This window comes from Bubalus bubalis, chromosome 8, assembly GCF_019923935.1.
Source record: "Bubalus bubalis isolate 160015118507 breed Murrah chromosome 8, NDDB_SH_1, whole genome shotgun sequence".
In the NCBI taxonomy this organism is placed as follows: domain Eukaryota; kingdom Metazoa; phylum Chordata; class Mammalia; order Artiodactyla; family Bovidae; genus Bubalus; species Bubalus bubalis.
The window spans coordinates 25,190,627-25,438,604 of NC_059164.1; the positions used below are offsets into that span (position 1 = coordinate 25,190,627).

Consider the following 247,978-nt stretch of genomic DNA (forward strand, 5'->3'; position numbering starts at 1 on the left):
CAAGTCTAGGCAGAATAATAGTAATTTTATAAATCCTAAATATTGCAGGTGAGAGACTTCATAGCCTACTTTATTATTTGGGGGTGTCCATTTTGATGATCTAAATTGAAAGTATATGATTTTTTTCACATTAACTGTGGCCTTAGCTACTCTGTTGAAACTTACCAGCAACTCTGTTTTAATATCTCATCCTGACAAAGCAGCAAATAGCTCTGGCTACCCCTGTGTGGTGTTCACTTTTAGTGTAATTTAGTGTTAGCTGTAGTGCACATAAATAAAGCATAGTTTCACAGTGTCTACTTTTTTCTTTTTTTAGAACAAACGCCTGAGTGTAAATTATATTCATGCCTATTCCTGGGATAATTTCTCCAACCCCACTTCCCTTTATCCTGCACTGAAACAATTTGTTTCAAATTGCTTGATACCTGATGGAAATACCTGACCTGATTTTGCTGTCATAAGAGGTTTGGAGAGCAGTGATTTAAGATCCTCACATTGGCCTGTTGTTTCAGTGAAGAATTTCAACATGATGAGCCCCTTCACCAAAATTATTTTTATGTACTTTCTTTTGTGTATCTTCACATACACTCACGTATTTTTTGTGTGTGTGTGTTTGTTTTTCTCATAACCTGACTCTTCAACCACTATGTGAATTCTAAAGAAGGGGAGAGCTTTGTTATGATTCATTTTCATCTCTTGAACATAGTGTAGCCACTCTGGGTATACAGTACTCTCTATGTATAAGATACGCAAGCCTTGTTGCCATTGAAAAACAAGATACATAAATACATTATAAAAAATGATGTGATCCTTGTTCTAGACAGAAAGTACTTGCCTAAAATGCATCCCTTGGAAATTGTTTCTGGTTCTGGAGAGGGCCAGGTAGAACAAGTATAAGTGGAGATTATATTCATGTGAATTTTAGCTCCATCTGAAGAAGGCCTTGGCAATAAGTAGCCACTCAATTCCTGCTTCATGATGGCGAAATAATTTCTGGTCTCATGGCTGGATTTCTGGGGAGTCGTAGAAGAGATCATGGTATTTTTAGAGGCAGTTTTTCCTTTCCTCCCTTCTGTTTTCTCTGCCTCTCTTTCCTTTTTCTTTTTTTCCTTTTCTCTCTTCCCTTCCCACTCACCACACATGTAGTACACTTCTGTGATGTGTCATGTACTTTGTTTCTTAATCTAAAGGTCTGTAATTGAGAGATAACAGCCAATTGTGTGAGGAAAGAAATGGTCAAGCTTCTGCTGAGAAGGACTTGCCTCTAGTTCTTCCACACTCATCACGAGAATTTAAGATGTACATTAAAGCTGAAAGCACTAGCAGTGCTGCTCCAAAAATTAACTTTTAAAAGAAAACAAAACCTTTTCCCCCATTAATTGTACATCTTAATTTGTTGCTGAAAGTAATGAGGCACACACAAAAGCAACCAAAGATGGACAAAAGAGCTTGAGAAAAGCACTTGCTCTGTAACATAGAAACCCATGCCCTCCACTCATACCATCCCCTTTCAGTTCAGTCTCTCAGTCATGTCCGGTTCTTTGCATCCTCATGGACTGCAGCACACCAGGCGTCCCTGTCCATCACCAACTCCCTGGAGCTTACTCAAACTCATGTCCATCGAGTTGGTGATGCCATCCAACTTTCTCATCCTCTCTCGTCCCCTTCTCCTCCTGCCTTCAATCTTTCTCAGGGTCTTTTCCAGTGAGTCAGTTCTTTGCATCAGGTGGCCAAAGTATGGGGGTTTCAGCTTCAGCATCAGTCCTTCCAATGAATATTCAGGGTTAATTTCATTTAGGATTGACTGGCTGGATCTTTTTGCAGTCCAAGAGACTCTCAAGAGTCTTCTCCAACACCACAGTTAAAGCATCAATTCTTCGACCTCAGCTTTCTTTATAGTCCAACTCTCACATCCGTACATGACTACTGGAAAAACCATAGTTTTGACTACATGGGCCTTTGTTGGCAAAGTAATGTCTCTGCTTTTTAATATGGTGTCTAGGTTGTTCATTGGAGAAGGCAGTGGCAACCCACTCCAGTACTCTTGCCTGGAAAATCCCATGGACAGAGGACCCTGGAAGGCTGCAGTCCAAGGGGTCGCGAAGAGTTAGACACGACTGAGCGGCTTCATTTTCACTTTCATGCATTGGAGCAGGAAATGGCAACCCACTCCAGTGTTCTTGCCTGGAGAATCCCAGGGACGGGGGAGTCTGGTGGGCTGCCATCTATGGGGTCGCACAGAGTTGGACACGACTGAAGTGACTTAGCAGCAGCAGCAGGTTGGTCATAGCTTTTCTTCTGAGGAGCTACTGTCTTTTAATTCCAATGCTACAGTCACCATCGGCAGTGATTTTGGAGTCTAAGAAAATAAAGTCTGTCACTATTTCCATTGTTTCCCTATCTATTTTCCATGAAGTGATGGGACCGGATGCCATGATCTTCGTTTTCTGAATGTTGAGCTTTAGGCCAACTAACTTTTTCACTCTCCACTTTCACTTTCATCAAGAGGCTCTTTAGTTCTTCTTCACTTTCTACTATAAGGGTGGTGTCATCTGCATATCTGAGGTTATTGATATTTCTCCCAGCAATCTTTTTTTTTCCCCCAGCAATCTTGATTCCAGCTTGTGCTTCATCCAATCTGAAACCCCCTTTCATATCTTCCCAAAGAATGAAAAGAAATAGAAAGTTGGAGAGAAGTTTATCTGTTTGTAATGAGGACAATCAGTAGGATGAGAATAGGCATATGTGAAGTTACTCCTTTACCTCCTTAGGTAGAAATGTCTCTGAAGCACGAATGACTATTCCCCCCAAAAAACTCATCTTCCCTTTCTCCATAGTGACAAATTTTAGCACAGCATATGGCCACTCAGAATACAGACTATGTATCCCAGAGTCCTTTGTAACAAAAGATTGTCATATGTCTAAATTCTTGCCAATATAATATAGGCTGACTATCTTATGGCAGTTAGGGGAAAGCTCTGTTAAGAGACAGCTAATGAACCCCTTTTGTCTCCCCATCCCTTCCTCTTCTCCATCTGCCTGGAAGGCAGACACCCATCCTGAACTATGTGGACAAGAGTCATAGCCCAGCTATAGCAGAATGGTGACTGCAAGGAACCCAGGTCCCCAAAGAGATGATGAATCAGAGCTGCCATTAATCATCCTAGAGTGTCTGCCTTTAGATCTTTATGTGAGGGAAATAAAGTTCTGCCCTTATCTAACATTACTTTTTAAGAATTAGTAGTAGTACTTATAACCTTAACTAATACTGCAACTTTATAGGAAGGCGAGAGAAAAACTGTCTATTTCCAGCTCTTACATTTTCATCTGTCCTTCTGCATTCATAGCAGGCAAGGAACTAGCAGCTTTTCAGAATCTTCTAAAAATTATACGTGCTGTGGATATTTTACATAGGTTTTCTCCTACTTAATCATCATCAGTGGTACACGGCTCAAAGTATGGATGAGAATCCTCCAACTCAGAGAGAAAATATAGAAACTAAATGTCAAGCAAGTCTAGAATTTAAGCATAGATATCTCTGAATCCAAACTTAAATGTGTTCTATATCTTACATCACCTCCCTGACATTCTGATTTAAGATCCTTCCTCAGTTCCATGTTTCTATGATACATAGATTGGCTGAAATCTGCTCTGCCAGTATGCTCTGAGAGAAGACCCTGAAGTAGGTGAAGTTTCCCTTTGGATACGGAGGTGAAAACTGATTTCCAATCAATCTAAAGAGAAAAGGTTGTGTGACTTCTTATTTATTTATTGGGGTAGAGTTGCTTTACAATGTTGTGCTAGTTTCTGCTGTACGGCAAAATGAATCAGCTGTATGTGTACATATATCCCCTCCTTCTTGGATGTGCCTCCCACCGGCCCCTCATACCACCCATCTAGGTCACCAGAGAGCACTGAGCTGAGCTCTCTGTGCTACCCTGCAGGTTCCCACTAGCTATATATTTAACACATGCTAGTGTATATGTGTCGATCCTAATCTCCCAGTTCATCCTGCCCTGCTTCCCCGCCCTGTGTCTATTCCTACCCTGCAAATAGGTTCATCTGTACCTTTTTTCTAGATCCAACATATATGTATTAATATATGATACTTGTTTTTTTCTTCCTGACTTATTTCCCTCTGTATGACAGACTCTAGGTCCATCCTCATCAAACTATGTTACAAATTTCTCTCCTTTTTAATGACAGAGTAATATTTCATTGTATATATGTACCACATCTTCTTCATCCATTCATCTGTATAGTCATTATGGAGGTTCCTTAAAAAAATAAAAATAGAACTACCTTGTGACCCAGAAATCCCACTACTGGGCATGGACCTTGAGAAAACCATAATCAGAAATGTTCATTGCATCCCAGTGTTCCTTGCAACACTGCTTATAACAGTCAGGACATAGAAATGACCTAAATGTCCACAGACAGATGAAAAGATCATGTGACTTCTGTTTGAAGAAGATTTAAGAGAAAATGTCTTATCTGATTTTATGTATGTCTGTGGATGAGTGGTCTTAATTTGGCAGCCCCAGGCTGACTTCAGACTCCATAGAAACTTAGCTTGGCTCACAATATTTAAAAAACACTAATTAGTTGCTAACCTTTAAAAGTCAAAATATTTTACATAAAAACCTGGATTCCTGACTTTTGTAGAAAAGTTGGAAGATCCAGTAACACTAGGGTGGCGGTTCCACGTGACTACGCTTAGCTGGAGTTGTGTGTGGCTGCCTCTGCCTTGCCATCTCCAGTTTGCCTCCTCAGCCGCTTCCACTCGTTTTCTTTTCTGACCTTTTCCTGTCAGGGATTTGAGAAGTTCATTACCTTTGTGTGGATACTTTTCTTTGACAGTGATTTAAGATGATTACACAGAACAGATTGTCATCTGGCTGTATTGTTTGATGTGTGTTCCTTATTTCTAAGTATGATTGGGTGAGCTCTAGAGATGCTTTATTTACCACAGTGTCTCTTAAGAATACCTGTCAACTTCTTTAGAGCAACTCAGAGATGAGCCAGGTTCTCTCCACCGTCTGGTACATAGAGTTGGGTTGTTTCAAAGTCTGGGAGGTTTTTGATGTAGTTAAGTCTGCCCAATGGGCTTTGAGCCCAGTTGCAATGTGGTCCAGCAAAGTAACTCGTGCAGTGGTGGTGGTTTGCCAAAGCAGTCCTTCTCTCTTGCGTGTGTGCATGGTCAGTCGCTTCAGTCATGTCCAACTCTTTGAGACCCCGTGGACTGTAGCCCATCAGGCTCCTCTGTCCATGGGATTCTCCAGGAAAGAATACTGGAGTGGATAGCCAGACCCTCTTCCAGGGGATCTTCCCGACCCAGGGATCGAACCGCTGTCTCTTATGTCTCCTCCATCAGCAGGTGGGTTCTTTACCACTAGCTCCACATATTTTTTTCACTGATTATAGCTTTCCTTATATCTTTTCTAAAAGGGATATAACAGTGGTAGTAATGGAGGGATTCTAGATATAACTATATAAGATGTGAGGGAAAAAAATAAGTCTTTTCCTCTCTGTGTTCTGAGAGAGTACATTACTATACTCTGTAAAGTCCAGAGGGAAAGCTTCAATAAATATTGATAATGATGACCACAAGCTAAGCATTCTCTGGAATAGCCAATTAACTCTAATATAGTTAGAACAAAACTCAAAGGCTTATTAAAGGCATCCAGCCAGCCCTTTAAAATGACTCTTGTGGGAAGAGGTTACAGGGTAGGTGAGGTTCAAGGACTTGTTAGATCTTTGTGCTCCAAGAGTATGACAAATGGTTCATCTGCCTTCACCTAATGAACAAGTCAAGTTGTGAATTTCATGTGTATTACTGATAATAATCCCAATCTATAGTGTTATACATTTTGGTTTTCTTTTATAGCTGCTGAAATTGTGGTATGGTCTGTTGTACACATTTTAAGCTCAGCTGTCTTAGTCATTAAATTCAGCGGTGTTTTTCATACCATTTTCACAGCTTAGATACTATCATTCTGTTAAGACAACCACTTTCAAACTGTGCTGTTCACAACTTTCTATGGTCTGGTTTTAAGCCACCAAACAGTCTTAATTTTAGTAGAAACCTACTCCCTCTATGACCGACAAAATGCATCATGATGCCTTCATGTCTGTCTCAGAAATTTTGCTTTCTGATGCGTGGAATTCTTCTTTGACCCTCTATTATATAAATCTAAGAACTTCTTGACCTTCTTCACAGATTGATCCTACGTGGATGACCCCAACTATGTAATTAAGACGGGTGGATACTACGTAGTGGTCAAGGGCCTGGGCTCTGAAGCAAACTTCCTAGATTCATGTCTCATTTCTACCAGTTGCTGGCTATGTTTGGCAGGTTAACTAATCAATCTTCAGATTTTCTTTGACAAAGTAAAAATAATAATACATACTTCATAGATTTCTTGGAAAGATTCAATCTGATAGGGAATGTAAAAGAGAAAAACATTATCTTAAGTCTCCAGTTTATTGTTACCAATACCAATATAGTTAACCAATATTACCATTACAGAGCCTGTAATTGCATCCCATTATACCAGTCAAATTATTGATTACAAGCAACAGAAACAGATTCTAGTTAATTGATGCAGAACTATATTGGGTAGTTCACGTAATCAACAGAATGTATTGACAGAAAGGCTTAAAGATGGAGATTGAAATAAGAAAGGCTAGATAGCAGGAAGCTCAAGCAAAGGTGTGCAGAACAGTCAGGTGAGAAAATTATGGCTGAGCATTGTTGTACCTGAACATTGTAAAGTACTGCCGTTGGTAAATTCAATCTCTCTCAGACTCTGTCTCTCTTTCATCAGATATTCAGTGTCAGAGTTCTAGGTAGAAGTATTTAGTGAATCTCTGCCACATTCCCAGCCATAGCTATTTATCACGGGCTCAGGAGAGAAAATATCTCATCCCTTTACCTCCCACCAAAAAGGAGCATATCCACAAATAGAATGGAGTTCAGATGTTGGAAGTTAAACAGTGTTCTGATACACAGTGATGCCTTTTATTATTCTGATTATTTTTCACGTGGGCTTCCCTTGTGGCTCAGCTGGTAAAGAGTCTGCTTGCAATGCAGGAGACCTGGGTTCGATCCCTGGGTTGGAAAGATCCCCTGGAGAAGGGAAAGGCTACCCACTCCAGTATTCTGGTGTGGAGAATTCCATGGACTGTACAGTCCATGGGGTCACAAAGAGTCAGACACGACTGAGCAACTTGCACTCTACATTTTCACATTGGTCTATAAATTCTTCAAAGGAAGAGCCCAAGTATATCTCCCAGATCTCATCATATAATAGATTCTCAATAAATACATTTTAACCCATAATTTAAAGTTTGGCAGACTTGTTTTCAGAATTTATTGCTTTTCATGGTCTGTTTAGTGAACCAATGAATTGTGAGAATTTTATCGAGTTATCAGACTTATGTAAAGTTCCATAAGGTGATAACATAATGGTGAGATAAAAATAGAATATCCTTTTAAGCTAAATAGATAATCTCTTTTGATATGAACCCCTGTAAGGTAGAGAGTCAAAATGAGAGGGTTGTGGCTTTGGGGAGCATTAAATCCTGCATTGTATCAAGGATTTGCAAGAAAAATCATGATAGAAACTCTGCAGGCAAGTAAGACTTATTAATATTGTTTAAAAAATTCATGCCATAAAAGTAACATGACTATTATAGTAAACTTTTCAGGTACAGAAAAACAACACAAAAGAAAAAATTTTCCTACTGTTATTCAGTGCAAGTATATATGTTTTTACATTTGTTTATATATGTGTGTGTATGTATATATTTGTATGCTGTCATGTATGGGATAGCATGTGGTTAGAACCACGACTTTACAACAAATACACCCATAAAAACATAGTTGTTGTTAAAAAAACTGTTACAAAAATGTGCTTTTATATACAGTAGTATTTGTTAATGTACTGTATAATTGTTTTCTTAAAAATGAAGATTCTTGTTATCAGAGAAATACTTATTAAAGTAGGAAATACAATAAAAGAAGTGTAAGACATGCAAAATCTCAGCAACCCAGAAATAAGCATTGTTGATATCTTGCTGAATGATCTTTAAAAATCTTTTCTTTATATACATATATATATGTATAAATATATATTTTTTAAAAGTAGATTATGCATATTTAAAATATTATGTATTCCATATGATCTGTAACCTACTTTTAAAGCACAACAGTTGATTTTCAGAAATATATAATCTTGGGCACTTAATTTTTTATTGCCTTCTGTTTTTATAAGGAATACTTCAATGAACAACTTATAGTTTAATCTTCAGGCATATCCTTAATTATTTCCTTAGGACATATTCCTAGAGATATAGTTAACTAATGTAAAAGTTATATATATTTTTATGATTTTGGATAATGAGTTGCTTTCCAGGATTGTATACCAATTTGAAATTATAAACCCAGAGATGAGTGTGCATTCTCCTGAAACTGAATATTGCTCTAACTTTAAATGAGAGAAAAAATAATGTTGGTTAATTATTTTGGCTTATCACATATTGTAAAATATTCTCATGTGATTAAACATTCTAATTACATAGGTTAATTAAAAGACTTGAGTACATTTCATCTTGTGAAACAACATAGTGACATATTACTTAATGTCTGCCTATGTTTATGAATATTTTCTTAGGAAAATTTCCAAGTAGTCGTGTGTCTGGAAAGAGCATATGTTATCATCCGGCCTCACCCTCATTGTTCTACGCGCCCCCGACCCCCACACACACACATGAAGCTGATTTGTCCCTGACACTTGGCACTTACTTTGCTGATCTGTTTATGACTGGCTCCTCATTCAGGTCTCTGTTTAAATACTCTTACCTCAGAGAAGGCTTCTGTGATATGGCTGCTCAAAGTGGACTGTGATAATCATGATTGCCCTCCACCAGGACTTCTGGTTCTCATCCTGCCAGGCATGCAGTAGGATTGCCTTTCCCTGCCTCCGCAAAGTTAGTTGCAGCCGTGTGACCTGCTTTGGTCAATGAAATGTGACAGCATATGACCTGACTCTCCTGGTGGAAACCTTTAGAAGCTAGTGTGTAATTTGCTGCAAATCCTTCCCCATGTCACTGCAGTCAGTGACATTTTACGTTGGAGCCTCCCTCTTGCTGCGTCCCTGAGAGAGGACAGGCAGCCGAGCCCCACCCTGAGCCGTGATGATGTGTATTGTGAGGGGAAAAGAAATCCTTTTTTCTTTTTTCTTAACACAGCTCAGACTTTGGGGTTATTTGTGAGTGCAGCAAACCTTGTCTGTCCTGAATAATACACACATTCCTCCTGGCTTTAGGCAATCTCAGTATTTTCTTGTTTTATAATTTTATAAGATCATCTCATTTATTCCCTTATGAGTTCTCCTTCTTCACAAAAAATCTAAAATCCCTGAGAAGGATCTTTCTCTAATCTTGTTCATTGTAATGTCTAATGCATAGTAGGTCTTTAATAAATATTTGTTGAATAAAATTAAAGAAATGGATGGAAGATTTCAGCATGTGCCCATGGAATCTTGACTAAGACAGTGTCTTCCTTTTACAAAACAATTGTTCCCAGATTCCAAGTTAGCCTTTGGCATACTGAAAGAACATGCTAACTTAGAGTTCTGATGTCCAGAGAGAGGTTAAGTATTTTCTCACCAAGATGTAAGAACCTTTAACCACTTTAATCATTTGGTCTTTTTTCCCCTTTAGCACTGTGAATAGTTTCCTTCTGTGTGTATGGAAAACAAGCATGATTCTAATTATTTTTGAATGTTCTATCATTAGAGATTTTTTTAAATGAAAAACACTTCAGCAAAGCCTGAAGTGTATTAAGTGAATAGACAAGTGTATTTTCCCTAGACATCCAAAGGATAAAATATGGTATTTTATTTATAATGGCTAGACTCTTAAGGTGTACTCTTCCATTTTGAAACTTGATCATTCTTTTTTTTAACCGTTATGTTCCAGCTACTTTGTGGTCTGCAGATATGTATCAGTTACAAGGATGCTTTGAGTTAATGGTTTCTAAAAAGCCTTTGAACAAATGGAATAGATATGTCTGTATTGGGTAGTTGGTCAACAGTGTCTCCCAGCAAGAAGTAATTGACTTCTAAGTTATTCCCTCAGCTGTGAGGGGCTCGACACTTGAGCCAGATGACAACATCTCCTCTTTGGTCTTAACACACACTAATTTAGGGAAACTATTTACAGCTGTATCTGTTGGTATCTTCTCAATCAGCATGTACATTCTCTTGACCAGAAATAGAAAAACACAGATGACATTGCTATGTGTTTGTATCTCCCATTAACTCTAAAGCTACTTGCTGTCTTTTCACATGTCAGGCAAATGCAAAGGATGGAGAAAGCTCTACATATGCTGAACTATAAAGTGGCCATTTGTTTGCTTGGTAACTAGAAACATATCAGCATGAATCTGCTCTTAGATGGTCCAAATACTTGGACTTGCTATCTCATAATCCAGATTCATCGGAGCTCATTTCTTACAGAAAAAAGGCAGCACCCGGTCCTTCTGTGATTTTTTTTTTTTTAATAGTATTCTGGAATTCCTTCCCCTTAAATGAACTCTTTCTTGTCTTTTCAGACATGTTTCACGTTTCTTTTACCCTGTTGCATTTCTAATTTACTTTGGCACTTTGTTTTCATGTGTTGTACCATATATCAGGAATTTTCCATATTTGCTTGACTGCTCTATGGAAACAGGGCGGCAATTGTGTTAACAATTTCTCATCATTTTCTCATCATTAAGCTACTTTGGAATCCAACACAGTTTAAGTACTTTCAAGAGAATTATATGTCAGATCGGTCTGTATCAATTCATGGTGCTATTTTTCCAGTTCTGATGTGAGGTATAATAAGGAGAACTGTATAAGATGTTGGAGTGAGACAGCCCTAGATTTGACCACTGGCACATTTACTGATTATAGGTTTAAGTATGTTATTTAATCTTTGGGGACTCAATTTCCTCATCTGTTAAATTGGGAAAAAATATTTCCTATCTCAAAGAGTTGAGATGGAGATTAAAACAGATAAAGATTTTAAATCTAGGGCCAGACTCACAGTGAGCACTAAGAAAATGTAATTATTATCTTACTGAGAGTCATGGCACACACCTAGAAGATTAGTGTGTCAGTGACTTTTTTTTTTAATTTTTAACCAGTGCACTTTACCAGTGCTTTAACTAAAGCTGTTTAGTAAAAGAGGTATTTTAGGTAGATTCCAATGGATAGCTAAATAAAATTCATTCTAAAGAAATAAGGCATAATCCCAACAGATATTTGTTATTAAAATAATAATAGTAAAGAACCTTATATTTATATAGTACCATGTACTTAATAAAAAATGTAGTACTTGCATGTTGTTATAGAACCCTTGTAAATCATAAGTTTATTTGAAAGAAGAGCATTTCAGGCAAGGGTGCAGTCAGTTGCCAAGGTCCTAAGGGAAACCATGCCTGGGATGTTCAGTGACATCCAGAAGGCCCATGTGGCCAGAGAAGAGTGATTGAAGAGAAGAGAAAAAGGAGGCAATGGTGAGAGAGGAACCCAGAGGCCAGACGATGTAGGTCATGGTTAAGTCCTTGTCTTTGCTTTGGGTGAAATGGGGGCGCCATTGCAGGAATGACATAGAGACATTTCTATTGTGTAGAGCGGCCACGGTCACTCTGGCTGCTGGCTTTCAGTCTGAAAGGGAGGCCTGGGTAAAAGCAAAGAGATCAGTTAAGTGGCAGAAAAGTAGCTCAGATCTGGTCAAACTGTGGGTCTAGTTTAAAGCTAGAGGCAACAGGATTTTCTGCCAGACTAGATGTGAAGCTCTGATAGAAAGCAAGAGCCAGGACAGCTCAGGTTTTTGGCCCGAGTCACTGGGGGATGGAGTTGTCATTTTAAAGGAAAGTTGAAGCAGTTTACAAGGGAAACATCAGAAATTCAAAATATCAGTTAGGTGAGGTTTAAAAAGTCTGTCAGACATCCGAGAGTATGGCTTTGCCAATATTCAAGATGAAAGAATGGAAGCTTATTTGTCTTAGAAGACAAATAAATACAACCCTAAGTAGCAAATCATTACCCGAAGGGAGGAAACCCGTGCAGCAGCTCACTCATTGTGAGTGGTGATGATTCTCTAAAATCAAGTACTGAGTGTTATTCTGTAAAAATTATCAAAGAGAATTCTTCACTTTTCTGATTTACTGTCAACTGTAGGACCAACTGTGCTCTCAGGCACAGAGGGAAATCTTCCCATCACTTGATAGCACAGCGCATGTACAAACCTCCTGATACTGTGCACATCAGTTCCAAAGGGCTCATACATGTGCCTACAAGAAACATAAAAATTGCTTTTTAGGATATGCACAGATGGAAGAAATGGTCTGGAGTTAGACAGTACATAGATTTCCCAGATCACAGAAGACCTAACTACAGATTTCTGATACACATGTTTGGGGCTATTGATAATAAAATAATTGACTCTCTGCCATTTTGCTAGGGGAAGGGAAAGCAATGCCAATTTACATGTACAGTACAGGTCTTCAGTCTGAATGGGACATGTATATTCCCATAGAGTGAATTGGGGCTTGTCTGGTAGTAAATTTTCATATGCTATTTACAACTTAACTGCTAATAGTTTATAACCATCAAGGTAAAAATCAAAATATATAAATGACTAGTACTGTACCTAAACTTGTGTTTTATCATTATGAGAACAATGAAGAATCTGGGATTACTCATTCAAATACTCCCTGGCACATTCAACCTGAGAGGAAGGCAGTTTGACCAGTTTGGAAGATGGTTAGAAGGCAGTTGTGTCAACAAAGACAAGGTGGGATGGCTATGTCTTGGAAGGTTAGATGTCCTATTTCTTAAAGGATTTGGATTTAATTAAGTGGGCAATGGAAGTCATATATACTTTTCAGTTGGGGATTGATAGGGCTCATTATAGAATCTTAAGATGATATATTTACACATGAAGAATATTTTGGGAAATGAGCTTCTTAATATGTATATAATTATAGTGATTTTTATCTATCTTTGTTAAAAAGATAATTTAAATATTTAAATATATAACTACTGTTAAATATATCTTTTATTTATAAATGAAACTCAATAGCTGTCTCCAGAAACTTAGATCCATATTCTTAGATGTTATACTTAAATGTTTTATTTCCCTCAAATATCTGAAACTAAGTTTATAATTTTTCCTACAAACATGTACTCCTTTTCAGCCTCTGTTTCTCTTTATATGGTGTCTCCTTCCTATCCCAAGAAGACTGATGATAAAATAAAAATAAGCTTTTTATCATCACTGTTTCCTACCCTATTCATTCATATAGTAATCTTTTAAAAATTATTTTCCCTAAATAGTCAAATATTTAAGTATTGTCTGTCCCCATTCTAGCACTTTACTATAGATTTTGCCACATTACATGCAGAGAACTTCCACAGCCTTTCCTGAAATAGCCTTTAACTACTCTGCCCAACGAATCTTTATGCCCGTGGTTATAACAGAGTAGTGTCATGGAAGGAACACAGATCTGGAAAGGCAGATGAAATCCTAATCTATTTACTGGGTATGTGAGCTTGGCACATTTCTTAACGTGTCTGATTCTTAGCTTCTTTGTGTGTTAAGACATAATGCTCCATTCATAGGATTATTATGAGAATTAAAGAAGAGAATGTGTAAGAGCATCCCTTGCATCTGATGGACCATCATGGAATGGTAGCTGCACGTAATTTCATCCTTTTCTCCCCAGGTTCCAGATGACTCCCTTTGTCTAATAAATTCTCCTCTAATTTTCACTGGCAATTCTCCTCCTTGTGCACAACGGCAGATTACATTTTTTGTCCTCTTGTGATTAGCAAGGCTGTCTCACTTTTGAGACATGGCATTTTGGATAAGAACCACCCCCCCCAATAGTCCCTTCGTCTGGCATGTGAGTGGCTAAAGAGCCCTCTTATTGGGATGGTGGAGCCACAAGATCAAAGCAGACCAGATGGCTGAGTCAGAGGAGAGTTGCCCTGGAGTATCTCTTGCACCTACTGTGCATTTGATGTGAGCAGGATATAAACTTGTCATGTTAAGCCACTGGTTAGCATGTTCAGTGTTAACACTGGTTAACATGGTTCAGGATTCATTGTTACCACAGTATAGCTTTATCTAGCATAGTAAAACCCTGGAATCTTTCTATTTTCTGGCCTCACTGTAGCTATCTAATTTTATTTGTTAATTCCTCTTGGACTTTGTGAAATTTGTCTCTATTTGCAAGTTACCTCATTGGTTTATACTTTTGTATGTTTGCACATGTTTTTCTCTTTCCTCCCTCATATCCACCTAGAATACATATCACCCATGTCTCATAGCCATGCTTTCTAGACGTCACACTTACGGACCAATGTATGCCCTTCAGTGTAAATGCTAAATGCATGAGGGTTCTAGTTGCTCTGTTTCCTAAGCCTAGAGAGTTCCATCTGAGCAGCCTGTGTCTTCTGCCTGTTTTGCCAGCCCTAGGAGCTGGTTTCCCTGTCTCTTCCTTCTAGTTTAGACTCAAATACCACAGGGCTTATCTCTTGAAAGCATTCCTCTGATCATGGGTCTTCCCAGTTCAGAACTTACTCCTGACAGTCCTTTAGGGAAAGGCTTAAGGAATACATTTAGATTTTAACTTGACAGTTGAGAACTTGAAGACCAACCCCAGATTCTCCTTGTACTCTTTTATGTAAACATATTGCGAACTCTAAGTTTCATGATTTTGTCTATGCTGTTGACTAGGCTGAAATGCACCAATTTCAGCCTGTGTTTCCAAAATACACTAACCAGGATGGAAAAGATTGATAAATGAGATTATATTAAAATTAAAACTGTCTCTTCACCAAAAGACCCCATTAAGAGAATGAAGAGCCAACTCTTAGACCCTGAAAACCCATCTATAAAAGGGTGTATTTTTACTCTCTGTAAAGAATCCCTACAAAAAAATAAGAAAAAGTACAATTCAAAACAATTTAGGCAAAATACCTAAACAGCCATCTCAGAAAGAAAAGACTCCAAATGACCTATAAATATATCAAGAAAAATGCTCAACTTTACTAGTGATCAGGGAAACACAAATGAAAACCGCAGTGAGAAACCACTACATGCTCACCAGATTGTTTATAATTTTAAAATCTGACACCACTAAATAGCAATGAGGAGGTGTAACCATGGAAGAACTTGCCCAGCAGGTAAAAAAGAACATTATTACAGCCTCTTGGTATAAAATTAGCATTATCTTATAAGGTTAAATATAACTTTGATAACCCAGCAATTGAATACTTAAAGGTGATTATGTGGGCCAGGATTCAAACACAAAAGTGTTCAAAGTAGTATTGTTCCTAATAGCCAAAAATCTGGAAACAACTCAAAAACACATCAAAGAAAGAGTGAATTAATAAATGATATATTTATTTAATGGAATACAGTACTGAAAGTAAATGAAGTTTCATAGATTTCATGGGTGAATAGTAAAACCACAGCACTGAGCAGAAGAGGTCACAAAGAGAATGCATACTTCCAGTTTCCAATTTTAAAAAAATCCCAAGCCAGGCAAAATGAAAATATATTGTTTAGAGCATAACTATATATATATGTATGTATGTATATATGCTTAGTTGCTCAGTTGTGTCCAACTCTTTGCAACCCTTTGGACTGTAGCACACCAGACTCCACTGTCCATGGGATTTTTGAGGCAAAAATACTTGAGTGGGTTGTCTCTCTTGTGTCTCCTGCATTGCCAGCCACCTGCTGAGCCATTGGGGAAGCCCTCATTAATGTATATATATAAAGCAAAGCAAAAATGTGACTGCCATCATATTTAATAGAGAAGTTATCTCTAAGGTAGGGCTAAAGAAATGAACATAAAAGTTAACTATGAGGCAGGAAGGAAGGTAGTTACATGATATTTGCTTTAATTTTTTATTTTATGCCCTTTTATGTTAGTGTTATTATTTGACAGTAAAATTTTAAATTTTATGCATTCTTCAGTACCTTCTTCTCCATAAATCCATTCCGATCACCCTATTCTATAAGTTTTCTTTCTCTTCTGAGCATTAAGAGCCATTATCTGTTAGAATCAATTAGGCACTGACTTATGACCTCGTGTCAATGGTTATCTTGAAGAAGTAGGTACCTATTTTTCAGTGGTTCACACAGTGTTTTATTATAGATCATCTCTCCATGCAGCCCATAAACCACATTGCAATGTTTTACACAGACACAGTATCGAGTTTTTTTGCTCACAATAGTAAGAGATCTTTGTGTGCTGTGCTCAGTTGCTTTAGCTGTGACCGACTCTTTGCAACCCTCTGGACTGTACCCTGCTAGGCTCCTCTGCCTATGAGGATTCTCCAGGCAAGAATACTGGAGTGGGTTGCCATGCCCTCCTCCAAGGGATCTTCCTGACCTAGGGATTGAACCTGTGTCTCTTATGTGTCCTGCATTAGCAGATGGGTTCTTCACCTCTAGCACCACCTGGGAATCCCAAGAGATCTATCCATGGTATTTCATACATAATTATAGATAATTACAAATCTAGAGAATACATTATTCAAATATTATTTCTGAAAAGTTCAAATGGTCTTTTATTATAGATGGCAATATTGTGTACTGGAAAGAATATTATAATGGTGATGAAGAAGTTTGAGTTCTATTTCTTCCTTTGCTAGTTTTGTCTTAACTAAGCCATTTAAGTTTTCTAAGTATTGAGTTCTTCATGTGGTATTTGGGGTAAATTCTATTTTCTGGTTCTCATAGTCTGAGTCTTTAACTACCATTGTATGAAAGGAGCCTGGGACCAGTGTGCAGAGTCTCTTAAACAAATAATATCAGACAGTCCAGAGGTTGAAAGGGAGAATTTGGGGGAAAAAATAGACCTCTTATTCCTTGAACAGTTTAAACATTTTTTTTTTAACTGAAGGAAAGCTCAGTAAGTTTAAAATAAAAAGACTATAAAACTATAAAAATAGAGGAAACAATTGTGATATCCAACAGCAAACCACTTTTTTTTTTTTTTAAAGAATGAGGAGATGAGTCACCAACTGACTTTGTGACCAAAAATCATAGAGGAAATTCAGAAACAGAAGCTGAATCGAGAGAACTGAAACAACCATCAAAGAAATAAAGAAATACATGTATGTTTTGCATAGACAAGGATGTTTTTATTCAGTTGTCTCAGTTTTTGCCATTTTATTTTGAAAATCTGTTTGGACAAAAATAATGTATTTAAATTTAGGTGGTAATTATTATAGATGATTGGTAAGTAATTTGAGCAGTTATGAAATCATAATCTCTCAACAGATAGAAACTTTGAAGATTGTTTATTCCTATGTTTGTTTAGTTGCTAAGTCATGTCCAACTCTTTTGCAACCCCATGGACTGTAGCCCGCCAGGCTCCTCTCTCCATAGGATTTCCCAGGCAAGAAGACTGCAGTGGGTTTGCCATTTCCTTTTCCTTATTATTCCTGATACCCAACCATTAAATATGCCTGAATCAGTTTATAAAATATCTGCTGAGTAGTCATCTAAGCATATTCCTGACTCTCTCTAGGAGCTACTAATATGTATTAAGATTGATATCTTAGAACCGTCTGCTGTTGCAATATTAGTTTCAAAGACTGCCACTGTATTTCCATATATGGGGCTGCTTATATTGAAAGATTTTTTTACAATACCTCATGAATGATAGAATTTTTGTTTCTTTTACATCATAATATATATACATCTGATTCTCCTCCATTTGATTTACTGTTACAACACTTCTAAGAAATAATACTTTCTGAGGGTGAGATTACAAGCTTATATTTCAAATAGTAGCTTATGTTTCAAGTAGTAGATTTTATGTGGCAAAGCTCTGTCTATATAAGGGCTGAAAGAAACTGGGCCTCTCCATCTGATAGTCATTGGACAATCCTTTTTCACCTTAAATGAATGAATACAGTTCGACCAGGTCACGTAAACTTATTTGACAGTTGCCTCCTCACACATGAGGACCCTTTTATATTCAAGGCCGAAATGAAGTTTCCTAGAGACAAAAAAATGTAAGGCATTATAGATCAAAAGTAAACTGCTATCTAATACCACACAGAACACAGAGCTGCTTTAAATTAGTTCCTCTTTCTGTTTTTTCTTCGTTAGAGAGTGCCTCTATAAAGTTGGAATTTGCTATCCCAGAAAACATGTTACAACCTCAGGTGTTTTGCCACAGGAAAAAGAGCAATATTTGCTCACATAAAATCAACTGCCATTCTGTTTATAGATAAGTACTTCAAATGCATACACGTTACATGGTTTCTTATCTAGAATGACTAAAAGCAAGACAGAACTAGACAATTTTACTAGGTTTGTAGAAATGTGTAGCAGAAAAGTAAGTGTGAATGCTTTATGTGCTTTCAAATTCTACTGCATCTGACACCCTAGTTGTGGCTGTACCAGTGGGGTCTGTGTCTTAAGGCAGGAAGGTATCCCTGCAGTCACTGCACTCAGTGTGTTTCCCTTAGCTGGGCAAGGAAAGGGCAACCCACTCCTGTATTATTGCCTGGAAAATCCCCGCGGACAGAGGAGCCTGGAATGCTACAGTCCATGTAGTTGCAAAGATTCGGACACAACTGAGCAACTCAGCATGCACGCGTACAATGGTGCTGCATCTTCAGCTTTTCTTGGAGCTCACAGCCAAAAGATAAGTGGCTTCTTGGTTAAGCTTCTTACAGTTTGTGCATTCCTTGCTTCAATGCCTTTCCTTGGTGAGAAATATGATTTTACGTATTTGTGTTTTTAAATTTTTATTTGGTTGTATCAGGTCTTAGTTGTGGCATGCGGGATCTTATTTGTGACATTGTGGTGTGTGAGCTTCTCTCTAGTTGTGGCATTCAGGCTTAGTTATGGTGCATGGATTTAGATGCCCTGTGGCATGTGGAATCTTGGCTCTCTGACCAGGGATGGAACCCATGTCCCCTGCATTAGAAGGCAGATTCTTAACCACTGGACCACCTGTGCTGTGCTTAGTTGCTCAGCTGTATCAGACTCTGCAACCCCATGGACTGTAGCCCACTAGGCTCCTCTGTCCATGGGATTCTCCAGGCAGGAATACTGGAGTGGGTTGCCATGCCCTCCTCCAGGGTATCTTCCCAACCCAGGGATCAAACCCAGGTCTCCCGCGTTGTAGGAGGATTCTTTACTGTCTGAGCCACCAGGGAAGCCCCCAAATACTGGAGTGGGTAGCCTATCCCTTCTCCAGTGGATCTTCCCAATCCAGGAATCCAGCCTGGGTCTCCTGAATTGCAGGTGGATTCTTTACCAGCTGAGCTACCTGGGAATCCCCCCTAGACCACCAGTGGTTAAGAATATTTGTATTTTTGACTTTGTATTTTTTTGTCTTTGGGCTGTGACTTCACTTTGTTTAATAGAGCTGTGTATTCTATAGCATGCTCTTTTCTTTTATCGTTCATTTATTAATGTTATATTGAACATGCATGTAAGTGGAATTAATGCTTGTTATTCTGTCCACAAAAGAGGACTGCTCTTTTTGAAGAGGCTGTTTGACAGCTTCCCAGCGAGATCACTTTTTTTTTCTAAGGGTAAAATGAAAACTTTTATTTTTTAAAATTCTTAATTGGCCTAATAGGTAACAGTTTGTTCAAAATCATAACAAGGTATTAGAGTGTGTATGTTTACACATAAAGGTATATCATACATATACTTACATATTATATATCTATATACTATATGTCTATGTGCATACTTATATGTAATATATACATAAATTACATGCATTTATTTTTAATTAATTAATTTTAATTGGAGGATAGTTACTTTACAATATTGTAATGGTTTTGTCAAACATCAGTGTGAATCGGCCTTAGGTATAACATGTGTCCCTACCATCATGAACACCCCTCCCGCCTCCCTACCCACCCTAACCCTCTGGGTTGTCCCAGAGCACTGACTTTGGATGCCCTGCTTCATGCATTGAACTCGCACTGGTCATCAGTTTTACATATGGTAATAATACATGTTTCAACGAGATTACTTTTTATTTGACTGTGAGCTGGAGACCTCTGTTTTAGCAGGATCATGTCCAAAAGCACATCTATGAAACTATGACTATCACATTTTCATTGCTCCAATAGCTTTTCACATCTTGACCTTCTGCATACCTTGATCTTTTCGCCTCTGTCCTCTCTATTTCCTCATTGTATAGATTATTGAATAGACACAGTATGTTTCACGCAGGAAATCCTCAGGATGCACAGTGTGCAGTGTAGAAACACGTTACTACCAGATTTGTCTGCAGAGCCTAACACCTAGATCACAATACAGATAACTTAAAACATAAATGCTACTGATGTTGTGTTACAAAATTTGGCCAATTTAGTGTGTTGGAAACATTTTTTTTTTAATCTTTGGTGATTAACTATTTTATTTGCTAAGTTTGTGTTGTCTTTATGGCTTTCTAGCAAAGATAAATCAACTGTTTAATTTCAGCTTTGACTTCTAGTGAATGAATAGAATAAATTGCAAAATTATATAAGTGTAAGACCATGGAAAAAGGCAAATAGACAAGGGAAGTGTCATTAAGGGACAATATGGAAGAGAGTTAAAGTACCTGGAAACAGCGTCATCAGGGAAGGCCTGATTGCAGTTTGGCAAGTAAATGCATCAGAAGTAATTATTTATAATGTTAAGGTAGTCCAAATAAACTGTTAGGGTATGTGTTCCTATGCAACATCTATTTTTCACAGACTCTGGTCAGGTACGTATACATGCCACAGTTCTCTGGGAGAATACTAAGTATTTACTTAAGAGATAATTTTGACATAACTCTCAATTCTCTATGGAAGTTTAAGTGTCCAATTCATAGTCATTCATCAGTTTTATTCTAGCTCATATGGACATTGAATCAGAAATATTAAATTTGATCTAAGTGGCCTAATTTCACTTTTATCATTTTTCTGGCAACTACTTTTCTTCTTTGGTAGATGTCAAGGTTAAATACATAAACGTCAAATAGCAAATGAATGTTAAAAAAGCATATAATCATTACTAGATACTGAAAATTTCACAGTTAGGCTGTATTAATTTAATGGAATCATTTCTTTCCATATAAAGGTTAGTTATTAAAAAACCCAAATTGAATTTCTTTCTTGTATATTTGAATAGATATTCAGTTGTGCTGTTTTATTTCCTAGAAGGCATTTTTACACACTCATTCTTTTCACATCTGCTATCGAACTAAAAAAAAGACAGATGATTACCAAACCGAATCTAAACCAATAAAATATTTCAACACATCACTTCTCACATCCATAAATATACTCTTAGTTTTTATCTTGGCCACTTGAAGAGCCAGCAGAAATGGGAGCATATATATTAAACAAAAAGGCAACTAAACTTTGTAACATGAACATATCAAACACATACTGAAATCCTAGTGACCAGAGAAGGCAATGGCACCCCACTCCAGTACTCATGCCTGGAAAATCCCATGGATGGAGGAGCCTGGTAGGCTGCAGTCCATGGGGTCGCTAGGAGTCGGACACGACTGAGCAACTTCACTTTCACTTTTCACTTTTCTGCATTGGAGAAGGAAATGGCAACCCATTCCAGTGTTCTTGCCTGGAGAATCCCAGGGATGGGGGAGCCTGGTGGGCTGCCGTCTATGGGGTCGCACAGAGTCGGACACGACTGAAGCAACTTAGCAGCAGCAGCAGTATTAATTCACACATAGGTTTTTTAGGCCTCAGTCTTTCTGAAAGCAAATTAAGCATCTGGACTGCAGAATGCAAAGAAAAACTGACCTTGGTTGCTTTTAGTTGTTGAATGATGTTTCCTAAATCCAACATGTGTGAAATAGTCCATTTCACTTGAACTGAATGTGAGTCTACTTTTAAGGACAGTGTTATTTGTAATTGTTTTAAAAGCTCTTAGTCTTAGCTTAGCCAACCTCAGTAAAGCATAGAAACAGTGATCTAATAATGTGATTGACAGCAATTTGCTCTGTCTACCCATCTAAGCTTCTTTTTGCCAATGGACTGTGACACTGTGGCATCAAGCATTAATATTTACCCCAGAGGAGCATGATCCTTTCCCCCATTTTAGGGGGAAATTCTGATTTCTCCAACATTTAAAGAAATTTCCTTTTCTTTTAACACTTAATTAGTTTAAGTGATCAAATTTCTGTTCAATGAGGTATGGAGGAAGATCTGTTGAAGGACTTCAGTGAATACTTTCTTGCTTTTGTGGGGGCATTTATCACCTCCTTCAATTTAGTCATTAGCCCTCAGATAGTCTGTATTAATATTATTGCTAAGTCATTTCAGTTGTGTCCAAACCTACCATTTTTCATGTTAGAAAACCAAGGACAGCAGGTTTTTTAACCTTAGGATGAAGCCAACACTGAGGATGGCAGGGCGGAAAGGCAGAAGGAGTCTGAGTCTTGATATTCTTTAGCTACTAACTTGATCAAAGCTCTATCTGTCCCACTTCTGGACTTGTTCATTTATTCCTCAAATATTCATGATATGCACTAAGAATTGTTCTAAATGTTAGGGATACAGTTTTGAAAAAAAAATTATGAAAAGTCCTTATGCAACTAAGCTAGCATTCAAGTAGGGGAGGCCAAACATTAAAGAGTGAACTAGCAAATTGTATTGTGTGTATGAAAGTTGTCTCCGTCAGCTTAGGCTTCTATAACAAAAGTGCCATGGACTGAGATGCTTATAAGCAACAGAAATGTATTGCTCAGGGTTCTGGAAATTCAAGTACAGCGTGCCAGCTTGGTTGGATCTGGTGAGAATGTCTTTTAGGTGGCAGACTGCTGACTCATCTTATTCTTACATGTCTGAGAGCAGAGAGAAGCAAGTTCTCTTTGACTCTTTTAAGGGTGCTAATCTCATTCATGAAGGTCTATCCTCAGGACCCCCATCTAATCCTAATTACCTCTCAAAGGTCCCCATCCTAATACCATAATATCAGTGGGTAGGATTTCAAGATGCACATTTGGGAAGATATAAACATTCAGTCTATTGCAAAGGTGATGCACCGAATTAAAACATTAAAACCACAAGGTGATAAGTTATGCTAGGAGGTGGGAGGGGTATGGTACTTTTGGGAAGACCTAAGTGAGAAGGTGACATTTCATCAAAGATAGCAAAGTATCCAGAGAATAAAATTCCCTAGTGAGTGATTTTTTTCCCCCTGTTATTTGCAGAAGCATGTTTAGAGATAGTGAGCTCATGATAAGTTATTCATGTCTTTATAGGAACTAGTAGCTCCCAGTCTGTCAATACATTTGCATTTTTTGAAATCTAGTATCATGGCTAATTCAAATGATTTCTGTGAATGTGTTATCTCAGACTAATTATACGCTGAGACAATCCCTCTGCTCTCTCTCAGTCTGTTTGCTACTTCTGGCTATTCAGTTTCTAGTAAGGTGGAGAAAGAAAGAATTTACAAGTGGACATTGAAGTTTGTGATTTTAAAGCATCTATATCACTTCTGCCATAATAGCAATAAGAATGGCTAATATTAATTAAGCACTTGTTATACTATGGATACATTTCAAGTCCTTTGCATTAATTATCTACTTGAATCTGGTCAATAGCCTTCTTGGTTTCTGTATTACCAATTTTCACAATAGAAAATGAAGGACAAAAAGGTTAACTTTGCAAAAGTCACAGGATAAATGGTATAACTTTGACTTACAACATGGGATTGGACTCTGGAGCCCAAGCAATTAAATGCAAGATAAAAACTGTTATTTTTTCAGGTAAATACTGATAACTATTATACAGTCCTTGAAAGAATGAAGGATCCTGTTCTCTGACAGATCCAACAGCCAATGAAAATCATGAGAACCAATTGTCCTTTACTACAATGAATATGCAAGCCTTTTAAAAAGACTACTTGTGTCAGAACAGTACAAAAACATATAGTCACAAGTTTGGGAAAAGCATATAATGATAAAATTGCTTGTTTATTTCTATGCTTCCAAATTTAGATCAAAATGAAAGTTAAGGAGAATGAACAATGTTGATTTAGTTGGCAGCTAAATGACATTAAAATGCTGTATGGATTTTGTTGTAACCTATTATTAAGAGGAATCCTTGCCACCACAACAGTGAAACAGGGTCCATTTCATTATCATGGTACCTTTAATTACCAGCCCATTTCTAAACCCATTGCTCTAAAGTAAGTCACCTGTAGCGGAAGTTTCCAAAAGAAAGTTAGTGGTTAGGTATTATCTGATATTGACTCCAGAGAAGAGAAGGAGAGAATGGGTTCTGGAGAAGAAGCTTCAAATAGAAGAAAATAAGAATTGAGTGTTTATTCTGATGGGGTTGGATCTGGGAATGGTAGCCAGGAAATGTGTTAATGAACTCTAGCATATGGGGAAGAATTTTTCACAGTGCTGCAAAATATTATTCTCCAGGATGTTGATAGGTTTTTGGTTAATAACCAAATAAAGATTTAGGTAATAATATAATTTTTGAAGGCCTGAAGTAACAGATTTTTAATTTGCATGGTAATATTCACATATGAGGAAACATTTTATGCTGTGCTTATTAAAATAATCTGTCCAAGGTTAAATTGCCCCTCTCCTGCCTTCTTCAGCAGGGAATCTTACAGGACTAAGATTCCATGATAGACATTTTAAAAGATACCGAAGACGGATTGATATGTCTGAACACTTTAATGAGTGCCCCAGAGAGTTCTCTGGGAACCATAGTTGTTATGGAAAGCAAAGGGCTTGAGCTAAGCTGTTCCCATGCATGGTCCTAGCATTGAGACTGGAGTATTTTCACGTGTCAGCCCCATCAGAGAGCCCTGCAGTGGACCAGGAGGTCTTGTCAAGTAGCCAGCATCTCAGGAATCATGTGATGTTTCCAGATGTTGGTCAAATACCTGGGAACCTAATGACTAAAACTCATATGTGGAAATGAAGTTGAGAACATTCCAGATTTAAAAATGCCCGGTGTGCTCAAATTAAATGTCATATCATCGTCATGACCTTGAGTCTGTCTGCCCTAAAGCAGCACTTTGCCAGTTAATTCATGCGATGTGAACCTTGAGCCTCCCTGGCACATCAGTGGAGCTCTGAACACGTCTTCAGTGTTGTGCTAATGCTAGTCCCCTGCCAGGTAATGCACAACTGAGCATGTGTGGCAGTAGATTCGTGTCAGTGTTTTCCTTTCTCCAGATTTCATGTTTTTCATATATTGCAGTTCTCTTTTACAATAAAAATTATTTGGCCACATGCTTTACAAAAATGTATGCTGTGTAAATGATATAGTATTATTACTTAGAATTTTTTTTAAATGAAAAGTATTTGGCTTCAGTTCCAAAGCTCTGTGCTATGATGGAAATGAGTTTTATTATTGTGGTAAATCAGTGGACCAATGATTTTTCAGATGAAATGGTTAGCCATTAGGAAGTAAACTTGATTTTTAAAAGTAATGTATTTCCATTATTTGGAAGGAAAGTATGAGATTCTGAACTATGGAAAATTGATAAAGAAACTCATAATTGATGGTATAACATATGCTATAAGGTAGGTAGTTACCAGTACATGTTACTATATGTGTGCATATATGGATTTTATGCAAATATTTTTATCAAGCCTGCTGATTATATTCATAGGTGTCACCACAGGAACACAAAATTAGTCAGCTCCCTTATCGGTGCATTGGAGACTATTAGTCACAACGGTGCCCCTTTCTTAAGATCCCTCAGGGCAACCCAAGAGAAGTGAAGAATCAGTGCTTTGGTGCTCCAGCCCACAAGGCTGGGCAAGCTGTGGTGTCCTCAGTATGTGCTTAGCATGCCTGCTGCACCTCGGTGGATGACTTGCAAAAAGCTTGGAGGATTCATCTTTAATGTTACTTCAACCATCATGTGATCTTTTAATTTAAAGTGATGTGACAGTTTATCATGAGTGTGTGTGTGCTTGGTCACATCTGACTCTTCACGATCCCATGGACTGCAGTCCACCAGGCTCCTCTGTCCATGGAATTCTCCAGGCAAAAATATTGCAGTGGATTGCCATTTTCTTCTCCAGGAGATCTTCCCAACCCATGTCTTCTGTATCTTCTGCATTAGCAGGCAGATTCTGTACCACTCAGCCACCTGGGAAGCACAAGATTTATCATAGAAGGGCTTAGCCACATCTGCCCTTTATCCATTATTCCTGGGTTATTTCTACACCCGTGTGTGGTTGTGGTGGTGGTGTGTGTGTGTGTGTATGCATGCATAGGCAGTAGTGATGCTCTCAGTAGACCTTTTGGTGATGAATGACAAACTAGAGTTAGAAGATAAGCCCTTTGAGGACTTCCTCTCAGTTTTAGGAAGGACGCTCCTATTCATGTAAGCTTAAGCATTTACAAACTGGAGTTTGTTTTTTCTTAACAAATCAGTTGACAGTTTGAGTTCATAGTTCTAAGATTGTTTTGGGGGGCAGGATATGTCAAAAAGTTTCAGAGAGGGTGGGAAGATTTGGGAGAATGGTATTGAAACATGTAAAATATCATGTATGAAACGAGTTGCCAGTCCAGGTTCGATGCACGATACTGGATGCTTGGGGCTGGTGCACTGGGACGACCCAGAGGGATGGAATGGGGAGGGAGGAGGGAGGAGGGTTCAGGATGGGGAACACATATATACCTGTGGTGGATTCATTTTGTTATTTGGCAAAACTAATACAATTATGTAAAGTTTAAAAATAAAATAAAATTTAAAAAAAATTTAAAAAAAAAAGTTTCAGAGAATTTTTAAGACTATCATCAGTCCCACACTATCACTGGCTCTCCAATTAGGTGTGGCTTTGCTTCCAGTCCTGAAAAGTACCAAAAATATTTAGGTTCTGGCATTTTCGGATACACATGCGCACACATACAACCACAAATAAGATCTTTGGGTGCGTCTGTTCTTAAGCATTCTAACTATGGGACAGATTTATTATGGGAATAGAGAGGATGATTCATGCTTGAATCATAATAGATGGCTAAAATGAGGAACTATGAAATCTCCTTTGTTTGGTCTGCTTCAAGGAGAAAATGATTAGCCTTCAAAATTGTAGGCATTTTGTCATGTGAAAGGGATCAAGGCAGTGGAAGCTGCTAATTCAGTTTCTAATGATAAATATTCTCAAACAGGGAGTTGCGTCCTCAGGTAATTGTCTCCCCACGGTTGCCTGGGGAGAGGAGTTACATGCAAACCTCCAAGTGTCTGTCGTGTACTGGGCTTGCTCATTCTCCTGGCTGTTCATCTGGCTTTTTTCATTCAGTACACCGCTGGACACTTCCAGTGACTCTCACAATAAACTTTTTGATGGCTCATCACAAAGGGTGAAGCAGCAAACAGAGTAGGGCACTCTGGAGCTGAAAGGAGTGGGTTTCCTTTGGTTTGGCTTAGTCAAAACATCACATGCCCTTCAAATTTCACCCTTACCGTATCAGACTTCTCCCAGCAAAGCGTGTGGAGGGTTTCTTTTTTAAAAAACTTTATTGGAGTTGATTTACAATGTGGTGTTACTTTCAGATGTACAACAAAGTGATTCATTTATGCATATATATGTATTCTTTTTCAGATTCTTTCCCATATAGATCATTACAGAATATTGAATAGAGTTCCCTGTGCTATACAGTAGGTCCTTCTTGTTTATCTATTTTATATGTAGTGGTGTGTGTATGTCACACACATGTTTATCTGTTTTATGTGCAGTGGTGTATCTAATTTCCCTCTCTCCCCGATGTTTCCCCTTCGGTAACCATAAGGTTATTTTCAAAATCTGTGAGTCAGTTTCTGTTTGTGAAATAAGTTCATTTGTATTATTTTTTTTAATTAGATTACACGGATGAGTGATATCATAATATTTGTCTTTCTCTGACTTATTTCACTTAGTATGATAATCTGTAAGTCCATCCATGTTGCTGCAAATGACATGATTTTGTTCTTTTTATGGCTGAGTAGTATTCGTTTGTATATATGTACCACATCTTTTTTATCCATTCCTCTCAATAGACATTTAGGTTGCTATTGTAATGTCTTGGTTATTGTGAATAGTGCTGCAATGAATATCTGGGTGCATGTATCTCTACAAATTATGGTTTTCTCCAGATACATGCCCAGAAGGATTTCTTAGGACTATTTTAATATATGGTTTAGTTAGCTTGAAGTTAAGTATTCAGGGAACACACTTAAAAGTATATGGAAGTAGTAATATAACTCAGGCCATGTAGAGACTCACAGATTTTCATGGGACAGTTAGGAGTCAAATCATACAAACACATTGAACTTATGTTTTGCTTTCAAAGCAGTTTAATTATACTGACCAGAGTATAATTATATAATTATATAAGTATATAAGTATATAATGCAGAGGCGTTACTTTGCCGACAAGGTCTATATAGTCAAACCTATGGTTTTTTCAGTAGTCGTGTATGGACGTGAGAGTTGGACCATAAAGAAGGCTGATCGCCAAGGAATGGATGCTTTTGAACTATGGTGTTGGAGAAGACTCTTGAGGGTCCCTTGGACTGAAAGGAGATCAAACTAGTCCATCCTAAAGGATATTAACCCTGAATATTCACTGGAAGGACTTATGCTGAAGCTGAAGCTTTGGCCACCTGATGCGAAGAACTGACTCATTAGAAAAGACGCTGATGCTGGGAAAGATTGAGGGCAAGAGGAGAAGGGGACGACAGAGGATGAGATGGTTGGATGGCATCACTGACTCAGTGGACATGAGTTTGAGTGAACTCAGAAAGATGGTGAAGGACAGGGAAGCTATGGTGTCTCAAAGAGTTGGATACGGCTTAGCGACTGAACAACAATTACACTGAAACTGCATTGCCAAATCCATAACCCACTGTTGCATATAGTGAACTCTATCTGCTAGAAGTCACCAAAGAGAGTCATCAGGAGTGACCACACTGTAGTAGCACCTAATCTTACTCTGGAAATTGTATCGTTACTGTGAATGGGATAGAGAGTATTGAGAATTTGTCTGTAAGAAAGAACTCATTATAATAAAAACATTCATTTGCAACACACTGTGGACAGTGACTTATTCACTCCATGAGTCCTTTACTGAGTGCCTCCTGCCTGCTACGGGAGGGGCACACTGCTCCTCAGCAGCCTTCCATCTCTGTGCCCAGACAGAAGGCAGAGTGGAGAAATGCTGGCAAATACAGAAGCGCAAGCGTCTAACACAAACTTGCCCCCTGGACAAGATGAGCAGGTGTGTTCATGGAGAGAGGAGGTCATGGGTCACGGGAAATACAGTTCGAATCAGGGGAACTCAGGGGACATTCCTGAATTCCACTTAGGATGCAATCTCTAAATCCCTGCCCTGCATTCATCCATACAGGTCCCATAGTTTGTAAAAGGAGAGTTTGTGTTGGGCCCAGGGAAGCAAGCATATTACCATCATTTTTCATTTATTTCAAATATTTATTCTGCACCCACTATGTTCTAGGTCCTGCTTTGTGTCCTGGGGATATAAAATCAACCATAAATTTCTCCTGGAGCTTCCATTCTAGAGCCCATGCTTCTAAGGACTTCACATGACTTAATCCACTTAATTCCCACAAAAATCTATGTGGAAGATGCTATCATATCCATTTTACAGATAAGGAAACTGAGGCCCTGAGAATTTACATAATTTTCAGAAGTAGAATAGATGCCCAATCAATGACTTCCGGTCCATTTTGCTGTCTTGCCTGTGGATTCTTGAAATGGGAATGTATGTTTGGAAGAAAGGTAGACAGGAAATTGGGAAGTGTGGAAAATAATTAGCATTGCCTGCTGAGTGTGCCAAGCATTAAGAGTACTGTATTGTACTCAGTTTATCTAATATTGTCTAATATTTATCTAATATCTAATGTTTATCTAATATTGCCCTGTAACATTTTATTTTATGAGGTTAAACTGTTTGCTAAGGGTCCCCACCAGTTAAGTGGAAGGCCAAGGAATTGTCAGATTCCAAGGGCTCATGAATTTTCCTCTATACCAACACCACCTCAAAAGGGAAAAACAAAACCAGAAAACAAACATGAGAAAACTCAATTTTCAAGTGTCCTTCCAAATCCTTGGATGATTTTTTTAGGGGTTGTTCATTCTATTATTTTGAATTGAAATTATAGTCACTGAGCAACTTAAACCTAGAATCAAATTTAGTGAATGGAATGCATAAGTACTTCTGCTCATAAAAAGAAGTTCTCATGATGTGTCCAGCATGTGTTTTGGGAGGGATTCTCACATCCTTTTTTATTTTTTAAGAAAAAAGAAAAACTGTGTGGCAATATCATTTGAAAAATTTCACATCCTATTTCACAGAAAGTTATTGTCTTTGAGAGTACAAAACATAAGTTCAAAGAAAACTTTAAATTGACTAATCATGTGACAGACAATTTGCTTTTATGTTTTGACTTGCTCCCCATGCATGACCAGCACCTAGTCACAGAAGCCATCACAGGAGTGGTGTGAGCTATTTATCCTTGCCCCTACTTGGTGATATGATAGCTCAGCCATCTGGACAGGGTCCCTCTGGTTTTTCTGGGAACTCCCCCACCCCTGGTTTGCCAGACACACGCTGAAGAGCAAGTCTGCTCCCAACCCCCACCCAGCACCTTGCACGTGTGTCTGTCCACCAGAACCTGCCAACCCCCATGACAGCTAAGATGCTGGAGCCCTTGAAGTTCTGTAGCTGCTTAGGCTTCCGCTTTAAGCTGGAAGAGCTTCTCTGACAACCGTTAAGGTAGTGCTGCTCCCTTCCAGGGTCTTCACTAAGAAGTGAGTCAGGATGCTATTGATTGTTTTCTTTCCGCACACCTACAGTGAGAGTGCAGCGGATACAGCAACAGACAAATCCAGGGAAGAGGCATCATGTGTGGTCATATTCACCTCTCATCACTGGTGGCCAAAGCTTCTTGTTAAACTCATCATTCTGGGCTACCTTTTCCGTCAGGATGACTACTCTCCTGGGAGTTGCCTAGCCCCGCTGCAAAAAGGCTTCTGGAGGGACCGCCTTCCCACTTTTCTGAATATGCCCAAAGCAGTCTAATGAACTCTCAGACTCAAGTCAGAATGCCCATCACACTATGTGATGCTTAGTAGAAGTGAGATATCACAATCGTTGTCATGTTCCATCTTTACAACAACTCCATGAGGAAAGAATATTATTTCTGTGAGTCAGTTAAGGCTTAATGTGATGAAGTAACTTGTCCAAGGACATGGAGAGTGACCAAGATGGAACATCCATCTTTTAAAAAAGAAAGAATTTGAAGATGTTTCCCTTTTCTTTTTAGGGACCAGTTAAAAAGATGGCACCCCACTCCAGTACTCTTGCCTGGAAAATCCCATGGACGGAGAAGCCTGGTAGGCTGCAGTCCATGGGGTCACTAAGAGTCAGACACGACTGAGTGACTTCACTTTGACTTTTCACTTTCATGCATTGGAGAAGGAAATGGCAACCCACTCCAGTGTTCTTGGCTGGAGAATCCCAGGGACGGGAGAGCCTGGTGGGCTGCCGTCTATGGGGCTGCACAGAGTCGGACATGACTGAATCGACTTAGAAGCAATTAAAAATAGATTTGTACAATAGGGTTATTGAATTACAGAAGCATTTATATCTCAATGAATTAATGATTCATAGCACATTGCTTTTAAAAGACAAAGCAAGGAACATAGAGTGCCTGCCTCCAGTGACACATTGTATATGATACTGAGGATACTGCTATGCTCACATAGGCACGCACCTGACATGGGGTAAGTCAGATAGCTGTTCTTTGTGGGCGGCTGAAGACTGCAGAACGTGAACCACTTATTCAAATAAGCCTGTCGGCTGATTTTCTGAATCTGTGCCAGGTGATAAGCTGAGAGCTGTCTTGAGAAGTTTTCTTTTCCTAGTGCTCATCCGCCCCCCTCCACAATAAGCTATTTGAGTACCTGAAATGGTTCGAGTATTGGTGAGATTGTAGTAAAAACTCCTGCTGGAATGAGATCAGGATCATAAACTTGTTCTCACAAGTGAGAAATAACATGTTCTGGGTTAAAGAAGTGCAATAATCTATGTAAATGGAGTTCAACACACATATAATAAGTGTGTGATCTGGATTTAGTAGCAAAACTGCAAATCCACCTTGTCTTGCCCTTACTGCCCCTACCGTCTGTGCTACTTTGCTGCATGGACAGGATTACTGGGGCTTCTCTGTGAAACATTTTCATCTTCCCTGCTCGCCTCAGTTTCCAGAAACTTTACACATGACAATTCCACTTCATAGAGCATGTCTGTACTAAAATCATCCTACTAGAAGTCTTCTGTTGGAAGCGAAGAGATTTTTGTATGAAGTTCATAAAAATATCATTTACTCACTTTCCTAGTGTTAGCATTTGTGTACACCACCTTAGAGATGGTGGTGTGTATTATGTTCTAGTGTATATTACACATCCTGAAATGATGTATGAACTCTGAGATCTTCTCCCACAATAGGTATAATGATGAAAATGAAAACAATATTTATAGGCAACTTTAAAGTTTTTAAATGTTCACATGCATTTTCATATTAGTGGAATTAATATATATTAATCTATGACATTTAGTATATTGTGTTGTTAATGAACTTCTTGCTGTATGTTTTATTATCCACAGAAATGGTATGGACCTAACAGAAGCAGAAGATATTAAGAAGAGGTGGCAAGAATACACAGAAGAACTGTACAAAAAAGAGCTTCACGACCAAGATAATCACGATGGTGTGATCACTCACCTGGAGCCAGACATCCTGGAATGTGAAGTCAAGTGGGCTTTAGGAAGCATCACTACAAACAAATCTAGTGGAGATGATGGAATTCCAGTTGAGCTCTTTCAAATCCTGAAAGATGATGCTGTGGAAGTGCTGCACTCAGTATGCCAGCAAATTTGGAAAACTCAGCAGTGGTCACAGGAGTGGAAAAGGTCAGTTTTCAATCCCAACTTCAATTCCAATTTCCAATTTTCAGTCCCAACTTTCAATTGGAAAAGGTCAGTTCCAATCCCAAAGAAAGGCAATGCCAAAGAATGCTCAGACCACTTCACAATTGCACTCATCTCACATGCTAGTAAAGTAATGCTCAAAATTCTCCAAGACAGGCTTCAGCAATACGTGAACCGTGAACTTCCAGATGTTCAAGCTGGTTTTAGAAAAGGCAGAGGAATGAAAGATCAAATTGCCAACATCTACTGGATCATGGAAAAAGCAAGAGAGTTCCAGACAAACATCTATTTCTGCTTTGTTGACTATGCCAAAGCCTTTGACTGCGTGGATCACAATCAACTGGAAAATTCTTCAAGAGATGGGAATACCAGACCATCTGCCTCTTGAGAAACCTGTATGCAGGTCAGAAAGCAACAGACATGGAACAACAGACTGGTTCCAAATAGGAAAAGGAGTACATCAAGGCTGTATATTGTCACCCTGCTTATTTAACTTATATGCAGAGTACATCATGAGAAACACTGGGCTGGAAGAAGCACAAGCTGGAATCAAGATTGCCGGGAGAAATATCAATAACCTCAGATATGCAGATGACACCACCCTTATGGCAGAAAGTGAGGAGGAACTAAAAAGCCTCTTGATGAAAGAGGAGAGTGAAAAAGTTGGCTTAAAGCTCAGCTTCAGAAAACGAAGATCATGGCAGCTGGTCCCATCACTTCATGGGAAATAGATGGAGAAACAGTGTCAGACTTTATTTTTCTGGGCTCCAAAATCACTGCAGATGGTGATTGCAGCCATGAAATTAAAAGACGCTTACTCCTTGGAAGGAAAGTTATGACCAACCTAGATAGCATATTCAAAAGCAGAGACATTACTTTGCCAACAAAGGTCCATCTAGTCAAGGCTATGGTTTTTCCAGTGGTCATGTATGGATGTGAGAGTCGGACTATAAAGAAAGCTGAGTGCTGAAGAATTGATGCTTTTGAACTGTGGTGTTGGAGAAGACTCTTGAGAGTCCCTTGGACTGCAAGGAGATCCAACCAGTCCATCCTAAAGGAGATCAGTCCTGGGTGTCCATTGGAAGGACTGATGCTGAAGCTGAAACTCCCTCAGGATGGGGAACACATGTATACCTGTGGCAGATTCATTTTGATATTTGGCAAAACTAATACCATTTTGTAAAGTTTAAAAATAAAATAAAATAAAAAAAAAAAAACAACAAAACTCCAATACTTTGGCCACCTGATGCGAAGAGTTGACTCATTAGAAAAGACCCTGATGCTGGGAGGGATTGGGGGCAGGAGGAGAAGGGGACGACAGAGGATGAGATGGCTGGATGGCATCACCGACTCGATGGACATGAGTTTGAGTAAACTCCGGGAGTTGGTGATGAACAGGGAGGCCTGGCGTGCTGTGATTCATGGGGTTGCAAAGAGTTGGACACGACTGAGCAACTGAACTGAACTGAATGAAGGAGAACCATTTATTATTGTCTCCAGATGAAAAAAATGATTGGGTATTATGCTCTTCTCCACTAGGTAAACAATAATGCAAAGCCATGAGGAAAGTTATATTTATATGGTATAAAATACTGTGAAATAAACAAACCTAGGATTGTTATTATGAAGTAGTTTGTCATTCTTTTTTATTAAATTCTTTCAGCACAGGTCAGGAGTGGTTTGATAAATGTTCAACTCCGTAGTTCCATTTTTCAGAAATGAAATAAATTCTGAGTGAAAAGAAATGCTTTTCTTTTTCTTTGCACCCTGGATAAACAATGAAATTCCGATTGCATTCGCCTACCAAATATAATATATTTTCCTGGACTTCTTGGCTACAGACATACAACATAAAATGAGATAAAAATTTTAATTTTGTGTGATTGGACATAGGTGGACAGGTTATATGTCTTTTCATGGTTACATAGAGTTGCCAGCCAACCACCAAAATTTATGACTGCCCTGCCTTCATTTAGAGTTGTGGTTGGAAGTCGTTGCTGAACTGGGCATTGTATATCCCTTTACATTTACATTAGATGTGGAAGTAGATCTTTTCATTGTAACATGAGCAGAACATAGTCAAGGGTATGTTTTCTCTAAGCTTTCTTCTCTTTCTGTTAACTTAGGCTCTGAAGAATGAGGCCCCAAGAGACGGAAGAGCTCATAAGATGGAAGTCACCAGAGTCTTAAAATCATCATGTGGAGGAAAGCAACATGCCAGGAATACCCAGGTTAGACTATTGTCCAACTGAGAAATAAACTTTATATGACCATAGCCATTGAAATTTTGAAGTCTACTCTAGCAGCTAGTGCTGTCTAACCAATGCAAAATTGAATATGTATTTCAATGAGTTAATATCATGTGAAAGATAAAAACCACACCCTAAATAAATTAAGTTATGAAAAGTTAATCACTCTTAATAAGACTAGCTTATTTTCTTATTTTAAAAATTACAGATACTGCATAAACTGAATACAAATGGTTTTCAGAGATTATTATAATCAACTTTTTTACTAGCTGATAGAATTTATATATATATACTCTAGTTACACAGGTATTATCTCACTTTTAAAGAAATATATCTTAGCTATTGTAAATAGTGCTGCTGTGAATGTTGGAGTGTATGTACATTTTTAAATTCTGGTTTTCTCTGAGTATATGTCCAGCAGTGGGATTGCCGGGTCGTATGATAGTTCTATTTTTAGTTTTTTAAGGAACCTCCATACTGTTTTCCGTAGTGGCTGTATCTATTTACACTCCCACCAGCAGTACAAAAGGGTTCCCTTTTCTCCACATCCGCCCCAGCATTTATTGTTCGTAGATTTTTTAATGACGATCCTGACCGGTGTGAGGTGATATCTCATTGTAGTTTTGATTTGCAGTTCTCTAATGATTAGTGGTATTGAGCATCTTTTCATATGTTTGTTGGCCATCTGTATGTCTTTGGAAACATGTCTATTTAGATCTGTCCATTTTTTGATTGGGTTGTAATTTTTTGTATTGAGCTACATGAGCTGCTTGTATAGTTTGGAGATTAATCCTCTGTCATCTGCTTCATTTGCAAATAGTTTCTCTCATTCTGAGGATTGTCATTATATCTTTTTTATGGCTTCCTTTGCTACTCAAAAGTTTTTAAGTTTAATTAGGTCTCATTTGTTTTTATTTTAAGTACTCTAGTGAAGGCCTCTCAGTAGTGTCTGATTCTTTGTGACCCCATGGACCGTAGCCTGCCAGGCTTCTCTGTCCATGGAATTCTCCAGCCCACAATACTGCAGTGGGTAGCTCCAGGGGATCTTCCCAACCCAGGGATCGAACCCAGGTCTCCTACTATGCAGGAGGATTCTTTACTGTCTGAGCCACCAAGGAAGTGCTCTAGGAGGTGGGTCAAAAAAGATCTTGCTCCTATTTATGTCAAAAAGTGTTCTGCCTGTGATTTCCTTTAAGAGTTTTATAGTATCTGGCCTTAAATTCAGATCTTTAGTCCACTTTGAGTTTGTTTTTGTGTCTGGTATTAGGGAGTATTATAATTTCATTCTTTTACATGTAGCTTTCAAGTTTCCCCAGCACCACTTATTGAAGAGGCTGTCTTTTCTCCTTTGAGTATTCTTGCCCACTTTGTCATAGATTAGGTGACCATAGGTGCATGGGTTTATCTCTGGGCTTTGGAAACAACCTTAATGTTCATCAAGAGAGGAATGGAAAAAGAAGCTGTGGTACATATATACAATGGAATATTACTCAGCTATAAAAGGAAGGAAATTGGGTTATTTGTAGAGACATGGATGGACCTAGAGACGAGAGAGTCATACAGAGTGAAGTACATGACTGAGCGACTTCACTTTTACTTTTCACTTTCATGCACTGGAGAAGAAAATGGCAACCCACTCCAGTGTTCTTGCCTGGAGAATCCCAGGGACGGCGGAGCCTGGTGGGCTGCCATCTATGGGGTCGCACAGAGTCAGACATGACTGAAGTGACTTAGCAGCAGCAGCAGCAAGAACACTTTTGTTTGCATATTTTATAGATGAGACTCTAATTAAATAGGTACTATTTTACTTTGTTCTGAAATGTACAAACCCAACCTTTGGCCAGCATGGTGTTAGCAGCTGGAGAAGTGATTTAAAGCAAACTGAAATTTGGAGAAACCTTGTCGCATTTAAAAAGTGATCTGACTAATACAGTTATGTAAAGTTTAAAAATAAAATAAAATTAAAAAAATAAATAAATAAAAAGTGATCTGAGCATGTTTCTGTTTATGTGTGAATTCTTGCCATGTGCATTTACATGCACATTCTCAGTCTTGATGGCCAAGGGTCAGGAGCCAGAGTTGGAGATCCAGTGGGCCATTTCCTATCTGTGAGACTGGGACAGTTAACCTGTCCAAGCCTCAGTTTCCCCATTTGTAATATGAGGACAATAATATCTAAGCTATAAGCTTTTTATGAAAGTAAAAGGAAATAATGCATGTGAAAGTATCCTTTAATTTGTAAAACAAAATCATATTTGTTGTCATTATTTATTGGACCTTATATTCCATCACAAAAAGTATAAATTCATAGAAAAGCTTGGCTTAAGTTCAGCAGAAATTCACTTTTGGCAATGTTGCCTGAATATGTGTATTTTTAAAAGTATGTCTGTGTTTCCCTGTACTTTTTTGCTCCCTTGCACTGGGTTAAAGAAGAGACAGATTAGTCATCTGAGATTATCCATACAATCCACTCCTGTAGGTCAAGATGGAGACATGTTAATGGAGAAACGATATCATTTATTTACAAACACTTCAGTTAATTGAAGTGACTATGCATATTCAGCTGACCTCAGAGCTTCTAGAGGGTCACTGTGTATAGGAAAAAAATAAAGGAATCATCAACATTCATCATACTGACGCCTGTTTGTCTGATATTTTTTAGAATATTGTGGGAAGCTAACAGTAAAATTTGGCAAACAATTTGGAATTTGTGTGTGTGTGTTTTATAATATGTGGCTTTTAGAGTTGTATTTAATCTTGGCTCAAACCCCATTCTTTAGAGTTCTCGGCAAACCAAGTTTTCAAATACAGGATATGCTGAACACTAATTTGTGAAAGGATAGAGGATGTGGATAAATTTAATATTCATATATGTCTTGATATTTTTGAGAGTTGCTTTCAATTAGAGAATAACTACTAGATTTTTTTGAAAAATAATGACTATTTTAGACAAACTTATTTTTTAAATTTATTTTTTAATTTGAGGGAAATTGCTTTATAATATTATATTATGTTGTATTGGCTTTATGACATTAATCAGTCATAATGATATATATATTCCCTCCCTCTTAAGCTTCCCTCCCCCTCGCAAATTATCACAGAAGGCCAAGCTGGGCTCTGTGTTATTTACCAACTCCCCACTATCTGTTTTACACATTATAGTGTATATATGTCAGTGCTACTTTGTAGATATTTTTAAAATAAGCAGGGTGACAATATGTAGCTTTGACGTACTCCTTTCCCAATTTGGAGCCAGTCCGTTGTTCCATGTCTGGTTCTAACTGTTGTTTCTTGACCTACATTCAGATAGCTCAGGAGGCAGGTAAGGTGATCTGGTATTCCCATCTCTTTAAGGATTTTCTACAGTTTTTTGTTTTTCTTTTTAAATGGTTACTCTAACATGGAATGATTACATTGACATGTAAAATTTATCACAGTCTAATGGTGTCATTTTACCACAGGGAAGTTTGAAATCTTACTTTTCTTTATATTCCTTTACCCTCCTCTATTTACAATATAAATTATCTTCAATATTTCCTCTATGTACATATGGAGCTGCATGAAACAGTACTATATTTTGCATTTCAATCATCAAAAGTAATTTAGTATTTTGTCTGTATATTGGTATATTATGTTCAATTTTGCTTCCTGATATTCTAGGAATTTTTCTTACTGTATTTATTTTTTTCTTCAACAGACTTCTTTCAGCCATTCTTTTAGATTAGAGATGCTGGGAGCATATTCTCTTAGCCTTCCTTCATTTCAGAATATCTTGATTTCCTCTTCATTTTGAAATAGATTTTCATTCTAGATTGAATAGTTCTTTTCTTTCAGCACTTGAAAACTATAGTGTAATTCCTCCTGGCCTCTAGGAGATGAGGAATTTTGATAAGAAATTGTTTCTGATGAGAAACATCTTGGCATGGATGTATTTTTATCTATTTTCAGCTCACTCAGCTTCAATCTGTAAGTTTATGCCTTTTGCCAAATTTGGGAAATTTTCAGCTTTGATTATTTGATTTGATGTTGTTCAGTTACTTTTTCATTATTTCAGCGTGGCATGGGTGGAGGTCTAGGCAACTCACTCAGCCTTTGTTGGTGTGGTTGAGGTTTGCATGCATGCTCAGTCACATCCAGGATTGCTTAGTGGCAACCTCATGGACTGTAGCCCACTAGGCTCCTCTGTCCATTGGATTTCCCTGGCAAGAATACTGGAGTGAGTCGCCATTCCCTTCTCCGGGAGATCTTCCTGACCCAGGGATTGAACCCGTGTCTCCTGCATTTGCAGGTGGATTCTTTATCACCCAGCAACCTCAGAAGCCTGGGTGTGGTTTGGGTCATAGTTATTTCTGTGGTGTTTGCCTGGAATAGAGTAGTTCTTATCTGAAGGGTATTTGGGGGCTTTTGTTTGTTTTGTCTGTGCCTGCTAGTGTTACCAGATTGCTAGCTTCTTTACCTGAAAACCTGGGCCACATGAGGCCAGCAGAAAATTCAGAGAGCTCACCAGCATGCCACTCCTGAGGGTGCCAGCCAAGCTGCCTTCTTTTCTCCTTCTGGAGTCTTTTGATGCTTATTTTATGTATAAAGTCCAAAGGTTTCCATTGTAACTAATGGGAGAAAAAGAAAATGTATGTTTACTTTGTCTTCTTGAGAGTAAAACCTAGAGCTTGTGTATTTAACCACTAGGATATCTTTATATCCCACTGGAGAGTTAATTGCTGATTAATCTGAAATGCAATGCACATCTTCTGAATCTTTAGAACTAAGTGAGTGATTCATTCCAGGCTTAAATGATTTTCTGTACTTAGCAAATTATAGTAAAGCAGATGCAGTACTGGGACCTATATTATTGTGGGTTATGAAAAGTAGAAATATTTTCCTTTTATATTATGCCAAAATATCTAAGAATTCTGCCTAAAAATGAATGCTATGGTTCCAAAATGTAGAAAAATGAAAATATTTTAGTTTGTTTAAGAAAGTTCTGGGGCCTTACTCTTGATACAGTGATGAGGCATTTCAGACAGCTAATCAGTTAGAGAGTAAAGCACTGAAAAGTGCGTCCCTCTGAATTTTCCATCCTGCTTCAACAGACACCAGGAGTGTTTATATTGTTTCTTAATCAACACCAAAAAACAGAGTTCACCATTAACTTGACAGCTGTTTTCAAACTTTTTAAAGCAATACAAATAATGAACACATAGAACAAAATAATAGAATAGTCAAGAAATCCATTGGAGTTTGGCCTAGAACTAAATGCTGAAGTATAGACCAAATTTTATTCAAAATCTTAAAAGTTATAAGATTTCTAAGGTAGAACAAAGCTACTGTTACATAAATTAATTACTGAAATCATATGACTTTTATTCATTGAAAGTTCTGCCAAATAAAATGAAGTAAAACAGTATATCTATCATATTTCTGATTTTGTGCTACCATTTTGGTTTTGATAAATGAAACAATCATGAAGCTGACTTAAGCTCAGCAGAGCTTTGCCCGTTTTGAAGATCTCCTTGGACTAGTAATTTTCAAGGAAAACTTGTACTTTTATATCTCCTGTAAGGTTCAGTTCAGTTCAGTCGCTCAGTTGTGTCTGACTCTTTGTGAGCCCATGAACTGCAACACACCAGGCTGTCCATCACCAACTCCCAGAGTTTACCCAAACACATGTCCATTGAGTTGGTGATGCCATCTAACCAACTCATTCTCTGTCATCCCCTTCTCCTCCTGCCCCCCATCTTTTCCAACATCAGGATCTTTTGAAATGAGTCAACTCTTCACATCAGGTGGCCAAAGTATTGGAGTTTCAGCTTCAACATCAGTCCTTCCAATGAACACCCAGGACTGATCTCCTTTAGAATGGACTGGTTGGATCTCCTTGCAGTCCAAGGGACTCTCAAGAGTCTTCTCCAACACCACAGTTCAAAAGCATCAATTCTTCTGCGCTCAACTTTCTTTATAGTCCAACTCTCACATCCATACATGACCACAGGAAAAACCATAGCCTTGACTAGACGGACCTTTGTTGACAAAATAATGACTCTGCTTTTGAATATGCTATCTAGGTTGGTCATAACTTTCCTTCCAAGGAGTCTTTTAATTTCATGGCTGCAATCACCATCTGCAGTGATTTTGGACCCCCCCCAAAATAAAGCCAACCACTGTTGCCACTGTTTCCCCATCTATTTGCTATGAAGTGATGGGACCGGATGCCATGATCTTAGTTTTCTGAATGTTGAGCTACTTGAAGTGTGGCCTGTGAATCAATGTCAGATCATGAATGATAAGTTACCTGTATAATACCGTAATTACAGAAATTAAAAATGTGCATTTAGAAACTTTTGTAGAAAGTTGATATCACAATAGCATCCAAGTATATGATCAGTGGATTTGTTCCCTTGAACAGAATCTGAGCCAGTTTAGATGTTGCCAGACTTGTGTGGTGGGCCCAGGTGGTACAGCTTCTGAACCACATATTGCTCCTCTGTCCATGGGATTTTCCCAGCAAGAGTAATGGAGTGGTTTGCCATTGCCTTCTCCATATTGGTCTCTAGCAGATTAGAAATAAAAAAATAACATATGTATCTCACCAAAAATAGTCTTAGCGATATAGTAAAGCATAGATTACATGGGTCATATTCAAATTTAAAAAAAATATGTTTTATGGCTCATTTGGTAAATTTCTAAATCAATTCATATAAAGTATTTTCCTATGTTGAAATATTGACTATAATGAGAAGGCAAAGTTAATGACTTTAATCTTACTGTAAAAGAACTTTTTATAGGATCACTGTCAAGTCAGAAATTGTAAGATGTTAGGTTGTATTAGACTTCACTGTTCCTCAGAATATCAAATACAAATTAATTAGCTAAGGAAATTTTTCATTTCACTCATGAGACATGTTTATGCACTGAGAGTATGGAAATACTCTGTCCACCTTTCTCACCCTAGACCAGTTGTGGACATCAAGATTTATAGCGGTTTTCAAAGTTTGACCCTCAGCCTGTGGGTTTTAGCATCAACTGGCAACTAGTTAGAAATGCACATTTTTGTGCTCCATTCCACCCACTGAGTTGACATCTCTGGGTATGCTGCTGCTGCTGCTAAGTCGCTTCAGTCGTGTCTGACTCTGTGCGACCCTATAGACGGCAGCCCACCAGGCTCCCCTGTCCCTGGGATTTTCCAGGCAAGAACACTGGAGTGGGTCCATTTCCTTCTCCGATGCATGAAAGTGAAGTCGCTCAGTCATGTCCGACTCTTAGCGACCCCATGGACTGCAGCCTACCAGGCTCCTCCGTCCATGGGATTTTCCAGGCAAGAGTACTGGAGTGGGGTGCCATTGCCTTCTCCGATCTCTGGGTATAGGGCCCAGCAATCTGTGTTTTATTAAACCCTTCAGGTGATACTGATGCATATTAAAATTTGAGAACTACTTCCCTCAACAGCACAACATTGCACATCTTGGTTACATAGTAGCTTTCAAACTTTTGTCCCCTTCCGTTCCTTTCGCTGCTGTACACTCAGATTGACTTTTACACAGACACACACACACATACACAAATGCTCTCAGGCTAAAGACCAAAATAAATCTTTTTTAAAAATTAATGTTTTGGTATTAGGGTGATGGTGGCCTCATAGAATGAGTTTGGAAGTTTACCTTCCTCTGCAATTTTCTGGAAGAGTTTGAGCAGGATAGGTGTTAGCTCTTCTCTAAATTTTTGGTAGAATAACCCTGTGTTACGAGACAGCAAAAGAGACACTGATGTATAGAACAGTCTTATGGACTCTGTGGGAGAGGGAGAGGGTGGGAAGATGTGGGAGAATGGCATTGAAACATGTAAAATATCATATATGAAACGAGTTGCCAGTCCAGGTTCGATGCACGATACTGGATGCTTGGGGCTGGTGCACTGGGACGACCCAGAGGGATGGTATGGGGAGGGAGGAGGGAGAAGGGTTCAGGATGGGGAACACATGTATACCTGTGGTGGATTCATTATGATATTTGGCATAACTAATACAATTTTGTAAAGTTTAAAAATAAAATAAAATTAAAAAAAATTAATGTTTACTGGAGTATAGTGATTTACAATGTCATGTTCGTTTCAAGTGTACAGCAAAGTGAATCAGTTACACATATACATGTATCCGCTCTTTTCATAGATTCTTTTTTCATATAGGTTGTTACAGAGTACCAAGTAGTGCTATACACACTAAGCTTTTCTACTGGCTTAGTCCTTTCCACTCTTGCAGTGATTACCTCTAATACACGCTTTAAGATAAATCATTCATCAGGGAAATCTGTAGCTTACTAAAAAGTCTCCTATTCTGTTATTCAAAGGATCGTGTGTTATCAAAGGACCATGTATGATCTCTCCCAACATGTATCCCAGCTGAAGTTTTATTTTTATGTGTGATTATTAGATTGTTTGCCCAGCCCTACATCAGAAATTATTGTGTTTGAGTGTCTACACAGAAAAGACCATGTCTGCTTTTGGTTGCAATTGAGTCTCCAGAGCCTAGTACTGTGTTTCCTTTGTAGTTGATATTCAGGAAATTTTGAATGACTTAATCAATGGCTCATTATGCTGTAACGAACCCCTAACAAAGGAGTGACCCCACTGCAACTCGGCAATCACACTGTATAGCTCTCTTGTCTTGTTTCTTGTAGCTGCAGTTACTATACTTCCCATTCGTGTTAGGAACAGGTATGGTACTGTCTGTCACCATCCAAGGAGTATCCATCTCTGAAAACTGGAGCAATCCTGTTCATTCATCTGCTGCTAGGAAAAAAACAGATTATCAGTCCACCTTGCCGAAAGAATTGCCGTCAAGTATTAAAGCTCAGGGGGAATTTTCCTATACCAAGAACGGAACAAATCAGTGATCAGCTTTTACAGTGGTACTGTTTCTATAGTGCTTTAGGCTGAACTGGAAATGTATAGTACTTTACAGGAAATTTTTAGGGAAAAATAAAATCTAGTTTCTGAAAAACTTACAAACCTTACAAACACACCTATTTTTAAATTTTCAAGCTTTAAACTTTTTATTTTGTAATGGGATAGAATGGACTAACAATGTTGTGATAGTTTCCGGTGAACAGTGAAGGGACTCAGCCGTAATATATATATATATGTATCCATTCTTCCCCAAACTCCTCTCCCGTCCACACTGGCACATACCACTGAGCAGAGTTCCAGGTGCTATACACAGTAGGTCCTTGTTGGTTATCCAACTTAAATGTAGCAGTGTGTACACCTTCCTAAATTCCCTAACTGTTCCTTCCCCCTCCTCCCCCGGCAACCATAGGTTTGTTCTCTTAAGTTTAAACACATCTATTTTTTAAGGGATTCATTACATAAGCAGCAACTGGTTTGTTTATTTTTTCCCTTGATGCCCCTAAAATTCAAATATTTTTCACTAGCCTGTAACCTTACTTCCTCCCTCCTCTAAAATTTAGGACAGAATTTAAACTTAAACCAAAACTTCGGAAGCATACTTTAAAATTTCACGTGGCGGATTTGTTTTGAGATGGCTTTTTTAACTCTCTTTTTTCTTTTTTAAAATTTGGTTTATTTTTAATTGTAGGATAATTTCTTTACATTGTTGTGTTGGTTTCTGGCATATGTCAATATGAATCAGCCATAGATATACGTATGTCCCCTCCCTCTTGAACCTCCTCTCACATCCCATCCCCTTCTATCCCTCTAGGTTGCATGGGATGGCTTTTTTAACCCAGTCCCATTTATTCTTTTCTCTAGTAATTCCTAAAAATTAAGAGTTACTGAATACCATGTTCAATTAGTGATGCTAGAAGAAATTACACACAGCAAACAAAGTAAAAATAAGTGCTTTAAAATTCTAAACCAAACAAACAGAACTTCTGTCCCTTTTTAAGGCCTCCAAGACCTTTTTGTCTCTAGTTTGACTCTAGGGCAAATCAGCATGCTTCAGCCAACTTAATGTTTTCCTCCCTGGATCATAGGATTCAAATAATAAATTTAAAAGAAGATAGCAGTGAAGTAACTCCCCCAAAGGCCAAATCAGATATAGCAAAGAACACTAAGCATTCTGCTCAAAGAGTCAAATCAAGGGATATTTTAAAAATGTGGTTAACATAATGAATATTACTCATGCTTTGTTTTTTCAGCATCCTCACAAAGATAATCACCATCTGTACCATCATAATCAAATATAAAGGTATAATTTTTATAAGTGTACAAAATAACTAAATAGACACCATAATTTTCATTTTATAGGTTTCAGAGAGTGTGTGTATTTGTGAATAGAGTATGGGTGTGTGTGTGTAAGTATATCTTTATACATGTATGTATCTTTCTATATGTATATATTTATACATATGTGTGTATATATACCGGAGAAGGCGATGGCACCCCACTCCAGTACTCTTGCCTGGAAAATCCCATGGACGGAGGAGCCTGGTGGGCTGCAGTCCATGGGGTTGCAAAGAGTTGGACATGACTGAACGACTTCACTTGCACTTTTCACTTTCCTGCATTGGAAAAGGAAATGGCAACCCACTCCAGTGTTCTTGCCTGGAGAATCCCAGGGAGGGGGAGCCTGGTGGGCTGCCGTCTATGGGGTTGCACAGAATCGGACATGACTGAAACAACTTAGCAGCAGCAGCAGTGTATATATACAATATGTGCATGTGTGTACTTATAAATGGATATACATACACAGTATATGCATGCATGTACATATGAATATACACATATACAGTATGTGCATGTGTGTGCATTTAAATGTATACACATTTATTTCTGTTATATACACCCATATACACCACTCTTGTTCTCTCAAGAGTAGAACAATTCTATTTGACCTCATAACAAATTTGTTAAGTAAGTATTATCCTTTCTTTTCCCAGTGAAAACTGGGCAGTTTTCAAAGCCCTGTGAAGGGTGGAAATCAGACCATTTCTGTGCATGAAGTTTCTGCATATGATATGTCATTATGTCTTTAGGAAGGAGTTGCTAACAGCGCTGAGAACACATTCCATGGGCTCTCCCTGGATTGTGTGATAGTGTGTCAGTTTTTCTTCTGATTGAATCACAGGTATCTGAGGATAATGGCAGCACTATTTCAGAACATGTTAATTCATAGAACACCTTTGAATTTCAGAACAGTGTAGTGGCCATTTTAAGGCTCAAAGCCTTTGGAAAGAGAAATATGTCACCCATCTGAATTAAGGAATCATACCTAAATTCTTAATTGAATCTTAATTGTGTTCTTTACCAAATAACCTAACATTCAGTGCTAAATTAAACAAGTGAAAGTCTCTCAGTCATGTCTGACTCTTTGTGACCCCATGGACTGTAGCCCACCAGGCTCCTCTGTCCATGAGATTTCCTGGGCAAGAATACTCTGGTATTGTTGCTATTCTCTTCTCCAGGAGATCTTCCTGAACCAGAGATTGAACCGAGTCTCCTGCATTGTAGGCAAATTCTTTACTGTCTGAGCCACCAGGGAAGCAGCAACATTCAATTGAGGTGGCTTTGATGGTTTGGTAGTATATGTAAGCAAACCAAAACCTAAGCCTGTAAATGCCTAAGGGTTAAAGTCTAATGACAGCCACTCACAAACAGCCAATTAGGCTTTTACAAATAAGGCAACTGCTTAAGTTATAGCCAATCAAACAATTTCCTTGCTTTGCTTCCAACTCTTTTCTTTAAAAGTCTCTCCCCAAGCTCCCATCAGTGGAGTACTTCTAACCACTTCTGGTTTGGGGCTGCCCAGGTGGAATCAACTTTTGCTCAAATTGTTAAAAAAAATTTAATATGCTTAGTTTACCTTTGATCATAAATTCTACACATTACCAAAAAATAAATCTAATGAGTTTCTTGAGTCTTATATTTAAATGTTTTCATAGACACAGTCATTTTGCACATAGGCATTTCTGGCTAAGTCCCAACATGTTTATGGGAAAAAGATAAAGGATGAATTAAAGATAAAAAAGTGGGGCTGTTGAGTGGCAAATCGCTAGGGTAAATCATTTTACATGTGAAACTGCAGTGTCTGGAGACAATTCCCCAGCCATATAATCATTGATGACTTTTTTAAAATAACTGACTGTCTGACACGACTGAAGCGACTTAGCAGCAGCAGCAGCAGCATGCTAAGTTGCTCAGTTGTGTCCAACTCTTTGTGACCCTATGAACTGTAGCCTGCCAGGCTCCTAGGTCCATGGGGATTCTCCAGGCAAGAATACTGGAGTGGGTTGCCATGCTCTCCTCCAGGGGATCTTCCCATCTCAGGGATGAAACCTGCATTTCTTACTTCTCCTGTGTTGGCGGGTTCTTTCCCACTTACACCTCCTGATCACTTCAGGTATTAGATGGCCCTGAGCTTCAAGCAAGGCTGGGCTCCTGGGAAGCAATAGAGCATGAGTCTTGTTTCCTCCTGGTAAAATATGGTAATTCTGTGTATGTTTAGAAATGTACATATGAGGTGATGAGGAGTAGTTTGCTTAGATATCGGGAGAAGATTTTTCTTGCCCCTCCCCGCACCCCCCCCCCCCCCCCAGCATCCAAGGAGAAGACATTTTCCTTTCAGACTTTGGACTGTTTTGTTTTGTTTTTTTGTTTTTGTTTTTTTTTTTTAATGTAGTTGTTGTGCTGAGAATGAAGGCCAACAGTTGAAGGTGGAAGAGTAAACTGATGTAAAGCATTTGTTTCCTTGATGATAGGATTTATTTGCTGAATAGACTAAATGGTGAGCCCACTTAGTTCTGGTCTCCTGAGATAACAGTCTTATCACAGGTGCAATTTCAAATTGGATTTTCTCTTACTTGCTGCCTGAATGGCTTAACTGACAGAAGTAGTTTCTGCAAGACTAGTTGTGTAAAAAAAATGTAACTTAAGGATGAAGATGCTACTGATAAATGTTTCTCTACCAAAAATTTAGTTAGTTTTCTTTTCTGTAAGGAAGCAAATTTAACTATATATGAAATCCATGATTGCTATTTTAAACATCAACCACCTTTGAGAAGGTGATGGAAAATATTACATCTAAAGAGTGAGTGAGCAGTAGGTGGGAATGAGATGAAGATCAGTGATGCTTAGCTGAGAGTCTTTGGCAGTTCTTTGAAAACATAAGAGCAAATCTTGTACCTTGAAATGCAATGGGTATATATTACTGAAATGTCTAGGTTACTCATATATTATAGGAAAGAAGAAGTTAGTTTTTTTGGTTGTGTACTATTGTATGGGTCCTTGAAAGCCCAAATGAAACAAAATACCAAAGCCATGTGAAAAAGGCATCATTAGGACATCAATATAGGACAAAATCCAGACAGTCCAGAAACGTCCATTGTGTTATTATTATAGGAAGTGCAGATGTCAGGCTCAGGGACTGTAGGTAGGAGTAGCCAAGTCTTAGAACAGTCAGGAATTCATCTTCCCAGAGCACATCCAGTTCATCTAAACTTAGGCTTGTGTGCCTTCCCCTGAAAATACACTATTAGAACTGTGTCCAAGAAATCATCTGATATTTAGTTTCAGTACTGATCAGACTAGATAGGCCCTACAAATAAATGTTCCTTTTCTTCACTAGGTTAGTCTTTCCAAGAGGGGTAGAGTCTTAAAGACACTTCAAAGGCTGTGGAGAGGGATTGGTACTTATTTCTGAAGGAAAAAAGTTGTCTTTGATGCAAATAATTGACGTTGATGTGATAATGGACTTGTTCATCTCTGCCTGCCATTTATCTTACCTCCTGCCAAAATTATGACCCTGTCTGAAAATTCACAGGCAGGAGATAAAGTAAGTGGGTGGCCTAGATGTTCAAAAATCTCTCAGGAGTTAGCAAAGTAGAATTTCTTTTCATTGAGGTCACCAAAGAATGGGGATATAAGTTCATCTTCAAAAACTATCTCTACACAGGTTTAAAAAAGATCACCTTAACTCAGTGTTTTATGTTTACTGATTCATGCAATATTGAATATGTTAATATAACATAAGGTGATATTTATTTTACATAAAGCAATAGCTTATTTATGGCAAATTTCTTTCTTTTATATGAAGAAACCCTTCTGCAGCAAATGAATTTTGTAGTATTAATGCAGGTAAGTTTGGTGTTCAGTGCTTCAAATTGATGCATCAAATATTATACAATATAGTTTTCCTAAATATGTTTAATCAATTGGATGACAGCCTAGTTTTTCAGTAAGTCTTCACATACCTCCATAGCTGGTAATAATGTTGCCCTATGCAGCTGTAGTACCAAGTACTAGCAGAATCCACCTAGAACCCTGACTATTTTCACATATGCCACCTGAGTTAATTAGCCTATATTGTTGTGTTGTATAAGTTTATCTCTTGCTCAATAACTAAAATATAAAGAACTTATTCTGTGGCTGTAATACTTATTTTGTATGTATTTTTCTTGTGGAAGAGATTTCAGAATTTATAAAAATATTTAAAAAAATCATTTTATGCCCTTAGCAACTTTGGTGTCATCTTCCTTTTATGTATTTAAAGCTTTATCTATTCTCATTAAGCAGCATGTGTAGTAATTCTTGAAACTTTGACACATTATTTGGGCAGTTGGCAGCATACTGTACTGGAAGCATCTCTGGGCTAAAATTCAGATGATTTAGGCTCTAATTCTCCAGCTGGGAGCCTTGGATAAGTGGCTTAACCTCCTTAGTCTCATTTTTTTCATCTGTTAAACGAGTTGTTTGTTGTTTAGTCACTAAGACATGTCTGACTCTTTGTGACTCCGTGGACTATAGCCCATCAGGCTCCTCTGTCCATGGGATTTTCTAGGCAAGAATACTGGAATGGGTTGCTTTTTCCTTCTCCAGGGGCTCTTTCCAACCCAGAGATCAAACCCATATCTCGTGCATTGCAGACAGATTCTTTACTGTTGAGCTACCAGGGAAGCCCCTGTTAAATAGGTAGGCTTAGCTAATTTAAGAGGTATATTTTAAAGATCAAAAGGACAGATGAAGTATGCATGTTGAAAACTTTGTGGGAAAAGTATACATTACATGAATGTAGTTGTTCCTTGACATTTGTGAGGGATTGGTTTCTGGAACAACCACCACCCTCCCCACCCTGGTTTGCTTACCAAAGTCTGAGAATGCTCAAGTACCTTACATAAAATTATATTTTCACATCCTCATGTATATTTTAAATCCCCTCTAGATTAGTTACAATGCCTAATGAAATGTAAATGATAGGTAAATAGTTGTTGTGTATATGTTAAGTTGCTTCAGTTGTGTCCAACTCTTTGTGACCCTATGGACTATAGCCCGCCAGGCTCTTCTGTCAGTGGGATTCTCCAGGCAAGAATATTGGAGTGGGTTGCCATGCCCTCCTCCAGGGGATCTTCCCAACCCAGGGATCAAACCTGCAGCTCTTGCGGCTCCTACATTGCAGGCAGATTCTTTACTACTGAGCCACCAGGGAAGCCTAAGCGTTTAAGGGAAAGTGTTAGTTCTGACTCTTTGTGACCCCATGGATGGTAGACCTCCAGGCTCCTCTGTCCATGGGATTTTCCAGGTAAGAACAGTGGAGTGGGTAGCTACTCCCTTCTCCAAGGGGTCTTCTCAACCCAGAAATTGGACCTGAGTCTTCCGCATTGCAGGCAGATTCTTTACTGTCTGCGTGAGCAGATGCTAGTGCCTGACAAATTCAAGTTTTGCCTCATAGAACTTTATGGAATGTTTTTTCTAAATAGGTCTGATTTGCAGTTGCTTGAATCCATGGATACAGAACCCATGTGTATGGAGGGCCATTTTAACATGGCAGTTTAGACTCTATGATAATTATTTAGTTTTAACCTTTTTAGAAGATATGCAGATGACACTACCCTTATGGCAGAAAGTGAAGAGGAACTAAAAAGCCTCTTGATGAAAGTGAAAGAGGAGAGTGAAAAAGTTGGCTTAAAGCTCAACATTCAGAAAATGAAGATCATGGCAGCTGGTCCCATCACTTCATGGCAAATAGATGGGGAAACAGTGGAAACAGTGTCAGACTTTATTTTTTTGGGCTCCAAAATCACTGCAGATGGTGACTGCAGCCATGAAGTTAAAAGACGCTTACTCCTTGGAAGGAAAGTTATGACCAACCTAGATAGCATATTGAAAAGCAGAGACCTTACTTTGCCAACAAAGGTCCATCTAGTCAAGGCTATGGTTTTTCCAGTGGTCATATATGGATGTGAGAGTTGGACTGTGAAGAAAGCTGAGTGCCAAGGAATTGATGCTTTTGAACTGTGATGTTGGAGAAGACTCTCGAGAGTCCCTTGGACTGCAAGGAGATCCAACCAGTCCATTCTGAAGGAGATCAGCCCTGGGATTTCTTTGGAAGGAATGATGCTAAAGCTGAAACTCCAGTACTTTGGCCACCTCATGCGAAGAGTTGACTCATTGGAAAAGACTCTGATGCTGGGAGGGATTGGGGGCAGGAGGAGAAGGAGACAACAGAGGATGAGATGGCTGGATGGCATCACCGACTCAATGGACTTGAGTCTGAGTGAACTCCGGGAGTTGGTGATAGACAGAGAGGCCTGGCTTGCTGCGATTCATGGGGTTGCAAAGAGTCGGACATGACTGAGCGACTGAACTGAACTGAGCTGATTGATAAGATAAATTTGGCTGAATAGGATAGAAAAAACTGAAATAATGGTGAAAGAAAAATACTATCTCTCCCTCTCAAAAACATTTCAGAGGTAGCAGTCTAGGGCTATACAGCATGGTGGTCCTGTGACATCATCAGTGGGCCAGGTATCCTGTGTTTGTGGTTTCTATCCTTAACACTTAGTACATGAGCTCTAGCCATTATATCTGTCTTTTCTGTGGAATAAAGGAGGAAAGTGGGAAGAGTAAAAGCGCTTCCTTCCCAGCTGAGTCAACGTACTGCAGAGGCATTCCTGGAAGAAACAAGCAATGACTTCTGCTTGGCAGCTATTTGAAGGGAGTTTGAAGAATTTCGTCTTTTAGCTGAGGTCATGAGTAGTTTTCTGTGGAATACAAAAACAAAGTATCTATCTTCTGCTTTTTCGTTACCAAATAGAAAAAACTGTTGTGAAAGACATATTGGTACCGTTCCCTTATCCCTCCCTGTCTGCATCTCCCATACCATCCCTACTTTTGGATGGGGTAGCCAAAAAAAGGAGATGCGTTCAGAAATGGAATCAGGGTGGGCTGACAAGTAAAAAATACATCAGTTACTTCAGAATGTAAGTGCCATGGAATAATAAAATAGATTAAACAAGGAGCAAGAATAAGGTGAGTAGAGGAGTAAAACTTAGAAGAGATGACAAGAGAAAGGAGGGTCTTGAAAGAACAGAGAATTGGGGCTGGATCAAGAAGTTTTGTAGGAAATTAAAGAATAGTATTACTGCTATAGGGCTTCCCTGGTGGCTCAGTAAAGAATCCACTTGCAATGCAGGAGACCTGGGTTTGATCCCTGGGTTGAGGAAGTTTCCCTGGAGAAGGGAATGGCCACCCACTCCAGTATTATTGCCTGGCAAATCCCATGGACAGAGGAGCCTGGCAGTCCTTATAACTTAGTGGATGAGATTGCATGTGAGATCTGGTCCTTTCTTCCTGTTTCTTTTCTATCCATAAGCCACTTTGCTGTTGTAATTTAGTTGCTAAATCTTGTCCGACTCTTTTGTAACCCCATGGGCTATAGCCTGACAGGCTCCTCTGTCCATTGGATTTCCCAGGCAAGAATACTGGAGTGGATTGCCATTTCTTTCTCCAGGGGATCTTCCTTGACCCAGGGATCAAACCCATATCTCCTGTATTTGCAGGGTTCTTTACTGCTGAGCCACCGAGGAAGCCCCATATAAGTCACCTTATAGAGCCAGGAAAGAATTTCCACTGATGGGTTGTGTAGGGGAAAGGAGTGATGTGACCCAGGTCCACCTAGACATTTCCTCCTTTAGTCTATTAATTCCTGACCTATTAAACTGATAATTGCTTCATATGATAATCTCATATGATCAAACCTCATTAAAGCAGCATTGCTAACATCCCATTTGAAACTCAGTTAGTACAATAAATCTAGGCAGTAAGGGCAAATATCAAGTATAATCTTTTTCCTTGTTTCACTTACGCTAAAATGATGACATTTTGATTTTAAAATCATCTCATTTGACATCACATATGAATGCAGTTGCAGTTGTTTTACAGTAAGTATTCATCTTTTGTAAAGCTGACCATTCTGTTTTCTTGTAGGAGGATTTGGGTTCTATTTAAGTCTTATGAACTGTTTTTGATGATGTAAACAGTATATCGCATAATTCTCCCTTGCTTTATGCCACAAGATGTGACAGAAATAACTAAACTATCAGGCAAAAGAAGCCAGATTTCTGGTACACACTTGCCCACCTCACCATGTTATATTTATGGTACCAGGGATGAATATTGACTAAACCCACTGAACCTACAGTCAAATTTCCATTTCCACCCAGTCTACCTTGATCTATTAATGGCTCCTTTTACAATGAGAAGAGTCTGGATGCATTCGCTTTAGATAATTATCTATGTTTGTGAAATCAATTTGGACTCATGCTGGTCTATAGCTATGCCGAGAAGAAAGGAGTTTGTAATTTGCCCTTAGGGCTCTTGATTCATATCCTTGTGTGAGCAGCCTGCCAGCCAGCCCTGTCTTGGAGAGGAAGCTCTTGGACCTGGAGTGTATGTGGTTTGGCACGGCCTGGTGTGAACATGTAAGTGCCAGTAAGCAGTGCTGGGTTCCAGGGCAGCATACTCGTTGTGATCACAGCCTGATCACTATCAAGTCTCTAGCAGGACCTGCTTCAAAGGAACCTTCTTTGTGATTTGAAGGAAAGCAGCCAGTGGAAAGCAATCTAGAAAAATTAGCTGGCATTGCTGTGTGTGTTTCAGCCTGGGATAATTCCTATAAAGGGAGAGAGGGCAGAGGCAGTGGTCTCACGTATTACAACATAATGACTGTTGCAGGGTACTGGTTGCTTCTGCTTTATACAATGTTTTAAATAAACAAGTATGCATTCGTTGCATTATGACAGTGTTTGAATCACCGTGGGGGATTATAAAGACATAAAAGACAAACATCCTGACCTTTGATGAGCTGCAGTTTTATTGGGGAGACAAGATAAATATACATGAAAGGGGGGGAAAAACACATGAGATAGTTGATGATAAAGAGCTGAATAACTAATGTGGTTTGTACTGTAATTGCTGTGAGAGCTCAGACAAGGTTTTGGGTTTTCTGTTTTTCTTTATGAGTTTATAGTGTAATTGCTTCATCTTGTGGATCATAGAGGAAGCACCATTGAATGGAATCCATCAGTAAATGAAAGGCAAGGTGGTGTATTCATTCAGCATATACTTGTTGATGAAGAAATGACTTAACATTCACTCAGAGATGGAGTCCATAGAGGTAGAACTTGTAACATGATCTAGTGTGACATATAGCACATTAGCTATGTCAGAGCTTCATTCTGCCAATTCAAATGCTTGTAGGGCCAGATGGGCTGAAGCCAACTGAAGGTGAGGCCATGCTGCGTGGTGAGGCCAGTGGAATGGGCCTCACTAGAGAGGGGCCACTGAGAAGCTCTGAGACGAATGCAGGCTTAGTGTTGGCGAGTCTCCGAATGTTTTTTCAAGAGGAGCCAGAAATAACAATTTTTTAAATTTTATTTTTAACTGGAGGATAATTGCTTTGCGATATTGTATTGGTTTCTGCAAACATCAATGTGAATCAGCCATAAGTATACACATGTCCTGTCCCACTTTAAGCCTCTCTCCCACCCCATCCCACCCCTCTAGGTTGTCACAGAGCACCCAGTTTGAGCCCCCTGCATCATACAGCAAATTCCCCCTGTCTGTCTGTTTTACCTATGGTAATGCACCTGTTTCAGTGGTACTCTTTCAGTTTGTCCTTCCCTCTGCTTCCCTCGCTGTGTCCACAAGCCTCTTCTCTATGTCTGCATTTCCATTGCTGCCCTACAAATAGGTTTATCAGTACCATCTTTCTAGATTCCATCTGTATGTGTTCAGTCAGTTCAGTTCAGTTCAGTCGCCTCAGTCGTGTCCAACTCTTTGCGACCCCATGGACTGCAGCACGCCAGGCCTCCCTGTCCATCACCAACTCCTAGAGTTCACTCAGACTCATGTCCATTGAGTCAGTGATGCTATCCAACCATCTCATCCTCTGTCACCCCCTTCTCCTCCCGCCTTCCGTCTTTCCCAGCATCAGGGTCTTTTCCAACGAGTCAGTTCTTCACATCAGGTAGCCAAAGTATTGGAGTTTCAGCTTCAACATCAGTCCGTCCAATGAACACTCAAGACTGATCTCCTTTAGGATGGACTGGTTGGATCTCCTTGCAGTCCAAGGGACTCTCAAGAGTCATCTCCAACACCACAATTCAGAAGAATCATATACGATATTTGTTTTTCTCATTCTGATTTGTTGTTGTTCAGTTGCTAAGTTGTGTCTGACTCTTTGTGACCCCATGCACTGCATCCCACCAGGCTTCCCTGACCTTCACTATTGGATTTACTTCAGTCTGTATAATAGGCTCTGGGTTCATCCACCTCATTAGAACTGACTCAAATGCATTCCTTTTTATGGTTGAGTAATACTCCATTGTATATATGTACCACAACTTCTTTATCTATCAGAAATAAGAATTTTAAGGTGAAATTCACTCACATTGAAAGCACTTTGTTGGAGCTGGGTAGGAGAGGTGACTGCACTTTGCAGCCCACACCGTGAGCCTATCCTTGCCAAGAGTTGTCCCAACATGATGGTCTTGGCAGCACTGATTTTCCATCCAGCACCAGTGATGAGATAACGGATTCTAGAAAGTACTACACTAGAAAAATGCTAATATCTGAAATTCCCAGTTGCCTCAGACTAGATATAAAATAAGAGACAGTATTTGCAGTAATTTCTGAAGCAAATGTATCCAAATGGAAAATAGGAACAATGATCTTTCCAAACATCCTCCCTAGGATTTCTTTAATTTGAAGAAGTTTGACCTGAGCATCTCTTCTTGGTCTGCGCTGATAACTCACTGTGGGACCAAGCGTGCAATTTGCATGGAGCTTCTCGATGTCAGGAATACAAGCAAAGCTTCCTGTGCTCTCATGGGCTGTTGAGCAGAGGTAACAGATGAGTAACAAAGCACGTTTCCTCTACCTTTGCTCTAAACTGAAGAACTCAGGAGCCTAAGGAAATCCACTTTCCTTTCTTTTCTGTCTTTGATTTTTTTCATACACCAAACAAGATAGAAGCGGATGCTCGGGGGTGAGGTCATGAAAACCCTATCCACTCCTCTTGGCAGGAACAATTGTTAAAATCAGTGTCTGCATCCACACAGTGAAGACAGCCAACACTGGCTTCTGCTGAAACTCTGAGTATCACTTGCTGACTGATTTCCAGGTTGACAGTCAGTCTTCTCTTACTACACTTCTTATTTAGCTCTCAAAAGCAAATTATGTGCAAATTTTTAGAAATGCACATTGGATAAATTAATACTATGTTGTTCTCTATTGAGCTTTAAGCTCAAGTTTTGTTTCTGGTGATTTTTATTTTACCCCAATAATGTGTCTATTTTGCAAGGGAATCGGAACTCTCATTGAGAGAACACTTTTGTAACTACTTTTTTTTTTTTTTTAAACAGATATCTAAACTTCATACCCAAAATTATTTTAGACTTAGTGTTTCTCCTTTTCCAGACTCCTGAAATATTTTATCATGTTGTTTACAAAGTATTTGTTTTTGTATCTTTCTTGTTATGCTTTCAATTATCCAAAGTGTTCTATTTTTTTTCCTGTCATTCCTAAAATGTGATTTGCATAGACTTTGGGCAGTATTATATTTTCTTGAGTAAGGTGATGGCCTTTTGTTAGATTTGGATGGGATGGAGTAGAAGCCCTTTGCTAACCAGTCTCGACTGCTGTTGATCAGCTTATCTAAGACCAGCTTTAGCTCACCACGAAAAAGGCTCATAAATGATTTCTCAAGAGTCACTGTACCAAGTGATACTCTGTAAGGCTCAGCTGTACTCAGAAGGATTCAGAAATGGACAGTGACTATGGGATAAGCCTAATCAAAATATCTTTATCTAAGAGATCAGAAGTTACCTGGAGAAAAATTCATCATATAAGGGATTGGAGGTGTACATGTTTGATTCAATTCAGTGTCCTAACATTAGAGCAAAGGGAAATTTGGAGTACAGTTCCATCTATGTTATATACTACATAGATACAGTGTATCTATGTAGTATATAGTATCTGTAGTATGTAGTATGTACATACTACACTGTACATAGATACACTGTATTATGTAGTATGTAATGCTACTTTTGTTGTCCTTTCCATTCTCTTTTTGTCCTGAGCATGTATGTCTGTGATCTCCATCAAAGGCCTCCTGGTATATTGTTTATAAGACAAGCTTTAAATACATATAAACAGTGTTATCTGCAATTTGCAATTGAGAAATAATACACCAAAGATCAGTGACTGAATTACTTCAGTCAAATAGAACTTGTTAATTTAAAAAAGAAAGCTTGCCAATATACTTGAAATAACATTACATTTATTTGGAGAAAATGGTATCTTTAATAATATTAAATTTCCCATTCAAAAACATGTTGTGCCTTCCAATTTATTCTCATCTTTTTGTACATATTTTGGTAAACATTTTAAAACAAGTATTATTATGTTATATTTTAAATTATTCATTTTATATATTTATTTTATATCCTGGCATCTTATTAAATAACTTTAATAGTTCTTCTTAAATGGACACATCTAGTAAATAAACAAAAAGAAAGGCTTTCATGAAATTTAAGCTTGAGAGAGCTATAATCAGTAAACTTAACAGAGCCTGCAAAATTCAGGGAGAATGTTCAATGGACATCTTCTTATGTCCATTGATTATGTATAAACCTAATGTTGTATTTGCTGCATATAAAACCTTAAAATAAAAATTTATAAATGCTAATGATTACTATGTTTATGTGATAATATACTAAAATTAGGGATCATTACTGTCTCTCTTGTTGAGTGTCATAGAGTAATACCTAATACATTAGGAGAAGAAAATGAAAAACCTAGCATAAATATTGGTTAAAAAAAAGATATAAAGTTCTTTCTTTTATGATGATATCATTTTACAGCTAAATCATTCAGGAGACTTAAACATTTTTTTTATTTTATGTTGAAATATAGTGGATTCACAATGTTGTGTTAGTTTCAGGTGTGTAGCAAAGTGATTCAGTTATATAAAGACGTATATCCATTCTTTTTCAGATTCTTTTCCCATATAGATTTTGCAGAATATTGGATAGAGTTCCCTGTGCTATACAGTAGGTCCTTATTGATTATCTCTTTTATCTATAGTAGTATGTATATGTTAATTTCAAACTCCTAATTTATACCTCCCTCACCTTTATCCTTTGATAGCTATAAATTTGTTTTCAAAGGCTGAGTATGTCTGTTTTGCAAATAAGTTCATTTTTTTTATCATGTTTTAAAGTTTCTGCATATAAGCAGTATCATATGATATTTGTCTCTTCACTTAGTATGATAAGCTCTATGTCCATCCAGTTTGTCTCTTACTTCACTTAGTATCATGTCCATCCATGTTTCTGCAAATGGCATCATTTCATTCTTTTTTGTGACTGAGTAGTAGTCCATCATGTATATGTACCACAACTTCTATATCCATTCCTCTGTCAGTGGAAATTCTGGTTGCTTCCATGTCTTGGCTATTGAAAATAGTGCTGCAGTGAGCATGGGTACATGTGTCTTTTCAAATTATGGTTTTCTCCAGATATATGCTTAGGAGTAGGCTTGCTGGATCATCTGGTAGTTTTTTTAGGGAACATCCGTACTGTTCTCAGTAATGGTTGTGCTAATTTACATTCCCACCAATGATATAGGAGGGCTTGTTTTTCTCCACTCTCTTTCCAGCGTTTATCATGTGTAGACTTGCTGGCCATTGTGACCAGGGTGAGGTACTTCATTTAGTTTGATTTGCATTTCTTTAATAATCAGTGATGTTGAGCATCTTTTCATGTACCTTTTGGCTGTCTATATGTCTTCTTTGGATAAATGTCTATTTAGGTCTCCCACCCATTTTTTGATTAGGTTTTTTTTTTTTTATATATTGAGTTGCATGAGTTGTTTGTATACTTTGGAGGTAAAATATTTTTAATGATGATATAATTGTAAATCTAGATCATTTGGGAGGCTTTATTTTTTTAATAATCAAAATCAATGATTTGGGCCTGCACTTGAGATTTTCCCATATGCCCTCTTGTGTACTAAAGGGAAAGAAAAACAGATTTTGTCAAGGAAAGAGCTAAATTAATAGAATATCTGATGATTTCTAAAATGTTTAATAATGTCATTTAGGAGGAATAGAAAGTCTTATATATCCATAAAGAGAAAAATGAAATAAAGTTCAAATTTTAAACACAATGCATTTAATATCACTTAATATTAAAAAGCTAACTGCCTAAAAAAGTGGATCAAATTGCTCTTTTAAATTAATCATTAGATATTAGTTTTTTTTTTGTTTGTTTGCTATCAAAGCCTGTACTTTACATGGTAATAAATACACTAAAGAATAGCAAAAAAAAAAAAAAAAATCAAATTTAGATCAACATTTATTTAAAATTTATTTAGATTCCAAATGTTTAATCGGTATGAGGCTAGAAAACAATATCTGGTTTTTAAAAAATATATCAAATAGATTTATTTTTAATTCCAGGCCATGTGTAGTAGGCATTTCAAAATTTTATTTTTATATATGTATATCCATTCATCATTTAATATTTGGTAACCACTTTTAGTGTACTAGGGACTTTGCTGTTGGGGACATAAGCAATTCTTGCTCTCTAAGTCTTCATTCTACTTAGAGGATGATAAAAAAGAATAAATTATCATTTGTTAGGTTGTATTAAATGTCTTGGAGGAAAAAATAAAGCATAGAGAGAATCGTGAGTACCTCACGAGTGGATAGTATGGCATGTGGTTTGTAGCTTTAAAGTGGGTGTTCAAAGCAGAGCTTACTGTATAAAATAAATAAGCTGTCAGGATATGTTGCAAAGCTCAGGGAGGATAGCCAACATTTTGTAATGATTTTAAATAGAGTATAATCTACAAAAATTCTGAGTCTATTGTATACTTCAACCTAATATAATATTGTAAGTCAACTATGTGTTGTTATTTAGTCACTAAGTCATGTCCAGCTCTTGCCACCCCATGGACAGTAGCCCGCCAACTATACTTAAAATGAAAACCAAAACAAAGAAGACCTCACTGAAAATGTGAAATTTGAAAGACCTGAAGCAAGTGACAAAATACACAGAAAAATATTACTTAGATTTCACTTGTTTTTCAAAAAGTTAAGCTGAAATGCCTTATAAGTATTTTAAAATGGCAGTGTTAGAATAATTTATCCCATTAGTTATTCCATGAGGGGCATGTATACAGTCCACTGTGGACCTGTGATCATCTTAAAAGATGGCCTGCAACATCCTGATGATTCCCATTTTATTCAAGGTGATTTTAATATTCAGTGTGACTTTCCTTCACCTTTTTAAAAATGAGGGCTATGGTCTTTTTAGGCACCTAGCTTTAACCACTTAATGACTTTAATAAGCAAGAACATTCCATTCTCTGATCAGAATAATAACATCAGGAACCAGGCAAAGAATCCAACCGAACTGAGGCCCGAGTTAGTGCTAGTTCTCTTGAGTCTCCTTGTGACCCTAGACAGCACATTTAATGTCTCTGGGTCTCAGTTTTCTCACCTGCTAAGCAATCAGTTTGTGTCCTGGGATCCTTCAAGTTTCTTGTAAATTGTAACAGGTTATCATTTCCCAAATTGTGTGATTTCATCACACATTTCTGTGCCTCTTACTAACATAAAGGGTCTCAGGATAATAACTGTTTTGTGGGAAGTTCTAGTGAGTGACTCAGCAGACCAGGCTAGGAAACCTGAACACGCCTTTCTACCTGTGCCCGTGTGAATCATTTTCTTGGATTTTCAGCTGTATTCACTTACTGCGGAATTTGTTAGTGCCCTTGGCAGAGTCCTTACCCCATTGCTCAATTGGTATGTCAAACTGCTTCATCTCCTGCTATTGTTTTCCAGAAATTACAGCTGCCCTACATGGCTGCAAGCACTGCTTTGAAGTGCCCCCCACACCTGGGGTTATGCTGTTTCATCTCACCGTGCCCAGATTTTGGGAATCCTAAAATAACCCTTTGTCCCCACCCAGTAGCTCCGTGAAAATGTGCTGTGGTGTGTCTTACTTAATTCTATGAGAACTGCACTGGATGGCATTATTTACTTGTTTTTTTTATGTTTATCTTGGAGGGAAAGGGTATATATCAGAGCTCAAGAGTCCAAAGTACAACTTTATATTGTTTGAATTCCTCCTGCATCTACAGAGTTTTCTGAATACTTGGACTCACATGAGTTCCTCTGCCTTCTTAGAAGAGGAGTTAGCATTGGTGGTAGCCAAATGGAAATGAACAAATTGAATTTGAAATCGAGCTTCACATCTTTTTGGCTGGTTATTTGGAAAAGTACTTTTACTGCAACTGTTGAGCATTGATTATAATGATTATCTATAAAATCACTATTTACTACTACCCAGTATGATTTTATTTCTTTTAAAATATCAGTTGTTATATTCATATCACACATTTCTTGTGCAAAGTAATAGAAGAGGATATATGTAAAACAATCACCCAACATTTGAAACATACTAATTTCTCCTTTTGAACTCTTTTTTTCAGTATCTAAGCTGAACACAGTGTTTTATAATTATTTCACATGCATAAATGTTGTCTTATTAATCTTCTCATAAATTTTGTGAGAAAATGACCAGCATTACGTATTTCCCTGGGGTCCCCAGTGCAGTGTCTGGTCTACTTGGGACTTTATTAAGTTAGTAATTTTAGACTTAGACTTAGTACAGTACCAGGCATATAGTAATTGCTCAATAAGGATTTTATGAATGAGTGGGTTTCAGTGATTTGCTACATTTTAAAAATTTGTAGGTCTAATTTTCTATGTCTAAAGTTTTCTTTCAATTGAAATTCTGTTTGATAAGAGCAATGATCCTTGGCTAGACCTACCATGACTTATTTCAAAATACCTCTAAAGTCAGGGGCCTCCCAATCCCACATTTCTGGGATATTAGGTCCTGTTCTAGGACTTCAGGATTGCCTAGAAAGGGATATTCACATACAAGGTTATGTTTTAAATAGTATATGAAGTTCCCAATAGTCATATGGGAGATATATCTAGGATTAACCTAATGCCAACGTCAGCAATGATCAGAATATTAACATAACTGACAAAGGCCCAAGAAGACGGTGTTCTCTGGATGACTCATTCTAGTTTTAGCAAATAACAACTTTTTGAATATTTTGAAGGAAAACTTCTACTGGAACTTTGCTTGTGTATCCAAGAATTGCAATGTAAATGATTGTCTAATGGTTTGCCATTTAGAGGGCTTAAAATAATTATTTTCTCTGCATGGGAAAAAAAAAAAAGGCCAAGGTGCCCATCATCTAATCACATACCTGAGATAAATTTAATGGTTTGAATAAATCTGAAAGAAATTTATTTTGTTTAGTCCAGCAGTCTCAACTTTGGGTAAGAATCAGTTAAACAATTTATTAAAATTGCAGTTGGTCTGAGGTGGAAATCGGGAATCTGCATTTTAACATACTGCATTTTAATCTGCATTAAATTAATGCATAATCTGCATTAAATTAAATGCATAATCTGCATTTTAATCATTCCAGGTGATTCTGATGCTTACCAGTCTATTGATGTCAGTAAGGAAACTCAGTCTTAGCCTCTGCACTGCTTAGGAAAGAGCATGTGGGTTTTATAGGCAAATGCAACTCAATTCAAGTTCAAGATCTTCCATTTACTGTCTTTGTGTGTGAGTACTGGAACATATATAACCTCTTTGAACTTCAGTTTCCAACTGTAAAGCTGGATAACTCTTACCATATAAGTATGATTTTATCTAGAGCACTTAAAAATTTGTTTTACAGTAGGTCCTTTTTGGTTATCTATTTTAGATATAGCAGTGTGTACATGTCAATCCCAAACTCCTTGCTGCCACACTTTACCCCTGGTAACCATAAATTCATACTCCAAGTCTGTGGGTCTGTTTCTGTTTTGTGAATGAGTTCATTTGTATCATTTTCTTTAGATTCTGCATATAAGCCTTGTCATACTGCCCAAGTGACTTCACTTAGTATGATAATCTTCAGGTCCATCCATGTTGCTGCAAATGACATGATTTCATTCTTTTAAATAACTTGAGTAATATTCTACCATTGTGTATATGTACCATATCCTCTGTATCCATTCCTCTGTCAATGGACATTTAAGTTGCTTCATGTCCTGGCTATTGTGAACAGTGTTGCAATGAACACTGTGGGGCATGTATCCTTTTGAACCATGTTTTTCTCTGGATATATGCCCAGGAGAGGGATTGCTGAGTCATATGGTAGCTCCAATTATAGGGCTTTTTGTTTGTTTGTTTGTTTCTTAAGGAACTTCTATACTGTTCTCTATAGTGGCTGTAACAATTTACATTCCCACCTACAGTGTAAGAGGGTTACATTTTCTCCACACCCTCTCCAGCATTTATTGTTTGTAGATATTTTTTTTTAACGAATGAGGCAATTTATTAACCCAGCATCATCTGTCCTAATGCTTTTTGTTGGCAGCTGCCTCTGTCCAGTGATTCTGCCCCTGAGGCGTCAGTTTGTGGCGCCCATCTTGGTCCTTTTCCACCATTTTCAGCCCCTCCAGGGCTTGGAGGACCCACCGGGCCACGTTCTTGGAGCCTCTGCTGAAGTGGCTGGTCATGACACTATTCCTGATGCCCCCCATAGATCTTGGTCATGGAGCCAACCCCAGAGCCACCCGGGAGATACAGGTGCTGTGCCGTGTAAGCAGCTCGTGTGTGGAACCAGTTCTCATTGTAGGGAGCAAGTTCTTTATGCTTGGTCAGCTTGACGGTGTTACAGGGACTTGCAGCTTCCCGGACTTTTTGAGGAAGGCTGCCAGAGCTCTGACGAACTCCTGCTGGTTCACGCCTTGTACAGTAACTCCAGGCATCCTGCAGCCTCTGCGCTGCCAGCCAGGGGAAAGCTGTTTGTAGATTTTTTGATGATGGACATTCTGACTAGTGTGAGGTGGTACTGCTTTGTAGTTTTGACCTGCATTTCTTTAATCATTAGTGATGTTGAGCATCTTTTCATGTGCCTCTTGGCCATATGTATGTCATTTTTGGAGAAATGTCTATTTAGGTCTTCTGCCCATTTTTAATTGGGCTATATTAATTCTAGTAGGGAAATACATTGTGCATGCATTGATATAATGTCCTAGGCTTGGTTAGTTCCTTAATTCTTCTGTGGTCACTCAGAGGTAGAAACCTTGAACACTGCCAGTAGGGGGAACATGGTCTTTAAATGGGTCATTTACTTTTGAATCAGATCAGAGTCCCTTGAATGTTACCATAGGCAAAAGTTGTTGAAGGAAACGTATAGTTTTATACACTTGATTGCTCTAAATTTTAATATAAGAAAAGACCTCATCTATTTCTGGCTCTATAACTCTACTTAAGTCACAGTGTAATTCCCCATAAGAGAGACTTGAAGTGATTACTCAAGCACACAGTACCTGTAAGTTGACTTGTTTTGACGCTTCCTGGTTTGTCTGCTGCTAATGGAGGTAGAGGCTGGAGGGCTTAATGATCAAATTGTTCTAGGGCCCGTCTGGAGGTGTGAGAGTACTTCGCTATACTCTGAAGGTTACCAAAGAGGATTCTAAGGGGAACCCAAGCTCCAGGTAAGACTCCCTGAGTTATCACTAACTTGGCATTACTCTCCAACCCTCTGTGCAAAGCTTTACTGATGCCCCAGAGGTTGATGTTCTTCACATCCTCCCAAAACCTTGATATTTGCACCTCCGCTGCCTTACATAAACGTACTGGACTTGATCATTTGCACATATGTGTCCCACTGAGGACATAGATTTTGGTTCACTCCTTTTTATGTCTGTTAGAAGGACACTGTCAGACATTGAATAAATGAATTAATAAATGATTATTCTTAGTTATATACCCACTTCCTAGACTGAGGGGTTCTCTCCTATGTTAAGCTTCTGTATGGAATTATACAAATGTTTTGCCTTAAAAGGGCTACTTTAGTTCCCTTTGTAATATGTAGTTCCTTTGGAGTTAATGAGCTAAGAGTATTTTATACACTAGTGCTTCAGCATTAAGAGAAGAAAATACTTGCCCTGCTGATTTGTTAAATTAGATGAAAAAGATTTTTTTTTCTACTTTGCGTTGCAGTGCTTCAGAAATCATTTTAAGAGGTATGTATATCTTTAAGAACAGGTCTTAAAACCCAAAAGGCCAAGGAAATATTTTATCACAGTTTCAGATTTATTTATATAAGTTTTACAGTTAGCTCACTGTCATCATGAAAAACAGCTCTGACTTCCAGAGCCTTCTACTAAACAGTTACATCCAAAATATGTAAAAGAGCTGTTTCAGTGTTGAAAAGTTTTTTTTTTATAAAATGCTGAAACATTTTTATATTAATATGCTATTTTGAAGTTTATCTATTTTGTAAAAATGTTATAAAATGCTGAAAACACCAGTCTGAATTAAACTTGGAACTATGCTGCAAAGATAAAAATGCATCTCTCTGGAGAACTTGATACTTTCTTGATAGGCTTGAATAGCTGTGCTTAATCATAGTATGCCTGAAATCAAGTCAGCTTGCACCTCTACCTAGACTCGTGGGACATCCCAACCATAACTTATCTGCCTGATGTCATATTTTTCTCTCCATCAAAAGGTTTTAGTCAATTAAAAAATAAAAGGATTTTAGTCAATTTAAATATGTTAATGCAATACGAGGAATGAAGTGAAGTGAGGTCGCTCAGTCGTGTCCGACTCTTTGCGACCCCATGAACTGCAGCCTACCAGGCTCCTCTGTCCATGGGATTTTCCAGGCAATAGTACTGGAGTGGATTGCCATTTCCTTCTCCAGGGGATCTTCCCAACCCAGGGATCAAACCTGGGTCTCCCACATTGTAGACAGACACTTTACCCTCAGAGCCACCAGGGAATACTAGGAATAACTAGGAATACTAGGAAATACTAGGAATAACTCCCCTTAATTAAGAGGATTTTGTCCCTAAACCTCATTATACTATTTTCCTTTAAATTAGATGAAAGAAAAACTAATTGTACCTTTAAATCTCTCACCTATATCTCCAGATGATAAATGTGCCAGTAACATTAAAGAGAGAAGCATGGTAGAGTTGAATCCATTGTTTATTTGGAAGGTAGTTTATTAGTAAGCATTGAAAAATCATCCAAGGAGGGATCACAGGCAGGAACATGAGACTCTTAGAAGAGCTGTGATGGTAAATGATGATCTCTCTGTGAGGGAATCTGATCATTGTAGCAGTCCTGCATATGCAGGCATGAATGAGTACTTAGAAATATCCATTTAGGAAATGGTAAAGCAAAAGTCAACTTTGAGATTCTTAGATAAGAAACAGTACTCTTAAACTTTACCAGTGCCTCCATTTTCACTCAAGTTATAGCCAATTCATATGTCGGTTGACATTTTATTTTCATTGTTATACTTGGCCCAGAAGAACTCTTATAGCAGGAATTGTTTCTGTTTCTCATTGAAAGTTGGGATATAAAAAAATTAACTGGGAATCATTGTGAATACTAGTATTTAGAATCATTTGAATATGGATCTTTGGAAAATACTTTGAGGTTAACTTATTTTGGGAGTATAAAACATAGGTAGGAAAATACACAAATCAAATGTACTACTTGATGATTTTTTTCCTCACAAAATGATGACTTCTGTGTGAAACCTATACCCAGATGAGGAAAGAGACCATTATTTGCACTGAGAAGACTCCTTTTTTTTTATCCTTTCAACCATTAATCCCCAAAGATAACCACTATCCTGATTTTTCTAACTTCATGTAAGTGGAATCATACAGCAAATATTGTTTCCCCCCTGATTCTCTCACTTCACATCTGCATGTGAGATGCATCCACACGGTTGCTCTAGTTAATGTTCTTTTTCTTATCACTATGTAGTTATCTATTTTATCAGTGTATCATAATTTATTCATAATTCTGCTGTTACAGACTCTTGATATCCCTATTTGAAAGCTATTGCAAATAGTGCAGCATAAACATTGTCATTGTCTTTGTAGTAAATATGTGAGTGCCCTTCTCTTTTGTACAAGTCTAATAACAGAATTGAGGGATTATTGGATCTGTGTTTTTAGTAGTTTGAGTAATTTCTTCTAAGCAATAAGAGTACCATTTGATTCATATCCACTCCAACATTTGATATTGCCTGTCTTTTAAAAATGGAGTGTTCAGTTCAGTTCAGTTCAGTTCAGTTGCTTAGTCGTGTCCGACTCTTTGCGACCCCATGAATCGCAGCATGCCAGGCCTCCCTGTCCATCACCATCTCCCAGAGTTCACTCAGACTCACGTCCATTGAGTCAGTGATGCCATCCAGCCATCTCATCCTCTGTTGTCCCCTTCTCCTCCTGCCCCCAATCCCTCCCAGCATCAGAGTCTTTTCCAATGAGTCAACTCTTCGCATGAGGTGGCCAAAGTACTGGAGTTTCAGCTTTAGCATCATTCCTTCCAAAGAAATCCCAGGGCTGATCTCCTTCAGAATGGACTGGTTGGATCTCCTTGCAGTCCAAGGGACTCTCAAGAGTCTTCTCCAACACCACACTTCAAAAGCATCAATTCTTCGGCGCTCAGCCTTCTTCACAGTCCAACTCTCACATCCATACACGACCACTGGAAAACCCATAGCCTTGACTAGACGGACCTTTGTTGGCAAAGTAATGTCTCTGCTTTTGAATAAAAATGGAGTGTACAGTATATCTATTCTCAGCTTTAACTTGTATTTACTTGATGACTCTTAAAGCCTCTTTTTGTGTATTTGGGAGCCATTCTAATAGTTTCTTTGTAAATTGCTTTTTCAAGTCTTTTACCTAGTTTCCTATTTTGTTGTTTGTATTTTTCTTAGTGATTTGTAGGCGTTATTTATATTTTCTTTACACACATTCTTTGACAGTACATTTATAAAAATGTGTTTTTGTACCTACTATAGAGTTTGTTTGGTTTGTAATGATGTCTTCTTTTGGGGAACAGAAATTATTTAAGCTTACTCCAATTTATGTTTTCCTATCTTCTTTAACCTTTTTAGAATCTTATTTAAGAAACACTTGCCTATCTCAGGTCATGAAAATATTCTCCTGTTTTCTTAACGAAAGCTTTTGTGTTTTGCATTTCACATTCAAATCTACAATCCATCTGAGATTGGTTGTTGTGTCTGATGTGAGACAGGGATCACATTTTATTGATTTTTTTTTTATATGAATAGCCCATTGATCAGTACCCATATTGAAAAGACCATCCTTTCTGGAAAAGACTATTTTTTACCCACTGTACTGCAGTGTCACTTTGTAAAAAAAAAATTAAAAATGACTGTGTATGCATGTAAAAATATTAATGTATGTATTTATTGATTTTCAATTCTACTTCACTGGTCCGTTTTTTGATTATCCTCATTCCAAAATCACATTGCCTTAATTACTATAGATTTTAAATGTCTAGCAATTTGTTGGTGTAATTTCCCCAGCTTTGTTTTTCTTCTATTTTTATCTTGGCTCTTCTCAACCTTTTTTTCATTTTCACATGAATTTTAGAATCAAATTTTCAACTGACACCAAGAAAGTACTGAAGTTTGTATTGTATATATGAATCAGCATGGACTGAATTTACATTTTTACAATATTGAGTTTGACAGTTCTTGATTATGGTATATTCCTACTTCTGTTTACATCCACTTTGACTTTTCTCACTAATGCTTTGTACTTACATATTTTTTTGTTGGATTTATTCCATCAAAATTATTATTTAGGTCTTACTATAATTGGCTTTGTGTTAAACTTTTTTTATTTTATATTTTTATTTTGGAAGATAAAATGTAGTTGACTTTGTGTAATCATCATGTATCTAGAGATTTTGCTCAGTTCTTTTTTTGACAAATAGCTTAAATGTAGATTATTTTTCTTTTGCTTTGTTTTTGCCATTTTCTCTGTACACGTATCAAGTCACCTGAAAATAATGAATTATTTTGCTTTTATTTTTAGTGTCTTGTACTGGCAACTCCTTTTAGTATTGTAAAAAGTAAAAGTGGCAATACCAGGTGAGTAATAAGAAGAGTCTTATTACTGGTCTCAGGAAATTATTGAGCATTCTACACTATTTTGAAAGTTCCATTCTATATGCAGTTTAAGAGTTTTTATTGTAAATTAATGTTGAATTACCTGAAATGTTTGCATGTATTAAGAGGACTATGCACTTTTTATTTTCTTTTGCTAATTTGTATCAACACTAATTTATTTTTTAATGTTAAAATGCCCCTGCATGCCTCGAATAAGTCCAGTTGTTAATGACATATTATCTTTTTTATCAAATATTCTTTTACATGGCAATTTACTCATGAGAGACACTAGGTCAAATGTTTTTACCCCTCTTTTAAATTAAGTTGAGCTTTATTTACATCCTAACTCTTTTGTTGTTTTTGACATTTTAACTCTTTAAAAAACAAAATTTTAAAATATTCATTTTTGTGCTAATTTTTATAGCAGATATAGTCACATAGGTAATATCTTAGAATGATTATTCCAAGTACCAGTGTACTAGTACTGTGTAAATAAAACAGACTCTTGTGTTGTTATACTTTGAGTAAACTGGGTTTCCCCAATTTCTCCAGACATCACATCTTTTTCTTAATATGCAAGCAGTAATAGAATCACTATCTCACTGTCTACAAAATGCAGTCTTTGGTGAGATTTTACTCCAAGAATATATTTTAGTTGGAAATTTTTGCCTGAACTAGTTTCTGATCATATTCTTAAAGTGTTACAGAATAAATCTGTTCTTTACCTTTGCATAAGCAAAAGTTCCATTTTGTGTTTTTCCTTAATTAGATGTGTTATTTGTATTCAAAGGGGAATCCAAACTTCTACAGAAAATGTTAAAAACTGAAGTCTAGTGAATTCTATTATTAACTTGTCTTTTCCATTTAATTGTGACTTCTATCATTTACATATATATTTTTTACTTATGAGTTTTCTTTATATTATTTTAAGCATTTTTAAATTAAAATGTTTGCATTTAAAAATGGGACACAGTTGACAGAAACTTAAGTATAACTGGGGAAAAGTACATGAGTAATTTAATATGAAAGTTGCTATGTATAATGGTTTTGCAACAAAATGATGGATAGAAAATAATCATAGGCTAAAAACTTCTATAAAAGTCTGATAATTATATTTAATGGATGTAAGTGTCTTTCTACTCTGTTTGTTGTTGTTTTTCTCTTTTTTTGGTTCTAATATAGTTTTGGATTGTATGATTGCAAGAAACATAAATTCACTCCCAATAGTGGAGAGAAACGGAGAAGGCATTGGCACCCCACTCCAGTACTCTTGCCTGGAAAATCCCATGGGTGGAGGAGCCTGGTAGGCTGCAGTCCATGCGGTCGCGAAGAGTCGGACACAACTGAGCAACTTCACTTTCACTTTTCACTTTCATGCATTGGAGAAGGAAATGGCAACCCACTCCAGTGTTGTTGCCTGGAGAATCCCAGGGACAGAGGAGCCCAGTGGGCTGCTGTCTATGGGGTCACACAGAGTCGGACACGACTGAAGCAACTTAGCAGCAGCAGTGGAGAGAAAAGAAAACCTATGGTCAAGACAAAATAGGCAAATGCAGTTGTCCATTAAGGAGAAATAAAGTGCCAGCAGGCCACAGTAGGACTGGAACTAGAAACCCCAAAGTTAGTTTACTGTTTCTGACTTGAAAATTCTTGTCTCTGTTCAATTTCATCTCTGTATGATTTCACCTTAGTTTTTTATATGGTATAGCATGGCTACCACTACATCTCGTATTTGTGTGGTTTTGGAATTCGTATGCTTTTGTTATTTCAGATATTTCAGTTATTAAGGAGGAAAGCCTCTTATTGTTCCCTTCTTATGCTTCCACATGAGGATCTTCATTTAAAAGACCTCTATCTTCTTCTTTTATACTTTCTTGACTCCACATCTTGCAACAAGGGGGAATTATTTGGCTTGGTTTGTTTGAGAGGAGCTGTTGAGCTGGCTGTGCTCAGCAGCCACTTCACCACTCTCTCTAGATCTCCCTGCCTGTGGCCAGGGGGCATTATCTGCTCTCACTCACAGGGATCTGCTACATAAACAGGAAATCAGTAGTATTCTACCTGCGCCGGTTAGTGCATGGATAAATAACTGTTTAAGTCCACCTGTGCTGCCGTAACAAAATACCACAAACCAAATGGCTTATAAACAACAGAAATTTATTTCTCACAGTTCTGGAGTCCAGAAGATCAAGATGCCTGCAAGTTTGGTGTCTGGTTAGAACCCACTTCCTGGTTCATAGACTGCTGTGTGCTCTCATGACACAAGGGGGCCAGAAAGCTCTCTGGGATCTCTTCTATATAGGGACTAATCCCATGAATGAAGGCTCCATCTCATACCTAATCAACTTCCAAAAAGCCTTATCTCCTAATACATCACGTTAGGGGATTAGGATAGGAATTTTGGAGAGATGTGCTGTGCTTAGTCGTTCAGCTGTATCTGACCCTTTGGGACCATATGAACTGTAGCCTGCCAGGCTCCTCTGTCCATAGGGATTCTCCAGGCAAGAAACATGGAGTGGGTTGCCATGCCCTCCTCCAGTGGATCTTCCCAACCCAGGCATCAAACCCAGGTCTCTTGTGTTGCAGGTGAATTCTTTACCATCTGAGTGACCATAATCATGTTCAATTTAGGAATAAATTTTTAGCAAGCCTATTTGGCTTTAGATATAAAGTCATAATCCCCAATTAGCTTTCCTAGTAGTAAAGGTGATATTTTGAGTTCCATTTTTCTGACTGTTGATTCTATTTCTCAATTGGTTCCAAAAGAACAGAGACCTACTACAAATCCTACACAGAAAGAAAATATGGTCCATTTGTCATGTGATATAAAACAATTAAAATGTTAAGACTGAAATTTAAAAAAGAGTGCTTATATATGCAGATGAAAATATAGATCATATTTATGAACTTGAGAATATGGAAGGATTTTGTAAGGAAGCAAGTTAAAATGTAAAAACTAGCCTCATATTTCACCATAATAAAATAAAAATACCTGGGTCTCAAAAAAACACACAATAAACAAAGTACAAAAAACCTATCAGAGTGAAGTAAAAAATTGTAGCCTGGAAATATAACACAAATTCCTATAAATGAGAAAAAAAGTAACCCATTAGAAAAATGGGCATCATATAAAATATATCCTGGCTAGTCAGGAAAGTATGATCTATTTCTACCACAAGGAAATACTGGTTACAATGAAATACTAGTTCTACAGTGAGATACTAAAAATGCCAAGTGTAGTAACACCAAGTATTGGAAAAAATGAAGAGCAATTATAATATTTATATACAGTTTTTTAATGTCTAAGATATTTTATAGTTTTTGAAGGGAAGGCCTTATCCTGAAATCATAGGTGGTAAGACTTGTGAAATAAGGATTTTTATCATAATACATGCAGCCATAGTCCTCGGATTACTGACACTTGCTGGCTTCTAGTTGCCTACTGGATAGAAGTTAAATATCCTAGTATGGCATTGAAGGCCTTTTACACTTAGGATCTCTCTTTCTGTCTTCCTTCCTTTTTTCTCTTCCTCACTTCCTCTCTCTCTTCGCTATGCTGGGTCTTAGTTGCTGCACATGGGGTCTTTAGTTGTGGCATATGAATCTTAGTTGTGGCATGTAGGATCTAGATCCCTGACCAAGGACTGAACCCAGCCCTCCTGCATTGGGAGAGTGGAGTCTAAGCCACTGGACCACTGGGGAAGTCCCAGAATCTTACTTTATTTTCCACACTTACTCTTTCCTCCTTATAGCATATGTTCTGAGTATCCAATGAATTGTTCTCAATTCCTTGAGTGTACTCCTTTTTAATGCTTTCACTTGAAGTGCATAATTCCTCCTTAACTTTTGATCATCTTTGAAAGCAGTTAAAATATTGCCCTTGTAAAAATACCTTCAGTTTTCACACTGTGTTACATACTTCAGGGTGTTGTTATGGGCTTATATATCTGTGTTCTCCATTAAAGGCAGCTTGTGGAAGGTGCAACCACATCTTACTTGTTTTTGCTGCCCAGTGCTTGGCATAGCAGGTGCTTGATATTAGAAGAATAAATTATTAGAAGAGATGTTGGAATGTCACAAGTTGAAGCAGTTGTAGCTAAATGAGTGACATAAGCACTGAGCAGGATGAAACTTCAGAGATTGTCACTGTGTTAGAGTGATCTGAAAAGATGCCATGAAAGCTCTTGGCCTTACTCTCAGTCTCAGAGTGTGGGTAAACCCTGCAGTCGTTGAGGAGAGAGGTAAGCTTCCCAAGCTGAACCAGTAAGGAGAGCAGAAGTTTGGACAAGGGGAAGCCGTTCTTCAGTCTGCAGATTTCAATGCATGTTCTGCCTCTTTAGGGAGCTAGTGTCTTTATTTTCTGGGTTCTACAGAAATTGCTCATGTTTCCTTACTATTTACGGTAAAGGTAGAGACTCTGTTAACGTTTCAGCTCCATGGAGAAAAAAAGAGAAAAGGAGATACATAGGAGATGGAGCTAAGCAAGGATTTGTGGTCTCAGAATGTAGTCTCAGCCTGAGCCCATAGAGAGCTCTGGAGTGTGAGCAGCACTCAGAATTAATCTCTGCTCAGGACAAGCAGGGGATCCTTTTATATACTCAGGTTAGTCCATTATTGATAACAGGCTGTTTTTGAGAGGGGTCCCATCCCTGGAGCAAGAGAACTTCCATTTGTCTGGAGACAGTTCTCTTAGAGAGGGGTCAGCTGTGACTATGAGCTGCTAACACACCCAGCAGCTGGGAGATGAGTGTTCTTGGCTGCTAAGGTGGATCTAAGCAAGGGACTACTTTAAAATCTACTCAGATACCCTCTTGCAAGTATCTACTTTCCCACTCTTCTGCTGTGGCCCCACTTTGTATCATGCGGTTGTATCACAGCCCCCATCTGCTAGGCCACTCATACTGCTTTTGCTGACACTATCACTTTAAAATAGATCCTGGTCCTTTGGGCACTGCTGTGTTTTAAGGTCCTTGGCACCCTAGCCACTTCTTCTGGATATTACCGTTTATTGCATTGCTCTTGATTCTGTAGCTTTCTGGGTGTCAAGTTCTATTCAAGGTCAAAGCTTGGGAAGAGATCCCCTTGTATTCTGTTACATTGTATTTGTTAATTGGTACCCAAAGCAGCAAAGATTGTACTCCAATGTTTTTAGGAGTAAATGGTAGAGCAACTCTTCTGCTTTCTCTAGCACTCACTCACCCAAACATTACCCAAAGTCTTCACTAATGACTACCATTCTGTTATCGAAACACTATGATCTTCCCAATTTTCTGCTCCTTTAGGATGTGTCCTCTTCCCACTGGCCTCTCAATCGCTCTTGCAAATGGACACTTGGTAGGCCTGTGCCATCAAAGATCCTACCACATATACAGTTTCTAGTAGTGCCAGAATCATGTCTTTAGCTACATATGCAAAATTCAGATTATGTGACTAGTTGAAAGGAGTTAATTAATGCAGTGACTATTCTGGGGGAGAAGCACTGTACTAGTTTCTGTTCAGAATTCCATGATCAGAATGTCTAGTACTTTCAATAATATCTGGATGTCCTATTCTTCTAGGCAAATAGAAAACCAATGAGCGGTGAATGGAATGGCTTCTGTGATAAGGCATTCATTTACCAGTGTCACTTCTAGGCTGAAGCATTTAATGATGCATGTGAGACCCTCTTGTGCTTTTGTGCCCTGCTGTAGCAAGGATGGAGGAGGCTCTGGGGTGCAGCTAGCGGGCCAGTGGTTGAAGCAATCTCTGCCATCATACTCAGAGGACGTTGTGTAAATGAGAAATAAGAGAAATGGTTTTTCTTGAGTTAAGCCATTGAGATTTGAGTATTGCTTGTTAGTACAGCGTAAACTTAGCATATCCTCACTAATAAAAACAACTGCTTTTTTTTCCTTCTCATTCCCCGTTTAACAACAACAACCAAAAAATGGTCTCTATAATGAAGGAGCTTTTGGTGAAGACTGCAAGTTATAAAACTTCATACTCATAAATTTTCCTTTCAACTCAATTTCTCCTTTGCCTCCCCTCTTCTGTCACCTGGTAAGCTGCTTAAAGAATCTGTGTGTTTGAGTAGAATGGTTTTATAAAAAAATACTAAACATAAAGTACATTCCAGATGGTTAATCTGCCACCATTATTAAAATAAGCAAAATATCTGAATTGCAAAATGAGTGATTGGTATAACTTAGGAAGTCAGTAATCAGGTCAATTGTATAGTTCTAGAAAGCCAAACCTTTCAAACTCCGCATCTTTGTGTGTGTGTGTGTGAATTTGGTCACAAGTATGTCTTTAATCAACGTGTTGATTTTGGCAAGTCTGATAAGTAATACTAAGACTTATATAGATAGATAAAATGTTTCTTCACTGGAATCCCTCAAATAAGTCTCAAAAATGTCTATTTACACTCTGTACCTGTTGAACTGAATTAAAAAAAAAGGTAAAATCTGACACAGTCACATCACAATGTAAACTCTGCTTCTGAAATGTTATTGCAGCCAATATTTTAAATATTTTAGTATAAATCATTCTGAATGTATGATATGTATAGTGTGATAATTAATATTTATCTTAATACATCTATTATTTATAAAATAATCGGCCAATAGTAAAATTTACTTCTTGCAAATCTAGTAGCTAAAATCAGCATATATTTTAGGTGTGTGGCTGATGCTCTCTGCCGCTCTACTTTTTAATTTAACATTTTAGAAAATAAAGCTGGAGGCCTGCTTTTCAGAATCCCTAATTCCTGTGTTATTTTTTAAAAGTGTTCCCATTAGGGAACTCTCTGCTTTTAGAATCAACAACAGGTCATGGCCTGTGTCACATAAGCTTTATTTATTCATAGAAGTTATCTGTAGTAAATAAACTACTATAAGTAAATGAGTCTATTCTGAATTTTTTAACGTGAAAAATTTTTAAAGGTAAAATATGTCTGATGATATTACATGATGAAAGAGAGCTAATAAAAGCACCACCAAGAAATAGGCATGAGATCCCAGAATCCAATGGAGTTACATTGATGGCCTGGGGGTGTTGGTCTGTTCTGAATATTTCTTCCCTGCAGGCACTGTGTGATGTCATACTGAAAGTCTGCCTTTGTGTTATAAAGGGTGAAGACACTTCCTCCAGTCTTCCCCCATAATGATATTCAACTGCAAGCTTATTTGTTTAGCACTGTTATTTAGACCACTGTTAAATAGTCTTTTTTAAAAAGTTAGAAAAGGAAACATTTTCATGACCATTATTTATAGGATTTTAAAATGCAGTATTTTTTAAACATTTCCATAAAAACAGTAGCTGTATATTATATTTACTGAACATGATGTTGGGCATTGTAGTCTACATGGATTATTTCATTACATCCTCAAGACAATCCTTGAAGTTACATACTATTATTATTTCTGTCTTACAAAGCAGAAAGCATAGTTGGGCTAGGTAACTTATTCAAGGTCATAAATGTAGTCACTCATAATGCACAAATTGAACAAATATTTGCCTGGCACTAGGGTTTCAGAAATGAGTAAGACCTAGGCCCAGTCTCTGAGAAACTTTGTGGGAGAGATAGTCCTAAAGATAGCTGTTCAGTATGATATGAAAAGAACTCTCTACTCTAATCAGGAGCCAGGATTTGACCCAGGGAAACTGACATGTGAGCCAGGAGTTAAATTTTATCACAAGAAAGGGGAGTGTCATTCTGGACCCTGTAACCTTCACTTCCAGAGAGAGCGAGAGATGAAAGGGCATTGTGCATGGGGAATGCTGGTGAGTTTGTGCAGCTGGAATGGAATGTGTAGGGAGAAGAAGAGCTAAGATAACGCAATTACTCTTTAATATAAACTTTTACCATTTCCTTCCTTCCTTTTTTTCATGACCTTTCTTCTTTATGGACTATCTGCTTACTGTTTTCCCAAAATCTGTATAGTGCTTATATTTTAAACAACATAAAATAGAGTGATTGAGATGAAAATGTATAAGTAAATGCTGTGTAATAGACTCCAGGACTTGAGAGGATGAGCAGAAATAGAGATATCCTTCCATTATGTAGGCCAAAACTGGTTTCTAAAGTTAAATATAAAATATAGTTCCACGCATCCTAGATGATCTGGGGGAAAAAAAAAAAGAAAAAAAGATAGAGTTACACACCTAATTAAAAATTTTAATTTGAATATTAAACTCCCTCACAAGGTTGGAAAACCCCTATGGTTACCTCGGACATTTGAATAGACCACAACCCATGGGAAACCCCTAAAGAAAAGTAAATTTATTTCAGTAGAACCAGGGCTTTCTGAGTTTATGTTTAAAGATGGTAATGTAAGTTTTTAGGTTGAAAGCCTAAGCATTTATTTCAGAAGCAGTGTGCTGTTATAGAGAGACTAACTAAAAGAGAAGGCAAAAGAAAATTCTAAGATGGTCCAGAACATTGTTCAGACTATTCAGGAGGTTGTGCATATGTTTATTCCTGATGAGAAAAGTGGAAAACATAAGTCATGAGATATGTTTTCACTCAAAGAATAGCAAAATAACGATGGAACCAGCACAAATTTTGTATGTTTCTAACATAGAAGAACCTACTGTAGAAATAAAGCAGCTGAAGAATGAAAGATACCCATGTATAACACAAGAGGGGAAGTCCTACAGGACAATGCATGTAAATGCTTAGAGTTGTTTATCATGTAGGAACAAAGCCAATTTAGGGAAATATGTTTGACATTATAACATGTGATGGCAAAGGCTGATAAAATTACCATTTTATGCATGCAAATAATAATAAAAGTATGAATTAGAAAGTTGTGAATGCATGTGTGTATGTTTTGTTGTTCAGTTACTGAGTTGTGTCTGACTATTTGCAACCCCATGGACTGCAGCACCCCAGGCTTCCCTGTCTTTCACTATCTCCTGGAGTTTGCTCAAACTCATGTCCATTAAGTCAATGATGTCATCCAACCATTTCATCTCTGTTACTCCCTTCTCCTCCCAGCCCCAATCTTTCCCAGAATCATAGTCTTTGCCAATGAGTTGACTCTTTGCATCAGGTGACCAAAGAATTGCAGCTTCAGCTTCAACATCCTTCCAGTGAATATTCAGGACTGATATCCTTTAGGATTGACTGGTTTGAACTCCTCTCAGTCCAAGACACTCTAATACAGTCTTTTACAGCACCACAATTTGAAACCATCCATTCTTTGGCACTCAGCCTTTTTAATGGTACAACTCTCATATTTGTACATGACTAATGGAAAAACCATAGCTTTGACTAGATGGACCTTTGTGGGCAAAGCGATATCTTCGCTTTTTAGTATTTCTCTAGGTTTGTCACAGCTTTCCTTCCAGGGAGCAAGCATCTTTTAATTTCATGGCTGCAGTCACCATACACAGTGATTTTGGAGCCCAAGAACATAAACTCTGTGACTGCTTCTACTTTTTCCCTGTCTACTTGTCATGAAGTGATGGGACCAGATGCCATGGTCTTGGTTTTTTAAATGTTGAGTTTTAAGCCAGCTTTTTAACTCTCCTTTTTCACTTTCATCAAGAGGCTCTTTACTTCCTTTTAGCTTTCTGCCATTAGGGTAATATCTGCATAACTGAGGTTGTTGAAATTTTTCCTGATAATTTTGATTCCAGCTTGTGATTCATCCAGACCAACATTTCACATGATATACTCTGGATACAAGTTAAATAAGCTGGGTAACAATATACAACCTTGTCATACTCCTTTCCCAATTTTGAACCAGTCAGTTGTTCCATGTAAGGTTCTGTGTGTGTATATATGTATATGTATATGTATGTGTATATATATATATATATATGACACATAGAATTTATACAGAAGCCCTGCATGCATGCTAAGTCACTTCACTCATGTCCAGCTCTTTGCAATCCCATGGACTATAGCCCACCAGGCTTCTCTGTCCATGGGATTCTTTAGAATCCAGAATACTGGAGTGGGTTGCCATTTGCTCCTCCAGGGGACCTTCTTGGCCCAGGCATTGAACCAAACCCCCATCTGCTGCTTCTCCTGCATTGGCAGATGAGTTCTTTACTACTAGCTCCACCTGGGCAGCTCTTTACTACTAGCTCCACCTAATGTCTACTAATTTACGGAATGCAGTGGACACAGAAAGAAGAAAAAGAGAGAGAAGAGTCAGGGAGAAGAGACTATGGGGTCACACAGAGTCGGACACGACTGACGTGACTTAGCAGCAACAGCAGCAGCAGATGTGACTTTTTCCAAAATGGCTTCAACAGTGTTTCCCTTCCTATATGTTCTTCAATGCTTGTCCCATTGATAAATGGAGTCTGTGTTCTACCTTGGTTGAGGTGGGCCCAGTGACTCTGATGAAAGAAATGCCATGAGACTTCTGAGACTAGGCCCTACGAAATGATACAGTCCCTACCTACCTCTCTTTGGACACTCTGCTGTGGGACTCTGAGGTCCACAGAAAATGTCTGGGGCTGCCACATTGTGAGCAAGCATCATGAAGATGCTACATGAGGATCACCTAATGCCTCCAGCCAAGGTTCCTGACAAACACTGGTATCAATCGGTATGTGTGCTCGGTCACTTTAATCATGTCCCACTTTTTGTGACCCCATGGACTGTGGCCCACAAGGCTCCTCTATACATGAGATTTTCCAGGCAAGAATACTGGAGTGGGGTGCCATTTCCTCCTGCAGAGGATCTTCATACCCAGGGATCGAACCCACGTCTGTTGTGTCTTCTGCATTGGCAGGCATGTTCTTTATCATTAGTGCTACCTGGGAAGCATCAGCTATTAGACATGTGAATAAAAGATGCTTCCAAATGATTTTGACTCCCAGCTTTCAGGTTCTTTCAGCTGAAGTCTCAGGCTACATAGAGCAGAGATTGCTGTTCCAACTGCTCCCTTTCTAAATCACTGATCCACAAAATCCATGACTGTAATAAAATGCTTATTTTTATCCACTAAGTTTTGGAACAGATTGGTTATGCATCAATAAATGACAAAAATAAGAAAAGATGGAAAATAACTTTTATTGTTTAAATATTGAGATTGAACATTCTCGTACTCAGGCCCTTGTTGATCTACGTCTAGAATTGGTATTGCTAGATCATGGACTCTCAATATCTTAAATTTAATTAATTGTTGCCAAGCTCCCATCAGCTATGTCTAAGAGTTACCATCAACATTTAAATAGTAAATTTGATCTCTCTGACAAATATGAGGAAAAAAAATCTCAATATTGATATAATTTGTACAACAATGTTTAGGACAACGTATTTTAACACAGTAAAATCTAAGTATCCTTACGGGAACAGATAATCTGTTCATTATTCTCACAAGGGAATACTGTGTAGCTATTGGGCTTCCCAGGTGGTGCTAGTGGTAAAGAACATGCCTGCCAATGCAGGCGATGTAAAAGACGCGGGTTCGATCCCTGCATCAGGAAGATCCCTGGAGGAGGGCGTGGCAATCCACTGCAGTATTCCTGCCTGGAGAATCCCACGGAAAGAGGGATTAAGATGAATGAACTAGATTAATACATATCAATATGATTAATCCCAGAAATACAGTTTTAGGGGAAAAAAGCAGATTGCAATAGAATGATGCAATAGTATGATGACATTTCTATGCATTTAAAAATCTGAGCAACATCTCTGCTGTGTTATCATTCATGAAGTCTATGGAGTGTCTGGCAGGTTGTCAGGTTCTGTTCTAGACACACAGTTCAGTTCAGTTCAGTCGCTCAGTTGTGTCCGACTCTTTGCAACCCCATGAATCGCAGCACGCCAGAGGGGATAAGAAAAACATGAAGGTAAACACATAGATCTTGAGCTCCCAGAGTCTGCATGGTCTGTAGACAGCATGCATATGTGTGCATAGTAAGAGAACAGAAATGTGAGCAGCAGCGACACCACCTTCAAATGGCAGTTCCTTCCGAGGAAGGAGGACTGCAGAAGGAGTAGGGAGAGGGTATGAGTAAGAGTGTAACTTGATTTATGTCTTATTTCTTTAAAAAATGTGAAGCAAATATGGTAACGTGTTAACATCTGTGAAAGTTTGGTAGCAATTTTGTAGTACCTTCTGTGCTTTTGAACTGTGGTTTTGGGAGAAGACTCTTGAGAGTCCCTTGGACTGCAAGGAGATCCAACAAGTCCATCCTAAAGGAAATCAGTCCTGAATATTCTTTGGAAGGACTGATGCTGAAGTTGAAACTCCAGTACTTTGGCTACCTGATACAAAGAATTGATTCATTTGAAAAGACCCTAATGCTGGGAAAGATTGAAGGCTGGAGAAGGGGACGACAGAGGATGAGATGGTTGGATGGTATCACCAACTCAATGGACATGGGTTTGAGTAAAGTCCAGGAATTGGTGATGGACAGGGAGGCCTGGTGTGCTGCAGTCCATGGGGTCGCAAAGAGTCGAACACGACTGAGCCACTGAACTGAACTGAACCCTGTGCTTTTCAGTCTGAGAATTTCAAAATTTGCAATAAAAACATAAGTCTATGGATAGATTAAAATACAGGGGCTTCTGTTCACCTAGAGGCATGATATCTATCTTACTGATAAGTGGTGTGTATGAATAAAAATTTTAAGTTTAAAATTTATTAGAACAGCCAGGTGTTAAATTAAAAGGAAGCAATGTGATATATTGGGAAGTGTTTGTAAAGTCTTTTGACTTTACATTTCATCCAGGTAGACCTGAATGAAAATTCTATTTTCTCCACTTCCTAGTATAAGTAAGTAAAGTATTCAGGCTCCTGGAAGCCCAGTTTCCTAATCTGAAGATGGTTGTGCAAACCAAACTGTAAATAATCTGGTGTTTGAATCAGAAATAAAATAGACAAGTAGCTAACACTTATTGAATGCTGGTACATGGCAGCCTCTGAATGCTTTACATGAGTTAGCTCTGTGATTCCCAAATTGTGTACTGGGATATCATTGCAGTATACTCACCATTGTTTGGGGGAGTATTTCAAATGTTTAGGAAAATATGGTACTTGACATTTTTGGACATTGCTCAAACATCTGGCTCAAGCTATTCCATAGTTTCACTCTTAGATCACATAATATTCCTTGTGATTATATCTTTGCAATATTGTTCTTCTTTTAAATTATGTGCACTATATTTTCTAGTGGCTGCTACTGTAAGTTGCTAGAACATAAATGCTTATTAAGTTGTTTGGATGAAGTCATTTAAGAAATGCTATTATGAAGTATTTTGTGTGGCCTGGGGACACAGTGAAAAGACTTAGCACTTAGAGCTCTATGAACAAAGAGGGTTTGGGCCCCTCCCTCTAAAACAGCTCCTTTAATCTTTGTATCAACCAAAGAAGGTGAGTTCTAATCTTACCTCCATTTTACAGAAACTAAGGCACAAAGAGTTTTACTGTCTTGCTCAACCAGCCATGGAGTATTATGCAGGATTGAACCTAGTCAGACACTTCAAATCTCATACTCATAACCAGTACACTCTACTGTTTCTATGTATGTATGTGTGTGCCCATGTGCTCAGTCGTGTCTGACTCTGTGACCCTGTGGACCGTAGGACTGACCTTGGGTCCTTCCCAACCTAAGGATTGACCCATCTCTCCTGTGTCTCCTGCACTGGCAGGCAAATTCTTGACCACTGGTGCCACCTGGGAAGCCACTGTAAGTTTCTCTGTAAATAACTTTGTAAATATAGTGTGACAGTGTCAGAAATCCTGCGTTGAAGAGGAATGTCCTAAGGAGAAATATGATTTCAATCAGAATCTTAGAAGTATGTAATTTTAATCTGGAGCTGAAAGGGACTTTACAGTTTTATACAAGCAGAAAACTCAAGTCCTGATGAGTCTCTGAGACAAGCACACCTGGTCACTGGCAAGGTCAGTAGAAGAACCTCTTTCTCTTTTTCCCAGTTGTGAAATAACTGTGTGAAACTGAAGAAGTTTTATTTGGAAGTGGCCATCCAAAATAGGATATACTTGTAATACCTCAGGAAATTAACAGAAAAATAAACACCCACATTTGGAGAGCAGTTGGCATGGCTGGATCTTTGCAGTTGATAAGAACCAATAGATAAAAAGCCAGGTTTGTTTTTGTTTTTGATTGTTTATTGAAAGTATATAGAAGTACAGTTGCTTTTTTTCTTCTTTTTATTTTTTAAATTATGAAAGTATGATAACACATTTACAGAAGAGTTGGAAAATACTGAACACAGTTACTATATAGGATATAGTTCCACTCTATATTACAATTATTTTTTAAGTAGATAAATAAAGATTTTTGGTTGTAGTTTCAATATCAAACTCTTAAAAATTAATAGAATGAATAGACAGAAAAGTAGAAGGATATAATAGGCCTGAAAAGCACCATGAACCAATTCAACACAATTAAGATTTATACAACTTTCACATAAGAGCAGGATACAAATTCTATTCAAGTTCCCATAGACTATAAACGAGAAGATACTGGAACATATCCTGGGACATAAAACAAGGTAAAAAAATATTTCATGGTGTAAAGGTATTGAAATCATACAGAGTCTGTTCTCATATCACTGTGAAATTATGTTAGAAATCATTATCAAATGATATTTGAAAATAACCCACATATTTTCAAATGCTATGTGGCATTTATCAAGAGATATCTTTAACTTAGCCATTGAAAGTGGGATGAAAATACATGCATGTGTGCACTTCTGCTTACAACATTTTTCTACTTAACCTCCCAAATTGTATATAACTACTTTATTTTGTTAGATTGATCATGTTTCCATTGTGGCTTGCAGTTGTAATTATCTTTTATTTTTTTGCTTGGCTGTTGATTGTGAAGACTGATGAACATCTTTGACCTTTGTGATTATGTAACTATTATTCATTTTAATCATTGGATCATGATTGGTCAACAGAAAATAATAGAATTCTATATCACTAAAAACTGCCATTTAATTAAAAAACAAACAAACAAACAAAAAAACCTGTAATCACGTTTTAAAATCCAGATGCATTTTTTTTTTTTGTAATTTTTAAGAAAATATTTTTTTGGAGTATAGTCGATTTACAATGTTGTATTAGTTTCAGATGTACAGCAAAGTGATTCAGTTACTCATATATTCATTCTTTTTTAAGATTTTTCTCACATATAGGTTCAGTTCAGTTCAGTTGCTCATTTGCGTTCGACTCTTTGTGACCCCATGAATTGCAGTACACCAGGCCTCCCTGTCCATCACCAACTCCCGGAGTTCACTCAAACTCACGTCCATCCAGCCATCTCATCCTCTGTCGTCCCCTTCTCCTCCTGCCTCCAATCCCTCCCAGCATCAGGGTCTTTTCCAATGAGTCAACTCTTCTCATGAAGTGGCCAAAGTATTGAAGTTTCAACTTTAGCATCATTCCTTCCAAAGAACACCCAGGACTGATCTCGTTTAGAATGGATTGCTTGGATCTCCTTGCAGTCCAAGGGACTCTCAAGAGTCTTCTCCAACACCACAGTTCAAAAGCATAGGTTAGCACAGAATATTGGGTAGAGTTCCTTGTGCTATACAATAGGTCCTTATTGGTTGTCTATCGTATGTTTAATAGTGTGCGTGTATTCATCCCAAGCTCCTGATTTGTTCCTCCCTGCCATCTTTGCTCTTTGGTAGCCATAAGTTTGTTTTTTATAAGGAAGTAGTTTGTTCAATCTCACAGAGAGCTCTGGAGATAGCATAGGTCATATTTCAGAAGTATCCAAATCAGGTCCAAGAGAGCTGGAGTATTTGTACTTCCTGGCCAATCAATCATTGTTTAAGGCATTTAACCTGGGCACTATTGACATTTGGGGGATACTTTAGAATTACCTTGGAATTTATTGAAAAATACAAATGCCCAGCCATTTGTTTCTTCTCCAAAGCTTCAGATGTGATTCTGTTGAGCAGCCATGTTTAGAAACAAGTGGACTATATGATGATCTTTTACTTTGAAAAGCCAGGTGTTTTTGAACTGAACTCAGAATTTATAATGCTTTTTTCAAGCACTTACTAGAGCAATTGCTCCCATTGGGCAGTCAAATATTCCTCATTAAAGGCTTTTGTTCAAGCTCGGTGATTCCTACTCTAGGAAACGCTTCCTTCCTATTTTGCTCTCCAGGAGACAATGTAATACTCACTTTTCTTGTTGTCTGGCTTCATCAGCTGACAGCTCCTCCAAGGGCAAGGACCGTATCTTTTCCTCACTCAATATTTCCAGTGTCAGTCAAACATGGTACCTAACATATAGTAGGTGTTTAAGAAATGTTTGCTAAGTGAGATTATAATGAATGCATGTTGGCAGAAGGCTGTATATGAGCTATGGTGTTATTAGGTTGGTACAAAAGTAATTGCAGTTTGGGGCCGTGAATTTTAAACCATCATAACCAGACTCAAACACATCTTTATTCATCAAAATAGGAATCATTACAATCAACACATTTTTGCCAATAAGAAAGGTTTGTTTATTCGCGTATCATAAAAATCCATGCTTCAGAATTCGACAAGCTCTTAGAAAGCATTTTCTGCCTCCTGCTGGTTGTAGAAGCATTTTCCCTGCAAAATGTTGTTGAGATGCTTGAAGAAGTGGTAGTCACTTGGTGAGAGGTCAGGTGAATATGGTGGTTGAAGCAAAACTTTGTAGCCCAGTGCATTCAACTTTTGAAGCGTTGGTTGTGGGAGGTGTGGTCAGGCATTGTTGTGGAGAACTGGGCCCTTTCTTTTGACCAATGCTGGCTGCAGGCATTGCCATTTTTGGTACATCTCATTGATTTGCTGAGCATACTTCTCAGATGTAATGATTTTCCTGGGATTCAGAAAGCTGTAGTGGATCAGACTGCCAGACCACCAGACAGTGACCATGATTTTTTTGGTGCCAGTTTGGCTTTGGGAAGTGCTTTGGAGCTTCTTCTCAGTCCTGCCTCTGAGCTGGTCATCACTGGTTGTAATATACAATCCACTTTTCATTGCATGTAACAATTTTGATTGGAAAATGTTTCATTGTTGTTACATTGAATAAGAGAATATGACACTTCAAAATGACAACTTCTTTTTGATTTGCTGTCAACTCATGAGGCACCCACTTATAGAGCTTTTCCACCTTTCCAATTTGTTTCAAATGCCAAATAACCGTGGAATAGTCGGTGTTGAGCTCCTGGGCAACTTCTTGTGTAGTTCTAGGAGGATAAGGCTCGATGATGCTCTCAGTTGGTCATTGTCAACTTCTGACGGTCAGCTATGATGCTCCTCATCTTCAGGGATCTCATTTCCTTTACAAAACTTCTTGAATCACCACTGCACTGTATGTTTGGTTGCCGTGCTTGGGCCATCAAATGCGTGTTGATGTCGCGTGTTGTCACTGCTGCTTTGTGACTCATTTTGAACTGGAATAAAAAAATGCTTGAATTTGCTTTTGTCTAACATTATTTCTATAGTCTAAAATACATATAAAATAAATAGCAAGTAGTAAGACATTAGCAAAAAACATAAAGCAAGAAATGCATATTAAAACGATGTATAACATAACCACATTTATTTAAGGATGTATTCCACTATCAAATGGCAAATTTCAACAATGCAAAACCACAGTTACTTTTGTAACTTATACATAGAGAACAGCCTAGTATAGAGAACACACATGTATTATTATATAAATTATGGAATTGGAATTATATTTTATCTCTACTACTTTTATTGGTTTGGAATCATAGTTTTGATCTCTGTATAAGTCTTTAGTCTATGAACCTCTTGACTTTTAACAAGAAAAACTAGGGCTTGCCAGGTGGTAGTTAGTGGTAATGAAGGTTTCTCAGCTCTTAGCTGAGAAATGCAAAACTACAATTACTTTTGCACCAACCTAATATTTATTTCATCAGCTCAAATGCACACTTGTCTCCAATAGGAAACAACCTGATTTGGACTTTACCTAAGTAAGCAATGAATGTCTATTATGTTAAGCCACTGAAATTATGGGGTTTATCTATCACACAGGCTTCTGTTCCTCTAATACATCTGTTCGTTAACCTACAATAATCTTCTCCAAACCAAAACTTTACCAAGAGTCAGGCCTCTCCGTGTATACTCAGCTTCACTCAGAACTGTTTTGCAGATCCCCTCTGCTCTGGCCACATTGTGAGGTAGACACACATCTGCTTAGTGCTTTGAGAACTCACCACCATCGTTCTCACTCCTTTGCTTTTACTCATAATATTCGTGTTGCTTGAAATGTTGATTCTCTCACTTCTTACCTGTCTACTTTCCTCATTATCTTGCTTAGGCTAATCACTGTGTTGTGCCTTTTCTGATAGTTTTAGGCCCATGGACAGTCTTCCTCTAGCATGACAATTCTGGCCTGCACAATTCAGCTTATGACTATACTCTCTATGATTTATATGACTTATGATTTATACTATCTATAAATCAGCTTTGCTCTGATTTGTTTCTTAGTCTGGACTCACCCACTTGATTCCAAGATCGTTAAGGACAGGCATCAATCTTGAGGGAGCATCACGAGGTCTAACATGGTCCTAAACAAATGGTAGTCATTCAGTGTTTTGTGATTCACTTGCTCCATTGATAGCAACCTCACATATTATTTAATTTGAATCTCTGTGCCTTCAGGTGTACTTAAACCACAGAATTTTCAACAGGGTTCTGTCAGAGTTTAGACTAGTTTCACTTGCTTTGTTCTCAAGCCAATGCAGCAACATGTTGACCCTTCTTTGAATAAAACCAAGTCATCTTCATGGTGTAAATCTCAGAGAAGAAGGAAAGTATCAGAGATATGAATGAGGATGGTGGCTAGGAAGGGATGAGAGAGTTGTTCCTTTCCTGTTGTTTTCTTAGCCAGCAAGGCATCCGTTGGGCTTCCCTAGTGGCTTAGATGGTAAAGAATCAGCCTGCAAAGCAGGAGACCCTGGGTTGGGAAGATCCCTTGAAGAAGGATATGGCAACCCACTCCAGTATTCTTGCCTGGAGAATTCCATGCATAGAGGAGCCTGGCGGGCTACGGTCCATGGGGTTGCAGAGTCAGACATAACTGAGTGACTAACACTTGTCCTTGTTGGCATCCCTTAAGAGGTATGCAGATCCCTATTAAAAAATAGGGATTTGTGTGAGTAAAGAATATAGAAACTTTAAAGCAGTTTCAGTATAGCAATTACATTAAGGGTTTTTGCTAAATCTTCAGAGGAATGTAAATCATTTTTAAAAACTGTTAGAAAATAACTTTTTAAAAAAGTTTTAATTTAAATAAAAAGGCTTAATTTAAATACAAGTTGCATGTTTGAAGGATATTGACATCACAAAATACCTTCAATAAAATTGATACTGATGATTTTTGTTGTCACTCCCCAGCCAATTCTAGATATTCCAGATTTTGTTTTAAACTTTTTAATATTTGCTTTCAAAATTATGATTCTTTCCCCATAGGTTTACTATATTAAGTTCAAACAAGAAGTCATTAAGCTTCTTGAATGGGCCCTAAACTATGAAAAATTGAACAATAGCGGGAAGAAATTGAGAGTCCAATAAACATTTTGCCTTAAATGAAAAGATGGTTCCAAAGTATCTAGCTTGAAAAGAATGATAGTAAAAGTGACAGAAATCAGATACACAGAACAGAATTTAATGAGAGAAAAAAAATTATCTCAGTTTCTGGATAAATGGTTGTTACAGAATATCTCACTGCAGATATCTGACAGCAGTTTAAAGTATCAATTGGGAACACAGTTAAGAATTAGGAGTGAATATGCCAATTTAATAGGCATCTGCATTCTGTCTAAGGCATTGTAAGAGAGCAAAATTTGCCACCTCAAAATATGTCTCTTTGTCATGAGAATTGTTTTAGGCTGATTATTTTTAATGCCGAAAAGACTCAGGAGGAATCTCTGATCTTCCCCATAACTGCCTAAAATAATTTAGGTAGAGAACCTATTCTAGGAAGAGAGCTATCACCACAGATAATAAGGTATAATATGAACTAGGGGTGATCCACTAGGAGGAACCTAGCAGAGTCAATTTGTTAGAATTCTTCTCTGTGTCCAGTTGTTTCTGTATGGCCAGCAGACGTTCTTTACCAAACATTTGCTCATTTCATCTTCCTGTGAATTGCTTTCTTTCCCTTTGAAGTCCCAGACCCCACTCCTTACTTTTTAGCTCAGAATAGCAAATACACTCCAACTGCCTGACTGTTTGAGCTTGTAGTCCGTGGAGTTCTCCATACATAATTAATTTTTTTTCTCCTGTTGTGATAAGTCACTTCAGTCGTGTCCGACTCTTTGCGACCCAGTGAACTATTGCCTGCCAGGCTCCTCTGTTCACGGGATTCTCCAGGCAAAAATACTGGATAAGTAGGGTTGCCATGCCCTCCCCAGGGTATCTTCCTGACTCAGGGGTCAAACTCATGTCTCTTATGTCTCCTGCATTGGCAGGCAGGTTCGTTACTACTAACTACCACCTGGCCAGCCCTAGTTTTTCTTGTTACTCTGTCTCAAACATCATTTTAGTTACTTGACCAGCCCAAAGGACCAAGAGGGGAAGAGGAAATTGTTTTCTTCCCAACCAGTTTCATCTTTTGAGATTTTATTATTTTCTTTCTACTGTGCTGGATTACACTTTTGTGGCTGTATGGCCCATGAGGGGTTGAGGACAGGGAGAGAGGAAAGAGGAGATTTCTGTTTGTTGCTGCTACTCTTCTAAGAATCAGAAACAATAGGGAGTGAAAGCACCCCTGCTGAGGTGCTTGAGAAGGACAAGCCCCCTGATGAGTAGTTGTGCCAAGAGAAGCCTTGTGGTAACATGAACACTCTCTCCTTGTTAAATAGTGTCTGACGTTGACACCCTAGTCTGATTTTATCACAGCTAGCTCAAAATCCAGAGTTCTTTTATGAGCTATGTGAAAAGCCACTAAAAGCATTCTCTGATGATACAGTCAGTTGTCCAAAGAACATCTGACCTTTAACCTAGTACTGTATGAGGGGGGAAATTTCTGGTATGTTGTTGAATTGACAAGAGAAACATGTTTCTCTCTTTAAATGTGCTTTAGATGACACTGAGTAGGTTTAGAGAGATTTATAACAAAATGGGATTGGTATGACAGTAGAATTCCTTAACTCACTCTTTTATGTCTCTCAGTGGAATCTTTATGTAATAAAATATCAGATTATGGGCTCAGCACCATCATATTTAAAACATGATCCTGTGTACAAGAGCATCTCATCATTTAGAAGGATTCTTTGGTTTTATACTGCTTGATACAAATTTAACTTGCTTTGGTGCTCAAGGTTTACAGTAAGTGTAGATAACACTCCTCTGTGCTTGCCGCACAAAACTTCCAATGGAAACCAGTCAACACAGATTTCATTAATCTTCTAAACATTGGGCAGAGACGTTTAAATGAGAAGTATGAACATCTTTCCACAAGTGCACATCTCCCCTGGGTTTGTTTATCTCTGAGTAGGCACATGTGATGACAACAGCGTGTCACTGTGGGGCTTCCCGAGTGAAGGGTTGTAGCTCTTTGCACAGAACAGAGTGCACTGTGCTCTTGCGAGCTCCCGCCTTGTTGCATTGTCATCTGTGTGACTTTGATTGTGGCATCTTCCTTTTGAGGGTGCCGAGAGTTACTTCTTGCCTAAAAAGAACCGTGGTTGGTTTAAAAACAAAGCAGGTCTTAATCCACATGCTTTTTATTTGTTTGATCCTTGCCTTATACTACTAACCGTTCTCTCAAGAAAAATTTCAAACACCTCAAGTACACTTTACCTGTGCCTCAATATATAACTCCTTGCTGCTGCTGCTAAGTCGCTTCAGTTGTATCCAACTCTGTGCGACCCCAAAGACGGCAGCCCACCAGGCTCCCTTGTCCCTGGGATTCTCCAGGCAAGAACACTGGAGTGGGTTGCCATTTCCTTCTCCAATGCATGAAAGTGAAAAGTGAAAGTGAAGTCGCTCAGTCATGTCCGACGCTTAGCGACCCATGGACTGCAGCCTACCAGACTCCTCCATCCATGGGATTTTCCAGGCAAGAGTACTGGAGTGGGGTGCCATTGCCTTCTCCGATATAACTCCTTAGTGAGTTCTAAACTTGCCACAGAACAACAAAAGCATAAATCCCAAACTGAATACAAGCAAGTAAGCCTCAAACTTTTAAAGGCTGATGGCAGTCTGTTTTAGGAGATTATGTTGAAGATTGTGGACTATGAGTAAAATTCCTCACGTTTGGTTTTGTATTGGTGATAGCATAATGTAAGTACAAAGATGGTGATCCACATTAGAGTGCCGGCTCCTGTTCCAATATTCTACATAGGTCTCCATTTGACTTCTAATACTAATATGCATTTAATCGTATATAAAAGTTAAATGGGGAAAAGACTTATACAAGTTCTTATACAAGTTCTTCCTTTGCACTTAAGATTACATTTGGATCAAAAGTAGAGTGATGAAAAATCTTTTCAGTAAGTCTCCTAAAGCTTTTCTTTCTACTCTTGTTTTCACCTGTGTAAGAGGAATATGCTAATAACCAATACCATGGTTAATGTGTAGTAGCTAAGAAATGACACTCAGCACACAATATATATTATTGTAGAAAGAATAATATACCCTTCCCCTCCAAGATGTCCACCTCCTTATCCTTGTAACCTTGGAATATGTTACCAAAATAACTGAAGGGACTTTGCAGAGACAAATACATTCAAGGATCTTGAATGGAAATTAACCTTGGTTTTCCAGGTGGGACCAATCCAATCACTTGGATCCTTAAAAGCAGAGAAACTTCCCCAGCTGTGGTCAGTGAGATAGGAGGAGAGTCTCAGTCATAAGTTGGGAATTCCATCTCTGTTTCCCTGACTTTAAAAATAGAAAGAAGCCTGGAACTAGAGAATGTGAACAGACTACAGAAGCTAGAAACAAATGGCGTATTGGTGAGTTGAAAGTGAATCAGTTACTTCCCTAATATTAAAATGTACAGCGAATTCTTGGGTTACTTGCTTAAAATGAGTATCTCCAGGCTCGTTCTCATGCATTCTGATTATTTATAGCTGGTCCAGGGCCCTAAAGTCTGAAATTCAACTACATTTAGATGGCAATGTAAAGGTCACTCTAACTTGATTTTATTAGAAGTGAGTTGCCATATTTAACATGTAGTTTAAGTCTCCCCCTCCCACCCCACCCAATATTTGCATTCTAGAATCAGGGAAAAGTAACACACATTCAAAATGGTACTTACTCCCGACTCCATCCAAGTTAGCCTGCCTGATGGTTTCTCTCTAGAAAATTAACCTCAATTTTTGAAAACCGAACCAGAGTACATGACCAGAAAGCTCAGGAACGTCCCCTTTCACAACACTTGTTACACGTTTGTTTAATATGTTTTCCATGCTAGACTGTAAATTCCATTGGGGCAGACAGTATGGGTACCTTATTCCCATCAACAGCTCCACCAGCTAGCAAAATGCCATCTTTAGTCCAGAAGTCCTGTAACCAAAAATGGGTTCCAGCTGCTTGCTACTCAAATGTCAATAAAGAGCCCAGGTTAGTGGAAAGGATAGTTTGCTTTATTTTAGATGCCAGCAACCAAGCCGAGAGGGCAGACTCCTGTGCAAAGGCTGACTCCCCCACCCCAGTCTGGGGACAAGAGTTTTTACAGGCAGAGAGGGGGCCTACATGTAGAAACAGTACAATCAGCTCTGACAGTCACCATTAATGTCTTTGTAAAATTATTTGTTCTTGTATATACATTTGTCTATTTGCCATTTATTTATTGAATAACTTATTTATAGCTGCATAGACTCATAAATATTTATACTTTCGTTTATAATCCAATACTGCTTTATTTTGTTGGTAAAATTGTTCTAACTTTAGCCCTTGGGAGTTCTTTCAGTTCATGCCCATATCCCCTTCATGTCCCCACACTACTGTGTGCTTTATTTTTATCTGTTTTTCTTTTGAGTCTTCCTTACTTTCTGGCCCTACAAGATGTTCTAGATTAATCTTGCATATCCAGCCCCAATCCTAATATCTGTGTGTGTGTGTACGTGTGTGTGTGTACGTGTGTGTGTGTGTGTGTGTGTTCCCCAAGAAGTTCTGATTAGTCTTATTGGTGAATGGTATTATAAACTAGGATATGAGTGTTACATGAGTTAATTGCTTCCACTGGCAAAGTAAAGCAATGACTAATTTGAGTATATATGTTTGTTCAGTTGCAGAGTCGTGTCTGACTCTTTTGCGACCCCATGGACTGTAGCCCTCCAGGCTCTTCTGTCCATGGGATTTCCCAGGCAAGAACATGGGAATGAGTTGCCATATTCTTCTCCAGGGAGTCTTCCTGACCCAGGGTGCCTGCCTATACACTTTTTATATGTAATCATATTTTTGATAATAATCTGAAAATAACTTCACATGACTGTCTCCAACTCTAATCCATTACAACACAGATCTTGTTCTCTTCCCCTTGCTGTGTGTTACCTCCTACCCCAACAGTGAGAGAACCGGCTTCCGTCTCCATTAAGATGTAAGTAGTTGTTCAGTTCCATACACTTGTAGAGTGGTTTCAGAGTTGTTAACATATTACCCCTGTGAGAAACAACTTTATGAACTAGAGTACAGTGCTTGTGTACAGATCCTTTTGACTTTAGGGATCTTATTTATTTCCCAAGTTACTCAGGTTAGCACCTATTTCCCCAACTCTGTTCAGTGAAGTGGCTTCATCCATTTGTAATACTGTTGGATTTTTTTGGTCAACATTCTCTATTTGACCTTGAGATTCTGTGACTCCTTGAATGATTTTTATTTTTTTTAACTCAAGTATATTTATTTCAGGTGTACAACACAGTGAATTGATACTTTTATAGATTATGCATCATACAAAATGGTTAATATTATTGACTGTTTTCCCCATATTGTACATTATATCCCTTTGATTTTACAGTTGGTAGTTTGTACTTCTTAATTCCCTTCACATATTTTTCCCATCCCCTTACACCCCTCCCCGCTCTGATAACCATGTTTGTTCTCTGTGTCTGGCTTTGTTTATCTAGTTTTGTTTATTAGTTTGTTTTGGCTTTTAAATTCTGCATATAAATGATATCATGCAGTAATTGTCTTTGTGTTGTCACAAATGGCAAGATTTATCCTATTTTATGACTGAGTAATATACTGTGTTGTGAATACATTTACCACATCTTCTTAGTCTTGGACACTTAAGAGGCTTCCATATCTTGGCTCTGTTATAGAACAGAGTGTGTATATCTTTTCCGACTTTGTTCAGGTATATACCCCGGAGTGGAACTGTTCGGTCATAGTTTTAGTTTTGCAGGTAAACGTCATACTGTGTTTCATAGTGGCTTTACCCATTTGCATTCCTATGGAAAGTGCACTGAGGGTCCCTTTTCACAGCTTTGCCAGTGCTTGTTATCTGTCGTCCTTTTGAGGACAGCCATTCTGACAGGTGAAGAGATGCCTCTTTGTGGCTTTTATTTGTGTTTCCCTGATGATTAGTGATGCAGAACATCTTTTCATGTGCCTGTTGGCTGTCTGCATGTCATCTTTGGAGAAATATGTATTCAGGTCCTCTGCCCTTTTTTTTTGTAATTGGATCTTTTTTTTTAATAGAGTTCTGTGAGTTCTTTAAATACTTTTGATATTAACCCCCTTCAGACATATCACTTGCAAATATCTTCTCCCATTCAGTAGACTGCCATTTTGTTTGGTTGATGATTTCCTCTGCTGTGCAAAAGCTTTTTAGTTTGGAGTGTGTTCTCATTTATTTATATTTGATTTTATTTCCCTTGACTGAGGGGATAAATCCAAAACTATTTTGCTAAGACATGTCAAAGAGTTTACTGCCTAGGTTTACTTGTAGGAGTTTCATGGTTTCAGGTCTTATTTTTAAGTCTTTAATTCACTTTGAGTTTATTTTTTACATATGGTGTGAGAAAGTAGTTCAGTTTGATTATTTTGCATGTTGCTGTCCAGTTGTTTTAACACCGTTTGCTCCATAGATTAATTGACCATATGTGCATGGGTTTATTTCTGGACTCTGTTCTGTTCCATTGATCTCTGTCGGTTTCTAAGCCAGTATCACACTGTTTTGAAGTCAAGAAGCATTTGTTATTGTTTCTCAAGATTGTTTTGGCTATTTGGGATTTTTTTGTGTGGTTCCATGCAAATTTTAATATTATTGTTCTAGTTTTGTGAAAAATGTTACTGGTATTTTGGTAAGGATTGCATTGAATCTGTAGATTGCTCTGTGTAGTATGGACATTTTAACAACATTTATTCTTCTGATCCATGTTAATCTTTCCATTTATTTGTGTTGATTTCAGTTTCTTTGTTCAGTGTCTTATAGGTTTCATAGTACATGTCTCGTACCTCCTTGGTTAAATTTATTTCTATGTACTCGATCCTTTTTGATTTCATTGTAAATGAGATTGTTTCCTTAATTTACTTCTAATAGCTCATTATCAGTATATAATGAGCAACTGAAAGGCAACCGAATTCTGTATATTAATTTTGCATCTTATAACTTTACTGAACTTGTTTATTGTAACAGTTTTTTGGCAGAATCTTATGGTGTTCTACATAAGAGGATTATGTCATCTGCAAATGGAGATGATTTTACTTAGCCCTTTCTGATTGGGATGCTTTGACTTCTTGCCTAACTGTTCCGGCTAGAAATTATAGTTCTGAGTGGTAAGAATGGGCACCTTATTTTGTTCTGATCTTAAAGGAAAGTTTTCAGCTCTTCACTATTGAGTGTGATGTTGTCTGTGGGCTTGTCATATATGGTCTTTTTTATGTTGAGGTCATACTTTTTATTACTAGTTGGTTGAGTATTTTATCATGAAGGAGTCAAATGTTTTTTTCTATATCTATTGGTAAGATACTTTTTTCCTTCACTCTGTGAATGTGATGTATTGCAGTGATTTGTATATACTGAATTGTCCTTGCATCCTAGGGATAAATCCCATTTTGTCATGATGTGTAATTCCCTTAATGTGATGTTACTGTTGAGGCATTTTGCATGTATTTTCCTCAGGAATATTGGCATTGAATTTTCTTCCCTTGTGATTGCTTTCTCTGGCTTTTTTCTGGGTAATGCTGGCTTCATAAAATAAGTTTTATGAACTTTTCCTGCTCTTAAATTTTGGGGAAGAATTTGGTAAAGATTGGTGTTACTCCATCAACAAAATGAAAATGGAACCTGTAGAATGGGATAAAAACTATTTCCAAGCTGTATATCTGGTAAAGAATTAATATCCAAAATATGTAGAAACTCATATAGCTCAATAGCAAAAAAAAAAAAAAAAAGGGTGGGGGAAGGAAGTAATAAAAATAGGCAAAGGAATTGAACAGTCATTTACCTAACTTACTGAAAACTTATGTACACACAAATACACACTTGAATCCTATATATGAATAGGAGAAAAAGTATTGAATTCCTTCTCTCACTCCACTAAAAAAAAAAAAAAAAACACAAAACAAACCTCCACCTTTTACCAGTGCCAAATTGGGACAATATTTCCCAAACTTTCCAGCTCTTAACTCTTGATGTAAGGAAATGTTAATAAATCAGTATTTTAGAAATCTATTTTGAAGCTCAATCTTGTCTTCAAGTATATTTATATAGTAAGTTAAATATTTTGTTTTCCTTCTCAATTTCTTATTTTTAAGTGTCTCACCACATACTCATAAAACTTCCCTTGAAGCTTTCAGTCTTCAAATTATATCTCATGGTTAACACTTAGGTTTATTAAGATTGTAGGGGGAAATGCAGAAAACTTAAGAATAGAAAACAGGTATTTTGAGAAATAGACTTAGGACTAATTTCAGATAACAATGCAGAAAAAAAATCATCTATAAATATTGATTTACATCAGTCTGTTCCTTTTAGCAATTTATTCTAATTGCTTTTCATTTCTAATGCATTTCCTCTTTTTTAAACTTATTTATTTGAATTGGAGGATAATTACTTTACAATATTGTGATAGCCTCTGCCATACATCAACATGAATTGGCCATAGGTATACATCTGTCCCCTCCCTCCTGAACACCCGGCTACAGCCCTCTCCACCCGCTTCCTCCAGGTTGTCACAGAACACCAGCTCTGGGTTCCCTGCATCATACATCAAACTCCCATTGGCTGTTTTACATGTGGTAATGTATATGTTTCAATGGTATTCTCTCAAATCATCCCACCCTCTCCTCTCCCACTGAGTCCAAAGTTCTGTTCTTTATGTCTGTGTCTCCTTTGCTGCCTTGCATATAGGATCATCAGTCCCATCTTTCCAGATTCTATATATATGTGTTAAAATATGATATTTGTCTTTTTCTTCCTGATGTGCTTCATTCTGTGTAATAGGCTCTAGGTTCATCCATCTTATTAGAACTGACTCAAATACATTCCTTCTTATAGCTGAGTAATATTCCATCGTATATATGTACCACAATTTCCTTATCCATTCATATACTGATGGACATCTAGGTTGCTTCCATGTCCTAACTATTGTAAATAGTGCTGCAATGAACATTGGAGTAGGTGTGTCTTTTTCAAGTAGGGTTTACTCAGCCCAGTAGTGGGATTGCTGGGTTACATGGCAGTTTTATTTCTAGTTTTTTTTAAGGAATCTCCATACTGTTTTCCATAGTGGTTGTATCAGTTTGCATTCCCACCAACAGTGTAAGAGAGTTCCATTTTCTCCACACCCTCTCCGGCATTTATTGTTGATAGACTTGGATGATAGCTATTTGGATTGGTGAGAGATGATACCTCATTGTAGTTTTGATTTGCATTTCTCTAATGAGTGATGTTGAACATCTTTTCATGTGTTTATTAGCCATCTGTATGTCTTCTTTGGAGAAATGTCAGTTCAGGTCGTCTGCCCACTTTTTGATTGGGTTCTTTGTTTTTCTGGTATTGAGTTGCATGAGCTGCTTGTCTATTTTGGAGATTAATCCTTCCTTTTTCAGTTGTTTCATTTGCTATTATTTTCCACCATTATGAGGGTTGTCTTTTCACCTCACTTATAGTTTCCTTCCTTATGCAAAAGGCTTTAAGTTCAATTAGGTCCCATTTGTTTATTTTTGCTTTTATTTCCATTATTGTAGGAGGTGGGTCATAGACAGCATCTTTCTGTGATTTATGTCAGAGTGTTCTGCCTAGGTTTTCCTCTTAAGAGTTTTATACTTTCTGATCTTAGGTTTAGGTCTTTAATCCATTTTGAGTTTATTTTTGTGTCTGGCTTTCGGAAGTGTTTTAATTTCATTCTTTTACATGTAGTTGACTAGTTTTCTCAGCACCTCTTATTGAAGAGACTGTCTTTTCTCCATTGTATATTTTTGCCTCCTTCATCAGAGATAAGTTGTCCACAGGTGTGTGGATTTATCTCTGAGTTTTCTATCTTGTTTCATTAGTCTAAATTTATGTTTTAGAAGGTTGATTCCTCCAGTTCTGTCCTTTCTCAAGATTGCTTTGGCTATTTGAGGTCTTTTATGTTTCCATGAAAATTGTGAAATTATTAGTTCTAGTTCTGTGAAAATTACTGTTGGTAGTTCAGTAGAGATTGCATTGAATCTAAAAATTACTTGGGGCAGTATAGTCATTTTCACTATATTAATCCTTCCAATCCAAGAACATGGTATATCTCTCCATCTGTTTGTGTCATCTTTGATTTCTTTCATCAGCATCTTATAGTTTTCTGCATACAGGCCTTTTGTCTCTTTAGGTAAATTTATTCCTAAGTATTTTATTCTTTTTGTTGCAGTGGTGAATGGGATTGTTTCCTTAATTTTTCCTTATGATTTTTCATTGTTATTGTATAGGAATGCAAGGAATTTGTGTGTGTTAATTTTATGTCCTGCAACTTTACTATGTTAATTAATTAGCTCTGGTAATTTTCTAGTGGCATCTTTAGGGTTTTCTATGTAGAGAAGCATGTTATCTGCAAACAGTGAGTTTTATTTTTTCTTTCGCAGTCTGGATTCCTTTATTTCTTTTTCTTCTCTGATTGCTATGCCTAGGACTCTCAAAACTATGTTGAATAATAGTGGTGAGAGTAGGCACCCTTGTCTTGTTCCTCAGTTTAGAGGAGCATTTCCTATTTTATGATTGTAATTTATTGTTCTTTTCACATTGGGCACCAGTTCATTGTCACTGCCTTTATTTTTGCCACGTTAAAAACCCATTCCTAAATATGTTTACTCCACATTTACACAAAAGAGGTATTTTTTCACTCCAATTCATTAGAAGAAAAGCTAATTATATGCCTTTTTTAAGGAATACAGATTTTCAACCTACCTCAAGAGGGATGCTATTAACAAAGTATATAAGGGTTTTTTTGGTGTGATTTTTTTTTCTTTCCAACACTCTCCTTTATCATTCCCTTGTTTCACAAATCTTTTATAGCAAGATTTCAAAGCATCATATAAAACAATGAGAAATCTGTAATAGAGTGTACCTACAAATATTTAAGTTTTATCAGAAAAGTAGGAATGCAGATATGAGACAATTGGTGGAATGAAAAAAGAGTAAATTACTAAGTACATATGTACTTATCTGAGATGTAAAAGAGTTGATAAGCCTTTAGTCCTTGATTTCAGCAGAACAGATAGGTGATTTCTAAGATCAAGGACTAAAAGATCACAAATTGTTCCACCTTCTAGGTGAACGCATATTGAATATCAACTGTGAAAGATACAGTATTTCACCTTAATACTCTAGAAGAAAAATGACAGGTACAAACTTAACAGCCTGTATTATTTGAATGTAAATGTTAATATAAGTCAAAATATGATCAATACACAAGTATAAAGGGCTTGAGGAATTCAAAAGAAGGAGAAAGATAATACCTGATTATGAGCACCACATTGAGTTTTAAAGAGAAGGGGGCACTTGGGATGGACTTGAAAGACTGCAAAGAATTGAACAAGAGGGAATAGAATTAGCAAAAGCTAGAGGTGTACACGGAGAAGGCAATGGCACCCCACTCCAGTGTTCTTACCTGGAAAATCCCATGGATGGAGGAGCCTGGTGGGCTGCAGTCCATGGGGTCGCTAGGAGTCGGACACAACTGAGAGACTTCACTTTCACTTTTCACTTTCATGCATTGGAGAAGGAAATGGCAACCCACTCCAGTGTTCTTGCCTGGAGAATCCCAGGGATGGGGGAGCTTGGTGGGCTGCCATCTCTGGGGTCGCACAGAGTCGGACACGACTGAAGCAACTTAGCAACAGCAGCAGCAGCAGCAGAGGTGTACAAGGGTAATGAATATTTAAGAAACCTGAAGTAATGCTGCATAGATTTGGGATAGATTATAAGTGAACAGTAAATTAAAATTTTAGCTAGGTTTCTTTTTTCAGAAACCTCTAAATATCAGATCAACTCTTTTAATTCACTAGGCAATAAGAAACCATTGTAGATTTTTGGGAAGATTATTTCAGCAGAGATATTTAAAGCCAATTAGATGGAATATTAAAAACACAATTGGAAATTAAGAAGTCACTGTACTTGACTCTCTAGGTCTGAATTTCAAACCTTAGCACGCGTGAAAATAGCTGTGGAACTATAAACCAGTGATTGAGCACAACCCCTGAGACTATGATTTCATTCCTAAGCTGTGGGGCTCAGGAATCTTTACTTTTAACAACTGCCCCAGGTAATTCTGTACATATTAAAGTCTGAGTGTCTAAGCCACAGACAGGTGAGAACATGACCTTGAGTGTGGCAGGCCTAATAGGGTATAGGTGAGACTGATGTGGTACCCTAGCTGCAAAAACTTGAATTTTTATAGATGACTCAGTTTCAGTTCTGAGGCTCGCTTAACTGAAGCATCAAAAACAATGAGCATTTGTTAAGCTGTACAGTGCTAATTCTCAGAATTGCTTCCTGAAGGTGACTAAAACTGAACGCTGCCTTAACACACATGGTTTGTGGTTGGATCTGACAAGTTGGGACTACATTGAGAGACTTAGAGTGTCATCTGCTTCTTATCTCCTAACTTTGTAAAAGCTTGGTGGGGCTGCTGAGAGAGATTGCTGGGAAAACAGGGAGATGAGATTGAGTTCTCCAGGTCAGAGGTAAAATAAATGAGTGAATGATTGAAGAAAAACGGTTGACATTTGAAGAAAGTTTACAGGACAGTAGTTCAAATAGCATGAGGAAAAATATCAACAATGTCTTAGTAACAGATCTTTAAAGATTACAAACAGTTTCAGGAAGTCTTTTTGACTTTATGCCACAACTGGGAACAAAGTAAGCCAAAAACAAAAACCTCTTTGTCTTTCAGGCCTTTTACTTCCTATTCCCAGAAACCTGTCTCTAGTAATGGTTATGCATGGGTGTTCAGTTACTTCAGTCGTGTCTGACTCTGCTACCCCATGGAATGTAGCCTGCCAGGCTGCTCTGTCCATGGAATTCTCCAGGCAAAAATACTGGAGTGGGTTGCCATTCCCTTCTCCAGCAGATCTTCCCAACCCAGGGATCAAACCCACATCTCCTGGGTTTCCTGCACTGCAGGCAACTTCTTTACCACTGAGCCACTGGGGAAGCCTATAGCAGTCTAGATACTTAATAGGAGGATGATTCTGATGGAAAATCTATTTGAGCATTTCTTCCAGGCAACATACATTTCTGGTACTAGATTCTCCTCCTCCTCATCCTTGGAAAATAAGGCACACTTTAACATGAAGTTCAACATAGAACTTCAAGGAAAAGATTAGTGCTACAGAGCAACATTATTTGCTCCTAAATTATATAGTTGTGACTCAACTCTACAGGAAGAGTATTTATAAATACTCTTCTACTAGATAGAAGTCTTGAGTGCTGATAAGGTTATATCTGGATGAAAAGTGGGGAATGACTATTTTCTAGGTCACTTGAAAGTGAAAGTGTTAGTTGCTCAGTCATGTCCAGCTCTTTGTAACCCGGTGGACTGTAGCCTGCCAGGCTCTTCTGTCCATTCTCCAGGCAAGAATACTAGAGTGAGTTGCCATTTCCTTCTCCAGGGGATCTTCCCGACCCAGGGATAGAATCCAGGTCCCCCTATAGAGGCAATTCTTTACCATCTGAGACACTAGCAAAGTCTACATTGTTTGCCAAAGTATAATTATGATTTGAAATGATTAACATAATTATTGAAAGTATAATTATTAATTATAATAATCATGGAGTATTTTGGGATGAGCCATCTTCCAGATGGCTCAGCAGCAATGGCTTTCATGTATTGGGGAAGGAAATGGCAACCCACTCCAGTCTTCTTGCCTGGAGAATCCCAGGGACGGGGGAGCCTGGTGGGCTGCCGTCTATGGGGTCGCACAGAGTCGGACACGACTGAAGTGACTTAGCAGTAGCAGTATTATTTTTTAATTTATTAATTGGAGAATAATTGCTTTACAACGTTGTATGGGTATCTGCCGTACAACAACATGAATCCGCCATAAGTGTATAAGCCCCTCCCTCTTGAATCTCCCTGCGCCCCTCATCCCACCCCTCTAGATTGTCACAGAGAACCAGGTTGAGCTTCCTGTGTTGTACAGAAGCTTCCCACTAGCTGTCTGTTTTACATATGGTAGTGTATATGTGGACTCCGGGAGTTGGTGATGGACAGGGAGGCCTGGCCTGCTGCAATTCATGGGGTCACAAAGAGTCAGACATGACTGAGCCACTGAACTGAATGTATATGTTTCAGTGCTACTCTCTCAGTTCCTCCCACCCTCTCCTTCCCACACTGTGTCTACAAGTCTGTTCTCTGAATATTGTTAATACATAGTGTTATTTATAATGTGGTTGACTCTTGAGCTCTATCACTGGAAAGATAAATAAATCTCATGAGTTTGACTAGCTGGTGTTTCAACTTCCAAAATATTATGTACAGTGTAGTGTTTTAAATTGAAAAATTCAGATGAAAGTCAAGCAGGTGTTTGATTTTTTGCAAAGTCATATAATTCCCTCTTTTGTCATTATAGAATATTAACATTAGTCTTAGATGACTTGAAGTAGATCCCATTTATTTTATTTGACTTTTTACTAGGACTATAATAATGACAGTGTTCTACTAGAGAATAGAGATGCTTTTGAACTGTGGTGTTGGAGAAGACTCTTGAGAGTCCCTTGCAAGGAGATCCAACCAGTCCATTCTGAAGGAGATCTGCCCTGGGATTTCTTTGGAGGGAATGATGCTGAAGCTGAAACTCCAGTACTTTGGCCACCTCATGCGAAGAGCTGACTCATTGGAAAAGACTCTGGTGCTGGAAGGGATTGGGGGCAGGAGGAGGAGACAACAGAGGATGAGATGGCTGGATGGCATCACTGACTCGATGGACGTGAGTCTCCATGAACTCTGGGAGTTGGTGATGGACAGGGAGGCCTGGCGTGCTGCGATTCATGGGGTCGCAAAGAGTCGAACACGACCGAGCGACTGAACTGAACTGAACTGAACAGAGAACAAAAGCATTCTAACCACAGTGAGTTATGGTATACCATTTCTCACAAACTGTAAACAGCTATGTAGCAAAAACAGTGAGGCCACTGCTACAGACAAAGTACTATTGTGTGAGGGCTCCCGAATCATGCTCATGTCATAAAGAGAGTTATTAATTTCAATTATAACCATAACCATTTTAGAAATGCTAGTATCTAAATCCAGTATATAGAAATACATAACTCATCATAAGTAAAATTTAAATTCCGCATTGACAGGCATTGTAAAATTTACCTTCTCTAGTAATTAGATGGCAGACCAGAAATCACATATTATGTGGCCTTCCTTAGGAAATTAGGTGGCTTCTAAAATAATTGATTATAATGGCATGTGATGAAAAACCATTACTTCCAGTAAAGAGTAATTTTAGATGCAAAAATATTTCCTAGTGAGCTAAATTTTCCTTCCAGATATTTTAAAATACTGATATTATATTCTTAGACTCTTACAAGTTATAATTAAAGATATAGTATAGAAATCTCTCTAGAAAATAAATAGCACAGATTTTTTGTGAGGTGACCATATTTGCCATATGTTTATTATCCAAGCATATGCTAAACCATTGGGTGTATGCAATAGACATCTAACAATAGAAATAGAATAAAGTATATTTATTTGAGTATGTAGAAGTATACTGAGGATTCACTGGCATTTTGGAAGATAGACAAAATGAATATAAGGATAAAATTGATTGAATACATACAGCATGTAATTCTATACTCCAGTTCTGTACCTAAATCTAGAATGACCCTTCCCTCCTACCATCAGGGGAAAAAAAAAATTCTGTGCAAAGAACAGATAACATTTATACAAGAAATCTAAAACCATCTTCAGATATTGAATTTATAGTGAGTATAAACTTATATTTGACATTTAAATATTTATTTTGCTAGGAATTTTCTAACTTTAGTTGAGATTTTTTTGGTCACTTTCTGGTTTGGCAGTATGTTTGACTTTCTTACACTGAATAGGCACTAGTTAAAGTAAATGCCTTGAAGGACTATGAGAAAGGTTAAATTTATGACCCTTTCCATCTAAAACAGGACAAATTGAAAATTCAAAGAGAAAGATCATTCTTTAAACTTCTAAGTGGAATGTTCATTTTAATTTTAAGAGTCTGTACCAAAATACTGTATTTGGACCTAATCAAAATATTAGTGTCTTACAAAAGCCACTGGTGGTTTAAAACATGTATGGAGATTTTTAGCTTATGTAGATACTTGCTTATGAAATATAAAAATATAAATTTGTGGGAGGGAAATTATTTTTAAAACCTACTAGCATTTGAGCACACATTCATACAGATTTATGAGTATGTTTTCTGAAATTTATGCATTCATTTCATCATTCATAAGTGAATCTTTGTTCTTTGGCCTAATGGAAATCAGTACAGTTCCTCCTGTAGTTCAGTGGTTCAAATATTAACATATAACATTCCTTCCATTTTTACTTTCAGCCTCATCTCTCCTAATGTTCTGAAGTGGTTCCAGACTGTGAACAAGGCTAAAAGATACTAGGATGCGCTCACAATCGATACAGTTATTGGGCCAATTTCTGTACCTGACATACCCTTCCTTTGGGAGGAAATCCCTCTGGGGCACCTGGCGGAAACATTTGAATCGATTCCCAGCAGACTGTCCAACCAGGGTGCGCTGCTTGTGTAGACAAGCAGGCAGACAAGCAGGCACTGGGCGTAGTTAGACTCCACTGGAGATACCCTTTTGAGGTTAAGTGGTTTTGAGTGACAAAGTAGCTCTTCTTTCAAGACAAGGAGTGGCTTGGATTTTTTCTTGTAGGGAAAGAGACAATGTCTTTTAGAAGGAAAGGATAGATAAGGCTTGGATGGGTGCTTGGGCGAATGAATGAAAAGACTGAAAATTTATTATGGAAATGTAACTTAACTATCTGCCAGTCCTGGGAAATTTAAAGTTATCTAAGCATTGACCTTGACCTACGAACTAATGGGACTTAGTTCAGAGCTACAATTCACAATTGTTATGTTACTTTTCTTTTTTTTTTTAATAGCAGTGAACATCATTTGGATGTGTGATAGTGTTGTCTAAGAGTTCCAAAGAAGTCCCCATTTCCAGGGGAAAATTTCCCTCTGCATTACCATCCTCTGGGATTTCTCCCAACTACCTTATGTTGTATTACTATGTTGTAATCATTTTGCAATTGCTCTACTTCTGGACAAATAAGATATGCAGCTTTATTTTGGTATGTTGACTTTTTGAGGAAAAGTCTTTGGGTGTTCACGGAGTCATTGGAATAAAAATCTGGGGCCCAAACACACTTTTTTATTTTCGTTAAAACCTATTTTTCCATATAAACAAGTTTGATCACATAACACTAAATGTGATAGAGCACATGTAGAAATTGCAGCTGGCCACAGGATGTAAATGGGACGTAGAATTTTGTAGTTAGAATTTACCATAGAGGTGACAGCAACTTATTTTTATAAAAACAAAATCCGATTGTTGCTCACTTCTCTTTCTCAGAATTCACTCGCAGGCTTTGTCTTGATCCTATGAGTCATGTTACCATCTGGCCTTGGGAAGTGGGCCCCACCACATCTGTGATTCTGTCTCCTGCAAACACAACATGAAAAGACCAACAGGGGCTGAAAAATTGACTTAAAATTATTGCTTTCAAACCCACTATCTTTTCTGCAAAGACAAAATGGTTTGTGACTTCAAGATAATCATAATTTAGAATGAGATATCAAAGACCGTTTTCCTAACAGGTTCCTGCGGTGGTTTTTCTGTCTCAAAATCCCAATTCAAGATTGTCTTGAGACCTGGAAACTGAGATACCAAGACCATCAGATTATCTCATGAAACCAGACTGAAAATAATTCTGTAACTCACACTGATCTTGGCTACCAAAGGATCTCAGTAGATGAATATAATGTGGAAGTAAACTTTAACTTGCTCTTGAGATGGGATCTTAATTGTATCAATTGTTATGAGTATATTTCTTCTGAAATTGTCACTTGATAACTGGTAATCCATTTTCACCCCCATCATATTTCCCTATGAGTTGCTTAGTTAAAGTGTTTTCTTTTTCTTTATTTCTTTATCTCTTTCTATGCTTCACAGTCAAACTAGGTTTCAGCAGAACAATGATGAAGGCAGGGAATAAATACAGCAAAAGCAAAGGAAAATAATTTTTCTGTTAGCCATACTCCTCTAATCCAGCCTTCTACCACCTCTTCATCTCCCATCCCCACCAACCAAGGCATTAGGCATTACAGAGACAGTTGTGAACCATGTAACTTTGATCGGCGGATAGTCCATAGTTTAAGACAGTTATTCTCAAGAGAGTAGTATCACCCCTAATGGTTGGGGGGAGCATTAGTTCTTTGGGAGGCAAAATCTGAGATATTAAAATGGCTTGTAGCTCTTCAAACAATTTGCATGCCATATATCTATACATAGACATGTATACAATACATCTTAGTTTTCAAAATATCATAGGGGGTTGCAATTAGGGAAAAGACTAAAAACTCCACAGGGTAGACAATAAAAGCAAAAGGTTGAGAAGCATTGCTATTCTCTTCTAAAATGATTGATTTCTATAAAAACAGCCCCTTTCCCAGCTCCCATATGCTCTAGCATTGTTACAACTCCAAACCTAAACCAGAAAGATTTTAGCATTCTTAGTTTTTCTAATACTGTGTTTATATGTTGTTTTAAAATCAGTTGCAGTGGCACCCCACTCCAGTACTCTTGCCTGGAAAGTCCCATGGATGGAGGAGCCTGGAAGGCTGCAGTCCATGGGGTCGCTGAGGGTCGGACACGACTGAGCGACTTCACTTTCACTTTTCACTTTCACGCATTGGAGAAGAAAATGGCAACCCACTCCAGTGTTCTTGCCTGGAGAATCCCAGGGACGGGGGAGCCTGGTCGGCTGCCATCCATTGGGTCGCACAGAGTCGGACACGACTGAAACAACTTAGCAGCAGCAGCAGCTGGTATTTGATGCTTTGTACCTACATGAATATTTTTTAGTAGTACTTTTCTGTTTGCTAAGTAATTAGGAAAGAATGTATCTTACATTTATCTGTTAAACATCCTGTTGATTCAGTGGGATTCTTTATCAATAATATGATATCAGTCTTTTGTCCTGAAGTTTTTCTCTTTATTTCTAAAACACTTCTGGCTGTGAAATCAGAATTGCCTTGATGAATGGCTTCACAGATGACAATTTCTTTTTTGTTAGAGTCTCAACTTTTTCATAGTTCCTATGGTATTTTCCACTTACTTTGAGTATGATACATGAAAATGTATTTTGTTCTTGTTATTTATATGTAGCTCTACTAAGTTGAATAGCACAGGCTTCCTCAAATACTCAATTTCAAGAGCCTATTGCAAGCAGACTAAATATTTAACATTGAATTAAATTGAATTGAAGTGAAAGTTTCTCAATCATGTCTGACTCTTTATGACCCCATGAACTATACAGTCCATGAAATTCTCCAGGCCAAAATACTGGAATTGGTAGCCTTTCCCTTCTCCAGGGGATCTTCCCAACCCAGGGATCAAACCCAGCTCTCCTGCATTGCAAGCAGATTCTTTACCAACTGAGCTATCAGGGAAGCCCAATATTTAACATGTTCTGTACTAAATAGAAATTTAGTGATCAGTTGTGTTCTTAAGGTTTTCATTCAAATTATTCTTTTTATTGAACCAAATGGGCATGTTCACAGTTCCTTGCAGATTGCTTTTCAAAGAAAAAAAAATGTATATAGTTTTTAAAGTACAGTTACTATTCAGAATAAGGGGAAAACACAAATATCAAATGCAGAAGTTTTACATCAAATTAGCATAGCTTAGGAAATATTTGTCGGAGAAGGCAATGGCACCCCACTCCAGTACTCTTGCCTGGAAAATCCCATGGACGGAGGAGCCTCGTAGGCTGCAGTCCATGGGGTGGCTAAGAGTCGGACACGACTGAGCGACTTCACTTTCACTTTTCACTTTCATGCATTGGAGAAGGAAATGGCAACCCACTCCAGGGTTCTTGCCTGGAGAATCCCAGGGACAGGGGAGCCTGGTGGGCTGCCGTCTATGGGGTTGCACAGAGTCGGACACGACTGAAGCGACTTAGCAGCAGCAGCAGCAGGAAATATTTGTACGCTGTTAACTGTCAACTGTGTTTCTGTAATTCAGACCACTTTTCCAGACTCTAGACCATGAGTTAGCAAACTATGGCCCTTAGGTCAAATTTAACTGTAGCCTGTTTGTGTACGTTTTTATTGGAACACAGCCATGCCTGTTCTTCTGCATATTGTTGTTGACTGCGCAATGGCAGAGTGGTTGAGATGTAACACTTGGCCCACAGAGTCTGATAAAACACTTACTCTCTGGTTTGCTGACCCCTCCTCTAGTCTTATGGGCTTCCCAGGTGGTACCAGTGGTAAAGAATCCACCTGCCAAAGCAGGAGACATAAGAGATGTGGGTTCGATCCCTGGGTCAGGAAGATTCTCTGGAGAGGGCATGGCAATCCCCTCCAGTATTCTTGCCTGCACAAATCCATGGACAGAGGAGCCTCTCGGGCTATAGTCCATGCGGTCACAAAGAGTCAGACATGACTGAAGTGACTTAGCACGCACACACATATTCTAGTCTTGTATACCTAACTCCCTCCTTATATCCTCACTTAATGTCGAAAAAACATGTCAAACTGAAAATGTTCAAAACCAACTCTCATCTTTCCTCTGTAACCTGCTTCTACCAGCATCTTACCCATTGTAGTGGATGGCAACTTCATCTTTCCAGTTGTTCAAACTTAAAGCTTTGGAGTCATTTCTTTACTTCCTGGTTTCTTTCTCACCCACTTTGAATGAGTCAGATAATCCCACAGGCCCTATTTGCAGCATATATTCAGCATCCAGTCTCTTCCCCAGGTCCATCACTGCTAACACTGTGACCAGAATCAACATTATGTTTCAACAAAGCTATTGCTCTTGCTGCCTGACCTGCCTTCTTTTGACTGTGGCCTTTACAATCCTTTTGTGTGTTTTCAACACTCATCTAGAGTAATGCCGGTGTAGATGGGCTTCCCTGGTAGCTCAGATGATAAAGAATCTGCCTGCAATTCGGGAAACCTGGATTCGATCCTTGAGTCGAGAGGATCCCCTAGAGAAGGGCATGGCAACCCACTCCAGTATTCTTGCCTGGAGAACCCCATGGACAGGGGAGCCTGGTGGGCTGCAATTCGTGGGGTCTCAAAGAGTTGGACATGACTGAGCGACTAAGCACACACACAGAAATTACCCTATGGCCTTTCTCTAAACTCTACAGTGGTTCCCAGTTTTCCTTAAAGTTAGCAGCCATCATGCTCACAGTGACCCACAAAGCTGTCTGGGATCTGGCTCTTTCATTATTGACTGATCTGTTCCCACCTCTGTCCCTGCTACTTGCTCTCCAGCCAACCTCGCCTCCATGCTATTTCTTAAAAATGTTATTCCTACTTCAGGCCTTCACAGGAGCTGTGTTTTCCACCTATGGTTTTTCTCCTTTTGATATCCACTGCCTCAATACTTCACATTTTGAAAATTTTTTTTACTTACAATTAGAAATTTCCATCCCTCCATCACCATCTCCCAAGGGTCCTGATTTTCCTTATCTTGTTCTATTTTCCCCATAGCACTTACTGTCTTTAATGTACAGAATTTAGTTACTTTTGTCTGCTTTCAGCATATTAAAAGAGGAAATGGCCCATAAAGAACCCAAGTAAATGTTTGATGAATCATGAACTAAAGAAAATTGATTTTAAAATATTTATTAAAGAGCACAAAAATAACATTTTTATCTGATGTGTCTGAAGTCATTTGTATATGTATGCATATGCATGTTCTTTTAAGTAATTTTCTGTGTTTCATAATACTACAATTATTGTGCCTTCGAACTGTGATTGCACTTTGTTTAAAACCAATTCAACTCAGTGTCTCTGAAATTATTTTTTCAGCTTTTCTTTTAAACAGTACCATATTTCCCTACCACTTTGAGAGTTGCCATTGCTCTAGTTCTGTCTCGAAGTCATTTTATATCTCCAAGTCCATTTCTTCTGCCTTCAGAATTTGATTAATAGAATTTCTATCTGATTAATAGGATCCTCCTGCATTAGCACTCCGTGGTGGCTCAGTTGGTAAAGAATTTGCCTGCCATGTGGGAGAACTGGGTTCGATCTCTGAGTCGGGAAGATCCCTTGGAGAAGGGAATGGCAACCCACTCCAGTATTCTTGCTGGAGAATTCCATGGACAGAGGAACTTGGTGGGCTAAATCCATGGGGTCACAAAGAGTTGGACACAACTGAGCGACTTTCACTTTCACTTTCCTGCATTATGATTCTTTCCATGTTTATCATGATAGTTCTCCCACTAGAACTTCATGACAACCTAAGTTCTTTGAAAATTAGAGCCAAAGGCAAGGATCATAAATCTTTATTGAGGAAGTACAAGTTTAAGGTCAATGATGTGGTGGAAAAATGATAGTAAAACAAGGAGAGATAGAAAGCAATGAAATATAATGGGTTATTTCACTAACCACCTTTTTTAGCCAGCTGTAGAAAAATAGAGTACTCAGTAGGTGTGTTCTTCTGGCATGCAGAACTGTTTTGCAGTGATTGCAAGGGAAAAACCATAATTGAACATATCAACCAAAGGGACAAAGAAAGGGATAAGTATCTACCTAGCACCTTATGACTGCCACTTCCCCTTAGTCAGAGTTTCCCCATAGAAAGTTAACATTCCTCACTTTCATGTTGCACTGTCTGGCTGTGCAGAAAGCAGGCAGTGTGACATTGTACTGAAACCCAGAAATGACTTGACACAGATGAGCTCAGCATGTGGGAAATTAGGACAACTTAAGCCCCAAATACGAAAATCTGACTCAAGCCTCCTCTGAGAACTAGCCAGGGCACCAGCTAAGTCCCAGGTGGTCTGCAAGGAGGATGAATTCTTTAGAATTAGGCCACTGAATCTGAAAAGTGCAAAACTACCAATTCCGGTTATCATCAGCTTTTCTCATCTTCTAGGCATCTCCAGGAAAAAAAAAAATTGCCTTTGAATCTTTTCTTGTTTCGAATTCTCTTATCATTGGTCCAAATATTTGTGCTCTCACTTTCAGTCAATATGCTTATTATCTGTTCTGAGCATACAGATAACGCCTCTGCCCATTATCTGTATTCTGTGGTGCCTCTATGCTCTCTGCATCAGCTTCAGCTCCCTTTTGTTTTTCTTGCTTTAGTATCCACAGCTGGTCAATCCCGGATTGCTTTTGTTTGGAATTCTAGCCAGTTGCTCAGGAAAATCTCTAACACTTCTTTGTCTCCATTTCTGGGTTGCTCTGTAATACCGTATGATGTGACAAAAGCATGCAAATGAATGTCAAGCAAATTCATATTATTTTAAGCTTAGCCATATCTTCACTGCTGTCCTTGAAGCCTTTTATTTATCTCAAATGCACTCTCTATCACATTTTCACCAACTTTTGAAACATTTATATTTAACCTCCAAATTTTAGTTTGTCATCTCACTTTTTATAGATTATTAAATTTACTGATTTATTAGTTCAAGAGCATTCACGATTGGCTCATTCGCATTTGAAAACCTTGTTTGAGTTCAAAGGTTAATGTTAACTGATGCCAGGAATTTTTTTTTTCTAATTTTATTTTTAAACTTTACATAATTGTATTAGTTTTTCCAAATATCAAAATGAATCCGCCACAGGTATACATGTGTTCCAGGATTTTTATCCTGAGTTTCCTTCTCTAGAATCTTGCTTCAATACTGTGCCACTCTTACCTTCACGCTGTCCACTTTTCTTTATTCATCTCCTTAAGCTACTAGCAAGGGTCTTCTCTATCCTGAAATTGAGGCACACAAGAGGGAAATGAAATGAAGCAGTTAGTTATTCTTTCATTTTTTTTCAGCTGTAACCTAATAGATTATAGCCAAAGAACTGATGCTTTTGAATTGTGATACTGGAGAAGACTCTTGAGAGTCCCTTGGACAGCAAGGAAATCAACCCAGTCAGTCCTAAAGGAAAATCAACCCTGAATAGTCATTGGAAGAACTGATGCTGAAGCTCTAATACTTTGGCCTCCTGATGTGAAGAACCAACTTATTGGAGAAAACCCTCATGCTGGGAAAGATTAAGGCAAGGAGAGAAGCGGACAACAGAGAATGAGATGGTTGGATGGTATCACTCAATGGACATGAATTTAAGCAAGCTCTGGGAGATAGTAAAGGACAGGGAAGCCTGGTAGGCTGCACTCCATGGGATTACAATGAACTAGACACAACTCAGCAACTGAACAGTAACAGCAGTAACCTAGTAGAGTTTTAGTTGTATGGTAAAAGCAGTGTTTCCAGTGATAGCATCTGCTTTTAGAGATACTTAGATAAGACGTAGTTTGGGGATAAAAAATGAAGTACAAACTTTAGCTCTTGCTCTGCTTTTAGAGATACTTAGATAAGACATAGTTTGGGGATAAAAAATGAAGACTTTAGCTCTTGCTGTGAGAATTCTTTCAGCTGACTAAACCTTAAATTGCATATTCAGGCTTCAGCACTAAAAGTGATTTGAAAAAAATGTCTAGAACTTGACTGGGAACCATAGTTCTGGTAAATAAGCTCATATTCCTTTAGACAAGAGTGGATTAGTGAAGTTGCAACCTTAGTAGTATGCAATTGCCATATTCCTTTCCTTACACTTGATTAATTAGCATTCATCTTGATAATTAAACCATACTTCCTGGCTCATTTATTGCTGTAAAATGATGAAGCACTTCAGAAATACTCTTTTGTTGAGCTCTGTGGACCCACTCCCTAGTGAAAAAATTATAATTGGTGAAAATCGAGAAAAACAACCATTGGAAGTATGTGGAAATTGTTCTAGAGCAAACATGCAGCTAAAGAAGTGCTTAGAGGAAATTTTATCTATAAAAGCTTTTATTTAAAATAAGATAGCAAAATAACTGTCCATGGTAAGAAACTGGAAAAAAAGAGAAGAAACTATAACTACAACAAGAAAAAGGATATTAAAAATGGTAGAGTGGAAAGAAACAAAATAGAAAAGAGAAAATTAACAAAACCGAATTTCAAAATCTTTGAAAACATCAATATATTGATAAGTCATTACTTGGCCTACAGAAAAAGAAAGGCAAGAGAAAAATTACTAAAATCAGAAAGAAAAAAGAGAGGACTTCACTACTACTCTACAGAATTTGTTTTTAATTACAAGGAATACCTTTGAATTACTGTACACTGACAAATGAGACAACATACATGAAATACACAAGTTTCTAGAAAGATACAAACTACTGAAACTAACCCAAGAGGTAGAAAATCTGACTGTACTTCTGAGAAAAGAGATTGATAATTTAAAAGTTGTATCTAATGAAAAGTCTAGGCCTCTAAATGGCTTCACAGGTGAATTCTACCAAACTTTTAAAGAATTAATACCAGCTCCCCACAAACTCTTTCAAAAAGTAGATGAGAAGGTTCTATTTCCCAGTTTTGTCTGTGTGGCCAGTGTTAATACTAAAACCAGAGAAGACCTTGTGAGAAAAGGAAATAATAGATCAATATTTCCTATAGAGAAGAGGAATCCTCAACAAAGTGTTAACAAACTTAATCCAGCAATATACAAAAGGAATAAAGACTATACAGCAAGGCCAAATGGAACTTATTCCAGGAATTCATGGTTAGTTTAGCACACACAAAAATTAGACCTTTTATAGGACAAAAATCACACAATCAACTCAATAGACATAGAAAAAGCTTTTGATAAACCAAATACCCTTTCATGATACAAGCACACAACAAACTAAGAGAGGGAACTTCTGTAGACTTACAAAAGGCACATAATGAAAAACCCACAGCTAACATCATACTTGATGGTGAACGCCAGAAAACTGTCCTCCTAAGATCAGGAATAAGACAAGAATATGTACTCTCTCCACTTTTGTCAAACGCTGAACTGCATGTTCTATCCAAAGCAATTAGGCAATAAAAGAAATAAAAGGTATCTAGTTATAAAAAGGAAAAAATAAAACTCTTTGAACAGATGACATGATCTTGTATATAAACAATTCTAAGAAATTAGAAAAATACTGGAAGAATGAACACAAGTTCAGTAAGGTTGTAAGATACAAGATTAATATACAAAAATTGGTTTATTTTAAATACACAATAACAATTTGAACGGAGAAGGCAATGGCACCCCACTCCAGTACTCTTGCCTGGAAAATCCCATGGACGGAGGAGCCTGGTAGGCTGCAGTCCTTGGGGTCACTAAGAGTCAGACATGACTGAGCAACTTCACTTTCATGCATTGGAGAAGGAAATGGCAACCCACTCCAGTGTTCTTGCCTGGAGAATCCCAGGGACAGGGAAGCCTGGTTGGCTGCCATCTGTGGGGTCACACAGAGTCGGACATGACTGAAGTGACTTAGCATAGCATAGCATAACAATTTGAAAATGATATGAAAATAATTCAATTTACAACAGCATCCAAAAGAACAATATACCTAAGATTTAAATTTAAAAGAAATGCAAGTCTTGTGTAGTGAAAACTACTACAAAACACTGAAAGAAACTGAAGATAATAGATAAATAAATGGAAAGACATTCCATATTCATGAATTTGTTGTTGTTCAGGCACTAAGTCATATTCAACTCTTTGCATCCCCATAGACTGCAGCACATCAGGCTTCCCTGTCCTCTATCTCCCGTAGTTTGCTCAAACTCATGTCCATTGAGTCAGTGTTGCCATCCAACGATCTTATCCCCTCCCCCCCACACCTTGCCCTGAATCTTTCCCAGCATCAGTCTTTTCCAATTAATTGGCTCTTCACATCAGGTGGCTAAAGTATTAAAGCTTCAGCATCAGTTCTTCTAATGACTTCAGGGTTGATTTCCTTTGGGATTGACTGGTTTGATCTCCTTGCCATACAAGGGACCCTCAAGAAGTCTTCTCCAGTACAATTCGAAAGCATCAGTTCTTCAGCACTCAGCCTTCTTTATGGTCCAACTCTCATATCCTTACATGTTTACTGGGAAAACTGTATACTGTTAAGATGACAGTACTCTCTGGGTTAGTTTCCTATGGCGGAAATTACATATTACCACAAACATGGTGGCTTAAAACTACAGAAACACGTTCTCTCACAATTTTAGAGTCCAGTAGTTCAAAATCAAGGTGTTGACAGAACAGCAAGCACTCCTTCTGAAGTCTATAGAAGACAATCCTCCTTTTTTTCTTCTTTTCTTTGCCTTTTGCTCCAGGCAACTCAGGGCTTGTGGCTACATAACTCTAATATCTATTTACATATTCATATGTCCTTCACTTCTGAATGGCTGTGTTTTTTCTATGTATTATAAAGAGTACTTGTGATTGTATTAAAGGCCCAGTTGGATAATCCAGGATGATATTGTCTCAAGATCCTTAATTCTATCTGTAAATATCCTTTTTTACCAGGTAAAATCTCATTCGCAGATTCTTGGGCTATAACATCCTAGGTGACGCTGTTATTCTCATGCCTCTAGTCACCATCCACAGACCACTTGTTACTCTCCCTAAATGAATCAATAAATAGAACATAATTCCTATACATCTGGCTTTCTTTTTCAGAAAATCGACAAGATCATCCTAAATTTCATATAAGAAACAAGAGACTTTGTATAGCCAAAACAGTTTTAAAGTTGCAGAATAAAATTGGCAGATCCATGCTTCCTAATTTCAAAGCTTATGGTAAAAACTGTAGTAATCAGGGCAGCATGGTACTTGCAAAAAGTCAGACATATAGATCAGTGGAATAGAATATAGAGTCTAGAAATTAACTCACATATTTGCAGTTAAACTTTTTGCAATAAGGGTGCTGCAAGAGTTCAATGAGGAAATGGGAATCTTTCAACAAATAGTGTGAGAACAGCTGGATATTTTCAACAAATAGTGTGAGAACAGCTGGATATTTACATATAAAGAATGAAATTAGACCCCTATCTCATATAATACACAAAAATGACTCAAAATGGCCTGTAGACTTAAATGTAAGAGCTAAAACCATAGAACTCTTAAACTTAGGAGTAAATTTTCTTGATTTAGGATTAGGCAATGGTTTCTTAATTATGACCATAAATCTACAAATAATAAGGTAAATTGGACATCATCAAAGTAAAAAATTGTGTGCCTTAAAGGACACTATCAAGATTACAACACAACCCACTGAAGAAGGAAAATACTTGTGTTCCAAATATCTGAAGAGATTCTTGTATCCAGAATATGTAGAATTCTTAGAACTCAATGTAAAAGACTATCCAATTAAGAATGGACAAAGTATTTTTCATTTTTAATCTAATGAAAAAATGTGTAGCCAATGAACACATAAAAGATGATCAACATTATTAACTGTGGGACAATGCAAATTGAAACTACAATGAGATACCACTTGAGCCCACTTCCGCTGTCATAATCATAAGGACAGGAGTTAGTGTTGGCAAGACTGAGAAATTAGACCCTTCATATGTTGCTGTGAAACTGTGAAAATGGTATAACCTGTTTGGAAAACAATGTTTCAGTTCTTTAAAATGTTAACTATACTATCTGCATCAGTCAGTTCAGTTCAGTCGCTCAGTCGTGTCCGACTCTTTGCGACCCCATGAATCGCAGCACACCAGGCCTCCTTGTCCATCACCAACTCGCGGAGTTCACACAAACTCACGTCCATTGAGTCGGTGATGCCATCCAGCCATCTCATCCTCTGTCGTCCCCTTCTCCTCCTGCCCCCAATCCCTCCCAGCATCAGAGTCTTTTCCAATGAGTCAGCTCTTTGCATGAGGTGGCCAAAGTATTGGAGTTTCAGCTTTAGCATCATTCCTTCCAAAGAACATCCAGGGCTGATCTCCTTTAGAATGGACTGGTTGGATCCCCTTGCAGTCCAAGGGACTCTCAAGAGTCTTCTCCAATACCACAGGTCAAAAGCATCAATTCTGCAGCTCTCAGCTTTCTTCACAGTCCAACTCTCGCATCCATACATGACCACAGGAAAAACCATAGCCTTGACTAGATGGACCTTTGTCGGTGAAGTAATGTCTCTGCTTTTGAATATGCTATCTAGGTTGGTCATAAGTTTCCTTCCAAGGAGAAAACGTCTTTTAATTTCATGGCTGCAATCACCATCTGTAGTGATTTTGGAGCCCAAAAAAATAAAGTCTGACACTATTTCCACTGTTTCCCCATCTATTTCCCATGAAGTGATGGGACCAGATGCCATGATCTTTGTTTTCTGAATGTTGAGCTTTAAGCCAACCTTTTCACTCTCCTCTTTCACTTTCATCAAGAGGCTTTTTAGTTCCTCTTCACTTTCTGCCATAAGGGTGGTGTCATCCGCATATCTGAGGTTATTGATATTTCTCCCGGCAATCTTGATTCCAGCTTGTGCTTCTTCCAGCCCAACGTTTCTCATGATGTACTCTGCATATAAATTAAATAAGCAGGGTGACAATATACAGCCTTGACGTACTCCTTTTCCTATTTGGAACCAGTCTGTTGTTCCATGTCCAGTTCTAACTGTTGCTTCCTGACCTGCATATAGGTTTCTCAAGAGGCAGGTCAGGTGGTCTGGTATTCCCATCTGCATATGACCCAGCAATTAAACTTGTAGGCCTATACATAAGAGAAATAGACATATCCACATAAAAACTTGTACATAAATGTTCCTAGAAGCATTATTCATGATAGTAAAAAAGTGGAAACAATCTAAATCTCCATCATGTAATGAATAGATGTTTTATATCCATACGATGAAATACTGTTGTCTTAGTCACTCAGCCATGTCCGACTCTTTGAGACCCCATGGACCATAGACTGCCAGGCTCCTTTGTCTGTGGGGTTCTTTAGGCAAGAATACTGGAGTGGGTTTCCATTCCCTTCTCTAGGGGATCTTCCTGACCCAGGGATCGAACCCAGGGATTGAATCGCTTCTATACTGCAGGCAGTTTCTTTACCATTTGAGCCACCAGGGAAGCCCATGATGAAATATTATTGGGGCATAAAAAGGAATGGCTATAATATGGATGAACTTTTTCATCATGCTGAGTGAAAACATTATGTTAAGTGAAAGAAACTAGTCACAAAGGACTATACTATATATTGCATAATTCTAATTATTTGAAATGTCAAGAATCATATCTCTGCCTTTTGACTAAGATGAAATGAAATGTCAACAATAGGAAAATTTTATTTTATTTTATTTTCAGTAGAAGGAAGGATTTATTACTTGCAAGTAAAAAGAACACAAGGGATGTTTCCCAAGGCAGCTTCTCTAGACAAGAAAATTGGGGATGTTTTAAATTAAGGTATATACATGTTCATGAAGGCTTGGACAGTGTGTGCACATTCATGAAGGGGCTTGAGCAAGAAAATTCAGCATAGAACGGGGACAGAGGTTGACAGGTCAAGACAGTTGATTGAAGTGCCAGAGTTCAAAAAAGGTCAGCATTTCTTAGGTTCTAGTTGATCTGGTGGTTGAACGCTTCAGGCTAATGTCTACCAACAGTAAGTGAATTTTAAAAGGCAGAACATAGACTAGTGGTTAACAGGGATTAGGGCCTCTAAGGGATGGGATGTGACTGGTAAAGGGAACAGTGTTTCTCCTGAGGTGATAGAAATGTGCTAAATTTAGATTGTTGTGATGGTTGTACAACTCCTTGATACTAAGTCTTTGAATATTATATTCCTGAAATGGGTGACTTTTATGGCTTGTGAATTTATCTCAGTAAAGCTGCCTTTTTTTTTTTTTTTTCTAAATAGGGTAGCCACTAAAACAAATATGAGTATACAACTTGCAAACTAGTAGGGGGGACAAAAGCCCAATCAATGTAACATAAATGAATAGGGAATAAAAATAAAGAGAGGAAAACAGGGAAATGAAATGTATGTAAAAGGATAGTAGAAATAAATGTGAGCATATTAATAATAATATTAGAAGTAAGCAGAATGAACTCATTAATAAGGCAGTATTATTTTACTGGATTTATAAAACCTGACTATCTGATATACCCTGGAGATATCTAAAGCCTAATGGTATAGAAAAGTTGAAAGTAAAAGACAACAAAATATATACCAAGTATATATATTAAGCAGAGAAATATACTGTTCAAATGACATCAGGAAGAAATAGTCTTAAGAAAGCAAGAATTATTAGAGAGAAACTATATCATATATAATGAAAAGCTTAATTTTACCCAGAAAATGTCCATGGTATTCTCCAAGCAAGAATACTGGAGTGGGTTGCCATTTGCTCCTTCAGGGAAATTCATATAAACACAATAACAAATCCCTGAAATATATAAAGCAAAAACTCACAGAATTACTAGCACAAATTGAAAAACCACCATCATAGTAGAGAGTTTAACAAAAATGTTTTATAAGTCATGCAAAGATAAATAATGGGCCATAAGGCAAGTCTCAATAGAGTTAATTTAACAAACAAACAAAAAAAAAACCAGCACTGAAGATTGACTGTTTTACCGATTTTATATAGTAAATAATAATCATAACATAAAGAAGTTATGTTTAAGGTATATTTATATCTGGTTGAGGATCTCCATTTGCCTGTTTCTTATTTTACCATTTATTGTCATAATTGATATAGTGTGGAAAGAGAACTAGTGTTTATCAAATGCCTCGTAGATGCCAAGTGTTTACTGTAATCCTCACAACAATCTCATAAGAATAACTACTATCTTTATTTGTCTATGTGAAAATAGATACTCAGGAAAGCTAAGTGATTTCCTTAAGGTCTGATAAGTGATGGAGGTCATGTATGAACTCAGATTTGTCTGATGGAGTCCTGTACTCGGGCTTCCCAGGTGGTGCTAGTGGTAAAGGACCTGCCTACTAATGCAGGAGACATAAGAGATGCTGGTTCAATCCCTGAGTTGGGAAGATGCCCTGGAGAAGGGAATAGCAACCCACTCCAGTACTCTTGCCTGGAGAATCCCATGGACAGAGGAGCCTGGCAGGCTATAGTCCATGGGATTGCAAAGAGTTGAACACGACTGAAGTGACTTAGCATGCATAGTCCTGTACTAAGTTCAACTAGGTGTCTGACTGCTCACTTGAAACTAGACAATGAATTATGAGCATGGGTAAGTGTACATAATCCTATTCTAAGAGAAATTCATGTCAACTTTATTTCTTCTTTCTTCCTTCTCTTTCTATTTATATAAACCCTGAATTGCTGCCCCCCCAAAAAAATACAGACTCAACATTGTGTAAATCAGTATAAATTATTTGCTGCACTTTTAGTCGAGAAGAAAACACAAAGTTCACCTTAGCAGTATTATATGAATAAGATGTTATTGCTTTTTAATATGGAGAGTTGATCTTATTTTTATTAAGGGATGGTATGTAAATGAGTAGAAAATTTGAGAGGCAAAAAGGAGAGACATTAGTGTTCTTAAAAACATAGGTATATCTTACAGATGAGGTACAATAACCAGCATTTAGTTGCTAAGTACTTTCTGACTCTTTGAGACTCCATGGATTGTAGCCTGCCAGATTCTTCTGTCCATGGGATTTTTCAAGCAAGAATACTGGAGTCGGTTGCCATTTCCTTCTCCAGAGAGTCTTCCTGACACAGGGATTGAACCTGTGTCTCCTGTATTGGTAGGTGGGTTATTTTCTGCTGAGCCACCAGGGAAGCCCCAAGGCTTTCAACATGATTTGATTTATATGTCCCATCAATCCTGTGAAAAAGCTACAGTTATATTTCACATTTTATAAATGAGAAAACTGAGGTTCAGAGCAGTTCAATAAATTTACCTAGTGTTTCACTGATAGTGATTGGTGAACACGAGTCTATATCCATAACCATATGTAGAAGTATGTGAGTATCTACTAATGGAAACATTTCTTTGGTGTGATAGCAAACTTTCAGTCTGTTTTGTTGTTCAGTCCCTAAGTCATGTCGGACTCTGGTACCTCATGACCTGCAGCATGCCAGGCTTCCCTGTCCTTCACTATCTCCCTGAGTTTGCTCAAACTCATGTCCACTGAGTCTGTGATGCCGTCCAACCTTCTCATCCTCTGTTGCCCTCTTCTCCTCCTGCCTTCAGTCTTTCTCAGAATCAGGTCATCTGCATATCTGAGGTTGTTGATATTTCTCCCAGCAGTCTTGATTCCAGCTTGTGATTCATCCAGCCTTGCATTTGGCATGATGTACTCTGCATTTAAGTTAAATAAGCAGGGTCACAATAAATAGCCTTGACATACTCCTTTCCCAATTTTGAACTAATCTGTTGTTCCATATCTGGTTCTCATTGTTACTTCTTATCCTGCATACAGGCTTCTCAGGAGACAGGTAAGGTGATTTGGTATTTCTATCTCTTTAAGATTTTTCCACCATTTGTTGTGACCCACACAGTCACTTTATTATAGTCAATGAAGCAGAAATAGATGTTTTTTTGGAATTCCCTTGCTTTTTTCTATGATCCAGTGGATGCTGACAATTTGATCTCTGGTTCCTCTTTCTTTTCTAAATCCAGCTTGTATATACGGAAGTTCTTTGTTCACGTACTGCTACAGCTTAGCTTGAAGGATTTTGAGCATAATCTTGCTAACCTGTGAAATGAGTGAAATGAATGCAACTATGTGACAGTTTGAACATTGCCATTGCCTTTCCTTGGGATTGGAATGAAAACTGAGCTTTTACAGCCCTTTGGTTTTCCAAATTTGATGGCATATTGAGCGCAGCACTTTAACAGCATCATGTTTTAGAATTTGAAATAGCTCAGCTGGAATTACATGATAACTTTTATTCACTTTTTTTAGATTTGTAAGCAAGATGCCTACCTTTATTTTACTCAACCAATTTATTGGACAACTGTGAACTTTAGCAGGTTTTATTAGAGAGGATGATTATGACAAGATGCATGTAAAAATTGATTATTTTTCTGTTTGCTAGAAAAATTCCAAAATTTTAGTCTTAAGTGATCCAGAGATGTAGGAAAGACTGTCCAAATGAGGGGACTTGGTCTGAGTTAGGAAAACCAACCCAAAGGCCAGAGTTGAGGGGAACTGATGTTTGACATGACAAAGGCAGACATCCTGAGGTATAAGAGTGATTTATAGGAAATAGGGGAATTAAAGCTGGGCCAAGAAGTTGAATATTGATTAGCATTGTACTAAAATAAACTGACTTGATAGGATAAACAGAAGCATTTTCATTTCATTTGTAGCTGAAAGTTTTCTGCCTGTATCTCTCCAGATTCCAAGAACTAAAGGTGAAATCAAATACCTTGAATTAGGGGGGTTCCCTGGGGCCTCAGTGATAAAGAATATGCCTGCCAATGAGGAGACATGGGTTCAATTCCTGGGTTGGGAAGATCCTCTGGAGAAGGAAATGGCAACCATACTCCAGTATTCTTGCTTGGGAAATTCCATGGACAGAGGAACCTTGTGGGCTACAGTCCATGGGGTTGCAAAAGTGTTGGAAACAACTTAGCCACTAAACAGCAACCTTGAGCTAGAGGTGAAGCGTGAGAGGGATTAGGGCCACTGCAACGTGTATTAAGAACAGATGTTCTTAAGTCACATCTGTAGAACATAGAAAATCTCCTATTGGGTGCCTGTAGCCCAGCTTGTTTCTTTCTAGGGTCTTTACCCATGGACTACATCCACTATAGGAAAACTAGCAATAAAAAATTCCATGTTTTCCCCCTTTTCCATATTTGAGATAAGAGGTTTAGCTTTAATATATGAGGTAATATGCTTCTCTCATGTCAAATACTTTGACCATCCAGCAGTGTTTTCTCAAGCTGTTACAGTGTAATTGCAATGTAGTCTATGGAATTAAAAATGCAAAGGACTCAGACAGATGTTACACAGATGAAAAAGGGTTTCCTGTCATTATTTTATCTTTTCAGTTAAACAAAATCAAATTAAATCATTGGATTTTCATTTGCATTAATTTGTATTTTGGAGATGTGTTCATGTTTATGACTGTTTATGAAAGTCTGCTGCTGCTACTGCTAAGTCACTTCAGTCGTGTCTGACTCTGTGCGACCCCATAGACGGCAGCCCACAGGCTCCTCCATCCCTGGGACTCTCCAGGCAAGAACACTGGAGTGTGTTGGCACTTCCTGAAGTCTAGCACTATGTTAAATGCACAATGTGGTAAGTGAGGTATCACTTATAAGCACTGGAATGGCTATTATCAGAAAAAGCAAGAACAGGTGTTGGCAAGGATGTGGAGAAAAGGGAACCATCCTTTTCTTGGCATCCTTACATGCCATGGATAGTGGCAGGGTAAGTTGGTGTAGCCACTGTGGAAACCAGTATGGAGATTCCTCAAAAAATTAAGAACAGAACTACCATTTGATTTAGCAATTTCACTTCTGGATATTTATCCTAAAGATAGGGAAACATTAATCCAAAAAGACACATGCAGTCCTGTGTTCACTGCAGCACTGTTAGAAAAGCCAACATATGGGAACAACTTACATTACCCATCAACAGGTAAATGGATAAAGAAGATGTAATACACATACACGCACATACTTATCACAACACAATAGTTGTGATACTACTCAGCTATAAAAAGATGAAGTTTTGCCATTTGCAACAACATGGATGGGCCTCATGCCCACCCTCCATGAATAGAGGGCATTGTGCTAAGTAAAGTAAGTCAGACTGAGAACGACAAATACTGTAAGATTTTACTTATATATGGAAAAAAAGAAACAAAAAAATGAACAAACCTGTAGATACAGAGGCAGAGCAGTGGTTATCAGAAGGGAAGGACCTTGGGGAAAAGTAAAATGGTAAAGGAGATCAGCTGTCACGTGACAGATGGAAACTAGATGTTTGGTGGTGATCACGCTGTAGGGCATACAAACATGAGCATAGAGTGTGCATGTGAAATTTATAAAATGTTGAAACCATTGTTATCACAATGAAAAATGAATTTAAAAAAATTAAATGAATAATTTCAAAAACTATTCTACCAGAGTGAGTGAAAGAGACTTTGAAGTTCCCAATATTGTTCAACGTGTGTTTATTTACATTTCTTACAATGCCCAGAAAAATATGTTTTCTGTAGTTTGTGTCCATAAAATATTAGTTCATTTTTCATAGCAGTTTCATTTTAAGTTCTTGCCCAAACTTCAGTGAACTCAGGATCAACCTGTCTTTGCGAGGTAGAAACTCTGGAACACTGGAGTGTGTCTACTTGTAAAAACTGAAAAATTACTGGTTCTTGTGAGTTGATGCCATAAAGACCCACACATAATTGTTAATAATGTGGGTGCACCTATTTATAAACGATAGGCATAAAAGAGTCTCAGTTATGTTCATGTTTTACCAAGTAAGATATGGGGACAGTTTGTTTTATTCTAAAGAGACTACTTTGTCTCATTTTGTTGCAAAATGACTTTGCCGACAGTGAGAGTGAAAGATGTTTTATTCTTACTGACTCTCAAGTTTGCTGTAAATCACGTGGTTTCTTTCTTAGAAGCATAGAGAAACTATGAGCGGGAAAGAACCTTAGAAATGAAGCTTAGACTTGCTATTTTACAGACTAAGGAATGGTATGCCAGAGAATTGAAGCGACTTCCCAAGGTAACAGATTTCCTGGCAAAGCCAGAACTGAAATCTGTGTTTGCCTTATTCTGCCTCCAGTGTTATTTTCCCACTATATACAGTCCTATGTTGCATATATTATGTCAGTTACCAAAAAAAAAAGAAAGAAGCACTGAAGTCCAGTTGGTTATTTGATATGTTAGCCTGTTATGAGTGCTGCAAAATCCTCCATTTTGTATATTACATAGGTGATGCTTACTGTATTCCATGGTGTCTAGTTGATGAAGACAATAAGGATAGCATACCTTTCTAGTCTTTGTATCAGAATATATTGAGTTTATTCCAAACAGCTTGATTCTATTTTAGGAACACCTCCAGCCCAATGTTTCTCATGATGGACTCTGCATATAGGTTAAACAAGCAGGGTGACAATATACAGCCTTGACGTACTTCTTTTCCTATTTGGAACCAATCTATTGTTCCATGTCCAATTCTAACTGTTGCTTCCTGACCTGCATATAGGTTTCTCAAGAGGCAGGTCAGGTGGTCTGGTATTCCCATCTCTTTCAGAATTTTCCAGTTTATGGTGATCCACACAGTCAAAGGCTTTGGCATAGTCAATAAAGCAGAAATAGATGTTTTCCTGGAACTCGCTTGCTTTTTCGATGATCCAGCAGATGTTGGCAATTTGATCTCTGGTTCCTCTGCTTTTTCTAAAACCAGCTTGAACATCTGGAAGTTCATGGTTCATGTATTGCTGAAGCCTGGCTTGCAGAATTTTGAGCATTACTTTACTAGCATGTGATATGAGTGCAGTTGTGCGGTAGTTTGAGCATTCTTTGGCATTGCCTTTCTTTGGGATTGGAATGAAAACTGACCTTTTCCAGTCCTGTGGCCACTGCTGAGTTTTCCAAATTTGCTGGCATATTAAGTGCAGCACTTTCACAGCATCATCTTTCAGGATTTGGAATAGCTCAACTGGAATTCCATCACCTCCACTAGCTTTGTTCGTAGTGATGCTTCCCAAGGCCCACTTGACTTCACATTCCCAGATGTCTGGCTCTAGGTGAGTGATCACACCATCGTGATTATCTGGGTCATAATTTAACTTATATGCAGAGTACATCATGGGGAATGCTGGGCTGGAGGAAGCACAAGCTAGAATCAAGGTTGCCGGGAGAAATATAATAACCTCAGATGACACCACCCTTATGGCAGAAAGTGAAGAAGAACTAAGGAGCCTCTTGATGAAAGTGAAAGAGGAGACTGAAGAAGATGGCTTAAAGCTCAACATTCAGAAAACGAAGATCATGGCATCTGGTCCCATCACTTCATGGCAAATAAATGGGGAAACAGTGGAAACAGTGGCTGACTTTATTTATACCTTCTCCAAAATCACTGCAGAAGGTGATTGCAGCCATGAAATTAAAAGACACTTACTCCTTGGAAAGAAAGTTATGACCAACCTAGATAGCATATTAAAAAGCAAAGACATTACTTTGCCAACAAAGGTCCGTCTAGTCAAGGCTATGGTTTTTCCAACGGTCATGTATGGATGTGAGAGTTGGACTATAAAGAAAGCTGAGTGCCGAAGAATTGATGCTTTTGAACTGTGGTGTTGGAGAAGACTCTTGAGAGTCCCTTGGACTGCAAGGAGATGGACTGGTTAGTCCATCCTAAAGGATATCAGTCCTGGGTGTTCATTGGAAGGACTGATGTTGAAGCTGAAACTGCAATACTTTGACCACCAGATGCGAAGAGCTGACTCATTGGAAAAGACCCTGATGCTGGGAAAGATTGAGGGCAGGAGGAGAAGGGGACGGCAGAGGATGAGATGATTGGATGCCAATCACCAACTCAATGGACATGGGTTTGGGTAGACTCCGGGAGTTGGTGATGGACAGCAAGGCCTGGTGTGCTGCGGTTCATGGGGTCGCAAAGAGTCAGACACGACTGAGCGACTGAACTGAACTGTGAATTCCGTAACCAATCAGTTTTTCCTTTTATAACTTGCTGCTGGAAAGTTGAAAGCTAATGAGTGGCCCCATTCTATTCATGCAAAGAGTGCTGTGTAACAAATTGTTCTGTTGCTTTTATCTTTAGATCTGACTCTGTTTTATATCACTACCTTTTAATTTTTTTTTCCTCTCTTTTTTGTTTACACCTATTGCTCTTTTGCCTTACTGGAATTTGGTCCTGTCCAAAATGTTTTAAGACATTTGATGCATGTGAAAAGGACCTTGATATTTGGTCCTGTCTGAAACCATTCAGCATGGACAAAATGTGTTCATGGACGTTTGTGACAGGCCAAATTTCAAGAACCTTTTGAGTGGACTCAATGTCTTACATACATTTCAGACAGGACCAAATATCTGCTAACCTTAATGTTATGTTGGATTTTTCTGGTTATTGAAACATAAATCCTTTTTTTGTTATTAAGACAAATAGAAAGAAACGTGTAGGGAATTAAATTCACTATACAACTGTTTTACTGTAGATGAAGTTTCAGTATTTCTCCCATAGTTTATCTTGAATATATCTAGAGAGACTTTTCTAACTCAATTTGATGAGTTTACTCTCTTCAACCTTGGCCTAGTCTCATTTTGATAAGTTTACATCATGGGGATGACATGAGGAAATTAGATTATTTTATGACTTGTTTACATAATTTTATTTGCCTGAACTACATCTGAACCTGAATTTAAACTTGCAGAAGAGAAGTAACTGATTTTTTGTAAAAGTCTTTCATGTAAATGTGAAGAGATATTAATTATCAGGACTTGAAAAATTCTTTTTTATTTTATTTTATTTTATTTAACTTTACAATATTGTATTGGTTTTGCCATATATAAGGTAAAACGTTTGCTTTATTGGGGATTTCCTTGGAGTTGAGAAAGCTGTTTGTGTAGCAGGTCCATTTCTGAGAGAAGATCAATGAGATTGGCTTCAACTTCAAAGAGTGTTCTTTTCCAAATATTTCACATTTATTAGCAGGGAGGAATCACTCAAAGGGATAAAAATATGCTATGGTTTACAGAGTAGCTCAGAATCTACTGACAGTCGTAGTTTGTGTTTGCAATTTGTTCAGGGCCCAATAATCTGGTTTTGCTTGAGAGATGATTTGCTTTATAAAGGAACATCTACTGTTTCTGATTATCCTATTCACAGGACTACATGACCTCAAGAGCAAAATATTTCATTGGTCCTTCCTGAGCTTCTTCCCTTGGGTGTTGTTGTAAAATGTCGTAGCTCCATGAGCTCTTCCTTGGTCTGTCATACATGGTGATTTTATAATTGAAGAATCAGCACATGCTTTAAGGCCAACAGGGGCAGAGATTTCAGGCTGACCTCTTTGGGGTTCCTTTTACCTCTCAGTCTTGGCTCTTCACCTTCTGGCTGCCGTAATTGTTTTGTGATAACTTCACACTACCAGTGTTTGTAGTTTACTTAGTTTATATAGTGATTTTCAGCAGGAAGATTAATCTAATTAATACAAGCGGCCATACCATAGCATATCATAGCATTTCTGTTTTAAAACCATACTTGTATATTTTCTATTTCAGGGACAGTAAATGTTTCCTCTCCTCCTTCCTGAACTTAGAACTAATGCTAATCCAGGTACAGTAGCAAAATTTGATTTCTCTAAGCTTAGGAAATCAAAGCAATAAAGTTAAGTCATAAAAGTTCTCTCCTTGGCAAACTTTCTCCTGTCCAAATTGTTTTTAGTCAACTTATTAGCTGCTACTAGCTGACCATGGCATCTCTCCAGCTTCACCCTTGGCTTAAGATTTGTTGTAAGCTGCCCTTTCTCTCTCACTTCAAAACTGAGGAGTCTCTGTCCCATATTGTCAACTCAAATTGCTCTTTTCTATCCTCTGAGGAGGCCTTCCCTTGTAGCTCAGTCGGTAAAGGATCTGCCTGCAGTGCAGGAGACCCGGGTTCGATTCCTGGGTTGGGAAGATCCCCTGGAGTAGGAAATGGCAACCGACTCCAGTACCCTTGCCTGGAAAATCTCATGGACAGAGGAGCCTGGTGGGCTGCAGTCCATGGGGTCACAAAGAGTCGGACACCACTGAGCGACTAACACACACACACATCCTCTGAGAGCTTAGAGCACCTGATCCTGTTAAAACAGAGTGTGCTATTAAGTAGCCTTCTTTCTCTAATGTGCATGCATGTGTGCGAGCTCAGTTACTCAGTCGTGTCTGAGTGTGCGACCCCATGGACTGTAGCCCACTAGGTTCCTCTGTCCATGGGATTTCCTAGGCAAGAAAACTGGAGTTGATTGCCATTTCCTCCTCCAGGGGATCTTTCTGACCCAGGGATCAAATGCACATCGTCTGCATTGCAGGTGAGCCAACTATCTCTAAACTCCAGTCCTTTTCTGCTTCTTCATTTTCTGCTTTTTTAAGAACTTTCTAAAATTCAGGCCTTAGATGCCACTTGATACCTCTGAGGCATTTCCCATTCCCCATAAGAAAGAGCCCAAACTCCTTGGACTGGTAAGGACCTTCATGAGCTGGTCACATCCTACTTTTTCAGCTCCATTTTCAGGCTTGCTTTTACCTGTATCAAAGGTTCAATGTCTCGAGATTTTTTTCAATGAACTTTTTTGTAGAACATGTCATACCTTTCCTGCTTCTCTAGTTTGATCATGTTGTGCTTTCTTCCTTCCTTCTTTCTTTCCCAGAAGAAATTCTACTCGCTCATCAAGGTCCACTGAAACATCATCTCTGCTGTTAAACTTTATTCTCTTCCTTCCCAAGTTTCAGGGGCCCTGGAGAACTGTGATGATCCTGCTGTTGCTGTTTTTACATTTTAAGAACTTGAAACTACTGCTAATTGTTCTAATGTTTTTCCTCTGCTGGTCTGTTAGCTTCTGAAAATAGTGCTCAACAGGTAGTAATGGCTTTACAAGTGTTTGTTTTCCATAACTGAACTGAGGTGAAGACCAGGGTTTGGCCTGGGTCTCAGCCAGTTCTTTGGACAGAGGACCAAGTGTTTCAGGCCCAGCATGGAAGTCCCTGGGAAGGCACTTTGGGTCGAATGGGTCATTTAGCACTTGTCAGCTCATAGCATCAAGGTAGCTGTCTGCTTGCCCTTATGCCTTGTCCAATCCCAGACATTATTAAAAATATCACTTTTTAAGTACAAAAAAGTTCTTTGCCTGCTGTGCTTAGTCGCTCAGTCATGTCTGACCCCAGGGACTGTAGCCTGCCAGCCTCTTCTGGGAATTTTCCAGGCAAGAAAACTGGAGTGGGTTGCCGTGGTCTCCTCCAGGGGATCTTCCCAACCCAGGGATCCAAACAGGTCTCCTACTTTGCAGGCGGATTCTTTACTGTCTGAGCCACTAGGGAAATTCTTTGCTTAATCTCTTCAAAGAAACTAAGTTTTTATACTCTTCCATGTGAAAAGGACTTCATGGAAATAATAATACTAATGTATTATCATTCAAGGCATAAGTTGTGTGTATCTGTGTTTAGTTCTGAATTATCATCAGGGTGTAATACCTGGTTGTTCCATGATTCCTTAGTAAGTTAGCTGACTTCTACCTGGGGGTGAATATTTTTTAGCAATTGAGTTCAGGGGTATTTGGTTTGCTTTTTTAGATTTAGGTGATTTTCTAGCTTATGCTCTGAAGGTCTAAACTGTAATGTAACTTTGAATGCAAAAGGACATCTGCTTGTGCTTGAAGAAGTGGAAAAATGAGATCTTACTGCTCTGGATACAAAGCTTCCCAAACGCGTACTGTGCTATAAGATTGAAGAAACGCCAAGAAGGAAAATAAAACCAGTGAAACCCTTTAGGGCACACCTTAGGATACTTTAATCAGGATGGAATGGAAAAAATAGATTAAATACAGTTATACCAGGAAGAATTATAGAAGGAAAATAGGATATTGGATGTATCTTTGAAGAGCTGAAGGGGTTTCTCCTGCTTTCGGCTGTTGGAACCGTGTTCGGGGTTGTGCTTCAGTGATGGATGCAGGGGGATGAAGATCTTCCACCAAGTTCTAAGAATGTCGGGGCAGTCCAGTGAGGCAGGCACTGAGTTCAGCTCCTGATCAGCAGAGAAGCCAGGGCTAGGGTAGGAGTGACAAGGTGGCTCCCTTGGGTGTGGGCAAGTGGTGGTCTTCATGGGCTCCTGTCAGGCCCCGAAAGTAGGAAAAGCAGCAGACACTCTTCCCCAACTACTGTCTTATTCTCGAGGGCAATTCAAAATAGAAGCTTCTCCAGTCTGAGCTACACCAGACTCCAGCGGAGAACTGCTGGGGCCAGAAGTCCCTCCACTTCCCCAGCTCAGCACCACTGCTCTTCAGGGAGCTTGGACGACTGCTTTCTGTATGAAAAGTGGAAAACTGGAGAAACAGAGCAATTCTATGCTCCTGAAACTGAATAGTATCAATGAAAGGAAGTATGGGATTGTGTGATAGATGGGAAAGCCTTTAGATGACTCTAGCATGTGTATATCATAGCACTGACATTGATCAGCAAACGTATATTCCAATAAGACAAGAGGATGCAGAAAATCTTAACTGGAATGAGGGTGGGATGGTGGAGTCAGAATCTCCTACAGAGATTTTTTTGAACATTTGAAGTCTAACTTCCCACCTCCACAGCAGGAAATTATGATGACTCTTCTAGGGAAGCTAGAAGCAACCTTTCCCACTTCTCATGGAGGCTTTCTCTCGTTATTTCTAATTGTTTCTACATTCAGTGATTCTTTTTCTTCGACGCATAGATGACTTTCTATTGAGGCATAGCACATAGAAAAGAAATCATGTGAACTAATTGCATGCACAGGATCATATTATACTATCAGAACGTTTTCATGACTTTACACAGATCATGTTAAACATACCAGATTGAACTCTGCACTTTGAAACTGGCACAGCAAGGCCAAGCGCTGACTGCTCTCCCCACCCCCAGGCCTCTCTGGCGCTGCTTGAACCTTTTCTTTCCCTGAGGTTCATCGACCTTAAATATTTGGTTAAAGTGGCAACACAGCTCCATTTTTCAGTTTTGGAGAGAGGTATACATTTCAACACTAATGATCAGTGTTTCTCTTAATCTCAGATGCCAGCCAGTATGTTAAACTTCTATCCATCAATTCTGAGTGAGCTAGGACTGTATGATGAATACTTATAGATTTTCTACCCTGCTGGGGACTTGAAGAACTTTAGTAGGAAAAAGAAAAAAAAGTTGGCTCCTCGCCTCTGCCTTGAATTGTAAAAATATTCCTCTAATTAGCATACTTCTCTGAAATGTCCCCATATGTTGATTTTTTTTTTTTTAGGTGTGCATTAAATGACAAAAACTGTTAGAGCCTGCTCTGAGTCAATATTGATAGCCATCAGATCAGGAACTTTCTCAAGGAAATTAGATTTAACATGAACCATCAGAGAAGAAAAATACTATTCACCAAGCATTAAGCCCTCAACCTCTAACAAATGTTATCCCAACAAGCAATTTATTCTCCAGAGAATGAACACAACTTCAATTGATTTCATCCTTATTTATTATTGTATGGAGAAATATACATTAAAAGAAAAAAGACCCTCTAAATTTCTCCAAGGCCTTAGAGAGAGCTGATTTTTTGATACTTAATGCAAACATTCCACATTCAGTGGTTAAATGAAAAGCAACATTAAATGCCACTCTATCTATAGCACATTTTTTGTTTATTGCGTGGAGCTGGCCTGAGGCTTGTTTAAAAAAATACCAGATGTGTTTTTGAGAAATTTATTTGTCTTTGTGTGATGGCAGATGCTCTTTGAAATGACAAAGTATGTAATAGCAGTTGGCTATTTGAAATCAGGAAATTCAATTTTTTCCCCAGGTCACATCTAAAAGACAAAGCTCACTAAGGTTTTTTTTAAATGTGATCACATTTCACCTTGTGCTAACAAGGGTGAAAACATAGAGCCACATAATTATCAAATATATTCCAGTGGTTGCTGAAGAGAGAAAAGTTGATAGTATGGTATATAGATGAGTGTTTGGAAATTAGCATTCTTATACTTGGTTAGTAGGAGTACAAGTGGTAAGACACAGTAGCGGGGGACAATTTCATAACAAAACATTGAAAAATAATTTTGAGCCAGAAATTTTACATCTAGGAATTTATTATAAAATATGCTTGCAAAGGCACACAGATGTCAATATTTATTGCAATACTGTTGCTATAGGAAAAGTGACCTAGATATCTAACCAATGTGGGTAAAATTAATAAGATTTATTCACTGAACAGTAAACTTTTAGATGAATGCTAGGATACCACTTGGGTAAACATAGGAATACACACACACACACACACACACACACATACATATACATACATACTTACAAACATACACACATGTATGCATTCATGTGAAGTCACTTATATCCTTTTCTCTACAATGTACCCATGCACTATTTCTGAAAGAATGCATGGGAAACCGCTAAGCTATCTCTTCTGAGAAAAGAAACTAAAGGCTAGAATGGGAAAATAATACCCATTTTTAAAGTTATTATAGTTCTGTGTTGTCAAGAGTTTTGTCCATAAGTTGCTTTTTATAGTTATGTAAGTATTTGAAAATATAATTTTTTCAGAAGAGTTTATTTTAGGATAAACTCTATATTCTTTTTATCTTACATTGTATGTCACTAAAGATTAAAATCTCCCAATAGGCTAGTTGGAAAATATTTGAGTTGTGGTCAGCTCTTGCTGTTTGAGAGGTGAAATAGAGAATGCTCCACACATTTAGGGCTTCCTTTCTGGAGTGGGTAGAGAGATAATGAAAGCAGAGAGGTTGGTCAGAAGTGGATGTATCTTGTCATCTGTTGTCTGCCTAGCACCTTTCTTTTCCTCTAGAAATGACAAGTTCTCCCTTTGAGAAGTTCTCTTCCCTCCCTCTAACTGCATTTCCACAGAAAAAAAAAAATTTTTTTTAACCTAACTATGACTCCTTAACCAGGGTCACCAGCGAGGGCATTAGCTATAAGCCCAGCCAAACAGATCCTTCCCTGAGAACAAGTTAACATGAAGTACACACACACACACACACACACCCTTACCCACTTAACAATTTTCAAATTAGAAAATGAGAAGTTAAGAATATTTTAAAAATTGTTTATGTTGTTATTGTTCAGTTGCTAACTGATAACACAATAACTCTTTGTGACCCTGTGGACTGCAGCACACCAGACTCCTCTGTCCTCCACTGTCTCCTGGAGTTTGCTCAAATTCATGTCCATTGAGTCAGTGATGCTATACAACCATCTTATCCTCTTCCATCCCCTTCTCTTCCCCCATCACCCGCTTCTGCCCTCAATCTTTCTCAACAATCAGGGTCTTTTCCAGTGAGTTGGCTCTTCATATCATGCGGCCAAAGATTAGAGCTTCCGTTTTAGTAACAGTATTTCCAATGAATATTCAGGGTAGATGTACTTTAGGATTGACTGTTTTGATCTCCTTGCTGTCCAAGGGACTCTCAAGAGTCTTATCCAGCACCAGTTCAAAAGCATCAGTTTTTAGGTGCTCAGCTTTCTTTATGTTCCAACTCTCACATCTGTACATGACTATTGGAAAGCAATAACTTTGACTATATGGACCTTTGTCAACAAAGTGATGTCTAAGCTTTTTAATATGCTATTTAGGTTTGTCATTGCTTTTCTTCCAAGGAGCAAGCGTCTTCTAATTTCATGGCTGCAGTCACCGTATGCAGTGATTTTGGAGCTCAGGAAAATAAAATCTGTCACTGCTTCTACTTTTTCCCCTTCTATTTGCCATGAAGTGATGGGACCAGATGCCATGATTTTAGGTTTATTTAGTGTTGAGTTTTAAACCCGCTTTTTCACTCTCCTCTTTCACTTTCATCAGGACGCTCTTTAGGTTCTCTTCATTTTCTGCTGTTAGGATTGTATCATCTGCATATCTGAGGTTGTTAATATTTTTCCTGGCAGTCTTGATTCCAGCTTGTAATTCATCCAACCTGGCATTTTACCTGATGTACTCTGAATATGAGTTAAATAAGCAGGTTGACAATGTACAGCCTTGTCGTACTCCTTTCCTAATTTTGAACCAGTCTGTTGTTCCATGTCCACTTCTAACTATTGCTCCTTGATTTACATAACAAGTTTCTCAGGAGACAAGTAAGGTGGTTTGGCACTCCCATCTCTTAAAGAATTTTCCACAAGGAAAAGCAGATATATAATAATTACTCCCATAGCTCTTTTTGTTGTTTGTCATTTTGATATTATTCCAAATGTGGGTTACAGTAATAGCTTTCATTTTGCCATCCCTGATATCTTTAAAGGAGAAATTCTTTTCAAAGAAATCCAGAAAATTAAAACAAAACTTTAGTCAGAAATAACAAATCGTGTCTCATTCAATACAACTTGCAGAGCATTGACATCTAGTGCTGTTTATAGTATGCATAACAGATGCACATATATGCTAAAGTAATCTCTTGGCATCTTCCCTCTAGCCTTTTAATGCCATGGGCTTACCTGCCAACCACCTAGTTAGCACCAGTTCTAGGGCTCCTCAGGCCAAGTAGCCAGCCTCATGGGGACCCAGTCCCACCTACCAAGAGGCCCAGGACCTGGTCCTACCCACTAGAGGGCCAGCCACAGCCCTGGCATCATAACCCCGTCTGCCAGAAGGCTGTTAGCAAAACCCCTCCTCCACAACCAGAAGGCTGATACCAGTCCTGGGAGCTGCAACCAGCCCCCACAGGGTGTAGTCCTACACCCTAGTGGCCAGCCTCCACACAGGGCAGGGCCTGGAAGCCGACTAAGTAGGCCAGGGGCCAGCACTGCATACCAGTGTACCCACGGCAGGCAGCCTTGCCACAGCAAAGTGAGCCACTCAGCTCGTAAAGGGGACACCTTAGATCAGCAGTCCACAGCCTTTTTGGCACCAGGGGCCAGTTGCATGGAAGACAATTTTCCCATGGACCAGGGTGTGGGGGAGGGTTTCGGGATAATTCAAGCCCGTTACATTTATTGTGCACTTCATTTCTATTGTTATTGCATCAGCTCCATCTCAGATCATCAAGCATTAGGTCCCAGAGGCTGGGGACCCCCGCCTTAGATCATATAGCTGTGGTGAGCTGAGGAGAGTGTGTCACTGAGCCCACAGAACGTCTCCTACATAAGGCCTCTTCTCCCAGAATGGGATGTAACTGACTTACACAGTAGACACAGATAAACACAGAGAAATTGGCAAAATGAGATGATAAAGGAGTATGTTCCAAGCAAGGGACAAGATAAAACTCTCTAGAAGAAAAGCTAAGCCAAATAGAGATACCCAAATAAGCCTACCAGACTACCCACAGTAGTCAGCGAGTCAGCAGAAGAACCGCACAGCCGCGTATAGGACACCCTTAGAGTATACAGCTCTGAAGACGAGGGGAGTGGGCCCCTGAGACTCATAGGTTATTTACAAGAGTCCATTTTTTTCCACAGTCAGGAAATGTAACCAATTCACCAAACACTTAGAAATTTAAAAAAGCAAACTAGGCTAACTGAGACAATAGAGAAATACTTTCCAAATGATGGGACAAGATTAAAACCCCAGAAGAAGAATTAGGTGAAGTGGAGATAAGCAATTTACCTATAAAGAGTTCAAAGTAGTGATCATAAAGATGCTCAAAGAACTTGGGAGCAAAGGGGATGAACACAGTGAGAAGTTTAACAAAGAGTTATAAATAAAGAAAAGCTAAACAGAGCTGAAGAATACGATAAAAATACACTAGAAGAAATTAGAAGATTTGACGATAGAGGAATGGATCAGTGATTTGGAAGACAGGGTGGTGGAAATCACCCTAGCTGAACAGAAAAAATTTTTTTAATAAGGACCATTTAAGCCTCTGGGACAATATCAAGCATTGTAACATCTGCATTATAGGAATCCCAGAAAAGAGAGAGAGACAAAACTTTTTTGAAGTGATACTAGCTGAAAACTTTTCTAACCTGGGAAAGGAATAGATATCCAGGTCCACAAAACACAGAGAATACCAAACAAGATCAACCCAAAAAGATCTATACCAAGATACATTATAATTAAAATGGAAAAATTTAATGATAAAAAAATTTTAAATTAGCAAGGGAAAAGCAACTTATTTTGTACAGGGAACCTCCACAAAACTATCAGCTAGCTTTTCAGCAGAGACTTTGCAGTTCACATGTATTAGCATGATACACTTAAAGCAATGAAAGGAAAAAAGCTACCATCAAAATACCTAGCAAGGCCATCATTCAGATTTGAGGTTAAGGGAAGTTATTTTATAGGCACATACAACCTAAAAGAATTCACCTCTAAACCAGCATTATAAGAAGTGTTAAGGGGGACTTCTCTAAGTGGAAAAGACTGCAATTAGAAATATGAAAATTACAAAAGGAAAAATCTCATTGATGAAGGCAGATATACAGTAAAGGTGGTAGATGAACCATTTGTAAAGCTAATAGGAAGGTTAAAAGATGAAAGTAGTAAAGATCACCTAATAGATCCACAATAAATAGTTAAGGGATGCATGAAACAAAAAAGATGTAATATAGCGGTCAGAGACACTAGTGTTAAAATTAAAAGGTCACGTACTGCATGGGAGAAGATACTTGTAAGGGATAATCTGGTAATGGGTTAATATTCTAAATATACAAAGAATTATACAACTCAACATAAAAAAAGAACAATTTGTTTTAAAAAATTGGGAGTTTGGGATCAAACCCAGGTCTCCTGCATTGCAGACGGATTCTTTTTTTTCTTTTTCAATTAAATAAAGTTTATTTTTTAATATAAATTTATTTATTTTAATTGGAGGGTAATTACTTTACAATATTGTATTGGTTTTGCCATATATCCACATGAATCTGCCACGGGTGTACACGTGTTCCCCATCCTGAACCCCCCTCTCACCTCCCTCCCCGTACCATCCCTCTGGGTCATCCCAGTGTACCAGCCCCAAGCATCCTGTATCCTGCATCAAACCTGGACTGGTGATTTGTTTCACATATGATATTATACATGTTTCAATGCCATTCTCCCAAATCATCCCACCCTCGCCCTGTCCCAGAGAGTCCAAAACACTGTTCTATACATCTGTGTCTCTCTTGCTGTCCCACATACAGGGTTATCATTATCATCTTTCTAAATTCCATATATATGTGTTAGTATTATACTGTATTGGTGTTTTTCTTTCTGGCTTACTGCACTCTGTATAATAGGCTCCAGTTTCATCCACCTCATTAGAACTGATTCAAATGTATTCTTTATAATGGCTGAGTAATACTCCATTGTGTACATGTACCACAGCTTTCTTATCCATTCGTCTGCTGATGGACATCTAGGTTGCTTCCATGTCCTGGCCATTATAAACAGTGCTGCGATGAACATTGGGGTACAGTGCAATCCCTATCAAGCTACCAACGGTATTTTTCACAGAACTAGAACAAATAATTTCACAATTTGTATGGAAACATGAAAACCTTGAATAGCCAAAGAAATCTTGAGAAAGAAGAATGGAACTGGAGAAATCAACCTGCCTGACTTCAGGCTCTACTACAAAGCCACAGTCATCAAGACAGTATGGTATTGACACAAAGACAGAGATATAGATCAATGGAACAAAACAGAAAGCCCAGAGATAAATCCATGCACCTATGGACACCTTATCTTTGACAAAGGAGGCAAAAGTATACAATGGAGAAAAGACAATGTCTTTAACAAGTGGTGCTGGGAAAACTGGTCAACCACTTGTAAAAGAATGAAACTAGAACACTTTCTAACACCATACACAAAAATAAACTCAAAATGGATTAAAGACCTAAACGTAAGACCAGAAACTATAAAACTCCTAGAGGAGAACATAGGCAGAACACTCTCCGATATAAATCACAGCAGGATCCTCTATGACCCACCTCCCAGAATATTGAAAATAAAAGCAAAAATAAACAAATGGGACCTAATTAAACTTAAAAGCTTCTGCACAACAAAGGGAACTATAAGCAAGGTGAAAAGACAGCCTTCAGAATGGGAGAAAATAATAGCAAATGAAGCAACTGACAAAGAACTAATCTCAAAAATATACAAACAACTGCTGCAGCTCAATTCCAGAAAAATAAACGACCCAATCAAAAAATGGGCTGAAGAACTAAACAGACAGTTCTCCAAAGACATACAGATGGCTAACAAACACATGAAAAGATGCTCAGCATCACTCATTATCAGAGAAATGCAAATCAAAACCACAATGAGGTACCATCTCACGCCAGTCAGAATAGCTGCTATCCAAAAGTCTACAAACAATAAATGCTGGAGAGGGTGTGGAAAAAAGGGAACCCTCTTACACTGCTGGTGAGAATGCAAACTAGTGCAGCCCCTATGGAGAACAGTGTGGAGATTCCTTAAAAAACTGGAAATAGAACTGCATTATGACCCAGCAATCCCACTGCTGGGCGTACACACCGAGGAAACCAGAATTGAAAGAGACACGTGCAGGTGGATTCTTTACCAGCTGAGGCACAAGGGAAGCCCAAGAATACTGGAGTAGGTAGTCTATCCCTTCACCAGTGGATCTTCTCAACCAGGCATTGAACCAGGGTCTCCTGCATTGCAGGCAGATTCTTTACCAACTGAGCTATCACGGAAGCCCCCCCGCTCCCCCTGCCAAAAAAAAAAAAAAAATAAGCAGAAGATCTGAATAGACATTTTTCTAAAGAAGATATATAGATGGCCGAAAGACACGTGAGAAGATGTTCAACGTCGTTCATCAGGGAAATGCAAATCAAAACCTACAACAAGGCACCACTTCACACCGGTCAGAAAGGCTATTATCAAAAAGACAAATGGTAGAGAGGATGTGGGAACAACGGAACCATTGTGCAGTGTTGATGTGATTATGAATTGGGATACCCACTGTGGAAAACAGTCTGAAGCTTCTTCAGAATTTAAGGTAGAACTGCCCTATGATTTAGCAATTCCACTTCTGGGTAATCTCCTGAAGAAAACAAAAACATAGATTTGAGAAGATATATGCACCATATATTCATTGTAGATTATTTACAGTAGTCAAGATATGGCAGTAATGAAGGGCTCACTGATAGATGAATGAGTAAAGAAGATATGGTTTGTGTATACATACACATACATACATGCATATATACATATATTTATCACACACATATATATATACACACACACAGTGGAATATTAATCAGCCATAAGAAAGGAAAAAAATTGCCATTTGTGACAACATGGATGGAACTATAGGGTATTATGTGAAGTGAGTAAGTCACCCAGAGAAAGACAAATATGTGGAATTTTAAAAAGCAATGAACAAACTTAACAAAATAGAAAAAGAGTCATAGATACAGAGGACAAACAGGTGGTTGCCAGACAGGTAGTGGGTGGGAGGATGAGTGAGATAGAGGAGGGAGGTTAAGAGCTACAAACTGCCAGTTACAAAACTAAATGAGTCACAGGATAAAATGTAATCATTTCATGATGTATGCAAGTCAAATCATTATGCTATATACCTTAAACTGATACAGTGCTGTATGTCAATTGTGGCTTAATAAAACTGGAAGGGGAAAAAAGAGAATTTGAATCATTTCTGGATGGTTCTCCTGAGAAAAGAGCAGACCTAACAACGTTAGTAGGATCTAAGTAGGCATGATAAAGGGTAGGTTCAAGTGTGTAACGATCAAAACCTGGGTCCTGATGACTTGTCAGACTCAGAGATGTGTTAGAGTATGAGTGAGCACGTGTACCAGCTACACAGAGCAGCTGTGCCCAGCAGCAAAGTTGTGAGAGATGTTCCTAGAACTGCATGCTTGGGCCAGATTATAAAAAGCCATAAATGACATGATGATGCCAGTGTTTAAGCCAAAGAGAGCTGGTGACTCAGTGAAAAAAATAAACTGAACTACAGAGAAAGTTGTTTTATATAATTCAGTCTAAGGAATGACAGGGGTATATAAATGGGAACAGGGACATAAATTCATCACCAATCAGTAATTGTGATAGCAACAATGAGTAGTATTCACTTATTCAGTATTTGCTCTGCATGGGTACAATTCTTTTTTCACTTTGATTTTTTTAATTATGAAAATATGATAACACATTTACAGGAGACTGGGAACATACAAAGTTACATATAGTTCCACTATATATATATTTTTTCCAGTGAGTCAACTTTTCACATCAGGTGGCCAAAGTATTGGAGCTTCAGCTTCAGCATTAGTCCTTTCAATGAATATTCAGGATTGATTTCCTTTAGGATTGACTGGTTTGATCTCCTTGCAGTCCAAGGGACTCTCAAGAGTCTTCTCCAACACCACAATTCAAAAATCTACTATTTTTTAAGTAGATAAATTCAAGATTTTTAGTTGGAGTTTCAGTACCAAAAATTGAAACTGAAAAATTAGTAGAATGAACATACAGAGAAGTAGAAGGCTATAGTAGACCCAAAAAGCACTACGAACCAGTTCAACCTAATTAAGATTTATACAATTTTCACCCACCAGTAGGTGGATGTTTTTGAAGGTGCAAAATTTTCATGCTCTAAGGGTATTGAAATCATACAACACTGGTTTTCTTATTACTGTGGAATTATGTTAGAAGTCAATATCAAAAGATATTTGAAAGTAACCTACATATTTTCAAGTGCAGTGTGACATTTGCTAAGAGAGATTTTGACTTAGCCATTGAAAGCCTCAATAAAGTTAGAAGACTGAAAAAACACAGAGGGGACTGTAGAGAAGGGAGCATTTAAAGGAGAAATTAATATCAAAATGAGAAATTAATATCAAGGATACTTTAAAAAACCCATATATTGGGAAAATAAATATCCACTTTTTAAATGATGGGTGTATCTGTTGTTGTTATTGTTGTTCAGTCCCTAAGTTGTGTTCAGCTCTTTGAGACCGCATGAAATGCAATGCAGCACTCCAGGTTTACCTGTCTTTCACTATCTCCTTGAGTTTGCTCAAACTTATGTCCATTGTGTTGTTGATGCCATCCAACCATCTCATCCTCTGTCACCCCCTTTTCCTCCTGCCCTCAGTCTTTCCCATCATCAGGGTTTTTTCCAGTGAGTCAACTTTTCACATCAGGTGGCCAAAATATTGGAGCTTCAGCTTCAGCATTAGTCCTTTCAATGAATATTCAGGATTGATTTCCTTTAGGATTGACTGGTTTGATCTCCTTGCAGTCCAAGGGACTCTCAAGAGTCTTCTCCAACACCACAGTTCAAAAGTATCAATTCTTCAGCACTCAGCCTTGTTTATGGTCCACCTCTCAAATCTGTACATGACGACTGGAGAGACCATAGCTTTGACTATATGGACCTCTGTCAGTAAAGTAATGGCTCTGCTTTTTAGTAGGCTATTTAGGTTTATCATAGCTTTTCTTCCAAGGAACAAGCATCTTTTAATTTCATGCAGTCACCATCTTCAGTGATTTTGGAACCCAAGAAACTAAAATTTATCACTGTTTCCATTTATTCTCCATCTCTTTGCCATGAAGTGATGAAACTTGACACCATGATCTTAGTTTTTGGAATGTTGAGTTTAAAGCCAGCTTTTTTGCTCTCATCTTTACCCTCATCAAGAAGCTCTTTAGTTCCTCTTCATTTTCTGCCATTAAAGTGGTGTCATCTACATATCTGAGTGTCTTGTTACTTCGCCTGGCAATCTTGATTCCAGCTTGTGAGTCATCCAGCCTGGCATTTTGCAAGATGTACTCTTCCTAGAAGTTAAAAGCAGGGCGACAATATACAGCCTTGACTAACTCCTTTCCCAATTTTGAACCATTCTGTTGTCCCATGTGTGGTTCTAACTGTTGCTTCTTGACCTGTGTACAGGTTTCTCAGGAGGCAGGTACAGTGGTCTGGTATTCCTATCTCTTTAAGAATTTTCCACAGTTTGTTGTGATCCACACAATTAACATGGTTAATGAAACAGAAGTAAATGTTCTTTTGGAATTCACTTGCTTTTTCCATGATCCAGTCATGTTGGCAATTTCATCTCTGGTTCCTCTGTCTTTTCTAAATCCAGCTTGTACATCTGGAAGTTCTCAGTTCTCGTACTGCTGAAGCCTAACTTGAAGAATTTTGAGCATTAAATACAATGTGGAGTCTTGAGTAAAGTATGAAAACAAAAAAATATGGGCACTAGCATATAATTTTGTGAAATTTGAACAAAATCTATCCTTTAGTTAACAATACTGTCTCATACATGGCTTCCTGGGTGGCTCAGTGGTAAAGAATCTGCCTATGAGGCAGGAGATGTGGGTTTGATCCCTGGGTGGGGAAGATCCCCTGGAGAAGGAAATGGCAACCCACTCCAGTATTCTTTCCTGGAAAATCCCACGGACAGAAGAACCTGGTGGGCTATAGTTGATGGACTTGAAAAGAGTTGAGCACAACTTGGGGACTAAACTACCTCCACTGTATCATATGTTAATTTCCTGTTTCTTTTTTTAAACAACATATCTTTATATTCTCAGAATTGGATCAGAAGTTTCAAGCCTCATTCAAATTTTTTTTAAAAGTCACTAAGGTAATAAATTTTCTAGACTTCTAGCAGTAATATTAGATGCCAAAATACATGGAACTATATCAAAGTTTTGAGTGAATATAAATTAGAAATCTAGTGTTCTGTTCATACTGAATCAAGCAAATGGAATAAAAATATCATAACATTTTGGCTAGGCAAAAATGCATAAATTATCTAAAATGTATGTTATACATACAATGTATATGTATATGCAAATACTTTTCTACTACACTTGATAAAGGCTTGAGAAAGAACAATAACAATAAAAAAGAGACAGAGAATTTGAAAAAAGTAAGCTAAGTGAAATGGGAGCCCTGAACATGAAATAGAAAAAATGAAACAAACTAGATAAAAATAAAAGATGATCATATCCCATATCTCTTCTATAGAAAGGAATGACTGTGGGCTTTGAGGAGCTCAGGAAAGTTTATCATAGAGAAAAGAGGTTTTCACTTTTACTGGTAAGAAAATAGAAACAGCCACAGACCAGCTTGGTGATGTGCCAAAAGTACATAGCTGGGGGAGCTTGGGCTACTGTCCATGAAATAATGTCTTATGAGAGATGACAGACTGCCTCTTCAAAGATACTAAATTGTTAGTAAATGCTCTGGGAGTCACAGACCTGATGCATTCGACAAACTAGATGCAAACAAACAGTTTCACCAAAGAAGATGAGTGATTTGGTGGGTTAACTTAATTGCTCATTGTCTCACCAGTTGAAATAATTTTCTGCCTAGAGACAAAGCCAGATACAATCTGAAAGTGACCAGAGCAGGAGGTAAAGTGAACACATAATGGTAGAACCACAGTGTGTATCACACATTCTGAGTTCATTTCTATAAAGTTATTCCACTGTCTCCTGATAGGTTCTGGCCCACCATGTCAAATTCTGGCAACTTGGGGTTATTATTATTTTGTTTGTCTCAAGAGAGAAAGGCTTTCGCCCAGATCCAGACATCTGTTTGCTCTTAGTGCTCTTGTTTCTTTCTGGGCTTGCCAACTTTGTCAGTTTAAATGTGTGTCTTAAAATATTCCTTTAGTGTGACGACTGAAGTTGGCTGGTGATAAAATGCGGCACTGTAAGCAGAACTGGGCAAAAACCAAACAAGCAGATCAAAATGGCATGGATATATACACGTGAAACTCAGGAAAAAATGGAATCTATGCGTTCTGGCAGTTTTGTTTAATAAATGTCTTTGTGGCAGGATCAATTGTAAGTCAATAAAAATGTGTTAAAAAGGAAATCCCTGATACTAAAAACAGAATTCCCTGCTTGTTGATTTAATGTAATTTGTCTTAAAAGCCATTTCTAACAATAGAGTATCAAGTAAGCACCAATGAATTTTTTTAAAGTGAATTTTGAAGTTAAACAAATTTTCATATGAACCCTTAAACTTATTTTGAGAATTTATACCTTCTAAATTCAATGTAAAATTTAACTGAAAGTCAATTCAGACTTAAAATTGTGTGTATTTTATAAAAGATCTAATGTTTATTTGACAATTCATTTGGGAATAAAAATAAAAATGGCAACAACAGGGAAAAAGGGGACATCGAAGATTTATTTTTCTAAGTGATAAAGACTTCTAACAATATAAAACAATTTGTTTGCATAGACAAAAATAATAAACATTTATACTTGATTGCTGAGGAGGGCTTGGCAACCTACTGGAGTAGGAGAATCCCATGGGCCAAGGAACCTAGCAGACTACAGCCCATTGGTCGTGAAGAGTTGGACACAACTGAAGCCACTGAGCACGACACATACTTGATTGCTGCCCTTATGTGTGCGTGCTGAGTCACTTCAGGTATGACCCCATCAACTGTGGCCAGCAAGGCTCCTCTGCATGGGATTCTACAGGCAAGAATACTGGAGCCGGTTGCCATACCCTCCTTCAGGGGATCTTCCAACCAGGGATCAAACCCGCATCTCTTATGTCTCCTACATTGGCACGCAACTTCTTTACCACTGGCACCACCTGGGAAGTCTGAAAGATAGCTTGAAACTAAATTTTTTGTTAAGGCCCTAGAGGTCATAGCAGGTATATTGTCCTCAGAGGTGTGGAGCCAGTCGTTTGGTGAATACTTCTTTGTAGATACAGACTCTTGTGGTGGGGGCGACATTTGGAAGTCTCATGGTGTCAACTTATTTTTGAATATTCTGAAGAGTAAAAATAAAGCTACTTTGAAATTACTTTTTAGTTTAAGAACTTCAAAGCCTATAGCTACTCAGTCAGAAGTGTGTGTGTGTGTGTGTGTGTGTGTGTGTTGTGTGTGAATTTAAAGCAACAAATTAAAGCTCTTTCCTTTCTTGAGTTGTGCAGCTATCACAAACTGAAAACTTGCTTCGCACCACAGCCAAGCATGTGTGAGAGAGGAAAGACAGCTGATGAGAATGGGACCTGAAGTCACAGGGAGAGCACGGGCCTGCATAAGGGAAAAGCCTTTGTTTAGGAAGGAAACAGGGAAAGACCTAAAATGGATTGTTCGTTTCCATTGTACTTGAGAAAGAATTACAATTCAGAATTTCAAATACCATCGGAAATGACTGCCTTTAGGGTACCAGTACATAAGGGAAAGGCCTGAATATCTAAAAATTCAATCCCATTGTCAGATTCATAACAATAAACAATGACAATGTTAAAAATGACTGTAATCTTTAAAGGGCTGAATCTCTGCCACGACAAGGAAAAAAGATTACTCACTTTTAGACTACAATCGTCTAATGTTGCAGGAACTTACCACTCACAAAGAGAAGACAACCCTTAAAGCAGCAGTGTCCTCTGGACTATATTGTTTTATGGTGTTTATGCTTCCTTAGCATAGATACATGATCATTTGAGCATTGCCATAGCATTTGAAATTGTTTAGTACTTTGGGGAAAAAATGCTTTCATCTTCCATAGGTCATGGCTTTTCTCCTTGCCTTCAGTTTTCAGGAGTCTGTTTCGAGCTAGTCCCTTATAGACTTGGCCTGATCTCTTGTGGATTATCTTTGAGAAAGAGTATCTTCAGACCTTCTCTCATATAACTTCCAAGCTTCCTTAAAAGACATCTTCCAAGTTCACTTTAAGAGCAGGACTACAGGAATTTTAAACCACCAGTTTACTGCCACCACCTCCCAGCCCCACCCCAGACCATCTTCAACTACTGACTCATGTGACTCTTCCCACTTCTCCTTCTTAAATGTAAATTTCGTATCATGGCACGATTAGAAAGCAATGGCCTGCTTAAAATAAAGCTGGTCATTCAAGGTAACACATTGACTAAACATTAGATTATAATCTGTTATTCACTCAAAAGGCTCAAGAGCAGGCTTTCAAACCCTCACCCTGCATTTAGAGGAGAATGAAGCACATTGCAGAAAGGAGAAAGTACTGCATAAATAGGAAACTCAGACAGAAGGCAAGCTTTCTAGATTTCTCAGCTTCACTCTGAGTTGGCTTTGCTGGCCTTCTAACAAGCAGACGTTCTACCTGGGTGGAGAAAAACAGTCAAGATCAGTAATACATTTCTGCCATGAAACTGTGAAACCTGACAAGATTTATAGTTCTTAAAAAAAAGGATTTATGCTGTTAAAAGTAGGATCTGTAAACAGAGGCAGGTATCTAAGATGGGGTATTAGAGGTTATCCCATTGTCCTGCAAGTCTATGTTTTTGGATCCTAATCTTCTAAACCCAGAAGTCATGCCTGCTAAGCTCCATGGGGCTGCCGAGCTGGGATTAATGGGCTTCATCTCAGGTTATTGGGAGATGAAGGGGGGTTGGGATGTATATCCTGCAGTTCTCACAGGCAGCCTTCTAGTGTTCTTCCTGTAGGTTCAGCTCAAATTCTCTCGACTCTCAAGTCCCTCTGCCTGGATCCCTGCTTTTTTAAAAAAAATTATTTACTTTTAATTGAAGGATAATTGCTTTACAGAATTGTGTTGGCTTCTATTTTTGGGTCGCAGTTTCTGTCATCGTCTGCTTCTTACTCCTGCTCTTGGTCTCTGTCTTTTGCAGCTGTTCCCTGAACACTGTGGGCTCATCTCTCTGACACCAGTGCATGCTGGGTTAGACTGTTTTATCTCATGTTCAGGCCATGAGTGACTTGATATTCTGCTTTGAACATCCTCACAGGACTCTTCCTCTCTTGGATCTGCTTTCTGGCCACTTGGCCCAATAGGTCCCTCTACTTAGCTGCTTCTTTCTTTGTCTATCTTCCAACTTCCATCAGATTCAGGTCCCCCTCTGGTGAGGCCCACACTGCCATCACTTGGGAATTTTTGATACCCTGTTTTATTCAGGGAAACTATAAGCCAGTGGGTTTGTTTATAGTCAGTTGTTGAACCTCTGTTATTCCATACATGTATTGTGCATGCATGCTAAGTCGCTTCAGTACTGTCTGACTTTGTGCGACCCTATGGACTGTAGCCCACCAGGCTCCTCTGTCCATGGGATTCTCCAGGCAAGAGTGTTAATGTTTGGCAGAAACCAACACAATTCTGTAAAGCAATTGTCTCAATTTAAAAATAAATAAATTAAAAATTAAAAACAAAAAGAATATTGGGGTGGGTTGCCATGCCCTCCTCCGGGGAATCTTCCTGACAAGGATTGAACCCATGTTTCTTAATGTCTCTTGCATTGGCAGGCAAGTTCCTTACCCCTAGCGCCACCTGTGAAGCTCTTACATGTATTATAGCTGGCTCTAAATCAGTAAATCATAAGTCTTTAACAAAGATGATAGGAATTCAAGTCATAATAACACAACAATATCATTTTACAAAGTTTGAGTTTGGATTCAAGTACATGTAATACGTTTTCAAGTTAGCCTTAGATTATCAGCTTCAGCCATGTTCTCTGATGGAAGAAAAAGAATCTCTCATTTATTACACAAAATACTTACATTGTCACCAAGTAAAAGTTGTCTGATAAGCTCTAAATAAATCATATAAGATCTTATTAGGAGCATCTGCCTGCAGTGATATGCGAAGGGAGAGGATACGTGAGTGGAACACTGCACAAGTTGGAAACATTTTTCTTAGTGCAAGTCTAGACAAAGAGAAAAAAGGAAATAAATTATGGCCACAGAGCAGAAATCCACAGTCTGCAAAAAGGCTGCGACTGTGTGTGTGAAAGTGGAATTTTTTAGTAATTATTAGGAAAAATTAATTTATTGATATTAAAGGAATTTGTCACTGATTATTTTTCAGGAAATAAATTAAGGTTCTAAATGGCTCGTCTGTTCCTTTAACAAGTGTGATTGTGGATTGGAGAATCATCTGAATGCGAGAATATCAGTTCACCTCAGCATGAAGCAAAGGTGGGGATTTTCACATCTTCACAACAAACTCCCAAAGTTAAGTAAACTCATAGATTCTTGATTACGATAAGTTTAATTACAATGATTCCAAATTTGGAAGATAGTCACAAAAATTTCCTCATGTAATTGAATGTCTGATAAACAAAGCTCTAAGTTTTGTAACTTGGATAGCATGTTGTCTGTGCTTTGAAAAAATTTAAAACATCCAGATCAACAATTAGGTCCTTCCAGTAAAATAACTTTAGACATAGAATGTGGAAGTACATTGTTTGGAAGTTTCATTTTTATTTAGCTGAGTTACTAGTGATTGGTTATCCCAGAAAACCTACATTTGTTAACCCAGAAAGACTAGGATATATGTTAAAGTGTTAGGTTAGAAATTTCATTGATTTGTGGTCCTACTGATTTCTGTCTGAAGCAGCATTTCAAAATTTGATTATTAAAAGATAATCACCTTCTTAGCACTGGTATTTAACATTTAGGACAAGGAAAAAAAATAGGGGGAAAGTAGAATGGAATATTGAAAATAACTGTATACACATTTCTAATTTTTCCTAGTTCCAGATCTGTAATAAGTTTCACTAAGCTTATCCATTAAAAAAAAAATCCCCCCTTTTTTTTAAATGGGAGATTATTACTTATTGGGAAAATAAAGTCTATTTTAATGGAAATTTGATTCTTGACAAACTTCTAGATTTAACTAATGGTGGGAAACCCTTCCTGTGAAAGTAACCAGTACTAAGGCAGACACTACAGGATAACGTAGTGTAACAATGTGTTTATCATCACCAGCAGATGAAAAGGGCAGACCCAGGACAATCAGAACATATACTTTTCTACAATGAATTCATGTCAAATTCAAAATTAGGTCTATCTTCCTGACTTTAAATCCCCTGGGAACATAATAAGTATGCCAACCTTACAAGTTCTCATTTTTTTTAATAAAAATCTTTATTACATGAAATTAGAATGTCAATACATTGTTGAAATTTTCTCATTTCTTAAGACCATAACTTGTTAACCACTATATGTGAGCAGCATTGTCTTTATTTTAAACCTCTAAAAATTTAATAAGTTAGTTTTCTAATTGAGATTTTTTAAAGCTTATGACTGAATTACAACTGTTCTCTGGTTACTAAGGCAATCTGCATGCAAAATTAATCAGCCAGTGATAGTCAGCATCTTGTTAACTTATCTGGTTGACCAGGCAGTTGTCTCCAAGTTAATTTCAACTGAGTCCAATTAGGATTTGATCAACAATGAAAATGATGATAATACATGATACAGAAGACATTATTATTTTCTTATTTTATTTTTTTAGAAGACATTATTTTAAATCTTGAATTGCATTTTCACTTTGGGGACATTAAGAAGGATAAATACATCTTATACCATGCTTTCTTTTTGCTTTTTTAGACATATACAACATCAACAGTCTCTAGATCTGGCTGTAGGTTTTAAAATGGATTATTTGAAATTGTTGAAATTTAAAGATTTGATTTAAAATCTTTTTTTCATCAGTGTATTTTTTAAAACTAACATCTAAGGAGAACATTGTACCATGTACATTGAATCAAAAAATATACCATCCATTCCTTGCCCTTGAGTATTTAACACTAATATAGAAAACCCACAACTGGAACTTAAACACATTCTCCAATATCCATGAGGCAAGAACTGTGTGTGTTTTGTAATATCCACAAATATACAGAACTGTGCTTAGAGTAGGTTATTAAATATTTGTTGCTCTTATTAATAAATGAAAGGGAGAACTATTTATCAGAGGACATTATAAATAACCAGCATGAATTTGGATTTGATGTTTTGAGCAACAGAGAGCTGTTTTAGCTGATGAGCTTTAATATAAACAAAGCGTTTAAAGAAAACCACTTACTATTTGAAAGTAGCTTCCTAGGGCAAAAGCTAAAGTAATTTTCTTCTCTAATTTTGACTGACTTATTTAATTGTATTGGTTTCCTTCCAGAATGGCTCTCAATTCTATTCAGTTTTCTCAATTATCATTTCTCTGCTGTAATTGATGCCAATGTCACATCTAAGCAGGATAATGGAAATTGCGTTAAAGCCAGATGGCTTGTCTTTTAATTCTCAGTCACTTACTATCTGCATGACCTTGAACAGATCATTGTGCCTCAGCTTTCTCATCTGTGAAAGGGAATTAGTACCTACTTCATAGGGTGGCTGTGAGGTTTGAAGTAAGTACAAAGCGTTTGACACGGGGCCTGGCTCATAAGCCTCTATTCACCACCACTGAGGATTATTATCATTACCACTGCTGTTACTCTATCCATTAGCCTTCTAACTAGTCTAACATCCCCTGGTTTTGCTCCCTTCTAAGTCATTCTCTATAGTGCTGCCAGAGTGATCCTTATAAAATGCCCTGCCTCAAACCTTGCAGAGGCTCCCCTTTGTCCTCCCCAAAATGTGTCAACTCCTAAACATGGTCACTCGCCCTTTTATCACAGTCAGCCCCTACCTCCACTTGGTAAGCCTCCAACCTTCAGCCGCAGCTCCATACTGAAATTCTTTGTTACTCAGAGATACCAAGCTCCCTGTTGCCCCTATGCCTTTGAAGAGGCAGTTTCCTCTGAGTGCAGAATTCTTTCCCTCCCTGTCTCCTGCAGACTTCAATTGTCTAACTCCTACTTACCCCCATCATACTGAGGGAGCCTACCTTGGCACCATAGCCTAGATAGGGATCCCTGCTCCATTATGCATTATTGTAATTTCTTGTGTAATAGTCTGTCTCCACCTTTAGATCCTAAACTATCTGGCTCAGTATTTTCTCTGCAGGATCTATCACAGAGTAAGTGTTTGAGAATGTATTTTTGTATGAATGAATGCATGGACAAATGAGTGGATAATTACATGATTTTTCATAAACATCAAAGCTTATTCTTCATATAAGTTGAGCTCCTCCATCTTGCTTTGTACCTTAAAAATGGGAAACTACTTCTCTGTTCCTAAATATGGTACCTTGTTCCATGCCTTTATGAATGCACTCCTGTGTTCCTTCTGCCTCCGAGGTTCTTCTCCACTTGGCACATGTGCATCCAGCAGTGAAGAGCTGCACGACCATCATCTCTTCCATGTAATTCCTTGCTACAAATACCCGTCCATAGAGTTGCCCAGCCATTCATCTGAGCTATGATTGGGGTTGACGCATGCTTCTGTGATTTCACTCTGCTACATATTTTTATGTATATATCCTAACTAGAGTATATGAATCTTGAAGGAAGGATTCAAGTCTTATTTTTCTTTTCTCCAGAGCTCACAGAGTACCTAGCACCCATGAGTATTTCAACGGGTAGAAGTTGAATCAGAAGTTAAATCTCACAGAAGCCAACAAAGGTGAGTTTAAGAAGGAAATGCTGTTGAGTATTGCCAGATGTGATGGGATACTCCAGAGACACAAGAATTGATGTGATGGGTTGTATTATATAAAACACTAACCTCAAATGTAGGGGAATTAATAGAAGAGATTACATGATAAGCAAGTAGAAGACTTAACATAGTCCTTTGTGTTAAGCACAGAACATCTGCCCCATAGTAAGAATTGCTTTATTAGTAGTAGCAAGTCTCCTATCTGAATGTCTAGTAACAAGTTGTATGAGGATATTTTCTTTCTCTTGTTCTAAAACTCCTGTTAGCTTTGTTGTGAATACTGACATATGAGAATGGTGAGTCACACTTTTAATTGGCCCTTACCTGATCACCACAAAATATAATCATTTTCTCAAATCTGTGTATCTGATCTTGCAGCATGGCTATTTTAGAAGACAATCCTTAAAAACCAAACTTGTTGAAAAATTGTGCTTATCTCATGAAAGAATGCCATTGCTGCTGCTAAGTCGCTTCAGTTGTGTCTGACTCTGTGCGACCCCATAGACGGCAGCCCATCAGGCTCCACCATCCCTGGGATTCTCCAGGCAAGAACACTGGAGTGGGTTGCCATTTCCTTCTCCAGTGCATGAAAGTGAAAAGTGAAAGTGAAGTCGCTCAGTCGTGTCTGACTCTTAGTGACCCCATGGACTGCAGCCTATTGGGCTCCTCCATCCATGGGATTTAGGCAGATATTTTAAAATGTCATTTACTATTTGTAATTTAAAATTTTGAGGAGGAAGTGTTAGGAAAACACAAATGAAAATAAATGTGAACTATTTAACCCCAGGTACAACCTAGATAGCATATTCAAAAGCAGAGACATTACTTTGCCAACAAAGGTTCATCTAGTCAAGGCTATGGTTTTTCCTGTGGTCGTGTATGGATGTGAGAGTTGGACTGTGAAGAAGGCTGAGTGCCAAAGAATGGATGCTTTTGAAGTGTGGTGTTGGAGAAGACTCTTGAGAGTCCCTTGGACTGCAAGGAGATGCAACCAGTCCATTCTGAAGGAGATCAGCCCTGGGATTTCTTTGAAAGGAATGATGCTAAAGCTGAAACTCCAGTACTTTGGCCACCTCATGCGAAGAGTTGACTCATTGGAAAAGACTCTGATTCTGGGAAGGATTGGGGGCAAGAGGAAAAGGGGACGACAGAGGATGAGATGGCTGGATGGCATCACTGACTCGATGGACGTGAGTCTCAGTGAACTCTGGGAGTTGGTGATGGACAGGGAGGCCTGGCGTGCTGCGATTCATGGGGTTCCAAAGAGTCGGACATGACTGAGCGACTGATCTGATCTGATCTGATCTGACTGTCCTCTCACATCCAATTCACATGTGTTTGGCAAGTGTGCTGGACTGAAAACCTTGAACTCAAGCACTTTGAAAAAATCATTTGCATATGTTTTTTTTTTTTTTTTTAAGCAGTTACAGATATGTTGGACAGGTCTCAGATTGATTCTGTAAACAGAAAAGGTGGAGAAGCAAATGATACATGGTTAAGATCATGGTCTCTGGAGTCAAACTTTTGAGTTCAAAACTCATTCCACCCTTTCCTTCTATAGGACTTTTTTGGCAAGTGGCTTGATTTGTTTTCTTACCTGTAGAATTCACAGATAAGGGAAAATGATGTCACAAAACTCAGAGAGTAAATTATGAGGTTTAAATAAGACTCTGCTTTGAACAGTATCTAACACATTGTTAAAGACTCATTAAATACTTGCTGTTATTATTATTAGTTCTACCTAAAGGAATATCAATAAAACACAGCTAAGTTAGAATACAGGGAAGATTTGTTAAGACTATTATTAAGAATTGTTATATTTATTTTCTACTCTGTTCTTGATGCTGAGCCAGATGTTCTAGCTGAATGATTTCATTTAGCTTCACAATGGTAGTGTATAAGTATTATTAACCCTATTTCATAAAAAAGGAGTTTAAGACTTAGAAAAGTTGCAAAACTTGCTCAAGATCACAGTACAGAGCCAGATTTCAGACCCCGATATGTTGGGTTCCTAAGCCAGCACTCTCTACATGTTTCTATGCTGTTATTCAGAGTCTAATGGAAAGCCAGGTTGAGGAAGTGGACCCTTGTCGAGTGCCTTTTCATTGCAGGGTTATATGTTTTCCATTAATCTGTGATACTTGTCAACTGTTAAACCAATTTCCTAATCTGGGACAGAATCTAGGGAAAAAGTCTAAAATAGGATTTCCAAAAGAACAAATTACTTTTTTTTTAACTTTTTATTTTATATTGGAGTATAGCCAATTAACAATGTGGTGGTTTCAGGTGGATAGCAAAGGAACTCAACATACATATACATGTATCCATTCTCTCCCAAACTCCCCTCCCATCTAGGCTGTCACATAACATAGAGCAGAGTTCTCTATGCTATACAGTAGGTCCTTGTTGGTAATCCATTTTAAATACAGAAGTTTGTGCATGTTGAATTCAAACTCCTTAACTGTCTCTTCTCCTCATTCCCTCTGCCCCGCTTTTGGCAACCGTAAGTGCAGGAAGAACTGATTTTTGTGCAAAAGTTGAAGTGACACCTCTAAGTCATTGTTAGGCAACTTTATGAAATCTAGGGGTCAGGAGCTTTGCACAGCAAACTACTATGTGGCCAAAAAATGTCTCCCTCTGTGCTAGGGGACCATGACTTGGTGAGGAGGCATGTAAACTAGAATGAAGAGAGACCAGGCAAGGTCTGAGAGATACAAAGACAAGATGAAAGAAATTTCTTGATGGCCAGAGGTCAAGGCAGAGCCTATTAGCTGCTAATCTACACCTCTGGATTAATATTATTGTCAAGGTAGCATGGGGCTAAGTTCTCAGGAGAAGTTCCATGGTGAAAGTACCCTATTCCTAAAAGTAAGGTGGTACACTGAGCTTCCCCCAGCATCCTGTGTCCCAAGTCTGCACTGATGCCCCAGAAGCATCAGACCTTTTCATGGCTACGCTTCTCATGGCTACTTATTTGGATTTAGTGTCTCTGGTTTTGGAAGCCCACTGTCTGACCCTCTCCCCTCACTTCCTACCCCAAAAACCCCTTATTCCCACTCTGTTTTTCTTCTTTGTTTCACTAGTCAAATGTGTTTTGACAACTGCCTGTGCTTTTCCAAGATCGACCCCCTTGTCCATGTGTGTGTTTGTGTTGACTTTTTTGTGTGTTTTTTCCCACAAGTTGCCACACATTACTTTCCTTGGCCAAGTGGAAAACCTGGAAGGTTGTGGGAAAGTAACTTTGGGTCTTTGGAAAGGGATGGAACCTGTTCCATGCACCAGATAGGCAAGTGATGGGCCAATCTAAAACAAGTAGGAAAATAATTATCGGTCAAGTTCTAAGAACAGGCATCTAAGAGCTTACTAAATACCCAGTTCTGCCTGAGCACTTTCTATTGATTATCTCCTTTAGACCTTACATTTTACTCTTATTTTCCCAATTTTACATGTGAAGAACCTGAGATTTAAGAAGGTAAAGCACGAGCTCAAGGAATCTGCAGTGTTTGATGTTGGTTACATTTCAGTGTCCTGAAATGTCGAGGACGTTGGAGGGAATGGCATGTGGAGACCTGAAGGGCTGGCTATGTCTTCTTTTTTGATCTGGGTATTACATAGGGATGTTCACTTTGGGAAATTTCGTTACTCTTTTCATGCCTCATATTCATCATACTTCAGTAAATGTTTATTAAAACCTCTAATAATAATTTTTAAAATAACTTGCTAATGGTCTCAGCTGCTGCTGCAGCTGCTGCATCACTTCAGTCGTGTCTGACTCTGTACGACCCCATAGACAGCAGCCCACCAGGCTCCCCGTCCCTGGGATTCTCCAGGCAAGAAAACTGGAGTAGGTTGCCATTTCCTTCTCCAATGCATGAAAGTGAAAAGTGAAAGTGAAGTCGCTCAGTCGTGTCCGACCTTCAGCGACCCCATGGACTGCAGCCCTCCAGGCTCCTCCGTCCATGGGATTTTCCAGGCAAGAGTACTGGAGTAGGGTGCCATTGCCTTCTCCGAATGGTCTCAGCAGAGGCCATTCGGAATAGAATGGCCATTTGAAATAGAACACAGATTTTTCTGTCTCTAGAGTCCAAAAATTTTTAACAGAGCACACGGCCTTCCCTTTGGTAGCCTCAGGGTTTACCAGATAACTAAACAGTGTGGTACTGAGTCTCCTGAATATCTGGGGGTTTGCTATCTGAATAATCTTCTTGGAGAAGCAACTTGTCCCTGACAGGATGGAAAAATGTTAGCTAAATAATCACTGCAGAGGGAACATTTATTATTGGTTTTGGGGACAGAGCATTTTGAAGCTGGCATGGCCTCTGCAATGCAGCAACCAAGAACTTGGTTTCCAGGGGCCTTAAAGATTGTCTAACAGTAATGACCTGGCACCCAGAATTAAGTTTAGGTTTTTTCTTCAATTCTCCATCTGTCCAGTGTACCACATTTGGCTATAATTCCATGATCCTGAGCTGGACAGCAGAGTGGAAAGTGCAATTCTGAGTTTAGTTTCCCCTCCTCTACAAAAAAGGAACCAAGAGATAATATCAAGGACAAAGATGGAGAAGAAAAAACAGATAAGAAAGCTTCAAATCAAATGGGGCAGTTAGAGAGGTGAAAACCTTTAAGGTACAGTAGACCTGAAACCACAGAAAGCAAAACAGAATGAGCAGACTCTGGTGTTGTGTTGGAGGCAGAGTTTGGAGAGACTTCTTTCCAAACTCTGCTCTCATCTTGAGTGGGAGCAAATTAAGGAGGGTACCAGCTGGTCTGGTCTACTCTCAGGCAGCAACTCAAAGTTCTAAGTGTTTTCCTCGAAGTGTTGAGTGACTCTGGTTGTGCTTTTTGTCACAGGGAAAAGGTGGATCGTAAAAACTGTTTTCAATTTCCTAACATTCCTAATAACATCTTGGCACATTCTTTATGTCCAAGCACAGTGACATAAAGCCATCTGGTTCCACCAAAGCCTGTTACAAAGTATGTGACTTCTGCATACAGCTCTGTTTTTCCTTCGGACAAATACAGGAAAACATGGGCGCTTCACCAGTCCCTTTCCCATAGATGTTTTCCAAATTTCATAGACAAATATCCTCCTATTTTGTCTGTTGAAATACTTATTTCAGCATCACCCAGAATTTGGCAAGTCTTAGCTCAACCAGGTCATTTTTTTCCTTCCCTTCTGCAAAAGTTGCATAAACCTTAAGGTCAGAGAAGGCCACTCTGCTTGTAGCGTCAGCAGCGCTTCCTTCTACTTTTGTGGCCTGAAATGCTCCATGGCAGACTGCACAGACCTTATCTTCTTTCCCTTGCTTTAGACACGTAGGAGGTGCTAACATCACTTCTTCTTCTTCTTCTTTTTTTTTTAAGAAGGAAAGGCCCCATCTCTTAGGAGATGACATATTGAGACTCAGTCTAGGAAGTCAGCATAAACCACACCATAGTAACCGAAACTTCAAATGCATGCTGATAAAAAAAAAGGAAAGCAAAATGTTAAAATTACTGTTGATCACCAAATGCAATCAGAATAGGGACAACGAGAGAGGATTAGCCAAAAAAAAAAAAAAGTTTTACTGGACCTAAAAATGATTGCTGTGAAAGATATCATGAGAGGTTATGAACATGGCAAGATGGTGATAATCATCCATCCCTTGAAGTGTTGTCATAAGGATGAGAAAAGCTGTGTGTAAAGCCCCCAGTGAGGAGTAATATGTGCTAGGCAACGTTCTGAGTATTTCACTTGTATTATTTACTTCTGTGTTTTGTTCCTCACAGCTACTTACTTACAAGGTAGAGACTCAGCCCCATTTTACAGATTATGAAATTGAAGCAAAGAGAAGCTTAAGTGTCTTGCTCACAGATAAGACAGCTCCTCATTCTGAGTCAGGATTTGAACCCTGGCATTCTAGCTTCAAAGATCGCAGCATTAACCCCTTTGGTTTCCAGAACTGGCCTCTGTACAGAGGAGTCCTGACTGGTGGGCTCTGACCAGGTGGGGGCAGCAGGCAACGCTCAATACTTCAGCCAGAGATATCTCTGCAACATGCACCTCTACCAACTTTATTCCTGTTCTTAAAATCCAGTAAGTGAAGCAGTGTTAGTCAGTCAGTCATGTCCAACTCTTTGCAACTCTATGGGCTGTCGCCTGCCAGGTTCCTCTGTCCGTGGGATTCTCCAGGCAGAAATAGTGGAGTGGGTTGCCATTCCCTTCTCCAGGGGATCTTCCTGACCCAGGATTCAAACCCGAGTCTTCTGCATTGCAGGCAAATTCTTTACCATCTGAGCCACCAGGGAAGCCCCTAAAGTCCAGTAAGGATCAAGTTCAAACTTATTTGTAAATGTAACAAAGCCATTCACGATTGATGTCTGCTTATCTTGTCAACTCACGCTGCTGTTCAGTTTCTCTTGCTATTGTTTTATTCTTGTGGGTTTTTTTTTTTAAGGTTTTGTTTCTGTAATACCTTATATTTGAATTTGCTATACTCTCTTGCAGTTCATGTCCATGTCTATCTGTTTGAGAGGCTAGAATCCTGTGAGGGAGGTTCCATGTTTGTTTTCTCTCTCTTATACACCCAGAACTTGGGAGTAACATTCAAAATATGAAATCAACAGAAGGCATAGGCACCAATTAGGATAGACGCCAGAAGGAAGCAAGCAGCAGGACTCTGTCATTACATAGCCACCACTGCAGACCAATGGAGGGTACTTACTTTTGTGAATGAATGAGTGAGTGAGTGAATGGATACATTAATGAATTATATTAAGAAGTCATGTGTGTGTGCACTTATTGCTCAGTCCTGTCTGACTCTGTGACCCCATGAACTGTATCCTGGCAGGCTCCTCTGTCCATGGGATTTCCCAGGCCAAAATACTGGAGTGGGTTGCCATTAACTCCTCCAGGGGATCTTCCCTCCCCAGGGATCAAATGCTCGCTGGTCTCCTGTGTCTCCTGCATTGTCAGGCAGATTCTTACGATGTCATAGTACTTGGCAATTTTGCCTTTTGTTTCATTCTCACTCTTGGCTCTCCCTTATGTCCTTTACCTTCCTCAATTCTAAGTTATATATTTTAGAATAGATAATGTGTTTCCTTAAAAGTAGACTTAAATCTCTTCTGTGCTAAGGATAGGAATAAATTAGTACCTGAATTTGTTGGTAGATATTAACTAGCATTCAGACCCATCATTCTGAGGATCAACAAGATGAGAGCTGACCTGAAAATTAGGCTGTGGATTATAATATTTTTTTCAAACATCAACCCTTCTGGCTGTGTTGGTGTCTCAAATTTGAGAGATTTCTTTCTTAGAATTAAACATTTGCCTTTCACAAATTACCTGCTAAATTGCAAATTATTCTGAAATGGGTAAATATTGAAGAATTTAATTAATATTGGAATTTTAGCATTGATTAGTTTTATTGAGTTTCTCTCCATTTAATACCTTAAAAGTAAAAAAAACAAAATTAAAATAACTAAAAAGCCACCCAATGTGAATTCTACATTTTCACTGGAATAAAGAGGGAGAGATTAGTCTCAAATTGTGTTCTGAATGCTGAGTACTAGACTTAACTGCAGAAAGTTAAGTCTTTATGGGCATGCATTTTTCACATGGAGTCTCCTGCCTAATTATTTCCATGTTAATAAGCTCACAACTAAATTCAATGGGCAGCAGCTGGATTGGAAGCACTGATGGAGCCTAGGCTCATGTGCCTTTAAAGTTACATGTGGAAAGGGGGTACCCGAGCATCATCTATGCACTGAGTTCCCAGGATGAGAAGCCACATTAAACAAGATCAGAAAGAACATGAAAAGGGCATGGCAGGACACAAAAAGTAAAAAGTTTCAGACATGATATTATTTGTTTAGATACAACATAGTCTTCTTTTGAAGGCCAGAAAATACCCTAGCCTCTGGAAGAAAATCTTTTCAGCCTGAAGAATGGACAAAAAGATATTTTGGGTCAAACAATTAACCAAAACATTATAATTTGTGAGCATTCCAGTTGAGAGTTTGTGGCACAAATAAAACAAGACATTTCAAGCCCAAATAGCCAGTTTCTTTTTATTTATCCTCCACTATTCACAGTGCTACAAATAATGACTTTATGTTGATGAGCACCAAAGTAATACATACTTACACATTAAAATTTTCTCTTATACCAAATCATTGCTAACTCATGCCATGACCCTAAGAAGCTGTTTAACTTTTCTAACTTTCACTTTCTTAAGAGGAAAAGGAGAGGAAGAGGAATAGATGTTTTCAAATACCCTTCTTAATATTTCAAGATTCTTTGATTTATCAGTGGTAGATAGAAAATCTAGGCAAGATGAATTTGAGGATATGCTTCCATGGAAATAATTCTTTACCGAATTATAGAAAAATGTTCTGTTGACCTTAAGTGAACTTATACCAGGTTGGTAAATTCCATCATAACTCCCATCCTGAACTCACAGCTGCTTGTGTCAATGTTGATTTGTAGCTGTGAGGTTGACCCTTATACAACTATTTTCCCAAACAAGTTTCTCAGTTTGGGGACATATGGTTTAGTTGATATTAATCAGGATGACTGAAGAAGAAGTTCTTCACTCTGAGTATTTGAGCTGAGTATGTGTGTATGAATAAGGACAAGGCGTGACTCCCTTTGTGGAGGGACCCTTGGAATTTCTGCTTCATTTTGAGTTCCTTTATGGCAGGCATTCTGCCTTGTGGGTGGAAGATTTCCCTAGTGTCCTTGCCTAGGAGTGTGAGAGTAGCTATAAGGTTTTCTCAGTCTCCTAAACTGGAAGGGAGCACCACCTTCCAGCCTCTGATTCCCATGTGCGCATGCAAATGTTCATCAGCCCTCCATGGCGCTGTTTCAACAACTTTTGTCATAACTGTTCAATAGCCGTTATAATGGAGGTGACGCATTTCACTGACAGCCCCAGAAAAGGTTCATTCAGGCTTTTATTCTTTCACCTATTTCAGTTTACTACTAAGAAATATCATCTATATTTGAACTTTCTTAAATGAAATGGTCTTTTTAGTAATTGTTTTCCAAGTATCCAGTGGATAAGTCTCAGATATTTTATTTTGAGCCTTATCTTTGAAATGAATGTCAAAACTAGTTTTTATCCACCTTCCTAGTTTAGCAAGTGTAATGGAACAACCCATGATGAATTATTGTTTGTCAGTGAAATGTTATTGAATCTTTCTTTGGTCACTGAAAATATTTTCTAAGTTTAGAGGAATCATTTTAAATATCATTCCTAATTTTTCATGACTCTAGAGATATAAGATATTGGAGGAAAGTCTCAGATCACCTCATCAGTAACTCCTAGGGCCATTTGTTGGAACATATGATTAGTTGGAATAACTCCATCTCCAAAACCTTTGACAAGGCTTACAATCTGACCACAGCATCCTTTGTCTCCTGCACTCTCACACAGCCTACTCCCACGATGCTTCCTCTGATCATGTTGTGATCTCCAGTCTCTCTACACAATCCCCCCACCCGTCCCACATACCCCGCAGGTTCTAAGTGGCTTCGCTTTCATCTGCACTCCAGGGACATCATTTCAACCACTCCTCTGAGAATGCCTCAGCCCACTTGGAAGTGCTTATGTCTCCATACACAGAATATCCCACCAAGGATCACAGTTCACCTTATCTTCAGAGTTGCTAAGCATTTCTGGAAACAATGACACCACTAGGGGTCTTGGTGTTCATGAAAGCGGATGACCTCCCAGTCCAGGTGTTGGGGAATGTCCCTCAGCAATTCACATCTTATTTTGCTTGATCATTTTAGTCTCCTTCTCGCCTGCATAATTCCTTTATACCTTTACTACTTTTTAAAAACTCACTCGCCATCCATCTTGTGTTCTCTTCCTCACTTATAGCACATAAGCTTCCAGACAATATTATATAGAAGCTTTAGAAGTGGAATTCTCTTCCACTTCTCTCTTTCTTACCACACATTATCAAATGCATCCACTCTAGGCCCACTCAGAGTATGAAGCGCCCCATGTCATAATCAGAGCCAAGTTTTCATTTATATTTTGGGTCTAAATTACTTCTTCTTTTTTTTTTTTTTACCATCTTGAGCCAGCCCTCAGACTTGCATTTCAGTCTCTTCAGCTATTGACTTTCATCACTATAGAGCATGCCGGAGTTTCTCTTAGCTTAAAACAATACCAGCAAGCAAAAGCCACCACCCCATTTATTCTGAAAGTTCTTCCTATCACTGTTTGTATCTTTCTGATCATAACTGAACTTTGAGATAAAAAAAAAAATTTCTACTTCCTAATCCTTTTTCAACCTGCTTAATTGACTCCAGTCTACATTATTTCTCCGAGATGGCCACATCACTGAATTTGCCCTCCCTAAGGGGTTCCTACTTGCCAAGACCAAATGTGTTTTTCAGTCCGTATCCACAGAGTTTCACTTCGCCATTCATTCCTAGTTTTTATCCCATACCTGTTTGGCTGTGCCATCTTTAGCCTTCTTCACACTGCTTCTCATTCTTTCTTTAGATGCCAGAGCAGTTCAAACTCTTGGCTTCTTACTCCCAATTCTTGCTGGCTGATCTTTGCTTAGTGACAATTAACTCCTATAATTTGATGACTTACAAATTTACATTGCCAGTCCAGACAAGACTTCTGCAACTCCTCTCCCTGTATTCAGCTTCCTTTTGTGCCTTTCTAACTGAAAATTCCATGAACTTCAGGCATAATGGTTGAAAACTAAGCTCATTGCTCATTTTTCTTCCCACCAACCTATGTAAGCATTCTCTTCTTCTGTTCTCATTCTGGGTGTTAGGCCTCTCATCAGAGCTACCACCAGCTCAAGTGGAACATTGTGGGAAGGGGAACACATGTATACCTGTGGCAGATTCATTTTGATATTTGGCAAAACTAATACAATTTTGTAAAGTTTAAAAAACAAAATAAAATTAAAAACATGTGAACCAAAAAAAAAGAGCATGCCTCTTCTACTTTATTTTTATTTTTCAGAAAAAAAAAAAGTTCGAATATACAGATTTTGTTAAAATTAGTTTTTTTTTTGTTATCATTTGCCAGAAACTTTTCATAATAAATATATGAATCTGTGATATTTAAGATTTGAATATAGCCCTTTAGGTCATACAGTGTGCCAACACTCCAGCCATAAATGGTAACCTGACCACTTCACCTAATATACGTGGTGCTTCCCTGGTGACTCAGACAGTAAAGAATCTGCCTGCAATGAGGGAGACCACTTCACTTAATATATATACACACTCTGCCGAATACATGGGAGTATTTCTAGATTTCTTCATTCTTCCTGAATGTGGAGTTAGATGTCTTGCCAATATTACCATCTTCAATAACAAATGCACACTCTACCCTTTCTTCTCTATAATTAGAACATGGCCTCATTTCAAATCCCTATTCCATATCAGTTCATCTGCCTCTTAACAACAGCCTAGCTCCTTGTAATCCACTCTCAACATTACCTCCAGGGTAGTAGTCTGTGGTACATAAATAGGATGGTGACTCTTAAAAAAAAAAAAAAAAAAAAAAAAAACTAGTTTTGTATAACATGCGTTCTAAACATAAGCAGATCTGAATGTGCAGCTAGCTCATTTTTTACAAAGTAAATACTGGTAACACCTACCCTGATTAAGAAATAGAACACTGCTTATTCCCAAATCACCTTAGTGTCCCCTTCCAGTCACACTTTGTCTCCAAAATTATCACTAACTAGACTCACAATACCTTGAAACCGTTTTTGCTTGGTTTAGGATTTTGTTCAGGTGTGATTATGTGGTGTGTACTCTTTGATATCTTGCATCTTTGTTGTAGTGTTTTTTTTTGTCAGTAAGGTTGCCAGTTTTAGGAAATAATTTCTGATAAATGTATTTTTAGCACAGCTAGTCCACAAAATCCACAGGTTCCACATTCATGGATTCAATCGACCACAGATTGAAAATACTTTCAAAAATTCCATTAAGTTCCAAAGAGCAGAATTTGAAGTTTCTGCAGGCCAGCAACTATTTACATAGCAATTGCATTGTATTATGTACTATAACTAATCCAGAGATAATTCAAAATAACGAGGGTGTGTGCATGTGTTCACGTGTGCTCAGTCGCTAAGCTGTGTCCAACTCTTGGCGAACCCATGAACTGTAGCCCACTGGGCTCCTCTGTCCATGTAATTCTCCAGGCAAGAATACTGGAGTGGGATCCCATTTCCTTCTCCAGGGGATCTTCCTGACCCAGGAATTGAACTGGTGTCTCCTACATTGGCAGGTGAATTCTTCACCACTGAGCCACCTCGGAAACCTGAGTGTATATGTATGTTGTATGCAAACACTATGCCATTTTAAATAGGGACTTGAGCATTTTTCAGTTTTGGTTTTGACAGGGGATATCCTGAAACAAATCCCCTACAGATACCGAGGGATGACTATATAGTTGTGTCCCATGTAATATTTAACTGTGTGTATCTAATTGTATTTATATTTAACTATATATATATATATACACACACACACACAGTTAAACAGTATTTATATTTTATCTGACTATATTTTATTACTCCAATTTTTAAGAGTAGTCCATATTTTTGCATGTAGCAGTAGCTTACTCCTTCATATTGTTGTCTGATGTTCCACTGTGAAATATACACAGTGTATGTTTTTATTGTGTGGTTCACTGAGTTTAGTATCATTGCCAACTTCTAGCTGTTAAGAATAGGGCTCATGAGGACATTCTTGTGCATGCATTTTGGTGACATATGTATGCATTTCTCTTGAGTGTATTTCTAAGTGAATTGCTCATTCAAAAATTATGCAAATATTTACCTTTAGTAGAAATACTGAGAAATCTTCACATTTACACCATTTTATACTCCCACCAATGCTGTTGGAGAATTCCATTTGGTGCCCTTCCTCTCCAGTATGTTTTTAAATATTTCTTTGGCTTGGTCGGGTCTTGGTTGCAGCATGCAGATCCTCGTTGTGGTTGGCAAGCTTTCTGGTGTGACACTTGAGCTCCATGGCATGCAGGTTTAGTGTTTGTGGCACATGGGCTTTGTGGCATGTGGGATCTTAATTTCCCGACCAAAGATTGAATCATGGCCCCTGCATTGCAAAGCAGAGTCTTAACCACTGGACTGTCAGGGAAGTTCCCCTCTTGTCCAATATTAGGTGGTGTTTGTCCTTTGGTTACTTTAGATGTTCTTTCCCGTGTCTAGAGTAGTAGTACATTATTGTTTTCCTTGTGTTTCCCTGATGACATCTTTTCTACTCCCATTATAAACATGATCACATCATATTGTATGAGCTGATTTGCCTCCCACTAAACTACTTAAAGAAGTTAACTAATCAAAGAATTGGGGACAGAGTGTGCGTGCTAAGTCACTTCAGTCTTGTCCTACTCTTTGTGACCCCATGGAATGTAGCCCACCTACCTCCTCTGTCTATGGGATTCTCCAGGCAAGAATACTGCAGAAGGCTGCCATGCCCTCCTCTAAGGGATCTTCCAGACCCTGGGAACCAACCCTTATCTCTTATGTCTCCTGCATTGGCAGGAGTTCTTTATCACTAGTGCCACCTGGGAAGCCCAGAGACAAAAGTATAGATTCTCACAAAATATGTAGAAAATAATAATTAATAAAGAAACCTATGATAAGCATGACATAGTGAAAGAGCTAATTTTCCAGTCACTTGCCACTTTCTTTTAATCTAATTAACACATGAACAAATACTTATTGGGTATCTACATTTTCCAGGCATTGTTCTAATTATAATGCCTTAGAACTTAACTATCAAAGTACAAGTCCATCATAACTATTTCAGGGACTGGATCTCTAAAATATTAAGAAGATGTTCTACTAAAGTATACATACTCATATCTACATCAAATGTGTAGTTGATTCTGATAATATATACTTAGGAAACAGCACAGATGATATAAACCAGAAATATAAGCAGTATGCAAAAGTACTAGGTATTATACAAGGAAAATATTGATGGATATGCTCAAAGATATGTTACAAGGTGATTTTTCAGCATTAAATATACAAAATAACTGAAAGAATGTAAATGCTCATTGGGGCTTCCCGGGTAGCTCAGTGGTAAAGAACCCACCTGCCAATGCAGAAGATGCAGGTGATGGGGGCTCAATCCCTAGGTGGGAAAGATCCCCTGGAGAAGGAAATAGCAACCCACTGCAGTGTTTTTGCCTGGAGAATTCCATGGCCAGAGGAGCCTGTTGGGTTACAGTCCATCAGGTTGCAGAGAGTCAGACACAACTGAGCATGCAGGCATGGGATGGGACAGCAAAGGCTCAGAAATTCTGAACTGGTAAAATAAATGACAAAATCGTGTGATGAAATACAATGAAATCATTAAAATAGTGGTTTTGTAGAAGAATATTGAATGTATGGTAATAAGCATGGTATATTGCCAAATCAAAATTAACTGACCTAGAGAGGGCATTAAGATAGTTTTAGAAAAGACATACTTTGGAAGAATACGTGGAAAGAGAAACCAGAAGGACACAAAACATAATAGATGTTTTGTTCTAAGTGATGTGATTACATGATTCTGATGCTTTTATTTGTGTCTTTCTGCTTTCCATCTTTTATGAATAACACAGAAAATTGAATAATGTATGTCATATTTTAAAGGATTTGGGTAATTTGTTAATAGCAAGAGCCTGCAAGAGATACAGGTGATCATTAAGATGTTTCTCAGGGCAAACAGTGATGCCCCTTCCTCAGTCTGCCATGGCCCATTGAGTGGGTTTTCTTTTGGCATCAGAATTCTGGTCTGAATCAATCATTGGTCTGATGAAATAGTAAAATAGTCTGTTCTTTGTATCTACTTACTAGAATATAAACATGTAATAATAACAGGTAAGATGAAAGTCCCCTGCTTTAAACTTGATCCCTGTTCTTAAGAGCTTATCCAAATACAGAGCTTACTTTGAAGCGGTTGAATTCTTACATCAATGCTACACAATAAGTAACAAAGGAAAAAACTGATCATTGGAGAAAAATGCAAATTACCTTCACGTCTAACAAATTAGGGAAAAAAATCTGTAAACTCTCTTACCTGTTAACTATGCAATATAAGTCATTTTATAAAGCAGCCTTTCAAAGGCCTTTACAGGCTTGATCTAATCTAACCTGGTCTACAGATGTCAGCTTGATTATGGTATTTCCCATGCGTCTCTGGTCATCTTATGGCAACCATTGTTCAAACAGTCTGGCAAAAAAAAAGCTTTATTACAAATTCCTTAGAAAATACTGTTTCAAATAAGTTTCAGCCTTAATTAGAAAACGTGCTTTCTGTTCATTGGTGGTGAAACTTGTCAAGGCATCATTAGTAGTGGAAAGGATGTGGGCTTTTGAGGGATATAAATCAGAATTTGAGTCCCAACTCTGTGACCATGGGCAGGTAGTATAATGCCTCTGAACTTTCTCCCTCCTGTACGTCAGAATCATAATATTTACTCACAGGATATTGTGAGGACCAGAGAGAATAAGACAACAGTCCTTGTGAGTGCACACCACAGTGAGGTTCTTCTTCTTGACTCTACTTCTCCTCCTGTCCCTTCTCCTCTCCATAGAGCTTCAGTTGAGTTCAGTCGCTCTGTCATGTCTGACTCTTTGTGACCCCATAGACTACAGCACGCCAGGCTTCCGGTCCTTCACCATCTCCCAGAGTTTGCGCAAACTCATGTCCATTGAGTCGGTGATGCCATCTAACCGTCTCATCTTGTGTCACCCCCTTCTCCTCCTGCCTTCATTCTTTCCCAGCATCAGGGTCTTTTCCAGTGACGTGGCTCTTCTCATCAGGTGATCAGACTCTCAGAGCTTCAGCTTCAACATCAGTCCTTCCAATGAATATTCAGGGTTGTTTCCTTTAGGATTGACTGGTCTGATCTCCTTGTAGTCCAATAAAGTTTAAGAATCAGAAGTAGTGACCAGCCCTTGGAGTCATAAATTCATGCCTTTTTTCAGCACAAATATGTTGGACTTATTCTGTACTCCAGGTATTGTTTTAGATGTTGGGCATACAGTATATTGAACAAGATACAGTCATGAATCTTGTAGATTATCTATTCTAGAAGTCTGCACAGATAGGAAAATAAGCAAAATAGAGCAATAAGCAATATGGTAGAAAAGATATGGGAACACCTAACTCAGGGACAGCCTTCACAAAGGAGGTGGTGTCTGAGCTGAGCCCGAGAAGAGTGGGCAAGTGAAGGCAGAACATGATGACGGCGGGATTTAAGGACATCCCATTTATCAGCATGACGGGGAGAGAATCCCCATGCTAGGGAAACTATAAACATCACACTCAGAGCTTGGATTTCTTATGGCTGTTTGAGGTGATAACTTTTCTGGGAGTTACTAGATTTATTTTTATTATTATTTTTTAAATTTTATTTTATTTTTAAACTTTACATAATTGTATTAGTTTTGCCAAATATCAAAATGAATCCGCCACAGGTATACATGTGTTCCCCATCCAGAACCCTCCTCCCTCCTCCCTCCCCATTCCATCCCTCTGGGTCGTCCCAGTGCACCAGCCCCAAGCATCCAGTATCGTGCATTGAACCTGGACTGGCAACTCGTTTCATACATGATATTTTACATGTTTCAATGCCATTCTCCCAAATCTTCCCACCCTCTCCCTCTCTCACAGAGTCTAGATTTATTTTTAAGAAATCTGGAAGCAAAGGAGAGTTATTAAAAAGATATAATAAAATACATACTTTAGAAAAGGTCACCTTGGCAAGGTAGTAGAGAATGCCCTAGAAAATGACAAGGTTCCAAATGGGGAAAGAAGAGGATTTTCAAATAGTTTAGGCAAAAAACTGGTAAGGCCTAGGGACAGGGAGTGATAGTCATGGAATGAAGATGAAAATGCTGATAAATATCTAGGAATAATCTATGTATAGGACCCAATGATTGACTGGTGTGTGGTAGGTAAAATTCCTGCTCTGTCAGTTACTAGGTACATAACCTAGTACCTACCTGGCAATTCATTTCACTTTGTCTCAGTTTTCTCTTTTATAAATAGAGGATAATTCAGTACCTACAGCAAGAATTCCGAGGACATGGATATTTCAGTACGTACTTCTCAGGCAGCATTGAATAAAATAGAGTAAGTGTTCAAATCAGCCTCTCATGTATAATAATTAATCATTACGGGTATGGTAACACTATCATTGTAAGTATTGTTCCCATATGTAACTACATCAATATTGTTGTTATTGTTGCTACTATTTGTCCATCATGGAAAAAATTAAGAAACAAAGTCTACCCTGCTTATCATGAGCACTTCCCCTGCTGAAAAACTCACTGGAATTCATCATGATGAGGCTAGACCCAGGAGAGAGGCCTGTGAACGTGTATGGTCATCGTAGTTTCTGAGTGCCTTTGGGTTCCCTTGAGCAGGCTGTGCATGGCACAGTTCTAAGCATCTCTGCTGCTGCTGCTGCTGCTAAGTCGCTTCAGTCGTGTCTGACTCTTAGCGACTCCATGGACTGCAGCCTACCAGGCTCCTCTGCCCATGGGATTTTCCAGGCAAGAGTACTGGAGTGGGGTGCCATTCTCTGCTCAACTGCAAATTTGAGACCAAAAAAAAATGTGTAATTCTGTTGATACAGGCAAACATTTAAATGCTGCCTCATCGAAATGTTGCCACAATTGTCAACTGTATTTTGAAAAGCAGTGCTTCTGAATTTTAAGAGAGAAAAATAGAATTGCTGGATTCGGCACCATTCAGCACCATTGTTAGTTCTGGTGTCCAGGAAATCCTTGAGACTATTTCCATCAACAGATGAGGTGCTCCTTCTCATATAGGGATGTCAGAGGCAGTAGAAGAAGGAATTACTAAAAATTTAAAGACGGAGCATTGTCAGTGAAAGTTACGTAAATTGAATAAAATTGCCATGACAGTAACAATTAAATGTTTAGATGGACTTTTTCCTCCCTACTGAGGTCTTCCTTCCTCCCCGCCTATCACACTCCCATCCTAGTACAGATTCGCTCATGGCTTTTGTACTTTTGCAGTCAACTGGAGCACCCCAACCCCAGCCCTTATCTGCAGGAAGGAAACCGGGGGTAGCAATAGCTGAGCAAGAAGCTAGTTGAACAGAGCTACAGCCAGCTCCAGAGATAAGCCCTGGGCCAAGCCACATAGGCAGGACCTGCTGCATAACATGTGGGGCCCCTTGTTGAAAACTGGCTAAGAATTTCAAGGCACTGACCACCAAGCATTAAACCAGGCCCCAGGTGCTTTTCAGTATGGAACGCTGTGCTGCTGCTCAGGTGGCGGGCCCACAGGACCAGCCCTGCCCATGTCCTTCTTTCTCACCCTAACTCTAGTCTTATTCCTACAGGAACCGCCTCTGGTGGTGCAGCCTTTAGCATGTCCACGGCAGTTTACTTTAATCCAAAACCAAGTAAATATTCAGGCTTTACTGGCAGATACATGAGCCAGCTAATGGTTTAGGATTAAATGACCCTTCTTCACTAAAGCCTCCAAAGACAAGATCCTTTAATCAACTGTCATCCCCTCATTGTCTGAAAGCGAGACACATTTATGACATATGTGAATGTATACAGAGGAATAGCCCTCAAGAGTTTCTTTTATCCTCAGCATGCAATGGAAAAGTGGAAATACCAGTTTTGGAAATACTGTAAAGAGGCCAGAAGTTCAGCAAAGAAACTATGAGCTTCACATTTAATATTTTAATTTGATCTGATTATTTTATAGACCCTTAATGTAGTTAAGCATTTAAGTTCTTTTAGGGGGTATAGTGCAGTGAGTTATAAAGTAACACTGGCAAGCCTGTTGGCATCCATTAGGAATGCCACGTGCCTCTCTGACATCCTGATGAAAGACATAAAATTCATCCAAGAAAAATGTATATTTCCATAAACACACATGCACGCTTCTCAAACATTTTGACATCTATTCAAGAATTTCAGGTTATAAAATATTCTTGCTCTGAAGCAAGAGTTTTGTCATATGTTAAAATAAATTTACTTTTCCTGGAAGACTCAACAGGAGCTATTTTTTAAATAATAGTAAAGAAATAGGTGATATTTATTATTTCACCCTATGGCTAGATGAAATTAGAGAAATAAACTGGAGTCAGGTAATGAAGGATCATGCTAAATATCTCTGTAAAAAAATTATGCATAATTATTTGAAAGGAGTATAGACATCACAATATGCCTCTAATTATTTTCAGGATTCAGCTCTAAAAGTAAACATATTTTCCTACATAATGAATGTAGCCATTTTTACACCTAGAAAATGAGCAATAATTTAAAATTTCATTTGCTATGGAGCCGTAATCAGATAGCTCCAGGTTGTCCCCACTTGGTCCAAAACCAGAACCTGATCTGGGACAATGCATTGCATATGGTTGTTAAGCCCTTGAAGCCTCGTGTAGTCTAGAACAATCTAGAGTTTCATTTCTTTCATGGAAGAAAGCCGATTTGGATTTATCTGGGTTTATCTCATGCCTTCTTCTCGGCATATTTTAAATCTAACCCTGAAAGTTTTTAAGAATTGGAAGTTAAATCCAAAATATGATGAGATTTAAATTATCCACTTGGGGCTAGAATGCATTGTGCCTGGTGTGTTGAATTATATCACAGGAGACAGAATGCACCTCTTAAGGGTTGGTTTAATCATTATGATATTTGGCATAACTAATACAATTTTTTTCACTTTTTTTTTAAATTTTGTTTTATTTTTAAACCTGAAACACTGTATTAGTTTTGCCAAACATCAAAACAAATCCGCCGCAGGTATACATGTGCTCCCCATCCTGAACCCTCCACCCTCCTCCCTCCCGACACCATCCCTCTGGGTCGTCCCAGTGCACCAGCCCCAAGCATCCAGTATCATGCATTGAACCTGGACTGGCAACTCGTTTCATACATGATATTACACATGTTTCAATGCCATTCTCCCAAATCTTCCCACCCTCTCCCTCTCCCACAGAGTCCATTAGACTGTTCTATACATGAGTGTCTCTTTTGCTGTCTCGTACACAGGGTTATTGTTACGATCTTTCTAAATTCCATATATATGCGTTAGTATACTGTATTGGTGTTTTTCTTTCTGGCTTACTTCACTCTGTATAATAGGCTCCAGTTTCATCCACCTCATTAGAACTGATTCAAATGTGTTCTTTTTAATGGCTGAGTAGTAAAGTTTAAAAATAAAATTAAAAAAAAAATCTAATTCAAATGATTGCAAATGAATTTTTCTGGACTTTCCCTTTTTTAGTTTAATTGTGCTTTAGAGGATTTTTATGAAGTTAATTTTAAATCAACTATAAAATTATTCTTTTTGACAACATTTAGTATTAAATATTGTTGCTAATAAGAGCCCTTTCAAGTTATTGTCTGTTTTTAAGATAACTCCATTAAATTTTGAAGGCTATCTTTAAGTATTTAGCTTTATTTTTGCTAATTTTATTGATATACGGTTGACAAATAGCATTGTGTAAGTTGAAGGTATACAACATAATGATTTGATATACATATGTATTTTGAAATAATTGCTACAGTAAGGTTACTTACTGGGCATTCCTGATGGCTCAGTGGTAAAGACCCTACACAAGTAGCACCTTACCTAGTTGTGTGTGTGTGTGTGTGTGTGTGTGTGTGTGTGTGTGCATGTGTTGAGAACACTAGAGATTCACTCTCTAAGCAAGTATCAAGTATATACACTACAGTATTGGTAGCTATGGTCATCAAGCTGTACATTGCATCTTAACAACTTATTCCTCTTACAACTGAAAGTGCACAACCTTTCGCCAACATCTCAGTTGTCCCTACCCCCCAGCCCCTTGTAACAACCAGTCTTTTCTTCATTTCTGTGAGTTCAACTTTTTAAAACTACCCATATAAGTGAGATCATACAGTATTTGTCTTTCTGTCTTCTCTTAGCAGGATGACTTCAAGGTCCATCCATATTTTTGCAAATAGTAGGATTTCCTTGTTTTCTTATGACTAAATAATATTCCAGTGTGTGTGTGTGTGTGTGTGTGTGTGTGTGTGTGTGTGTGTGTGTATCTCCACATATTTTTATCCATCCCTTTGTCTATGGACCTTTACGTTATTTCCATGTATGAAAGTGAAAGTGTTAATCACTCAGTCATGAGTCATGTCCAACTCTTTGTGACCTCATGGACTGTACCCCACTAGGCTCCTCTGTTCATGCGAATCTCTTGGCAAGAATACTGGAGTGGGTTACCATTTCCTTCTCCAGGGGATCTTCCCAACACAGGTCTTCTACATTACAGGCAGATTGTTTACCATCTGAGCCACTAGGGAACCCCTCATGTATTGGCTGTTAGGAATATTTCTACAGTAAACATGTAGGTGCAGATAACTCTTTGATTACTGATTTTGTTTCCTTCAGATAGACATATGCAGAAGTGTGATTGTTGGGTCATACAGCAGCTCTATTTTTAGTTTTTTGAGGAACTTCCTACCGATTTCCAGTTTTCACTCTCACCATAGAGCACAAGTGTTCCCATTTCTCCATATCTTGAACTCAAAATGTCTCACACTCAGTCTGGACCTTTTCTGTCCCAGATCTAGAAACAACATTTCCTCCCAGGAGCCCTGAATCCTTTTAGTAGAGAATGATCTTAGGAACCAAAATGTCAGTCTAAGTGTGGTCTGTTTTTTTTTTTTTTTTTTAATCTTAGAGGGAAATTACATCTAGGTCATTTCAATAAATGAAACAAGAAAATAAATGCATCTTTAAAATCGTGAGTGTATATTTAGAGCTTGAATTCAATATTAACAATATTAGCAATTTTACCTAACTTTGATTTTATAAGGTTCTTTTTTTTCCCCTAACACTGAAAATCTTCATTACTGATAAGGTGAATAACATTTGGTTGCTTCTATGCTCGTCCTGAGCCTGTTTATCCTCAGATTGGCTCCATAATCTTCACCTTGGCAGCTTCCATAACCAGCCAATAGTAGTCACCTGTGGGATACCAGTGGGTGGGGAGAAGCCACAGTATTTCTACCCTTTTCTCTGTACCTTAGGAGATGTCTCTGAATGTAGCTGTTTCCACACTGCAGCTCCAGGTCCTGAGGACAGGTCACGTTAGTTCTGGTTTCTAACGTGTCATCTGGTCCTCTGGGCTCAGGAACGTTACCTTTTCTCTTTTGTGTCTCTCGCTTCAAGTTAGAATGGCTTATTCCTGTCTCAGAAATCTGGGTTGCCTTATCACCTCCTCTCTGCTTCTCAGTTCTTCAATTACCTACACAGTTTGTTCTCTAATTTGTATCCCCTGGGAAAAAATGATTTTCTTTGCATTGTATGGTCTTTGATGATAAAGCTTTATAATAGTAACAGGCAAATTTGGCCTTGGAGTACAGAATGAAGCAGGGCAAAGGCTAATAGAGTTCTGCCAAGAGAACGCACTGGTCATAGCAAACACCCTCATCCAACAGCACAAGAGAAGACTCTACACATGGACATCACCAAATGGTCAACACCAAAATCAGACTGATTATATTCTTTGCAGCCAAAGATGGAGAAGCTCTATACAGTCAGCCAAAACAAGACTGGGAGCTGACTGGGGCTCAGATCATGAACTCCATATTGCCAAATCCAGGCTGAAATTGAAGAAAGTGGAGAAAACCACTTGACCATTCAGGTATGACCTAAATAAAATCCCTTATGATTATACAGTGGAAGTGAGAAATAGATTTAAGGGCCTAGATCTGATAGAGTGCCTGATGAACTATGGACGGAGGTTCATGACATTGTACAGGAGACAGGAATCAAGACCATCCCCATGGAAAAGAAATGCAAAAAAGCAAAAATGGCTGTCTGAGGAGGTCTTACAAATAGCTGTGAAAAGAAGGGAAGCAAAAAGCAAAAGAGTAAAGGAAAGATATACCCATTTGAATGCAGAGTTCCAAGGAATAGCAAGGAGAGATAAGAAAGCCTTCCTCAGCGATCAATGCAAAGAAACAGAGGAAAACAATAGAATGAGAAAGGCTAGAGATCTCGTCAAGGAAATTAGAGATACCAAGGGAACATTTTATGCAAAGATGGGCTCAATAAAGGACAGAAATGGTAGGGACCTAACAGAAGCAGAAGATATTAAGAAGAGGTGGCAAGAATACACAGAAGAACTATACAAAAAAGATCTTCATGACCCAGATAATCAGATGGTGTGATCACTCACCTAGAGCTGGACATCCTGGAATGTGAAGTCAAGTGGGCCTTAGAAAGCATCACTACAAACAAAGCTAGGGGAGGTGATGGATTCCAGTTGAGCTATTTCAAATCCTGAAAGATGATGCTGTGAAAGTGTTGCACTCAATATGCCAGCAAATTTGGAAAACTCAGCAGGGGCCACAGGACTGGAAAAGGTCAGTTTTCATTCCAATCCCAAAGAAAGGCAATGCCAAAGAATGCTCAAACTACCACACAATTGGACTCATCTCACATGCTAGCAAAGGGATGCTTAAAATTCTCCAAGCCAGGCTTCAGCAATACATGAACCGTGAACTTCCAGATGTTCAAGCTGGTTTTAGAAAAGGCAGAGGAACCAGAGATCAAATTGCCAACATCTGCTGGATCATCAAAAAAGCAAGAGAGTTCCAGAAAACATCTATTTCTGCCTTATTGACTATTCCAAAGCCTTTGGCTGTGTGGATCACAATAAACTGTGGAAAATTCTGAAAGAGATGGGAATACCAGACCACCTGACCTGCCTGATGAGAAATCTGTATGCAAGTCAGGAAGCAACAGAACTGGACATGGAACAACAGACTGGTTCCAAATTGGAAAAGGAGTACCTCAAAGCTGTATATTGTCACCCTACTTATTTACCTTATATGCAGAGTACATCATGAGAAACGCTGGGCTGGAGGAAGCACAGCTGGAATCAACATTGCCTTGGGAAATATTAATAACCTCAGATATGCAGATGATACCACCCTTATGGCAGAAAGTGAAGAACTAAAAAGCCTCTTGATGAAAGTGAAAAAGGAGAGCGAAAAAGTTGGCTTAAAGCTCAACATTCAGAAAACGAAGATCATGGCATCTGGTCCCATCACTTCATGGCAAATAGATGGGGAAACAGTGTTTGACTTTATTTTTCTGGGCTCCAAAATCACTAAAGATGGTGATTGCAGCTATGAAATTAAAAAGACACTACTTCTTGGAAGGAAATTATGACCAACCTAGACAGTATATTAAAAAGCAGAGACATTACTTTGCCAACAAAGGTCCGTCTAGTCAAGGCTATGGTTTTTCCAGTGGTCATGTATGGATGTGAGAGTTGGACTATAAAGAAAGCTGAGCACAGAAGAATTGATGCTTTTGAACTGTGGTGTTGGAGAAGACTTTTGAGAGTCCTTTGGACTGCAAGGAGATCCAACCAGTCCGTCCTAAAGGAGATCAGTCCTGGGTGTTCATTCGAAGGACTGATGTTGAAGCTGAAACTCCAATACTTTGGACACCTGATGCAAAGAGCTGACTCATTTGAAAAGACCCTGATGCTGGGAGGGATTGGGGGCAGGAGGAGAAGGGGATAACAGAGGATGAGATGATTGAATGGCATCACCGAATCAATGGACATGGGTTTGGGTAAACTCCGGGAGTTGGTGATGGACAGGGAGGCCTGGTGTGCTGTGGTTCATGGGGTCGCAAAGAGTCGGACACGACTGAGTGACTGAACTGAGCTGAACTGAGGTAGTTACAAAATAATTATTAGTGATAAAACTACTAAAGGAAGTTAAAAGTATCTTTGTGATCTTTTGTTTTCCCAGTAGAATATGTCCCTAAAGATGTACAGTCAAAGACCTATATTCTAAAGTTACTTAAAAAACAACCTGTTTTTGTGATTGTTATCAGTTTATGCACTTATGCAGTTACATATTTTTGCTTAAGCTTGTTTTCAGTTTTAAGGAGTCCTTTTTCTTTTTTTCTCTTCCTTAACAACAACAACAAAAAAAAGTAAGGCAATGCATTTAAATGGTACGGAAGTCAAAGCTGTATTAAAAACTTAAACCTAGATGCCTCTCCTGGCCTTTCTACCTCTCTTTCCGCTTTCTGGCCCCTATAATTTACAGTTTTTGTTACATTTTTGTCCATCCTTCAATGTTCTTTTTGCAATCTCTATATTTCCGCATTTCTTATATAAAAGTGTAGTATATATGCTCTTGTGTAATACATATGCTCTTGTGTAACTTGCTTTTTTCAAGAGCATATCCCACAATTCTCTCATATCAGTACAGAAAGATAGTCCTCTGTCTCCTTTATTACTGCATATTACTCAATTGTGTGGATGTATCATAATTAATGCAGGCAACCTCATGGTGTTAATACATGAGTTATTTCTAGTTTTTGCTATACAAATAATACCAAAATGAAAACCTTTCTTCAGGCATCATTTTCAACTTGTGTGGGTGAGAATTCCTGGTCCAAAGTAGAAATGTAACTGTACTTCAGTTAGATTTGGAAAATCTTCCTCCCTGGGGTTTGTGCCATACTCTTAATGCTGTCAAGAGTGCATGAAAGTACCTATTTCCCTACAGTCTCACCAAGAGTTTGTTGTTGTAGTTTGGGTTTTGCTTGCCTGATACTTGAGGAAGCATATCTCATTGCATTTGAAATTGAACTTCTTTTCCTGTGCAAAAGGACCATTTGTACAATTGTCTATGACTTACCTGTTTATGTGCTTTGGAAATATAAGAGAAAAAAACACTGGCTTAGAAGTTGGGCACTTAGGCACAATCATAACTTTAGATTAACTAGTCTGAATTCTTAAGCAAAAACCACAAAACTGCTCTGAGCCTCAGTTTTTGTCAACTACTAGAAAAGACTTTCTTAGGATAAATTACGTATAGCATGTGAACTTCATTCTGGGATCTGTAACGTATAGTGTGTTCTTCCTCATCACTCAATAATCTACATCTCACATTTGATTCAATATTCTTTTTTCTCCTCTCTCATCATTTAGAGATGTCCTACAAGCTATAGTCACCATAAAATCTGGAATGAAAACTTCCATTGAATTTCACATGTCCAGCTACTGAGACAACTAGTTTCTGTTGATGATCACTTAGGTTGAAAGAGAGTCTTCTGCTTCAAACACACACACACACACACACAGTATTTTCTTTTCCTTTATAATGTGAGGCTTTTTAGTTGTCTAGATAAAAACTGAGGTTTGCCTTTCAAAACTTGGAGCTTTTTTTTACTGGTTTTCCAAAATTCAAAGATTAGCATAGAAATTCTAGAGTAAGATGATAAATAAGAATCTCAATCCTGAGTAGATACTTAAGTAGACAAAGATCAGAAGAAAATATTGAACTTACTCCTCCTCAAGTTTCCATGGGGTTGGGCAATAATCACAGTGCATTGAAATTGCCAGACACTTCCTCAGAGTGCAAGTTCCTTTTGATTGTTCTTTCAGGAGTTCTTCCTGGAAAAAAAATAAGAGAAATGGTAAAAGCTCAGTTCTCTCTTAGAAGATTAGCCTTTTTGATACTGGAAAACAGCAAGATTTCTTGTTGAAGAAGAAAGGACAGCTATTTTATATAAGCAGATTCCATCCATTTTAATTATTGCCTTTGGCAAGGTACAAAGAGTTTAATCTTTCCTAAACCTCACTGTAATGTCTGCTGTTTAGAAAGTTCAGTTACCCTGGAGAAAATCTTTATCAGCAATTTGCCATGTACCCATGGCAATTATTACTAGATATAGTTAACCTAGTTGAAAGGGCAATTCAATTAATAACCAAAGAAATATGAGATACATGCAAATCCAAGTCTTTTTTATTGGAGTATAATTTATTTACAGTGTTGTGCCAATATCTGCTGTACAGCAAAGTGACTCAGTTTTACATATATATACTTTGTTTTCTCAATGTTAATCTGCAATGCAGGAGAGCGGGGTTCAATACTTGGTTTGGGAAGATCCCCTGGAGAAGGGAACAACTACCCACTCCAATATTCTTGCCTGGAGAATGCCATGGAGAGAGGAGCCTGGCAGGCTACAGTCCATGGGGTAGCAAAGAGGTGGACATGACTAAGTGACTCTCACTTTCCCAAAATTCTTTTCCATTATGGTTTATCCCAGGAGATTGGATCCAGTTCCCTGTGCTATACAATAGGACCTCGTTGTTTATCTATTCTAAATGTAATAGTTTGCATCTATTATATCAATCCCAGATTTCCAGTCCATCCCTCTCCCTGCCCCACCCCCACCTGGCAACCACATCCGATCTCTGTCTGTGAGTCTGTTTCTGTTTTGTAGATAGGTTTATTTGTGTCATATTTTACATTCCACATTTAAGTGGTATCATATGGTATTTGTCTTTCTGACTTACTTCGCTTAGGACAATTATCTCTAGTTGCTTCCAGGTTGCTGCAGATGGTGTTAGTTGGTTCTTTTTCATGGCTGAGTGGTATTCCATTGTATACATGAACCACATCTTCTTTATCCATTCTCCTGCTAGGAGACATTTAGGATGTTTCCATGTTTTGGCTGTTATAAATAGTGCTGCTATGAACATAGGGGTCCATGTATCTTTTTTAATTATAGTTTTGTCCAGGCATATACTCAGGGGTTAGGAGAAGGTGATGGCACCCCACTTTAGAACTCTTGCCTGGCAAATCCCATGGATGGAGGAGCCTGGTAGGCTGCAGTCCATGGGGTCGCTGAGAGTCAGACACGACCAAGTGACTTCACTTTCACTTTCCACTTTCATGCATTGGAGAAGGAAATGGCAACCCACTCCAGTGTTCTTGCCTGGAGAATCCCAGGGACGGGGGAGCCTGGTGGGCTGCCATCTATGGGGTCGCACAGAGTTGGACACGACTGAAGCGACGCAGCAGCAGCATACCTAGGTGTTGGATTGCTGGCTCATTTGGTAATTGTTTTTAATTTTCTGAGGAACCTCCTTACTTCCATAATGGCTGTACCAACTTATATTCCTACCACCAGTATAGGAGGGCTCCCTTTTCTCTCCAGAATCTACTGTTTGTAGACTTTTAGATAGCAGCCATTCTGACTGGTGTGAGGTGGTGCCTCACTGTCATTTTGATTTCCTCTGAATTGAACTGAACTGAATAATTAGTGATCTTGAGCTTCTTTTTACACTAGTGGTCATCTGTCTGTCTTGTCTGGAGAAATGTCTTAAAGCCTTCTGCACATTTTTCGATTGGAGTTGTTTGGTTTATTTGCTCTTGAGTTGTATGAGCTGTTTGTACATATTGGAGATTAAGCCCTTGTTGGTTGTGTCATTTACAAATACTTTCTCCCATTCTATAGGTTGTCTTTTCTCTGAGTCTTAAACACAGTTTTCTAACCAATATTTAAACCATTGACCTTATTTTTATTTGTATTTCCTGATGTAGGTCACATGTTTCATCATAATTTCCTCATTTGACCACTGCAGATTTAGATTTTTAAAAAGCAAAATGTAACTAACAAAGAGCAATTGACTAGATTAAATAAGTAGACTGACTGGGAGTTTGGGTTTTCCTTCTATATACATGTGTTATTTTCCTGAACTGTTTTTTTCACATACAGAATTTTATTGAACTGTTCCTTTGTATTCTTCCAGATTTTAAGACATACTGCTCAAAAATATGCCAGTGTTTCAAATTTGACACTCATCTTGTTCAGACAACAAAAGAGAAGCCTTAATTTCTCAAACCTCTTTCCAAATTTTTTCATAAGAATTTTGTTAAACATTTATCAGAACATTGTTTTCTTTATTCAGGAACATCTCCTCAGTAAAATTCAATGTTCTGAAAGACACATATGATATTTCTTGCAAGATTAATAAGATGAAGAAAAAGGACAGGAAAAATCCAAGGGCCTATTATATAATTTGCATTTTTAGAGACTTGCTTGCAAACCTTAACTGAAAAATGAGTCTTAGATTAGATTAATTTATTATCCATTTAATGGAGGAAAACCAGAACTTTTTAAGAAAACAGGTTTCATGTTTATAGGTCAGGAGGAAACCTGTTTTTTCTTTTCTACTTCTCAAATTCTCTGAATTGACAGCATGGCTATAGTATCTAGAAGAGAGATGTGTTTGCAATGAACAAAGAGGCACAATGTTTTACAATTAGTTCCTTTTAATTTGGACTGTTGTCTGTAGATGCTTTATCTTACTATGTTGAAATACTAGTAAAAACATCCCATTGGCTATGTAATTAGTGGACACACAGGAGGGTATAGAATAGCAAAAATGTAGTAAGTTGTATATACTCCCTAAAGGAATAGTTTGAAAGAAGTTGACTCCATGTCTTGAAAAGACCTTGGAGATTACATTCTTTATAAAGGAATTCCCCACAATAGCAAGTTTTACCAACATAGAAATATATCTGAATGTAATGATTTAGAAATGACTCCTAATAGAATATTAATTTAGGTTGTTTTCCAAATATTAGTTAACTGTTTTGCCATTTTCAAAACTATCAGTTGAGATAGATCAATGTAAGATGAAATTTATAACTGGTTTCTCTGTAATAACTCCTGGATTATTTCCTTTAACCCTTTGATACCTTAATCCTATTGTGCAACCAAGAAATCAATGAAGTATTTATTAAGTACCTACTACAGACTCAGTGGGCTTCCCTGGTGGCTCAAATGGTAAAGAATCCGCCTGCATTGCAGGAGACCCGGGTTCAATCCCTGGGTCAGGAAGATTCCCTGGAGAAGGAAATGGCAACCCACTCCAGTATTCTTGCCTGGAGAATCCCATGGACAGAGAAGCCTGGGAGGCTGCAGTCCATGCGGTTGCAAAGAGTTGGACATGACTAATGACTAACACTTAACAGACTCAGTATTCTGCCAGATATTGAGGGTGGGGCGTATAAACTCAGGGAATTTGCAGTTAGATTGTAAACGTTAAAGAAAGCAAAGTGAAAGAAAAAGAACATGAAAAACTACAGGTGAAAAACAAGGTAGAGTACAGGACACCAAAACAATTCAGTGAGGAAAGAGTACTCTTATTAAGAGATAGTGTTAGCACAATTTTTCACAAAGGACAAAGTTTAACCTCTACCTAACACCCTATACAAAAATTAATTCAAAACGGACCAAAGACCTAAATGTAAGATACGAAATTTTAAAACTCTTAAAGGAAGGTAAAGGGGGAAAACTTTCTGACCTTGTATTAGGCAATGATTACTAAGATGTGGTGAGGGCTTCCCAGGCGGCTGAGTGGTAAAGAATCCGCCTGCCAAGCTGGAGATGTGGGTTCAATCCCTAGGTCAGAAAAATCCCCTGGAGAAGGAAATTGCAACCCCTCCAGTATTCTTGCATGAAGAATTCCACGAATAGAGGAGACTGGCGTGCTGCAGTCCATGGGGTCACAAAGAATCAGACACGACTTTGCAACTAAACAATAACAACTAAGATATGACACCAAAAGCATAAAAAAAAAAAGAAAAAATAGGTGAATTGGACATTATAAAGATTAAAAGCTTTTGCTTTCAAAGCACACTAACAAGTTAGTGAAGTTAACCCACAGAATGGAGAAAATTTTTTCAGACCGTATCTGAGGCTTATCTCTGAGATATATAAAAAGTGCTTCCAATTCAATAATGAAAAGACAACTCAAAAAAGTGGGCAAACAGTTTAAATAGACATTTGCTCAAATGTGAAAAGATGCTCAACATTAGTTCTCAGGGAAGTGTAAATCAAGACTGCAATGAGATGCCACTTTGTACCCTCTAAGATAGTTATAATCCAAGAAAAAGACAAATAATAACAGGTGTTCATAATGATGTGGGAAAATTGGAACTCTCATGAACTGTTGGTGAGAATGTAAAATGGTGCAGTTGCTTTAGAAAACAGCCTAGCAGTTCCTCAAAATGTTAAGCACAGTTAGCATATGACTGAGCTTTTTTCTTAGATATATACCCAAGAGAAATGAAAGCATATTTTCACATAAATATATATATATGCCAATGTTTTTAGCATCAGTATTTATAAAAGCTAAAAGGTGTAAACCACCCAAATATCCATCAACTAATTAATGGATATACAAAATGTGGTATATCCCTACAGTGAAATACTCAGCCACAGAAGAATATTAATATAGGCTACGACATGGGTGATCAGTCCTAGGTGTTCATTGGAAGGACTGATGTTGAAACTGAAGCTCCAATACTTTGGCCACCTGATGCGAAGAGCTGACTCATTTGAAAAGGCCCTGATGCTAGGAAGGATTGAGGGCAGGAGAAGAAGGGGACAACAGAGGAAGAGAAGGTTATGGACATGAGTTTGGGTAAACTCTGGGAGTTGGTGATGGACAGGGATGCCTGGTGTGCTGTGGTTCATGGGGTCACAAAGAGTCAGACACGACTGAGCAACCGAACTGAACTGAACGACATGGGTGAACCTTCAAAATATTATGAACTTGAAAATATATTAAGAAGGCAGTCACAGAAGGCTATATAGCATATGATTCCATTTACGTGATGTTTCCAAAGTAGTGCATCCATGGAGACAGTTAACAGATAGTAATTGCCTAGGGCTGAGTTTCAGATAGGGGCTTGAATGGAAATGGTGAGTTATGGCTAATGGGCTCCTTGAAGTGATTAAAATATTTTACATTGATTGTGGTGATGGTTGCACAGCTCTGTGAATATACTAAAAGCCACTGAATTGAATAGTTTGTATGAATTTTACCTCAACAATGCCAGTAAATTTTAAAAGTAGCATGCATGGAACTAGGAGGTTTAGATGACAGCTTCAGCCCTTATTGATTGTGCAGTCCTAGAAATATGCCTTTTTATTAAAAATAATGATGGGCATTACAGAGAATTTTAGACTTAAAGGAAAATTTAGAAAACATCTAGTCTGATTCCCTAAGTTTTCCCATTTTCCAAATATGCAACTTAGAGTGGCAGCTAAGCCCATAGATTCTGGAGGCAACCGCTACGTCTCCATCACTCAGAGGCTAAGGCAAGCAAGGCAAGGCCTGTGGACTCTCATCCTCAGTGTGACAATTGCAAAAAGAAGGGGATGCATAATTTGACATATAGTGGAGTTACTGTAGAATTACACACACACACACACACACACACACGGCAAAAGACCTGAAATATAAAGAGTGCTTGATAAAAATAAGCTCTTGTTTTAAAGGTGTCCCCACTCTCCCAAGTCATATTGTGTGTATAGAGGAGCTGGGGTATTAAAAATCAGGTTTTTTGAGTTTTCTTCCTATGCTTTTTCCATTATATGAAGATTGAAAAAAATACCGTATTATTCTACCTGGAAAGAATCTGAGTATCTCTGAAGCCACACCACTTGAGAACACTTGATTTCCTATGATTTTAGAAGTCTCTAGCCAAAATGAGTCCGCGCTTAAGATTTTAAATAGGTCTTGTGATACATCTCTTATTTTTAGACATACAGCTTTGCCAAACAGTACTTACATCTTGGCCCTGGGGATCACTTTTCTTTTCCTCTGAATCCTTACTCTTGTTTGATATTCAGTGTGTTGCATGGGTTAATCTGATTCGCTGACTCATTACATCTGCATGTCTTACATAATCAAACCTGCAAACAGCTTCACAGAGCAACTAGCTTTTGATATTTATCCAGAGTTTGTCCTCCAAAAGAACTAGAGAATAATGGCTGCAGATCAAGTTTTGGTACCCATTCTGCACAGTTAAAGTGAATTGGCTTCTCTCGTACATGAAGGTTACATGAGTAATTTGATTATTGACCTCTGCAGATGTCGTCATAGTAAGCATTTGATCAGCAGCTGAAGTTCTTTCTACAAAGGTACTATGTGAATGATCTAGGTGATGATACCAAACATAGGTGTTTATAAGAAGCACATTCATAAGTGCACACTTGCCTACTGCTGAAGAAGTATTTATTTGTTGCTATAACCATTCTGGAGGAGATTTTAGCAAAATGTATCAAGATGTTTCAAAAACCTTTAACCTCTGACTGAGCATTTCCACTGCCAGGTATTTGACCCATATGAATTATAAGACATATGCCCAAATATATGTTAATTAAAAACTGACCAAAAAAGTATATATAACCATAAACTTTTCAAAACAATTTGAATGTTCAGTAATGATGACCTGGGTAAATAAAGCTAAGAATATCCATGATTAAATTCATGATTTAAGAGGATGACTATTCATAATATCTTATGTGAAAGTGATGATTTCTAAAATAGTATGTGTGATGGGTTACAATAGAATAAAAATTATTCTTTATCTATATATGTGTATACATTAAGCTTTATCAGGCTTCCAAGGTGGCACATTGGTAAAGAAACTGCCTTTCAGTGCAGGAGGGCAAGAGACATGGGTTCAATCCCTGGATCAAAGAGATCAACTGGAGAGGGAAATGGCAACCCATTCCAGTATTCTTGCCGGGAAAATCCCATGGACAGAGGAGCTTGGCTAACTACAGTCTGTAGGGTCACAAAAAGTCGATTATGACTAAGCACTCACACATACCTCTAAGTTTATTATTTGGACTTGATTTGCAAAACATCATTTGTTTATATTTAACCCAAACAATTCCTCCAGACTCATGAACTTTGCAAATCTGTGACCATCTCAGATAAATGGATTTTTTTTTCTTTTTCAGAAACTGCTCCTATCTGTGAAGGCAAATGAGAATACTTTAGTGCTGTTATTTTACGGTCTATTAGTATTTACTACTGAATTATATTAATATTAAATTCCCCCTCAGTCTTTGGACTCTGAAAATGTATATCCATGTCAGTGTCTATATAAAAGTTTTTACAAGTATTTTAAATGTGACCTATTATCATGTTTATCATTTTTCACTCAGTTCAGTTCAATCGCTCAGTTGTGTCTGACTCTGCATGGACTGCAGCACGCCAGGCTTCCCTGTCCATCACCAACTCCCAGAGCTTGCTCAAACTCATGTCCATCGAGTCAGTGATACCATCCAACCAATTTCATCCTCTGTCGTCCCCTTCTCCTCCTGCCTTCAGTCTTTCCCAGCATCAGGGTCTTTTCCAATAACTCAGTTCTTCTCATCTGGAGAAGGCAATGGCACCCCACTCCAGTACTCTTGCCTGGAAAAATTCCATGGACGGAGGAGCCTGGTAGGCTGCAGTCCATGGGGTCGCCGAGAGTTGGACATGACCAAGTGACTTCACTTTCACTTTCTACTTTCATGCATTGGAGAAGGAAATGGCAACCCACTCCAGTGATCTTGCCTGGAGAATCCCAGGGATGGGGGAGCCTGGTAGGCTACCATTTATGGGGTCGCACAGAGTTGTACACAACTGAAGTGACTTAGCAGCAGCAGCAGCAACAGTTCTTCTCATCAGATGGCCAAAGTATTAGAGCTTCAGCATCAGTCCTTCCAATGAATATTCAGGACTTATTTCCTTTAGGATTGACTGGTTTGATCTCCTTGGAGTCCAAGGGACTCTCAATGATCTTCTCCAACACCATAGTTCAAAAGCATCAATTCTTCAGCACTCAGCTTTCTCTACGGTCCAACTCTCACATCCATGCATGACTACTGGAAAAACCATAGCTTTGACTAGATGGAACTTTGTTGGTAATGTCTCTGCTTTTTAATATGCTGTCTAGGTTGGTCATAACTTTTCTTCCAAGGAGCAAACATCTTTTAATTTCATGGCTGCAGTCACCATCTGCAGTGATTTTGGAGCCCCCCAGAATAAAGTCTCTCACTGTTTCTACTGCTTCTCCATCTATTTGCCATGAAATGATGGGACCAGATACCATGATCTTCATTTTTGAATTTTGAGTTTTAAGCCAGCTTTTTGAGTCTCCTCTTTCACTCTCATCAAGAGGCTCTTCCGTTTGTCTTCGCTTTCTGCCATAAGGGTGGTGTTATCTGCGTATATCGATAACTTCAGATATGCAGATAACATTCAGTTAGGATGCAGATAAAATCCAGTCAGCATTTCACATGATGTACTCTGCATATAAGTTAAATAAGCAGGGTGGCAATATACAGCCTTGAGGTACTCCTTTCCCGCTTTGGAACCAGCCCATTGTTCCATGTTTGTTTCTAACTGTTGCTTCTCTTGACTTACATACAGTTTTCTCAGGAGGCAAGTTAGGTTGTCTGGCATTCCCGTCTCTTGAAAATTTTTTCAGTTTGTTGTGATCCACACAGTCAAGGCTTTGGCATAGTCAATAAAGCAGAAGTAGATGTTTTTCTGAACTCTTTTGCTTTTTTGATACCAATGGATGTTGGCAATTTGATCTCTGGTCCTCTGCCTTTTCTAAACCCAGCTTGTACATTTATAAATTCTCAGTTCACATACTGTTGAAGCCTCACTTGATGATTTTTGAGCATTGCTTTGCTAGCGTGTGAGATGAGTACATTTGTGTGATTGTCTGAATATTCTTTGGCATTGGAATGAAAATTGACCTTTTCCAGTCCTGTGGCCACTTCTGAGTTTTCCAAATTTGCTGGCATATTGAGTGAAGCACTTTCACAGCATCATATTTTAGGACTTGAAATAGCTCACCTGGAATTCCATCACCTCTACTAGCTTTGTTCGTAGTGTGGCTTCCTAAGGCCCACTTGACTTTGCACTCCAGGATGTCTGGCTCTAGGTGAGTGATCACACCATCATGGCTTCCTGGGTCATCAAGGTCTTTTTTGCATAGTTCTTCCATGTATTCTTGTCACCTTTTCTTAATATCTTCTGCCTCTGTTAGGTTCATGCCATTTCTGTCCTTTATTGTGCCCATCTTTGCATAAAATGTTCCCTTGGTAGCTCTAATTTTCTTGAAGACATCTCTAGTTTTCCCATGCTATTGTTTTCCTCTATTTCTTTGCATCGATCACTGAGGAGAGCGTTCTTCTGTCTCCTTGCTATTCTCTGGAATGCTGCATTCATATGGGTATAGGTTTCCTTTTCTCCTTTGCCCATTATATTTATTTTAATCCTTGTAAAATATAATGACTTTAAAACAAAGTAGACTAAGTGGAACGTTGTGTCTATCTGATGTGTGCTGTAGTGTATTTGAAAGTGGTCCAAATGCCATCGAGGTTCTTTTCCTAGGAACTCTGCTCACTTGTCATCCACTCAAGGCTTTGCAGCTTTGTGGATTTGCAGCCCTTTTATTTCATATAGAAGTGCAGGACGCGTATCTGACAGACTATGTACTGGATATGACAAACAATGGTCCCGTTCTAACTCTCGTATCTCTTTGGAATTTCTGTTTTGGGTAAAATCTTTTATTCTACTGGGAATGCCTATTTTGTGTTGGTAAAGATAAGAACATTTCAATCTTTGGCTCTAGCCATGTTAGTCAGCTCTATTCTGTCTCAGAAAGGAAGGCTGGACTCATGTGTGAACGGCTAATACAGAAAACATGCAAAGTGATTATACTGAGAAATAGAGAAGATGAAATGATTAAAAATCAGTCCATGTTTTTTCCATCCCACTGGTGGACCACTTTAGGATGAAGGTGAGGTCCTTTATGGTACCATGTTCATATACATCCAGATAGTTGACGTGGTCAGAGATACACATACTCTGAGTCAGTGACCAGTCTTTCACCATCAAGTAGCTGTTCCTCTGAGAATCACCCTAACCCTGCCTGCTGCTTTTGCCACCCCCAGGGCAGAGTAATCCCTAGTAGGTTGTTCACAGGAAGTGTTTCAACATGTGCTTAAAAGATAATGAGATTATATAAATTATACGCATGTATGGCATGGTCACTGTGCCAGTAAATTATCAAACTGAATGTCTCTCAATTTTTTTGATACTTAAAGGCATTTATTATAAAGAATTGATTCATATGATTATTGAGGAGGAGGAGTCCCATGATGTGAGTCCACAAGCTGGAGCCCCAGGAGAGCTGGTGGTGTATTCCAGCCCGAATCTGGAAGCCTGAGAACCGAGAGGAATGATGGTGTAATTTCCAGTCTGAGGGCCAGAGAGGACAGATGTCCAGCTCAGGCAGTCAGGCAGAGTGAGACTGATACTCCCTTCCTCCACATTTGAAAACTGGATGAAACCACCCCCTTTTCTACCTGGTGCCTCAGTCAGAAAAGAATCTGCTTGCAGTGCAGGAGACCAGGGTTTGATCCCTGGGTCAAGAAGATCCCCTGGAGAAGGAAATGGCAACCCACTCCAGTATTCCTGCCTGGGAAATTCCATGGACAGAGGAGCTTGGTGGGCTACAGCCCATAAGGTCATAAAAGTTGGACACGACTTAGGGGAATGGCTCTTAATTTTTTTAAAAAAATCTTCTCCCTCCCCAGGAAAAGAGTTGTATCTAGCAATAGAGTGGGTACTTTCTTTTCCAAGAATTTTGACTATTCAAAGCATCTTTAAAATTCACATTGACTATCAAGAGTCAGTAGGCGTTTTATTTTAATGGAAAGATAAATGATCCTCCCAATGTCAGACATGATGTATAATTCAAAACACTTCACAGCAGTTTTCACATAGGACTCTTACATGAATTAGCACAGGCTCTTGGGATAAAATTACCTCATCGTAGATTTTGAGATTTCCCATTCCTGACAAGATAGCAAAAGTACAGAGAATGTTGTTCCCCTCCCCAGACTCAACACTGTGGGCACTGCCTAAGAAAGAGGAGTGGCTCATATGAACTAACATGGAAACCCAGGGTGACTCTGGGTGGATAAAGGGCAGAAGTGGTGTTGTGTGAAGGTGACGAGTAGCCTGGAGTAAGGGACTTCTGTGGGCAATAGGTTGGCAGAGGAGCTTCTGAATTTTCTTTTCTGTGACAAAATAAATAGCAGCATCCTCCAAAGCTACTTATTATCTAAGGGATAACAACTGTAGAGTGTCCAGAGAGAGTACAGAGCTGACAGAAGCAAGAAGGCAGGCGAACCCTAAACTGTCCCCACTTCTCCTCCTTTCCCCCCGGAGATTTTCTCCAGGAATGAGTAAGTTATATAAAAAGAGGTCACCACCTCCCAACAGTATTTTTTAGTTTTCAAAGAATTTAATGCCAATTCCTGAAGGACACATTTTATTTATAGCATAAAGAAGCATGAGTGAGCCATTCATAAAATCTGTGTAATAGGCCACTAAGAAAGCTTTAAAATACATTCCAAAAGTGCAATACTACATTTTCTATATTTTCTGATTATAATGCAGTAAAATTGGAAATGAATATAAAAAAGCAGAAAGAGTAAAAAAAAATTTGGTTTTAAAACGAATCATCTTTCCTCTGACATATTTATTTTAATTCAATATGAATTATTCACATCTTGTCACATATTTCCATGTCTCTGTGGTACTTGGATAATACTAAAAGAAAACATAAAAATATACATGAAAATAAAGTGGTTCAAGAAACCTTCTTTCAAATAGGTCTCACAAGTGGTAACAATAATGGCTACCACTTGTGAAATAGTTATTATATTCAGTGTGTTCTTTGTGTGTATTTTGTGTCTCATTCCTTAGCGGGGAAAATACCCAGATTCTGAGAGGCAAAGTACTTTACTCCATGTAGCACAGCTCACACTCTTTCCACTAAAGATAGTACTGATCTTTCAAGAGGAAGATAATGTTATCTAGAACTGGGTTTGTAAAGAGTTATGCATGTATGATTTAAGAATAATTTTAAAAACTCTAGATCCTATATGTTTAGGATTACACCCGTCATTCATTTATTATTAAACCATTTTTAATTGGATGTTTACCATTTGCTTTCCTGGTGGCTCAAACAGTAAACAATATGCCTGCAACACAGGATACCAGGTTTGATCCCTGGCGTGGGAAGATCCCCTGGAGAATTCCATGGGCAGAGGAGTCTGGCGGGCTACAGTCCATGGGGTCGCAAAGAGCTGGACACAACTGAGCAGCTAAGCACAGCGCAGCATTGGTATTATTCAGCTACTAGTAGGCTGCATAGTTGAGTAATGAAGATAATAAAATCATGAGAGAATAAAGGAAGGAAAAGGCTTATAAACAGAACCATCAAAGTAAAGGGTTCTTCTACCTTTGGCTCATGTAATGTGGTGTTCTAGGCAGAGTACAATTTGCACTCTTTAAAAGTCATCTCCAGATGAAAACCTCAGAGACTTTATCTTTCCCAGTAAACACTTATGATCATAGACCAGGATAAGAGACAAAATGTTTATCAAAGACTAGCCCTTTTATGGAGAAAGAACAAATAAGAAGTTTCCTCACATTAAATTTAATCAAACAAAGTAGCTTAAATGTAAAGAGTTTCAACTGAAATAAAAGCTTAAAGAGCTTGATTAGGAACAAGAATTCAAATACAATCTCTGGACATTTTAAGCATGTAGTGTTTCACAGGAAAAGAAGTGTCTTACTCAAAAATATTATGTGGAAAATAAAGCAAGTATTTTCTTATTCATTTCAAATATTAAGTCTTTGGGCTAAATAATATCATGAGATGATACATTAACTCATCTGTCAGTGACATTAAATATTTTTTAAACATTAATATTTTAAAAGACTCACATCTTGGAATAATGCAAAACAACGTTCGTAGCTGGAAATTTTGTTTTCCTCATTAATATGTGAAAAGGAATCATATTTATAACTATATGCCATATTATCTTTACTAATTTGTAGATTGATTCATTTATCTTTAGATTTATGTTGCCATTTCAAAATTATTTAATTATAGTATATTTTAGTTTATCCCTGATTATATAATCAACCATATTTCTCCTTGATTAAGGATTATTTATCTTTGATCATATGTCAAAATATTTCTGATAAGCGATGGAAAATGGAAATATAAGTTTGTAAAGAAGGGATATTTTACAACTGGATATAGAAGTCCATGAATCAAAAAAAATCATTCACTTGAGAACTATTACAATCTTTGAGAATTGTGTATCTCTTTTAATTCAAAAATAAAACTTATACCAGTAAAATAGTCTGATATAAAATAGAAATTTAGAGCACGTCACACTGAACTCTGTACCAAAAATGTACTCAGAAATGTTGACCAACTGGCTGAGATATAATTACATTTGATGTATTAACCTCTCTAGGAATTTTCATTATGATCTTTCCTTCAGGCAGATTGAGCCAGTCTGACCTTTGGCACATTTGAGTTTGAATCTTATGTCATAACACATCATTTCAGAACACACTGAAAACACAGTAGAAGCATCTCTTCCAATGACATGAAATGATAAAATAGTTGAAGCTCAGTTTTTCATAGACAGGCACTTCAGCTTCCCGTCACTAAAGCTGTGACTCCGAATCTTGTTCTGCATCATTGCTTGTTATGCCACCCTCTCACTTGCATTCTTGCTTTGGCCCTTTACTCCATACCACAAATCAGCTTCAGGTCGCAGCCATGTTGAAGGCCATGGTCTGAGATCCTTTACCCACCCCTCCATCGCGTCTCAAGCTGCCTTAGCCTGACCTCTGGTTGAGCTTTCCTGCCTTGACTTTCCAACATGCACATAGAAGTATTTCCTATTTTGTCTTGGGCAATCACACCTACATCTGGCTGTTAATTTTTTATCCCGATGATCTTTCTGGGCATCTTAAGTTGCCTTTGCCAATGTTTAGAGACCTTACTAACATTCTTGGGTATCTGCCTGTCAGTTTTGACTGCTGGCCGAGTAACAGAGGTGAATTCTAAATGTTCTAAGACTAAGATTCACTTCACCTAATGCAAGCTGAATTAGGAGCTCAGGGCAGATCAACTCAAGTTTGCGTTTCTGAACCGGATAGGTAATTTTGATCACCAGCTGTGATTTCACTTTCTATTCAGTGTAGGTAACCTTAGTAAGACCATCTATCTAGAAACTAGATGTAGAATTGAGTGATGGTTAAACTAGGACATTTTTACAAAAGGGTGGACTGTTCCTTGAAGCTAATTTTAACAGTGACAAATGAGGTTATCTTGGGTAACCCCAGAACAGGGCATGAAAATTATTATTTTTCTTTCTTGCTTGCTAAACTGCTTCAGTTGTGTCCAATTCTTTTGTGACCTCATGGACTGTAGCCCACCAGGCTCCTTTGTTCACAGGTTTCTCCAGGCAAGAATACTAGAGTGGGTTGCCATTTCTTACTGCAGGGGATCTTCCCAACCCAGGGATCGAACCTGCATCTCTTATGTCTCATGCATTCTGATCTTTACTGAAAATTTTAATTTACTCAGGCAAATTGGGAAAATAGAGATGGGTAAATTACTGTTCATAGTTAAGGAAATATAAGAAACACTACATATTCTTATTTGTTCCAGGGATATTCCAATCCACAACTCTTAATACCTTGTATAATCATTATGATGGATTGAAACACAACCAGAGTCATTGAAGTGGACCTAGAAATGGAACTATGCAAGTTTGCTCAGATCTTTCCATCACTTTTTTTTTTTTTTGACCCTTCTATCTTCTGACTACCATCCCATTTCTCCTCCTGTCCCCAAATGTGGTAGCCACAAACCTGATCTCTTTTTCTGTGAGTTGGTTTCTTTCTTTGCTATTTAAAAAAAAAAGTTCTACATGTAATTGAGATTGTATGGTATTTGTCTTTCTCTGCCTGACTTATTTCACTTAGTATAATGCCCTCAAAGTCCATCCATGTTGTTGCAAATGGCAGGACTTCTTTATTTTGTATGGATGAGTGATATTTAATTGTGTGTATACATCCCACATCACTTTTATGGATTTATCTGTACCTAGACACTTGGGTTATTTCCACTTGAGCTGTTGTAAATAATTAACTGTTGTAAATAATGCTATGACCAGGGGGTGTACTAGTGCTGCTCTCAATATGCCAGCAAATCTGGAAAACTCAGCAGTGGCCACAGGACTGGAAAAGGTCAGTTTTCATTCCAATCCCAAAGAAAGGCAACGCCAAAGAATGCTCAGACTACCGCACAATTGCACTCATCTCGCACGCTAGTAAAGTCATGCTCAAAATTCTCCAAGCAAGGCTTCAGCAGGACATGAACTGACAACTTCCATATATTCAAGCTGGATTTAGAAAAGGCAGAGGAACCAGAGATCAAATTGCCAACATCCATTAGATCATCAAAAAAGAGAGACAGTTCCAGAAAAGCATCTATTTCTGCTTTATTGACTATGCCAAAGCCTTTGACTGTGTGGATCACAGAAAAACTGTGGAAAATTCTTGAGGTGATGGGAATACCAGACCACCTGACCTGCCTCCTGAGAAATCTGTATGCAGATCAGGAAGCAACAGTTAGAACTGGACACAGAAAAACAGATTGGTTCCAAATCGGGAAAGGAGTACATCAAGGCTATGTATTGTCACCCTGCTAATTTAACCTATATGCAGAGTACATCATGAAAAATGCTGGGCTGGATGAAGCACAAGCTGGAATCAAGATTGCTGGGAGAAATATCAATAACCTCAGATATGCAGATGACACCACCCTATGGCAGAAAGTGAAGAAGAACTAAAAAGCCTCTTGATGAAAGAGAAAGTGAAGAGTGAAAAAGTTGGCTTAAAGCTCAACATTTAGAAAATGAAGATCATGGCATCTGGTCTCATCACTTCATGGCAAATAGATGGGGAAGCAGTAGAAACAGTGAGAGGCTTTATTTTGGGGGCTTCAAAATCACTGCAGATGGTGACTGAAGCCATAACATTAAAAGATGCTTACTCCTTGGAAGGAAAGTTATGATCAACCTAGATAGCATATTAAAAAGCAGAGACATTACTTTGCCAACAAAGGTCTGTCTAGTCAAGGCTCGGGTTTTTCCAGTGGTCATGTATGGATGTGAGAATTGGACTGTGAAGAAAGCTGAGCGCCAAAGAATTGATGCTTTTGAACTGTGGTGTTGGAGAAGACTCTTGAGAGTCCCTTGGACTGAAAGGAGATCCAACCAGTCTATTCTAAAGGAGATCAGTCCTGGGTATTCATTGGAAGGACTGATGCTAAAGCTGAAACTGTAATACTTTGGCCAACTCACGTGAAGAGTTGACTCATTGGAAAAGACTCTGATGCTGAGAGGGATTGGGGGCAGGAGGAGAAGGGGATGACAGAGGATGAGATGGTTGGATGGCATCACCGACTCAATAGACATGAGTTTGAGTGAACTCTGGGAGTTGGTGATGGACAGGGAGGCCTGGTGTCCTGCGATTCATGGGGTCGCAAAGAGTCGGACATGACTGAGTGACTGAACTGAACTGAACTGATTTTGAGCACCTTTTCATGTACCTGTTGGGTATTCATATATCTTCTTTGGAAAAATGTTCAGGTCCTTTCCCCATTTTTTTTACTTGTATTATTTGAGTTTTTGCTATTGAGTTTTAGGAGTTCTTTATATATTTTGAATACTAATACTTTATTGGATATATTATTTGCAAACATCTCCCCATTCACCAAATTGTTATAACTTCTATTTCTTTGCTGTAATTTTCTAATTTTCCTTTTGTTTCATGAGGACTTGCAATTGATTTTTTTAAGTACTTTATGACAGCTGCTTTAAGATCTTTGTCAGACATTCCAGCATCACATATATCTTGTAACTGGCATTAGCTGATTATCTTTTCTCATTCAGATTATGGTTTTTCCTGGTTCTTGATAGGATGAGTGATTTTCTACTGTATCCTGAATATTTTGGTTATGATGTTAGCAGACCATTGATCCTGTTCATATTTTCTGTGTTAGAGGTCAATTGCCTTGTTTAGGTTGAGCTTGTAGTTGACTTGTTGGTCTCTTCTAATGATAGTTTGGTTTTCTGAGCTCTGCCAGTGTAAATTTGGTTGGCTTCATTCTTCTGACACTGTTAGAATTCTTGCTCAGGCTCTTCTGGTTTAATCTGTCAAGGTAGAAAGCACCTCCTTGGGTTACCTACGGTTTTGGGGTGATATTCTGGGACAGGATACCACTGAAGCTATCTTGTTTCAGAATTGGAAGCCAGTCCAAGTCTTTAACCATCCTAAGAAATCTTGAACATCTTGACTGCAAATGCACAAGGATGTCTGGAAAACACCCAGGTAGAGGAGCATCTAGATGACAATATCCAAATGAGAAATATACCCTGGTGGAGAGCAAGAGTCCATTTATCAATGTTTGGAAGACGAGAAGCACTGCGTGGGTCACCGAACATTTTCATGTACTGAAATTGCCTGATGAATTGCTTAAGATCTACCTTCCTTTTCTCACACTCACCTTGGGCTATCTGTGAGACTCCAGCTTTGTGAAAACCCAGAATCCATGGAGTCAGTGCAGAAGTCCTTCTGCCATGGCAGTAATATCCAATAGTAATTTCCCTGGGGCTTTAGAAACCCTGACACAGATAAATTCTCTGCTCTTCTTTGTGAAGAACACCTTCACCCCTGAGGAGAAGTGGGAAATATTTTCCCTTTATTTACAAAGCACTATCCACCTAGATTGGGGCTTCCCCGGTGGCTCAGTGGTAGAGAATTTGCCTGCCAAGCTGGAGACACGGGTTTGACCCCTGGGTCAGAAAGATCTTCTAGAGAAGGAAATGGCAACCCACTCCAGTATTCTTGCCTGGGAAATCCCATGCACAGAGGAGCCTGGTGGGCTACAGTCCATGGGGTTGCAAAGAGGTGGGCACAGCTGAGCAGCTGAGCATGAGGTTATCTGTCCACACACCAGGCAAAGGCTTTTGGTGTTTCAGGTTCTTGTTCAAAGAGACCTCTGCTCCTCATTTCTATCCCAGTCTACTTTCTCTTCATTCCTGACCCTACTCTAGCATTTGGCTCATGTATGCTATTTCTCTCACAGCCTTCTCAGCAAGTCTGGGCATGTCTCCTTTTAGTGGATGTCACTCCTGCTTTAGCTCAGGAACCTCAGCTTGGTGCTATAACAGCTTTTGTCAGGCCAGGTCCAAGTTGCTGCTGAACAGTCACAAGCTCAGCATAGTTCTGATCTCCATCTCAGCAAGCTTTGCACTACTGATACATAGGCTCTTACCAGAGGAGGACAGTATGTTAAGTCTTGTTTCAAAATGAGACTCCTTTCCTACATCTGTCCCTGAAACCTCACCTGGACTCCTCATTGCTAAGGATGGGGGCTTCTGAAATACTCAGGCTCAAGGCCTGTGAGTACTCTGACCAAACGACCCAGTGGATTTGATAGAATGAGCTATTCCAATACTTCCTGGTTGGCAGGTCTGCTGCAAAGCTTCAATAACTTTGATTCAGTTATTAAAGCAGATGTTTATGTGGGTCTCATTTAGAGTTCTTGGGACAAACAGAAAAATCACATTTTAATTTTTCTACCAGCTAGTCTGAACATCAGAGGTCAGGAAGACCTCGCTGTTATTGTTCTTCTTTGTTGAGTAAATGCCCCTTTCATTTACATCCATCTGAGTTATGACACATTGACCCTTCCCTTGTTTATCCAGCAAGAAATTTTGAACAGAGGTGTCTTCTGTTTGGTATTGTAAGGCACAAATTTGCAAAGCTTATTTCATGTTTCACTAACATTATCTAGTGGTGCATTACTTTTAAATACATTTTCCTCTCATCATCATAAGGTTTGCAAAATGGAAAAGTTTTCAACAAAATGTTACACACAACTTAATGTATATTGAGCAACTGTGCAAAGTACTCAAAATACAAAGATAAAAAATAAAATGAATCTGGCTCCCCAAGAATTATCCAGTGTAATAAATGAAAAGTTACAGACACACACGAACAATATTTGGCATATAGTGTGCATGCAATATTATAAAGACTGACAAAGCCAGAAGACTTATGTAAGAATTGCTTTTGACAGTTGAGTCAGGAAACACTCAGCAGAGGAGGTGATAGTTATGAATTAAGTGTTGAGAATAAATAGGAATCCATCAGGTGAGAAGAGAGCAAAGACATTCCAGGCTTAGTGAAGCCCCTGTGCCAAGTCACAGAGGCATGGGATACTCATAGATGCTGGGAGCCGTAAGTACTTCTGCATTGCTCAGGTACAAAGGGATGTGAGATGAGGCCAAAAGGGGTTTTGCATTCCATGAGAAGGAGCTGGGATTTTATTCTCAAAGAAATGGGAAACTCATGATAGATTTTAAGGTGGGAAGTTTTGCATTTTAGAACAAATCACTGTTGATTACAAGTAATACTAACATCCATTAAAAAAATTGAAATTTGTAGCCTTATATTTTATCATGTTGCCCCTTCAAAGATCTGGAGTGTTCTAATATTATATAAATTTAAGCATAAGCACATCTTAGGCATTCTGTACCTCTTAGGTGGGGCTCAAGCAAGAATAGCTGGTGGCTTTTTTCTGGCTTTGTTGTTATTTAGTCACTCAGTCATGTCCAACTCTTTGCAACCCCGTGGACTGTAGCCCACCAGGCTCCTCTGTCCATGGGATTTCACAGGTGAGAATACTGGAGTGGCTTTCTCCGGGGGATCTTCCTGACCCAGGGGTCGAAGCTGTGTCTCCTGCATTGGCAGGTTGATTCTTTACCACTGAGCCACCAGGGAAACCCTTTTCTGGGCATAGGGAATAATAAAGAGAAAATATGCCATCTTAAAAGAGAAAACTTCCTTCTTTACAAAATTTCTAGGAAGCATCAAAGTCAAATAAAAAAAAATTCTGGAATGCTTTCAATTTTCTTGTTTTTCCAGGCCTTCTTAACAGATGGGTGAATCTGCCCTCTGTAAGCATAGAGTGTGCTGGTTTGTGCTATTGACTTTTGCTGTCTTCCTGACACCTATCCATTGAGGTATGCTTCCTGCCCTATTTCTAAATGAGAATTTAAGTCAAGGAACATATTAAGGAAAAAATTTAGGTTATATATGCAATGGAAATTATCCATCCAGGACTGGTTTTCTACTATGAATGTTTGACTGTACTGATACTCTTTTGTGGCTTGATAACGGTGATGGCTAGAGAAAGATCAACAGATCATGGCAATAAGAGTAAAAGTGCACAGGACCGCTTGTGGTCATCAAACTGCCTTCCTCTCCCTGGCTTATGTCCTTCTCTTGCTGTGATGACCCAGACAGACAGGGCAGAGCATGACTCTGGGTTTGAGCCCTGGCTGAGGTCCACACATTGGCCAGGCTTTGGCTATTGATACAAAAGCATATACACTGTCGTGTGTGAAAGAGATAACTAGTGGGAAGCTGCTACAAAACGCAGGGACCTCAATCCAGTGCTCTGCAGTGACCTAGATCGTGGGATGCGGGGAGGAGTGGGAGGCTCACGAGGGAGGGACATATGGTGGCGCTGGTAGTGAAGAATCTGCCTGCCAGTGCAGGAGACTTAAGAAACGCAGATTCGATCCCTGCGTTGGGAAGAGCCCCTGGAGGAGGTCATGGCAACCCACTCCAGTATTCTTGCCTAGAGAACCCCATGGACAGAGGAGCCTGGTGGGCTACAGTCCCTGGGGTCGCAGAGTCAGACACGACTGAAGTGACTTAGCACAGCACACAGCACATGTGAGCACACACACACACACACACATACAATTATGACATTCTCATTGTCGTACGGCAGAAACCAACACAAGACTATAAAGCAACTATCCTCCAGTTAAAAAATAAAGGTTAAAAACAACAACAAAAAAAGCATGATGGTCTGGATTTTATGGAAAAAAGGACAATTTCCACTGGCATCTTAGGTTCTTTATTGGAGATGCCCTGCTTGAGTAAAGCAGCTGAATGAAAGGAGTCGATAGATACATAGAATAATCACGTGACATCTCAGTGTCTTGTGGATATCACCTTCATAGATAAAATTGAAATCTCTCTGTGAAAATGACATGTTGGCCGTTAGCCTTTTTTTTAATAAAAGAGTCGAGAAGTTACTCTCCTGTGGCTTTTGCTGGTACTTTTTATAGCCGAAGTGTGGTAGGAAGTAGGCCCCAAGTTCCCTTGGCAACAAGTAGAATAGAAGCGATACACAGAAATCTGAATCATCGGTGAATCATCTGAGGATTTCTGTTTCTAATCCTTGGAAATAATTTACTGTTGTTTTTCTCTTTCATCTGTGCAGTGTTTGCTGACTCCAAGGGAACAACGCAGAGAGCACACAAGTTTACATTGGTCGATCATGTAAGACTCATTCTGAATGTTCTAAGTGACCTGAATACTGGTATCCAAAAACCCACTATGCTGTCTTTATTAAGACAACACTTGCTGTTTGAAGGGAACATACCTGCACATCAGCGCATCAGCAATGGAGAAGTTCCCCTTCTCCAGAGAAACCTGATATCCCCAGGAAGATCTTTGAGGATGTTGCTGCGTTAGACCTCCAATTTTCTTAGCATAAAGGAAAGGTGATCTCTGTAGAGCTCATTGTATCACAGAGAACAGTTTCAGACACCCAAAAGGAAAACTGATATGGTTGCACCTGAAAGATTGTGCTCACACATGTGCATACACACACATACCCACACACACACACACCCCATCTGAAACTTTGCGACATCAGTTACTCAGCTTTTTCGCACCATTTTCTTCCATGAATACATCTCTTATATAATCCCTTTATTTCCATTCTTGTTTTCCCCTTATTTCAAGGTTTATCACTTTGTCTTCTTGATGAAGTGTCCTTATCCCATTCTTTGTGCATAGTAAAAAAGAAATTCCCCTCAAAATGCTTTTTCTCATGTCAGCATCCCCCCAAAATTTGTTCATGGTTCAATGGCTTTTTGTGGACCATGACTTAATGATCATTGTATCCACAGCATCCTCATGGTGACTGACTGATAGAATATGTTTAATAAATATTTATTAAATGACATTATAATTGTGGCATTTTTTTTTAATTTTATTTTATTTTTAAACTTAACATAACTGTATTAGATTTGCCAAATGGCATTTTTGATTAAATGTTCTTGGAACAGATCTAAAGCTACTTATGAGCATAAATCAGTCTCGTAAGTCTTCCCATCCCTAGCTGTTAGCATGATCTCTGGTATATTCTACCCACTCAACCAACAGTTACTGAAACAGTGAATTAAATTCAAATCCTGGATGCATCCTGTAATCTCCCCCAGCTTGGTGACCTCATTTCTTACCAATTCCCTCTTTCCTGTGAAGTGAGCCCTTTTACCGGTCAAGTTCCATGTAATCACTCGTACCATTTTCCTCAGATGAATTATCACCACTGTCCCCAGCACCTACTGAAGTCCTATCCTTCAAGGCTCAGCCTAAGTCTCATTCTGTTCACAAATGGAGAGATATCTTGATTCCTCCAGTCCTCACAGATCTTCAGGTTCTTCTAACTCCTCGTGTCTCTGGCCTTTATTCAAATTTTGTATTTAATGCAATCTTCTATTGTTTGCTTCCTTTTATGACTCCTAGGTGATGTCACCTATTTCCTAGTCCTTGGCCTCTCCCACATATTGATGACACTAAGTTCCCTCATCTTTAGCTCTTAGATCATCAAAGCTCAATGTTCTATAAGTTTCTCAGGCTCACTGTTCAGAAGTTAGTTCATAGTATTAAATTTTCTAGGTATGTTGATTGTAGTGTTTTTGTTATAAGTGCTTTTGTCTTTAGGAATACATACTAAAATACTTATGGATGCATGATACGTTGTCTCAAATTTATTTCAAAATAATATGGAAGGGGATAAAAGGAAGGAGTCATGCTATTCTATGCACTACATTTTTCATAATACAAACTGCTTAGAGTTTTCATTCATCATTTTTCTCTCTTACTGCCTTCAGTCACTTCAAACCTGCTCCTCCTTTGCTTGAGTGCATCTTTCCCCCACCCCTATCCCCTGACATACACTGCCTGTCTCAACCTCTGGGACGTGCTTGAGCAGGGAGCAGAGATTGACATGTGAAACAGACTTAGCTAGCTGTTCATGAGATCAGTGCCCAGGGAGAATATTCTGGGGTCAAGTCAAGTACTGGGAAACAGTTTTTTGAAAGTGGAAGGAGAGATCAACTCTGCTCTGAAAAGAATAAAGAATTGAAATTTATATCTCCACCCTACCATATCCCCAGTTTTGTGATTCTCTGCACATATGACAGGAGAAACAACCAAAATCCATGGTTTTATGTTGTATCCTTTGCTTGAAATATCATTCCCTTCTCCTTTTAACCTACTTAGCAATTATCTATTTAAGCTTCATTTAAGACTCTGGTCAACCATCTCTTTTTCTTTGTGGTACTCTCTGAACTCTCTCTGTCTCCCATAGGCAGAATTAAATAGTCCTTCATCAATTTCCCCTTTTACTATTGCCTTTTTTCTTTAAACTACATCTCTGAGGAGTACAGTGATTAGTTTTTCTGTGTTCTTCTGGCCTTGTGCTTCTGTGGTGAGAGAACTAACTTAGACAGTCTCCCCCAAATTCTAAGCTCTGAGTTCAGGGACTATCTTCTTCTTGATTTCCCAGTTAGTACAGTGCCTTGAAACACTAGATGTTCTGTGGAAGTCTGACATTGAATCAGACAGAATTGAATTTCCTTGTATCTGATGTTCCCTTTCTCTGCTAATATCCATATACTGAAAGTCTCCTTTCCTGAGTTTCCCTGCTCCAAAGTGCTTCATCTTCCTCTGAATTCACAGAGCTTTTTTTGCCCTCCACGGCACATATTTCTGTTTTGGTTTTGGTGTCCTATTTCATTTGCTGTTTAAGACTGGTGAGAACGGTCACCATACCTTTTCATCCTACTATTTTCTATGGAGCTTTCTCAGGGTTTGGTTCCTGAGCACACTTGAAAAATGTGTTGAATGTTTGAATGTAAAAGACCTGGGGAGAGCCTGCTTCCCATTTGAGATCAGCAATACCGATTATTCCATGTCTACTGTTTGCATAAGTAATTCCATGAGCTCTGTTATTTACAGAAGGAATAAAGGCAGCCACAGTTTAGAGAGTGAATCCTGACAAAGTACCTTAAGGTCTCAAGAATAATACAGCAGGTGTCAATATTAAGTCAGTTGTTGCTGTTGTTAAGTCACTACGTCTGATTCTTTTGTGACCCCCTGGACTGTAGCCCTCCAGGCTCCGCTGTCCATGGGATTTCCCAGGCAAGAATACTGAAGTGGGTTGCCATACCCTCTCCAAGGGATCTTCCCAACCCAGGGATTGAACCCATGTCTTCTGCATTGGCAGGCGGGTTCTTTCCCACTGAGCCACTAGGGAAGCCCCCAAACAAAAACACAATAATGGAGGATATGATTCGTACTTTCATCTTAGAGTTAAGAAAACACCAGCTACCTTAGTATCTGATTCAGAAACAGAGCTCAGAATTTTCTCAGGAGACTTTTGAATCCAACTCCAGTGTCCTGCCCACCCTCACTGCAGGTGCCTGTATGTAGAGGATAACACTTGGCTCATTTAATACAGCCAGGGACTCGATCATCTGCAGGTTTGGTATCCACGGAGAGTCAAACCCCCATGGAAGGAATGGCTGTACTTCTCGTCTGTTCCAGGTCTTTTAGAGAAGCATGACGGAGTTAGGAGAAAACCTGAGGCCAGACTGTGTTCAAATTCTGGCTTTGTCTAGCCACATGACCCTGGGCCAGCCGACAGTCACCCTGGAGGGGGGAATAAATAGCTTTATAAGCTAAAGCAGTGCACTTCAAGAGGGAAACTCAGGTGGCTGCTCTGACGGCTTTTTGCTTTCAAATGAGCTCACTCCGTGCCTCAGTTTCCACATCAGTAAATTAAGGTGGGTGATAATTCCCTGTGTCATAGGGTTGGGCACAGGATTAGATGGGTTAATATACATAAAGCATTTAAAACAGTGCCTGGTACATAGGAAGCACTTTATAGTGGTTCGCTTTTGTCACTATGTTGATGATTCATTTCAAAGTAGAGTATATGCAAATACATTTTGTATGGTGCGAAAGACAAACTATTCAGTGACTTTTAGGGGTCAGTTTTTGAGCCTGGTTCTAAGATGTTTATGGCATTAACGTCTAAAATCTCTTTCATTTTCTCCACAACCTTTCCAAACATTCTTTGTTTACATAATCAGATTGGACGTTGTACGGAAATAGCTTTTATCGTAATGCGTTAGTACCGTCAGTTCCTTTCCAACTGGAGTCTGAAATACTTTTGCATGCAGAAATTTAAAAGTCTGTGAAAACAACATGATTCAAACTTTTTATTCATTTTCAGCAAAAGTATTGTTGATTCACATGGGAATAAAAGCAAAGCTGGTAGCTATTTGACATCACTGGATAGGAATCACCTCAAAAACAGGGTGACATAGTGGGAGCAATTATCCTGTCCATGTGAAAGAAAAACTAACAAAGCTGTAAAATGATGTATAATTTTTTTAATAGTGTTGTCTATATGTATGCATATGTATATATGTATTATATATGTATATATCCATATGTGTGTGTGTATGTGTATCAACTGAGCGTTCTCCCATTCCAGGAATTATCCTAGGAAAAGGACATAGCCAGTGTCCTCCACATGGAATTTATCTGCAGGTATAAGGAGACATAAAATAAAATAATTACAGGTTTTAAGGTGTGAGTGAGGCAAGAAATGTAGAGGGTGGTATGACCTGTTAAATAAGTGGAAAGATCAAAGAGTGAATTTAAGTAAGGAAATTTGGGAAGATTAAGCAGAAGCTTAAAAGACTAGAAGAAGGTAAAGAATTTGATGACATAGTCTGATAAACAGAATTAAATCAGTGATAGAGACTGGTAAATACCAACAAGATTTTTGTTTTGTTCTGTTTTCTATGCTCATTTTATATATATCCTTTTATCCCTATGAATAAATTTGATTTGGCTCAAATGCAGCTAAAATAGCTTGGACAAAGATGAAACATTACCGAAGATTCGTGTCTCTTTTCTTTTGTTGTAGTATAAATGTAATACACACTATAAAAATTTTTAGAAAATAAAAGTTATAAAATAAAATTTACCTGTAATCCAAACACTTAAATGCAGATGTTACTAACATGTTGGTCTGTTTCTAAGGCAGATTTTTTTCAAGTTCAGTTTGTGGTTATCTAACCTTTGTGAAATGAGGTTAAGTGAAGTAGGTGGCCAACTTGGCTTAGAAAAAAGAGAAGCAAGGCAGAGGGCCTGCCGATATTCAGAGTTCACATGATAATAAGCAAGTTTTGGTTTAAAAAGTTACAGTTGACCAAAACAAAAAAAATACCGTAGTGGTCAGAACAGGATGGCGAGAGAAATGTCTTGCTATCAAATACTGAGTTCACTTCAGTTCAGTACAGTCACTCAGTTGTGTCTAATTCTGTGACCCCATGGACTGCAGCACGCCAGGCCTCCCTGTCCACGACCAGCTCCCAGAGTTGACTCAAACTCATGTCCATTGAGTTGGTGATGCGATCCAACCGTCTCATACTGTTGTCCTCTTCTCCTCCCGCCTTCAATCTTTCTCAACATCAGGGTCTTTTTCAATGAGTCAGTTCTTCATATCAGGGGGCCAAAGTATTGGAGGTTCAGTTTCAGCATCAGTCCTTCCAATGAATATTCAAGACTGATTTCCTTTAGGATGGACTGGTTGAATCTTCTTGCAGTCCAAGGGACTGTCAACAGTCTTCTCCAATAAAACAACTCAAAAGCATCAATTCTTCAGCGCTCTGCTTTCTTTATAGTCCAACTCTCACATCCATATGTGACTACTGGAAAAACCATAGCTTTGACTAGATGGACCTTTGTTGGCAAAGTAATGTCTCTGCTTTTTAGTATGCTGTCTAGGTTGGTCATAACTTTGCTTCCAAGGAGCAAGCACCTTTTAATGTTATGGCTGCATTCACCATCTGCAGTGATTTTGGAGCCCCCAAAATAAAGTCTCTCACTGTTTCCACTGCTTCCCCATCTCTTTGCCATGAAGTGATGGGACCAAATGCCCTAATCTTAGTTTTCTGAATATTCAGCTTTAAGCCAACTTTTTCACTCTCCTCTTTCACTTTTATCAAGAGGCTCTTTAGTTCTTCTTTACTTTCTGCCATAAGGATGGTGTCATCTGCACATCTGAGGTTATTGATATTTCTCCCGGCAATCTTGATTCCAGCTTGTGCTTCATCCAGCCCAGTGTTTCTCATTATGTACTCTACATATAGGTTAAATAAGCAGGGTGACAATACACAGCCCTGATGTACTCCTTTCCCAATTTGGAACCAATCTGTTGTTCTGTGTCCATTTCTAACTGTTGCTTCCTGACCTGCAAACAGACTTCTTATCAGGCAGGTCAGGGGTCTGGTATTCCCATCACGTTAAGAATTTTCCACAGTTTATTGTTTTTTTTTGTTTTTGTTTTTTTTTTCTTTTAATATTTCTTTTTTATTTTATTTTTTTTTAATTTTATTTTATTTTTAAACTTTACATAATTGTATTAATTTTTAGGAAAACTAATCCACAGTTTATTGTGATCCACACAGTCAAAGGCTTTGGCATAGTCAATAAAGCAGAAGTAGATGTTTTTCTGGAACTCTCTTGCTTTTTTGATGATCCAGTGGATGTTGGCAATTTGATCTCTGGTTCCCCTGCCTTTTCTAAATCCAGCTTGAATATATGGAAGTTCTCTGTTCATGTACTGTTGAAGCCTTGCTTGGAGAATTTTCAGCATTGCTTTGCTAGCGTGTGAGATGGGTACAATTGTGTGGTAGTCTGAGCATTATTTGGCATTGCCTTTCTTTGGGATTGGAATGAAAACTGACCTTTTCCAGTCCTGTGGCCACTTCTGAGTTTTCCAAATTTGCTGGTGTATTGAATACAGCACTTTCACAGCATCATCTTTCAGGATTTGAAATAGCTCAACTGGAATTCTATCAGCTCCACTGGCTTTGTTCATAGTGATGCTTCCTAAGGCCCACTTGACTTCACATTCCAGGATGTCTGGCTCTAGGTGAGTGATCACACCATCATGATTATCTGGGTTGTGAAGATCTTTTTTGTACAGTTCTGTGTATTCTTGGCACCTCTTCTTAATATCTTCTGCTTCTGTTAGGTCCATACCATTTCTGTCCTTTATTGAGCCCATCTTTGCATGAAATGTTCCCTTGGTATCCCTAATTTTCTTAAAGAGATCTCTAGTCTTTCCCATTTTATTGTTTTCCTCTATTTCTTTGCACTGATCACTGAGGAAGGCTTTCTTATCTCTCCTTGCTATTCTTTGGAACTCTGCATTTAAATGGGTATATTTTTCCTTTTCTCCTTTGCCTTTCACAACTATTTGTAAGGCCTCCTCAGACAACCATTTTGCCTTTTTGCATTTCTTTTTCTTGGGGATGGTCTTGATCCCTGTCTCCTGTACAATGTTCCAAATCTCCATCCATAGTTCATCAGGCACTCTATCAGATCTAATCCCTTGAATCTATTTGTCACTTCCACTGTATAGTCATAAGAGATTTGATTTAGGTCACACCTCAATGGTCTAGTGGTTTTCACCACTGTCTTCAATTTCAGTCTGAATTTGGCAATAAGGAGTTCATGGTCTGAGCCACAGTCAGTTCCCAGTCTTGTTTTTGCTGACTGTATAGAGCTTCTCCATCTTCAGCTGCAAAGAACATAATCAATCTAGTTTTGGTTTTGATCATCTGGTGATGTCCATATGTAGAGTAGTCTCTTGTGTTGTTGGTAGAGGGTGTTTGCTATGACCAGTGAATTCTCTTGGTAAAACTCTATTAGCCTTTGCCCTGCTTCATTCTATACTCCATGGCCAAAGTTACCTATTACTCCAGATATTTCTTGACTTCCTATTTTTGCATTCCAGTCCCCTATAGTGAAAAGGACGTTTTTGGGGGTGTTAGTTCTAGAAGGTCTTGTAGGTCTTTATAGAACCGTTCAACTTCAGCTTCTTCAGCATTACTGGTCGGGTCATAGACTTGGATTACTGTAATATTGAATGGTTTGTCTTGGAATCAAACAGAGATCATTCTGTTGTTTTTGAGATTGCATCCAAGTACTGCATTTCAGACTCTTTTGTTGACTATGATGGCTACTCCATTTCTTCTAAGAGATTCTTGTCCACAGTAGTAGATATAATGGTCATCTGAGTTAAATTCACCCATTCCAGTCCATTTTACTATCAAATACTACCATGTATCATCTCCCTAACAATGGAAGTAATAACCTTGAAGAAGAGGGACCATAGAGAAATTAGCCTTGTTCTGATGGCAGGAAGCTGTGATGGTTGATGCTTTTGACCCTAACATGGTCCCCAGACAATGACAAGGACACAGCAGCAAATGTCTTGTTCATTCACATCGTTTGAAATCTAGGTTTTTCATGGCTGTCCACATTATATTTTCCTTCTCCTCCTGTTCCTTCTCTTGCTCCATTTCTCATGCTGAAGAGTCTTTAAGTTCTAGCTTGCTTTGTTTTTTGAGGCAATACTAAACTCACAGATCTCAGTACCACTTTCTGAGGCTTGTGCTTTAAGGGGCTCAGAGTGCACACACCTTCTTCACCTCACTTTGCTGCGAATAAACAAGAAATGGAAAATAAAGGCCCAGCGGCAGCCAGGTCTGAACAAGAGGAGCCCATCCATAAACACGGAAAGAAGAATGTGCTCATTTAAACAATCATCCACTGGGACCAGGAATGGGAACTGAGAGAGAGAGAGGATTGGGATATTGTTAATTGCTCTACTGTTTTTCACTTTATGCAATAGACTTCTCTTCTGCAGTGCCTGTAGTCAAAGAAGCAAATTAGGTTGAAACAATGGCATAGACTAGGGAAAATCAAGTATTTGTCTCAGGAGTCATTTGGCAATTATGTCTTCCCTTTCATGCATGGTAGGTAGGTAGAGAGACACAGATATGTATACATATGTATGTATATGTGTGTGCATTCGTTATTGTAAACACAATTCTGTACCTTGTGTTTTTATTTTCCCATGTCATAAATTCATCTTCAAAAACATTAAATGAGTAATGAACAGCTGTATCAGAGTTTAACTATAAGTCCTATTGCTGGACTTTTAGTTTGCCCCAAATGTTACAATTGATGCTATAGTGCTATAATAGAAGGTTATTATAGAATATTGATCTTTGTCCAGTTGCTATTTTTTAAGGATAAATCCTCAGACATAGACCTACTATAATCAATCATTTGAGTAATTTTCAAGGTTGTTGCCTGTGTTAAATTGCTATCTCAAAAGCAATGTTTAAAGAAGACTTTCTCAGTAAACCCAGCAGTGTTAACTATCTTTCACAGAAGTCTTTACTGGCATTAGTTTTAATAAGATTTAAGATCTAAGTCAGAGTCACTTTTTATTTTCCTTTCTTCTGTCTTTTTGGAGAGTGAGGATATCAAAACAGGATTGATGGTAGAGCTAAAATTTGCACAAAATAATCAGCTACAGTTTTTTTTTTTTTCTTAAAGCATGTAGTTTTAAAAATATACACAAGATTGGTCTATGAGTTTATTTTTGGAAATATAATTTTCTTAGGGCCATTTCAGTGACCTTTGGTTAACACTGCTTTTGAATCCTGTATGGTCAACACTGACTGTTTTTGAGCAGAGATATTTCTAAAACTTATTTAGACACTGCTGCTGCTAAGTCGCTTCAGTCATGCAACCCCCTAGACGGCAGCCCACCAGGCTCCCCTGTCCCTGGGATTCTCCAGGCAAGAACACTGGAGTGGGTTGCCATTTCCTTCTCCAATGCATGAAAGTGAAAAGTGAAAGTGAAGTTGCTCAGTCATGTCTGACTTTTAGCGACCCCATGGACTGCAGACCCCATGGACTGCAGCCCACCAGGCTCCTCCATCCATGGGATTTTCCAGGCAAGAGTTCTGGAGTGGGTTGCCATTGCCTTTCCCATATTTAGACACTAATAGACTTAAAATAATATGAACCATGGGTTAACATGATGCATTTAAGCTGCAAAGAACTTTGATAAAGAGTTTGCCTCAGGCAATAACATAGAAATAGCAACTTGTAAACATTTTGATTTGTAATATAAATGATGTTTATTTCATTTATTTCCAAATGAAGTAATTTACCCTTTGAAATACTTTGAAAGCATTTTACTCTACTAAACTATAAAATAAATTAAAGTTCCTTGATTCTGTGGGGTTACAGCTGAAGTGGCAAAACAAATTCTTTCTTCTCATAGTTGTCAAGTCAGACAGTTGTTTTCTAGTAACATTTATCTTCCCCACATTTGTCATTGCTTTAGGCAATTGTAAGATAGATTGATCAAGGTTTCCTCGTAATGATAATTTACCTCACCAAATAACTTATTTACCTATTTTTATACATTCTTCTTATTTTTCAGATAAATATAGTTGATTTATAATGTTAATTTCAGGTATACAGCAAAGAGATTCAATTATACTTTTTTTTTCCCTGATTCTGTTACGTTGTAGATTATTACTAGAAATTGAATATAGTTTCCTGTGCTATACAGTAGATTATTCTTATTTATCTGTTTTATATATAGTGGTGTGTATCTGTTAATCTTATACTCCTAATTTATCCCTCCCCCTCCTTTTTCCCTTTGGCAACCATAAGTTTTCTATGTCTGTGAGTCTCTTTCTGTTCTGGAAATAAGTCCATTTGTTTAGATTTCACACGTAAGTGATATCATACAAATTTGTCTTTGTCTGACTTATGTCACTCAATGTGATCATATCCATCCATGCTACTACAAATGGCAATTTGTTGTTGTTTTTAGTCACTAAGTGTCCAACTCTTTTGTGTCCGCATGAACTATAGCCCACCAGACTTCTCTTTCCATGGGATTTCCCAGACAAGGCTACTGGAGTGGCTTGCCATTTCCTTCTCCCAGGAGGATCTTCCTGACCCAGGGGTCAAACCTGCATCTCCTCCACTGGCAGGCAGATTCTTTACCACTGAGCCCCCAGGGAAGTCCACAAATGGCAATATTTCATTCTTTTATGGATGAGTAATGTTCCTGTGTGTGTGTGTGTGTAAAATACATCTTCTTTTATCCATTTATCTATTGATGAACACTTAGATACCTTCTTCTTATATACGAAGCCAGTGTACCTTTGACTAGAATAATACTAAATTCTAGTCTCCCTCGATGCAGTCAATCATCACCATCAGGTTAATATGGATGCTTTTTAGACTTTGTTCTATGCATTTGTGAACATCAATAATCACAGAGAAAATCTATAGTATTGCTTTGGTATTTCTCTTTTATAGAAATTGTAGCATAATACACTGCCTATGATACCAAAAACCTGATTGTCAGTGACTCTTTTCTGTAAACTCTGGCTTTATATTCTCTACCACAGATTATGAGCCCCTTTGTGTGTGTGTGTGTGTGTGTGTGTGTATATATATATATATATATTTTTTTTTTTTTTTTACTTCAGTTTCCTTGTTGTTAGAAATTTTTTATTTAAGAACACAGTTTTGATTCCAGGGATTCCCTGGTGGCTCAGATGGTAAGAGTCTGCCTGCAATGTGGGAGACCCAGGTTCAATCCCTGGGTTAGGAAGATCCCCTGGAGAAGGAAATGGCAACCCACTCCAGTATTCTTGCCTGGAAAATCCCATGGATGGACGATCCTGGCAGGCTACAGTCCATGGGGTTGCAAAGAGTCAGACATGAATGAGCGACTTGACTTTCACTTTTGATTCCAACATCAAAAAGAAATTATATTACAATATAGTGTAAGACTTTAACAGTACTGTATTTAATACATTTATAGTATTATATTTATGCTTAGATTATAACAATCTGGAATTTGTCTTTATGAATATGAACTGTGAACTAGTCGTATCTTCTCAATAAGTAAATTATTCTCCCAAGAACTTTTATTTTAAAATATACCCTTTTTCATTTCTTTAAAATGCCATTCTTATTGTATCTTAAATAAGGATGTATGCTTTCATCTATTTTTAGACTCTTATTCCATGAATCTAGTTATCAATTTCTGTGCCTCTACTGTACTTATTACTATGATCCTATAATATGTTTGATATGTAGTAGGCAAGAATATTCCATCTTGGTTTTCTTTTATAGATTTATCTTTGTTATTTATACATATTCGCTCTTCTTAATGGATTTTAAACAGATTTAAAATTTCCAGAAAACATTGCTTTATATTTTAAAATTATTTTTTCTTCTGGTTTTATTGAGATATAATTGATATACAGCATTATATAAATTTATGGTGTATATCATAATGATTTGACCTAAGTATATCAAGAAATGTTTACTGCAATAAGTTTAGCGAACGTCCATCACCTCATATGGGTACAAAATAAAAGAAAAAGAAAAAATGGTTTATTTGTGATAAGAACTGTTAGGATTTACTCTCTTAACAACTTTTATGTAGCATACAGCAATTATATTAATCATATTGTAAAATGTGTCCCTAGTACTTACTTATCTTTTAACTGGAAGTTTGTGGGTTTGACCATCTTTGCCCTATTACCCTTCACTGACCCTTTTATTGTTCTATTAGTATTTTGCTAAATTCATAGATTATTTTACAGAGTGTAGACATCTTTAAAATTCTGAATTTTCTCATTCATAAGAAAAGTATTTTTCCTAATTTATTTAGGTTTTCTTTTATGCCCTTCAGTGAAGTCTTGTTAGGATTATTCCTAAATATTTGATGTGATTATTAATTATAAATAGACCTCTTATTTTATTTTTTAGTTGGTTTTCTGATGTGAATAAAAATTACAGGTTTTTTTAAATATGTTGATTTTGTATTTGGCTATTTGGATGAAATTTGCTTATTGGTTTTAAAATTTGTCTTATTGGTATCTTCAGGACCCAATTATCTTCAAATTATGACATTTTGTAACTTATTTTCTAATATTTGAGTTGTTCTCCTTATTTTATTACACTGATTGGGACCTTGAGTGAAGACTGATCAATTATATACTTCTTGTCAATGTGGATATGCTTCCAGTATCTCCTGATTATGGGGAGTGCTTGATGTAAGACTTTGCTAGATCCTTTTATAAAGTCAGGGAAATTATGCATTTTTTATTTTACAAAAAGCTTTTGAAATATTCATTAAAATGTTGAATTCCTGTAGGATTCTTATTCAGAGTTGTGACATATCAAATAGTTTTTATCCTTTAACATATTAATATAGTGCAATTCTTTAAAAGATCTCTAATGTTGAGCCCCATTTGCATTCCCAAGATAAATTCCTACTTGGTCATTCTGTATTATTTTTACAGCAAATTGCTAGATTTGATTTGTTACTATTTTGTTATTTTGTATCCTTGATCAGCCAGTCAGAAATCTCCTGCTTCAAGATTTGTTAGTGCTTCCTTTGGTGAGAGCTGGTGGGGGCAAGATATTTCTTCATGACCATTTCGGTGTTTGTAACTGTTTTCTTTTGTCTTTTTAAATTTTCCAGGTCTTCTTTTGATAATTTTAGTAATTTTTAAATCTTCTGTAGATATCATCTTATGTAATCTTATTTTTTAATCTGTGCCTTACTTTGCCTTACTAGTAACTTTTTAAAAAGTGACCTTTTCATATACCTTCTCTATGAATTAGTTGTTTTGTTTTTGAATCATGTTAATTATTTCTATTTGTTTTAATTATTTAATTTGTTTAATTTCTATTCATTAATTTTTATATTTATCTTAATTCCTTTCTTAAATTTATTTTTGTAATTGTTTTAAATTGTTGGATTGACTGCTTAGTTCTTTTATCTTAAATCTTTTTAATTTTCTAATAAATACATTTAAAGTCAGAAAGTTTTCTCTGGGTACAGCTTTGGCTACAAATCACCAGTTTAATATGTAATGCTCTTATTCTGAATCAGTTCTAAACATATTTTTTTCAGCCTTTGCGAATATTTTAAATTCATTTTCTTTAGTTGTTTTAGTGTACTATAGATTAGCTACCCTTTTCATTCCTTGGATATTCCAGGAGACAGAGAATATTCCTTAAGAAATAATTAATATTATTTTTAAGGAATATTAATATTCCTTAAAAATAAAAAGCCTTGCAGACTAGAACACATGACATGAATAGAGATTGGATAGTGTGTAATATTTCATTCCTATGAACATGGATCCTTAACATGCTACCTGGAGCAAACATGATACACTTTAATGGACTCTATTCTTTCAAAAAGATTTAACACCTCTTTGGGAAAAAAGAACAAGTGTCACTTGAGACTGGAATTAAGTTCCAAGCGGTGACACTAAGCAGGCTCACACTATTATTATTTTATTTCCAAGCTTAAGAAAAAGGCTGTTCCTAATTATACTAAAAATCCAATACCCACGATCATATGGTTGTTCTTAGTTTTGGGGGGTTTTTTGACCTAGAAAACATTATAATTAGTGAATAAGTTAGAGAAAGACAAATATTGTATGATATCACTTATATGTAGAATCAAAAAACAATACAAATGAACATATATGCAAAACAGAAACAGACCCACAGATATAAAACCCAAACTTGGGGTTACCAAAGGAAAGGAAGGAGGGGGACATATTACGGGTATAGGATTATCAGATACAAACCGCTATGTACAAAATGGATAAGCAACAATTCTATACTGTGTAGCACAGGAAATTATAACCATTATCTTACAATAATATATAACAGAATCTCAAAAAATATGTGCTGAAATTAACACAGTATTGCAAATCAACTCTACTTCCATAAAAATTAACAATGAATAAAATAATACTCGAAGGAAAAAAATCCTGTACCATTCATTTCGTTAATTTGGAATTTTTTTGTTTGTGTTTTAGGATTCATCGTTTTCTCCCATTGCCCTTGTCAGATATGAGGCCCTAAATTGGTAAAGAAGTTCTCTTGGACTCATAAGAAATATTTCTCAGTGCCTGGAAAAGGAAGAATCAGAAGGTATGAAATGCAGTTACGGGATTTCTCTCTCTGTTTCTAACAAAAACATTTGTGCACACTCATATCCTCTCTTCCACCACCTTAATGCAAAATTCTGCTAATGGAACTAAGGTGAGTGTTTCACACAAAACCCAATTTTGCAGACATATTATTTTCTGATGTTTTATTTTCACCTTACAGCTCACAGGGTTTTAAAGAGCCGGAAACTTGATTTTCGCAGTGCACAGACTTTCTGTTTCCCTGACTTTTCATACACATTTTTGAAGATGATTGGCTATGAATCTAATCCTGTTAGCACCATGACCTTTTCACCACCACGTTTTAAGAACTACCTGTTAGACCACTGCCTAACAACCATTAGGAAGTAAAATGCATGGGGTATATGAAGTTATCAGGCAGAATGGTATTCATTCCCTATTGATCCATATCTGACAAAATGTTACATAAAATACTTTCTGCCTACTTCAAAAGATTTGGATTAATTATCCTTTTCATTCTAAGATAAATAATATTTACACTACAATTAAAATTTAACTAAATTTGACAAGCTGCAGAGAGTTCAAAAGTTCCTGAAAATCCCGGAAACTTTCATTTTTATTTGAATTGGACACTCACTTTTACCTTGGCTATAAAGCTATGTGGGTCTGGTTATTTCCAGGCTTAGAACCCACTAATCTTTGTACATTTTAAAAAGAATTTATAAAGTAAGTGTGACACAGAAGTTGTTCTTGTCACATTGTCCTTAAATGAAGAAAAATAACAGTTTGCAAATAACTCACCATGTCTACAAAGAATTTTTTGGCTCTTGAGTGGTATGGCTAGACTGTGACTATATTTACTGCTTTTAACTAGACAAATGCCATTAGGTGGCAAATAATAAAGCCTGACAGTGAAATCCTAAGAATCCTCAGGAATGAGGTCTATGTGAGTTTTTATTAAAAATTGTACATGTAAATCTAATTTTGCTGTTTAATGAGAGAAACAGAAACCTCTGTCTTTGATTCTTAATTTGTGCATCTTATCAAATTTTACTATTAAAAGAGTTTTTCTTTCTACTGATATAAAGCATTTTGCACACTTAAATTATAGTCAGAACAATGACTGAAGGTCATTATCCAAATACAGTTTCTGACATTACCTGGTCCAAGTCAGGTGGCCCAATATAATCAGCTTTATCTTCAGGTAAATTTTCAGTGTGAGAACAAATTACCTAAGGCACAAACACATCCTCTTAAAATGGTTAAATTAACCTTGTTTTGAGGAGAAAGTTTCCTGTGATATCTCAGGAAACTTCTAAGTGTGGATTAAAAAGTTGTAACTTCCGTTATTTAAACTCTTTCTCATATTTTTCTTTTGTCAACTTACTAATAGAGGTTGTCTTTTTCAAAAAAACAACCTTATAATTAAAATGAAATTTCAACCTTTTCCCCCCATTTGGTGATTTTATAGTATATCAAAAGACCCCACCGCAGAAAAGAAAATGTGAAAAAGCCTTTCTTTCCATGGCACAATGAAGTTGGGTTTGCAGAGTGTAAATAGTTCAATTATTTTGGTTAAAAAAAGGTTAGCTCTCTCCATGACGGTAGTGCTGTGTTAACTGAGAAGGTGGTACTGTGGTTGTTGATGGATATCATTTATACATGCCAGTATCAAAGGAGAGCCTAATGTGGTCTTAATAGTCCTTTCTGTTCTCTTTATGCCTACAGATTGTTCTTTGATTTTTGTGGTTGTTACTCAGAGCTTGTAGACACTGGTAACCCGGTTGTGTAAATGCTCAGTGGTTCCAGCATTTGCTCTTTTCCTGTGGCTGCCTGTCAGCTGGTATTAGGCTGCTGCGGTTTTTCAGCTCTCTACAGTCCTCTTATAAGCTCACCCTAGAGCATCAAAAATGTGTATTTATCTTCTTACCTCCATACATATAGCTATTCCTCTTTAGCTCACTAACAACCACTTGAATATCCATTGATAGGCATTTATTGCATACAGAGACTCCATCAAAAGTAGTGAAGTATTTAGCTCCTCTCAATGATAAATTGTCATATTCACAGCAAATAAATCAAGATATAGACCGTCGATTAATTGCAAGCCATTTACTCACTCTGGTAACATTAAAATCATTCAGTAACTTAACTGTTATATGTTATCTGTTCTTATTGGATTTAAGGTACTATCTGTGGGAAATTCTCTGCGTTACCAAACTCATTCAGAATGACTGGAACCCAGGCAAATATATTTTATATTTTTCCCCTAGTTTTTTTTTTCTTATTTTAGTTTTTGAGTATATTATAAATAATTTGATTGTGTTCCATGATTTCATCTGTATTTTTGGAAACACATCACCTCAACACTAGTCATAAAAGAAGAGCTGATACTAATTGTATTGTTCTAATTGCTTTACATGAACTATATCATGGCAACTCTATGAGGAAGGAGTCCTGCTATTACGAGTCCTGTTTTGCAAGTGGAGGGGTTAACTGAACAGCAAGCTTAACTGAACTACCTAAGGTCATGAAGGTAGTCAATAGTGACCAGGCTTTGAACCCAAATTGCCTAACTTAAAAGCCAATGCACTTGTTTTCTCTCAACCCTGCTGCTTCTTTCTATATATGTAAACATGGCTTACTATGTTCCAGAAACTCTTCTTATACTCTGTATGTATCTACTCGTTTGATCTTCATAATAATCTTAAAATAAGCACAAATATTATGTGTTCTGTGTAGATAAATAACTGAAGCATAGAGAGGTTAACCTGTTCATGGTAACACAATGAGTAGGTAAATGAATTGAGAGCCTAAGCACTTCAATTTCAGAATCTGTGCTCTTAACCACTATGTTAGATTCTCTTTGATATTTGAAAAGTACTCACAACAAACACATGTGATTTCTAGTAATGAAAATCTATCTGATGAAGATACTTGCTGAAAATAGAATTTTTTTTCCAAAAATGTGTCTGCCACCTCTATTGCCAATATGTTTTTATGTATGTATTTATTTTTAATTGGAAGATAATTACAATATTGTGATGGTTTTTGCCATACATCAACATGAATTGGCCATAGGTCAATATGTTTTTAATTAGCAATCTCCCAGAGGTGGCAAAACTTATGGACATGTGTCTTATACAGATTACACATATGTTTCAGACTCATCCCAGTTGTTCATGATTAATGTTTTTCTAGTCCTCACATTTGGCTTATTTACTCTAAACAGAGATCAAATTTAAGTAGAGATACACAGGGACTAATAATGAAACTAAGGTGTATGGCAACTTTAGTTTGGCGAAGGATAAAGAAATCTCAAGAAACATAAAATGAGTGAAAAAGTGAGGTGAAAGATGAGTTTAAACACACAAAAGGCACATTCACAGAATGTGAGAACTGATGTAAACATGCCATTGATAACAGCAGAACAATTCCAAACATAGTGCTCATAGTGCTGTGACTAATAACACCTCCAAACGCTAGAATCAACAATAAAGTTATTCTTGTAACGCAGTGGAGAGACGCATCATAGTTTTAACCAGTGTGGCTCATGCTTGTCCTCTCTTCCATTCTGTTGGTTCCATATTGTCAGGTACTGGGCCCATTTAAAATAACTAGTGTGTAGCCAGTGTCGCTGTGTGTTCAGCGATGATTAAGCCCAGGGAAGGGGCTCTATAAGTATTGAAGGAGGGAATGGACAAATGCAGATATCACGGTGACTGAAGTTTCAGTGTACATCAACCTAAACGTAATCCCTTTTGTGCCAAATACAAAGCCTGTGGCACCAAGTTTAAGTCCGTCTCACCAGATAATGGGCCAAAGCTGTTGCTATAACTCCTACCTTGGTGGTAGCTGAGTCATGACTAGGAAGACAACGGTAGCCAGAGGTCTTAGAGTCTGGGGAAATTTGTCTCTGCTAACTCCTCAATTCAAATTCAAATTCATCCTTCCCCATCAGCAGTTTTGACCTAGTAGATCACTCCTTCCTTCTTGATACAACTTCATTTGGCTTCCAGGGCCCCATATTTTTCTGGGATTTCCTATAGACTCCTTTAGCTGAATCCTCCTCTTATTTCCAAGTTCTTGCTCCTCTTCTTATTTCCAGGTTCTTGTTTGTGTGTGTGTGTGTGTGTGCATGTGTTTTTATTTTATTTATTATTTTTTTTATACTCCAATAAAAAGTTTTTAATTTAAAATAAAATCGGTTCTTTAAGCCTCATCACTTATCACAGGCATCCCTCAGTAGATTTTTTTTTTCATACATGATATTTTACATGTTTCAATGCCATTCTCCCAAATCTTCCCACCCTCTCCCTCTCCCACAGAGTCCATAAGACTGTTCTATACATCAGTGTCTCTTTTGCTGTCTCGTACACAGGGTTATTGTTACCATCTTTCTAAATTCCATATATATGCGTTAGTATACTGTATTGGTGTTTTTCTTTCTGGCTTACTTCACTCTGTATAATAGGCTCCAGTTTCATCCACCTCATTAGAACTGATTCAAATGTATTCTTTTTAATGGCTGAGTAATACTCCATTGTGTATATGTACCATAGCTTTCTTCTGTTTTTATTTTTTAAAAGTAGTCTGTCTTTAGAAGAACAGACTTTTTAAAAAATTGAATGAAGTCTAGTTTAGCATTTTTTTCTTTTAGAAATGTGCTTCTGATGTCTCATCTAAGAAATTTTCACCTAATGCAAGATCACACATATTTTCTTCAATGTCATCTTCAAGATTTAACAGTTTCAATTTAGCTTTAGGTCTCTGATACATTTTGAGGTAACATTCTTGTTTGGGGATACGAATCAAAGTTCAATTTTTGGATATGAATGTCCATTTATTCCAGGATTCTTTTGTTATAAAGATTGTCCATTCTTTACTACATTGCCTTTGAAACTTGATCCAAATCAATTGTCTAAGACAGTGAAAAGGCAGGCTAGCAACTCAGAAAACATTTGGGAATTATATATTTGACAAGGAACTTTGCACTGAAATAAAAAAGGAAGTCACAAAATACCACAGTAAGAAAACAACCCAGTTCAAACATAATGAAAAAAATTACTAGACACCATTAGAGAGAATATTTAGAAGACAAAGGAACATAGGAAAAGATATTCAATATCATTAGCCATTCAGGAGATATAAATTAAAACCACTGCTCACATGTTAAAATGGCTAAAATAAAAACTACAGTATTAAATGCTAGTGACAATGCAGAACAGCTTATACATTACTGCTGGGAAAGCATAAAACATAAGAATGTTGAGACTGACAAAATTGTCCTGCCTTGATTTCTTATGACAACCATTTTTAAAAATAGCTTCAACTTTTTGCACATAATTACTTGTGTAATTAGATCATCTATTTTCAATAGAAATATGCATCATATATGAAAATATACATAAAATACTAAGGCCATACTTTGGATATGGTATAACATATAATAGTAACATGAGAGATATTTAGAAAAAATGAGATTGATGATTTTTTTTTCCTTGTGCCTTACTTACTGGAATTATTTGAGGATAAATAGTTCTTTAGAAATAGCAGGGCAAACAAGATCTTCCTTACTGCCAAGTCAGTGAACTTCTGAAGTTCAAAAGGACTCTTTAGCTACTGCCTAGGGCCATTTCCTCATTTTTGATGACAGCAAAAAGTGGTTCATTTTCTCTTTTACAGTGTTTTGCCCTTTAGCTAATTCAGAATAAAACTGCTGCACTTGTTTGCTGAGAATTTTTTCAACATTCCTCGCTGAACATACCCACTGTTCATAACCAGACCACATAAGTTCAGAGCCTAAAGATAAGCTTTCAAAAAATAAATAGAAAATATAATGATGTCGGATCTCCATATTAATTTACCAGTGATATGTCTTGAGTTGTTTACATGTCTGAATTTACCTTTCCAAGTGCCAGCTCAGGCTGTGTAATGAGACATTTAAGACCAAGATTCTGATCGATTCACTTCTACTTCACAGGCCAAAGGGAAGCTCAAGATTTAACATTTTTACTTTGGGGCCTTAGAGAATCAAGTCAAGACAACTACTGGTGTGCTGTTTACCTCCTGGTAAGCATTGTCTAATGTATGGACTAAAAGGCTTATAGAACACACACTAGTCATGATAAATGTTGGACACTGTCAACATATACAGCCAACAATCACCATTTCTCCTCACTGCATGTATTTGGTGCTCTTCTTATTAAACAAAATACTTTTCAAACCTAAAACTTTGCTACTTAAAATTCAGGCATAGCAATCTTTCCTCGGGGCTAATTTATATCTAATATTTCTACCAATGTCTGGGTATCAGCACCCAACTATGACTTCAGTTTATTGTCAACACACAGGCAGACAAAGCTCATGCATAGACCATATTTATTGAATTATTTCCTATCATAGTCTCATTGAAATGCAAAATGCTTTAGTGCTCAGAAAAACATACAGTCAATTATCCTGATCTGGAGCTTGCAGGAAGAATATCAAATGAAATTTCAAAGTTTTATTTTATCTGCATATGAAATTGATAGCTGAGAAATATGAGTTTATCAAGGGCATTCTTGGTTTGTTAATAATACAAACAGTGGGTATACCAACATTTACGGAACGGATAGAGGAAAAGTCCATGATTTGAATGGAAAAGAAATGTCCAAAATGTCCAAAATGCCTATTTTGGAGAGGCAAAGATAGGGTTAAGAGACAGCTTGGTGGTATTCACTGGAGACCTCTTTACTGATGTAGAGCAGGAGCCTAAGGTGGTAGCCTTGGGAAGCCCAAGAATAAGCAGAAATTATATAAGGTAGAATTCATGAATGATAAGCAGATCTGCTCCTTTTCTTTAACAAATTACTTTTATTGTTTATTAAAATTTTTAAATTTTATATTGGATCATATTTTATTGACAATATTATGTTAGTTCCAGGTGTACAGTGAAGTGATTCTGTTATATATATACATGTATCTATTCCTTTTCAAATTCTTTTCCCATTTAGGTTATTACAGTATATCGAGCAGAGTTCCCTGTGCTAAACAGTATGTCCTTGTTGGTTATCTATTTTAAATATAGCAGTGTGTACGTGTCAGTCCCAAACTCCCAATCTAGTCCTCTCCCCCACCTTTCGCCCTGGTTACTTATAAATTCATTCTCTAAGCCTGTGAGTCTGTTTATGTTTTATAAATAAGTTCATTTGTATCTTTTTTTTTTTTGGATTCCACATGTAAACTATATATGATTATTTGTCTTTCTCTGTCTGACTTATTTCTTAGTATGACAGTCTCCAGGTCCGTCCATGTTGCTGCAAATGGCATTATTTTATTCTTTTTACAGCTGAGTAATATTCTGTTGACTATATGTACCCTATCTTTCTCCTTTCATCCGTCGATGGACACTTAGGTTGCTTCCATGTCTTGGCTATTGTAAACAACACTGCAGTGAACGTTGGAATGTTTGTATCCTTTCGGACTGTGTTTGTCTCCAGATACATGCCCAGGAGTGGTATTTCTGGATGATACGCTAGCTATGATCTGGGCTTCCCTTGTAGTTCAGCTGGTAAAGAAGCCGCCTGCAATGCGGGAGACCTGGGTCCGATCCCTGAGTTGGGGAAGATCCCCTGGGGAAGGAAATGGCAACCCACTCCTGTACTTTTGCCTGGAGAAATCCATGGGCAGAGGAGCTGCAGTCCATGGAATTGCAAACAGTCGTATACAACTGTGCGACTAACTTTCTTTCTTTCATGCTACCTATATTTTTAGTTTTTTAAGGAACCTCCATACTGTTCTCCATGGTGGCTGCACCAATTTATATTCCCACCAACAGTGTAGGAGGGTTTCTTTTTCTCCACACGCTCTCCAGCACTTATTGTTTAGATAGTTTCTTGATGACGACCATTCTGTCCAGTGTAAGGTGTTATCTCATTGTAGTTTTGAATTGAATTTTTCTAATAATTAGTGATGTTGAGCATTTTTTCATGTGTGTGTTGGCCATCTGTATGTCTTCTTTGGAGAAATGTCCATTTAGGTCTTCTGCCCACTTTTGTTTGTTTGTTTGTTTTTTGTTTTTGAAATTTTTGCCTACTAGTTTTATTTTTTATTTTATTTTTTCCCAACTACAATTTTATTTTATTTTTAAACTTTACAAAATTGTATTTGATTGGGTTGAGCAAGGATATACAATGAGTGGTACTGGGAAAACTGAACAGCTAACAAGTCAAAAAATGAAATTAGAACATCCTTTAACATCTTACACAAAAATAAAATCAAAGTGGATTAAAGACCTAAATGTAAACCTGAATACTACAGAACACTCAGAGGAAAATACAGGCAGAACACTCTTTGACATAAATTGCAGCAGTATCCTTTTTGAGTCATCTTCTAGAGTAATGGAAATAAAAACAAAAATAGACAAATGAGACCTAATTAAACTCAAAAACTTTTGCACAGCAAAGAAAGCCATAGACAAGATGAAAAGGCAACCCACACGATGGGAGAAAATATTTGCAAACAATAGGACCTGCAAGGTATTAGTCTCCAAAATTTACTAACAGCTCATGCGGCTCAAAATCCAAAAGAACTGCTCTGGATATAAGGAATTACTTGTTCCCCGATTTTTACCCCTACCACCAGCCAAAAATACTTTTATCTGTTCTAGTCTTTCTTTTTATTTTGAGATAGTTTTCAATGAACTTATGCTCACGACATCATTTTCCTGAAAGTTCTAAAAAAAGACATTTAAAATTAACTTTAAAGTCAACATCCATCAAAAAATATTCTTAATCATTCATCACTTAGATACTTTGTATACTTGTTATATGCTGTACTAAATGATACTATTCAGTATAAACAAAAATCACTGAAAAATAATTTTGCCTTTGAACAGTTTTCATACAAACATAATGTTTAAAAGACTATGATTTTATAGCATTTTATCTTAGTCCTAAGTTTCTTGAATTACTAATATATGTCTTCTAAATTAGTCATTTCCTCAGATACCTAGCTGTGCTTTTAAATGCCCAAATCTATATTATGGCTTCTTAGGGTAGTTGTAATCCAATGACCATCATACAACAGAAATACAAAGTCAACAAGATAATATATATAATGTGTCTGCCACATAAATATTTGTTTTGGCTTTTGTTTTTAAAAGCAGAGTTTTGTTTTCTTCCCCAGAAGCAGTACACATTCAAAACACTTTTCTGTGGTTAGAAGACTTTTCAAGAATTTTTTTTTTTCTTAAAAGACAATCATCCCTAACTCATTATATGTCAGACATGCAGTAAGTTAGGATATACTGATCTCTTTTGCTCACAAGGGCAGTTTTAGAACAGAAGAACCCAAGACGGAAGACTTATCCCTCTTACCAGAAACAGTCTTTCTCATGTGAGCTGACTGCCATCACAGAGATACTGTGTTCCTGCTGGTTAGGTCAATTTCATGTATTTTTCCACCATTGGAATGAGCCTTAGCTGTTAATATAACCACGAAGATGATGTGTCTATAGCACAATAAAGACATTTATTGTGTTTTCTCATAGCAATGAGAATGTTTATTCAGTGCATCTTAGTGGGACAATGTTGTTTATCTGGATAATTTTTAAAATTTTTAAATTTAAAATATATACATAAAATATACATAATATAAAGTTTGCCATTTTGATCATTTTTAAGTGTACAGTTCAGCCATTAAATACATTCATATTATTGTGTGACTGTCACCATCATGCATCTCCAGAAAATTTTTCATCTTCTTCAAACTGAAACCCTGTACCTATTAAACAGTAACTTTGTTTTCCCCTTCCTCCCAGCCCCTGACACCATCACTCGTTGTTCTGTCTCTGTGAATTTGACTACTCTAGTTACCTCCTGTAAGTGAAATATGACAGTATTTGTCCTTTTGTGACTGACTTTTTAAATTTGTAATCTCATCCTCCAGGTTCATCCATCTTGTGGTCATATATCAAAATTTCCTCCTTTTTAAAGCTGAATGATATTCCATTATATGTATATGCCACAGATAAGAACTTTTAATGTGCATCTTATGGCCTAAGCTGTATGGACATATTATCTAAAAACATTAAAAACTGAAAATTGTTGAACTGAGTAAAATGATTTGAAGGTGTGGAATCCTAAAAGTATAGACTAATTTGAAAGTTTCTAGGGCTTCCCTGGTGGCTCAGCTGGTAAAGAATCCACCCAAAATGCAGGAGACCTAAGTTTGATCCCTGGGTTGGGAAGATCCCCTCAAGAAGGGAATGGCTACCCACTGCAGTACTGTGGTCTGGAGAATTCCAGGGACCATACAGTCCATGGGGTCGCAAAGAGTTAGACACAACTGAGCAGGTTTCACTTTCACTCTTCAGGAAATACACAGCTCTCAAGCTCCAGTATGAGCCGGTTAGTGTTGGGTGAGACAGAATGATAATGAGTTTAAATCATATACATATATGAGCATTCAAATGATTAAAGTCATTCTTTTAAAATGCTTTAATAGTTTTGAAACAAGAGAGGTAATGGTTGTACAACATTGTGAATGCACTAGAACCACTAAATGGTCTACTTTAAAATGATTAATTACACATGAGTTTTACTTCAATGAAATAAAATGCTGTAATGATAGAAATTTTCTTTAACTTTGAATTAGAAATTATATTTTTGCTATAAATATCACATATGTTGAGAAACAATTTTGAAACACTTGTATTATGGTTTTAAGGGTTAATTTACTACTATAGTTAATTACTATTCATAAAAGCAAAGGAGCAGGAAATAGGCTTTGTGGAAATGCCATTGTACAAATGGTTCTCTCTGCTCAGAATATTGCCCATGGTCTGCCCATCCTCAGAGCCAAACTCATTGGTCATTTTCTTATAGAAGCCATTCCCATTACCTGAAAATAAAAGAAAGTTTCCCCTGTTTTTGCACCTCTGTCAGAGTACTGAGGTTCTGTCTAGTTGTAATTCTGTGTTCCCCCTGCTGAATGGAAAGTTCCTTGAGGACAAGATCATGCTTTGTTCCTCTATATATTTATCTGTCAAGTAGTACCTGCTCTGTCAATCCTGGTTATGTTGAAATTTACTGATTTGAATTCGTTAAAATTGATTTTTCTTGCTCACTGGACTTTGCAAACTGTTGTTTCTTAGTTACTTTTTCTCAAATGCTCCATCCATTTGGAATAAAGAAAGTGAACACAGAAGCTTAAAATTGAACCTGTCAACTTCATGAGGTCATATAAAAATTGAATGGTTGGACAGATCTGTCTTTATTTGTCCATTATCTTTCTTTGAGAAGCATGCATTTCTTATTGGTTTACTTTGGCAATTTGTTTCTTACTTTAAAGCAAAAATATTTTCTTACTTCTCTTGTATGTCTCTTTAATGTACTTATTATAACCAAAGCAGTTCAGTTTTCTAGTACGTACCTACAGTAAATAAATCATTGAGCAATATCCTGTTGATGAGAGTCCCTCTTCTTGAGTGGTTGTCAATATATGGCTACTATAGTTGAACCATACATGCCTGAACTCATTTAAGGAGAGTGGCAGAACAGGTATCCAAGGCAGAATTATAGACAGTAGAATAAATTGGTCATAACAAAATTTATATTTATTTATGAACCATTGAGTTGGCCAAAAGTAACATTATGGAAAAATTCAAATGAACTTTTTGGCCAATCCAGTAGTTTCTTCCACGTAGCATATAAAATTGTTTCCCATGAAACAAAACGTCAAACAGAATGAATCCATGTGTGATGCCAAAAACTGAGCCTTGAGAAGTGGCTAAGTTTAGAAATCTGCAGATCCTGCATAGAAAAGAAAAGAAAAAGGAGGGCAGTATCCTAAGAGCCCAGGAAAGAGATTCTTACTTGGAAAGTGGGCACAGGTAATCTGGGCCTCCAGGAAAAGATTCTAGAACTCTGAAGAAGTCAATAATGACGAGATGCATGTAATGGGAGTAGCAAGTTTGCTCACATTCTCACTGAGAATTGAAAGGAAAGTGGAGCCTCTTCCTTTCTCTGTAACAATCAGATCATTTTCATGATATGTACTTACAAGGAAGGAAGAAAAATGTAAAATTTGGTCCATTCAAAAACTAAATCCACTATAATATTAATCTCAAGTAAAATAAGCAGTATCTTAGAGGCTGTCTTCTTTGCCCCTTTCCAAACTGGTTTTTATAGTGGTTTTGGGGAGTGTGGTTTATTTGACATTGTAGAGACAGGAGTAGCCTCTGGAACCTCTTTGGCCTCTGTTGTGAAGCACCTGACTGGTCAGCTGTCTGAGCCAAGTGGCCGGGGAAGGGCTCCTTGAGCATCTGATCTGAGCAGCATCCAGGTAATTGCTGTGGAATTTAGAGTCTAGATACCCTAGACTCAGTCGAGCACAGTCATCTTCCTGCTGACCTCACAGGTACTTGACTACACAGCTGCTGAGCCTCAACTTCTGAGCTCCCTGAAAGAGCCCCTAGCTGAACTCTCGACTTCCACATGCCCCTCTTAGGGCACACAGGCTTGTATGGGTCTGATCTGCGACACACAGGAAGCAGGTATAGAAGAAAACCAAGCTCAGGTCTTCTCTCTGCCTTGTCACTCTCTGCCACCAAGTTTCTCTGCTATGTGGGGTGCAGGCTGACACAGGAGCCTTTGAGGGCATTGCGTCCCATGTCACATGCCTCTCCCCTTTAGAACTTCAGCCTGGAAAGGGGAGAGCTAGCTATAAATGTCTCTCGGACTTCTCTGCCCCTCCTTTCTCTTCCTATCAAGCCTTGGGACCCAACGGGTAAAATTTTCCCTCTTCCTCTTTCTTTTTGACTAGAAATTCTTTTTTTCTCAAAGTCTGGCTTTCAAGATTATTGTCTGTCTGCATATTGCCTTTGGGCAATTTCTTTTTTCTTCTTCTTTTTTTTCTTTCTGCTACAATTCTCCTGATCTCTCTTAAATTCCCAAGATGGTGTTGGGAAACAGCTCTTCTCAAGAAAGGGCAAAAACATAACCACATGACATTTCTCAAAATACTGTATCCCTTATACCTCATTTCATATAATGCTATTCTTTGTCTAACAGGAAGATATCTAGATTATATTTCCATGCTCTATGAAATTCTTTTAAGAGAAAAATTAATTTTATTTGACTTCTAAATTTTGAATGCCATTTCTTTTTTTTTTAAAGACAAATTTTTTAGAGCAATTTTGGATTTACAAATAATTGAGAGAGAGGTATAGGGATTTCCTGTGTTCCCCCAGCCCCTATACATGCAGAGCCTTCCCCGCTGTCAGCGTCGTTTTCCAGAATGGTGAGTTAGGATTATACTGACACATCACAATCACCCAGAGTCCCGAGTTTACACTAGGATTCACTGTTGGTGCTGTGCATTCTGTGACTTTGAGCAAATGTATAATGACGTCTGTCATTATTATCATATCACAATGTATTTTCACTGCACTAAAATGCCCTTTTGATGACTTTTTCCCCACATTTGTGTTTTTGTAGGTAACTCATGTTATATTTTCTAGCCTTCTGATGTTCTAAAAACACAGTGTTTACTTTTATTTATTAAGTTGTTCATATTAATTTCTGCATCTTAAAGTTTGTAAAAGTTTTGAACTTTTCTATCTGAGTTTGTAAAAGTTTTGAACCAAACGTATTTGCATTTAGATGCCTCTTTTGTGTTCCATTTGGTTTATTTTCTTTATGGCATTTCAGTTTACAGTGGTGATTTTAATACCAAATATTTGCCTTTCAGGATGCAAGTTCTGCCATTTACAACCTATACTGTCCCTCTTCATGGAATACTGTTTGATGTTATCTATAAACTTAAGATGGCTTTTATTTTTCTGGTGGTGTTTGATTACATTTACCTGTTTAATTTTTTAGTGTGAGACAGCATCCTGAATGCTTATAGTAATGGATGGTTCATTTTTTCTGAACTCCTTTTGGTAGAGTTGGTGGTTCTACTCTAGTTGTTTTTAAGCTCTTGAATTAAATTATAGATACATTTTTGGCAAAGGAAAAAATTTAAATTTGAGGTTATCCACTGCAAGCTTCAGAGTAAGTGAACCAAAAATTCAACTGTGTGATTTAATCATTTAAAAAGTGGTAGACCCTGTTTTGACTGTAAGTACAGTCATATCAGTGGGAAAGGATGTTTGAACTAGAAAGTGTAGACATAAACTCATTTTAATTTCTGGGCATCTTCCTTAAGTGTCCTATCAGATTACCATGTATAGCAACTTGCCATTCTGTGGTTACTCACTTCTAAGACAGTAAATGTCGAGAAATGCCAGACTACCACCTTGGACTGCAAAGTGTGATTATTTTGTGTATATGTGGTTTCATACCCAAGTGAGTCATTCTGCTAAGAACCTTGAGAATATCAGTCTCGTCTAGACGTTTCAATCTTAATGACTGATAACACCAGTCCTGGCATAAGATTTAGTATCATTAGAAAGAGGATGTAGGTGTAAAACGGTTTTGTACAAATACAAATACTGTATTCTTGAACCCACAGAATCTGGACTAGTCATTTCCTCTGCTAAACCTTTTCCATTCCCACCATTTTTTATTATCATTTTTTATCAAAAACTGCTCCTCAGTAAACTTCGTATCTTTAAAATCGTCTCGGCCTGTCCTATTTATATTTCCAGCATGTACTGTGATGCCTGCCTCAGTAGCTTCAGTAAAAATCTGTTAAATAAATATTGACTTCAAGGGACTTACAGGAAAACCATAGCATTTGCACCTCTGATATTTTTATTTCTTTTTTTCCTTCAGTCTTTCCCCCAAGTACTTTTTAAAGCTCCTAGGAATTTGTTGCTGATTTTTTACTATGTTATCCTATTTTATCAATGAGCAGATAGTAGGAATAGCCGTGAATGATCACATCAATATTACTTTTATCAGATTTTTTGGTTTTATAAGAGAATCAGGGTAATTCAAAGTTAGATATTCCTCAACTCCGAGGGAGTATTTTTGGAAATATCAGTCAGTTTTGCATGAATAAATCTGCTAGTAATGGGCATAGTGATTAAAATGGAAGTTTGGAAAGTGGAATGTTAATTTTACCCAGGGCTATTCTGTGGGCCTGTTTAGAAAGTTTTCAGTTTGGAACCAAGTGATAAATACATTAAGAATCTAATATAACTTTCATAAAATATTTTGATGAGCATGATATAGAAGGATGTACACTAAAGACAAAGCCTGCATGATTTTTTTCTCTTTAGTGAGAAAAGGGCTATTTCTTTATAGGATAAGAACATACAGATCTTTTAGAATCACCAAGGGTAGCATGCTTTAGAAGAGTAGATATGATGGGAAGTTCCTATTTGCCTAGAGGAGGATTATGAGAATATATTTTGGATTTTTGAGACTTGAGAAATTGCCTAGTACTTTGGCTGGACCAAAATGATGGCTGCTTTTCAGCTGACATGCCCATATCAGTATTCTGATTCTAAATATGTCTGTACTGGTTGGTGGCCCTGGCTTTGACTTCCCAGGTGCTGCAGGGGTAAGAATCTGCCTGCCAGTGCAGGAGTCATAGGAGACACTGGCCGGAAAGATCCCCTGGAGGAGGAAATGGCAATCCACTCCAGTCAGTATTCTTGGAAAATGTCATGGACAGAGGAGTCTGGTGGGCTGAGTCCATGGGGTCACAAAGAGTCAGATGTGACTGAGCACACACGTCCCTGCTTTATTTTCCCTGTTCCTTTTCCTGGAGAAACAGTAGACCTCCTAACAGTCAAGCCACTAATGGGAATGTGCCAGGGATCTTCTGGATCTTTCTCCAGCACCAGAAGTTGCTTCAGTTCTGATTCATCTAGGCCCATACAGCATCCCCCTACTGAGACATTTTAGTGTAGGCCTGCCAAGCATGATGTGGAAGAATCTTGTTGATTCAGATCAAGGAGTGTTCAGGTCAGCACCTAGGATGATGGGCAGGGTGAAGGACCCAGCCCTAGCCACTAGGCTGAGGTCCCTGCCTGAGGTACCATCCATGCCTCACAACTCCAGTGTTCCACTAAACGGGTGTCATCACTCCCCAGTTACTTAGACATAACTCCCTCAGGTTTTGGAGCTGCCTGACACTTTGTGCCATGGCATTCATCTACTACATGCAGATTCCCACAGCTGAACACTTCATACCCATGAAGCAGCAGGGAGTAGAAAGATTTTCAGCCTACGTGGTTGAGGTGACTTCGGGAAGTATTTCACCCTAGATCATGTTAGTTTAAGGAGGAATCTCTTCCACCCAAGAGTAAGTTGTGCCAATAAACTTGACCCACAAAGTTGCTAAGCGCGATGTTTCTTCTCCCACCAGAGCATCTCTTGAGCAGACAGGGTATTGAGACAGGAATAGGCTAATCTGGACTGCCCCACAAAACACACACACACACAACAAGAACACCAGAAACTGGGGACAATTAAGGCACATTATTTCTTCCTGAATTTTACTTAAATAAAATACTGAAAGGTAAATAAATATTCTCTCACCTGGGAAATACTTTTTCCCCCCTCTTTTCTTTAACATTTAATCAATTTCTTAGTGGTCTCAAGAACCTGTTGCCTGTTTTGTTTTGGTCCAGTTTTCACTCTGATGTCTTCCTGATTTCTTAGCCCCCTGTCTTTAAGCAACCACAACCTCCTGAAGATGTCCCTGTCCAAATTCCTGGAGTCTGTGACTATACTGGGTTACAGACAGAAGGGAGTTAAGGTTGCAGATGGAATTAAGGTTGCTTGTCAGCTGACTTTAAGATAGGAAGATTATTTTGGATTATTTGAGTGGGCTCTATCTAATTATGCTCCTTAGCAGAGAACCTTTCCTGCCCGTGTTCAGAAAGAGAGAGATGATATGGAAGAAAGGCTACAAAGCTGCCACTTAGGGTTTGCCCAGCCATTGCTGCCTTTAACGATGGAAGAAGGGACCCATGAGTCAAAGAATGTGAGCACCCCTTGAAGCTGGAAAAGCCAAAGGAATAAATCCTCCTCTAGAGCTTCCAGAAAGGATTTCAGCCCCGTTAATACCTTGATTTTTTACCCAATGAAAAACCCATGCTGGACTTCTAACCTATTAGACTATAAGAAAACCCGTTTGTATTGTTTAAGCCATTAAGGCTGTGGGAATTTCACACAGCTCCCATAGAAAGCTAGTTCTCCAGTCCTCCCCCTTCCCCCAAACAAAACTAAATTAAAGAAGTTTATGATAATGCCACAATTCTTGAGTCACATTCTCTGAAGCTGAGAAAGCAGAAAACTCCCCCTCAATTCCCTTTCAGTTTGAAAGACATTTGCTCAGTTGTTTGTCTCGGTCTGGGCTTACACTGATAGTGTTTTCTGAAGTTACTGAGAAAACTGTCAGGGTGAGGCATGCTTTGACATACAACAGAAACATATTTGACCCTTTGATGCCGTACAAGTCATACACATGCTGAAAGCCAAAGTTCTTGAAAGAGAGATCCACACCCCATCTCTAGTCTCAACTGTTAATCAGTCTGGATTTGCTTCATTGCTCATGAAACTCATCTGAGGTTTTTTTAGAAGGCAGGGGGTGCTACATCTGTTGGAGAGTCTGGGCCTGATGGGTCCTGAGTGTGGCCATGGGGGGAAGCAGCAACTATAAATTATACATTGAAATCACTGTAGATGGTGACTGCAGTAATGAAATTAAAAGACACTTACTCCTTGGAAGGAAAGTTATGACCAAATGAGACAGCATATTAAAAAGCAGAGACATAACTTTGTCAACAAAGGTCCATCTAGTCAAGGATATGCTTTTTCCAGTAGTCATGTATGGATGTGAGAGTTGGACTATAAAGAAAGCTGAGCGTAGAAGAATCGATGCTTTTGAACTGTGGTGTTGGAGAAGACTCTTGAGAGTCCCTTGGACTGCAAGAAGATCCAATCAGTCCATCCTAAAGGAAATCAGTCTTGAATATTCATTTGAAGGACTGATGCTAAAGCTGAAACTCCAATCCTTTGGCCACCTGATGCAAAGAACTGACTCATTGGAAAAGACCCTGATGCTGGGAAAGATTGAAGGCAGGAGGAGAAGAGGACGACAGAGGATGGGATGGTTGGATGGCATCACTGACTCGATGGGCATGAGTTTGAGTAAAGTCCAGGAACTGGTGATGGATAGGGAGGCCTGCCATGCTGCAGTCCATGGGGTCGCAAAGAGTCAGACACGACTGAGTGACTGAACTGAACTGAAATCTCCCATCATCTCTGATTCTTCTTGTTCAACACTATAGCCTAGTTTCAGGTTTAGTGAATGAGAAAAGGGCCTGATCTAGCCACCTTGACAGAAAGCTAAAAGGAGAATATTGTCCAAGGCCTCAGACAGTAACTGTGATGGTCACTAGCTGAGAGCAGATGCTGTGGGAGAAGCCAGGATGGAAGATAAGAGATCTGTTGATCACTGCATATAAAAGCATCCTTAGGCATCAGAGTGGTACTTGGGAGTGTAGTATCAGGGTTGAGGGGCTAATGTCCTGCATTGACCAGTAGAGGTTTTAAGCAATTCTAATTCAGGTACATAAGGAAAATCAGAATTTATTTTTTCCACAATTGAGTAAAGATATAGGTGTTGGTTATAGCGTGAGATTATGTCTAGTGTCACATACATTCTTATTACAAACCCTGGAATGGAACTGAATTGTATTTGGAAAGTTTTACTGGTATGAATAGGGGCTTTCCTGGTGGCTCTAGTGGTAAAGAACCCTCCTGCCAATGCAGAAGACATAAGAGTTGTAGGTTCGATCCCTGACTAGGGAAGATCCCCTGGAGGAGGGCATGGCAACCCACTCTAGTATTCTTGCCTGGAGAATTCCATGGATAGAAGAGTCTGGTGGGCTACAGTCCATGGGTGGCAGAGAGTTGGACATGACTGAAGTGACTTGGCACATATTGATACAGATAGAGGACATGATATGGATGTGATTTCACTAAAATAGGATTTCTGCTTTGAAGGAACCAGAAAACTGTCATGAAAGTGAAATGAAAGAAATTAAACCAACAAGCTGATTTACACCATGACCCATTATATAGAGAGTTTAAGAAGAGTGTAAGGAAGAAAATTAAAAAAAAGAAAAGGAATGCAGACTTACTAAAGCTTGTTGAACAAGTTAATTACTTGAAATCATCAAGTAGATTCTAGTTAAAGGAAGTGATCTTTAAGTCTCCTACCTCTCACAGTAAATTGTTTGTAAGACTGAATACTTTTATTCAGAGATGGGATAGTGGATACTATGACATATGGCCTGAATCTAGGCCTGGTGACATTCCTATAAATCCAAAGCTAGCTATAAATCCAAACCTCCCATTAGAAAAACCATGTCCATTCCATTCCTTTCCAACTCCACTGCCTCTGTGTTGGCGATGACTTTCCTTGTCTGCTTCTTGGACCAAGTAGCAAGAGCTCGACTCTGCTTCCACTGTTGTGCTCATCTCACCAGCCTACATATGGACATTAGGTTCCTTTCCTAAAAATTAGATCTAACCTTGTCTTCCCCCTGCTCAAAATCTTTGGTTAGCTCCTAATCTATACATAGTATCATCTAACCTGCTATGATTGAGATTTAAATTTCTCTAATAAATTGTCCTTGTCTGGCTTTCTAACGTTATCTCTTCCAATAATACCCTTCTTCTCCAGTTTCACCCCGAAGTATCTATTCTAGTTAAAAGTGTCCAAACATTCCTTGGATCCTGCTGCTTCCATACAGAGGAGAAGGAGTTTGATGTTTTTTCAATGGGGAGATTTAGGTTTTAGTCCATCTTTTACTAACTCGAACTTGGAGCAAGGCACTTTCCCTGTCTTTTTTTTTTTATTTCATCATCTGTAAAGTAGGAAACTAACATGCATACTTACTCTGTAGGGCAGCTGTAAGAGTCAAGTGGGAATGGTGGTAAAAGTACATGTTACAGTGTGAATTAGGATCTGGAAGAAACTTATTATAAATGTGGCCATTCTCCTCTCCTATTAGATACTTAGCTCCTGTAGGTAACTACCCTGACTTCATTTTGCTATCTTCTAAATCTGACAACAATGGGTTTTCAATAAATGTGTGACAAATTGAATGGAAACATTTGATATTGTAGCTCCAGCATTTACAAGGTGCATCATTAAAAGTTTGTACAACATAGAATTATGGAGGAGAGCAGAATTCTTACACTTTTCCGAGTAAATTCAAAAACCAAAGGTCTACAGGTGAGAACTCTATTTCAATAATGTATATTCTGTCTTCAAAATTTAAGTAGGTCAAAGAAATTGACATGGTGATGATAAGTTTTATTATCACTGCTTTTCTGATAGTACAGGTGATAATGCTGTTAACAAAAATACTAAGAGCTACATGGTAAGTAAAAATATGTAAAAAGTATGTAAAAATTTTGCAAAAATACGTAAAAAGTCAGCTTTGTAGAAACTCTGACGCCTTTTAGCATTCATGGGGGACCCATAATACATAAAGTCTTCAAGACACAATTTTTAAACCAAAGAGGGCAAATTGAAGGAAAATGGAGAGAAAGAGGAAGTGAAAAAGAAGATAAAAGCTTCCTCTATTCATTCTTCACATTTTGAATGATGAAGACCCTTCCTTTCCTTACAGGTAATATCTGAGAAAATAAAGAATCAGATAACATAGATTTTTGAAAGCTTAAAGTTTTTTACAGTTCATCAACTCCAAATTTCTTATTTTACTGAAAGAAATGGGGATGTAAAGATGATACAGGACAGATGTAAGGTTAATTTTAAACCAGAGGTTTAAAATCTGATCATAGCAGATGAGCTTTATGCTAAAGGATTTGACAGTTACCTTCAAATATATCTTCCTTCTGGAAAAGCAGACACTGCTGCTTCTGTTTCTTATAATGGTATCTTTATTTCCTAGGGAGTCTCTCCAATGTGACAGGAAGTGCTTTTCCTAAAGCCATGAATAATAGCCTCTATGCTTTGTCAGGCTGCAGCTACAATGCGTGGAACAATACCCTTGTGCCCTCCCAGAGTTTAATGAGTCTCTCAGGGCTACTAATTTACTATGAGGGAATAGCTTCGAATTCAGGGAGATTCCTCTGTACTATATCAGTGCCCTTTTATTTTGTTAACCTTGTGCCCCTAACATTTCCCACCATTATGCTTCTTTCCTTCCTTTTATACCCTAAGTCCTTCCTTGAAAAGTGTACACTTATCACCTCCCTTCACTTTGCCTCTCACCCCTTAATTTGCTTTTGGCTGCTTTCCATAAACCAATATTCTCTGTATCAGGGACTTTCCTTCTCGACAAATTCAAATGTCTTCTCTTCATCTTCTCCTTCTTGAATCCGTTGTTACAGTAAACAAGTTTGAATATTGCCCCACCCCCGCTCTTTCAACACTTAAATTCTAGATTCCTAAACAAGAAACTTCGTGACCATCTTTCTGTTTTCTGTGGGTATTCCTAAGGCTTGCTGGTTTTCTCACTCTTATCTCTGAACAGAATTACCTACATTGATGGCCTCAGTGATCACATCCATGTTGTTGATCCCCAAAACTTGGTCTTTAATCCAAATCTCAAATGAGCTTTCTAATCTTGTAATTCCAACTGTTCTTCTCTAGATCTTGTGCCCTATCCCAGCTTGACATATCTTAAAACTAAACTCATCAGCACATTGATTAAATTGTGCCCCTTTCTGATACACCATTAAAAAGAATTTTTAAAACTACAAATTTCTAATTTTTTTCTTTTCAAACAAAGTTTTGCTCCTACTTTACAAATATACTTGAAGAATTACAGCTTTTTGATTATTTATTCCATTTTCATAGTGAATGTCTTCATATCTATGGCCACTGTCATTACCTGAATCCATCCATCTATTCATCTACCATCATCCCCCATTGAATCTTCTTCCAGAAAAATTTACATATGAGTGGTCTGTACAAGAAAAATTTTGTGCAGTTTTCACAGATTAGGTTGATTAAGTGGTCCTATGTATATTAAGCTGGAGGAGGGCATGGCAGTCCACTCCAGTACTCTTGTCTGGAGAATCCCATGGACAGAGGAGACTGGTGGGCTACAGTCCATAGGGTCGCACAGAATCAGACATGACTGAAGTGACTTAGCAAGAGTATATCAAGCAGTTCACTTGGTAGACCTGCTAGTCCTCACCTGCCTTTAACCTGGCTTCACTCTAAATCAGTCACCATGTGCCTGTCTGCCCTCTCTGTTACAAAAGAGTAGGATCAATCCAACAAAAATCCATCTGTCTTTCGTTTGTTCTTATTTGGGTTGGAAGTAACTCCATGAGGAATTAAGAAGGTAGAAAAACATATCCTCCCACAATGAGAGTTTATTTAATAATGCCCGTATGCCAAGGTCATCCTTACTTGTAAGAACTATTAATTCATGATCTCTAGTTTTTATGTCTACATTTTGCCAAAAAGTTACTGCCCTTTCTTGCAGCTCAGCTTTCAACAACACAGCACTTGACTCCCCTGCTTAGAAAGTCTATTTTTTGTGCCAAGCATGTGTCACTGTGTGGTCGTTATAGCTGTGATCTCTTTTAAAAACCAAGTGTGAATAACCATGTCAGGGAATAGGAATCTATACTGTCATCCTTGAAGAATGTTAGTGATCAGTTATTTTTCTCTATAATTTCTAAATCCTATTGTCTCATGGGTTCATTGATTCTTCAACTTATGGATTCATTCATTTGACAAAAACTGTTGAGCTACTAGGGCTTCAGAGGTGGCTCAGTGGTAAAGAATCAGCCTGCCAATGCAGGAGACATGGGTTTGATCCTTGGGTCAGGTAGATTCCCCTGGAGTAGGAAATAGGAACCCACTCCTACATTCTTGCCTAGAGAATCTCATGGACAGAAAAGCCTGGTGGGCTACAGTCTTCAGTTCAGTTTAGTCACTCATTCGTGACTGACTCTGCAACCCCATGGACAGCAGCATGCCAGGCTTCCCTGTCCATCACCAACTCCCAGAGCTTGCTCAAACTCATGTCCATTGAGTCAGTGATGCCATCCAACCATCTCATCCTCTGTCATCCCTTTCTCTTTCCACCTTCAATCTTTCCAAGCATCAGGGTCTTTTCCAATGAGTCAGCTCTTCGCAGCAGGTGGCCAAAGTATTGGAGCTTCAGCTTCAGCATCTGTCCTTCCAATGAATATTCAGGACTGATCTCCTTTTGAATTGACTGGTTTGATCTCCGTGCAGTCCAAGGGACTCTCAAGAGTCTTCTCCAACACCACAGTTCAAAAGCATCAATTCTTTGGTGCTCAGCTTTCTTTATAGTCCAACTCTGACATCCATATATGAACTACTGGAAAAACCATAGCTTTGACTAGATGGACCTTTGTCGGCAAAGTAATGTCTCTGCTTTTCAATATGCTGTCTAAGTTTAGTGTGCTTTTTAGTATGTGGTCTAGGGCTACAGTCTTATTAGGTCACAAAGAACTGGACATGACTGAGAGACTGAGCACACGTACACACACACTGAGCTACCATGACTGAGCGCCGGGCATTTTGGTTCTGAGAATAAAATGTTAGATATGACAGACAGAGACTCTGCCTTTGTAGAGGGGGGAAACAGACACTAAACAAGCAGTTTCAGGGAAGTGTGAGGAGTATCCTGATAAGGAAGTGCTGAGTTCTGTGGAAGCATATGGTATTAATATTACCATCTCAGTTCCACTACCTGTTGGCAGCAAGAGTTTAATAGACTTGCTTAACCTCTCAAAGGCTCATTTCCTCATATGTAAAATTGTGGCCAGTAATAATACTTGCTTCATATATTTGTTAGGAGATTAAATTTAAAAAAAAAATCACTTGGTACAGTGCTTAGCACATAGTAAGCACCCAATAAATGTTAACTGCAATCATGAGATAACATTAATTTTATGTTGCAATACCATTTTATTGAGTTCATTTCTATGTCTAAAGTTTAAATTTTCTAATTCATTTTTTTCTTAATTCCCAGCATCCATATTTTTCTACTTCTGGCTCAGTGTCTATAAAGCTTCTAGATGTTTATTCACTTACTAAGTTCCTCATCCTTTTATTTAACAAATACGTATTTGGTGCCCATTCTAAGGGCTTCCCGGGTGGCTCAGGGGTAAAGACACTGCCTGTCAGTACAGAAGACATGGGTTCAATCCCTGAGTTGGAAGGATCTCCTGGAGGAGGAAATGGCAACCTGCTCCAGTATTCTTGCCTGGAAAATACCAGGGATGGGGGGCCTGTTGGGCTACAGTCCATAGGGTCACAAAAAGTCAGACATGACTGAGCGACTGAGCAGGGGAGGTCGCCCATTGTAAACCAGACCCTGTGCCAGACACTGATAATAAAATACTGAGCAAACAAGTAGGATCCTTGGCCTGAGGCAGCTTACAGTCTTCTCAGACCATGGGCACTGAACAAATCATTCCATGAAGAAGTGCAGGATGACAGAATGTCTCAGCACGTGCATAAAGACACTTAATGATGAAAGACAAGTCTTTTATCAGAGCAATGATGAACAAGATGCGGGCTGTGAAATTGGAACAAAATCCTTCCTTCTAAAGCCCCAGATCTTAAAGCAAGCAAAGATTAATCTTAAAACTCAGAATATCGTCTGCATAATAATCCTTGCCCTATGAGATGGCTGACAAAAATGCTATTTATTGTAACTTAAAAATGGGCTATATTATACAAGCAATGACAGTTTGAGAATGTTCTTAATGACAGCAGCCATGTTCTTGAGAATGGTACTTATGCTGAATACTCTGTCCTAGTTCATTCTAACAATACAGGCCACAACATACATGGTTTTGCCAGTGAGAAAAGTAGGCACATTGAGGAATACACTGATGTGCTATTTATTCCTAGACCTTCGTACAAAGTCCTTAAGATTGTGGATGCTGGAATCTATCTTCATTGTAAAATCTGGTCTGGTTACTGAAATTCCCAGTGCCCAGTGATTCATTAATAAAGTCGGGTTAATAATAGTAGCTTCCTTAAATGGTTAGAATAAAATGGGCACATATTGAGAACTCTGTAATACTAGTGATTACATGTTAGCTGCAGGCTCTAATTTTAAAGAAAGAAAAATGAACTACTTGAGGTCATTAGGTTACAATTTAGAGTAACCAGCTCTCCTGGTTCGCCAAAGACCTTTACCTGCTAATCGGACAATCCTGGGTAGATAGGGACAATTGGTTACCCTAAACCTACATATGTAGAAGGCAGAATGCTGACCCACAGGCATGGTCCCCTGTCTGCATGACATCAGAAATCTAACAAAGGAACCACTAATACTGTGTGGACTAATGATGAAATTGTGATGAATCAGGTATCACAGTAAATCTAATTTGGGGTACCAAAGGTTCTCAAACTTTAATTTTTGAGTTTTAATTAGTTAATAGCACTCGAGCATTTTCCATATCCCACAAGCAGAAAGCCAGGGAATAAGGAAGCACAAGCTCACCTCCTGAACTAGCTACTGTGCAGATCCACCTATAAGTCTTACTAAATGTGTGGGCTTATTGTACCAGCCCCTGCAGTAGGTCAGAGTTTAATACCAGTGCTCCAGCTGATGCTTAAAAACAGTAACTTTAAGTAGAAGAGAATTGAAGGTGAGAGAAGGTCATGGTTGTGATCCTTGCAGTAGCTGGATCTTACAGAATGAGGAACAATGCCAAAATAAATGCCTAAATTCTGGCTTCCCTAGTGGCTCAGATGGTAAAGAATCTGACAACATGGGGTTTAATCCCTAGGCTGGGAAGATCCCCTGGAGAAGGGGATGGCTATGCACTCCATTATTCTTGCCTGGAGAATTCCATGGACAGAGGAGCCCGGTGGCTACTTTCCATAGGGTTGCAGAGAGTTGGACATGACTGAGTGACTTTTACTTTCTGATGTTCTTGCTTTTTTCTCTTACATTTCCCGTGAAAGGTCTACATATTACCTAAATGTCCTGCTCATCTTATAAACCTTGAACCTCTTAATACAGCATTTAGCAAATGTTAGGTTCTGAACAACAACAGCAAAATGTTGAATTGAACATAAGGCTGAAGAGATTTATTTTTTAAGCTCTTTTCTCCCTCCTTCAAATAAGTACCTATTGCAGATGTGTGGATCGATCTAAAGAGAACTGGAGAGTTCCAGAGTCAGTTGTCACACCAGTGAATTTTCAGGTTACCATTTATCTGATCTAACATGAAATAGCGCCCTTTCCAAACCTAGCTTTGGGACATGACATTGCCAGTTTCCTGAGCTCAAGCTTCTGTGGACACAGTTGTTGCCAATTGTTGTAATGTTGGTACGGAAAAGGCAGCTACTGTATTTAGAAACTGTTCCAGTAAATCATTTTCCAGCTGTCTGGGAGTCACAATCCATAGTCTTAAATAGATATATCTGTCATCAGTTTTATTAGCTTCAGGGTATGTGTGTCATCTGTTGGTTTGGGGTATAGAAACTGGTGTGGGCAAATGTTTTTCTCAGAATGCATTTTTTAAAAAACGCACCAATTCATTTTTCTGCCACCGACTCAGAAGTCACAAGCAGTTTGGTATTTTAACCCTATAATCTTTCGTATTATTGTATGTTCATTTTAAATCCCAGAGCCCAACTGAGGCTATTGGAGATGTATAGTGGTCTGTTTGCCCTGTATCCCTTCATAGTTGCCTCTGTGTATATACGTTCAGTTGTTCAGTCTTGCCTGATTCTTTGTAGCCCCGTGGACTGCAGCCTGCCAGGCTCCTCTGTCCATGCAATTTCCAGGCAATACTGGAGCGGATTGCCATTTTCCTATTCCAGGGGATCTTCCTGACCCAGGGATCAAATGTGCATCGTGTCCTGCATTGGCGGGCGGATTCTTTACCACTAGTGCCACTTCTGAGCATGTGCTTTATGGAAAGCTGCAGTGGAAGCTGGGAAAGCCTCCAACTATTGGGGGAACTGTTACTGCAAACTAGTAACAGTTGAAAATAAGTTGAACTTATTTTCATCAAATTGAGAGAGGAAACAATTGACTGATCAGTGAATATATACAGTCAACTTAATGAATTTGAGGTTGTTTCTACTCTTTCAGCCTTAATATGCTAACTTGAAATAATTACAGAAAACAAAGGGAAAGAGGAGAAAAACTATATTTAGAAATCCCAGATAGGAGCATGTATAAGACAAAACAAACCTTAGATCTGAGATTGCTGCTTCATACGGGAAAAAGAGAAACATGATGATGACTTCATTTTCATCGTTTGGAACAATGATGCTCAAATTGGTTCTCCCTAAGGAAGGTTCAAGATCTGGACCAGAGCCTCTGAGCCCTGAGCTGACAAGAACCGCTTCACACACACCTGCTTTCCATTTTAGGATAAGGCACAGGCTTTAGAGAGGTAACAGTCTATATGACTTTGATTTCTTTTTTAACTTGATAAATGACTCATCTAATTTGAGGAATCATACAGTTCAAGAAAATAACTTTTTTCCCCGGGTTCAGAGTTCTAGGAGTAATTTTCAAGCTATGGAATACTAAAGAATATATACAAGTTTTTCATAAAAAACACAGAGGCATATACCATAACTTATGTTTATTTCTAAAAGTGTTTCTCAAAAAAAATCCATGGCATAACATTAAAGTGGGGTCTTGTAAAATAATTCCCAATAGCCTTTATTTTTTGTATTATAATAACCACCTAATTAGGGCTTCCCAGGTGGCATAGTGGTAAGGAATCTACCTGCCAATGCAGGAGATGCGGGTTTGATCCCTGGGTCAGGAAGATCCTCTGGAAGAGGAAATGGTAACCCACTCCAGTATTCTTGGCTGGGAAATCCCAGGGAAGGTGCCTGGTGGGCTACAGTCCATTGGGTCACAAAGAGTCACACAGGACTTAGTGACTAAACAGCAACTACTCTACCTGTTAATACAAACATATGGGAATTTGTTCATAAAATGCAGAATATTTGGCAGCCTGTTTATCCTCCTCCCACTTTTCATACAACACTCAACTACTTGTAATTCGAGGACCACACTACATTTGTTTGTGCCACCCTGACTTTAAACATGCTGTTCCCTTTACCTGGAATTCTCCTCCTCGTTCTTATCTTTTGGGTAAATTCATATTTTATCTTTCAAGTGTTTTCTCAGATGTCACCTTTTCTTTGTGAATTCCATGACACCACCCCATCCCACTAAGTCCAAAGATGCTAAACTTGTTCTCCTCTGTGGATTATTATTTATATGTTGACTCCTCAACTAGCTTAAGAGGGAGGTTTTGAAAAAGGGACATGTCATATTTATCTTTGTTTTCTCAACACTTAACATATTTCCTCGGACACAGTAGGTTCTTAATAAAGATCGTATAATTATTGAAATACACAGGAAAACACATACCTGTCTCTAGTGTATCCCTCCACCCCTACCCAAGCTTCCTTGACTAGTTCATTTTGGTTATGCATAATAGGCAGAGCAAAATTCACATCCAGCCTTACAGTTTACTACCAGTTAAAATAAGATGCTAAAGCATTCTAGCCTAAAGAAATGAGCAGAATCTAATTACTCTAAAAGAGTGACCTCACTTCATCAATAGGAACTAGTTAGAAATACAACTCTAAGGACCTTTTAACCTTTCTTTCCATTTCCTTTAGAAAGAGATAAGGAGATTAAGCATGGAAAACAGATTTGAATTCAAAAGAAACATGAATTTTAGGAAGATTTTTCTGCCACTGTGTCTATATAAACCACTCTGTCTGCATGCATGCATGCTAAGTCGCTTTAGTTGTGTCCGACTCTTTGCGACCCCATGGACTTGTAGCCTGCCAGGCTTCTCTGTCCACACAATTTTCCAGGCAAGAATGTTGGAGTGGGTTGCCATTTCCTACACCAGGGGATCTTCCCAACCCAGGGATTGAACCCATATCTCACATCTCCTGCACTGGCAGGCAGGTTCCTTACCACCAGTGCCATCTGGGAAGCCTACATAAACCACTATGTCTAAGTAGAATTTTTTTATAAGCTTAGGAAATAGAAAACATCGTTGTCTGGACAGTCTTAGGGTGATGAGAAACATACATTTCAAAAACAATAGAGATACAATGCATTTGGCTTGGTGTCAACTTTAAATTTGACTAGTAGTGTAGTTGGAGGAAATCCATGAAATGTTTGACCAGAAAGTTGTCAACACTGCAAGAGGCTTATTCTTGCCTAGTTTAAAATTGCTAGGTATTTGATTTGAACTTTGCTATACTGATAAATAAGGATATCCATCCACACACTGAACAGTTATTCTGATTTCTTATTTCACATCACCAGCAGAAAGGCCAGGTTCTTAAATTATCACCACAGGTACAATCTATGTTAATATATATTCTAGTATGGATTTTTTCCCTTCTCTACTCCTTCCATGTCTCATACTTTGATTCTTTATTATTTCCTTCTTAAATCGGGGGATCTTGGGATGAGTATGGTGTCTATAAACCCCTAAAACTGCGTGCAAAACATTCAACATATGTGCACCTTCTCCTTGGATGGAAAAGGGTGCAGAGTTTTCAGAAATTTTACATAGGTTCTGTGCTCCTACACCATGCATTGAAAGTTGCTTTTCCCTCAATATTCCTTCCTGAGAAATACTCTCTTTTTATGTACTGCTGTCTCTGGTGAAGCTTTGCAGCTATCAGAGCTTCATTTCTAATTTCTCTTTAGATGAATCCTGACTCATGGCCATTAGCTACAATGCCCAGATTTACTCTAAAGCTTTAGACCTGTATTTCAAAATGCTACTGGACTAACCCCTTAAACTCATTCATTCCAAAGTAGTGATTGAAGTCCCACTCGTGGCATTTAGCACTGCAAAGACAGGACAGTCGTCAAAGACCTTCTTATATAACTATCATTTCTTGAGCATGTAATATGTTCCAAGTTTCACCTGTATTATTTTATTTAATTCTCACAAGTCTGTGAGGTTTACAGATGGGGAAACAGAGCCTCAGAGAGATTGTGTGTGTGTATGTTCAGTCACTAAGTTGTGTCTGTTTACAACCCCATGGACCACAGCACACCAGATTTCCCTGTCCTTTACTATCTCCCAGAATTCGCTCAAACTCATGTCCATTGAGTCCATGATGTTATCCAACCATGTTATACTCTGCCGCCCTCTTCTCCTTTTGCCTTCAATCTTTCCCAGCATCAGGGTCTTTTCAGTGAGTTGGCTCTTCACATCAGGTGACCAAAATATTGGAGCTTCAGCTTCAGCATCTGTCCTACCAATGAATATTCAGGGTTGATTTCCATTAGGATTGACTGGTGTGATCTCCTTCCAGTCCAAGAGACTCTCAAGAGTCTTTTCCAGCACCACAATTCAAAAGCATCAATTCTTTGGTGCTCAGCTTTCTTTATGGTACCGTTGCATGACTACTGGAAAAATCATAGCTTTGACTATACGAACCTTTGTCAGCAAAGTAATGTGTTTGCTTTTTAATATGCTGTCTAGGTTTGTCATATATTTCCTTCCATGGAGCAAGAGTCTTAATTTAATGGCTGCAGTCACTGTCCACAGTGATTTTGGAACTCAAGAAAATAAAATCTGCCACTGTTTCCACTTTTTTCCCTTCTATTTGCCATGAAGTGATGAGACCTACTTATAATTACCTAACTATGTAGTTGAAAAGAGTCAATTTGAACTGCCATTTGCATTTATAGGGTCCAAGTTTTAGACTACTGTGTTACACAGTCTCTCTTATAGTATAATAGCAGTTTTAGAGTTGGAAGCAGATCACTGCGACAACATAACATATGATAAGCACAGGATCATTTCCTATTTTAAAATGCCTATGATTTCCACTGGCCAGAGGATTAAGTCCATATTCATCAGCCCAGTTTGCAGTATGGCCTCAACCTACCTCTCAGTCCTCAGTTATGCATCTAGTCACACCAAAGTGTCGATCCTTTTCTCAATATGTCATACTTTCCTCTAGTATTTCTCTGCCTTGTGTGTTGTCCAGTTGACTGGAAAATCATATGCCCTTCCTTCTTGTTCGAAGTCTTTTATTTTCAAGATCAATTCATTGGGTGGCACCTTCTAAGTAACTCCCCAAGAAAGGACGAGTTGTTTCCTGTTCTCGTACACTTGTGCCCCTGCCACAGGGCTGGAATGTGATCTTATGTGTACTGATCTTTCTCCATTCCTAGCTAAGTCCCTTGAGGAGAGATGCAAGTTTTCCTAGCATTGGTAATGCTAGGTAGCTATTCAATAAATGTTTGTGTAATGGATGGTATTCAGTCTTTATCTGCCTTTGAGATCAGACATCTTTATACAGAGAAGAAACCACAACAGAACTTATCTTTGATATGACCAGTTCCTCTCTCTTTATATGTATATGTGTGTATGTGTGTGTGTACACGTGTGTGTGTATATATATATGCTATGCTATGCTAAGTCGCTTCAGTCATGTCCAACTCTGTGCAACCCCATAGATGGCAGCCCACCAGGCTCTGCCATCCCTGGGATTCTCCAGGCAAGAATACTGGAGTGGGTTGCCATTTCCTTCTCCAATGCATGAAAGAGAAAAGTGAAAGTGAAGTCGCTCAGTCATGTCTGACTCTTAGCGACCCCATGAACTGCAGCCTACCAGGCTCCTCTGTCTATGGATTTTCCAGGCAAGAGTACTGGAGTGGGGTGCCATTACCTTCTCCAGTGTGTGTGTGTGTGTGTATATATATATATATATATATATATATATATGTGTGTGTGTGTGTGTGTGTGTGTATGTGTATATATATATTTATATATATATATAAAGTATATAAAACTTTAGAATTTACACTGATTACATTATTTTCCTGAAGTTTGCCTTTAACTCTGACAAGCTGACACACGTCTGAAGAAAAAATTGATTGTTACAGGGGATACGAGTGTGTGTGTGCTCAGTTGTATCCAATTCTTTGTGAGCTCATGGACTGTAGCCCTCCAGGCTCTTCTGTCCATGGGACTTCCCAGGCAAGAATACTGCAGTGGGTTGCCATTCCCTTCTCCAAGGATCTTCCCGACCCAGCTATTGAACCTGCATCTCCTGCACTGCAGGTGGATTCTTTACTGCTGAGCCATCAAGGAATCCCCATAAGGGGATACAGTAAGAGGATATTTCTTAACTTGTTTACTTGGTATGATAATTGCTTTGTGTAAGAGATGAGATTTCAGAAATGCCAGAATAAAAAGTAAGAAAAATCCTGGAAGTGATCTGAGAAAGCCCTTGCAAATCTGTTTAAAAGGTAGACAATGGAGGGATGGTGCCAACACAGTTCAGTGGAGGAAAGAATAGTCTTTTCAACAAAAGACACCAAAAGCATAAGTAGCCACAGAAAAAAGTAGACTAATTGGACTTCATCAGAATTTAAAACTTCTGTGCATGAAAAGACACTATTAAGATAGTGAAAATGCAGTCCACAGAATGAAATCTATTTGATGAGAATATAGTAGTCAGAATATATGAAATACTCCTACAACACAATAGCAAAATGACCTA

General features: G+C 38.2%; 2 long non-coding RNA genes across 2 annotated transcripts; both read left to right on the forward strand.

Annotated features, from left to right (window-relative positions):
• The first annotated feature begins 92,328 nt into the window (after positions 1 to 92,328).
• LOC123334668 lies at positions 92,329 to 223,503 on the forward strand. The gene is made up of 7 exons (XR_006552681.1): positions 92,329 to 92,490; positions 149,372 to 149,481; positions 152,768 to 152,850; positions 200,803 to 200,861; positions 215,420 to 215,534; positions 221,496 to 221,584; positions 222,909 to 223,503. It is a non-coding gene; the product is annotated as an uncharacterized LOC123334668 (long non-coding RNA).
• Positions 103,881 to 106,976, forward strand: LOC123334669. The gene is made up of 2 exons (XR_006552682.1): positions 103,881 to 104,026; positions 105,500 to 106,976. It is a non-coding gene; the product is annotated as an uncharacterized LOC123334669 (long non-coding RNA).
• Positions 223,504 to 247,978: the final 24,475 nt, after the last annotated feature.